The sequence below is a fragment of the Mytilus californianus genome, unplaced genomic scaffold, assembly GCF_021869535.1.
Source record: "Mytilus californianus isolate M0D057914Y unplaced genomic scaffold, xbMytCali1.0.p SCAF_8, whole genome shotgun sequence".
In the NCBI taxonomy this organism is placed as follows: domain Eukaryota; kingdom Metazoa; phylum Mollusca; class Bivalvia; order Mytilida; family Mytilidae; genus Mytilus; species Mytilus californianus.
Window position 1 is genome coordinate 62,547,644 of NW_026262734.1, and position 288,358 is coordinate 62,836,001.

The window sequence follows — 288,358 nt, forward strand, 5'->3', positions numbered from 1 at the left end:
AGTCTTTATTGCCACACTTGGTAACATTTGAATTTGTGTCTTTATATCAAATAGTTGGGTTGAATAAAAGATGTGATATACATCATGAGACATCAACCCAACGACTGAAAAAGACACACGACATCATACCAGATCTTATTTTTATAACTTGGAGGTCAATATAGATGAGCGCCTATACTATAAATTGTAATTTGATCTCTAAACACAATAAAAAATCTTATATCTATATTGAGTAGAATGAAATCAGAATAACAATGGCAAAATAAAACGAATTAAAGTTACCACACATTTGTTATGTACTAGTATGTAACAATCAGGAGTCACACTGTATTATACCAATTCCTGATACTTGATAAAATAGGATAAAATATACATGTATGATTGCAAATGAGACAACTATCCACCAAATACAAAAAGACAAGGATGTGAACAACTATAGATGGGTACATTTCAAACTAACACAAAATATATTTTTTGCTTGAAATTGTTTCTTATTTTTTTGTTTCTTTTTGTATGTATTAGATACACCTTGAGGGCGTAATCCCGAATGGGTGTATCTAATTTACACCAAGATATTATTGTCAATGCAGAATAATAGTTATCAATAATTTAGGAGGGCAGTCTTTCAGCGATTCGATAATATGTTATTGAAAAACATGATAAATCCAGGGTATCCAATTTCATTTAACGACATCTTGGTGTAAATTACTAAATACAATTAGAGTTTGGTATATGATTATCATTACAAATATATATCAAAGGATGATCTCAACCAATTTATCCTTATCTGAAATATTTTTTTTTAAATCGTTTCTTTTTCAAATTTGATTAACACAGATAACGATCTCGCTCTACGCTAAAACATTTGCGTTAAACTAAAAAGTGGGACTCATCCTCTGAACTGGTTTCACATATTTTACAAATGTGATCTTTAATTTCTTGCCCCAAGTATCTACTTTTTTCAATTTCAAGTAGGTGGTCACTGATTTATATTTTTTTTGATAACTGCCTATGTTCTCGGGTTCAAAAGCAAATTTGATCGTTTATATGTTCTTTATAAAAAATAAAAATACGGAGATGAGACAACTATCCAACGTAAAAGAATGAGGATGTGAAAACTTCAGGTCACCGTACGGCTTTCAATAATAAGCAAACAATGAAAACGAACGACTTGTTTAAGAATAAAAGCAATATTAGTGCTGAAAGAGACGAATTTACCAGTTGTACATTGATAGCGTTAATTGATATCCAAGATGTCACTATAGAGAATATAGATATAGGAAGATGTGGTATGAGTGCCAATGAGACAACTCTCCATCCAAGTAACAATTTATAAAAGTAATCCATTATAGGTCAAGGTACGGCCTTCAACACGGAGCATTGGCTCACACCGAACAGCAAGCTATAAAGGACCCCAAAAATTACAAGTGTAAAACCATTCAAACGGAAAAACCAACGGTCTAATCTATATAAAAACGAGAAACGAGAAACACGTATGAACTACATAAACAGACGACAACTTCTGTACATCAGATTCCTGACTTAGGACAGGTGCAAACATTTGCCGCGGGATTAAACGTTTTAATGGTACCAAACCTTCTCCCTTTTCTGAAACAATAGTATAACATCACAACATAGAAAGACACACTATAAAATATCAATTGGAAGGCTTAACTCAATAAAAAAAAATCGCTATATTTAACAAGAAAACCACTTAAAACTAAATTATATCATATTAAAGAATTTTTGCAGTAACTTTAAACAAGGTAACAATACTTAAGTTGTGGGTATTGAAATACGCCACTTTACACTGCAAATAAAAGGTTAATACTTTATTGCAAAAATGTTTTTCTGTTTGTCAAGATGAAAAAAAAAAGTGCATTTAAGTAAAGTACACAAAATATACAGAAACATTAACTGAATATTTTTACTGCTTGGTGAATATTCAACTTATACCGAGAGTACTGTAATATTTGCAACTTGATATCTTAATTTCAATGAACAAACAAAAAAAATAAATATATAAGTCTATCAAACTATGGATAAACAATTGATATTACCCCTCCCCTTCCCCCTTCCCAAAATATGAATGAAAAAACAAGACGCTAAAGGGAAATATTGATTGTTCTTTGTATAACGTCCAGTTGCAAATATTTCACAGGAATATTCAAGACGAGAACAATAATCCGTTAAGTAAAATTCTCAAAAGGGGTCTCCTGGGATCACGGACGGGAATTTCTACTGGCACTGGAAAAGTAAGGGTACATTGATTGTGGGCAAAAAAGAATCTGCATTGCAACATTCCACGGCACCCTTGCTACAGTGAGCGTCGGTTTGGCTGGGCGGGATGTATAAATACGCAGCCACGTCCAATATGAATAAAGAATGTGTTTGCCACGCTCTTTGCACGTTAAAGAACCTTTGAAACAACTCACAGAGGAGTTCGAAGGTGGCCTGATGCAATTTAAAATTTCAAACATACCCTCATTTCCTGGAGGCAGTCCAGCAAATTTCCCACACTTCATTCCGGTTGATATTAACTGTTATTTCGTTCTCGTAATGAAAAGCATGAAATAATTTCCACTGGACGTTAAGCAATCAACAATCAGTCATACAACATTATCCGGGTCATAACTGTTGAATACAAATGTAGACTTGTGTAATTTGGTATGAAGGATAGTTCCATAAGAGGTTGTGTCGTGTATCATCGTAACCTTCATGTGAAATTTAAAATAGATCCCAAGGTCGTATTTTGATTTTTTAAGACATATTCTTGTCGGAGTCTTTACCTTTTTATCATTTGATATAGGCTTTTGATATTAGGCATATGATCGCATCATCTCAAGGCGATATGTTAAGTATAATTGACCTCTGATCCCCTTCGTTCGTTAATTGTTAATAGTTCATATCCCCAATTCTTAACTATATGTAAAATGTACCTAACATGACGAAACCTATGACAGAGAACCAATGGTTATGTTTCAAATAACAATTCACAACTCAAAAAAAATAAATACAATGCCATGGCCAAATAGAAAATCTACGAAATGAAAAACATTCATACAAAAAACCAAAGAGTGGATACGAACCCTAACTAAAACCGGGGTAAAATCGATTGTGAACTCAGCTGCTCCTGGTAAGCAGTTCCTGCTGCACTAGTGTCACCCGTCGTGTTATTCTTAGCAAGTACAAATTCAGTGATAAGTCGCATACAGTGATGTTGCAACCGAAGAAAAAAGAAAGGGTTTTTGCTACGAAAAGTGTAAAAAAATCCACGGTTAATTTTTGACAGATGTTCTATAAAGGTGAACCAAATCATTACGTATGTAAATTATCATGACAATGTCATTCCAATTCCAATGTACTATTTTAAGTTATATAGTTACTGACCCCATACGGATCCATAGAGGGTTAGGAAAATCTATAGAGGGTGAGGCCGAAGGTCGAATCCTCTAACGATTTTACTTACCCTCTATGGATCCGTAGGGGGTCAGTTGTGAACCGTATAACGATTTTATCGCACACGGGACTTTTCCTGTCAAGCTTTGTATCAAAATAAACAATTAAATACAATAACATTAATAGATGACGTCACCATTAATAGTAGACATGACGTCATGAACCCCATATGAAATCTAGTAACCCCCATATGGATCCATAGGATGTCATCACGTGACGGCGTTAAACCAATCACAATGTACCAATTTACCCGAGGTGCGATAAAATAGGTTATTTCCCGAGGATCTTGTCCCTTAATATCCTAAATCATTTAATAATTCAAAAGACATGTTCAGATTCCCACCCCTTAACAGATTTATTCTGAATTGTCATGAGAAGACTTGTCTAGTGCATTATAATTGTTTATCACGGTGCTCAAGCCAATACCCTCTAATATCACACATTGTTAAATATTCTGAAAATAATAAAAAATCCCAAGCCATGGACCATACTATATTCTTATTTTCTAAGGAAAGAATTTGTCAATACTAGAATGTGTTGTTAATTGTGACTTTAAAGTACTCAAGTGACTTCTATAGATGAAGGGGAGACACCTGTTTTATTCCTCTTTACACTAGCGGATTTAGGGGGGTTTGGGGGGGGGGGGGTGTCGGTCGCTACACTCCGTTAAATATACACGTCATTATTACATGGCCTGGGGGGAAATAATTAGAGGATCAACGGATTTAATTAAGACAATCCAAGACTGCTATCCCTATATTTTAATATTTTATTTAATACTCACCTCAGTCTTACAACACATTTACATAAAATTACAACTTCACATATAAATTACACGTTTCTCATCATCTTCAATTGTATTATTGTTACAATTAAAACATATTCTATAATTAATCGGTAAATTCAGATACCTGCTGAATCTAAGCATATTGCAAACTCTATTTCCACATCTGTACCTAGTGCTCAAATCTTTAGCATCCCAAATGAAAACTGAAACCCACCTAGTTCTTTTCCTTTTCCAAAACGAGAAATGTACGGGTTAACAAGATGTTTCAAATATGCATGGCTGCACTCTTTCCCATGGATTGTCTATTTAACTTCACAGGACGGAATTTACTGCAAATTTTGCATTTTGTTCGCTACTGGCCGCAACCTCGGATAGTTTGTTAAGATACCAGTTCAGAATTGGGTAAAAGCAAATGGTGAATGTAAATCTCACAAAAAAAAAATTACCACCAATCAGCCTTATAAAGAGCACAAGATCTTACTCACACACATGATAAGCCGGCTAGTGGAATAGACGCAAGGGCTGATACAGCAATTGCAAAACGGGTGATAAGATCTGTAATTAAATAATTAAACTAATCTAAAAAGTAAGTTTATTTTGAGTAAACATATGCCAGATGAAAAAAAAGTGCGCCTATTTTGAAAAACATAAAGTTTGGTATAACAAGAAAAACTCTATAATGTTCAAAAACGCTTCTAAAAAAAACCACTTTAAGCTCTGGATCCGCGCCTGCTTTATGTAACAGCTCCTTCTAGTTGTTATTTTTGTTACAATTGAACAGATGACGAAATTGTAAAGAATTATCGACATTATAAAGGGAACATTTATAGCTATGAGAATTTGATTGAACATGTGGAGCTGGCATGTCAGTAACTGCTAGTAGTCCTTTGTTAATTTATGTTCATTTTGCTTAGTTTCTTCTCTTACCTATTCTTATGTCTCGGACTTCTTTTAAACTGAGTTTTACTGTGCGTATTGATGTGTGTTTGTTAATTCCTGACTAGAGGTATAGGGAGAGAGTTGAGATCTCACAAAACATGTTTAACCCGCCGCAATTTTGCGCCTGTCCCAAGTCAGGAACCTCTAGCCTCTTTTAGTGTTGTGGTTTTTTTCAAATTATGCCTCATTTGTATGTTTCGGAGTTTAGTGTGGCGCCTATATTGCTTAACTAGTATACATTATTGTTAAGGGGCCAGCTCACGCCCGCCTCCATGTGCCGGAATTTCTCGCTGCGTTTACGACTTATTGGTGGCCTTGGGCTGTTTTCTGTTCTTTGGTCGTGTTCTTGTCTCTTTGACGCATTCACCGAATCCATTCTCTGTTCTGTTCGTAAATAAGAAATACACTTTTTTACACAATTTAATATGCAAAATAAGAAAATGTTAAACATTATAATACCCTAGCGGTTATGACTGTGTAACAGGAGGGGGTCGGTGACGACACCTCCCGGGACGTGTAGTGGCCAGTACTTCGTCCCTATTCGACCATCTGGATACCTGATATCAGATTATGGCTGAACAACAGACAATAAATCAAATGAAACTATATTTATTCACAAATGTACAATAATTGCAAGTCGGATTAAACAGGAGTATAAAACTTTCTAAAATGAAGTTCAAAAATAAAGTAATTCAAATGTAAATTGAAAAATAAAGTATTTCCAGAGTTAGTCACTTAAGAAAATTTGCTTCGCGTTGTGTTTAAAAATGGAATTACTTGCACCAAAAAGGGGTGACTAACTCTGTCGAACTGCACCGAAGTGGTGGCTAACTCTAGCCTCAAGTGGAATGATACATTCCGGAGAGTATTTGGAGGCCTGTGCGAGGCCGACTCCGACCGACTATAAATTAAAATCCTAAACTTGTCACTAATCAGGATAACTTTAACAGAAAAGGTATGAAAGAAAAGTTGAATAAATGAATATTCTTAAAAATTCTAGAAACATCAAAGTTAAATAATAAAGTAGTAAAATTAACAATCCTTACTTTTATCTTACTATGTTTAAAACAAATTAAACTTAAAATAAACATTTAAATACTAAATAATTAATCTGTAGAAATTAAGGGGAATTAACCTAGGCACATCTATTACATTCCTCCCCCTTAGGACAAATATTAAAGAAATTAATATTTGGCAAAAGAAATATTAAAAAATAGATGTGCTGAAAACATTAAACAATGATATAAATCAATGCAAATAAAATGTCAATAAATGTCACAAAAATGTCATATAAGCACACGGTCCAACCATCAGAAAAGTTCCACACGGTATAAACGTCCAGCAATAGGCGGTTAACACATTTCATGAAGTATGGTCCAAAGAATATATATCATGACAGTAAACGGACACAGTTATATACAGCATTTGATAAAACACAGTTCTTCAAACGGAAACGAAATCTAAATAACGGTTAATCTGCATGGTTCAAGTTGTACCAGGTAATGTCCACCAATTGTTGTTCTCACGAAAACACTTTTAACGTGTGTTTTCGGGTTCTTATAAGTCCATCGTTGTACCAGGTTTAGTCCACCATTGTAGATCTCACGGAATCACTTTAAACTTGTGATTCCGGGTTCAAGATGATCAAACGTTGCAAAAAGTAAGAAAGGTGTTCTCGATTCAAGAACGGCTTACTTTATCAGCTGGTTGTGTTCACTTAAACTTACTGCCACTCAATAGATTTCTGCCATGACTTATAAAAGTCACAAAAGGAATACCATAACCAAACTAAACAAAGTTATAACAACAAAATTTGTTCAGAAAGGTTAAAAAATCCAAATAAATGAGCAAACTCATAAGTAAACCTATTCAAACAAGAAACTTAGCAACAAACAAAACAAACCAACATCTAAAGAAAAAAAACTATCTTATTAAAAAAACCTTTTTGAGGGTGGTTTCGATGGCAAAACCGGCTCAAAACGTGACCAAGAAAAACAACAATTCCAATCAAAACTTTGAAACCATACCTACTAAACTATATAAACTGACAAAATAAGTAAAATACTAAATATACAAACTAAAACTCATAAAACATTCTATATCAAAACTTTAACTGGCTTATCCTTCAAACAAGAAAACTCATCCACACTAGAAATCAAATAATCAGATAAACAGCTATGCAAATCAGACGGAAAATTAAACTTTGAACTCTTTTGACAACTTTGCATGATTTTTTTGACAGCCTTATAAACTGAAGAAGAAACTGGTTTTGCTGGTTCAACAACTGGTTCAACAACATGCACAGAATTGATACTTTTACAAATCTTATTGGGACAATTAGCTCTGATATGTCCAACTACTGAACAATTAAAACATTGTTTAACTTTAAACTTCCTATAAACCAGCTTTTTAAGAACTTTGACAATTTGATCAAAACCAGACTTCAAACAACTAAAATCTAAACTTTCTTCACTTTCCTTTATTTCACATTCAACAGGTTCAATTGTCAAATTAAAAGACTCACACTCTGTAGCCAAGAAAATAGCATCATCAAAAGTTTCAGGATGCTTAAAATGAACAAACTTTCCCATTTCCTTATCTAATTTGCCAATAAAAAGGTCACTAAAATATAATTGCATACTGTGAAAGTGATCTGGATATGCACGATGACATAAAAGTTTGAATCTATGTCCAAAATCGAACACAGATTCATCTGGCAAAATTGTACAACTTTTCAGTTGAAATTTATAAAAAGCTACCCTTTCCTTAGGATTAAAACGTTGCAATAATAAACTTTTCAAAAAATCGTAGCTTTGCAACTGAGTAGGAGTAAGAAGACGTAAAATAGTTCGTGCTTCTTCTCTTAAATTTATTACTAACTGAAGAGCCTTTTAAGATAAATTCCAGTTATTCCACAGACTAACTGCTTCAAATTGAATAAAATAATCTTGTACATCAGCGCTAACACCGTCATAAATACAAGGTTTCTGTTCAAACTTTATCATTTTGAAAATCAAAATTTTAAGTCAAATAAAAAATAACAATGAGCAGAAAATGATCAAACCATAACATGGGATCAGATATCCTGGTCACGGCACCATTTGTAACAGGAGGGGGTCGGTGACGACACCTCCCGGGACGTGTAGTGGCCAGTACTTCGTCCCTATTCGACCATCTGGATACCTGATATCAGATTATGGCTGAACAACAGACAATAAATCAAATGAAACTATATTTATTCACAAATGTACAATAATTGCAAGTCGGATTAAACAGGAGTATAAAACTTTCTAAAATGAAGTTCAAAAATAAAGTAATTCAAATGTAAATTGAAAAATAAAGTATTTCCAGAGTTAGTCACTTAAGAAAATTTGCTTCGCGTTGTGTTTAAAGATGGAATTACTTGCACCAAAAAGGGGTGACTAACTCTGTCGAACTGCACCGAAGTGGAATGATACATTCCGGAGAGTATTTGGAGGCCTGTGCGAGGCCGACTTTGACCGACTCCGACCGACATTAAAATTAAAATCCTAAACTTGTCATTAATCAGGATAACTTTAACAGAAAAGGTATGAAAGAAAAGTTGAATAAATGAATATTCTTAAAAATTCTAGAAACATCAAAGTTAAATAATAAAATAGTAAAATTAACAATCCTTACTTTTATCTTACTATGTTTAAAACAAATTAAACTTAAAATAAACATTTAAATACTAAATAATTAATCTGTAGAAATTAAGGGGAATTAACCTAGGCACATCTATTACAACTGCTTTTACTCTGCTGTTGCACATTACATAAGATTTCTGAATAATAACATGATTTTGTTTCCATTTAACATTATGTTGCACATACTTTCATGAATTGGAAACATACATTTTATCTGGTACCTGCAAATTCTAGTTCGATAGTATGTCGTAAATTTACTGGTCAGAAAATGTGCTATTTTTTACTTTTCCCTGTTAGGCGAGTTTGAAATGTATAACAGGACAATCTCACAATCACTGAGATTCTATCAAAAGTCTGTTTTCGAATTAACGCAGGTTAAAAACACACCAGCCTACTTGTTCGTCTTGAGATTAACAGTATGGCAAAAATAAAATGTGTTCAAGAACTTCGGTAATTAAACTGTTAAACTGTTAACATAAACATATTTTGCCCTGCAGCGTTCAGTGTAGACATATCTTAATAACCAGTGGGATCCATTAGATCTCTATATTTAGATTTTTTTAAACACAATAATACATATTTTCCCACATGTATGTATTTAATGTCAGTATTTCACTCACTCTCAGCATGAACAAAAAACTGTTCCGTTATTCTGAATGATTCTTTATGGAGTGTCTTCAACTAGTTAGTGCAACGATTATAATAGACTAGATTCTGTAGAAGTAGGTGAATGATACATTATGTTTACGCTACAAGGGATAAGTTGACTTGATTGAAATTTAATTCTGGTATCTATGATGGTTTAATTTAGAAGAAGAACACATATATATATATATAACCCTCTTAAATTATTCAATTGCATTCGCAAAAGTCTGAACGGAAGATTTGTTTTTACCTTTTTCGGGGAAAATAAAGGTCAAGGGAAATTTTAGCGTTTATTTCGCTCGATTGGTATTGGAATATCTAATAAAGTTGTTTTGGGAACTTCTGCGCACAGAGGTTTGTTTGAGATTGTGGTTTTAAACAAGGATGTGTGTTATCACAGAGCCTTTTCCACATTTTAATTAATGACTTGAACATGACAGTTAAATAATCAGGGTATATTGGAATATAAGTTGTATTGTCTAATGGTTCAAATCGAGACGGCTTTACATAAGACTCCTAAACGTTGCGTTAAAATTTGGCGTTGCTTTATGGCATTCAGTATTGGGCCGTCTTTGTCAAACGGTTATTAAATTTGATTTATCTCTTAAAATAAATGTTTTGGAGTATACTGCCTCGATTACTAATACATAATGACTATACATGTTCCTTTATAAAGGATAGAGCTGATAGAAAATTCAATTATTACATACGCTTACGGTACCAGTCTTGTATTACAACTCCAGTTTCCGGTGCATGTCAAAACATGGAGGTAAATAAAATAGTCCATTTTTTTCAGAATTTTTTTCTGGACTCAATTTTTTCTGTTTGATTAAAAGTTTATGCTGAATTCAAACATATATATAGATTTAAAAAAAATCTTGCATCTTTTTGGGGATATCAATCCAAGAAAGTGGAAGGATATCATGTTTACTGGAAGTGGTGCGGCCTAGTAAAAACAGCAAACAGAAAGTAGAAAAAAATTGTTTTGACAACAGGGTTACATAACTTTTTATTCTTCGTGGCATGACCCACTTTTTTTTCGATTAAATCACAATTTCACATTAATACATACATGATATGAACATGAAATTTTTTTTCTATGTAGCATTTTTTATTTTTTTATTTTCAAAGATGAGCTGTTTTGCATGTAAGCCTATGGAGCAGTCAATTACAAGACTGCAACCTTACTAGGCAAACATGAGACTTGTAAACGATTAAGCTTTGGCTTTTCTTTATGGCATTCAGTATTGAGTCGGTTTATGTCACACGACTGCTCAATTTGGTTAACCTCTTAAATGAAACAAAATGGTTATTTGGAGTATATTCAATTTTAAATACAAGAATAAATGTTCCGAAATCATACCCCTGTTTTTTTTTTTTTTTTTTTTTTTTTTTTTTTTTTGTGGGGAGACTGTTTATTCTTTCGTCACTATACAAGACAAAGGATTGCTAAGTTAGCACTCTTTTAAGTTTTCCTGCTAGACTAATATAAATAAGAAGATGTGGTATGAGTGCCAATGAGACAACTCTCCATCCAAGTCACAAAAGTCTTCTTTGCAATGAAGCATTTTAAAAATATGCTTACAAATTCAGATACTGTAACATCATAGTATATTTCGTTTTTCATTCAGCTGTTTGAAGTGTTGGCCTAGACCATTACACAAACGATAATGCCAATATTGATGTTGTCATCACATTTAATGGACGAATTATTAAACGGGTTATGTTTTGAAAATGTGGAGTCTTAAAGAAGCATGAAAACATATACACAGCACTTTTGTACTTATACGACTGTGCATTTAGCCGCATTTGAAGTATCACGTCTAAATCTGCTTTTTTATAACGAATTATTTAAATGTAAACTCTAATCTTTTTCAGTGTTTGAGACCGATAGTTGTGAAATGTGATATTAAAAAATACCGAAGATTTAAAGCATTCCCCTTTCTATGTCCCGACTAATGAGGTTTTGCGAGAAAATGTTTTTTATTGTTTTAACCATGTATTTATCACCAAAATGATAAAATTCCATTTGAGAAGATATTGCCGCACGATACACTATTTTAATGATCGGGTTGTGGATATTTTATAGAGACAGTGTGATGCCTTAGCAAAAATATATCTTATGTGGGCTATGAATACCAGAAGAAAAAAACCGTAAATGAAAGCAAATAAGACGTAACTACATGAACTAATAACATAAACGGTACCAATTTTTCTGCACCAGATGCGCATTTCGACAGTAAATGTCTCTTCAGTGATGCTCGAGGCCAAAATATTTAAAAATCCAAAGCTTATTAAAAAGATGAAGAGCTATAAACCAAAAGGGACAAAAAAGTAAAGCCAAAGCCGGGCAAGGAATCAGAGCTTTGCACGAGGGAGATACATTCCTTAATTTTAAATAAAGGACTAGGTACGATAAGCATCAGAGAACGGCCCCCAATTTTCGTTCAAATTAAAAGTGACGTGCCATAAATTGTAATACTATATTTTTAAAGTTTAAAACCTATATTTTTGTAAACATCAATAGATTTGTCAACTTCCGCTGATATTATTCATGCTTTGTTGCTGTAAACACCTCAAGATTCGCGAAAAGGGCAGAAAATCCTTTTTCTGCATTTTAAACTATGAGCGTACCTACGGCCCACGATCATATTTATACCTGACATTCCTTGAATATAAATGTTGATGCAGTTCAAATATCTTAGTGGGCCGTAGGTACGCTCATAGTTACAAATTAAAAAAAGGTGAAAAAAATCGTCGTATTTTCATTGAATCATCGAAATATTTAAACGCACTGCGGACCGAGAATCATTTCCGGTATTCACTGGATCCGACGACAGACTTTTAATCGTGCTATAATGGCTAGTTTCTTTATGACGTAAATTTTACATCTTCGATAAAGGAACACAGGATATTCCTGTATTCATTATTGTATGAATTTAAAGTGAGATTTTAGCAGACCGTCGAGTTTTGACACAAAATCAGAAGGAACTGTGACAAACTTCAGAGAAATTTTGGGAATGTAAATGAAACCAAAGTTATTTAATAATTGGTTCATACAGTTCCTAAATTTAAATATTTAGAACACTGTGACAGACGTTTATCGTGGATTGGCATGTCGAATTGTAACGTAAAAACTGCAGAGATTTGTTACTGTTAAGCATGTAATCTCAGTGGAATGGTGTATTCTAAACAAAAACAAATTTTGAATATAAATTCTATTCCCAACAGATCGATATTGATGTCAACATTAAATTTTAGTACAACTTTACCCTTCAAAAACACGTATTTTGTTTTATAAATGACGAAATCGTCGCCCTGTATAAATCTCCGTTGACGCTTTTGTGAAAAGTACTTTCTTTCACGTCCGCATTTTATCAAGTATGGCATGCCAAGTTAACATTTTAGGCAATCATTACAGATGGCGAATATAACTGCGATAATAAAATACATTGTAATTCATATGACATAAGAAGACACCATGTGACAATTTTAATTATTTAATTGTGTAAGTGTAACAGTAATAAAGATCAAACAAAACTATCCAACACTATTATGTATCTTGAATATATTTTTGGTCATGGTGTTGTTTGTATTTATTGGACTTACGATTTGTAATCCCTCTCTTTGTAAACGACAACTCGTGCCACTTCGTATTTCTTGTTTGAAAATTATTCTCTACATTACTTTCAGTCATAAATATGCATGAAGTATTTGCCACTGGACGGTCAAAATACAACATTCAATCAATCATCTTTCCCTTATACAGTACTATAATGACTTTAAACATATTTAAATAAATAAAAGATTCGCTTAATTCTTTAATCAGATATTCACACGTCAAAGAAAAAAAAACGAATATTGAATATCAAAGGAAAAAAACGCATCCTAGTCAAAGATATCATGCTTGTAATTTTGTACGCCAGACGTGTGTTTCGTGTACAAAAGAATCATCAGTGACGGTCGAATAGAAAAAGTCAAAAGACCATAAAAGGCTCGAAATTCCGAAACGTTTTGCCATATACAGCTAAGGTTATCTATTCCTGAATAGAAAATCCGTAGCTTTTCAAACAATTCTAAGTTTTGTAAACAGTTAATTTATAAATTTGACCATATCAATGATAATTCATGTTAACACAGAAGTGCTGACTACTGGACATCGTGTTACTGCATGGGTTGTTTGTGTCATTATTTTTAATGTGCTAGCTCCTAAGGTTACAGTCCGCAGGAAGACATATCACCCTACCTGGAAATTATATATTCTGACTCCGACCTAACTAGTCTTTGCTCTTACCCCTTAATACCACGTAATAAACGGAAAATCAGCAAATACCAATTTCAAAGTCTTTGGTTTGACCCGGCCGGTGTTAGAACCTACAATATCCGGCACTCGAGGTAAAGACGCTTGCACGAGACAGCCGAGGCGGTGTTTGTCTCATGAGTTTTACGCTGGGTGGGAAAATGACTAACCAAGCGAAACTGTGCACCAAAATGTGCATGGTGTTTAAAAAGATGAATATTTAATATTCGCAAATTAACTACAACAGACAAATGTGATTATAAATGTTTTATATTTCAAACTTGGAAAAAATTACTATACATATCATCACTTTTATTCTTAGCTGTATGTTTATGCGCATTTAATTAGTGGACTTATTAAGAATCAAATACTTCTTTTTGTAATTGGGGTGTTAAAGCGATGATGAAACATTTTGGATGAAGCGCGGAGGTTACAAAAGAGGCATTCAAAGCGTTATTACATTTCAATGCTACGACCATGAAATTATGAGTTTTTTTCAATTTTTTTGTTTGTTTTCCTATGCATTCTTGTGACGTTGTCAAGGGAAGTACGTGCGGTCATAAATGTTGCATTTTTTTTTTGGAAATACCATCTGATTTTGGAATGCCTCTCAATTGTTGTCATCCAGTCAAAAGTATGGCTTCTTATGAGACATACATGTAATGCAATTATTGATAATGAAAAGATGAGATAACCAAATGTCATTCTATTACAACTTTTAAAATTGTGCGATTTGCTAAAACATTAAATGTGCAGTCAGTTTGGACAAGATTTTGTATAGTTTAAATTCATTTATTCTATTTATCTAATTGTACAATGACTTAAATGAAGGGTGCATATAGTAAGAATCCTTCTTGTTATATAAATCATCGCTTACACATACGCATCCACCCAAAGAATTGACTTCTGCAATCATATACTCTTATTAGTATCTTGCATGTCCAAGTATAATTGTTCATTTTGATAAACAAATTATAAAAACACAAAAACAAAACGAAAAAATACAAAATGCAAAATAAACACATACTACGAATTTTATATGATATTTCACGTATCATTCGACAACGACAGGAAAAAGAAACCATTTTTCGTCATCGCCAGTATCCACATCATAATTACAGATAAAAAAAAGTTCCATATTTCATTTCATCATGAAAGAAACAGCAGTTTATTCAGTACTCAGTTCTCACTTTTTTCCCTGGCTTCCAAGAAGAAATGGATACATTATGTTTAACTTTTCTTTTTTTTCTGGATTTTATTCTCATACACACTTGTCCCAGTCGACACTTATTTAATTTTTTGACATTGACTTATGATATTTGGCATAAAGTGTATAACCATGAGATATCATATCAGTTTAATATCACTATGACCTTTACAGTTGATCTCAAGGTCAAAATAGTTGATGTTTTGTTCTTGACCTTTGACTTTCAAGGTAAAATATTTGAGTTTTATATGTCCAACCCTAAAACCATATATAGGCTACGTCAATTTCTTTTTACTGCTTCGAAGGATTTATCCCTTGAGGTCAAATCCCGTTATATAATGAATCCATAATTATCTCCAAAATGGTTTATATCCCCACCCATTGCCTTGATAAGTCATTTCTAATTCACCATAGGTTTTATACCCAGATGACACATTCACATCCCCACCCCTACATCATATCAATTCTTAATTGCCTGGATTAGACATTTTATTCCAGACGAGGTCTGTTTGTAGTACAAGCCACGTCTCTTTCATTTCATTAACTGTTAAATATCTTTAAAAACTGTTCACCCCTAATCAGTAAATCCTTTATATTCTTGTTTTCATGAAAAGACCTTCACATTGAAAAATACGTTTTGAAGTTGTCTTTAATTTGAAAAAAAAAAAATGTTCGCTGTTGCTAAGCAACATGTGGGTTTGTATGCTCGATATGGAATTCGTCAAAAAAGATTAATGATAATCTAGATAATTATATTATAGTGTTACAACATACGAGAAGGTATATTCTTCCAAAATTACTAAATTCATACTTCAGATAACATAAAAGAACCCATTATTGAACGGTTGCTATGCACTTGTTATGTAGCTACGTTGTTGATAAGCATTAAGCGAACTAAAATTGAACTAACTTTTCATTTCTAACTAAAAGTTGTTCATAAAAAGACAATATGCATTGCATTCAATTTAATTTGTTCAATAAAATGACTAATTGATTTGTAGTTGTCTTTAAAAAAAAAATAAAACATTTTTTTTTGCTGTTGCTAAGCAACATTTGTGTTGCTATGCTCAATACGGAATTTGTTAAGAATAAAGATGTATATGATAGTATATTGGAATGAAACATCATATGGGAAAAAAATCTTAAAACAACTGCTAAATTCATACTTCAGAGGGAGAAAACACCCATTTTTTAACCGTTGCTAGGCAACATTTCTGCTAGGTTGTTTTTAAGCATATAGTAAACGAAATCAAAGGGACTTTATATTTGTGACTTCAAGTTATTCTTAGACAAACAATATTATTTGGAATTGTTTAAATTTGTACTGATAAAGCAATTAATATGTAATAATTTTGATACTTAATAAAAACCGTTGCTAGGCAACCTTCCTTTCACCGGAACACAATAAAATCATTGTTTTTTCAAGTTTCTATACTAAGACCAGCAATGATATTAATATAAACTTATTTGGAAAGGGGGCCAAAAACGCCCCTAATCGTACCTTGTCCTTTCAAAATTTTGTAACAGCAAATTTTAATAACACAAAATCCGTGTTTTCATGCCAGTACCGAAGTACTGGCTACTGGGCTAGTGATACCCTCGGGGACTATCAGTCCACCAGCAAAGGCATCGACCCAGTGGTAGCAATAACATAAACGGTACCAATTTTTCTGCACCAGATGCGCATTTCGACAATAAAGGTCTCTTCAGTGATGCTCGAGGCCAAAATATTTGAAAATCCAAAGCTTATTAAAAAGATGAAGAGCTATAAACCAAAAGGGACAAAAAAGTGAAGCCAAAGCCGGGCAAGGAATCAGAGCTTTGCATGAGGGAGATACATTCCTTAATTTTAAATAATTTTCAAAATTTTATAACAGCAAATTTTAATAACACAAAATCCGTGTTTGCATGCCAGTACCGAAGTATATATGTACAATATTCTATTATCTTTCAACTTTAACAATCCAAACTAAATGTAAATCTAATGTCATACTTTTTTTAACTGCACGTTAAATTTTAAACTGTAAACACATTGAAATTCAATTATCTTTGAATTTTGAGAACGCAACGCCGTTGTTCATGTTGTCTCGGCGGTTAATTAGTGTTCCCGGTGTAAAGGGTTTGTTTTACTTATATATATATATATATATATACACAGTAAGGGAACATACTGATTTTAACTGAAAAAAACATTTATCCCCCAGATAATCATAACCTATTTACAATTTCATATTCATAGGACTTAAATTTGTAAAATTGCCAAGTGAAGGTCACTCTTGACTATACTCGCCCTTCAAACTTGGGTAAACCGCCTCGGTGGTCTCGTGGTAGCGTGTTCGCCTCGAGTGCGGGAGGTCGTGGGTTCGAACCCAGGCCGGGTCAAATCAACGACTATAAAATTGGTATTTGCTGCTTCTCCGCTAGGCATGCAGCATTGCTTAAAAGTAAGAGAAGAGACTGGTTGGCTCGGAGTCAGAATAATGTGTCCGGGTAAGGTGACATGTCTTCCTGCGAACTGTTAACTTGTGAACAAGAACGTTTAAAATCCGGCTCAGCGTGTTTGTCTAGTACAAAGCAGGGTAAATATTGATATTACAATAACATGTTCTCGTCAGGGGCCTCGGTGGCCGAGTGGTCTAAGTAGTTACTACTGTAATCACTAGCCAGTCAACACTGAGGTTGTGAGTTCGAACCCCGCTCGTGCGGGTGCACTCGACTCCAATCTTAATTGACTAGGATTGTCAGTTTTCCTATCGAAGGTCGGTGGTTTTCTCCGGGCGCTCCGGCTTCCTCCACCAATAAAAACTGGCCGCCACGAAATAGCCCAAAAGCGGTGCTTAAAAGTGGCGTTAAAACACCAAAAAAAAAATCAAATCATGTTCTCGTCCTGAATATGCATATTACAAATGTAATTTGCCGCTGGACGTTAAACAGCCATCCATCATCATCATCAATCTTGGGTAAGGGCTAGCTTACTAAGTTATTTCTCGTAAACTTACATTTTGAACGAATCAAAGAATTAGTACTTTAGATATACGTTTATATATAAGTTCAAAGGAGATATGACCTTAAATAAAACGACGAAAAAAATAAGTATAAAACACTACCTGAGCAAGACGTATTCCAGCACAAACTGGGTATACAATCAGGTGTTTCTGAAAGGTAAGCTTTTTTTCTCCACTAGAGACACCTACCGTGTTACTCATATTAGATTCGTTGATGAGTCACACACGTAATGGAGTACGTTTAGTTCCGTATTGGTTTATCTTTCTTGTCTAAGCTTAGGACTTCACCAAATTAATAAACAATTGTTTCAAGTCATGCAAGCTCTCTAAAATCTAATATTTAGAAATGAAGTTCGAAATGAAAGCACGGTTTATTTTAGGATTAAGTATATACAGAATAGTTTTCGGTAGAAAAATATGGCATGGTATTGGTTGCAAAAATTTGATATTTTTCATTTAAATGCAATATTTTTTATTTAATTGGTATATTTCTTCATTTAAATGCAATATTTTTTTTTATTTAAATGATATATTTCTTCATTCAAATGCAATATTTTTTTATTCAAATGGTATAATTTTTCATTTAAATGGTATATTTTTTCATTTAAATGCAATATTTTTTATTCAAACGGTATAATTTGTCATTCCAATGCAATATTTTTTATTCAATTGGTATAACTTGTCATTTTAATGCAATATTTTTTATTCAATTGGTATAGTAGTTTTTTTTATTTATATGCAATAATTGCATTATGGGAAATTCTTTGACGTCACAAGGTCAAATTTGCAACAACGTTTGTGATTGGTCGGTAATTGTTTGGATTTCTTCCAGGCTTTCTTTCTAAACATGAGTGACCAAGAATTAAAAAAAAACGCGTCGGAATATCACCCCTCTAACTATCTGGCGTTCGTGCGAGTTCGTGCACTGGCTGTTAATGCCAATAATGGCCAGGTCGAGCAAAAAATGCGAGTGACAAGTAATAATGATTAATTTGACACACAACCTGTTCACACAGGGACTCGGTTAGCAAATTAAAATTTTGTTAATCAATGTTTTTTATTTTTTTTATTATTTCCTGTCTATTTGTATTACTTTATTAATGTATTTGACGTTGACATCACTATTCCTTTGTTTTCTAGCAATGTGCAGTTTACTATCCACATCCGTAATCCTAGGATTTTTCAGTATACGGATATGGATAGTAAACTGCACATTGCTAAAAAACAAAGAAATAGTAATGTCAACGTCAAATACGTTAATAAAGTAAAACAAATAGACAGGAAATAATAAAAAAAAATAAAAAACATTGATTAACAAAATTTTAATCTGCTAACCGAGTCCCTGTGCCTGTTCATGGATAGAAACAGATACCTGCGTGCATGGCAAAAACGCCTCCAATGAAAACCCTTTCTGAAGAAACTCCCCTACAGTCTACACATTGAAATAAAAAAAAATATATAGCTAGCCCCTCCCCCCCCCCCTTTCCCCCCTTTAAGTCCAGATACATGTTATCATGACGTTCTCTGATGTTATATAATTTTTCACTTTTCTTGATCCTCAGAGACATTGCAGGAAGGCAAACATAAAAAAGAATAAAAAGCCTTCCAGGACGTTATAATTATTTGGACTAAGTCCCCTCTTTTTTGCTACATGTAGAAAAAAGTCACCTAATTACGACAGCAGAACCAGCTCACGGAGACCCACACGAAGAGATCTGAGCTGTGATACCCCGGAACTAATTCTTTAATAAAGACAATTCGGGATAAATTGGAACCAGTTACTAACCCATGTTACAACAATAGTCCTATGACATAGGACGTACACTGTATATGAAGGCGTGAACTTCATATTTTGGACTATCTATAATATGTGCTCTCATGTCTTATACCGCATATCATTTTACATTTAGGATTCGTTGCTGAGCTTTTTTTTACTGTTCCCATCTCCGAATCCCTTAAATAGATTTTTTTTTCAAGCCTCACAGTAGTTCAATAACTACTATATGTCTTTGCATAAATAAGTATGCAGGGCATGTTTCAAAACATATTTTTTCTTCAGGACTTTTAATTGATTTACTTTTCAATACTGCATTGGGAAAAGGGGGAGGGGGTATACAAGTAACTTTATTTTGTGACACAGTATATAATATAATTAGATACAAATCTCTAATGATTTGTATCCAACAAATTGTAGGATTGTACGTTTAGCTATTATCTAGACCCGTACAAAATGTACATAATAAGATACCGTAACAGGGGAGGATCCAGAACCTCGGTGTCTAGGGGGGAGGGGGTTCAGATTTAGATATTTGTATAGAGATGTATATATGCGAGTATTGGCAGTAATGGTTATTGTGTGGAGGGGGAGGGGGTTCAGATCAAAGATCGTTTCTATAATTCTAAATCTTTTAGTTTTTATCATTTCACTCTTTTCTTTATCCTTTGATCTCTATTATATTTGTCCTAAACATGCGTGAAATATTTGCCACTGGACATAAGGCAACCAAAAAACAATCAACGTATTCTTTATATTTCATCATTTCTTTATTATGTTATCTATAGGTTTGGTCCCGCCCCTTATCTATTTTTTGCACATTATTCTCTCTATGTAAACCCAATTCCTGTCCTGATAAATGGTGACTCATGCATAGCATCATATGTGGTTATTAAAACAAGAAACATATTCATATTATAATAATTTACTGTATGCTTGGACTTATAGATAGATGTCATTAGTCCCAGATCATGTAATAAAGTAGGTCTTATAAAAATACAATAGCATTGTAATGATGATTATATATATGTATATATATTTAACAATGCCAATTTTTGGGAAAAAAGGGTAGGGACAAGGCATTTTTAAAACATATTAATGAGGCGCGTTTTTTGGTTCTTCGGAGGTGAGCCAGAAGAAGTCCATTTCTGGTTTTTTTTTTTTTACATTGGGAAGATCTTCTGGCTCTCTTCCACCTATTCTTTTTTGATAGGTTGTATAGACGGCAGAGGCACATAACAAACATATGGCGTCGTTTAGTCTAAATGACTAATAAATTTATGAATGCAGATATTATTAGTTACATAGTGTGCTAGTGACCTAATACGGTATATATGGGGTCAGTAAATTCCATATGGGGTGAGAGCGAAGCTCGAATCCCCATATGGAATTTACTGACCCCATATATACCGTATTACGTCACTAGCACACTATGTAACGAATTTATCTTACCGACTATCTTAACGTGTGAAATTTAGACTAGTGACCTATCAAAATGAGCAAGTCTTCAATACCGTTAGCATTAAGAAACTACTTCCATTGATCCTACAAAAACATATGCCAACAATAACAACTTGTTAGATTTAAATGTGGTTTTTTTAATTTATTTCAACCTTCTTCATCAATTTCTTCGTCTGTTGAAACCTTTAAGATTTTTTCTCAGTACCGTTTTGTTTTTATAAAGGGACGTATCACCACTACTAACCGTGTATGAAATAAGCCCCGCCTCCCTACTAACCTAATATTGAATATACACGGTCTCCACGCGGACGTTTTTAACCAATCATATTCCTAGAAATGTATAGGAGGTAAGATAAATTAGAATGTGAGCTGTGTTATAAAAGTTTTTATGGTATGACAGCCTTAGTAGGACATCCCTGTAGGACGATAAGCTGGATAAATATAAGAACTACACCGTCGGACAATAACAGTTAAGGGACGATTATTTGATATTCTAGGGAAGGGATTTTGATTGATTGGTGTTCAACGCTACTTTGAACACTATTGGGCTATTCCGTGGTGGTCAGTTTAAATTTATAGATGAAGGATGGGGAAGGGAAGAGAGGGTATTATTATTCATTTTAATCTGTCGCCAGTCATGCCTATTTTTCAGCTCTTACCAGGCAACCATATTCATATATGAAACCCTTCTGTCGCCCACCCCAACAAACAGATAAATATCAAATGGTTTTCCACTTATTTAACACAATTTTAAATTGATTGATTGTTTGTTGCTAATTTTTAACGCCCAGTGACAAATATTTCATGCTTGTTCAGGAAAACAAGAATTTAGAAGTCAGGTATATAATATAAAAACGAAGAGATGGGATGGGATATGATTGCTAATAAGGCAACTATCCACCGGAGTTCAAATATGAAGTGGATGTAAGCAATTATAGACAATCGTAAGGCCTTCAACAATGACAAAAACCTGATACTGTAAAGTCGTCTATAAAAGGCCCGATATGAAAAGTGTGAACCAATCAAACGAAAAAACTAATGGCCTAATTATACATAACAAAACAATTTACAAAATATCAAATATGAGTCGAGAAATGAACCAACGACAACCACTAAATTACAGGCTCCTGACCTGGGACAGGCAAATAAAGAATATGGTAGGGTTGATATAAAAACGAAGATGTGGTATGATTGCAAATGAGACAACTCTCCACAAGAGACCATATTACACAGAAATCAACAGCTGTAAGTCACCGTACGGCCTTCGACAATAAGCAAAGCCTACACCGCATAGTCAGCTATATAAGGCCCCGAAATCACAAATGTAAAACAATTCAAACGAAAAAACTAACGGCCGAATTAATGTACAAAAAAAAACACAAATATGTATAACACAGCAACAAACGGCAACTACTGAATTACAGGCTCCTGACTTGGGTCAAGCACATACAAACAGAATGTGGCAGGGTTAAACATGTTAGCGGGATCCCAATCCTCCCCCTAACCTGGGACAGTGGTGTAACAGTACAACAACATGTTTGTGAGCACTCAACCCATCCCGAAGCTGGGACAGTGGTGTAACAGTACAATAAAAGAACAACCTGCACTAATCAATTGCAATTAGTCAAAAGATCGGTACGAGACACACACAAAAAACTAACATTAAGACAATATACACAAAGCACCGACATTAGAGTATTTTCAATTACTCAGTGGAAGTTTGCTCAAAGCTAATAACAACTAGTACTGAAATAAATCTTGTTCTCCCAGACTGAAGTATCAATCAGTACACAACGCGCGACAAAGGATTTATTAAAAAAGAAAACAGTCTGGGAAACGTCTGGTTTACGTTGTATATAGATATAAGAAGATGTGGTATGAGTGCCAATGAGACAACTCTCCATCCAAGTCATAATTTGTAAACCATTATAGGTCAAAGTACGGTTTTCAACACGGAGCCTTGGCTCACACCGAAAAGCAAGCTATAAAGGGCCCCAAAAATGACTAGTGTAAAACCATTCAAACGGGAAAACCAACGGTGCCGTCTAATCTATTTAAAAAAAAACGATATACTTGCATATAGATCCATATACAATGAAAGTTTTTGAAAAGTTGTGGTCCGAACGTTTTGACCATCGACATTTTACAATAGAAATAATAGTTAGGACCAGAAGATTTTAACAGCCAGTGCAGGACTCGCACGAACGCAAGATTAAGTTTGAGGGGCGATATTCCGACGCGTTTTTTTAATTCTTGGTCACTTATGTTTAGAAAGAAAGGGGAGAAATCCAAACAATTACCGACCAATCACAAACACTGTTGCAAATTTTACCTTGTGACGTCAAAGAATTTCCCATAATGCAATTATTGCATATAAATAAAAAAACTACTATACCAATTGAATAAAAAATATTGCATTAAAATGACAAGTTATACCAATTGAATAAAAAATATTGCATTTGAATGACAAATTATACCATATGAATAAAAAATACTGCATTAAAATGAAAAAATATACCATTTAAATGAAAAAATATACCATTCAAATAGAAAAATATTGCATTTAAATGAAGAAATATATCAATTAAATAAAAAAATATTGCATTTAAATGAAAAATATCAAATTTTTGCAACCAATAACATGCCATAGAAAAAGACATTGAATCACTTTCCAAAACAAAGTTTACGACAGTCGTACAACTCTGTGAAATGATTCATTCTTGGCAAAAGAGCAGCCGTTGTGTGCTAGATTGTGAATATAAGGAGATGTGGGATTTACTTCAATGACACATCAACAATACTATAAAGAAACATATTAATTAATTTACAATAGAAAATAGATTAAGACTTGGAAAGGTCGCCTTTTTCAATTCTTATGAATGTATGAGAAAAACTATTCATAATTGTCAAATGTTTTACATTTAATGCAATTTTCGTAAATTTTTTCATTAATTGTGTTTTTTAACGATTCACGATTTACATTAAATTTGTATTTTAAAAAGGAATGGTTCTCATTATCAATATTTGAAACGAGAGAGTATTTTTTAGATACATTTGGTTTTATTAATAATAATGATCACTTTTTCATGTTAATCTTTTTAAATTTTATTTTGATTTTCTATTAGGATGTGATAGATTAGTATTCCATTTTAAATTCAACAACTTTTCTTATAACTTTTGTATGAATGCATTTTATTTTCTTCAGTCAAGTATTCAGTTTTAATTTATCAGTTTAAAGATTAGAAAAATCTTTTAAGTACTAAGGTTTCAAAGGCTTGTTATTTGTCTTTGTGCTCGATATTAGACATAACAAATAAGCCTTTAATCTGATGTGTACATTTAAATTAGTATGATGTAAAGAGATCAACTATATGTATCCTGTATTTAATTTTAATAATGTATTCGTCCTGAACATGCATGAACTAAAACGGCAAATATGCTACATTGTAGATACACTAAATCTGTAATGAGATGGTTAAAGCTGTTAATATTCTCCTTAATATTATGATAACATATATGGACGTTTCTGCAATAAATATTATCAGCCGGTTTCAGATATTCTATGTGCACTAAATGAGCCCCTTTCATAGCAGACTTGTTCTTGTTTTAATTTTCTTATGAATCACATTTTATTTCGAATTTTAGTAAAGATCTGTATAAATTCCATTTTAAAGAAAAATCGTATAATACTTACCTTAACTTTGATTTATATTTTCGCTTTCAATAATCTAGATTTTGTTTTTAATTATGCAGCGAAGATTTACCCGAAAAGAACTTATTTTAATAGTTATGATATGAATAACAAGATTTGTCCTTTTATAGATCTTGATATTTCAGTTTCACACGGGAAACATTATATTACAAATCAGCAAAACGTGGAATTATATCATTTTAAAGCATTACATCTTGGTTGGTTTTATTCAACATATCAATCGACTTTTGAGTTTTTTGTTTAACGTCAACATCCTTCAAATTAAGAAACAAAAGTTTGCACTTGTTTTAAATACATAAAAAGCTCAGATTTACTATAAAGCACGTGTACATGAACTTTCTTTGGAGAAATTCGTGATTAACGAAAAGGTAAAAAACGTTGAAGTAAGATACATGTAGTTTTAATAAACACAATCCTTTAACAAACGTTATGACAAAGTTTGATTTACAAATAATTGGAAACGCATGGAAAATATAAAAAAAAAATGAAACGTCGCTCTATTGCATGTCTATCATCGAACTTAATTTTCAAGTGCTCCATGATCCCGTGTTTTTTTTTTTTTTTTCCTTATTCAGGTCAAGATCGGTGAACTTGGGCAATAAAACCCATAAGTTTATTATCAAACAAAGTTTTCACTCAATGAATTTTTTTATTTCTCGATTATACGTTATGGATTTGTTATAAATGTAAGAATATCGTGCATAGAGGATTTAGTTTACTTTGAGACATAATATATTGACGGGACTAGACACTCGACAATCGTATCGATTACATTGGTGGTACACAAGACTACAGGGAGATAACTCTGTAAAATCAGCTCTACGCTTTAAACATGTTCTATTGTTAAGGAAATATTAAGCTTCTCAATTATCAAAATTAGTGTTTGTCAAATGCTATATATCCAATGAAATTTTTCCGATCAAGTGTGTGGTTCAAGTTTTTTGAAATTTTTATATTTTTGTCAAAGGGTCAAAGTTAATATTTTGTCAAAATTTTATGAAAATTAAACGAGTCAAATTAATTTTAGTCAAGGTGTGGTACCACCTTAATTACCGATATGATACAGAAACGGAGATGTGTCAAATTACGTATTCGCTATTAATGACGATAATATACAGCTCTAGATTACCAATTCGAAACAGTTTTGAAATAATGATTGGGAATGTTCTTGTATTTTATAACAATAATGAAAAAAAAATATGCTGGGTATTTGTAATATGATATGAATATGCAGATGTAAATAAAATTGAATAAAATGCCAGAATACAAAGTGTGTACATGTCATTCATATATATATATATTTTATTATTTTGAAGGAAAGAAATATGACATTAACAGAGCCCGATTAAGGATGGACGTGGATAGTGTTAAGTTACAATATCTTTCGCTGAGCATTTTATCGTCTGATTGAGTATGTATGCTATTGGACTCTTCCACAAAGCATTTCTGAACAAATTCAATGCTACTGTGTCACTGACATCATGGGTTGTTTCTTAGTTTACAAGGTCTATCAAGTAAATAGATTCCCAATTATAGAATTAATACATACATGTTCTGTATATATGTGCTAGTGGTCGTATTTATATCCCTCATATTATTCCGATCGTGCGACGGCTTTATACACTCCCATAGTAACCCTCAAATTTGAAATGTGAACTTATATGATTTTAAATACATTTTTCCGCGTTTTGCAGTATAGCGAAAAAATACTGCCTGAATGTTTCGATCATATCTGTATGTGCCAATGATGTATGATTTTGTAAGTTAGGTGATATTTTGTTGTGGTAATACGTTTTTTTTTTCGCTGGTATTTGAAAAAAAATGTCTAGCTGATCATTCTAGCCGTGAACAGCGTACAGTCAAAACTTCCTTTTCGCGCTAATTTTTGTATTGTCATATTACTATGAGGTTCAGTGTCCTTAACAAGAAACGGTCCTTTCATTGCTCCGCGACGACGATTTCCAAAATATTTGTTTTTTCCTGGGAAACTTACTTAGATTATTAGATACTTTCATCGTGATATAATGTTTGCATATTTTTAGAGTGTTGTAGTGTTGAATTTTAAATATCATTAATTTAAATCAAATGTTGGCTCCAGTCTGTCAGTACGGCAAAATGCATGTTTTGAAGTTGATTCAAATTTAGTTGGCCAAAATATTTAGTGTTATCAGGACATAAGTTCAACTAGCTAATTGGATTTCCCCCATGAATATAAATTTGGCTGTTTAGGTTTTCTCGTATGATTTGTTTTTACACTTGTCATTTCTGGACTTTTAGAGCTTCGCAATGCTCAAATACCAGAAATAATTCGCTGATTGTGAATCCAGATTCTAGGGTTTGTAATTCATATATGTGAGCAATAGTATTTTCTTATTCATGTGGCACCATGTGATTTGAAAATAGCACTATATCCCTAGATTTATAGAAACACACTTATAATGCATTCCATTGTAAAATATTTTCAGATAGCAAAAATATAAACCCATGGTACCGTAAAGTTCTGGAGAGAACCAAGTAAAGTCCTTTGAACAAGTTTGAATTTTGAAGTATATACATCATATATGTATATTACTGTAATTTTTTATTTCCATAATGATACAATTCCATGGAAATGACACTCAGTCTGACATATGTACATTAATACATGTAAGATGATGTACAAAGTTTGTGTACATGCACATTGATTGGTTGATTGATTTAGGGTGTTAAACATCACTTTCAACACTCTTGGCTAAATCAAGGCTGCATGTATTTTTTTCAGAAGAAGCCAGTGTACCAAAAGAGAACTCTTCGGCAGGAAAACTGACAATCGTAAGATAGGTGCCTAATGCATCTGCCAAAAGGAGGTTTCAAACTCACAAACTCAGTGTTGGCAAGCTAAAACTATAACTGCAGATCAATTACGTAGATTGATATACATGTTTATTATCTGGTAGCTGTAGGATGTATTTGGATTATTTTATATGTGGAGATTATGCATCACAACCTTTTAGTTTTGCTTTTTTCCCTCAAAGATGTGTATTTATAGGTTAAAAAGAGGAGATGCACTTACTATGTATGGGTGGTAAGGATGAGCCCCTGAAATAACTATTTCTGGCTTCATGATATGTGAAAAGGTAAAAAATTAAGATTAAATATATGATATCTGTATTATTTATTGTTTCTAAAGAGGCAATTAAAACCAGTCATAAATGCATAATATATTTGAGAAATCAATTTTTACTCTCTATGATATAATGCAACATAGATAACGGTATATTTTTTTAATATTAAAATTATATTAAACGTTTTTGTTACTGAATGTCCAGCTGCTTACCCTACCACCAAAGGACGGATAGAACTATTATTCATCAAAATACTTGCATAATTTTGGCTTGAATCATAATTTGTTTTAATATGAATTTGTCACTTTTTGTGAATTTACTATGCAGTGTACATTTATTTTTTTCTCAATGGCAATATATAAAATTGAAAGTACAAATCTAAAATCTTAACTTTTATGTTACATTGATATAGAATAATGCTTATTTGTAATTCAAATTTATTAAATGTAACATTTTAACGGCTGGTCCCTTAATAGTTATTTTTTCAATTTATTTTGATTTCCTCAGTTTTAACAGCTTTCATACAACTTTATTTCATTCGTTTAAAAATGTTTGCCTATAACCTCACAAGGCCAAAAAGGTGCTAAATTTATTCATATCATATTTATTATAATTATCAAAATTTCTCACTAAACTTCTGAAGTATTGATACTTTTTTCTTGCATTACATTACTATTTCAAAGATTCGATCAAATTTTAGTTCTTTTTAAATCCTTTTAATTAAAGTTTGGTCTTTCGAGTCTAAGCGTGACAAAAATCAAACATGCAACACATTTTTAGAACCACATCAGTCAAGGTGATTTTCAAGTGTTTCTCCTGAGACTTGTCCTTCATTGTTAATGTTTTTTGTGAATTCCTGATGTGTTTGCTGTATTGCTATTTCAATGTGAAACAGTGTCTACATTCGACCACCAGACAACATATCAGAATATTAGATTTTTGAGTGGCAAATGTGCCTACTGGCACCCAACCTGACTTATATAAGATTCCTCACTTTGCGCCGTCAATTTGTTTGTCGCTAATGTGAGGAGCGTAATGCATTAACCTTAATTCTAAAAATTAAAGATTTTCGTTTATGCCAATTTTCTGATCAATAAATTTTGCTTTGATATATTATATTCAAAATTATCGTCAATAAACAAAAATGGAAATTTTTCTTTAAAAGTACCTGATGTGCGGTACAGACAGTAAATTAGCAGTAGTTTATAGTGAACAAAAAGTGTTGGTGCTATGTCTAACTGCTGATGTCAATGGTACATATCAAGTCAATAGTAAAAGCCGTAACAGTTTTAATTTTCATCTGAATATTAAATGTGGTAAGCGGAAGAAGGGATCCCGTAGACCGCCCTACGTCACGATTCATGAATTATGCATATTCTATTTATAGGCTATTTATAAACGATTCTGAAAATACCGCATTACAGTAGCATATATCATTGTGCCCTCTTTAAGCAAATACAGATTCCTTTTTAAAATACATGATATTTCATATATATATGACAAACAGTAGTGGTGCCTTAATTATGTTGTAAAGACCTGCAAATGTCCCATGCACGTGGTCCCATGGCTTTGCATATACTATGGAGTTAATAATATTTTTATTATCCGCTTAAAAGAGTACTTTGATGTAGGCAAATTGAAAAAAAATGTAGCTTACACGTACTAAGGCACGAGAAATTTTCTTTACGGGAGTGTGAGGGGGTGGTGGGAGTCTGGTCTGCGTTTAAAGAAACGAATTAATCTGGCCTTCATTTTGACAATTAAAAAAATCGGGCCTAGTATACAGTTGCTCAAAGACAATTCTGAATTCATCTTCAATAAGCATGTATGATGTTGAATAATAAATTCTGGCTTTGGATTGATTGAAAAAAAAAATTGCTAGGTTTGAATTTGAATAAAAAATAAATCTGTCTCGATATAAAACATCTACTAAAGGACGTTCAAAGTATCCCCTGGGCCGTCTACAGGACCCCCTGTTGTCTGAACATTCTACTATAGGGCGTTCTATAGGAACCCTTGTTAATTGTTTATAATGAAGCTACTATTAGGGCGTTCTACAGGCCCTGTTGTCTGAACATTATATATCTACTATAGAACGTTCTATAGGATCCCTTGTTGTTTGTTTGTCATGTATATACTATAGGGCGTACTACAGGATCCCCTGGGCGGTCTACAAGATCCCCTGTTGTCTAAACATTATATATTTACTATAGGACGTTCTATAAGATCCCCTGTTGATTGTTTTTCATTTTTATACTATAGGGTCGTTCTACAGGATCCCATGTTGTTTGAAAATTATGCATCTAAGATAGGACCTTCTATAGGTTCCCCTGTTGTTTGTTTATCATGTATATAAGGCGTTCTATGGGATCCCTTGGGCGGTCTGCAGGATCCCCTGTTTTTTCAACATTATATATCTACTATATATATAGGATGTTCTATAGGATCCCCTGTTGTTTGTTTTTCATGTATATACTATAGGGCGTTCTACAGGATCCCCTGGGCGGTCTACAGGGTCCCCTTTTGTTAAAAAATTATGCATCAGAGATAGGAAATTCTATAGGTTCCCCTGTTGTTTGTTTATCATGTATATACTATAGGGTTTTCTACAGGATCCCCTGGGCGGCCTACAGGATACCCTGTTGTTTGAACATTATATATCTACTATAGGACGTTGTATATGATCTTCTGTTGTTTGTTTTTGAGGTATATATTACAGTGCGTTCTACAGGATCCCCTGGGCGGTCTACATGATCCCCTGTTGTTTGAAAATTATGCATCTTAGATAGAACCTTCTATAGGTTCCCCTGTTGTTTGTTTATCATGTATATACTATAGGGCTTTCTATAGGATCCCTTGGGTGGTCTGCAGGATCTCTTGGGCGGTCTGCAGGATCCCCTGTTTCTCAACATTTTATATCTACTATAGGACGTTGTATATAGGATCCGCTGTTGTTTGGTTTTCATGTATATACTACAGGGTGTTCTACAGGATCCCCTGGACGGTCTACAGGATCCCCTGTTGTTTAAAAATTATGCGTCTGAGATAGGACCTTCTATAGGTTTCCCTGTTGTTTGTTTATCATGCATATACTATAGGGCTTTCAGGATACCTTGGGCGGTCGGCAGGATCCCCTGTTTTCTCAACATTATATATCTACTATAAGACGTTATATAGGATCCCCTGTTGTTTGTTTTTCATGTATATACTATAGGGCGTTCTACAGGATCCCCTGGGCGGTCTACAGGATCCCCTGCTGTCTGAACATTATATATCTATTATAGGACGTTTTATGGGATCGACTGTTGTTTGTTTTTCATGTATATACTACAGGGCGTTCTACAGGATCCCCTAACGGTCTAAAGGATCCCCTGTTGTTCAAAAATTATGCATCTGAGATAGGACCTTCTGTAGGTTCCCCTGTTGTTTGTTCATCTTGTATATACTATAGGGCTTTTGGGATCCCTTGGGCGGTCTACAGGATCCCCTGTTTTCTCAACATTATATATTTACTATAAGACGTTCTATAGGATCCCCTGTTGTTTGTTTTTCATGTATATACTATAGGACGTACTACAGAATCCCCTAGACTGTATACAGGATCCCCTAGACTGTCTACAGTATCCCCTGTTGTCTGAACATTATATATCTACTATAAGACGTTCTATAAGATCCCCTGTTGTTTAAAAATTATGCGTCTGAGATAGGACCTTCTATAGGTTTCCCTGTTGTTTGTTTATCATGCATATACTATAGGGCTTTCAGGATACCTTGGGCGGTCGGCAGGATCCCCTGTTTTCTCAACATTATATATCTACTATAAGACGTTATATAGGATCCCCTGTTGTTTGTTTTTCATGTATATACTATAGGGCGTTCTACAGGATCCCCTGGGCGGTCTACAGGATCCCCTGCTGTCTGAACATTATATATCTATTATAGGACGTTTTATGGGATCGACTGTTGTTTGTTTTTCATGTATATACTACAGGGCGTTCTACAGGATCCCCTAACGGTCTAAAGGATCCCCTGTTGTTCAAAAATTATGCATCTGAGATAGGACCTTCTGTAGGTTCCCCTGTTGTTTGTTCATCTTGTTTATACTATAGGGCTTTTGGGATCCCTTGGGCGGTCTACAGGATCCCCTGTTTTCTCAACATTATATATTTACTATAAGACGTTCTATAGGATCCCCTGTTGTTTGTTTTTCATGTATATACTATAGGACGTACTACAGAATCCCCTAGACTGTATACAGGATCCCCTAGACTGTCTACAGTATCCCCTGTTGTCTGAACATTATATATCTACTATAAGACGTTCTATAAGATCCCCTGATGATTGTTTTTTTCATTTTTATACTATATGGCGTTCTACAGGATCCCCTAGACGGTCTACAAGATCCCCTTTTGTTTGAAAATTATCATAGTATAAACATGAAAAACAATCAACAGGGGGTCTTATAGAACGTCCTATAGTAGATATATAATGTTCAGACAACAGGGGATCCTGTAGAACGCCCAGGGGATCCTGTAGTACGCCCTATAGTATATACATGAAAAACAAACAACAGGGGAACCTATAGAAGGTTTTAACTCAGATGCATGATTCCTAAACAACAGGGGATCCTGTAGACCGTCCAGGGGATCCTGTAGAACGCCCTGTAGTATATGCATGAAATGCAAACAACAGTCGATCCTATAAAACGTCCTATAGTAGATATATAATGTTCAGACAACAGGGGATCCTGTAGACCGCCCAGGGGATCATGTAGAACGCCCTATAGTATATACATGAAAAACAAACAACAGGGGATCCTATAGAACGTCTTGTAGTAGATATATAATGTTGAGAAAACAGGGGATCCTGCCGACCGCCCAAGGGATCCTGAAAACCCTATAGTATATACATGATAAACAAACGACAGGGGAACCTATTGAAGGTCCTATCTCAGATGCATAATTTTTAAACAACAGGGGATCCTGTAGACCGTCCAGGGGATCCTGTAGAATGCACTATAGTATATAAATGAAAAACAAACAACAGAAGATCCTATAGAACGTCCTATAGTAGATATATAATGTTCAGACAACAGGGTATCCTGTAGGCCGCCCAGGGGATCCTGTAGAAAACCCTATAGTATATACATGATAAACAAACAACAGGGGAACCTATAGAATTTCCTATCTCTGATGCATAATTTTTTAACAAAAGGGGATCCTGTAGACCGCCCAGGGGATCCTGTAGAACGCCCTATAGTATATACATGAAAAACAAACAACAGGGGATCCCATACAACGTCCTATAGTAGATATATAATGTTGAGAAAACAGGGGATCCTGCAGACCGACCAAGGGATCCTATAGAAAGCCTTATAGTATATACATGATAAACAAACAACAGGGGAACCTATAGAAGGTCCTATCTTATATGCATAATTTTCAAACAACAGGGGATCTTGTAGACCGTCCATGGGATCCTGTAGAACGTCCTATAGTATAAACATCAAAAACAATCAACAGGGGGTTTTATAGAACGTCCTATAGTAGATATATAATGTTAAGACAACAGGGGATCCTGTAGACCGTCCAGGGGATCCTGTAGAACGCCCTATAGTATAAACATCAAAACCAATCAACAGGGGGTTTTATAGAACGTCCTATAGTAGATATATAATGTTAAGACAACAGGGGATCCTGTAGACCGCCAAGGGGATCCTGTAGAACGCCCTATAGTATATACACGAAAAACAAACAACAGGGGATCCTATAGAACGTCTTATAGTAAATATATAATGTTGAGAAAACAGGGGATCCTGCACCCCGCCCAAGGGATCCTTAAAGCCCTATAGTATATACACGCTGAACAAACAACAGTGGAACCTATAGAAGGTCATATCTCAGATGCATAATTTTTAAACAACAGGGGATCCTGTAGAACGCCTTGTAGTATATACATGAAAAACAAACAACAGTCGATCCTATAACACGTCCTACAGTAGATATGTAATGATCAGACAACAGGGGATCCTGTAGAATGCTCTATAGTATATACATGAAAAACAAACAACAGGGGATCCTATAGAACGTCTTATAGTAGATATATAATGTTAAGAAAACAGGGGATCCTGTCGACCGCCCAAGGGATCCTGAAAACCCTATAGTATATACATGATAAACAAACAACAGGAGAACCTATTGAAGGTCCGATCTCAGATGCATAATTTTTAAACAACAGGGGATCCTGTAGACCGTCCAGGGGATCCTGTAGAATGCACTATAGTATATAAATGAAAAACAAACAACAGAAGATCCTATAGAACGTCCTATAGTAGATATATAATGTTCAGACAACAGGGGATCCTGTAGACCGCCCAGGGGATCCTGTAGAACGCCCTATAGTATATACATGAAAAACAAAAAACAGGGGATCCTATACAACGTCCTATAGTAGATATATAATGTTGAGAAAACAGGGGATCCTGCAGACTGACCAAGGGATCCTATAGAAAGCCTTATAGTATATACATGATAAACAAACAACAGGGGAACCTATAGAAGGTCCTTTCTTAGATGCATAATTTTCAAACAACAGGGGATTTTGTAGACCGTCCAGATGATCCTGTAGAACGCCCCATAGTATAAACATCAAAGAAAAAATCAACAGGGGGTCCTATAGAACGCCTTATATACATGATAATCAAACAACAGGGGAACCTATAGAAGGTCCTATCTTTGATGCATAATTTTCAAACAATCATCAGGGGATCCTATAGTAGATATATAATGTTCAAACAACAGGGTATCCTGTAGGCCGCCCAGGGGATCCTGTAGAAAACCCTATAGTATATACATGATAAACAAACAACAGGGGAACCTATAGAATTTCCTATCTCTGATGCATAATTTTTTAACAAAAGGGGACCCTGTAGACCGCCCAGGGGATCCTGTAGAACGCCCTATAGTATATACATGAAAAACAAACAACAGGGGATCCTATAGAACATCCTATATATATAGTAGATATATAATGTTGAAAAAACAGGGGATCCTATACAACGTCCTATAGTAGGTATATAATGTTGAGAAAACAGGGGATCAAGCAGACCGACCAAGGGATCCTATAGAAAGCCTTATAGTATATACATGATAAACAAACAACAGGGGAACCTATAGAAGGTCCTATCTTATATGCATAATTTTCAAACAACAGGGGATCTTGTAGACCGTCCAGGGGATCCTGTAGAACGCCCTATAGTATAAACATCAAAACCAATCAACAGGGGGTTTTATAGAACGTCCTATAGTAGATATATAATGTTAAGACAACAGGGGATCCTGTAGACCGCCAAGGGGATCCTGTAGAACGCCCTATAGTATATACACGAAAAACAAACAACAGGGGATCCTATAGAACGTCTTATAGTAAATATATAATGTTGAGAAAACAGGGGATCCTGCACCCCGCCCAAGGGATCCTTAAAGCCCTATAGTATATACACGATGAACAAACAACAGTGGAACCTATAGAAGGTCATATCTCAGATGCATAATTTTTAAACAACAGGGGATCCTGTAGAACGCCTTGTAGTATATACATGACAAACAAACAACAGTCGATCCTATAACACGTCCTACAGTAGATATGTAATGTTCAGACAACCCAGGGGATCATGTAGAATGCTCTATAGTATATACATGAAAAACAAACAACAGGGGATCCTAAAGAACGTCCTATAGTAGATATATATTGTTCAGACAACAGGGTATCCTGTAGGCCGCCCAGGGGATCCTGTAGAAAAACCTATAGTATATACATGATAAACAAACAACAGGGGAACCTATAGAATTTCCTATCTCTGATGCATAATTTTTTAACAAAAGGGGATCCTGTAGACCGCCCAGGGGATCCTGTAGAACGCCCTATAGTATATACATGAAAAACAAAAAACAGGGGATCCTATACAACGTCCTATAGTAGATATATAATGTTGAGAAAACAGGGGATCCTGCAGACTGACCAAGGGATCCTATAGAAAGCCTTATAGTATATACATGATAAACAAACAACAGGGGAACCTATAGAAGGTCCTTTCTTAGATGCATAATTTTCAAACAACAGGGGATTTTGTAGACCGTCCAGATGATCCTGTAGAACGCCCCATAGTATAAACATCAAAGAAAAAATCAACAGGGGGTCCTATAGAACGCCTTATATACATGATAATCAAACAACAGGGGAACCTATAGAAGGTCCTATCTTTGATGCATAATTTTCAAACAATCATCAGGGGATCCTATAGTAGATATATAATGTTCAAACAACAGGGTATCCTGTAGGCCGCCCAGGGGATCCTGTAGAAAACCCTATAGTATATACATGATAAACAAACAACAGGGGAACCTATAGAATTTCCTATCTCTGATGCATAATTTTTTAACAAAAGGGGACCCTGTAGAACGCCCTATAGTATATACATGAAAAACAAACAACAGGGGATCCTATAGAACATCCTATATATATAGTAGATATATAATGTTGAAAAAACAGGGGATCCTACAGACCGCCCAAGGGATCCTATAGAACGCCTTATATACATGATAAACAAACAACAGGGGAACCTATAGAAGGTCCTATCTTAGATGCATAATTTTCAAACAACATGGGATCCTGTAGAACGACCCTATAGTATAAAAATGAAAAACAATCAACAGGGGATCTTATAGAACGTCCTATAGTAGATATATAATGTTTAGACAACAGGGGATCTTGTAGACCGCACAGGGGATCCTGTAGTAAGCCCTATAGTATATACATGACAAACAAACAACAAGGGATCCTATAGAACGTTCTATAGCAGATATATAATGTTCAGACAACAGGGGATCATGTAGACCGCCCAAGGGATCCTGTAGAACGCCCTAATAGTAGCGTCATTATAAACAATTAACAAGGGTTCCTATAGAACGCCCTATAGTAGAATGTTCAGACAACAGGGGGTCCTGTAGACGGCCCAGGGGATCCTTTGAACGTCCTTTAGTAGATGTTTTATATCGAGACAGAATTATTTTTTATTCAAATGCAAACCTAGCAATTTTTTTTTTCAATCAATCCAAAGCCAGAATTTATTATTCAACATCATACATGCTTATTGAAGATGAATTCAGAATTTTTCTTTGAGCAACTGTATACTAGGCCCGATTTTTTTAATTGTCAAAATGAAGGCCAGATTAATTCGTTTCTTTAAACGCAGACCAGACCCCCACCACCCCCCCACACTCCCGTAAAGAAAATTTCTCGTGCCTTAGTACGTGTAAGCTACATTTTTTTCAATTTGCCTACATCAAAGTACTCTTTTAAGCGGATAATAAAAATATTATTAACTCCATAGTATATGCAAAGCCATGGGACCTCGTGCATGGGACATTTGCAGGTCATTACAACATAATTAAGGCATCACTACTGTTTGTCATATATATATGAAATATCATGTATTTTAAAAAGGAATCTGTATTTGCTTAAAGAGGGCACAATGATATATGCTACTGTAATGCAGTACATTTTCCTATTTTTCATGTGATAAAAAAAATAAATAAAGCAAATTCACCTGAGTGTTACATGAAAGTTAATGATTTTGCATCGTTTTTTTTTTAGATAGTTTTACATGTTGAGAATATTCTATTTTTAGCATTAGTATTTTCAGAATCGTTTATAAATAGCCTATAAATAGAATATGCATAATTCATGAATCGTGACGTAGGGCGGTCTACGGGATCCCTTCTTCCGCTTACCATTAAATGTTGGATACTTTAAAACAAGCAGTTTTATACGGAGGTTTTGGTCTCGTATTTTCTGTTTTATTCAAATTAAACATGACATACATGTATATTAATATGTATGCCCGTTTTATTCGATCAATTTCATAATAAGTTAAAACGTAATTCAATTGTATATTTTTGATAATTATTGTACCTGTACATTCCAATACGGATTTATAAACTTATTTATGTATTATGTCGTTCTATTGATCATGCATTAATTTTAGAAAACAAGTTTGACATTAACGAGGCCTATTGTCATGTGTTTTCTTGATATTCGTAATATGACCGTTTAAATATTTGGATTTAAATGAAATATACATGTAGTTAGCAGACCACAACATGTCCAAAGTCTTTACATTACATTTATATACAGATCTTACCAATTAGAACAAAATATGACATTTACGGAACCTGATCAAGGATGGGCGTGGATAATATTGATTGCATCTTTTACTGAGCATTGTATCGTCGGATTTAGTATGTATGCTATTGGACTCTTCCACATAGCTTTTCTGAACAAATTCAATGCTAATGTGTATCTGACATCATGGATTGGAGCATTGTTTCTTAGTTTACAAGGACTATCAGGTATATAGATTCCCAATTTTTTAAAATAATATATAATGTATATATGTGTGCGTGTTCGTATTTATATCCCTTTTATTTTACATATGAACATAATTATGATTTTAAATATGATTTCCTGCACTTCTTTGTATAAAAGAAAGATACTTTTCGAAAGTATCGATCATATTTGTGTGGCCAAATGATGTTTGATTTGCTATGTCATGTGACCAGATGTTTTGTTATGGTAATGTGAAACCATTATCTATGTTGTCATTCTAGCCGCAGACTCGTACAGTCAAAACTTTCGTTTCGTATTAATTTTGATATTGCCATATTGATGATAAGGTTCGGCATCATTAACTCGAAACGTCGCGTTTTTTTCATTTCTCCATGACGCCGGTTCCAAAAAAAAAAGAAATCTGGGCGGCGAGTTTCCGTTGATGACGAGCATTCCTGATATGATATTAAACAATTGTATTTTTTGGAAGCATATAAATATTAACAACAGTCATGACCGTTGTTTTTGGATCTATTGTTTACCATAAGAGAGGCGAAAGATACCAGAGGGACATTCAAACTCACAATTCGAACATAAACGGACAATGCCATGGTTAAAACAGAAAAAGACGAATATACAAACCACAGTACACAAAACACAACATAGAAAACTAAAGACTGAGCAACAAAAACCCCCAAAAATTCGGGATGATCTCAGGTGCTCCGAAAGGGTAAACAAATCCTGCTCCACATGTGGCACCCGGCGATCATCTCTGAAACCGAAATTCCATAACGGTCAACCAACTCGCGATGGCGTCCGTAGTTTAAGTTGTGTGTGATTTACATTGATTAGATACTATCATCGTGATATAATGATTGTTGTATTGTAAATGACATTAAATTTAATGAAATCCTGGCTCCAGTCTTTCAGCAAGACAAAATATATATTTCGAAATTGATTAGACAAAATAATTAGTGTAATTAAGATATCATTAGTACCATTCAACTGGCTAATTGGATTCCTCGAGCTCCCTTTCAATATATATCTATACTCCTCAAATATACAAGCTAGGGAAATAGTCAACTTCACAGTCAAATCCACAAGCACTTGTCTCTGAATATTATACACCTATTGACTGGGTATGAGGGTAATAGCAAGTTTGTTGTCCCTGAGATACCAACTATTGCTCGAGGTGAAGCCGAGGGCAATATTTAGTTTCAAAGGGACAACAAACTTGCTATTACCCTCATAACCAGTCATTAAGTGTTTTATTATACCGAACAAAACAACTTTCGAAAAAGACTACATACACCACTTGAAAAAAAAATGGTCACATAGACACGTACAAGATGAACTATCAGGTTTTTTTCCCTGTGTGGTATTTGTCAATAATCTATATACTGTAATCAAGACCAGGAATCCTTGTGTAAAAATTGCCGTGCATATGATAAACATTAGCTAAAATATTTTACCGTACACCAAAGCAATCCCAGATTATGAAGACGACGACAGACCAACACCATACATTACATGTTTTAGTTCTTAAAATATGTCGCGTAGATTTTCTTATTCATGCATTTGCTTCTGGTAAGTAATATATTAGTTTGAAATTACGACAGATACATACAGATTATAACTTTTACGATATTTCAGAGTTTAACGTTGCCAAGCGCACAAATCCAAGCAGAATAGTCGATGACGTCATTGTTGTCCAATGAAAAATTAGTATGAAAAAGTACGGGAAATATGTTTATAAAACTATTGACCGGGGTAATAGTCTTTGAAACTATTGACTGGCAAATAGTCTGTGGAATGAAATAGCATAAATATTTCATTCTTTTTTATATAGAAAAAACATACTGAGGTATAATAAATTTTATTATCATCTACCTTTATGTAACACTATAAAAGTATAAAGATAAAAACAAAATGCACAAATTCAGAGACAAGTACCTGGTCGAATCGGGAAGTTTTTATTTTCTTAATAGTACTGGTTGAAGCCTGACGTATTCAAGTTTTATGTAATGTAATACCCGTTTTGTTGGTTTCGGTAAAGAGAAGACCTAGGCGTCTTTATTCAACACCCTAACCTGAATAAAACACGATCCTTCAAATCTGCTTATCGCTCGTATGAGGGGCGTATTGTATTTGCCTTAATTTCTAAAAATTAAAAATAATTTCAGATTTCTAATAAAAAAACTTTGATTTCATATTCAAGATTATCGGCAATAAAAAATGAAACATGTTCTTGAAATGTATCAGATGTACGTTATAGATGAAATTATACAGTCACAGTAGACTAGAAGAATTCTGACCAATATTCTGCAAGATTGTTTTTTATATCTTATAGGAAACAAAACGTTTTAGTGGTACTGTAAGTGCTGATGTAAACGGTTCACAATAAGTCAAAAGTATTAAAACCGTAACAGTTTTAACTTTCATTTGCATATTAAATGTTGGGAGTTTTATATCTAGTAGTTTTATACGGATGTTAATGCTTCGTCTTTCCTGTTTTACTTTATTAAAACATAACATTCTAAAATCTCTATGTACGTTTTATTCTATCAATTATAAAATAAATCAAATGTATTAATATCTATATTTAATAATTATCGAACCTGTACATTTTAATACGGATTTTAAACCTAATATTTACTTTCTGTTGTACTAATAGGATCGTTCTATCGATGCATGGACAAAAGTGTCGTATCGCCATTCAACATAATTTAATTGCAATTTAACTTTAACTAGAATACATGAAAATAATGTCACTGACCAAACCTGACAAAGGGTGGGCTTGGATTATCCTTGTGGCTTCATTCGTAGAGCATTGTATAGTGGGGTTCTCTCTATATGCTATTGGACTCTTTCATATCATATTTTTAGAAAAATTCCGAGAGGATATTACTTTAACGTCATGGATAAGTGCTGTTTTTCTGTGCCTCCTTAGTTTGACAGGTAATTTGATCTCTTGGAGACCACTTACATACCAATAGTCGAAAAGTTATATACGTAATAGGTTTTTCGATATTTTGTTTAACATGTAGATATAAGAAGATGTGGTATGAGTGCCAATGAGACAACTCTCCATCCAAGTCAAAATTTATAAAAGTAAACCATTATAGGTCAAAGTACGGTCTTCAACACGGAGCCTATATAACTATATGTATAAACATTGTTGTCTCGCCTGCGATTGAAGACACATAATGAGAGACAAAATGATGCTAACTCTGCGGCATTACGTATTTGTTTAAAGCTTTATTTTTCAGAAGGTTGAAGATCCGTCTGTCAAATGAAATGTTTGCTTGACCTCATTTAAAATTTTAATGATTAATCGACTGCTAAAAACTGTATATTTTTGTCTCGTGAATTTCGCTCACATTTTGAGTATTAAGATAACCATATTTGTTACATTGGACCCTGCAATATCTACATGATCGGGTAAGATCGACCTAGACCTCATTTTATGGATGAGTGAACAAGGTCAAAATTTCGTGGTAAGTTCGTATCTTAGATACTATAATCGATAGGTGAACTATACTTGGTGTATTGAATGATTGTCAGATGTGCATGTCCTTCTGGCAGGTTTCTTCTGACATTGACCTTATTTTCATGGTTTATTGGTTAATGTTGATGTTCATGATTTGGTCTTTTTATCAGATACTTTCAGCAATTGTTCAACTATATATGGGGTCTACAATGGTTGAAAGCCTTAGGTAAAAAATTCTGATTGGAAAGTTTCAACTGCTTTTGACTTCATTTTCATAGTTCGTGGGTCAAAACGAGTTTTTGTGGTTTAAATTGGTTTTTCAGACACCTAAGGCAATACTAATTCAATTTTATTTGGTGCATATAATGATTGTAATGTGTTACAACATATCTTTCTGGAAGATTTAGTTTACTTTGATCTCATATTCATGGTTTATTGGGTAAGCTTTCATTGTTGTGGCTATTTCTTAAATTCTATAAATTCTATAAGCAACATATTTCTATACTTATAAAATTTATAAACTACATTAAAACTCAATGAACCTAATTGAAACCGGAATAAATATCGTTAATATTTAATCATTTATATTTAATCTAAAATGATGATGACAAATTGGTCTTTAACGTCCAGTGGCAAATATAACATGCGTACCACCACGAGACCATGTCAATGCAATATGATTATAAACCCTGTTCTGTACTAGACCGACATGTTGAGCTTTACGTGCTAGTTCACAAGTTAACAGTTCACAAGTTAACATTTCACCAACCGGACACACCATTCTGACTCCGAGTCCACCATTATTTGCTGCCACGTGCTAAGCGTAGAAACAGCTTATACATAATTTTAAGGGCTCGAACCCACGACCTCCACCACTCGAACACGCTACCACGAGACTACCAGTATGGTTAAGTAGAGTTCGCTGTATTTGACAGATAATGGAGGAATACTCTCTCAGGAGATTTGTTTATTTTAAGGAAATTAAAAACAGTGGCACCTATGGAATAAATGAGAAGTTGTAATTCGCTGTTTTTAGTCTTAAATGTTTGATTTATCCTGCAATCAATTCAACCAGTCTAATATGCAATGTAGGTGTACAGACAAACCGAAGCGAAATGGTCGTACTGTATACATATATATATATATATAGATATATTGCCTACTGGTATCCTGCTCTTTTGTGAGCGAACAGTAACATATAAATCACTTTTAACGTCTCAGTTGACATTGGAGTCCTCATCACTTTCCGTGTTCGAGCCATGTCGATTTCATTAAAAAATACATTCAACGACTGTGAAGTAAATATTGCACGTTTAAGCGTTCGAACATTGTAGGAAAATATAAAGTTTCTTTGTGATCGTTAGTCAGTAGGAAATTCTTGGTTCAATAGATACATGTTAAAGGTAAAACCAAACAGCACGGGATATATACAATCTCTTTCCCGCCTTCGTTATTTAGGCCTTTGATTCCGTGTTTCAAAGGATATTGATTTTTTACTGGAACCATAACAACGGCCAAGGAATTGGAATCTTTTTTTTTTTATCTACAATGTACATGTCCTGAGTCATGCTCATGGCAGTCTATTACTTCAATGTGGTTATGTCTGGGGGATTTACCCAGAGAAGATAATGTATATATACTTTGGCTTTCTGGAATATCTAATACGTTTTCATGTATGTCGAATTAAGAAAATACGATTTAAGTTTAAACGGTCAATAAATAGGGTAACTTTAAACGCAAATGAATTTCTTTTTGATACATACAAATTGTGAATTCTTTGTGCTTAAATACTAACTTAATGCAATAGTAAAGATCATTCATATTGATAATAGGTTATATTTAAATAGTCGGTAAAGAGGCCTACATATTGATCTTTCTATTGTCGTTTATTGTATAAGCAAAACCCATATATATATATAGATAGTATACATTAAGAAAGATATTTCAGGTATTTAAGAAAAAAAAACCAAGCCGTATTTATTTTTATGTAAACGTTAACAAAAAAATTTCAAACAATAAAAGAAGAGAAAAAACTCGATTATTTGTAACAGAAACAGGCAAGAAAAGTACATGATAAGCCATTTTTTTTTATTGATAATAAATATATGATTTAAATCATAAACATTTTCTCGTGATAACTTCGGAGGAATAACATTTATTTTACTAGAGCAAGGCATATACAAAATCTGCTTTCTTACATGTAGTAAGAAGCATCGACAGAAAAGGCCAGATTCATAAAGAAAAGGGATGTTCTGGCCCCTGAATATACCACCTGTACTTTTCATACGCATAATATCTATTCTTTTGAGTCACAGTTCATTGATGGAAAACAAAAATTGTATGGTGTTCATTTCGTAAAAGGTCAAATATTACCACATTGTGTCAAATATGTATTATTCAGAGGCAGATTTATGGGGGGCAGGGGACCTGGGTCCCCGTTATGAAGCTTTTTATATGATGAATGCATAAACATTTTACAAGTATCACTCCAAACGTTGGCTTGTCAGCTCCCCCCCCCCCCTTTTAAAATCCTATATCCGAACATATTCTTTTGGGTTTGATCCATCTGGTACAGTTGTTTAATGATAAACGTGGATCACATTGAAGATCCGTCCCTGTTCAGTAATCTTTAGTTGATATAATAATTCTGCTAGTGATCAAAGATATATATATATAGATATATATTTATCCTTTTCTGTTCCATTACAGGGCCTTTGGCAAGTTTTTGCATCGGAAGATGGGGTTGTCGAGTTACAATGATAATGGGATCTCTCCTGTTGACGTTATCAGTGGTAATCACAGCATTTGTGCAACATATAATACTGGCATTTCTATTTTTCGGTGTTTTAGCAGGTATTTGATATCAGTTATTTTTTATTTGCTGAACTTAACACTTTCCCAGGTTAAGCGTGGGTTGAGCGCTAACAGTATAATAACAAGATGTGTTATGATTGCCAATGAGACAACTCTCCAACAGAAACAAAATGACGTAGAAGTTAGCAACTGTAGGAGGTCACCGTAAGAGCCTTTACAAATGTAAAACTATTGAAACGAGAAAACTAACGGCACACAACAATAAACGAAGAACAAATATGATATATAATTGTGAAATGACTTTTTATATATGAAATATTTAGTGCTTATATGTATATACTATTAGATATATCATTCGTAGGTCTTGGAGTAGGTCTGATGTATTCAACTGGATATATTGTCTTAGCTTTTAACTTTGAAAAACAGCGTAACATAGCAACCGGAATCGCTGTGGCAGGATGTGGAATTGGTCCATTTGTATTGAGCCCATTTACCAGATGATACATCACGAATATGGATATAATGGATTCTTCCTTTTGTTTGGTGGGCTATCATTTAACGCATGCGTAGTTGGAGCAGTGCTGCGTCCTTCAAGATTGGAAGTTTCGAGCAGAATTGCAAGAACTAAAAAACGAACTTTGGATAAAAAGTGTTGTGAATGTGATTTAACGGTTGTCAAAAACATACCATTGCTTTGTGTATGTATATCTGGAGTTTTTCTAAATGTAGGAATTTTCCTTGTTTATTTACATTTTCCAACATACGCAATGGAAAATAGTTCTACGGAAATAGAAGTGTCTTGGTATCTATCTATAGCAGGTATTTCTAGCTGTGTTGGCAGAGTGTTATTAGGAATGGCAACAAACAGTGATGATGTTAGCGAAGATATAGTTTACTTTGGAACATATTCCATTCTTGGTGGTGCTACTATTTTACTGCCTTTATTTATAAAATTACATTACGCGAAAATATTCTATTCTATACTGTTAGGAGCCAATTCTGGGAGTTGTTACGTAGTCATTAACACTATTGTTTTACGATTGACTGGTCCTAATCACGTCGCACAAGGCACAGGTTATGTAATGGCATATATAGGAGTAGGAACTTTAATAGGACCACCATTAGCAGGTAAGTAGTTTGTTCGTCTTCAGTCTCCATGCACAAGCTATAATTTTCTATTTTCGACGATAACTACGTTACCAATATGCTCAAGACTCTCTGTACCGTACGCTTCCTAACAAAACAAAAAAACTCTCCTAGGCTATAATTCCTCTAGTTTCCATATTTGCGGCGATGACTACATGCTACTATAGTACAAATATGTTTCAAGAATTTCTGCACATTCAATAGCCCTTACACAACTCATGCTAAAGAACGTTAGATGAGTCGAGTACATGTATATATGAAATAATCTTAATTTGACTTTAATGCATTTCATTGGTACGAGGCTTAAAAATAGGCAGAAATACAATGCGCGTCGATCATATCCTGTATGAAAGTATACCATTGTTCCTGCAGATACAAAATTAGCCTTTACAGTTTTTGTGGGGTCATCAGATTGGCAATGAGGGATGAATACGATGTTACATTCGGCATGTACGGTCTGTGTGAGACCTTTAATAAAACACATATGCAAGAGTATTCCATGCTACGTCCAGGTTCAAAAGTGTATGTTCATTTGCCATTACGCGTTGAATAAATACAAAGTCACTTTAAGAATCTGTTAGCCGTCATCCTCTGACAAGATGCATATTTAGTTTGAAATTTTAATGAACCCAACGGTTGAATGTGATATAAAAAATGGATACCTGGACTTAAAAAAAACTTCCAAAAACTGGACGTCCGTTTGTCTGTGCAGAATGTACACATACGCAGCCCCGTCCGGTAGAATTGGTGAAGTTAAAACCGATGTCTCTTGCCAATCTCTCTGCACGTTGAATAACCCTTGCTACAGTTCTTTGATAGGTCGGTAGGTGTCTTTCCAACATGCCCTAATTTGAATGTTGTAGTCAAAGTTTGCTGCCCTTCACCCCAATAGACCAATACCTTGCTGAAACTACTTATTGTATTTATTGTTAATTTGTTTTCGCCGTGAACATACATGCATATTGGCCACTGGACGGTTGGAACTAACAAACAATCAATCGATGGAATGTAAATGTCTGCATCAAGTCAGTTATATGTCATTCAATCGCCTTTGAATCGACGGGATATAATTTCCCTTGAAATTGAACAGTGTGAATGGACATTTTTTGTTTTCAATCAGTTTATTATCTGTTCTTCAAAACTTTCTGTTGTTAGTTTCTAACACAATCTAGGAATAGGTTTCTACAAAATTTTACCATGTGACACATTCCCTTACATGATTTTTTTTTACCTGGGACAGCATAAGTAAAGCGATTCATGCGTACATTGATTGAGACGCATACCCTGCTGATGTTTTTTTTCTCATTCCATTTGTAGGTTATTCTCTCGATGTTCTTCTTCAAAACGGAATACCGGTTCACTACTGTTTCCTGTTATTTATAATCTGATTTTTTTGGACACCATATGTATCCTTAAATCACACAAAAACTGAAACATTGACCAGTGGCGGATCCAGAAATTTTTTTAAGGGGAGGGGGGGCACTGACTGCCTAAGAGGGGGCCCGCTCCAGTCATGCTTCAGTTATTCCCTATATAATCAACCAAATTTTTCCCACAAAAGGGGGAGGGGCGGGCACCCTGCCCCCTTAAATCCGCCTCTGTAGACTATTCGCTAGATGGTATTCCAAGTATCTCATAGTACACCAGCAACAATAGTAATGTGAGCGATCTCCATGTGCCCGACATGCATTTCTTGTATGACCTTCATCGGGTACGCTTGAGTCATAGGTTTGGAAAGTCAAAAGATATAAAAACGGTTTGAAGTTGCGTAGCCAGTAGTGTCCAAATACTAGTAGAGCAAAATTCGTCCTGTATCAACTTGCCTAAAGAAGTTAAATACAACCGTTTCAGATCCCGATGATAAACAATAGAAATGTATCATTAAAACACATCAGAACTGAATAACGCAGATGGTACGCTCGGCACTAACAGTCAGGCAAAACCAAACCAATGATAAAAATGTAGATTAGTAGTTTCAGATACACTTATCTTGTGGAGAGTTTTCTAATAGGCAATAGTACCACATCTTCTCCTTTTTTTTTTTTTTTTTTTTTTTTTTTTTTTATTATGAATAAAACAGGGGATGTGATATGACGGTAAAGAGACATCAATCAAACGAAACAAACAACTAAAATAATTCTAGAGATCTAAATCGTACATGGTCTAAGTTTTGAATAAAATTGACGTTAACTGTCAAAGAACTGATCATTGTTCCTTTACATTCATTTCTATGAATTAAGTTGATTACTCAGCTGATTCGACAATACGTTATAACTACCCATTCTTTTTCCAGGATTTATAATTGACAATGGAGGAAGCTACGCGGAATCCTTTGTAATAGCAGGTAAGGATGTTTTAAATATGCATGTCAATAAGTTCAGGCATACAACTATTGCTCTAGAAGAGGGGCGAAAGATACCAAAGGGACATTCAAACTCATAAGTCGAAAATAAACTGACAACGCCATGGCTAAAAAAGAAAAAGACAAACAGACAAACAATAGTTCACAAAACACAACATAGAAAACTAAAGACTGAGCAACACGAACCCCACCAAATACTGGGGGTTATCTCAGGTGCTCCGGAAGGGTAAGCAGATCCTGCTCCACATGTGGCACCCGTCGTGTTGCTCATCTAAGTACAAACCCGATAATAAGTTTAATTCGGTAGGTCACATTCGGGAAAAGGGGACCGGATTGTAGTTACGACATTAGGAACATATCCGCTATCATCTGTGAAACGGATATTCCGTAACTGTCAACCAACTCGTGATGGCGTCCGTTTACGAAAGGATGATTTCAACTTCACCACTTGGAACTCTTAATTCTTACTGTAGTTAAATTTTAAATGTTTAAATTTGAAAATCTAATTGTCTCGAGTGGAGAAATATCGTATCACACAATTCACACTTGATGCAGTGGTAGAATCTATATGTAACATGACAACATTCATTTAAACATATTTTCTTGCTTACTCTTATTATTCTTATTGGATGTTGCATTGGAAAAGAAAACTGATAATCTATTCTTAGAATGATAGATGTTTTACCTCGTGTCAGCTTGTTTTATTGTCTTTCTTATAATATTTTTACAAATCTGTTTGTTCTTTTTTTCGAAGTATGCATTGTATTTTTATGCATTATATTTTTAGTTTTATATTCAAAGTTATAATTAACACTTTGTCACTTGAAATACACCGCTGTAACAACATTTATTACGTGATTTAATGTGATGTCAAGAAAAATACAAAACAAGTGAAATATATGACACACTTAGACTGAGACAAAACTGTCACACAAACAAACAAAACAAGAAATAACGACTGGAAGGCAAGTGAACGGTAGTCTTACAGCGGAGTTGGTTTGTTTGTGTTAATACATTTTATACATCCTTCTTCGCATACAGCACTAACAAAGTGAACCAGTTATAACGCTCATCTAATAAAAAATACAAAAGGTTTATGTAGAACAGATTCCTGGTTATTTGGGTAATACGAAAAACTGAGAGTTTGAAATAAATTCATAAGAAAGTATAAAAAAAACTCCAGTTTTATGTCTTTTTTCACCTTCTTGCAAAATACCTTTATTTGAACAACAAAAAAAAAAAAACAACATTTTGCCATGTGAACAAATAGTACAAATCAAATTAAAAACAATAGTAATTCAATTTTAAGAAAATAAGTACAATGTAACTAACCAAGAAAAAATTAAACTTAAAAAAAATAAAAAAAATATGAACAACAAAATTATTTATTTTGTAAAAGTATTTCCGTACTCCATGTATACCTTACAACATAATTATTTTTATTTACCTGTGTACGTTATTTAATTTGGTGGCATTTTGTCCAATGTTATGGTTGTCTTTCTGATATTGTTTTACATCTCACCCCCTTTTTTATTAATTTTGTATTTACATTGTGTCATAGATCAAATTTATTCGTTCAGTGTATGTTTACTTGTCTTTGTTAATATGTCTTTTGATTGAGTTAAGCCATTTCAATTGATATTTTATAGTGTGTCTTTCTATGTTGTGCTGTTACTCTATTGTTTCAGGCTAGGGTGAAGGTTTGCGCCTGTTAAAACGTTTAAACCCGCTGCATTTGTTTGCACCTGTCCTAAGTCAGGAACCTGTTTTTCAGTGGTTTTCGTTTATTGATGTGGTTCATAAGTGTTTCTCGTTTCTCGTTTTTTTTTTTATAGATTATACCGTTGGTTTTCCTGTTTTAGTGGTTTTACACTAGTCATTTTTGGGGCCCTTTATAGCTTGCTGTTCGTTGTAAGCCAAGGCTCCGAGTTGAAGGCCGTACTTTGACCTATAATGGTTTACTTTTACAAATTGGGACTTGGATGGAGAGTTATCTCATTGGCACTCATACCACATCTTCTTATATCTAAAAGTAAAAGCACAAAGTTAATTGAGTTTGGTTACAAATGGCTTCAATAGATTTATTCATAAACACTGAGCGAAAATAAAATACTTATAGCAGAAAAATAGAGGTTAAAATGTTCAATTACATATTATTTGGTAAAACCATGTACTCCGGAACAAACATCCATTAATAAAATCAATTCAATATTTGACCTCCAATTTTCATATACATGTATTGTACGCTTACAGTACCTACATTATTGACATTGTTTTATTTCATTTTTTTTCAGGTTTATCACTGATATTAGGTGCTTTTATAGAACTCTGCAGTGTCTGCTTTAAAACTGATACGTACAAAATACCTCAGACAGAAGATATCAATATTTATGTTAAAGATGACGAAATAAATAGTAATTTCAAAATTGCTATGGCAGAACAAACAAAACTTAAAAGAATGAGTGACTTGGAAGCTGATACATTCCAAAATATGCAGTATTAATAAATCTTAACTATGACTTTTTTTACTTTCTCCACTAAATCAATAATAAATTGCCATATCTCAATTTGCAACAGTTAAGTGGTTATCCCTGGGCAGATTATACAGCTTTAAACGAAAATTGTGACTATGTCTCAGTTAGAGAATTTGCACTTTTATGGCAAACTTGAAGTTGAATATACTAAATATTTTTAAGTTTTGCTCACCTGGCCCGAAGAACTAATGTGGGCTTTCCCCATCACTTGGAGTCCATCGTCTGTTGTCCGTCGTCGTCCCTAAACTTTAACAAAAAAACTTCTACTTTTAAAATACCGAGCCAAATTTAAACAAACGTGGCAACAACCGTCATTTGGGCATCTAGTTTGAAAAAAAGCATTTCCGATGACTCCTCTTACCGGGTGCCTATAAAGTGCGAAACGAAATAGAAACGAAACGAAACGAAACGAAACGAAACGAAATCAAAGAAAATACCAAACGAAAGGAAAAGAAATAAAATGGCATGAACTATACATTTATCGAACATATTATAATACGAAACGAAATATATATTTTCTCTCCTTTTTGCATTAACAGCCTTAGAATTGACCTTAGGATGGATTATCAATAAGAAGCATTTGGATAATAGTGATGAATTAGTGTTTACGTCCAGTGACAAATATTACATGCATATTGGAACGAGTACACGTTATGGTGTCAAATCAATTTGATTCATATTTTATGCAAATGACATCCTTCCGAATTTTATTACTTTATCTGGCAAAAAGAACATCTGAGCTGTTGTAATCACTTTCCGTCCGTCCGTCCGTCCGTCCGTCCGTCCGTTCAGATATATTTTACACATTTTCGTTTCTGGAAATGTGGGCCAAAATATAGCCAAACTCACAAGAACTCATGTTCGTTCATGGTATGCCCTTAACATTCAATTTTCATTTATTTAAGATCAATTTAAAAATATAGCCTGGTAGACAGATGAATTATTTGATTCTAATTGACAAATCCCCCTCTGAAACTACACAGCCGATGTGAACCAAATTTTGTCGAAATAAATGAAGCGCCCAGCCCCCCCCCCTTTTGGATCCGCCTTTGTGATTTTGATGCAAGCCATACCTCTTTATCTTTATAAGAGAGCAAGAAGGAAATACATTTACTTAAAGTTAATTTTTATTCAATATCTGTTTCACAGATGACGACAGAAATGTTCCCACTGTCTTACCCACAATTCCGTCCTCTTTCCCTTAAACGTTACATCACCGAATGAGACTTATCACTCACCGAATTTGTACTTGCATAAGCAGCACAAATAGTGCCACATGTTGAGCCAAATCTGCTTACCCTTCTAGAGTCCTTGAGATTACCCTTGTTTTTTGGTGCATTGGTTTACATCAAGTGCGTGTTGCTCAATGTAGAGTTTTGATTTTTGTGTATAATAGACTGCTATTTGTCTTTTCGTCGTCTTTCATATTTTTGCCATGGCGTTGTCAGTTTGTCTTCCGTGGTTTATGAGTTTTAATATCCCTTGGTGTCTTCCGCCCACCTGGGTGGGGGTCTCAACATACAAATTTCAGTACAGACTTCCAGCAGGGGTTTGAAAAAAAACAATTCATATATTGATTTGTCCAAAATCCCTACCCATTCATATATTTCATAGGAAAATCACAACCTATTCATATATGTTTCCCAGCTATCAGGACATCTTATTTAGACGTTAATCACATGGGATTAATTCATATAATTAGATAAATTTATCAGAAGACAGTTTGACAGTCATCTTAACAGAAAATGAACATTTATGACCCATTGACATATGAATGTCTACCTATTGGTATGTTACCCCAGTGAAATAGCATCCTATTGATATATTTGACATTCAAAAAAAGTGACCAATACCATCGGCACGTCTGTGTATACTTTTATATAGGAAGAGACCCCCGGGCTTCCGCCTCTCTTAAGAAGATAATAGTCAAGTCTGAACTTGAGAATTGGAATTTTCTTCATCCCCATTATTAGCGGTATTAAGGAGGAAGAGCAACAACTTGTCTGCTCAGAGTCGAAATAATGTGTCCTGATATGGTAAAATGTCGTCTTGCAAACTGTTTCATGGTGTAGTCACACGTATAAGATCCGACTAATCATGTCTGTCTTATACACATCAAGGTTCCTATTCATAACGTGGTCTCGTTCCGATAAACATGTAATATTTGTCACAGGTCATAAAACACTTACTCATTACTATCATCCCAATGCTTCTTATTACCAATCCATTCTAAGGCTTTAAATGCATAAAGAGAGAATAAATATGTTCCATTTCGTTATTATAATATATTTTATTAATTTTGATTTGATTTCGTTTGATTTCTCACCTTTTCGCTGAATCCTTTTTCGTTTTGTTTATTTTTTTGTTTATTTCGTTTCTTTTCGTTTCCTTTTGTTGCGTTTCTTTTCTTTTCGTTTCGTTTCTATTTCGAATCGGACTTCATAGACACCCCATTCTAAGGCTTTAAATGCAAAAGGAGCGAATATATATATATATATTCCATTTCGTTATTATCATATATTTGATTAATTTTGATATGATTTCGTTTGATTTATTTTCGTTTCGTTTGGATTTTTTTGGTTGATTTCGAATCTTTTCGTTTTGTTTTTCGTTTTTTCGTGTATTTTTTTATTTTTTTGTTTTGTTTCTATTTTGATTCGACTTTATAGGCATCTCCGCCTGCCAACCAAAATTGCTGACGTGGCTACAAATGAACTATTGGAGTAACCTGCAAGTTTGGTCTTTTTTTGGGAAAACCACGTATGCTATACAAAATTTGACATGGCAAAACTGTTCAAAATGTTTAGCTCTACATACTGTCTCTTTACATCAAATTTGTCAGACGATTTCTTATTTGAGTGGTTGACCTTGAATGACGAATTTTGCCATATTTTGCTTTTTTTTGCCTGTTATCTTGAAAAGTGAAGTAGTTAAACAAATGTGTTTTTTTCAAAAACCTTTGAAAAACAAAATTGATCAACAAGAAAAGATCAACAAGCAAGTTATATGTTCGAATTGTCAGTCAGCTCCTCATTGGAGTTATGATCCTTTAATGACAATTTTAATTCATTTTTAACAACTTTATTAAACAGGAAATGATCAGCAAGACAAGATCTACCAATAAGTCAACTAGCTGAAATCGTCAGTTGACTCAGTCCTTATATGAGTCCAGTACCCTTTAATGGTGATTTTTACCTTTTTTCCGTTTTTGCCTATTATCTTGAAAAATATATTACATATAAAAAATGTAAAGCAAATATGTTCAACAAGACAAGATCTGAAAATAGGTCAGGATAGATGAAATTGTCAGTTTTTCTTCTTATTGGATATTTTGCCTTTAAATGACGATTTATTTTACGCTTTTTGTGCTTTGAGAAAAACTATAGACGATAGATAGAAACTGTAAACAGAAAAATAATCAGCAATACAAGGACAACTAAAAAGGGGTTTTAGTCATCAAATGTATACTACTCTACAATGATGGAGAGGGTCAATTGATGAAGATGAACTTAGACCTAGTTGAGCGACACAGGCTCTTTAGAACCATTAGTTAACTTTCCCCATATGTTATATATTCAATAATGAACATTTTGACATGTCTAAAATAACTATGGCTTAAATATAGGTGTCAAGTTTTTAATGTCTTTAGCTGATATTTTATAGTGTGTCTTTCTATGTTGTGCTGTTACTCTATTGTTTCAGGCTAGGGTGAAGGTTTGCGCCTGTTAAAACGTTTAAACCCGCTGCATTTGTTTGCACCTGTCCTAAGTCAGGAACCTGTTTTTCAGTGGTTTCCGTTTATTGATGTGGTTCATAAGTGTTTCTCGTTTCTCGTTTTTTTTTTATAGATTATACCGTTGGTTTTCCTGTTTTAGTGGTTTTACACTAGTCATTTTTGGGGCCCTTTATAGCTTGCTGTTCGTTGTAAGCCAAGGCTCCGAGTTGAAGGCCGTACTTTGACCTATAATGGTTTACTTTTACAAATTGGGACTTGGATGGAGAGTTATCTCATTGGCACTCATACCACATCTTCTTATATCTAAAAGTAAAAGCACAAAGTTAATTGAGTTTGGTTACAAATGGTTTCAATAGATTTATTCATAAACACTGAGCGAAAATAAAATACTTATAGCAGAAAAATAGAGGTTAAAATGTTCAATTACATATTATTTGGTAAAACCATGTACTCCGGAACAAACATCCATTAATAAAATCAATTCAATATTTGACCTCCAATTTTCATATACATGTATTGTACGCTTACAGTACCTACATTATTGACATTGTTTTATTTCATTTTTTTTCAGGTTTATCACTGATATTAGGTGCTTTTATAGAACTCTGCAGTGTCTGCTTTAAAACTGATACGTACAAAATACCTCAGACAGAAGATATCAATATTTATGTTAAAGATGACGAAATAAATAGTAATTTCAAAATTGCTATGGCAGAACAAACAAAACTTAAAAGAATGAGTGACTTGGAAGCTGATACATTCCAAAATATGCAGTATTAATAAATCTTAACTATGACTTTTTTTACTTTCTCCACTAAATCAATAATAAATTGCCATATCTCAATTTGCAACAGTTAAGTGGTTATCCCTGGGCAGATTATACAGCTTTAAACGAAAATTGTGACTATGTCTCAGTTAGAGAATTTGCACTTTTATGGCAAACTTGAAGTTGAATATACTAAATAGTTTTAAGTTTTGCTCACCTGGCCCGAAGAACTAATGTGGGCTTTCCCCATCACTTGGAGTCCATCGTCTGTTGTCCGTCGTCGTCCCTAAACTTTAACAAAAAAACTTCTACTTTTAAAATACCGAGCCAAATTTAAACAAACGTGGCAACAATCGTCATTTGGGCATCTAGTTTGAAAAAAAGCATTTCCGATGACTCCTCTTACCGGGTGCCTATAAAGTGCGAAACGAAATAGAAACGAAACGAAACGAAACGAAAATCAACGAAATCAAAGAAAATACCAAACGAAAGGAAAAGAAATAAAATGGCATGAACTATACATTTATCGAACATATTATAATACGAAACGAAATATATATTTTCTCTCCTTTTTGCATTAACAGCCTTAGAATTGACCTTAGGATGGATTATCAATAAGAAGCATTTGGATAATAGTGATGAATTAGTGTTTACGTCCAGTGACAAATATTACATGCATATTGGAACGAGTACACGTTATGGTGTCAAATCAATTTGATTCATATTTTATGCAAATGACATCCTTCCGAATTTTATTACTTTATCTGGCAAAAAGAACATCTGAGCTGTTGTAATCACTTTCCGTCCGTCCGTCCGTCCGTCCGTCCGTCCGTCCGTTCAGATATATTTTACACATTTTCGTTTCTGGAAATGTGGGCCAAAATATAGCCAAACTCACAAGAACTCATGTTCGTTCATGGTATGCCCTTAACATTCAATTTTCATTTATTTGAGATCAATTTAAAAATATAGCCTGGTAGACAGATGAATTATTTGATTCTAATTGACAAATCCCCCTCTGAAACTACACAGCCGATGTGAACCAAATTTTGTCGAAATAAATGAAGCGCCCAGGCCCCCCCCCCCCCCCCCCCCCCCCCTTTTGGATCCGCCTTTGTGATTTTGATGCAAGCCATACCTCTTTATCTTTATAAGAGAGCAAGAAGGAAATACATTTACTTAAAGTTAATTTTTATTCAATATCTGTTTCACAGATGACGACAGAAATGTTCCCACTGTCTTACCCACAATTCCGTCCTCTTTCCCTTAAACGTTACATCACCGATTGAGACTTATCACTCACCGAATTTGTACTTGCATAAGCAGCACAAATAGTGCCACATGTTGAGCCAAATCTGCTTACCCTTCTAGAGTCCTTGAGATTACCCTTGTTTTTTGGTGCATTGGTTTACATCAAGTGCGTGTTGCTCAATGTAGAGTTTTGATTTTTGTGTATAATAGACTGCTATTTGTCTTTTCGTCGTCTTTCATATTTTTGCCATGGCGTTGTCAGTTTGTCTTCCGTGGTTTATGAGTTTTAATATCCCTTGGTGTCTTCCGCCCACCTGGGTGGGGGTCTCAACATACAAATTTCAGTACAGACTTCCAGCAGGGGTTTGAAAAAAAACAATTCATATATTGATTTGTCCAAAATCCCTACCCATTCATATATTTCATAGGAAAATCACAACCTATTCATATATGTTTCCCAGCTATCAGGACATCTTATTTAGACGTTAATCACATGGGATTAATTCATATAATTAGATAAATTTATCAGAAGACAGTTTGACAGTCATCTTAACAGAAAATGAACATTTATGACCCATTGACATATGAATGTCTACCCATTGGTATGTTACCCCAGTGAAATAGCATCCTATTGATATATTTGACATTCAAAAACAGTGACCAATACCATCGGCACGTCTGTGTATACTTTTATATAGGAAGAGACCCCCGGGCTTCCGCCTCTCTTAAGAAGATAATAGTCAAGTCAGAACTTTAGAATTGGAATTTTCTTCATCCCCATTATTAGCGGTATTAAGGAGGAAGAGCAACAACTTGTCTGCTCAGAGTCGAAATAATGTGTCCTGATATGGTAAAATGTCGTCTTGCAAACTGTTTCATGGTGTAGTCACACGTATAAGATCCGACTAATCATGTCTGTCTTATACACATCAAGGTTCCTATTCATAACGTGGTCTCGTTCCGATAAACATGTAATATTTGTCACAGGTCATAAAACACTTACTCATTACTATCATCCCAATGCTTCTTATTACCAATCCATTCTAAGGCTTTAAATGCATAAAGAGAGAATAAATATGTTCCATTTCGTTATTATAATATATTTTATTAATTTTGATTTGATTTCGTTTGATTTCTCACCTTTTCGCTGAATCCTTTTTCGTTTTGTTTATTTTTTTGTTTATTTCGTTTCTTTTCGTTTCCTTTTGTTGCGTTTCTTTTCTTTTCGTTTCGTTTCTATTTCGAATCGGACTTCATAGACACCCCATTCTAAGGCTTTAAATGCAAAAGGAGCGAATATATATATATATATTCCATTTCGTTATTATCATATATTTGATTAATTTTGATATGATTTCGTTTGATTTATTTTCGTTTCGTTTGGATTTTTTTGGTTGATTTCGAATCTTTTCGTTTTGTTTTTCGTTTTTTCGTGTATTTTTTTATTTTTTTGTTTTGTTTCTATTTTGATTCGACTTTATAGGCACCTCCGCCTGCCAACCAAAATTGCTGACGTGGCTACAAATGAACTATTGGAGTAACCTGCAAGTTTGGTCTTTTTTTGGGAAAACCACGTATGCTATACAAAATTTGACATGGCAAAACTGTTCAAAATGTTTAGCTCTACATACTGTCTCTTTACATCAAATTTGTCAGACGATTTCTTATTTGAGTGGTTGACCTTGAATGACGAATTTTGCCATATTTTGCTTTTTTTTGCCTGTTATCTTGAAAAGTGAAGTAGTTAAACAAATGTGTTTTTTTCAAAAACCTTTGAAAAACAAAATTGATCAACAAGAAAAGATCAACAAGCAAGTTATATGTTCGAATTGTCAGTCAGCTCCTCATTGGAGTTATGATCCTTTAATGACAATTTTAATTCATTTTTAACAACTTTATTAAACAGGAAATGATCAGCAAGACAAGATCTACCAATAAGTCAACTAGCTGAAATCGTCAGTTGACTCAGTCCTTATATGAGTCCAGTACCCTTTAATGGTGATTTTTACCTTTTTTCCGTTTTTGCCTATTATCTTGAAAAATATATTACATATAAAAAATGTAAAGCAAATATGTTCAACAAGACAAGATCTGAAAATAGGTCAGGATAGATGAAATTGTCAGTTTTTCTTCTTATTGGATATTTTGCCTTTAAATGACGATTTATTTTACGCTTTTTGTGCTTTGAGAAAAACTATAGACGATAGATAGAAACTGTAAACAGAAAAATAATCAGCAATACAAGGACAACTAAAAAGGGGTTTTAGTCATCAAATGTATACTACTCTACAATGATGGAGAGGGTCAATTGATGAAGATGAACTTAGACCTAGTTGAGCGACACAGGCTCTTTAGAACCATTAGTTAACTTTCCCCATATGTTATATATTCAATAATGAACATTTTGACATGTCTAAAATAACTATGGCTTAAATATAGGTGTCAAGTTTTTAATGTCTTTAGCTGATAATTTTTGTGGTTACATCTATATAAAAATAAAAAGATGTGGTATGATTGCCAATGAGACAACTCTCAACAAGAGTTAGAAAACTAACGGCCTGATTTATGTACAAAATAACGAATTAAAAAACAAATATGATATACAGCAACAAACGACAACCACTGAGTTACTTGTGACAGGCCCATACAGAATGTGTGTGGGTTAAACTGGTTAGATGGCGCTAAACCCTCCCTCTAACCTTGGAGAGTGGTGTAATAGCTCAGCACAAGAACACATTATAAAACAATAAACGAAAAAAAAATATGTTAACAGCAACAAACAACAACCACCACTCAATTACAGGCTCCCGGCTTGGGACAGACACGTATAGAATATGGCGGGGTTAAGTATGTATTTAGCTATTACATGTATTATCTGCTATAGGCGTTACGTTACAAATCTCTTCCAAATACTAAAACCATTATTCTACATATAACAAATAACGTGAAATTGTATGTCAATTTCAAAATTTGAATTTCTATCCGGAAGTAAATTTGAAAAATATTCATTGAAGAAAAGCTCGTAAATGAAAGCGTTTCAACAACGACTTAGCTTAATGTTACTACTGATCACCACAAGTGTTTCAATAAGATCAGTAGTGGTCTCCGAAATAAATTCAGAAACCATGAAATTCAATGTGAAGTTGGCAGCCGTTTCGTTATTCGATATTCGATATTCAATATCCAACCGGCTGCTAGCATTCATAAATGATAAAAATTATAATATATTCGATAACATCAAAAGCATGATAGTCATAGTTAAAAGGAGTGAAAAGATATGTAGGAAATCGTTTTATGACCCCTTCAAGCTGTCGTATATTCTCGTTGTCTTTTAATATAAACCCTTATGTAAATCGCACATTTGTCTTTATAAAATATAGATTTTTATCAATAAAATATCAAAATTGTACTTTTGTATATGATATTTCTAGAAACAAAACAAAAAACGATCACTCTAGTAACATTTAAAAATATAAATAGAAATAATTATGGAAAGCCAAAAAAAAGAAAAGAAATATATAGTGAAAACCTTCCGGAGACCGCTTAAATGACTGTGAGACCCCCTGGTCTTTCAATGTCCATAAAATTGAATGATCTTTTAGAATATCGAATTTTATGGACATTGAAAAACCAGAAGGGTCTCACGGTCATTTAAGAGGTCTCCGGTAGGTTTTCACTATATATTTTGAATATCAAATTGGCACTTTGAGCCCTCCGTAAACATAGAAGATAAAACGTTTACCCAAATTCCTTTTGGTGCCATTTGTATCTTTATATTTACTAACTATCTACATAATTTTATGAAAATTGAGAGATCAGGGGGGTCTAGCCATTGCCCTGTGCCCTTTGACCTGAATTTTCGACGATTTTTAGCTGAAAAGTGACAATTTTTTTTCTGGCTCTCCATAATTATTTTTATTTATATTTTTCAATCGTTTGTTTTTGTTTCTAGAAATATCACATATAAAAGTACTACTTTAATTGCAATTTATTGGTAACAATCTATATTTCATAAAGACAAATGTGCGATTTACATAAGGGAATATATTTGAGGACAACGGGAATTTGCGACAGCTTGAAGGGGTCACAAAACGATTTTCTACATATCTTTTTAATCTTTTATCTATGACTATCAGTTTTTAAATGTTATCGAATATTTAGATTTTTATTATTTACAACTAAGAAATTTGAATATCGAACCGACTGCTAGCAACCGGTTGGATATTGAATATCGAATAACGAATAACGAACCGGCGGCTAACTTCACATACATTAAAAAAAAACCACACATATTAAGTTTCATATTTACATTCAGTAAATCATATTGTTTACAGTTAACATGCTACTGTTGTCCCAGAAACTATGAACAGTAATTAGCATGATTAGTGTGACCTATAAAAAAATGTTTGCAATGATATTGATATAAGACATCTCGCAAGTTCAATGTTCTTTAGTACAACCATGTGACAACTGTATTATTCTGCAACAGTTATACGACATTTCACACCTTTCTGTTTTCCTTCCAATGTTGTTTTTCTATTACACATGTTACACAAATACTTATATATTGATCTTTAAGTAAGTGTGCTTCAGTTGCTTTTAATGTTAAGATGCGCAAATATTATCATAATTAAACAACCTTAAATAACAATTACATGATATATGTTTGTACTGAATGACTGCATAGCACTTTAATTCAACACTTCAATCGATATGTACATTACGGTTCAGCTAGCAAGCAAAGTTACTTAATAACTTTTGTTTAATTTCATTCACAAATTATGTTATGTCAATCATGACTTCAAATTTTTCATGCAGGATTACAAAATGTCACTGACAAACGCAGACAAGGGGTGGGCTTGGATTATCCTTGTGGCTTCGTTCGTTGAGAATTGTATAATGGGATTTTCTCTATATGCTATAGGACTCATTCATATCATATTTTTAGAAAAATTCAAACAGGATAAATCTCCAACGTCATGGATTAGTGCTAGTTTTATATGTCTCCTTAGCTTGACAGGTAACTCGATTTATTTTTGTTTACTCAACAAACTTGTATGATATAAATAATAGGTTTTTCATTTCAATTCTTATTTTACAACTATCATGCAACATGCACAAGTGAGGTTACTATTTGATCACGAAATTGAAAATAATAATGATATCAATGTAAGCAAAATTACCAAGTAATTGGTTTTGTCATTTTTTCCTTTTGTGTTTTATTCATTTATCATTATTATTTTTGTTTATTTTTCTGAAGTTCTTTCTTATGGGTATGATAGTTGCGTTATACTTGTAAAACATGTACCCGTTATTGTATGTCTATTATTATTCCTTTTAAAACATCATGATTTATGCCTTGTAGTATATATATGATATTGTTTAATATTTTAAATAATTTTTCTACAGGCATGTCTAATTTTCTGTAAATGCCTGTACAATTTTCGTTTTGAGTACATATTTAAAGTCTGAACTACAAGAGCCAATCAACAGAAAGTTTGAGTTATTTTCCAGACTTTATCTGAAATAGGGTTTAATTTTTGCATTTATTACTTTGACTTTTTTTATTTGTTGATGTTTCTTCAAATATTGTGTAGATGTTTATGACAATACAACGCTTAGATGTTTCATAAGCATACTAGTCGACGACTAGACGCTCTATATATATACTGGTCAGTTCAAGTGAGATATTTTCCTGTAACTATAACTTGATCCATCTTTTGTAGCGCAACAGGTCGTGTTACGGAAGTGATCTTCAGTGGTTGTCGTTTGTTGCTGTATATCCTATTTGGTTGTTGTTCATTTTTTTGTAAATAAAATTAGGCCGTTAGTTTTCTCTTATTATCATGATTATAGCTGACTATGCGGTATGGGTTTTACTCATTGTTGAAGGCCGTACGGTGACCTATTAGTGTTAAAATATGTGTCATTTGGTCTCTTTTGTGGCGAGTTGTCTTATTGGAAATCATACCACATCTTCTTATTTGTATAATTAAACTGCTAAGATACTTTTTATGATTTCAAAGGACTATACAAACATAGAATTTACCGAACTACGCACAATGTTTTAGTGAACAAAGTGTTTATCTTATTAGAATTAATGGCATGCGATACTATTACATGTAGTATCAACAAAGTCATTTAGTACTTTTTTATAAAAGTGCATATACCACGTTATAACATGATCAACTTCAGATAAAAGACATATTTTATTACACAAAAAGGATTTCATGATTTCCATATGTTACAAAAACATAAACAACATAACAGAATACCAACACATAACCTCTCCGATAGATATCAAGACATTCAATTAAAGAAAACTAAAATTCTTGACTTTTTTTTCTACATTTAAGCAAAGATGTACAAAATACACATCCGTTAATTTAACATGTTCCCATTAGCCATTTTTTTTCTTTTTTTTTTTTGCTAATTTTTATATTTATAAGTTCTTAACTTCAGTATTGTCTGTTACATATGACCCATAATATAAAACATACTGCCAATGGTTTTGTGTGTTGTTGTAGACTAACGCACTGAAAAGTACAATGTATATAAATTGGATGTTCATATTATGCCATAAAGCTTATGTTTATGCTTCGAAGTGACCTTTTAGTATTGCTTTCCAGGTGCACTATCAAACGCCTACGAAATAGAATGACGTATGCATAATAGCAGCATAATCAGGAGATCGAGACCCTGTTGACGCAACCGGTCTCGCTCCCTGTGGACTTCATCCGATTCCCCCAACTTTTCTTTATTTTTTCTAATTTATTTTTCCATCAAGTCTTAAATTTGCATATCGAAAAGTACATGAAACACATCATGGTGTGACGTTATTTTTTAATGTATAGTTTTTTAAGCGTATAGCTTATTCATTATCGGTGGAAAATCGTATGACGATATCCTCTAGTAATGTGCATTCATCTTAAAAAAAAATTTTCACAGTATGCATATTTATGTTATTGTACAATTATTGGCATGACGCATGGATAATTTATCTTTTCACTTCATCATATTTATCGATTGTGAAATCAGTTTATTCATATCTTTGTTTAACGCATATGTGTCCGTTAATAATAAATATGCGTAGGAGATATGTGAGGAATAAATAATTCTTTTTAAAATATCTACTGCAGACATTTCGAAAAAAAATAAAAACAGATACGTTATGAATATTTAAAACTTTGGTGTTGACATGAAATATCCAAGTAGATATGTTATCTTTCTGTCAGTTTTCTGTTCAGAAACGTTAAATTATTCCAAACACTAAGGTTTTTCTACCCCTAAATATAGATTGCCTGAGCCGTATTTAGCATAATTTTTTGGAATTTTGGGTCCTCAATGCTCTTAAAATTCGTTTGATTTTTCCTCCCGACTGTTTTAATTTGAGCGCCACTGATGAGTCATATGTAGACGAAATTCCAATTTTGCGTATTATATTATAAGATTGGTATCTTTAAACAGTTTTTATAACCACTGGGTTGATGCCGCTACTGGTGGACGTTTAATTCCCGAGGCTATCAACAGCCGAGTAGGCAGCACTTTTGTGTTGACATGCAATATAATATTGATATGTTCATTTGCTGTAAATTTACTGATAAGAAAATATTGAATTATTAAAAAAAAAAAAAATTTTTTCTACCCAAAGGCCCAAATAACCTTTTCCGTATTAATCACATTTCTTTATTTTTAATTTGTAATGCTCATCAGCATCGTCTTTGATTTGACCTTTCCAATTCTAAGATTTATGTAGACGACACGCGCGTCTATCGTACCAAATTATAAACCCGCTATCTTGGATAATTATTTTTTAAAGATACACTAAAGGGAGAAAGCGCATGTGGAAATGCAATTACTCCCTTTGGTTGAATACAAAATATTGAATTTAAATATCTTCTGATGCTTTAGATACATTTGATAACATTGATCTATTTGAACATGTTTTGATAAAATTTCTCTTTTGTCAACCATGTCGTTTCGTTTATATTTGTTTGGGTATATACATTAATGCAACAGTAGTTTACCGATTTTCAAATCTCGCAAATTAATTCATGAGAAGAGACACATCAATATAACAAATAAACACTGAGGGAATAACATCGACTTTAATATTGTTTCAAGTTCGTACTGCAATTGATACTCAAGCTATATAGAACTTCTTTCTCATTTTTGAATAGTTTTTTGTACCTGTTTACGGTTTATGATACATAAATTAACATTTACTTTATAGATATATATTTTATATTTCTTACAACTTCTGTAGCATTTAGGAAACAATAAACCATTAGATACTATGAGCTCTGACATTTAATAAAGATAACATGGTATTTAGAGTTAAGAGTATTGCTAATCCTGATTACTCGTTGTGTGCAGCCGATATTTTTTATTACTAGACACTTCGTTCATTCTGCATTATACCAAAGGCTAATGCATTTTTATAAACAGTAAAGGACATAAGAAGTCATTTCTAATCTGTGACGAGACGCATATTTTTTGTGCAGAATTGATAGGCAAGGGAGATAAGTACATATTGCGTTAAGAAAAGCCACGAGAACCTATATTTTTTCTAATAAAAAATACTGTCCTAATAATTTTTCTTTAATTCTAGCAAGGTTTCGTTCTATAAATCAACTTTCTAAAGTCTTTATCTCGAAACAGGCTACTATTGTCGCTTATGGGGATATAAATTATTGCGTGAACCCCTGAGGGTTCACGCAGTATATATTGGACAACCTCTGTAGTCTTTCGGAACACCGGAAGTCTTTTCGGAATACATCTGTTCTTTATATGGCCCCCTTGATATTCGGAATACAGCTTCTATTCGGAACTACATGCGCAATAGCTTATTAATCGACCTATTGAATATGCATTAGCATTTTAAAGTTGCTATAGAGATATGTGTTTAGTGTTAATTGAGACTGCTTATCGTAGTCATTTTAATTAGAATCGCATATGTTACGAAATTTATTCTGATATTTACATTACCTATATGCGTAGTTATTTTAATTAGAATCAAACGTTGATACCAGCTGTGTTCAAATATGAGATAAGATTTCATGTAAACAATGCGATATATTTGAAACGATTATGCGTATTTAAGATTCGTTAAATAAAGGCAACAGTAGTATACCGCTGTTCGAAAACTCACAAATCGATTGAGATAAAAGCAAATCCGGGTCACTAACTAAAACTGAGGGAAACTCATCAAATATAAGAGGAGAACAACGACACAACAAAAACACAACATTAAAATGTAACACAGACAGAAACGAACTATAATATAACAATGGCCATTTTCCTGACTTGGTACAGAACATTTTAAGAAAAAAATGGTGGGTTGAACCTGGTTTTGTGGCATGCCAAACCTCCCGCTTTTATGGCAACGTCAAACACAACACCAAAACGACAACATCACACGACAGGACCACAATACAAATAAATGGGAGAACATATATGTTAAAGAAACACACGAATAATAGCTAACAAAAGGTACTAGGCTTAAAATTCAATACGTCAGACGTGCGTCTCGTCCACACAAGACCAACCAGTGACGCCCAGATGAAAACAGTTTGAAAGCCAAAACAAGTACAAAGCTGAAGAGCACCGAGGACCAAAACTTCCAAAAAGTAGCGCCTAACACGGCCAGGGTTTTCTGCCTGGGACAAGAACATCCTTATTATTTAGAATAATTTATAATTTTGCAAACAGTAAATTTTATAAAACCAAAGTGGCCACTAATTACAGAATAAAAACGGATACATTACATAAAACAACTTAATCCAACACATAAAAAAATACACAGCCGAGTTAGCCAACGCCTCAACGCACAAAGTGACGTCACATTTGAAATTCTAAAAAAACACACACAGAGTGACGTCACATTTTAATTTGTAAAAATATTTCCCAAAAATAAGATAGGATTAGGATTGATTAAAGATTAGATTTGTAATACTGACATTACATTTATTAATAACAATGAAAATTACAATACTTATTAATATCAAATGGTAGTAAATAGATAATTAATTGTATTATCTAGCTATGTCGGTGTTTCTTCTGAATCAAACTGTAAACCAAATATATCGTATAAATTTCGTTGAACCAAACTAAAATCTAATAAATGAAGGGGGTGATTAATTATCTTTACCATAACACACGAATATAACAGAAAAGACGTTAAGACATTCGACAAAATCCGACGAGAACAACAAATATAACATCAAAATTAAATACATGAATTTGGGATAGAAAGGTACAGTGACACTACTTATAGCAATGCGGTTTCACACTCAGCAAAACAGTCACAATCGGGAATAAGTCACATTCGGTAATTAAAAGATCAGACGACGTAATGACAAACCACAATCTAACACGTGGTAAAAATGTCCTTAGTTAGTTTGGACAAAGACACATCGTATGGATCAACCAATTGGTGATGGTGTCCGTAAAATTTACGGAGTGTCATTTTTAATCTGTCCTCCTCATAACTTTGTTGGAGCAGTTTCTGCGTAAGGAGCACACTCCTGTATATGAAGTCCGTATAGTGTGAACAAGCACGAGAATAACGTATCAATTGAGATATGTAAACACCATACGAAGGGGTAGAGGGTATGTTACTGCTGAGAAATGGGAAATTGATAATTGGGAAGTTGAAATCGTCCCGTTTATCATAGATTTTCGTGTGAAGTCGTCCATCTGTGTCAATATTGAGGAAAAGATCAAGGTATGAAGCAGTCCTTCTAGTATCAGTAGTATCCTTAATTTCAAGTTCACTGAGATATATGAGATATAAGTATTGGCTGAAATATGGGTTATTCAATGATAGAACATCATCAATATATCGGAAAGTAATTTCGCAAGGTGCTTTTTCTTTTTGTCTTTTAGAAGGTTCTGAATGAATTCTGCTTCATACGAGTACAAAAACAAATCGGCCAGTAGGGGTGCACATTTAGTTCCCATTGGAATACCGACTGTCTGTTGAAATATAAACCCTCCAAACTCAACAAATATATTGTCGATCAAAAAGTCCAGCATTTTGATAATATCATCTTCAGTATATTTTCTAGTAGATTCAGTGTGTTTTTTCACAAAATATGAATTATTGTAACACTGAAATTAAAAAAGAAAACCATCTAGCATTTTATTTAAGATTCTACATTGAGGGAAGATGAACAAAACAAGGATTTTTATTTTTTTTTAATACTGAAATTAAAAGGAAGTCTTTCTTGCACTTTTGTAAAATTTTACGTCTAGGATAGGTGTAAAAAACGAGGATTTTTTACTTATTTTCATTTACATTTTGTATTTAAAATACGTTAGAATTAAGTATGAAAGTACATTTCAGTTTTTATTTTAATTAGAATTGCAAAATGAAATAGTAAGAGTAATTTATTTTTGTTTAAATATTGCAACATTATTTCCTTTTTGTTCAAATTACAAATCAGATAGTTCTAAGTACCTCTGGATCCTTTTTCGTTATCAAAAAGTGAATAGGTAGAAAGTAAATTTCAAACAAATAACTGAAATCTGAAATACATTTTAAAAAATGACATTTGACCATGCAGATGTAAGATATGAAAATATTTTAAGCAATGGAATGACGACTTAGGAAGATTAATTAAATGTGCCGCATAAATTACGATCGATAACATCAAAGTTAATCATGCATGCAATATTAGCAGACTTAACAGGGTCAGCGATAGATATCAAATGTCTATTTATAGACACCGAGTGATGATAGATGCAGGCAGAGATAAGAAAACGAATTTCTATCTATAGTAATTAAAGCTCATCATAATTTTCGTCAAAATATAAAAAAAAAACAAATAATATATATTTCTTTAAGACGACAGGATGATGAATATTCGGTTTTAATCTGATTAATACGAAATTGTAAAATAGTTGTTAGGAGATTTTGGAATTTGTTTATTTATGTTAGATTTTTATAATTTGGACCACAATGTAGCAGAGCTCTGACAATGTACCGTTGTAAACGCGTTATCTAATTAATCAAAATCTCCTGGTCAACTGTATTCATAATTGTGTAAACTAAACTTTCTATGATGTCTTATATAACACTTCCGGTGTTTGGGTTGTAAGTGTTATTTTTGTGGTGTCAATGTAGCGTTGCAAAACCAAATCGGTTATTTTACTAATTAATTAAATTTTCAAGACAGTAATTGAGTATTCAATTATTCATAATTGATACTGAGTGAGAGAATCTGAATTATTCAGAGAGACGCCTGTTGTTACCATTTGTTGACACAATGGCTATATTCACAGGCCATGCAGGTGGAGTGGGATGTAGGCTTTACGAGTGAGACAATAGCCTTTCTTAATACATAAATCTTAAACCCATTTTTAATTCATCAAATGATCGCTCGCAAAAAAACTCTCTCCCTTGCTTTCCTTAAAACTTTTATACTTATTTCGATGCAAGCCTTTGCTCTCACTGATCAGCTACAAAGGGTCCCCAAATGACTATAAAAACGATTCAAGCAAGAGAACAAAAGGATAGAATGTTCAATAAAAGAGATTCCTCCATGACAAAAACAGTTTAATTTCAGTATTTAGAATATATTCTAATGGATTTGTCAAACGTAAGAGAAAATATCTTTATAGATAAGAAAATGTGGTAGGAATACCAAAGAGACAACACTCCATCAAGACACAGTGTAGGCAAAGTAAGCAATTGTAGGTAACAATACAGCATTCAACACAAAGCCTTGACTCACATCGAATAGCAAGCTATGAAGGGTCCTAAAATGACCATTGAAACACAATTTAGACAGGAAAAACCAACAGTCTAACTTAAATACAAAACGAGAAACGATAAACACCTATGAACTACTTTAAAAAAACAACAACCACTGAACAACATGCTTCTGACTTAGGACAGGTGTCGGAGGGAATATCTTTATGAATAAGAAAATGTGATAGGAATACCAATGAGACTTCTCTCCATCAAGACACAGTGTTGTCAAAATAAGCAATTATAGGTTACAGTACAGCTTTCAACACAAAACCTTAGCTCACACCGAACAGCAAGCTATTAAGGGCCCCCAAAAAGACCATTATAAAACAATTCAAACAGGAAAAAAACAACAGTCAAATTTAACTACAAACGAGAAACGAAAAGCACATATGAACTACACCATAAAAACTACAACTACTAAACAACATGCTTCTGATTTAGGACAGGTGCATACAAATGCAGCTGGTTTAAACGTTTTTACATGCTAACTTTAAGACAGTAGGGTAACATTACCACTTAAAAGATACTCTTTAAAAATTAATGAAAAAGTTGTGTTCAGATAAAACAGTAACACCTTCCAACACTTCATAAATTTGGCCCTTAATCAAACTTATATTTAGGAGATGGGTATTCAGTGTAATTTTCATGTTTGACCACGTTGGGGTTTTTTTTTTTGTTGTTATCATTTTTGTTTGTTTATTTTCAAGTACTAAAGTACTAGGTGTAAACTGTTTTGTCTGGGCTATTAATAGCTTTCTTTATGCATTGGTTTTGGTCATGAAGGTGAAGAGGATACAGTGCAATTCAAATTGGAAATATTTACAATTATATTTGCAGGCCATTTTTCATGACACACAAATAAAAATATATGACATCAAAATAAAAAGTGACTAGCGTTTAAAGGTTATTCTGAAACGAATATTTTGGATCATTCAGAAAAAATTCAGCGATATCCCCAAAGTGTGTAAAAGGTTTTAAAAAGTATTTGTTTTAAACAAAAGAGATTTGTCATCTAAAACGTTAAGAGTACGAAGCACACAACTTAAAAATGCCAATATTTACTACCCTAAGCATCACAAAAACCTTGCAGAGCAGGCATAAAACTTTTAGCAATGATCAATATCAAGCCATTATTCAGATAACAATGAACATATCTCAAATTTCAATAAAAACAGCATTTAAGGTTCACGTATTGCATTTCTGTTTTTTAAGAAAACAACTTGTTTTGCACTTAATACAGCGTCGACATTTCTTTATCTTAATACTCAAAAAGTGCCAAAGCAGTAATTTTATAGGATATTGATGTGAAACCGTATTTTTTGGTGTCAATTGAATAATTGATCGCCGTGCTTTTAAAGTATAGACACTTCGTGCACTCTGCATTATACCAAAGGCAAAATAATATATTATCCTTAGCCCTAAAGGACACGAGAAATCTTTTCTAAGCAGTGACGTGACTGGTATCTTTATGTGCAGAATTGATAGACAAGGGAGATAAGTACAAATTGAAGAAAAGCTACGGAACCTATATTTTTTTTACTACAAAATACTGTCCTAATAATTGTTCTTTAATTTCAGAAAGGTTCCGTTCTAAAATTCAAATTTCTAAAATCTTTATCTCGGAAAAGACTACTTCTGTCGCCTATTTGGATTTTTTTTTTTTTTTTGCACTCTGTATAGTAGGATGAAATTATGTTATCAATGGAAAAGACAATATTGAGTTTATAGTTTTTGGTACCTCTATTTGGTTTTGTATACGATAATGGTTTGTCTACATCTCATTACTAATTGTAGTATGTAGTGGGTTTGCATGAAAGAGGGTCGAAAGATACCAGAGGGACAGTCAAACTCATAGATCGAAAACAAACTGACAACGCCATGGCCAAAAATAAAAAGACAAACAGACAAATAATAGTACAGATGACACAACATAGAAAACTAAAGACTAAGCAACACGAACCCCACCAAAAACTGGGGATGATCTCAGGTGCTCCGGAAGGGTAAGCAGATCCTGCTCCACATGTGGCACCTTTCGTGTTGCTTATGTTATTACAAATCCGGTAAATAGTGTAATTCGGTAAGTCACATTCGTGAAAAGGGAAGGGTATTGTAGTTACGACATAAGGAACATATCCGATATCATCTGTGATATATATCCGATATCATGAGCTGCATTTATGCATAGTATGTATAGTGCGTGTCCATATTAAATTTGTGACAATGGCATAACTTGATTCCCAAAAAAATAAAAACCGACAATTTCACTCCTTCAAAAATTCTGTATTTACACGCTATGGCATCAAGACGTTATCAATAACGTTGCACCAATTACATATAATAATAATGAAATGTTATGCACACTGTTATTTCATGATTTCAATCGTTTTATAGTTTTAATCTTTTGTACAGTTTTTCCTTCTAACTACACATTCCCAAAATTTAAAACTTTTTGAGACCTTTTATCCTTGACAGTCAAAGTCTGCAGACAGCTGATATCGAGGTCAATGTTTTAAACACAACTATTAAGGAATTTTCAGTGTTTGGTTGCTTCAACACTTTTCAATGTTCTTTAATTCCTTCTCGTCCAAAGTGACAAATCATCTGTCTTCACGTTTTGTTGTCCTTTTTTCGACCCTGTTCATAAGAATTTAATAAATAAAACGGTTGACATATGCATGCATTATTGATTCATACCTGTTAAATTATATGATAGTATATTACTGTTTAGTATTGTTATATGGGAACAAATGTTATAACGGAACTTATATCACACTAACTACCCGATCCTGTTCAGTTATATATTCGGTATATTTTATCCCTGTGTTCCTTGAACAGTGAATTATCATTTTCTATTCCAGGACCTTTGGCCCGTTATTGCATTGGCAGATGTAATTGTCGAGTAACCATGATAATGGGATCCCTCCTCATGACGATATCAGTAGTAGTTACATCCTTTGTAAACAATATACTACTTGCGTTCATATTTTGCGGTGTTTTAGCAGGTATTTTATGCAACTATCAATTTTTTTTTAGACAAACTGAATTAGTGATGGCATTTCATCACCAATATTTGCATAACATAGCAAGTAGCATATACCAATTTTAAAGTGTTAAATTGAAATTGTGAACAGCAATACACTAAGGAATATATCATTTTAATACAATACGTATGAACAACTTATTTTGCAGTTCAATACATAGCAATGTACCCTATGTTAATTGTATATAAAACAAAGAGCGCACTATTGTATAATATTTCACCAGACATATGTGCAATGAAAATGTATCAACAACAACAAAAAAAAAAACGCCAAGGTAAATACAAAAAAAAGGAAGTCCATAATAACTGACAAAATCAAACGTTAGACTACATCAACCAACGGAACGAAAAGAAAACAACTGACTAAGTACAGACATTTTCCGAAGAGATTAGTGGGTTAAACCTAGTTTGATAGCTAGCTAAACCTCCCTTTTTTATGACAGCAATTTCACCTGAACATGGAAATACTAACGATTTTTTAACAAATTGTTCTTGTCATGTTTTCATGCAATTAAAGAGAAACTGTGCAAATGTATTGATTGGTGAATATCATTTCTCATGCAAAAAACTATAATACGTAAAAGCAACCTCGTGTACTATGACATATTCCTTTCAGAACAATATTCACCAAAATACATGCAATTACCCTAAACTGTTTTACGTAATGATAATAAATTCTGGAAATTAATACAATTTGAGATAGTAAGGAAATGTTTAGCCCTAATGTTGCTTCTAATTACCTATTGAACATCAGCTTGGTCATATACTATATCTACAGCTGTCCGTTGCGTATATTGTACTGTGCATTATAAATAATGACGTTTTGAGTAGGAGTCACAGTAAAACAACTTAAAAAATGATAACATTTTAGGATTTTTATGGCAATTGCATTTCAAAATTATAGTTTTAAGCAGTTTTAATATCATATTGATACATATATTTGGCTATAATAATATATTTTGGACACGATAACAAGTAAACCTTGATGTTTTGTTTGACGTGCAATATATTATAACAAATAATCAATAGTAAATTTGGGCTAAATGGAATCTCATAGGCCGTTCAGTCATCTTTAAAATACTAGACCGCAGTTTCGCTTCAACTCTAAGACAATTGGGAGATGACCGCCCGATTCATAAACTGGAATATGACCTATAGTGCCATGAATTATTTGTTAACATATTGCCCGGAGCTGCATACCATACTTGCAAGCTCGTGAAAATGTAATTAATCCGTGACAAATATTCCTCAATAATGTATAATAATCTTGTAAGTACAATTTCATAATTTTGGTACAAAACTACCCCATTACCATTGGTTTTAACTAATTATTCAATTTACTTCGTTTCAAAATGTTTTCATAAACACAGAGTTTGGCTTTCTCGTCCGCCAAATTTTATGCTAAGTTTTTGCAAGCACAATAGCATTTAATATGTTTGAAATCTTTTGAGAACCTTCCTGACGTTAATAATAACGAAAACATGTACATATTGTTCAGATCGTAATACTAAATAATTTGTGTTTAAGCCATTATCTGATTAGAACATCACCAAATATTGCATTTTGATTTTGTATGAAAACCAACAGGAACACTTTTTATTGTACACAGTATTTATATATCTTTCTTAGGTCTTGGAAAAGGTCTGATGTTTACAACTGGATTAATTGTTATAGCTTTTTCTTTGAAAAGAAACGTTAAATAGCAATCGGAATCGCTGTAGCAGGATGTGGAATTGGTCCATTTGTATTAAGCCCTATTTATCAAATGATTTATAACGAATATGGATATAACGATTTTTTTTCTTTTCTTCGCTGGACTATCTTTCAACGCATGTGTTATTGGAGCAGCCCTACGACCGTCGCGATTGGAAGTATCTAGTAAAATGGTAAAACATAGAAATAGAACGTTACGTGAAAAGTGCTTTGAATGCGATTTAACAGTTGTGAAAAACATAATATTGCTTTTTATACATGTATGCATATCGGGAGTGTTCTTCAATATTGGAATTTTTTTTATCTACTTACATTTTCCGACATAAACAATAGAAAATAAGTCAACACAAATAGAAGTTTCTTGGTATTTATCTATAGCAGGTATATCTAGCTGTATTGGAAGAGTGTTATTAGGAATGGCAACTAACAGTGAGGATGTTAGCGAAGATATAGTATTCTTTGTAACGTACTCGCTCATCGGAGCTGCACCATTGCAGTGCCTTTATTCATTAAGATTCATTGTGCTAAAGTTATGTCTTCTGTACTCTTAGGAATAAAATCTTGGAGCTGTTATGTTGTTATTAGTACTATTGTTTTAAGATTGACTGGACCTGACCATGTTGCACAAAGAACTGGTTATGTTATGGCCTATATAGGAATGGGATCATTAGTTGGACCACCTTTAGCAGGTACTTAAGTTATTCGTCTTTGCCTCATATATTACATGTACTTTATAATATTTAAGGAGGAGTAAGTTTCAAAATTACAAGATTTGAAAAATAACTGTTATGCAAATGAAGATGTTTGCTTAAGAAGTAATATCAAACCATAAAAGACATACGATGTGTTTAAGGTATTATGCATTTGAAGGTTTGGCGTGAGAACAGACGTTCTCTTGATTTTTTTTTTACAAGCATGGATATAGACGTTTTCACTGTCAAAATCAAAACGTTTAAGAAGTAAGGAAAACTCAATCAGATTTTGTAGGGATGTACTTTCAGATATACTTAATCATAACATTGACTGAAAAGTGGGGATTACTGGGCAAATTGTTCTAATGCTATTGAATTGCTAAAGCCAGAGGAGCTCAAAATCATGAAAACAAGGTAGCCAGTATGTCAAGCAAGCACACGAAGTCAGGTTTGTTACGATATCAAATATATAACTTCGTAATACCCTTCAAAGCAATAAATCCAGGGATATTTTTTTAATTTAGCTCCGGACAATATATTGAACAAATAATTCATGGTACTGACATGTATGATATTAATAATGTAATTATTATGAAAATACGATTAATGTTTGTATGAAATTAGTAGGGAATAAAATTAGAAATGTATCCTATTGTTGCTAAAGTTTTGGTCCTTTAATCTGTTACGTGTGTATTAGTTTTGGATTTGCAGGTATTTTGACCATCTTGTATATAAATAACCTGTAAAACGAAAAACCATAACTACCTAGGCTGAATGCTCGAGTGTTAATTGGTCACTATCATGTGTGGCACCCGCAAATCTAATGGATCTATTTAAATTGCCAGATAACATATTATGATACATTCCACGACATTATGTGTTTTACGTGTTGTGCCACCAAAACAAAAACGTCACATCAGGTTTCAGTCAAAATATTACATAGTCAAAGAAACAACTCCAATTTCATTGTATAGTACAACACGTGATCATGTGTGACAAGATGATATTGCAGATGCTATTGTGGAACTAAAACAAAATAATTCTTTTGTATTACTTTTAAATACCGGTATACCCTGAGAAACAGGGGATCAAACCGCTGAGCCAAGCCCCAATTAAGTTTCAAATAATCACATTATATGATAAAAGAGTAGCGAAATATATCAAAGGTATATTCAAACTCATAAGTCGCAAACAAACTAACAATGCCATGACAAAAAAGAAAAAAGAAAAAACGACAGTACACAAAACACGGCATAAAAAACTAAATACTGAGCAACACGAACCCCATCGAAAACCGGTTATCTCAAGTGCTCAAGAATAGTAAGCAGTAATAAAAAATGTATCCAACTTCGAGTGAACATGGTTGATCAGAGTGTTGACCGAGTTTCACATAATAACATGATATGAGCTTTAAAGGTCTGCGCATATTACTTGTTAAGTTGTATAGAGTCCAATGTTAGTACATAAGATAATCAAAACTTATTTTTTAACTTATCAACACAGTGCACTCATATTTTAGGTGTTATCGTTGACAATGGTGGAAGCTACGCAACATCGTTTATCATAGCAGGTACATGTATGTCTCACAAAGTTAATAATGTCATCAAAAAAATAAATGGATAAAGGTTCATATGTTTACGTTTTACTACATAAAAATGTATTAGAAACTTGGGTCTGGACGAATATTCGATAATAAATTAATTGTTTGCCTTCTAGCACCTTAGCTATTTTATAGATAACATAAATAAATATTGAACAGTACAATATGTACAACAGAGCACAACAACCACTAACTCCCCGAAAAAATAGACGTCAAAACAAAGTCAAACAGCAACAAACAACACCTGATCCAAATAGCTTTACATGGTAAAGGTACAACATGTGATGGTTTTGAAGCAGTTGTACATATGCACAATCACCCCTGAGTATGAAGAACATAAATGTAAATCACACAATAAAAACCTGCGTTCTCTTGTTTTCTATTTTATCAATGTTTTGTATGATCATTATAGAAAAACTAATCGAAGAATTCAAATAGAGAAAAATATTCAGCGAGTGACCAAACAACACATTAATGCACAAATGCGCGTAGCGCATGAGTTAATTATCAGTGTTGTGCGGTCACGAGTTGAATATTTTTCGATATTTGAATTCTTTGATTAGTTATTCCTTTTATTATATTGGCAAATGGCTTTTTTTAAGAAATTAAAGTAGAAAATTTAAGGAACTATATCATTTTCTACGCAGTCACAATTTGTTTTGATCCGACGTTATCGACGTCTTGACAACGTCTATTGTTGTATGACGTCAGAGGAGTGAAATAACCACGTTAATTTCACCTGTGAAATTATCGGTTTTTATTTCACTGGGAAATTAATGTAATTCATTGCAACCAATGTAATAATTTTTTTTATTGTATTTGATCTAAGCATTTTGTTAATTGAAGAATGTGCTTATGCATCCAAATGCTTAAAAAAAGATTTGAACGAATGCTTATTATAAGCATTCCGATGTAACACAATTTGAGAGTTATGTCAGAGGTTGTCAGTACATTCTTCTGCAGGAGATTTTCTCTTATACTGTCATGTTTCCTATCAAATAAAACGCCATACGAGTGCGAAAAATATCTTTGGTTTTTCTCATTTTCTAGAAAACAAATAAGCATACTAGTAAAGAATGTTTTCCATAAGAACAGACTAAAGAACACATTGTCTAATGAAACCACCGGACAAACCTGTCAAACAATAGATAGAGACCTTAGATTTCCATTTTGTCCTTTTGTGAAAAATATAGGAAGCCCTTGATTTCCGTATTGTAACCTTCGAAAATGTTGTAAACAATTATTAGATGTAAAGACAATATACTCGTTACATGTTCGTGTTAAGGTGGGGACAAAATATCAGACTAAAAGAAAACAATTGAAAATATAATAACAAAGCTAAACAAACAGCAAAATAACAAAAAGAATTGAAAATACCTTTTCCTGAGATGAGATTTAAAAACTTTGATAAACTCAACAACAACAAAACTGAATGTAACAAACGTTTTATTAAATAAGTTCAACTCTCAATCTATAGATACAAAATAAATGTGATATTGTTGTGATCTGCATTTTGGAGGCACGGTGTAATACACGACAGAATATATAAATCTAAAACCTTTAACATGCCTTAAATTATGACATCAATACATTGTATATTAACTTATTAAAATACTAGTGTATAATTAAGGAAAGTTTTTGTTTCTATTACACCTTTAGCAATCTTATTCATGCCAGTCCAATGTTATTGTTCTACTTTACCTTTTTCAGGCTTATCCCTTTTAGTTGATGGTTTTACAGAACTTTGTAATGTTTGCTTCAAAACTGACCTTTACAAGACACCAGTGAGCAAAGAAATTGAGATGTCAATTAAAGAAGACAAGATTAGTAGTAAATATGTGTATGCTGTTGATGAGAAAACTGTGTTAACATAATAAATCAATACATAATGATTACAAAATTCAGGAAGGAACAATTGGAATTTTTTTTTATAGTTTGGTTATGATGACTATCAACAAATACAACAAACGTTCATTATATATACTCGCCGCGATACTTCAAGCTATATCTATGTCAGCACTGTAGGGACAATAATGACTTAATATACTTTATTTCATTCATTTAAAATATCATAGATTAAATATGTTTGGTGTCATTATACATTCAAGTCTTATCTTTCTATCCACATGAGTAGAGAGAACATCCAGTTTTATCGAGCGCCACTGATGAGTCTTATATAGACGAAACACGCATCTGGCGTACCAAACTATGAGCTTGGTATATTCAATGAGTTTTACATCATGTATCTGATACGATTCAAATCAAACTTCAGAGAATTATCACGAGATCCTTCATGATAAAATTAACACTATTACATTGATGCACACGTTATTTGAAAAAAAAAAAAGAATTTTAACAAAATTTGTTTTATAGATTTGTAACACATTTTTCATATATGCAAGCGTCAAATCTATGTCAAGTCTCATATATGTGTACTTTTGTCAAATCTGTGTCCAGTAACGTTATGACGCGGTTGTTTATCGGCTCGTTCAATTAGTATACTTTTGGGGGAACTTTGCACTTATAACAAAGCTTCATGATCATTTTGAATTGTTCTTCAACATCTTGATATTCAAACAAAGTATTCACGTTGTTAATATATTCCACAACAGATTATGTTTTATGCTATTGTAAGTCTATTAACTCCGAAATAAAAATGGTATTTCTTTTCGTGTGTTTTGTCGGACCTCAAAAATTATTTCGAGGGGTCTAGAAAATTTTACATAACTTTATTGCACATCAGGCTAAGGCACCAGTGCAGTTCCCTAACTGCATGCTGACTAATAAGATACATGTAGTGAATAATCTAAATGATGAGTGGCTCTCCTGTTGACTATGCCATTCAATACTCTCTAGAATACACCTGGTCAATTATCATTAATATTGACATACACATTGATATTGAAAGGCTATTAGTTGGAAAATATTCATAAAATTTCGAAAGTAACTGTCAAATATTTGATAAAGTTCGTTGTTCCTTTAAACAGCCAATAGAATTTTAACATTCCAAGTCAGCATTTTTGGTCTATTCTGTCATGTTTGTTTCGATATTTTTTCTTCTGCTGTACCAACTTTCAACTCCTTCCGTTGCTTTCTATAATTAATGCTTCGTTATTTAATAAAAAATTTGCTGTCATCATACATGTGTCTTGTAAATGTACGGAGAGGACTTAATATAAGTTGTGTTCAATCCTATTCCTTGATTATTGCAATAGAACATTCGAGCCTTCGGCGAGTTAATTATTAATATTCAAATTAATTAACGAGAGTTGATGTCAAGCCATACCCAATAATCACCAGTTGTTAAACCTTTTCCCCTATGGTCAACACTCACATTGTGTTAAATCAAAAATTACGCGAATCGTTAACCTAGTCGTTTGCACATACCCCATATGACGTTATATGTCCTGTTCCGGCGTCAAACTTTAAAACGACAGACAATTCAAACTTTTTGTACTCTTTAGAATGTAATTAAATTTTACAAAAAGAAGATTTTCAGGTGAAAAGTGTGAGTGTTTTGTATATTTTTTTAAGAAATCACATATGTCCGTTTCCTTAAACGATATATACATCGCCTTAACCTTTGAAAACTATCAATGACCTAATCAATAGCCAATGGAAATGTCGTAATATCGTCTCATGATGCTGGATAAGCTAATCAAATTAACGCAGTTTTCGTATTACTTTTTCGTATCACACTCTTCGTTAAAAAAAAAAGATAACAGGCCACAACTATTTTTACTTTAACCGTTCGGGACATACAGGACTGGTATGACTTTCGGTAGACTGGAAAATATGCACATACCGTGGCAGGTCAAACAAGCTTGTAACGCCGTACATTAAAAAGCGTTCATACTACGTTAGCTCAAGAATGGTTACCTTCAACATACAGAAAAACTGATATGCTGTCAATTTGATAGTTCAAGTTTTTTTGGCAAATATTTCTCCTACTATTACGATAATAAACGTTTGGCATAATATCTAAATCGTTCTTTCTGTTCACTTGACCTTATTTCAAACTTTAAATTTCCAATATTTGATCACTTCCCAAATATACTGAGTCTTCGACATTGAGACGGGAATTTCCCAATTAATGAAAAAAAACGCAATTGTTTAAATGCGTAAGTTGCTAATGAATTAAAACCAAATAGATATTGACTTAAAATTTCCAACATTTGGTCATTCTATATTATTAATGCATTCTTCTAAAAACGAGAAGCCAAAAAGTTGCAAATTCTATAATTGATTTTAAGTCATTGTCGCAGATTGTGCATATATATAACGCACGCACAAGAGGTACAGTATAGGTGGATTTGTCACGAAGAATTACTTATATTTATATATTCTTTCTTTTTTATTATAAAGCATGTATAATTTAAAAAAAAAAAGAAATGTGAATAAATCACGAAAATGACGAGTGGCGGATATGACTTATCGGATTTAACATGTAAGAGAAACACGACGCATGCAACAAATGGCGTCAGAAATGATAGTCCTTTAGTGTGATCATTCGTCCTACTATCACCCCCACCCCTCCCACTCAGGTTCGATTTGTGTTGCTTCATTTTAAAGTATGTGTGTTTTTTTCAGGCTTTTGATCGTCTTTACTACTGTTTTTCTTGTTGCTTTTGTCTGGTCTGTCCTTCTTCGACTTATGATTTATAGTTGATCTGCGCTATGTATCTACTTATTTTTAAAAAACGACATAGAATGTGTAAAGTAATTTAAATATTTGGGCCTTATAATTTAGAATACTGAGAAATTTAAAGGGGCTATGCAACAACTATTCAAAAAGCTTAAAAACCCGTATTAAGCTGTATAGACTCTTACAATCCTCAAGCTCAAGCATGAATATATCCCTATATGTTATACATTTATTTGACCATTGTATCAAACCTATTATTTTATGCAGTAGTGAGAATTGGGGTTTAATTAATATTACCTCAAAGAAAAAATCATTAATTCTTTTTGATATAGTCAAGGACTGGGAGACAGAAAAACTCCCCTTAAAGTTTTGCAAATACATACTTGTTGTCTCTAAACTATGTACTAACATAAGAGTATTAACAGAACTTAGAAGACATCCTCTTTAGATAGACATGTTAAAACAAATCTTCATGTACTGGCACAGACTGGAAACTCACCATCAAACTTGCTGAACAATGCATACAAGGAATATATTCATTAACACAGCATAAACAAAGTTCATAACTCTTGGTTCACAGACCTACTCTTTAATGCGAAATTAAACATTGATCTGACAATTGTAAAAACTAGTGTAAACATAAATTTGAGAAATCACTTATAGTTTGTCTCAGAAACAACTTTATTGAGATCTGGAAGGAAGTAAGGTCTTTTTATATACATGATAGAGGAACATTAAGTACATAATTATTTTAAATTCAAAGTCTCCTTTGTTAGAGAGAACTATTTATCCTATACATATTGATGATTGTCAAATCTTACAAAATTGAGATTGAGTAATCATAAATTAAGAACTGAAACTGGCCGTCATGAACGCAAGTTGAACTCTCTTGGTAAATTGAAATATTTTCCAAGATGTGAAAGAATTTTTAAAAATTGCAATTTGAACGTGATTGAGGACAAGCTCCATTTTGTTTTGGAATTTTCTTTATATACAGCATCAAGAAAATATTTTACTTGATAGTCTAATTTATTAAATATCAAAAATTGAGAATACTAAGTTAGACAATTTATTCATTTGGATTATGTCAAATGACGATAAAAGCTGTATTACATCTTTATGCCAATACGTGCACATCAGTTTCGAAACAAGACAAAAGATTGGAAAATAAATTCACCAAATTGAAACACCTTACTGCAGTTTTTAGTATATAAAGGGGAGTTATCTTTCCTTCACCCAGCTGGGTCTCGCACCATTTTTTTTTATCTTTTTACGTGTTATATTTTTCATATGATAATATTTAATAACTTTTAACTTTTAAATTTATTGCCATATAAATCATTTTATAAAGATTTGTGACATTAACATAAAAAAAGATAACATATAAACAGTATATGAATACAAACATACACAAAAAGACAAAAACAAACCCATAGGAAAACATATCCCATAAAACATGTATAAGTAAAAAAGCAAAACAATCTATTTATATATTTAGATAAATAAATCAAGAGTCCCCTGTCCTCAGTTATAATGCCTGTTTAAAAAAGGACCCTAAGCCTTCTACTTCTTTTGAGGTTGATGGGCAAAGAAGATATTTAATTTTCCCATTTTCTTAGCAGGACATAAATTCTGGCATATGTTTACGGTATAAAATAAAATGAGCTTTATCCTCCAATGTATTACAGGATGGGCATAGTCTTTTTTCTCTGGGTATTTTTAAACACTGTGCGGGACAAATTTGCCATTCCAGAATTGACAAATCTGACTTTGTTGTTTTACCTGTCATTCTATGAAAATATCTACCTGGCTCTATCATAGAATGGCAGTTACAAGATAACAAAAATATTTTTTGGCTAAGTGATAGATAATTAAAAAAAATAATTTCCCAATATGTCCCATTATGTCACTGTTGTCACTGTTGTCACTACAGCTGATTAAAAATTTCCATGGGAATATTAAAAGTTCTCATGGGAAATTTTAAAGTTCCCATCGGAAAAAGTACTTTTCCCATGGAAAACAAGAATACAAATAGTTCCCATGGGAATTTAACTTTTCCTATGGGAACAATTTATCTTCCCATCCTTTTGAATGTTTTCTTCTAGAAACATTGAAATTTGTTGAAAATACAGGATTTATGTTAAATTATTGCAGTAAGCAGGCTTCCTACAAGATATCAATATGGTTTCTTATATCAAAAGTTGCACTCAACATGCATCTTCCATAAAATTCTGATTATCCAGTAAAATATGAAGCAGTGATAAATAAGTTTTTAAATTCAGTTGTGCGTGTGTGTTGTGATAACAAAATATTATTTTGCAGTATTTATGTACACTTTCATTCTTTCGTTTTCCGTAAATTTTATTCAACTGTTACATAAAAATGAGTATCCTTTTACAAGCTGTCTGCATGATTAGAACTATATGTATTAAAGGTGTTATTGTGTCATGGATTGGTTTCATATACATTATTTGCCTTGACCTGTATAAAAATTCCTATCCAAACCTTTGACAAAATGTATGTCACCAATATTATTTGGAAATACATATGAATAAGAGGAGATAAACGTATAAATCTACGAGACCGCAATCCAACAACACAAAATAGCTTATGCAGTCATTTTAAAAAACACCAATAGCTAAAAATAGAGACATTGACAAAACTACCATCAACACTAAATTCACTAAATAAGAATAGAAACATTAAAACATGTCAAATGAAAGCACTGATTACCACTGGCAAAGTTCCAGGTTGGGGACAGGACCATAAAGATATGTTTGGGCTAAACTTATTAAAAATGTATTCTTATAACGAATCAATTTATCCATAGCAGAGAATGTAGAGGGCTTGGTAATTATATAAATAAAAATATTTAAGCAAAAACAGTTACATCTTATCTCGCAATATAAGAAACAGCAGTGACTGTATTTTCCCCTTTTTTCAATTTTCTGGTGATATATAATGAAACTCTTAGTTTTCTTCTGTCATTGTCTATACTAAAATTACAACAAATTTTAAAAATAAACAAAATACTTCCACATAGCAGAATTTATTGTTATTCATAAAATTTGAAAGTGATAAAATTGTCAGGACAGAAATTCAAAATTAATTTGTTAGTTTGTCGTTGGTTCGCGTCTGTCATATTTGTTTTTCGTAAATTGTATTGTATAAATTAGGTTGTTAGTTCGGTGCATTACATTTGCGCGCATTACCATTGCAATTGCTCGAAAAAAATCATTACGTTTGCGCGCAGCTTTTGATTACATTTCCGCGAATATTTTTGAAGGTAAACTCAAATAAATACAGGTAGATTATACTTATTTATTTATTAATTTTTTTTTTCGAGCAGGATAAGTTCTTTTATTAAAAACAAGCACTTAGGCCTAGAAACATAAACAGATAAAATGTAAAAACATATCAAAAATAAAGATTCTGCTGACGGTATAGTGATGCCAAAAGACTTGGAGGAACGAGGGAATCTGCTGAAATACCTTTGCAATTATTTACGGTGCATCGCCATGAAATATCCTTAGCCTTAAGTGTTCTGTCGATACGGAAAGTAAATCCATCACACACCAACGATTTTTTTCCTCCGACTTGTTTCTGACAAACGAAACACCATGTTTGTGCCTTGACGCAACTTTACAAACTGACTTAAATAATACTAAAGCGGTCGCTTTTCGGTAAAATTAGGAAACAGAGTACAATATAATCTGAATTATTCACAATTAAGTAATATGTATGTTCAAAATTCATCATAACTATAGTCATACTTATTATGAATCATCTTTGATTTACCTGTGTAACATGTAAGATAAATGCACGCAAATGTAATCAAAAGCTGTGCGCAAACGTAGAGTTTTTTAATCCCAAAATGCGTGCAAATGTAATGCGCCCCGTTAGTTTTCTCGTTTGAATTGTTTCACATGTTTTATGCCGGGTCCTTTTATCATAGCTGACTATACGATATGGGTTTTTTTCGTTGTTGAAGGCCGTACGGCGACCTATAATTGATACATATTTGTCATTTGAACTCTGGTAGATAGTTGTTTCATTGTCAGTCATACCACATCTCCTTATTTTTTTACATTAGCATTTTTGAATAGAGATTAAATAAAATTGAACCATTCAAAGGATATATATTTCTGGGTGCCATGAAGCTATTCAATAAGTCCTTTTAATATTTTGTTTTCCTAGCAAAATATTATAATTATTGATGTTTTACTACAAATGTATTCAATACGTAAAAGAATTGTTTTAGATCTTTGCAAAAAAAAATGTAAAAACTAATGTGTGACTTCTTGTTCTTCAATTTTTTCTTGTGACCTTCTGTTCTTCCTTTTTATTGATGAATGTAGGAGGAAAAGTCACAGGAAATAAAGTCACATTAATAAATTTATAAGTTATTGTTGAATTATTCATTACCTTGGATGTGTACTTTCTTTTATTTTAAGATTTTCTTTTGAAAAATAATTAAAATGTTTACAAAAGATTGATTGTATTTAACTTTTTTTTTTATTATGGAACTTATTGGAATATAGATGAAAAAATGTTGAAAACTACTTTATTTTCGGTGCGTAGAAATACCACACATTTTAATTTTTCTATACAAAGTACAAGACCCATAAAACAAAAACACTAAAGTATGCAGAAATAATATATTCATGTACAACCTGTATACCCATGCGTAATAAACGGGTCCTGGTTAAATGAACATGGATATCAATCGATTGCACACAGGTGACACTCAATAGAGTGTTGCACGTGTCGATAAAACATTAAATAACTTCGTAATTACTAAAGATATGATTATATAATTTGGAATTATTTATCTATTTTTTTTTAACATAGTCTACTTCTATATTTCATGTTCCTTGTGCCAACTATATCATCCCATCAATTCCCTAGTGCAAAATCCTGTTTAAGAGCACTAATTAGTTAAGGTGGTCCTTTGCGGTATTTCTACGTACCCCTTTATTTCAACATTTTAATTTCTTCCGTACTATATCCTGTACAAGCAGTTTATGTAGATGATTGACAGGAAACGAAAATAGTAAATTGAAGCCATATAATTAGTCTCTGTTGTATTGTTTTAAAAACTTCACATCGACATGGACTGAGACTACTTATACATGTAACAACATTTTGTATACCAAGAAATACACTTCACACAAAAAAGAACTTCAAGTGAGATTTGCTGTCAATTTGATAGGTCAAGTTTTTTTTCTTTGCGAATATTTCTCCGACTTTTATGATAATAAACGTTTAGCATAATACCTAAATCGTTATTTCGGTTCAGCTACCCTTATTTAAAACTTTAAATTACCAATAATTGATCACTTCTTCACGGACAGAGACGGGAATTTCCCAATTAATGAAAAGAAAACCACAATTGAATTTAAAACAAAGCCAACAAGTTGCAACATTCTATTAATAATTCGTTTAAAATCATTGTCACAGATTTTGCATATATATAACGCACGAACAAGAGGTACAGCATATGTGAATTTGTTACGAAGGGTTACTTATATCTCAAAATTTAGGACAATCATAAGCATCAGTATCAAAAGTAAGCAATTTTGAATTCTATCTATTTATATATTCTTACTTTTTTTTCATTATTATTTTAAAACATATTAAATTTAATACAAAAAAAGAAACGTCATTTAATCACGAAAATGACGAGTGGCGGATATGACTTATCGGATTTAACATGTGGGAGAAACACGACGCATGCAACAAATTGCGTCAGATATCAAATTTAAAGATTCTGCTGACGGTATAGTGATGCCCAAAGACTTGGAGGAACGAGGGAATCTGCTGAAATACCTTTGCAATTATTTACGGTGCATCGCCATGACATATCCTTAGACTTAATTGTTCTGTCGATACGGAAAGTAAATCCATCACACACCAATGATTTTTTCCTCCGACTTGTTTCTGACAAACGAAACTCCATGTTTGTGCCTTGACGCAACTTTACAAACTGACTTAAATAATACTAAAGCGGTCGCTTTTCAGTAAAATTAGGAAACAGAGTACAATACAATCTGAATTATTCACAATTAAGTAATATGTATGTTCAAAATTCATCATAACTATAGTCATACTTATTATGAATCATCTTTGATTTACCTGTGTTACATGTAAGATAAATGCACGCGAATGTAATCAAAAGCTGTGCGCAAACGTAGAGTTTTATAATCCCAAAATGCGTGCAAATGTAATGCGCCCCGTTAGTTTTCTCGTTTGAATTGTTTCACATGTTTTATGCCGGGTCCTTTTATCATAGCTGACTATACGATATGGGTTTTTTTCGTTGTTGAAGGCCGTACGGCGACCTATAATTGATACATATTTGTCATTTGAACTCTGGTAGATAGTTGTTTCATTGTCAGTCATACCACATCTCCTTATTTTTCTACATTAGCATTTTTGAATAGAGATTAAATAAAATTGAACCATTCAAAGGATATATATTTCTGGGTGCCATGAAGCTATTCAATAAGTCCTTTTAATATTTTGTTTTCCTAGCAAAAATTTATAATTATTGATGTTTTACTACAAATGTATTCAATACGTAAAAGTTTTTTTTTTAGATCTTTGCAAAAAAAAATGTAAAAACTAATGTGTGACTTCTTGTTCTTCAATTTTTACTTGTGACCTTCTGTTCTTCCTTTTTATTGATGAATGTAGGAGGAAAAGTCACAGGAAATAAAGTCACATTAATAAATTTATAAGTTATTGTTGAATTATTCATTACCTTGTATGTGTACTTTCTTTTATTTTAAGATTTTCTTTTGAAAAATAATTAAAATGTTTACAAAAGATTAATTGTATTTAACTTTTTTTTTATTATGGAACTTATTGGAATATAGATGAAAAAATGTTGAAAACTACTTTATTTTCGGTGCGTAGAAATACCACACATTTTAATTTTTCTATACAAAGTACAAGACCCATAAAACAAAAACACTAAAGTATGCAGAAATAATATATTCATGTACAACCTGTATACCCATGCGTAATAAACGGGTCCTGGTTAAATGAACATGGATATCAATCGATTGCACACAGGTGCCAATCAATAGAGTGTTGCACGTGTCGATAAAACATTAAATAACTTCGTATTTACTAAAGATATAATTATATAATTTGGAATTATTTATCTATTTTTTTATCATAGTCTACTTCTATATTTCATGTTCCTTGTGCCAACAATATCATCCCATCAATTCCCTAGTGCAAAATCCTGTTTAAGAGCACTAATTAATTAAGGTGGTCCTTTGCGGTATTTCTACGTACCCCTTTATTTCAACATTTTAATTTCTTCCGTATTATATCCTGTACAGGCAGTTTATGTAGATGATTGACAGGAAACGAAAATAGTATATTGAAGCCATATAATTAGTCTCTGTTGTATTGTTTTAAAAACTTCACATCGACATGGACTGAGACTACTTCTACATATAACAACATTTTGTATACCAAGAAATACACTTCACAGAAAAAGAACTTCAAGTGAGATTTGCTGTCAATTTGATAGGTCAAGTTTTTTTTTCTTTGCGAATATTTCTCCGACTTTTATGATAATAAACGTTTAGCATAATACCTAAATCGTTATTTCGGTTCACCTATCCTTATTTAACACTTTAAATTTCCAATATTTGATCACTTCTTCACGGACAGAGACGGGAATTTCCCAATTAATGAAAAAGAAAACACAATTGAATTGAAAACAAAGCCAACAAAGTTGCAACATTCTATTAATAATTCATTTGAAGTCATTGTCACAGATTGTGCATATATATAACGCACGCACAAGAGGTACAGCATATGTGAATTTGTCACGAAGGGTTATTTATGTCTCAAAATTTAGGACAATCATAAGCATCAGTATCAAAAGTAAGCAATTTTTAATTCTATCTATTTATATATTCTTTCTTTTTTTCGTTATTAATTTAAAACATATTAAATTTAATACAAAAAAAGAAACGTCACTAAATCACGAAAATGACGAGTGGCGGATATGATTTATCGGATTTAACATGTGGGAGAAACACGACGCATGCAACAAATGGCGTCAGAAATGATAGTCCATTTTAAAGTATGTGTGTTTTTTCGAGCTATTGATCGTCTTTACAACGGTTTTTCATGTTGCTAATGTCTGGCCTGTCCTTCTTCGACTTATGATTTATAGTTGATCTGCGCAATGTATCTACTTATTTTCTAAAAAAACAAAAAAATGGCGTTTTTTTTTTTTTTTATCCATAATCGTTTTCTGATAAAAATATTCATATATTCTTGTCACGTAATTTCTATATTTATTATTTAACAACTTCTGAAGATGATAGTTTAAGTTGGTTTTAAAAGATTGATCGTTGTTTACTTTACGTTCAGTTGCAAGTATTCCTTCATATTCATGACGAGAATGTAGGTTCAGTAAGGTGTGTCAATCTGAAAAAAGGTTGAGAATTTCGACTGACAATGGAAAATGGGAATATATTGGAAACGGAAATTAATTTTGCCATGAAAAAGTCATCGACTGACTCAAGAGTGATCGGAATGTGTTTTTTTTTACGTGCAGAGAGCACGACACCCTTGTTACACGACACCCTTGTTGAGGCAGTGGATTTAGTGTCCACATTCCAGACGGATGTGGTTGCGTATTTATACACCCTGCACAGCAAAGCGGATTACCCTCGTAAGAGTTTTACTTGTTCACTTGGCTCCCAACAATCTTACAAGAAAAGTCAAATTCAGTTTGTCTAAATAACAAGAAGATACCATGCCTCCTCTATGCAGATGATTTGTTTATTTTATCAGAAACTAGGGTAGAGCTTCAATAAAAACTTGATATTTTATATAATATTGAATGAATGGTGTCTAGAAGTAAACTCTAATAAAACAAAAATAATTATTTTTAACAAAATAACGGGAGATTGGTACAAAATAATTTCCATATAGGGAAAGAAGACATAGAATGTGTAGAGCAATTTAAATACTTGGGCCTTATTATTGAGAATACTGGGAAATTTAATAGGGCTAGGCAACAACTATTCAAAGAAGCTTAAAAGCCCGTTTTAAGCTGTATAGAGACTTAAAATCCTCAAGCTCAAGCATAAATATAGCCCTGTATGTATACATTTATTTGATCATTGTATCAAACCTATTATCTTATGCAGTTGTGAGAATTGGGGTTTTATTAATATTACTTCAAAAAAAAATCATTAAATATTTTTGATATAGTCAAGGTAAGTAAAGTCTTCCTATATACATGATAAAGGAAAATTAAGTACATAATTATTTTAAATTTAAAGTCTCCTTTGTTAGAGAGAACTATTTATCCTATACACATATTGATGATTGTCAAATTCTTACAAAATTGAGATTGAGTAATCATAAATTAAGAATTGAAACTGGCCGTCATGAACGCAGGTTGAACTCTCCAGGTAAACTGAAATATATTCCAAGATGTGAAACCTTTGTGAATATTGCGATTTGAACGTGATTGAGGAAGAGCTCCATTTTGTTTCAGAATACTAAGTTAGATAATTTATTCATTTGGATTATGTCAAATGACGACAAAAGCTGTGTTACATCTTTATGCAAATACCTGAACATCAGTTTCGAAACAAGACAAAAGATTGGAAAATAAATTCACCAAATTGAAACACCTAACTGCAGTTTTTAAAGTGACATTATATAAAGTGGAGTTATCTTTCCTTCACCCAGCTGGGTCTGGCACCATTTTTGTTTTATCTTTTTACGTGTTATATTTTTCATATGATAATATTTAATAACTTTTAACTTTTAAATTTATTGCCATATAAATCATTTTATAAAGATTTGTGACATTAACATACAAAAAGATAACATATAAACATTATATGAATACAAACATACACAAAAAGACAAAAACAAACCCATAGGAAAACATATCCCATAAAACATGTATAAGTAAAAAAGCAAAACAATCTATTTTTATATTTAGATAAATAAATCAAGAGTCCCCTGTCCTCAGTTATAATGCCTGTTTAAAAAAGGACCCTAAGCCTTCTACTTCTTTTGAGGTTGATGGGCAAAGAAGATATTTAATTTTCCCATTTTCTTAGCAGGACATAAATTCTGGCATATGTTTAACTACATTTCCTAAAAAGTTATCTCTCAGTTTAGAATTTTTTTACGGTATAAAATGAAATGAGCTTCATCCTCCAATGTATTAAAGGATGGGCATAGTATTTTTTAATTTTAAATGTTTTTCGTTTTCTATCAATAAATTGTGGTCGCTAATTATCATTTTTTGTTATGTTACTTCTCTTTTCAAAAGACTTACAGTTTAAGTAATTTTCCATTTCTAAATTTTGCTTCACACTTATATAAATATAATTTACTTTTTTGATCTATTTTTTAAAATTTTTGTTCAATATATTTTTGTTGAAATTTAAACAATTGGTGTTTTAAGGTTTTTTTTTAACAACTTTGAGTATTTTTTTCCTTTGTTTCCCTCAAGAATGGGCAATTCTATGTTTACCTCTTTCAAAATATTTTAAACAAATGTAAACCAGGTATAGCAACCTGATTCATCCAAACTTTTAGAAAGTAAAAAGGATTCATATAATAATGGATTAATTTCAGAATTTAGTAATCTTGTTAGGTAAAGTAAACTCTGATTTTTTATATGCATCTCTAGTTGGTATCTCCCTAGTTCTGTTCTCACGGCTATGTCTGATGAAGATTTTGTTGTTCCGACGATATACTTACAGAAAGACAAATGTAATTTTTCTAAACATGATTTATCAGTAAAATTAAGGAGGTCTATATTTGTTTTGGAGATATAAGCACATTTTCTGCTCTAAATTTTAAAACATATGTATCCATATAAGTAATTTCTGAATTGTAAGTGGCTATTGGTTTAACTATAGAGTCAAAAAGACTGCAAGCTACTTTAACTGGCAGATTATTTAATGAACGTGTATATGTATTTGTCTATTTATGTCTTTCGTATTTTCATGTGTGTAATTTGTGTGCCCTTAAGGGCCCTTTAATTAGAAAATTAACTGATTTGACGCAGAAATATGGCTTCTTTGTGATAACGCTCCATAGCACATTAAGGCGTTAAGATGGTTCTTTCGACTTTCTTTTTATAATAGATGGAAAATAAAACAGAATAACTAAAATAAGATACAAGAGAAGTTAACCGATTTTCTGATCTCATAAATTCATTAAGAATTGAGATACAAATTAAGCTAAATACTAAATAAAAAAAGGAAGGGAATCGCAAGAATTTCAAAAGATGCGAGACCTGGCCTTGCGGTCATAAGGAAGATTATCGTATATACTCAGACTCAACATTCAACCAATCAAAATACTGGATTTAGTGTTTTGAGCAAATATTTTGTATAACGAGTACTGAACAACGTGTATAGACATGGTAAGCGTCTCCTAATATGCATGCATTATCCGCCATGTGAATGCACAATCAGTACTTAAAACAACATAAAAGGGAAAAGAGCATAATGGGTAATGTAACAGATCAGGCGACTATTCTGGTCTCTAAAGGTCACTTAGACTATGGAAACATGTCGCTAATGAGTGGTGACAAATCGTATATCGGCCAACCGATCCGTGATGTTGCCCGTGTGTCAGATTTTGGTCGTTTTCCCTGATAATTCTGTTTGAGCAGTGTGTGTGTCAGCAGCACACCTGTTAATGCAGTTCGTATAATAATTGGTGTGAACAAACATGAGCGTAACGTATCAATTCAAAAATGTAAAAGCCATACGATGGTGCAGAGGGAATGTTACTGTAAGAAATGGAAAGTTGACAATTTGAACGTTGATATCATCACGTTTGTCATAGATTTTCGTTTGAAGTTGTCCATATGTGTCAATAAAGAGGGAAAACCCGAGATAATAAGCAGACCTTCTATTTGCGGCAAAGTAATTAATTTCAAGTTCATTGAGAAATATATACATGTAAGAGATACTATCACTCACTGAAATGTTGGTTACTGAGTGACATTAGATAATCAATATATCCGAAAAAGAAATTTTAGAGCTTTGCAAAATGCTTTATTCCTTCTCTTTTAGAAGACTCTATATGAATTATGCCTTATATGAGAACCAAAAAATCGGCCAGTTGGTGTGCACAAAAAGTACCGATCGAAATACAGAACAGTCCACATACAAATTCACAGAAAACTAAAGTCTGAGTACACAGCTCTCAACAAATCTTTGGGGTGAACTCATGAGCGTATTTTTACACGGATGCTTTGATTCGTTATTTTAGACTTTACACAAAAGCCAAATAAACAACAAAACGTTTACATGTCGTAGCTTCGTCAAAACCTTAAAACATGGATCCAACATGGTCTAATTTAACTCTGACTCTCTTAATTATCTTTATTTTCAGAAAACAAATTGGAATTGGCTTTCAATTATTTAATAAAACCAAAAATTTTTAGTATATATCCGATACAGTTCGTAATGGATACTGGATATGTGAAACGAAAAGAAATTGCAGAAGGTGGATCAGCTCTTGCTATTATACTTGCAAATATTGCGCTTGTTAAAACATTATTAAAGTCGGACGATTGTGAAAAAGACGCAATTTGCGTTATACCTGTTGTTTTCCTCTTTTTGTCAATAGTTTTGCATGCAGTATTATGGGTGATGCTGGTTATATTGGCTAGACGTGAAAAACAGAATGCAAAATTACGGATATCAATAGAAGCCACAGGAAATACAAATGGCGGTGGAATTGAAGAATTGCAAACAGACACCCAGACAAGAACAAATGACAGAGAAGACCTAACTGATAAAGAAAAGGCAAATGATCGTCTTAACGACGCGATCCTTGCATTAACAATTATCGGAGTCGTGATGAATATTGTTTCTAACGGAATACAACTGCAATGATCGAGTTGAACATTTTGCAGTATGACCACTATTCGTCCTATATATATAGATAGCTATAGGATCTTAAATTCCCCAAACTCTCCTTTCTTTCTTTTTATTGGCAGAAAAAAATCAAATACATGTATGTGTGTTTTCTGTTTTTCTAACAAAACGTAAGTTAATACTAACTTATTTGTCTTAGATTGCAAATAACTACAATATTTTTTCTGAATCTCTTATAACGCAGTGTAATTAAAAGTTATTTACAAGAAAAATATATCAATATGGATCCGATTCCTACGAAGGAGTATGCTCCGTGGGAATCAGCTCCAGATTGTACTTTCGAATTGCACTAAACAAAGTGAAATTGCTCTTCAAGATTCACTAAATCAAATCCCTCCGCGTATCTTGTTTCGTTTTAGATATCGAGATCTCATGATGTAATCCTGAAATATCAGGGATTTCCTGTAACATATACTGTAGTGTTATACCAGAGACATATAATACATGTATTATATGTCTCTGGTTGTACATAAATAAAATAAATATTTATTTGATTATAGTGTCACATTTTGATTGACAAAATATTTACATATCACAGTATTCAATAAAACAATCAATACCCAGTCATAAATTTGACTTATGAGACACTTAACACATGCTATGTTCATATCATAAAAATAAAATTGAGAATTGAAATGGGGAATGTGTCAAAGAGACAACAACCCGACCAAAGAGCAGAAAACAGCCCAAGGCCACAAATGGGTCTTCAACACAGCGAGAAAATCCCGCACCCAGAGGCGGGCTTCAGCTGGCCCTTAAACAAAAATGTGTACTAGTTCAGTGAAAATGGACGTCACACTAAACTCCAAAAACATATAAATGAACTAAAAATAAAAAAAACATACAAGACTAACAAAGGCCAGAGGCTCCTGACTTGGGACAGGCGCAAAAATGCGGCAGGGTTAAACATGTTTTGTGAGATCTCAACCCCTCCCCTTAATACCTCTAGCCAATGTAGAATAAACAAACACACAGCAATACGCACAGTAAAACTCAGTTTTAAAGAAGTCCGAGTCCGATGTCAGAATAGGTTACAGAAGAAACTAAGCAAAATGACAATGATACGTAAATTAACAAAGGACTACTAGCAGTTACTGACATGCCAGCTCCAAACCTCAATTAAACTGATTGAAAGATTATGTCTTCATCATATGAATATCAAGTACAATCCCTCCCGTTAGTGGTTTAGTATCATACCATCATTGCAATTTATCAAGTACTTCCAACGAATTTTTGACACTCCAAAAGTAATTAATTCCACTATTTTCAAAGGCCTTATTTGAACAATTTATTACCAGGTTTTGTATTGTTCCAAGTGTACTAGTAAGTAGAATGGATAGTTTAGTAGTGGAACAATGGCTTGAAGACGAAATAAATCTATATTTGTAAGGAGTGTTGTGCAACTTCGGAAGCCAGTACATAGTTGGAACTTTCATTGTATTTGGTTCTGCTTGTAAAGAGGTGGCTAAAATTTTATGTTTGTTACAGATGTCATTTCAGTAAAACTCAGTTTTAAAGAAGTCCGAGTCCGATGTCAGAAAATGGAGTCAGTTGGAATGTTGGTGAATTCATGATTTCCTTTTTCAGAACCTCAATGTAAAATTTACGTCAAACAATAATGATATTGTTAGCATCCTTATCAGCAGGGACAAAAACAAATTCCTTGGCGAGTTCGTTTAGCTTATGTTTAATACGAGAAATAGGGCTATTATGGTTGTTGTTAGGAGTAAAATGTTCTTTAAAATGTTGAATACGTATATCAACTATGGTCATTATCGAATTAAAAAAAGAATCTAATGATTTCTTGTCAGCTTTTTCTCGTTTTATCCATTTAGACCAGTAAGTACGGAGTGAGTCGTGGATGATGTTACGACACTCAATCCAATTAATAATTGACGGGGGACGATATTTAGGTCCTTTACTGAGAAATGATTTCAACTCTCGGTCACGAACGATGAGAAAATAATTTTCGTCTCATAAAACTCTTGTGAAAAGATTTGCTTAGACATTTTTGAACATCAGAATATTTAATTATTTCAACAAGCTTAACATCATCATTTAACTTTGGGAGATTGTCAATATATTTTGAACTTTCGAACAACAATTCAAACCTAATGTTATCATATAAGGAGCAATTTAAAGGAAAATGTTTTTCAGATTCAACACTATTAAAGGAACAAAATTTACATAGTCTATTTTCTAGTGCTGTAGGCGGCCTGTTGTACCTGTCAGTCTCGATGGCTAACGGGAGCGAACCGGCGCGGAACAAGGCTAGAGTACGTCTGTACGGGCGTGGTATAATTTGGAGAATGTATGTCTCGGCATAATTGTTAGTTTTGAATAACCTGTACGTACGAAGTTTATTGCCATTTTGATGTCCACGATCATTAAATAGTTCACTTTGCCATTCGGTATTTTCTAGCACCTTTATTTTGTCCGTCACACACATCATAACTGTTTTCGTGGATAATAATAGATCATTTACAGAATTTCGTATGTTTAATAAGTCGGTAATTTTATCCACTTCGCATATATACATATATATCATAGTGCATGGTAATTCCGCGGAGTCCTCCGTTAACTATTTAAGTTACTGGTATATTTTTGTGCCAGGTAGGAGAGCATAAGATTGATGTTGTTTTTTTAATTTATGTTTTCCTCTTGTTTTCTGTGTTATTTCGTTCAAACATGAGTCAATATTAAATTGAGAATAAAAACTTCTGTCGACTTAAACGCTGAGTAGCTGTTTCTTCTATTTTCAATTTTCGGATAAATTCGAGTTTTCGGCAGTCGTGCTATGATAAGATTTAAAACGAATTTCACTTGGTATGTAAGTTATTCACGATTTTTTACAATGTAAACGTATGATACCCATTCAGTGGGTACGATACGTCGTGTTTCTGGAATTACCATGACCAAGTACGTAAACTATACGCTCGGACCAAAGGTTTGAAATTATAAAACACGTAAATCGTTTGCGAGCATTCAAACCAAAATGGTCGAAACAGAACAGCCCAGTCCTTCGGTCGTTGTCTCCTTGTGGAGTAGCAGGCTTTAGTTTTAGCACATTTACATTATTATTATTTCATAAAACGAAAAGTTACAGTCACAATGTATTAATTAAAACAAGCAAATATCGAAGTACAGACTCTTGCTATTCATAAAGTTAAAATTGTAGACCAGAAAATTAGGACCTTTGTTTTTCAGATTGTTTTTAATATGTCCGGATAAATATATAAAAAAAGAGGTACAGTTAATTTCCCCGGATTTTATTTCATAACAGAGTCATGATTATTTCAAAGTCTATCAATCATGTCTGGTATCTAATTCAGGGGCGGATTCAGGAGGGGGCGTGGTGGGCGTGCGCTCCCCGTCCACCTAAAATTTGCAAAGCATGGGTTGTCGTCAGCTTAATAAAGAATATTTCGATAATTTTACCTCCAAAAAATGTTCACAATATCATAGATCTTCAAATGTCTACTTAATTAAAGGTATAGATATCAATTTGGTGAATAGACGTCGAAGGCGGACACCTGTGAACTAAAAAAGTAAATAAGAATTAATTAAATAATTGCAATGTCTTCAACTTTTGAACCACTCACCGAGAGACGCCAATATATGACATGCGCTGTTAACGGATTGTTAGTCAAATTTATTTAAAATGTTGTTTTTTTTTTCTCACGTTCTTTCTCATTTTAAGTAGAACTGCAAATGTAGCATTGGTTCTGTTGTGAAAATACAAATAAAGCACACGACATTTTATATTAATGAATGATTCTTCAACATACATTGAACAGAACAATCTTTTTGCTTTGGCAAAATGAATGCTACGATTTTTTGTCCAGACTGCGATATTTAAATCGCGAAAGCGAGACATAGCGATCCTAGATTCAATCGTCGTCATCATTTATGTTCAATTTGTGGTTAAAGTTTTTTCAGACATCAATAACTCTGTCAAACCTTTATCGAATTTTATGAAATTCGGACAGAGGCAAACTTTTCGATTGTTTTTTTTTTTCTCCAGTATTTTACTGATAGACGGACTTGCGCGGTTATTTACAGACATTTGCATTAATTTTACGTTTACAGACAGTCTGAGATGATATTATTTAGACATGATAAATTTGTCAACCTACATGGATTATTAAGAAACTTGAACAGAAGCTAATCTGCAAGATCAAAAAAAAGCATCTAAAGAAAATGTTTGATTATTTTACTGATAAATGGACTCACGTTAAAATACAGTCAACATATTAACACTTTTACACTGACAGCAGCAATCGCAGGGGAGACACAGGGTTCCTCGGAACCCTTAACAAATTTGTATACATGAAGCTTGTTGTAAAACTCTTCTCAGACCTGTAAATTTTAAACTACAGTTAGCTATAGCAACACATTGATATAGAAATGTTATTGTTCGCACATCAAATACGCATTTAACAATTTTTCCTTGTGTCAGTTTCATTAAATGTCACATTGTTCCGGGTCCGTTGCTCTGGTTTTATTAACAATAAAATTTAGAATTTTTCAGACATGACAAACATTTGTTATCGCTATTGAATTTTCTGTTTCGTCTTCAAATCTGCTCTAAATATAAAATTCGTTAACATTAACATTGGTATAAGTAAGTAAGAAAATAGAACATTAACAATGCCTGTCTTTCTAATTGTGTGGTAGGCCCTTTCAAATGACCAATTTTAAACGTTAAATATTTGCATGTGTCTTGTTTTGATCTTAGTGCTGCCAGAAATAGACATTCGTTTTCTCTACCTGCCTTTGCATCTCAAATTCTCGTCTACTGGGTTTCAAGATAATTTTGAACTTTGTGTAATAAGTTGTAATTGATCAATTTTATGCAATAACATAGCTTTACTTTACCAGTAGTTGCTTTATTGGTCCTTTATATCATTTGATTATATTATTATGTTTCCCCTCATCCTGCATATCCATGATATATTTGCCACTGGACGTTAAGCAAACAACAACCATTTGATATTTGACCTCCATGGGTATACGTATTGTCTATCCTTTCTAGGAATTTTATCATAGGGACCCTTTTCTATTTCTAAATTATGGTCACTAATTCTCAACTTAGTGAAGCATTTTCTAATAGAAAAGTCAATAGAAGCTAAATAAAATTCCCTATCCAAGCTAAGTTTTTAAATTTTTATAAAGTTACAGTTTACTATTTCATCATAACTATTTATTCTATTTTCAAAAATATTTTTATATTTATCTTTAAATTCATTTTTAATCAATGGCTTTAAAGAGAATAGTTATATTGATTGAAAAAATTTCAATAATATTGATACAGTATTTTGATATGATGATTCATACTTGAACATCCAATGAGGTTCACGATGGGGGGTCCTTCATTTCTGTATTCTTCAAATCTTTTAAAAATAACACTATTTCTGTAATATTTATCATGAAAACGTATTTTACTGTTATTTTGTTCTGAAATTATATGATTTCTTTATTCTGTTTTTTGTTCGTTTCTGTAATCGGTCTTGTATTACCTAAATATTTTATTTTCCACTATTATTCATTACACTTGTTCACCCCATTATTCTCTTTTCATTACTTTTGATGGTCATTTATATTATTTGGCCATTATTCTCTATTCTTAAAACCCCATCCAGACCCTCATACATCAAATGATACTTCTGAACATCAAGATTAATTCCTGTACTGAACATAAGATCCTATGGAAACCTACATTAAAAAATCAAGATTATTACAGCTGATTGCATTGAGTGTGTAGGTAAAGGTAATATCGTTGGTTAGCTTGCTTGCTAGCTGAACCGTGGAGTCATTATTAGGTAAAATATACTACCCTCCTTTCTGAGTTGTCTAGTCCTACAGACAGATAGATTGGTCTATCTGTCGGACTAGTCTACTCTTAAAGGAGGGTAGTTAACCTAACCTAATAATGACTTCACTGTTCAGCTAGCAAGCAAGCTAACCAAAGATATTACCTTTACCTACACACTCAATGCAATCCGCTGTAAGGTTTTTTTTATTATACTGTATACTGACCTAAGTTGACCTATGGGAATCAACTAACAAAAATATATCTTTTTTCCATAAAGTATTGTCGAAAGAATTGTCAGTATCCACTTAGAACTTTTCCTGGAATAACTGTATATTTCATTATCTGAATCAAATGAGGTTATTAAAAACAGATTTGGTCTGAAGTGTAGTCATGTTGTTATTTAGATCAAATTCTTTTTAAGTAATTCTAATTCAGCTAGAGTTATTTCCATTTGGGCACATTTTTTTCTTTCATTTAATTTAAGTATTAATGTTTGACACCTTTTAACAAAACAAAATATGAAAACGTCAACTACATTGATACTTCAAAATTATGTTTATTTTATAATATGAGACATTTGCCTTTGTTAGAAAATTATTTTGTTATTTAATTGACAACTACACGTCAATCTTTTATGACAAAATACCTTTTTAAAAGTTGACATATCTTGTAAATTAAAGAAATCTGATATGTTACTTTTGGGGTTGAATAAGAGTTAAATCATACATTACAGAAGTTTCATGCTTTAATATTTTAATGATTTTAATTTTATTATTCAGGATCATACGATTGGAACAACTACGTTTTTTATTTTTAGAAGTTTTTAAACAGAGTTTTTTTATTATATGAATATTATCAGTTTTTAGTTGATTAATTTTATTGTTTTTGTTAAATATGTTTGAATTATTATCCTCAGACTATATACTTAGCCAAACAGCTTTTTAAAACAGAGAATCTATCATGATAATTATGAGTACTTAATAAGAGACTAATGTTTGGTTTTTAGTACTTTACAACAACAGTTTACCTAACAGTAAGTGCTAGTTATATAGATATTGAAATACCTGTCTAAATTTTTTAACAACCTTTTACACTTGAGGCAAGGATGTTTACAACTACTGGGTTTTTCTCATTGTTGAAGGCCGTATGGTTGCCTATAATTGCTTACATCCACTTCATTTGAACTCTGATGGATAGTTGTCTCATTGGCAATCATACTAAATCTCCTTATTTTCATACAATTTACTGTATAGTCTTCAACAAAGACAAACCCATACCAAATAGTAAGCTATAAAAGACATAGGATAACAATACAGGAGAGAAAATTAATTTGAGCTAATTAATCACATTATATGAAACACAAATCTGACAGACGGCAACCAATGACAACCATTGGACTAATGGTTTATGATTTGTTTACACAATTTAAGTGTTCAGGCAACCAGATCATTAAAAATTGGGTTCCTTTTTTTTATCTTGTTTTTGCTTTCCCTTTTATAAATAACTATGGTACAAAAAATTTTAAATATGAAAAAAAAGTGAAATAAATCATACAGAACTTCACCCTCTAGGATATTTTCTTCAGAGGGAGATTCTGCACTTTGGAAATTTTACATCTAAATAATAAGCAGTTTTAAAAAAAATATGTTTAAAATTAAAGCTGTCTCTTCAAATAAAAATCATCATTTTAATTCATGAATGAAAATTAAAACAACTTGAGAATTTCATGTCTTTAAAGCACAATGCAATATTTCACTGATGAATAATTTATTTTGCAAGCTTATAGAAAGATTACATTTCCACATTATTTTGAAATGTCTTTTTATGTATTTATGATTTTTAATGTTATTGTACTAGATTTTATCATTTGTACATAAAAACTTTACATCATTGTTTTATTGATATATGTCATATATATGTTATTGTAATAATAAAAACTGTGATGCTTAATTTTTCGTTTTTCCTTTATATTGTATACTTTATATAAGAAGATAATGTCTAGAGCATGACAGAGAAAGGGTTATAAACTATTTGAAAAGATGTAATAAATAATACATCCAACATTGATAACATGAATTACCAAAAACATTACAACCGCATACTTATCATCACCAGACTGTTTGGACAATGAACACGTGACCTTATTTGACCTAAGTTTTGTATTCATGTATATGACAGATGAGAATGATTTAAATGCTCGAATCACATCCAAGTTCTGAAAATAGGTAAATATCAATAGAATGGATCCTAGTTTCATTATTCAACACCAAACAAGAAATAGTACGCATTTACATGTCATGCACAACTAAATTGAGACATCTTGAGGAGCGGTATATTTTTCCAGACGAGACATGTCAAGCCAAAAACTACTATAAAAAGTTACTGTGACTGGTATTTGTCAAGTAGACTAATTTCTCCTTTAAAGTAAGTCAATTAAAGTAAACAGATTTTATGTACAAATGAAAACATGGATGCAGCAAAGAAAATTTCATAAGAAAATCAATAATAATAACCAAAACTGTAACATTGCACAAATAACCAACACAGCACATTGTATGAGTAAATCTCATTTACATGATGCATTGATTAACCAGATTTTATACATGCAGCATGCCAAAACTCTCAGTTAAACGACAGATACGTTGCATATAATTCAGTGTTATATAAATAGCTTCTTAATCAGAAGTACAAAATACAATACAGTTATGAAATGAAATATTATGTCTCTAATATAGAATGACTTGTGAATGTTAAAATATGCCTCTCAAAACATGCACAAGGTCAAACCTTAATGAGCTTGTTCATGACATCTTTACATAAATCTGTTGGAAGGGTACTGATTGATACTTCAGTCTTGAAGAATATGATTTATTTATTAGTTGTAATTGGTTTTGAACCATCTCTCATTAACTGCAAGTACTCTGTATCTATTGTTTTTTTCTATTTTTATATGACCGCAAACAAATTTTGCCGTCGTATATTGGTATGACGTCGTCGTCGTCCCATGACACATTGGTTTTCGCACTCTAACTTTAGTTTAAGTGAATGGATCTCTATGAAATTTTACCATCAGGTTCAATACCACAAAAGGAAGGTTGGGATTGATTTTGAGGGTAATGGTACCAACAGTTAAGGAATTAGGGGCCAAAAATAAGCATTTTTGTAACTTCCAGACATAACTTGTGTGTAAGTGTATGGATCTTTCTGAAATTGTACTACAAGGTTCCATATCACAAAGGGAAAGCTAGAATTGAGTTTGGGGGTAATTGCCCAAAACGTTTAGGAATAAGGGGCCAAAAATAAGCATTTTTCTAGTTTCTAGACAATAACTTGTGTTCAAGTGTATGGATCTCTCTGAAATTGTACTGCAAGGTACCATACCACAAAGGGAAGGTGGGATTAATTTTGGGGGTAATTGCCTCAAAATTTTAGGAATTAGGGGCCAAAAAGGGGCAAAAAACAAGCATTCTTCTAGTTTCAGGACAATAACTTGTGTGTAAGTGTATGGATCTTTATGAAATTGTACTACAAGGTTCCATGTCACAAAGGGAAAGCTGAGTTTGAGTTTGGGGGTAATTGCCCTAAACGTTTAGGAATTTGGGGCCAAAAAGGGGCCAAAAAAACAAGCATTTTTCTAGTTTCCAGACAATAACTTGTGTTCAAGTGTATGGATCTCTCTGAAATTGTACTGCAAGGTACCATACCAGAAAGGGAAGGCTGGGATTGAGTTTGGGGGTGATGAATCATAAGGGGGTTCAAAAAATTGGGGGGGGGGGGTTTCCTTTTTTTCCTTTTTTTTTTCTTTAAAATTTTCCATTTTAAATTGGTTATTTCTGATTTATATATAAAAGTAAATAATAATGATATGGTATATATAGGTTAATTAAAATTTTTTAAGTTCTTAGACCACATTCATTCTGTGTCAGAAACCTATGCTGTGTCAAATATTTAATCACAATCCAAATTCAGTGCTGTATCAAGCTTGAATGTTGTGTCCATACTTGCCCCAACTGTTCAGGGTTCGACCTCTGCGGTCGTATCAAGCTGCGCCCAGCGGAGCATTTTATTTTAGTTTTGATATATTGATTTAAGCCATTTGTAACTGATTTTTGTCCTGCCAGAATGCGAGATAGGGAATACTATTGGCCAGCTGTGGTAGCCTAAACTATTTTTATGAGGCTATATATTTCAGAGGGTCGAAGACCTAGATGGCTCATACCTAGTATACAGATGCCTTATGTTACAAATTTTCTGTTTTACATATGTCCATTGTCCTTATCCTAATTTTCGTGGTTCGTCAACACCTTCATAAACAGGTTTAGAATAGAGAATGGAAACAGGGAATGTTTCAAAGAGACAACAACCCGACCAAAGAGCAGAAAACAGCCCACAGCCACCAATTTCTGCACCTTGAGGCGGGCTTAAGCTAGCCCATAAACAATAACAATAATGTATACTAGTTCAGGGAAATGGATGCCACATTAAACCCCGAAATATACAAATGAACCAAAATTTAAAAGACATGCAAAGGCTAGAGATTTCATGTAAATTTCTCACTTATGAGTAGTAGGATTACTGTGTTGGTATCTTGGTTTCTTGCAAGGCCTACATGTCCCTCAGACAAGGTTCACTTGACCTCGACCTCATTTCATGCATCAGTGATCAAGATTTTGTTTACATGATTAGGTCAGTTTCTCGCATAGAAAGCACTAGGTCAACTATATTTGGTGTATGGAATGATTGGAAGGTGTACATGTCAGTCTGGCAGGTGTCATCTGACATTGATCTTATTTTCATGGTTCATTGGTCAATGTTAAGTTTTTGTGGTTTGGTCTGTTTTTCTAATACTATAAACAATAGGTCAAATATATTTGGTGTATGGAATGATTGTAAGATGTACATGTCTGTCTGGCAGGTATCATCTAACCTTGACCACCTTTTCATGGTTCGTTGGTCAATGTTAAGTTTTCCTGGTTAAGTCTGATTTTCAGATACTATTAAGCAAAAGATCAACTATATTTGATGAATGGAATGATTGTAGGTGTACATGTCTATCTGGCAGGGGTCTGCTGACCTTTGGCCTTATTTTAATGGATCATTGATAATGTTAAGTTTATGTGATAACTATAGTAAAATTATATCGCAAGGACTATCAACACAAAACAAATCATGAATAGGAAAGCAAACGAGACGTTTCAACTTGTGCACTCTTGTTTCATTTACTTTAGATTATTTAGCATTATTACATTTGGCATCCATTGTCATTCAGTCAATAAGCTAGTATAAGCTGCGGTTCGCATCCCCGAATCCCCAGCAGAATTTCTCCTGCTAAATTGCAAATAGTCCTGGTGAAAAATAAAATAAATTCAGGAGAAATAAGCTTCACAATTATTGGGGAAATGGTTTGTCCCAAAACCTGGTAATATTACCTTTAAGGCAAATAAAAATAGTTGAAGATTTGTTCTTCATGTTTTTAAATCGCTTATTTAAATCCTTCTGAATTGACATTCTTTACACAAATTTATTCTATGCATAGCACACTGTAGAATGTTGTGCAATTCGTCACGTTGTACTTTGAAGTCTACTTGAAAGTATTTAGCTATCGATACATGTAGTAGAGAGTAAGAAAACACGAATTCTGAACCAACAAATTATGCACTCTGGGTTAGTTTTTTATTTGTTATTTGTTATTTATCGTCTGTAATTACTAGTATCGGCAGTCAGGAACCCTTTCAAGGTGTCTGTTCTTAAGTCTCAGCGTTTTCTTTAAGGAATTCGATGTTGATAACAGTCTTTGGTGGTCTATTTGTCTTATATATTCATAACTTATCTAAATGCGCTGCAAAAATATTGAAAAGACACTTATCTGATGACAAAATGCATATGTTAACCTCGAGATGTGATTGTCTTGTGTTTTTAGATTGCTGTACGAGTGACATTAACTTCACATGTATGTATATCCTTATTCATAATTTATATACGAAAGAACTGCATCGTTGGTCTCGTGGTAGCGTGTTCGCTTCGAATGCGGAAGATCGGGGTTTCGATTCTCGACCAGATCAAATCAAAGACTTGAAACTGGTATTTTCTGCTTCTCCGCACGCGGCAAATAGGAGTAAGAGCAAAGACTAGTCAGCTCGGAGTCAGAATAATATGTTGGGTAGGGTGAGATATCTTCCTGCATTACAGAAATCCTGGAAATCTTAAATCCAAAGAATGTGACACAATGAAAATATTTTAAAACTTTTTGTTAAGGACACACTGTGACAGGATATTTGTTTTTACAAATGAGTCCATCTTTAAATGAAGTTTATTAAATTATCTATCTATTAAAATTTTATTTATTTATTTTCCAGGACCTGATCTTATTAGTCATAAGTTATTGACTAGCTGTAATAAGATAAAATTGCATTTATGTATACTTATTACGTCTCAATGCAAGCTAGTAAACTTATTCCAGTCTTTAAAAAATGGAGATCCTTTAGTTCCCTCTAACCATCGTGCGATTTCACTAATCAGTTGTGTATGTAAAGTCAAGGAAAGGGTCAGACAAATGTATATAAGCGGTATATATATAATTGTATGGTTAAACATGGCGTATGTTACCTTTACCAATCTGATTTTTTGGCAAAACATTCAAGTACACACTAACTCTTGGAAATTTACAATTCGATATAAAATATCTTTTTTTTTTTATTGCAAAAGTAAACCTTGACAGGTTTTGCAAAATGCAACATATAAAATAAGCATTACATCTATTACAATAAACACAATTAACGTACAAACAAGTCAAGTTGATATTCTAATATAAAAAAAGAGATTATTGACCAATATGGACCTCACTTTCGCAACTGCCAAATTTTACAAAACCTTGCCAAATTTAAATTTTCAATATTGCCTTCAACAGCAATTTATAACACTGAAAATCTTTTTCATACAATATTTAAGATCATAGATAAAGATGAAGTGTTATCTGTGTCTCTGTAATCTCCAGTTCGGATGGTTAATGCAATACAAAAAAAAACACGCATGTGAACTTAGATTCTTTTGCTCTTTAGAATATGTTTTTTTTTTCTCAGTTAACTTTTAGATTGATTGATTAATTGAATGATTATTTGTTGCTTAACATCAAGTGGCAAATATATCATGCATGTTCAAGACGATAGCTAATTAACATTGCATAGAATAGGTAGGTCCTGTAATAGAGGACATACGGGATGAAGGTCTGGGGGACTGCCACTTGAAAATGAGGGTAATACTATAATATTGGTTTAGGACAGAAATTTCGCCTTGCAACAGGCCACCTACGGACCCCTCAAATAGTTGTTGCAAGGGATCTTAACGTGCAGCGATCGTATGTGTTTAACGTCCCCGAACGTGGCTGCGTACTTGTACATCCACACAGCCAAATGGACGCTCCAATTTGGCAAGGTTTTTACTGGCGGTAGAATGAAGACCTAAGTGATCATATTTCTATTCCCAAGTCACCATTTGGGGGAACTCCTCCTACATAAAATAACTCATGAGTACAGTAACGTATCATCAAGTATCAAGACCCAAATGAATTATACTTCCCCAAAGAAACCTTCCTGACATAATAAATGTAACTGACCTAAATCAGTATTTGTGACAGTGATTATTTTTCTATTTCTTAGGTTTTTGGGTTATTTTTTTCATAATGGCTACATATATGAATTCATTAAATGGAATTCTGGACAAATTATATACTGTGGATTCATTATTATTTATGGGATGTCAATTTTCTTGGAGTTCGTTGGACCACGAATTTAAATGTTCAACGAGGTACACATTTTCTACAGGCGTGTATGGAGACTTTGGCAAAACCACAAAATTCAATATCCACGAAGATATATTTTTTCATTAATTCTCGAAAAATTGGTATCCTCGAAATTAAATGAATCCATAGTATTCGTTTTCTTAAATTATTTTCTAAACCCTTTAAAAAATGGAAATATAGATTCCACGTACCACTGCAACACGTGTGTTACGATATGTCTCGACTCAGACAGTTAAATTTCAATATTTAAAGAGCGAGGCTTGCCGAGCTTTTTAAATAATTAAAATTTAACTGTTGAAAGTTGAGAAATATCGTAATACACGAGTTATATTGGTGGAATCTCTTTCTCTAATGATTTTTATTCTTTATTTTCAAATATTTGCAGAAAGTTGTGTTCTTTATATGTGACGTCATCAGACATGTGGCCTTTTTTCATGACGTTACAATAGGAAATTCGGAAGAAACAACGAAAATTTGACGTCATAATTAAATTTCGACCAATCATTTGCCGAGAACAGATATTTCACTAGTGAGGAGAACAATTTTTTCATAATCGGTTGAGAAATGTGAAAAAAGGGAAAAATTAGAGAAACGATGGTTATTCTCTTATGGTTGCGGCCTGTTATCTATTTCTTACATGAAGAGATATTTCTCTTATCACACTGCACGGAGTGTGATACGAAAAAGTGATACGAAAATCTACGTTAATTTGATTGGCTTATCCAGCACCATGAGACGATATTACGAAATTTCCATTGGATACTCGTTAGGTCATTGATGACTTTCAAAGGTTAAGACGATGTACATCTCGTTTATGGCAACGGCAATATTTGATTTCTTCACTAATATACAAAACACTCACACTTTTCACGTGCAAATCTTCTTTTTGTCAAATTTTATTATATTCTGAAGCGTACAAAAGTTTTAAAATGTCCGATGTTAAAGTTTGACACCGGAACAGGATATATGACGTCATACTTGTATGTGCAAAAGACTAGCAGCCGGTTGTACGAACGTGGCATTAGCCTAATGGGTCATAAGTCTTCATTAAGCCTTTATGATGCATTAGGCTAATGAAGACTTAATGACTCATTAGACTAATGACACGTTCGTATAACCGGCTGTAGATCAACTATTCGCGGAATTTTTAATTTAACACTACGAGAGTGTTGACCATAAGAGAAATAGGTTTTACAACTTGTGAGAATTGGATATCGCTTGATATCAACTCTTGTTTTTTACTTTAAATAATAATAATAAACTCGCCAAAGGCTCGTTTATTATTATATTGAAATTAAATAACTCGAGTTGATATCAAGCGATATCCAATTCTCACTCGTAATGAAACCTATAAATATATCACACGCAGATTGCGATTAATACAGCTATTTAAAATTTTATTGACGATGATTTGAAAATAATTCAGTCCGACCTTACAAGTAGAAAGAACTGCTCATATTTGATGGTGATATATGCGCCTTAGATATGCACACAATAGAAATAACTAAAAGCAACACGCCGTAACTTTCCTACCAGTAAGAAACACATGAGTATTGCATGCAAAATTTCACCAGTTTGCTTCATTTGTATAGGTTTGTTAAAATGGTTAAGGGAACTTTTTACTTGTATTTAATTCTTGACGTTTTGCCTGTGTCATCCTATCTTGTTAGGACTACATATGGTTCATTAAAACAGGAAAGGAAACCAAGTTTATTTTAATTGGTAACGACAGCGGCAAATCCATCATACGTTTACTATTCATTATAAGAGATCAGTCTTTGAAGTATGAAAGAAGCTAATGATATGAGTGCAAAAGGAAATGTTATTTTTACTAGAAAGTTAAAGAAAACCATTTATTTTTAATTATATAAGTTAAATAACAGCTGTTTGTCTGATTGTTTTACAGATTATTTTCGTAAACGTTATAAACAGCGTTTTTATTTGAATTGCAACATTTGATTTCGTGCAGATCTGTCGGGGGAAGGACCTTTCCAAATATTTTTGTTCATATGGTGTTCTTTAACACCACTATCCATGTAAGGGGAGGGTTGAGCGGTCACAAACATTTTTAACCCTTCCTCAATCATAATGTTCCTGTCCAAAGTCAGATGACTGACATTTAGTGGTGGTCGTCTGTGGAATTTATTTCTTGTTTATTACTTTATCATAAATCAGCCCTTTGGTTTTCCCGTCTTAATTGGTTCACAATTTTTATGTCGGGGCTTTGTATAGCATACTATACACAAGATACAGTATGGGTTTTGATCATTGTTGAAGGCGATATGTTATATTCTTTCTTTGATCTCTGGTGGATAGTTGCTTCGTTGGTAATTATGCCACGTCTCCTTATCTTTAGATTATTCCTGCATTGACACTAATCACAGTTTGTGGCCAAACTGAGTAGAAATCCATAACACTTCCCATTACCTTGATAATATGTTTTGTTTTAATAATCAAACAGTTTCTAATTATACTGTGTACATTGACTTCTGGTAAATTATTAAGTTGGGGATTGTAACCACAAATTGCTCAACACCTAAATCACCGTTTTGGAGCGACACGGGATATTGGTACTAGCTGAAGCAAAGAAAGGTTGTAAAATTTTATAATCACAGGTAAGAATTCCAATTTTTTATGCATTTGTTATTATTGTACGTGTTTAAAGATTTGTATAATGATATGTTGGGAATTGACCTGTTTTCCAAATCATTATGGTATTTTAGACATCAGCATAAATTAAATCTGGAGACAAACAAATACCATCTAGTACCGAAAAAAATAGGCACCGACTACTTAGGCCATAATTTCATAAGTTGTCTTTAAAAGTTATGAACAAAGGCAAAGTTTCGATAGTGTACCGCAGCTTGTATTTTTCAACCTTTCTCCGCTGCAGCTAGTAGCAATATCTGGTGTCGCTCCCATACGATATAACATAAATTATTTGTCGAAAGCGGATCTATTGCAGCCATTCTTTAATCGTGTATAATCTAATAATCTTCCTTCAAAAGATCAGGTATAGCCACTACAACTTAACGTTAGGTTATGAGGCTAGTCTCACAAAAAGTAGAGGATCATTTCTAATTAGATTGGACTCATCACCGGGTTTGTCAATAAGATGGATGCAGATGGTATCAGGATATGCCTATATATATATGTCTATACTTGTATTCTAGCATTTTACAAGATTCTGCTTTTCAGACTATTTACGACGTCTTTACACTAAATGGCTTTGAGGTGTACTCATTGACACTTTTGTCTCGGAGAACATTGTTTATTTATCATTTGAAGCTGAAAGCTTGGAACTATCTTTTGGTAACTGCGAGTATTGTTAAAGTGGTATTTTGCGCTAACAGAATTTATCTGATCAGCAAAACCCATTCAAACTAATTTGCACAGTTTGTTTATATTTACGTTGTGTTGTTACATCACTGTCGACGGTAAGTGGAAGCAATATGAGCTTACAAAAATGTTTAACCACGACACCGATCTTTTATCCAGTAGTTGTCGTTAATTTCTGCCATCTATATTTGCGTTTCCTTCATTTTTCTAGTGTAAATCAGGTCGTTCGTTTTATGTATGAATAATTTTTACACTCTGTCAAATATGAACCTTTTATATTTTATGCGACATTTGTTTTAATCATTGTTGAAGTTCGACGGGTGACCTGTAATCGATTTTTTCCGGTGGCCTTTAAATGGATTGTTGTGGCATTGGTGATTGCTACACTTTTGCTGTCATTTCAGGCTATCACGGTTATTATGTTCCAAGGCTTGTTATATTTCGAAACTCTTAGTTTAAAAGACGGCTATAAGACAGAACATTTTAACATTCTAGTCCACACAATTGTTACATAGCATCTATTGTGGAAAGAGCATAGCATCGTCTATTCCGGATTAAAAGTCTATATTCATACCGAGAAGGACAACATATTCATACATAGCTAGGCCAAACGGACGCCAATACTCCTTCAGCACGTGTTCACAAATTAATGCTGGACTAAGTAGTCCTTATGACATATTTAGATATCCCATACAACCTGTCGGGTTACTTTCACTGGACTATAGAGCCAACGAAAGAACTAAAGATCGCCGCAAGGCCTGGGATGAGAAGTCCATGATAAATTAAAGGTATTTATCATGAATAGGAAATGCCAATACAAATAAATATATATTTTTATTTTTAATCTTTTATCATTTAATACAATAATTAAACAAACTATCTACAGAATTCAACATTTCTAAAAATTACCTCAGAAAAGTGCATGTTTTTCACCAGTTCACACTACAATTAAAGTAGTAGTAGGTGCCACCACAATACCCTCGAAACACAGTTTATAAAACAATGCTACAAATCTAGAGTTGCAAAATACACACACTATTAAGATGTTAACATAGAAAAATAATAGACAAACATCGACATAATCCACTATTGTTAACGATAAAGCATCATTTGTCTACTGAAAAACACCAAATTAATATGCATTCTTATACTAACCATGGAGGTATTATATTACTTCCATGTACAAACTGATACCACTAGATGCTGAATTGAAATTGAAATATCAAATAATTACGTTTAACAAGAAAAATTCAATTGTCTCCTGATTTGAAGGCACCTTTTTCGTCTAGCGATAGTTGCAATTGATAGACCAATGTATATATTTCAATACTATAACTAAGAGAAGAACAAATATTTTCTATTATTCATTTATCCAAGTAAAATATATCAGAATAGAGACACAGAAAATCATTACATTTTCACTCTGATAATCAACGAAACGAATTAATGCAAAGAACTTAAGCAGTTTAATAGACAGACTTAATACAAACCGAAATAGCATGTTTGGAATGGTTAACTATGTAATGAGAAAGTATGTAAGCGGAATGTAAATGCTGATTAAGAACTGAACTTGGACAAATAATGAAAGACTTAATATCAAATGTTCGGCAAAATATCTAGATTAGTATTACGAATTAGCGTGAGGTTAAGAAGGTAATATCATAAATGGTTGAAAATCATATTTCCATTGGTCCGGATATATTACTAGGTTTCATATAGGACAATGAGGTGAGTGTGGCATGCATATGCTTACAACCTGTTTGACGATATATTACGTACACGATCACGATCGATTTGGTGACCGGTATGGAATATCTGCTTCACAGATGACGACGGATATGTTTCAATCGTCGTTACAACAACCCCGTTCTCCTTTTCCCCTAATGTGACCTACCGAATTAAACTTATTACCGGGTTTGTACTTAAATGAGCAACACAACGGGTGCCACATGTGGAACTGGATCTGCTTAGTTTCGGAGCACCTGGGATCATCCCTGATTTTTGGTGGGGTTCGTGTTGCTCAGTCTTTAGTTTTCTATGCTGTGTTTTGTGTACTGTTGTGTATGTCTTTTGATCTTTTCTTTTTAGTCATGGCTTTGTCAGTTTATTTTCGACTTATGAGTTCGAATGTCTATTTGGCATCTTTCGCCTCTCTTTTAGTAGTTTGCAGTGTTGTGGTTTGTTTGAATAGATAGTTGAATGTTGTGTTTTGCATCTGCTCTGTTCGCGGTGTTAAGTCGTTTATGATTTATCTAAAATTTTTATTTCTGACACTGTATATTTTAGTGGTGTCCTTAATCTACATTTTGTTATATGAATTTATGATCTATACAATGCAACACAATGACTCTTTTAAAGAAATTATAATAATGAACACTAAGATTTTCAATTCTATATAAAACATTCAGAGATCTATTAATGAAGTCTTTGTTTAAATCTAAGTGTTTGTCGTGTAAAGTATTGGAGTCTAATTCTTGGTAGCCTGTGTTTTGTTATTTTCATAAATGCTGGGACTCGGGACAAATAAGAGCTTTGTTACTGGTTGGAGACTATATTTTTCGTATGTCTTTCCTTGTTCTCTTATGTTACGGTTTAATGTACCATAAAACAAAATAGGCGGAAGATAGCAAGGGGACATTTAAAACTCATAAGTCGAGTTATAGTGACATATGTACATTCCATATTTATTTTGTTTTATATTGTATTTCAGCGCCTTAATTTCTCAATTTCATTTTTTTGGTCATTAAAGTTGAAAACTCCCATGGAGACAGCCATTAGATATGATTGGTACTGTTGCTACGAACAATTGCTTCTATTAAATAAAGCCTCATAATAGTAGTTTTGTTAACTTAGTTTATCGCTTTCAGTTACCAAATAGCATGATCTATCAACGTTAACAATGTGTAACTTACAAACACGAAAAAAAGAAGGCACACATAATAATATAAAAAAGTAAATAATTCATTTACACACATTGTGATACTTTATAATCTTTAAATAATAGAAATACAAAAAATCAAAAACATAAAACAAGTGATACAACTAAACAATACCTTCATTAACACACTCTCGTATATTTATTTTATCATTTATTTTTTTAATACCCTGACAGAACAAAAAAAGTTGATGATTTGCACACATAGCATTTTTTTGTTATTTAAAATTGTTAGAGGATGACATATCTAATCTTATAACCTGGAAGGGGAAAAATTCGTAAGGGTTCCGCGGAACCCAGTGTCTCGCCTACTTTTGCTGTTAATCGCAGGCTCAACAAAAATGAGGAAAAAAAATAATAAAAATATTCCTCTCTATACTATCTTTTGATTGTAAGTAGCTTCTGTCCAAGTTTGGTAAAAATCCAGGATAGTTTATCAATCTAATAAATGTTTTAAAAACTTAAAGTGCAGACTGTATGTAATGTTAACTGGAAGAAAAACTAAGTCCATTTACAAGTAAAATACGGAAAAAATGGAATTTATTTTTTACTTTTTTACAAAATTTACTTCTGGATACTATCTTTTGATCATAAACAAGGTTCTTTCCAAGTTTGGTAGAAATCCAGGATAGTTTAAGAAAGTTATTAAAATTTCAAAAACTTTAACCACAGAGTGAATGTAATGTTTCATGGCAGAAAAACTAAGTCCATTTATAAGTAAAATACAGAAAAAATGGAATTTGTTTTTTACAAAATTTACTTCTGGATACTATCTTTTGATCATAAACAAGCTTCTTTCCAAGTTTGGTAGAAATCCAGGATAGTTTAAGAAAGTTATTAAAATTTCAAAACTTTAACCACAGAGTGAATGTAATGTTTCTTGGCAGAAAAACTAAGTCCATTTATAAGTAAAATACGGAAAAAATGGAATTTTTTTTTTTACAAAATTTACTTTTGAATATTATCTTATGATCATAAACAAGCTTCTGTCCAAGTTTGGTAGAAATCCAGGATAGTTTAAGAAAGTTATTAAAATTTCAAAAACTTTAACCACAGAGTGAATGTTATGTTTCTTGGCAGAAAAACTAAGTCCATTTATAAGTAAAATACGGAAAAATTGGAATTTTTTTTTTACAAAATTTACTTTTGAATATTATCTTATGATCATAAACAAGCTTCTGTCCAAGTTTGGTAGAAATCCAGGATAGTTTAAGAAAGTTATTAAAATTTCAAAAACTTTAACCACAGAGTGAATATTTGTGGACGCCGCCGACGACGACGACGACGACGACGCCGACGGAATGTAGGATCGCTATGTCTCGCTTTTTCGACAAAAGTCGAAGGCTCGACAAAAACCGAAGAGCTCACACTTAAATTAATGAACGACACAATATTCATTTTAAGTCTGTGCATAACCATACATTTATTAGTTTTCATGCATAATAACATTGTATTTACAACATTTTTTAGGTCAGGATGGTCTAATTTTATTTCCACGGATTGATTCTTTTCTTTTCTTTTGCAATTCAAGATAACTTTATCTAAGATTTTCATCTAAAGCCGCTTCTAAAATATTGACAAGTGGTCCCTAACTCTGATTTTGAAAGAGTGAAATGTCAATTTATTGAACGAAAATTGTATGTACAATAAAATTCTTATCCGAAAAAATGCAGGCTTTTTTAACTCCAACCTACTTTCGATTGTTCTTTTTATGAACATTGTGGTTGAAGGCGTACATACTTAAATAAATCACATTTTCATTGGTTTCACATGTTAATACTCTGCTTACATCGAGATGAGCATATTGTCTATAGACTCATATTCTACCGTTTAACAGTTTGTAAATCTTGAAAACCAACATTTACAGATAAAATATGAAAAGTAAAAAAAAAAACAGTTTCAATGTGGCCATGTAATCAATTAGTGACAATATAAAACTCAGAAAGGTAAGCAGTTAACAAGGTAAATGATTCGAATAAAATTATTACTGCGTATCTTCCTTTCATAGTGTAACATGACTTAGTGGATGAAGATGACACAAATATATATGAACACACATAAAAAGTATATATTTACAAGTTTGAAAGTATACATTACTTCAGACAATCTGACAAAGCCTTACAAAGTTCACGTCATAATCTTTAAAGAAAGTCATCGAGAATCTTTTCCAATTCAAGACTTTAAAATAAGAAGTAAACCTCTTTCCTGTATCACAGCATATTTCAAAACTCCAGTTTAGTTTGACCCATGTACGTTCATGAAAAAAGTAAGGTCCCAATCATTCAGGACAAAACAAGAAGGCATAAGTTAATGCTATAAACCTACCTCGTAAGACATCAATTATTTTTTTTTATTTTTTTATATATGACAGTTCATGTTGAACTGCAGATAATAAAAACAGACATATGTCAAAAAAGTCTGTGTCATTATTTTCTTTGAAGACAATACAAAAAGTTATAACTAAATTAACCAGATGTCAAAAATTTACACATATAAAAATAAAACAATTATTTAAGATGAACCATATGGAATTGAGTTACTGTGACATTTAGGCTTGTTTTTGTTTTCGATCTTGATATCATCACACTTAGATGCATATATCTTGATGTATGTGAAGTTAGCGGCCGGTTCGTTATTCGATATTCAATATCCAACTGGCTGCTAGCAGTCGGTTCGATATTCAAATTTAGTTGAAAATCATTCAAATATAGACCCTTATGTAAGTTGCACATTTGTCTTTATGAAATATAGATTTTTATCAATGAAACGACATCAAAGATGTATTTACTATATATATATAAAAATATTAATTTTCGCGAACCATTTAGGTCACGGAAATTCCATTTTTTGCCATCAGTAAGGAGAGTTGTACAAATAATGTGAATACACAGAACCCCGATCCAATTCATCTTTTGCTAAAAATATTTATCATTTTCTGTTTTATATCTCCTAACATCATTCCATTTTTCTCTAATTTCGATTAAAATATGCCAAAACCTGCAGTAAAAATAGATGTATGCCCCAAATAAACATTCCCCGATTGGTTGAACTACTATGGCGTCGATGTAAAGCAAGGCAAGCCTCGATGTAAAGCAACGCAAGCCTCGATGTAAAGCACACGCTTCCCAAGAGTAAGGAGAGTTGTACAAATAATGTGAATTCACAGACCCCCGATCCAATTTATCTTTTGCTAAAAGTGTTCATCATTTTCTGTTTTGTATCTACCAACAACATTCCATTTTTCTATAATCCCGATTTAAACATGTCGAAACCTGCAGTAAAAATAGATGTATGCCCCAAGTAAACATTCCCCGATTGGTTGAAAAGCTGTGGCCTCGATCTAAAGCAACGCAAGCACACGCAAAAATTTCCGTTGACATGTTGAACTTCGACCCCGGGATTCAGCCGAGGTAACCTTCAGCCGATTCACATAGAGATTTTCTTGCGCTCAAATGTAATTCTAAGTGAAGTATACTGGTAAAGTAAAATTACATTCTTTTACAGAAGTATTTACACATTTTATCATTAATGTATTGTCATGCTACTGCATATTTAGTTAAATATAATTCTATACAAATTTTGTTACGTCAAGCATTAACAGTAAGAATATATTTCGCGCCAAAACAAGAAAATAATCTGTATCACAAAATAAGTTTATCAGCATCTTTCTGAAATTTTCCAACAGAAAATAGCGTTAATTATAGAGAAATTTTGGTGAGTATTACTTATTAATGTTAAGGTTCTCCAGAGGTGGTTCTCTACACCTTCTTGGTGGTCAATTTAATCCCATTTATCAATTATCCCCGATGGCGATGACACCCAGTCGATTTGTGTCATGAGCGAAAATCTTATCTATTTGATGAAATAACTTCTTCATTAACTGTACATGCAATATTTTTGTAGTTTTTGATAACCGTCCACATTCCCATTACATGTCCGCAAGATAAATGGGTTATGCATTTGTGAATTTGTCGGTCAGTGCGTGATCACGTGACATTATTATTTGTAAACAAACGGGCTCCCCATGTAACACGTGTCGGAACTATCCATACAAGGTGCAATCAATCTTATATTTCACTATTTGATGATATTTCTGTGTCTGTTTGTAGGTTTTGCAGATAAGATGTCATAATGTAGTTTCATAGACAAAAAAGTACCATGATTGTTCCTGTTCAGTAGTTGTGATTTTTTTTATAGAATTAGAAGGTAAGTCTAGATAAAATTTGCTGTTACAAAATTTTGGAAATTATTTAAAATTAAGGAATGTATCTCCCTCATGCAAAGCTCTGATTCCTTGCCCAGCTTTGGCTATACTTTTTGTCCTTTTTGGTTTATTGCTCTTCATGTTTTTAATAAGCTTTAGATTTTCAAATATTTTAGCCTTGAGCATCACTGAAGAGACATTGATTGTCGAAATGCGCATCTGGTGCAGAAAAATTGGTACCGTTTATGTTATTAGTCATTATTTAATGAATATGAAAATGACTCAACTCTCTGTGTAATTTTTCCCCAATTTTTGAAACATGCATAATTTAAAGAGCATTTGCTTCCCTTGAACCCTCCCCCCACCCCTACAAATTGCCCAAAACTCGTACTCATAGTCCGAGATTAATGTCCAACATCTGTTTTTGCGATTCCGGCATTTTAACTCTTTTATTTTCAAATTGAACACACTCGGCCATTCAGCTTATTTGCATCATAAATGAACGAGGTGTTAGATTATGTTTTCCTATTGAATAAGGGTCATTTTCATAAATCAGCTCTCATAATGCATTGTAAATTACTTTTTCTGTTGGTCAGTCACAATGTTTTAAAGTTAAAGTTAAAATGCCAGTATTGATGTGTCAACTGTCCAAATATGAGAAAATAGCGGGTGGCAGGTCGATTAAACTTACTTAAATGAAGAGAAAAATGAACTAATTGAGGCTCGATAAGGGTCATTTGCATAAATCAGTTCCCATTATGTTGGTCATGTGACATTCTTTTAAAGTGAAAGTTAAAATGAGGGTGGTAATGGGGGTACCTTCATGACGAATAAGGGTAAAAAATCTTGCCAGATGACGTTAACGGTAATTTTTGGTGCATGACGATAAAATGAAGACTTTCTTTAAGACGTTAAAAAAATTGACAGATTTTGATGAATCACGTTAATTTTTTCCCAAAAATAACGGTAACGATAATTATTTGAGACCTCTAATGAATCACGATAAGGATATGTTGACGAATCACGGTAAAATGTTAACATATTTGACACTAACGGTAGCCAAATTGACCGTTTGACGCCTGACGGTAAAGGGCATTCATACCCTCTAAAATGCCAGTATTGATGGGTCAATGTGAAAACTGTCCAAATATGAGAAGATAACGGGTGGCACGTTGATCAAACTTACTTAAATGAAGAGAAAAATGAATAAATTGAGGCTTGATTTATATGGATCCAGTCGCCTCCAGAAGCAATGAAGCAGCACATCCACTTTGGACGGGCAAATATCATCCATCTGATATGGGACCAGCTGAAGTCCCACTGCCCTAGCTGGTGTCGCAAAACAGTCGTTGGAGGTTAGAGTAATCTCCGACTACAAAACTCAATTCCAATGACAAAAATGCCCTAATCTTTAATTGAAAGCATTAGAAAAGTAAACTGTAAATTATAATTTTGACAATGACCACAATTTGTTTTAGTTCAATGTACATGTAATAATATGCGGGATAATACATGAACTTAATACTGCTTCAAGGTTATACAGGTTTGTCAATGTAAAATAAAATAATTTGTTTGCTAACTTAGGGAGCTACCATTTTATTTTTAGGGGGTGGGGGTCTAGGATGAAATTTGAAAAAAAGGCAGGATGAGTCGATATGAAAAAAAAGGCAGGATGACAATTTATGTAAAAACAAGTCGGGATAAACTAATAGAAAAAAAGGCAGGACAGATTACATCTCGAACTTAAAAAAAAAAATGCAGGACAAAATATTCATCCTAGCCCCCCCCCCCTTTTTCCCCCCATAAAAATGGAAAGGAAGCTCCCTTATAGTGTTTCCTTCAGCGGGTGTTGGCCTGGAATGGTACCCTGCAGTTTTCATACGCCTGTTCATGAGAAATATTATGGTATGCCTTTGTCCGTCTGTCTGCCCTGATCTGTGTTTCTAGCATGTTGTTCACTAACTCAGTAATAGTTCACCAATTTGCATGAAACTCTGGTGAATTGATTATATCTACTGACGTGAGCTTCCTTTTAGATTTTTAGGAATTTTATAATATACATTTTCAAAATGTGAGGTTTTATTCATTAAAAAAGGGGGATTTTCATGTTAACGCCCATTAACTCTAAAAATGCTTTGTTCACTAACTCTTCAACGCTTTCACCAATTTGTATGAAACTGTTGTAAATTGATTATTTTATAAATTTTAGGTTTCCCGTTTCAGAGTTATATGGGATTGTATTCATGTATTGATATGAGCTCCCTTTAGATTGTTTTGGAATTTTACAATTTACATAATCCAGTTACAATATAAGGGGTTTTATTCATTCAAAAAGGGGGATTTCCATGTTTTTTGACAATAACTCGAAAATGCTTTAAGCAGTTGTCATTTGTCATGAAACTTTGGTTAATTGTTTATATATATCTATTGATGCAAGCTCCCTTTCAATTTAATAAATTGTGGAATTTTATTCATAAAAAAGGATGGCTTTCCCAGTTTGCAGATCAAATTCAAAAGTTTGTACATGCACTTCTCTGGCATTGTTTCAGTAAATGTGTAAATTATAACTGACATAACTAATTTTGACAATGACCACATATTTTTAAGTTCAATGTACATGAAATATACAAGGTAATGCATGTAGACTCGATACTGCTGTAAGGTTATACAGGGTTGTCAATGAAAAAAAAAAATTTGTTTGCCAACTTAGTGTTTCCTTCAGAAGGTTTTGGTGTGGTATGACACCCTGTCATTTTTATACGCCCGTTTACGGGACGTACTATGGTATACTGTTGTCCGTCTGTCCGTCGTTAACATGTCAGACATTAACTCAAAACCGCTTTAACCAATTTGCATTAAACTTTGGTGAATTGTTTATATCTATTGACATGAGCTCCCTTTCGGTTTTTATAAATTTTAGATTTTACGTTTCTGAGTTATGGGGTTTTATTCATTAAAAAAAGGGGGATTTTCCAGTTTTCGGACAATAAAAGCTTTCACCAACTTGCAAGAAATTGTGGTGAATTGTTTATATCTATTGACATGAGTTCCCTTTCGATTTTTATATATTTTAGATTTTACATTTCTGAGTTACAGGGTTTTATTCATGAAAAAAGGGGGGATTTTCCAGTTTCGGACAAAAATCAAAAATGCTTTCAGCAGTTTGTATGAAACTTTGGTGAATTGTTTATATCTATATTGATGTAAGCTCCGTTTAGAATTTTATAAATTTTACATTTCTGAGTGATGGGGTTTTATTCATTAAAAAAGGGGTGATTTTCCAGTTTTCGGACAATAGCTCAAAAATGCTGTCAGCAATTCTCATGAAACTTAAGTGAATTGTTTATATCTATTGATGCAAGCTCCCTTTACATTTTCATAAATTTCTATTATGACTGGGAATTAATTGAACTTTATTTGTTTATAGTCTGACGACAGATTTACTAAGTATTGCGCAACAGCACAGTGTATTGCACAACAGCAAGAAATCTTTAATTTCATCACGTTCTAATGAAGTAACAAGCTTATTTTGCCGAAAGTTAGAATGATTTGATCTATGCTTGAGTAACAAGTACCAGAAGTGATAAAAAAATTGTCTGTATGAAAATAACATGCAACCAACTTTAAAATCAATGCTTTAACCTCCTAAAGAAAATAAATCGTTTATGTCTTTGAATTTCTTTACTTTCAAATGAAAAATTGCTGTTTCATCGACTTGGTAAATGTTGAATATTGCCGATGACGAAAGCCACTGAATTTGAGTATCGTAAACAACAGGGCGACTAGATTTCGCTTTTGAAGGTCGGTCAAAGCCAAGTGGCGACCGGTAAAGCGACTTTGTCGTCCCAGTAGCATGGTAACGTGAGCCCTGCACAATGCTTATTACTTTAAAACACAGTCCTGTAATATTTTTTATTCTACTTTGAATATTGCCTGCTTATTTCAGCAACTATTCTTACAAAACAATCCTCTATTTATCACTCAGTATTGTTGATTATATTTATATGTATATGTAGTAAAGTAAATGCAACCCCCTTTTTGAAGGTAAGTAACAGTTAACAAACTTTATCACTTATCAGTAGTTTAGAATGGTTTAAAAAAAGATCTAATAGATGTTACATGCATTATGACTTCCTCTCAAAAAGTTTGCATGTGTTTTAAAGTGGTTATTTAGCAATGTAATTTTTTCCCTCAGTATTAACATTAATTTGGAATTAAGTTAAAGGATTTCAGTTAACCAAAATTATTTCACGCCTAATTTATATAAACAAATCCCATGTCGATATATAACATGTACAACAATCAAACATCAACCCACGCCAAACTGGATGTAATTGAAAGACATCTAGAGGTCAATATACAGTCTTGAACAAAAGACAAAATAAGGAAAAATATAGCGAATTTTTGAGAATTATTATTATTGCATGTATATTTGCAATATTTAAAATGCATAGTTTAAAATCTTTTGAGTTTTAGGTCCATCTACCATTTTAGAAAACTGGGATTTCATTGCAGCTAGTCTATTAGATAACATTTTATAGTTTTGAATGTTTCTTCATCAGTTAACTAAAATTAGGTGGAGGTATGTTCTTATTTCTGACAGAGGGGTACTCAACCTATATCAATTTGTGCATGAAGTGATTGATAGTTGCTAGATACTGAATGATTTTACCACAAATTTGTTAACGTTTTAACCGGTGTATATATTTAAAATATGTTAATAAAGTTCATGTCTTTTTCAGGACTTCTGATCCAACCATGTAGTATGGCATGTTTGCGAGATATGGTTTTGGCCAGTAGGATGTTCATGAAGGACCTGTAGTACAAAGTATATCACTGGAATGAGCTCATTGTCTAAGTGTATTATTAAAGTGCTTTGCTTTGAGCTCAGTTCATTGTTATGCAATTCATTCTTTGTGAAATAAAGATTTGACAGACAACTCTCATGTACAAGGAATTGTCAAAGTGGTATCCATTCTATGTACAATGTAAGTAATAGGGAGATAAAAGCATTTTATTTAGATTTGAACCAAACATTTTTTGTCCATTAGCGAAACTAAAAAAATAAAGCACAAATTCACCAAACAATGCTACTGGCGCTACTAGCAATATGATGCTAGGTTCTTTTGTTACACTTTACTTTTTTACATCTGTACTGCCTACTGGCGACTCAGTCCTGAGTGTAAATGGTCATTCAGTATGTTAAGAAAAAGACCAAAATTTATAAGGCCTATCTGGCCTAATTGATTTCTAAAATATATTTCATTGTACATGTTCAACATTTATCATTCATTTGTTTATTTCTTAATTTGTTTGAATTAACAGTAAATGTTAATTACTACACTTTCATACCATAACAAAACTGCCTTACTGTATTGGTATCACTTATATTTGTATCCATATAACAAAAAAAAACTGAAAAGAGAATACTTTTGCAATAGCTTTTTCATATTGAATACTAAAACTTTTTAGATATTTAGACATATTAAGTAGATGTTCATAATATCCGCTTGACATTTTATCATATGACTTCTGTAGTTAGTTATGAGTCTTTGAAGCATGCTCACAAAGGTTCTTTTGTTGATATCATTTTCATACTGGTCAAAACTTTTTTTTGCTTTGACCAGCTTTGGAGGAGATATTTTCAAAGAATTAATAAAAAATAACACAGAAATTAACTTTCTAGCTCATCTAGCCCCAATCATCATGTCAGGCATTGTCATTACTAAAAAACATTAAATGTCTTCTAAACTGAGAAACAATTTCCACATTTAACCGAAATCTTTTACTTATGATACTAACAATCCCCCACAAAGTAATATAAATAGAACCATACAAATAGTAAGCAAATACATGTTCTCAGATACCATCTCCCATATAAAAAAATCACATTAAGAAAAAAATGAACCTATTATGTGTTCCTCTCCTAGCTACAAAATGTATCCAAAATCAAAGATGTGGAACATACATATTCTATCATAATCATTTGGTAATTAATGCAATTAGTATCTCTTCCATGCCCGTGTTGAACATAAAAAACTAAATATTACATAAACAACACCCCTAATGCTCATGTTGGTTGTCATTGTGCAACACAGTTAATACATAGAAAACATAAAACATAGAACTCCTTTTGTCATATAAAACACTGTCAAACATCCAATCATACTATCCACACTGATCTGTGTCCACACTTGTTTTATATATAATATTTCTTAAAACAAAAACAAAAACCGATCACTCTAGAAACATTTAAAAACATAAATAAAAATATTTATGGCAAGCCCCCAAAAAAGAAATATATAATGAAAACCTACCGGACATCGCTAAAATGACAGTGAGACCCCCTGGTCTTTCAATGTCCATAAAATTCGACGATATCTTAGACTATGTTTATATAAAGATGGTACTAAATGGATTTCCCAGAATAATGTCATCTTCGATATCTACGGAAGGCTTAAATTGTCACTTTTCTGCTAAAATTGTAAAAAATTCAGGACAAAGGGCACAGTGCGATGATGAGACCCCCCTGATCTCTCAATTTACCCAATATTATGCAGATAGTTAGTTACGTAATAAAAAGATATAGTCCTGCCGATGGGTGAAAAAATTGCTCAAATAATGAGGAAAGCACCAAATTTTGCATGATGGTACATTTTTGTGTACTGAGCAATATTAGCTATGGACCCACTCTCAACATTTAATATGGCGGCTTATTTCAAGATGGCCGCCATACATTCTAAAATATTTTCCAGTATTGCTCAAACCACAGTTGATTTGATGCTGGAAGCACAAAATTCAATATATTTGAATGATTTGGTGTACTTAGCAAGATTTTGTTTTGATGTATCTTTGAAATTCAAAATGGCGGCTATTTTCAAAATGGCCGCCTTGAAATATAAGCAAATATTCATTATTGAGATTGACCTGAATTTAATCATTTTATTAAAGTATAGTGTCATTAAGTCTCTGTTCCAGTTCTGTCCTTTTGATTTTGCCTGGCTTGTCATTTCATATACAAAGTAGTAGCTTTCGTAAAAAGCTGCAGTAGTAGCTTTCGTTAAAAGCTGCAATATTTTTTTGTCTTGGGTCACACATAAAAGCTGTGATTTGAGATTTATCTGCCGCAAGATATTATTCAGTGTCTATCTTATTTCTTGGGTTGCAATATTTTGCAATTTGAGATATTATACTGTGATTTGAGAACTGTATAAACACATATCAGTGAACTGGCAGGAATTGAGGACAACAAGGAAAAAACATTGAATTGGCAAAACCTGAATCACTTGGGGATATGGAGAAACCCACAGGGATATGGAGAAACCCACAGCTGAAGACACTTTAACAGAAGACAAATCAGAAATGACTATTCAACAATTGTACCAAGAATTTTTAGCAGATAGGAAATATAATGCCCAAAAGAACAGCTGAATTTGACCGCAATATAAAACAGAGCGAAGCGTGAATTGATAAAATATGTGTTGGTCTCATAACGATGCAAGCTGAACAGAAAGAGGCAATGAATATTAATAATGAACAGATGGGAGCAATATCTCAGCAACTTCAGCAGTCTGAAGACAGGATAGACCACAAGGCTAGTGGTAAGCGCTAGTCGGGATTGACGGTCAGACTAATGAGAAATTCAATGTTGTAGTGAGACTGATAGACAAGCTGACAACAACTGAGGAAGGAGACACAGTTCAATTTAAAAGTGCATTTGAACAGCAGGGTACTTTCCAACAAATGGCATCTGTTGTAAGTGAATTAGTGGACAAGCGAAATAAAGAAGTTGAAATTCCTGCAATGGACACATCATCTAAGCCAAAATTTGACCTTAACCAGTACAACGCAGGTACACCAAAAATACATAACAAACTCCCTGCCTTGGGTCTTTCCCCAATTTGTTCGCATGAACCATCAACCGCACCAACTCTGTTGAAGGCAAATTTGGTGTCTTCACCTAAAGTCGGAAGTCCTATGTCAGGGCCCATGGCCCTGAATGAGACAGTTCAAATTATTCAACAACAACCTCCATTTAAGAACATACTAGAAACCTCTAGATCTGATCAAGGATACCAGCAAATGGCTTATGTGTCTTCTTACGCACACTTACTACTTACAATGAGTCAATCATATTTGGTTTAGAGCAGCACACCATTACAGAAACAATTGGCTGCAAGTGGATCCTATCAAGTTTCTCCAATGCTGACTGCAGTGCCTTCTAACAGTACCATCCCTGTCGGGTCAATGGCAAATCCTCCTCCTCCCACATTTATGACTCCAATTATGACAACCTCGTCAGCTCCTGGAGCTCTAACAGGCTTGCCACAACAGCAAGCTGACTCCACGGACCGATCCAGGAAAGGGCAGAGGAAACCAAAAGAGCGTGGCAACAGCTCTTCTTCAGACTCCTCTCTGGAGAGAGAATATACCCGATGGCAAGAAAATTCCGGTGTAAGGGACCGGAGCCGAAGCCCACAGCTCCCAAAAATGCAAATATTCAATGCAAGAGGATCCATAACTTGGGAGGCGTTCATTTACCAATTTGAACGGACTGCCGGTAGACGACAATGGGAAAACAGGAAAAAGGTGTGTAGGCTCCTAGATTGCCTGGCCGATGTTGCCTTGGAGTACGCTCGCAAGGTAAACACAGATGATGATTCCCAGGCCTTAAGAAAAGCATTGAAGCAGCGCTTCAACAAGAAAGACGATGAGACCAGATTGGAACCGAAGCATTCCTCCGAGGATATAAAGACAAAGATTCTGCAAGGCATGTAATAGAGAGGAACCCAGAAACGATCAACAAGGCGTTAAAACAATTGATAAACCTCAATAGCCAACCAGATGGCGATATATGGATAAAAAATTGCCAATTATGCCCATCGGCAAGTCTTCTTTGCTGACGGCGCAGTATCACCGACCGATAAAGGGAATGTGAGCAGTCCTTTGGAAAATGAGGTGCGTAATCTCACTCAAATTGTCACAAAACTAGCTGATGTTATGCTTTCAACTAATCAGCGTAACCGTGGATTGGCCGATCAATATAACCTTGGGCCTTCTGATCAATATAATCGTGGAAGATCACCAGATCAATGGAAGATCACCTGATCAATATACACGTGGAAGATCCCCTGAGCAATATAATCGCGATAGATCGCCAGATAGAAATACATCCAAGTTTAACGCCTATCGACCAACAATACCCCCACCAAGCCAGAGATCATATAGTCCCTAAGGACAACGGTCACCATCTCCACGGAGAAACTCCAGAAATCTCGGTTATTTCAGGCAACGGTCACCTTCACCAGGATACAGAGCAAATCAAAGCGCAATCCCAACAACGGAGTCTTTAAACAGCAACGGGTCGGGCCAGTAGGCCAACGCTCGACTCCTAAGTCTATTGGCCATGAAACATCACCTCCTGACAAAACCGAACAGAGGCCCACGTCCTCGTCTGATATTGTCATCAGACGAACCATTGGAAAAAGCCTAGCAGTACGAGGTACTCTATATGACCAGAATATGAGCATGATTGTGGACACTGCTGCAATGATAACATTAGTGAATGAGAAATTAATTCCAGCAGATAATGAAGATTCGGAGACCATAACGCTACGTGGTTTAGGTGAACAGCTGGTTACTGGGAAGATTATAAAGAACCCCTCTCTCGACATTGATAGAGTAAACATACAATGGGATGTGTGCAAAGCGCCGTTAACAGACGATGTTATACTTGGGCTAGATATTTTGGACACACTGGGCGCAGTGATAAATCTGAGTACTCCCACACTTACCATCAACAACAAAGTGATAAATGCGGCATTTGTTAACAGTGGAGGTGAGATTTCAATTCAGCAAGTTTGCATAAAACGAACCATCACAGTTCCTTCCGCCAAACTCTGAAATGACTGTTACCATTAAAACTAATAAAATTGCTGACCAGGAATTCATTTTAGAACCATGCCCGCTGACTAGTTGCGTATTGGTTTCGCACGTAGTTGGAAAAAGAAATAGTTGAACCTTAACCATTTTAAATGATGGCAATCGTCACATCCGCCTGAAGAAAGGTACACCTATTGGTTACATAGAATAATTTGACGACATAGTGGGTACGGCAGATGAAAACCCGATAAGTGACGTAAGATGTGGCATTGAAAGGACACAAACCGACCTATATCAACGTTCAATCGACTCACTTCAACCTATTTCATTCATTCCATCAAAAAACTCAAAGCGATCAAACAACAATTACAATAACATGTTACATATTGATTAACATTTTGATTTTCACTATTTGTTTTTGTATATGCAGCCATATTTGCAAATGTATGCGTTCTAGAAATAACCAAACTATTTTATTTATATTTTAAAATTAATTGATAACAAATTCAAGAACATGAAGACCATTTTTAAAGAATCATTACTGTAATTTCCGAAATTAAATAGAATACCTTGCGGACAATCTTGATATTTCTAACGTTTTTCCGCCATCTTGAAAATGGCAGCCATATTGGATTGGAGTGGGTCCATAGCTGAAATCAAAGGGTATACAACCAAGAACTACTGTGCAAAGTCTCATGCTTTCCTCATCAAGTGAGCAATTCTGCTCTATAGCTGCACCAATCAGCCGGACTAATACAAACGAGACCAAAATGAATTTGGGTAAACATCTTGTCTTCTATGTTTACGGAGCGCTCAGAGTGCCAGTTTGATATTCAAAATATATAATGAAAACCTACCGGAGATCGCTTAAATGACGGTGAGACCCCCTCCGGTCTTTCAATGTCCATAAAATTCGACGATATCTTAGACTATGTATATATGAAGATTGAGAGATCAGGAAGATAAAGCCAACGCCCTGTGCCCTTTCATCTGAATTTTTGACGATTTTTATTTAAAAAGTGACACTTTAAGCCCTCCGTACTTTCTGGGAAAACCTTTTTACAGCATCTGTAAATTATATGCAAAATCTACTATAGTATTCAATTTTGTGGGTTTTGAAAGACCAGTGGGGTCTCACTGTTTTTTCAGAGGTCTCCAGTAGGTTTTCATTATAAGTTTTGAATATCAAACTGTCACTTTGAGTCCTCCATAAACTTAGAAGACGAAAAGTTTACCCAAATCCCTTTTGATGTCATTTTTATCTACATATTAATTAAATATCTGCATAATATTATGAAGATTGAGAGATCAGGAAGATATAGCCAACGCCCTGTGCCCATTCACCTGAATTTTTGACGATTTTTATCTAAAAAGTGGCACTTTAAGCCCTCCGTACTTATCGAAGATGACATTTTTCTGGGAAAACTTTTTTACAGCATCTGTATATTATATGCAAAATCTACAATAGTATTCAATTTTGTGGGTTTTGAAAGACCAGTGGGGTCTCACTGTTTTTTCAGCGGTTTCATAGTAGGTTTTCATTATAAATTTTGAATATCAAACTGGCACTTTGAGCCCTCCATAAACTTAGAAGACGAAAAGTTTACCCAAATTCCTTTTGATGTCATTTATATCTATATATTAACTAACTATCTGCATAATATTATGAAGATTGAGAGATCAGGAAGATATAGCCAACGCCCTGTGCCCTTTCACCTGAATTTTTGACGATTTTTATTTAAAAAGTGACACTTTAAGCCCTCCATTCTGATCGAAGATGACATTTTTTTGGGAAAACATTTTTACAGCATCTGTATATATGCATAATCTACAATAGTATACAATTTAGTGGATATTTAAAGACCAGTGGGGTCTCACTGTTTTTTCAGCGGTCTCCGGTAGATTTTCACTATAAATTTTGAATATTAAACTGGCACTTTGAGCCCTCCATAAACTTAGAAGACGAAAAGTTTACCCAAATTCCTTTTGATGTCATTTATATCTATATATTCACTAAATATATGCATAATATTATGAAGATTGAGAGATCAGGAAGATTTAGCCAACGCCCTGTGCCCTGAAGGGTTGAGAGATCAATTTATGACATTTTCAAGAAATTATGTCCATGTATACTCACAGTGTAGATAGTATTCTGTACGCTATCTGGAAGTCGCGATTTTCGAAGCGATGATTTCCAACTGGCTAACAGGACGGTTTTGCCTACGGTGACTTTTCTCATCATTTGTTTACTCCTTTATCTATAAAGTGCTTTGAACATCTTCAAGGTATGTATAGCATCATAAATATGAGTAACTGTAACAAAAACATGCATAAGAATATAAAATATACGTGTGCATCACACCAACTTGATAGAAAAAAGTGAAATCGATGGACAATTTTGCTCTCGTAGTACAAAGCAAATAATCTTTTAATGCAAATATTTGCATCAGTTTATAGTTAAATATATACTGTTTCAATATTCTTTTCGTATTTAAGTAGAATATTCGTATTTCCCATAAAAAAATATGTTTTCCTTGAGGATCCCAAAATAAATTACTGTACGATCAGTCTAGAACTGACTGTATTCTAAAAGCGATTTCAGATTTTTTTACTGTATGACCAGTCGTGATTTTGAAAAAGAAACAACGGCAATTTGAAGGTAAATACGTGTCTATGTGATATTATGAACTGTCCAGGGAACTTTAACGTGTAATTTCTTTCATCAGACAGTACAAATATATTTCTGATGATTTTTGTAGACGGCATTTGTATGGGAACATATATTTGGAATCACTTTTCTCCTGGATTGGACCCCCTCTCCATTTAAAAATGGCTGGAACCCACAATGTATATTAAGTGGTTTATGAGGAGATGCACTTACAAAATCGACGAAACATATTGTATCGGTCCAACGGAAAGACGGACTTCATTATCACTATTAACCCCCGCGTTACAAAGTGGTGTACAATTGAGTGTCAAAGAGACAGCTCTACATCCAAAACAAAGTGAAGGAACTGTGATCAATTATAGGCTACAGTACGGCATTGAATGTGTGTAAATACATGCATTTTTATATAACAATTAAATCTGTGTGTTTGTACAATTTTAAGTATAACGGAGGACATTTCTGAAACTTATATATACAACAAACCTTCCTCTTATTTTAGCAAAATTTAAACATCCTTATACTTAATGTTGTAAGTCGAGTACACCCCATCAAGCTAAAAAAATGTTTCATAAGTTTTCAGGATGTGAATTTATTGAAATATATTTGTGTTATTTAGAAAAATGCCAACTTCTAATGTATTGTAAATAACTTTGAAATCACCACTAGAATACAGTGAAATAAAGACTGATCATACAGTTTCAAAATATACAAGCGAGACTGATCGTACAGTGAGAAATTCAAACAAGTGTAATTTTCTTATTTCTGGCTTCAAAGATCTGGTTGAAACTTTTACCACCACTTAAAATATACTTCATTTAGTTAATCAGTCTGGTTTTTACGTTAATTTGTACACTAAGAAAGTAAATAGATTGTTTTTAGGTTCACCGACTTATTTTCCTTAGTGATGCACTTGAAAATCTCTTGATTAAGGCAAAGATACGAATAATGAATGTGCTGAATTTAATTCTAAACCATTTGAGAATATCGATGTCAGCTGAATTAATCATTAAGCAATGTACAGATGATCAACTTACCGTTTAATTCAGTATATCCATCAAATTTATAATGTGATCAAAAAGGTTATCGCTTCGAAAATCGCGACTTCCGCATAGCGTACAGAATAGTATCTACACTGTGATACTGAATAAAAAGAAACAATTAAAAGCTATTGGATTACCCTCGTTCCCCACAAATGTAGTTTAACAACAAGATATAGAATATTACATTGCATGATTGATACGAGAAATTATGCTGATAAATAACAGGTTTAATTAAGCATGGCTAATGAATGCTGATAAGTACGTTTACTGTGTAGACAAACACAGCATGGGTCAACTTGTAAAACAAGCATCTTTGCTCCAGTACCTATTGATAGTTTATCAAATAACATTTAACCGGTTTTCTTTTTTTATATCCATAGATAACTTAATGACAATTAAAATTCCTATCACTAAGTAAAATATAAAGAACAAAAGAAAATTAATTGGTTATTTGCTTACATGAATATTTGGTCATTGTAGTTCGTCTTTGTTTAAAATTTATATACAACTCTTGTCCTTAACAGGAATCTTTGCACATTGTACTCACCCTTTTTCAAATTAAGAAAATAAAATATATCCAATACTGCTCACTTCTTTTCCTTTTTTGTAATTTATACAAAATTTGAAAAAGGTCATGTACAATTAGCAAATACTCCCACAGTAGACCAAAGTCATATCAAAATTAAACATTAGAAGCATCTATTGAAATATATGTTTTTATTATTATGTGAGTTTCCCCTCTGTCTTTTAACAAAAGTCAAACGATGAGGGCAGTAAAAACATAAATACTTTCATGTTTATACATTTTATACACAAAAAGACTACAAATATTTCATTCCATGCAGACTTTCAGATCAGTAATTTTAATTTCCATCTCATTCGAATGAGGTTGTATAAAATTTTTCCTCCAGATTGATTTTAAGGTGGGAAAACTTACACTACTTCTAAAATAATTTGATTGTCAAAGAACATGGAATAGTTTTTGTACAAATATTATACTTGAAATATGGAAATTTTGTAAATCTGTCCATCCAAAAGAAGATAGATACCCTGAAGTTTTGAATTTAAACTGCTTCCAAGTACAAATATTTTAACATTTGAATAAGTTATAGATAATTCTTTGTAATTGAAATAGGAAAGCTGTCAATTCTTTTGTTGCTGAATCTTTACTATATGAATTATAATGTAATTTCCAGAAATTATACATACTAACTTGCATGTTTTATAGTATAAATCTTTTAAATTAATGAAAAAATATCAATTTCAACTCAATTTGTATACCAATTCAAATATCGTGTTTCAGAATATTCTGGTTTTTTTTCATTTTTCAAAATAGCATGTAAACAATATTTTAAAAACAATATGCACTGCCAGCATATTCCTTTTTAATTGATTTATTAATAACTGTCATTCATTAAAAAAAATTTTTTTTGTTTGTTTCAAGTTGACAACTTGACCTTCCTCTACTCTCATACATTCATTCCTTTCCCAAAAACAACATTCTGGACGATCTAATTGTGAAAATTTTAAGAAATGTTAGATCAAATTAACTGTTTAGATAAGAATGTTTGATCGAGGTTATGGCCGACAACACGTGCGGTTATCAAATGTTTACACATGTGGTAAATTTACCACATGTAATTGGTCAATTTACTGATGATTGACAGGAGAGTGGAAAGGTGTATTGAATTCAGGTAATGAGTACCAGGAAACAAATTAACATATATATTTCTATTACGATCGCATGCTGGTTTATCCATTTTCCCTCTCAAAGTTTGGTGTTTTCAAATAAAATCATATCTAACAGCGTAATGAAAGCTTATTTTGTTTCCAATTCAACATGATAGCAATACATACTGTATAAGTATTATTTATCTTTTAAAAGCAACATTTTTTCATCGACTTATGATATTTGACTTGAAGAGGATTTATCGGAATACGGCGGGTCGTTCATCATCATGACCCTGAACCGATCATGACCTTAAACCTCAGGTCAAAATGATTTTTTATGACATTTTCGTGTCCGGAACTTAACTTTCTTTGACATAAACCAAAGTACTTGGGTTTGGACTCTTTTAGGCAATGTGTAGCGTATAATCATTACAACTTTGAAAGTTGACCTTTGACGTTCACGTCAAATGACTGATTTTTTTTATATATTCACCATATTAATATAAAAATACAGAGATGTGGTATGATTGCCAATGAGACAACTATCCTATACTATGAATGCACCTTGTGATATCCTCCTAGGCGTCAAGACCATCTTCATTATAAGATAAATCATTAAACACCCACAAACAAAACACTACACCATTTTCAGTTTGTATTGCTTTGGTAAGATCTGTGTACCCTGGAGACAGGCCCAGATCCTTTTTGATTATAAATTATTAAATATCTTGAAAACTTATCATAGTCAACCTCTAAACCATATGTATGTTTATCTGTCATTACAAGACCTTAAAGGTCTTCACGGGTCTTGTCCTTTTGGGTCATGGATGACCCTTTCATCGTTATTTATTTAACAAATATCAATAATTGTCACGATACCAATCCTTAAACCATCAATATTCTGAACTGTCGTGGCATATCTATCCAGGAATGGAATGTCTTTGTTGTGCCTTACCTATATCGAAAATGTAAGGGCTCCATCGTCATTTTAAATATAACTATTTACTTTGAATTTTACATTGTATTTATTTCAAAAAGTTCTGACTGCCCTTTTCAATAAATTTTCTGATAGTTTACCTGCTGTCAGGCCATTAGTTGGTCAAGGGAGCAAAACTTGCACTACCACGTGGTAAATTTTCCTATTACTTAAATGAAAATTCAACTCATTGTTCCTGTTGACTTAAACAAATGGAAGTTTGTGATTTATATTTGTTTAATAACAAAATATATGTATGGATTGATAAATGTATTATGTGAAAGAAAATCACGTCGAATACTTGTATTGGAGCATAGTCCGTCTTATTATATAATGATTCCATATGTTAACCACTGTTAACTTTCTAAACATAATATTTTTTGCTACCTGACAAAAGCTGTGTATCATTATCCGAAAAGCGGACGAAGGGGTCAAAGATGTGTTTTGATCTATAACTTCTTTTTCCTCAAATTTGTTTAATATACTTTATATAATTCTCTATGAATCTGAAGTATAATCTATGATTCTTAATTTGTAAGGACTCAATCGGTATATTCACCATAACCGTCAACTTGAAATTTTATATTGAGTTTATTTTTTATAAGACCTGGCTGCCTTTGGCAAATAATTTCATAATTGTTTACTGTTGTCAGGCTATAAAGGGATCAAGGGAGGAAAAATAACACTATCAAACGGTAATTTTCATATAACTTGGATGCAAATTTGGTCACTGTGTTGCAGTTATCTGAAATTGATAGTATCTTGTGAATGAGTTTTGTCTTTGTTCACGTTGCATATCTTTAGATACAATATTATCATTTTGTTTCAGGGATGAAGCCTAATTTTGTCAAAGAATCTAGGAAATTTACACGTTTTGATTTCAATGCACAATAAGTGTCTTCAGCAAAGTCAAGATAATTTCTGTGTCAAACAAATATTGTTTTTGCTTTAGTATTTAATACGCTTCAGTATTGTGTGCGCTTTCTTAACCATTTATTAATCTGCATTTCAAGAGAAAAAAACATATGTAGTGGCGATGATACTCATAGTTAAGATACAATGTATATGACTTACTTATGGCAGTCATCATATTTATAAAAGAAAACTAGATTCTCTACACAATACAAGCTCACTTATATTATATTAACATCCGAATAAAATCAGATTTTTCACTCTGCTTAATTTAATTTGTTTGTCACGGCGTATTGTTTCTCTGATTTTAATAGTGCTATTGAAAAGCCTGTATTATATACTCGTACGATTATATTTCAGGTTGTTGTACTAATGAGGACAAGAATGGAAACGATGCTGAGAAAACAAAGCTAGAAACAAAAAACGTTGGGGCCGATAGAAAAAGCTGTCACGAAAGATCGGAACCAGAGCTTATTATAGTTAAACATAAACAAAACAATAAGTCAAATCCAGACATTGATAACAGACAACAGGAACCTTTTGAACACAGCATGAAACGTAATACATCTAACGACGATTACATCATCCGGGAAATGGCTGCAGCTCAGTGCTTAGTGAAAGATCTATCCGACATAGGTAACGAGAATAATGAAGTCCTCAGGAAAGAAAACAAAAGAACAAAAACTGAAAGAGATTGCAAAGACATAAAAGAGAAAACGGAAAAGCACATAGTAAAAACATCAAGACAAGAAAAATTTATTAAACGAAAAGAAATAGAAGATAAGCAGTATAAAACTAAAGGGCTCATAAAATCTCTTGGTTTAGACGTTAAAAGCAAATACATAGCAGATAAGCAATACAAATTTGAAGGGTTTATTAAATCTCTTGGTTTAGAAAGTTTTTTCCCTAATAAAATCAATTTACTGAACGTAATGGTTGTAAAAAATCCAGTTAAAGTAGTAACTTATACGGATATACCATGGATAGTTTATAAAAGTCTTATAATGGGTAATTTCAATTCGTGAGATAAAATGGTTCAGGAATTGTTACAAAAAACTGAAGAAACAAAATCCAAATCAAAACTGCCTGTTTTTGGAAACAATGATGACATATTTGATAGTTTGCTTGATGAAGATACCAGTAGCATTTCCTTACATCCTATGGACCTTTTGGTTGTCCTGTTCCTTTGTAGTTCGCCTATCTTGAAACAAATTCTTGCACAGAAGCTGTTCATGTGCAAATTAGCGATTCCAATTTGCTTTTCTTCGTTGACTTTGGATAAAGTTTTATTTTCACCATGGATGTTGCAGACTATTATTATAGATTTGCCTACAAAAGAAAAAGGATTACAGCACTCAGATATTAACAACTGTCCTTGTCATTTTGTTGGTTTTATTCGTCTAGGAAAACTTTCTCTTTCTAAATCAAAAATTATCAATGATGTTCTCACGGATCAATATCATAACACATTTTTTAACAAAGATTGTCCAATGGGTACATCAGTAAGAACTGTAAGTGACGGTACAATAGAAGGTGCATGGTTCTTACCTTCAGAACACTCAGACTTTTCCAATGATGTTGTTATGTGTATGAATTTGCGGGGTGATGGGCTAACGCATGTTAATCAGGTTGAACTTTTATCAAATATTTCGGCAGTTGTGGTTGTTATGCTAAATGTTTTATGGTTAGAAGAAGAAAAGACAAGAAATGTTTTATTGAATCTGCACAAATCAGTCAAAGGCGTTGTAATAGCTATAGATGCAAATGCAGTGGATCTGGATCTTGTAAAGGCTATTTGCAAGGACTATTCTAGCATCATCGGGGATTTTATGAAACAGACTGAATTTTGCATTTTGTCAAGAGAGGGTAAAGAAACAAGCTTTTCTAGTATCAAGATGTCGATTCGAGGGTCAATTGCAAAACTGACAGCAGATATGAAACCTTGCACTTTATCGAAACAACTAAAGGATAAAGGATACACACATTCTGACGTTGATAGTAAATATAAAGAATGTAAGGAAAAAGCAGACTTAATTCTTAGCCATATACCAAGTAGCCATTCCACTGTCAAAGATGAAATTGTCCCACTACAAGGTGAGACTTGGAAGAAGTGGACTAAATGCTGTAAAACCCTGTATAAGACTAGCCAGTATACATCGATTTATGAAGCAGACAAAATAAGGCAGCATATGATAGAATTGAGAAAGACGGAATTACATATTTGCACAAAGTTAGGACCGTTTATGAAATCAGTCATTGAAATATTATTTAAATATTTGAATGATGATCTCCACTTCACGTATCTCATTTGGTGGCTGAAATTACTATTAGATGAAAGATCAAGACGTATTCTTCCAAAATTTCTAACCGAATACCAGCGAGATTGGCAGGCTCTTAGATCAATTAAAAACAACAAACAACATAATGAAATTGAAAATTTAAAGTTACAGCTCAACACAAGTGAATATAATCTTGCAGAGGCCTCATTTGGATTAGAACATGTGGTTCGAGAATTAGGACAAATGTATGAAGCTATGATAGAGTGTAAGAGAGAAACCTTAAGTAATTTGAGTGCAAACAGTATTAAGGCAGGTAATCTGGCAACAATTGGTGCAAGAATGCTTTTGAACGGACAGCCATTTGAATTAATGGATGGAGATACAGCTAACGTACCTTTGATATGGGTAAAAGCGGTGATAACTGAATTAAAAAATATGATTGGTGACAGGAAGTTGTTGGCATTGTCTATTCTTGGTGTCCAAAGCTCTGGGAAGTCAACGTTACTCAATACAATGTTTGGCGTGCAATTTGCTGTAAGTGCAGGTCGTTGTACACGTGGTGTCTTAATGCAGCTTATCAAAGTAGAAAAGTGCAGTGTTCCAGTAGATTACATTGTTGTTTTTGACACTGAAGGTTTGAGAGCCCCCGAACTAGCTCATCAAAAATATAGTCATGATAATGAATTGGCAACCTTTGTTATTGGTTTAGGCGACATCACCATAATTAATATCAAAGGTGAAAATACTGCAGAAGTCAAAGACGTTCTACAAATAGCTGTCCATGCCTTCTTGAGACTTAAGCTTGCAAACAGAAGATTAAATTTAAAACAAAGTTGTGTATTCATTCATCAAAACGTTCCTGCTTCTGATGCCAATAATAAAATGTTGCAAGGAAGGCAGAAATTTCTTGAAACACTTGATGAAATGACTGTAATAAAGACGTTTGGTATCTGTCAGACTTATGGCATGGGGACCCTCCAATGGCCCCCGTTAATCCTGGTACAGCAGACGAGTCGATGAAGTAAGAAATACCGTATTGTACAAACTAGCGTCAGTTCGAGAAACATATTTTACAATTACTGATACCATTTTGAGAATAGACGATTTGTGGAAAGGAATACTGAAAGATGATTTTGTATTTAGTTTCAGAAATAGTTTGGAGCTGAAAGCATACATCAATATAGACCGGAAATATCAGGAATTATCATGGAAATTGGAACAGTGTGTTTCAGAATTTGTTCTTTCAAAAGCAAAAGTCGAAATGTACGAATGTTTGAATGAGGAAGATTTCATAAATGTTGTGCCTAGAATTTTAAAACTCTGCTCTCAAAAAGTGTGCAAACAGGTTGCCGATTCGAACCATGAATTGGATCAGTTTGTGGATTCAAATTCCTTGAAAGACATAATGATTCAATGGAAAGAAAAGAAAAAGAAAAGACTGGAGATGTTTTCAGAAGATTTAATTGACAGATCAAAGGCAAGCATAAAAAAACAAAAGAAGAGATTCGGATTGAAAAGCTAAGAATGAACGCACAGAAAACACATGAAATGGAGATAAATCAACGTGCGCAAATATTAGCTACCGAATTGAGAGGAGAAACGCCTTCTGAAGATGTTTTGAAAGACAAATTTAATGTCTTGTGGGAAACCTGGATGACAAGCTTTATGTCAGAAATATCTGAAGACCGCGTTTCAATTAAAGATGAGATTGAATCTCTTCTTTGTGAGAAATTTTGCGCTGATGCAGCATTTGTGAAATGTGAAGCGCATGATTCAGAATCGAACCCAGACATATTACATGCTGATGCATATGTATTGATACAGGAGGCTATAAAATCTGCTATTGAAAGAAAATATGAACCAAAGCTAGCTTCAACTATTGTACAGATATCGGATGATAAATTCCAGGATTTAAATAACTTGAATCAACTTGAAAAAAGTATTGATATAAGCCGTATAGCCGATAGCCAATTGCAGATAAAGACATACTTGTATTTCGGGTATATTTTTGGAAAGTTGAAAAAAACGTACAAGCAGCAAATTGTTGATCTAACTAATGCTTTTTTGCGCAAAATTGATGAATACCTCTTCAAAGTCAGAGCGACGGACGTGAAATTTGATGTCACGCATGCAGACAAAATTTTAGAAATGGTACATCTTCACATTGAAAGTCGAAATACAAACAATTTCGATTTCACTTTGACGGAACACTATGGAAGAATGGTGACTACACATGTCATTAGATATGCCATCATATGGTTTACAAAACTTAACGCAAACCATACATGCCATAGAAGGGTACATAGTTCTCAATCTGCTGAAATAACTATCTTGGGTAATCAATCAACACTTAAACCACAAGAAAAACTTGAAGGAAGTATAACAACCTCTAATATTCTTCGAAATCATACAAGCATGATCACCTCATTCGAGGGGCAAAAGTGGAAATCATTTACGGAACAGAGGAAGGATGCACTTCAGGTAACTAATAAAATATTGAGGAAAATGGACACAAGACTTGCTGAATATACCTCTCAAGATGTTCGATTTGATATCTCTTTCGCAACAGAAATACTGATGTTGATTTCAAAAGATATAGAAATACATAACAATCACCTGGAAAATACTTACAGATTTAATCTGTTCCCGCCATACAGAGCAATGATTGTCACCCATGTTAAACCCTTCATCACTGATTTTTTTGTTCGAATGAATGAAAAGTATAACAAGAAACATAGTCCCAAAAGTCAAATGGAGGAATACAAAGGGACTGTTTGCATGGTTTGGACATTATTTAAGAATGTTTTTGATAGCAAAACAGAAAGTGTAATTGCAGCAACATTCTTCAGAAAAGCTATTACCAAAGCTGTCACTGAGTATATGGATGATCTTCTTCCAATCCTAGTACAGGAGCACATAATGACGTCTTTTGCACATGAAAAGTATGCGTTGATGAAAACAATCATGATCGATTTGGCTAAAAACAATAACTATAAGTATTTCTCTCAATTCGTTCAAGACCCGAGTGAGTATACAAGGGTGTGGTTAAATTGTTTTATTAACAAAGATATATTTGATCGCAGATCAGATAACTGTACCACTTACGGAAGACTAGCAAAATGTCAAATTAAAAAGATGCTGAAACAAGTATCAAAATGCATAGATGAAGCATCCAATATTTGTCATGATTCTGATGTGAAGGACATATCAAGCTGGATGCAATCATTCATTCAACATAGCAGAGAAATTAACGCATTACCATTTCCAAATGAAGTTTTTGTTCATGTGAAAAATAGAAAAGTGGAGGACTTAGAGGGTTATATTGAAGTCATCAGGAATGACTTGAACGAAATGGAAAATGACATTTTTAAGACATATGATGATACTGACAAAAATACTGTACAATGGAAGACAAATCCAAATTTGAAAATAATGTACAAGTTGTGGGGTTGTACGGAAAAATGTATGTTTTGCGCAGAACCTTGCAGACACACAGACAAAAGCCATGTAGAGCAGGATGTCCAACACCAATGCATACAACACAGACCCCAAGGAATAAGCGGTTGGTACAACATAGGTACAAACCATTTGGTAACAGAGTTCTGCAATTGTAAAGTGCAAACAGATATGCAGTACAGGTGGGGAGAAGAGGAACCGAAAGAAAGTAGATACTACAGGGAATATAAGTCACATTTTCCAGAATGGGATATTGTACCCTCGTCTGATAAGTCAAAATACTGGATGTGGGTAATGTGTAAATATCAAGATGAACTAAAAGAAAAATATAAAGTTGAAACACTTATTTTGCCTGAAACTTGGGAAACTATATCAGAGGAAGAGGCAATAGAAAGTCTGTCATTCGCTTGATTCTTGAAATAAACTGTCTCTATAGGATTAGAAAAACTTTAAAATTGTTTATGTTAAATTCACCTTCCCTTTTAAATGGTAGAAATATTCGGATTTGTTTTCGTATTCAAATGGTTCATTTCGTCAATGCTTAAAATGTATTGTCAGAAGGCATCAAAGAGTTAAATCAAAAACAATAACCCTTTTAAAAACTGTCCACAGAAAGGTGTAGTCTTATTATGGTTGAAAGGTAATTGCTATTAAGTAAATAAAAGAGAATTCGGGGCATACGTCAATAAAATATGAATTAAACGACAAAACATGTCGTCAAACCATTCTTTTGCAAGTTACATTCAGGTGTGGTTGGTTTGAAATTTTTCAATTGAGTATATACCTGTAAATATAAATGAATAGAACGATTACATGAATCAACGAATCAATGGATGATCAATGAATAAATATTGTTCTTGTGCGTATTTATTACATATCATTTAATATGCTGCTACCTAAATATAAAGGTTTTTTGTTTGTTTATGTGTTAATTAGTTTTACTTTGATATCGCTTTTCAATAAAACGAAATAAGTAAGTTAAATATATGTTGCTTTTTAAAAACTCGTCCATTATCTTTGATTTCTTTTGAATAGCATATAATAATGCATAAATTGACATGATATGTTTGTGTGATGCTAATTTGTTTATTGTATGTAAGTAATGACGTTTTTTATAATAATACTTTTATAACAAGACATAATGTATGTGAAGTTAGCAGCCGGTTCGTTATTCGATATTCGATATTCAATATCCAACCGGCTGCTAGCAAAATTAGTTGAAAATCATAAAAAAAAATTAAATACTTGATAACATTAAAAGCCCGATTTTCATAGTTAAGAGGACTGATAAGATACGTAGGAAATCGAATATAAACCCTTTTCTAAGTTGCATATTTGTCTTTATGTAATATAGATTTTAATCAATAAAACAACTTCAAATATGTACTTTAATTTTATATATGATATTTCTTAACACAAAAGGAAAAACCTATAACTCTAGAAACATTTAGAAATATAAATAGAAATATTTATGGAAAGCCCAAAAAAATAAATATATAGTGAAAACCTACCTGAGACCGCTTAAATGAGGGTGAGACCCCCCTGGTCTTTCAATGTCCATAAAATTCAACTTAGTTATAGACTCTGTATATGTAAAGGTTGTATTAGAAGGATTTCCTAGAATAATATCATCTTCGATATCTACGGAGGGCTGAGATTGTCACTTTTCAGCAAAAAATTGTCAAAATTTTAGGACAAAGGGCACAGGGCAATGGTGAGAGCCCCCTGATCTGTCAATCTTTCTAATACTATGCAGACATTTAGTTAATAGGTAGATACAAACGTGGCTAAAAGGAATTTGGGTACACTTTCTGTCTTCCATGTTTACGGAGCGCCCAAAATGCCAGTTGGATATTCAAAATATATAGTGAAAACCTACCTGAGACCGCTTAAATAAGGGTGAGACCCCCCTGGTCTTTCAATGTCCATAAAATTCAACTTAGTTATAGACTCTGTATATGTAAAGGTTGTATTAGAAGGATTTCCCAGAATAATATCATCTTCGATATCTACGGAGGGCTGAGATTGTCACTTTTCAGCAAAAAATTGTCAAAATTTTAGGACAAAGGGCACAGGGCAATGGTGAGAGCCCCCTGATCTCTCAATCTTTCTAATATTATGCAGACATTTAGTTAATAGGTAGATACAAACGTGGCTAAAAGGAATTTGGGTACACTTTCTGTCTTCCATGTTTACGGAGCGCCCAAAGTGCCAGTTGGATATTCAAAATATATAGTGAAAACCTACCTGAGACCGCTTAAATGAGGGTGAGACCCCCCTGGTCTTTCAATGTCCATAAAATTCAACTTAGTTATAGACTCTGTATATGTAAAGGTTGTATTAGAAGGATTTTCCAGAATGATATCATCTTCGATATCTACGGAGGGCTGAGATTGTCACTTTTCAGCAAAAAATTGTCAAAATTTTAGGACAAAGGGCACAGGGCAATGGTGAGAGCCCCCTGATCTCTCAATCTTTCTAATACTATGCAGACATTTAGTTAATAGGTAGATACAAACGTGGCTAAAAGGAATTTGGGTACACTTTCTGTCTTCCATGTTTACGGAGCGCCCAAAATGCCAGTTGGATATTCAAAATATATAGTGAAAACCTACCTGAGACCGCTTAAATAAGGGTGAGACCCCCCTGGTCTTTCAATGTCCATAAAATTCAACTTAGTTATAGACTCTGTATATGTAAAGGTTGTATTAGAAGGATTTCCCAGAATAATATCATCTTCGATATCTACGGAGGGCTGAGATTGTCACTTTTCAGCAAAAAATTGTCAAAATTTTAGGACAAAGGGCACAGGGCAAGATGAGAGCCCCTTGATCTCTCAATCTTTCTAATATTATGCAGACATTTAGTTAATAGGTAGATACAAACGTGGCTAAAAGGAATTTGGGTACACTTTCTGTCTTCCATGTTTACGGAGCGCCCAAAGTGCCAATTGGATATTCAAAATATATAGTGAAAACCTACCTGAGACCGCTTAAATGAGGGTGAGACCCCCCTGGTCTTTCAATGTCCATAAAATTTAACTTAGTTATAGACTCTGTATAGGTAAAGGTTGTATTAGAAGGATTTCCCAGAATAATATCATCTTCGATATCTACGGAGGGCTGAGATTGTCACTTTTCAGCAAAACATTGTCAAAATTTTAGGACAAAGGGCACAGGGCAATGGTGAGAGCCCCCTGATCTGTCAATCTTTCTAATATTATGCAGACATTTAGTTAATAGGTAGATACAAACGTGGATAAAAGGAATTTGGGTACACTTTCTGTCTTCCATGTTTACGGAGCGCCCAAAGTGCCAGTTGAATATTCAAAATATATAGTGAAAACCTACCTGAGACCGCTTAAATGAGGGTGAGACCCCCCTGGTCTTTCAATGTCCATAAAATTCAACTTAGTTATAGACTCTGTATATGTAAAGGTTGTATTAGAAGGATTTCCCAGAATGATATCATCTTCGATATCTACGGAGGGCTGAGATTGTCACTTTTCAGCAAAAAATTGTCAAAATTTTAGGACAAAGGGCACAGGGCAAGATGAGAGCCCCTTGATCTCTCAATCTTTCTAATATTATGCAGACATTTAGTTAATAGGTAGATACAAACGTGGCTAAAAGGAATTTGGGTACACTTTCTGTCTTCCATGTTTACGGAGCGCCCAAAGTGCCAATTGGATATTCAAAATATATAGTGAAAACCTACCTGAGACCGCTTAAATGAGGGTGAGACCCCCCTGGTCTTTCAATGTCCATAAAATTCAACTTAGTTATAGACTCTGTATATGTAAAGGTTGTATTAGAAGGATTTCCCAGAATAATATCATCTTCGATATCTACGGAGGGCTGAGATTGTCACTTTTCAGCAAAACATTGTCAAAATTTTAGGACAAAGGGCACAGGGCAATGGTGAGAGCCCCCTGATCTGTCAATCTTTCTAATATTATGCAGACATTTAGTTAATAGGTAGATACAAACGTGGATAAAAGGAATTTGGGTACACTTTCTGTCTTCCATGTTTACGGAGCGCCCAAAGTGCCAGTTGAATATTCAAAATATATAGTGAAAACCTACCTGAGACCGCTTAAATGAGGGTGAGACCCCCCTGGTCTTTCAATGTCCATAAAATTCAACTTAGTTATAGACTCTGTATATGTAAAGGTTGTATTAGAAGGATTTCCCAGAATGATATCATCTTCGATATCTACGGAGGGCTGAGATTGTCACTTTTCAGCAAAAAATTGTCAAAATTTTAGGACAAAGGGCACAGGGCAATGGTGAGAGCCCCCTGGCACTTTGGGCCCTCCGTAAACATAGAAGACAAGAAGTGTACCGGAATTTCTTTTAGTCACGTTTGTATCTATATGTATCTATTAACTAACTGTCTGCTTAATATTAGGCAGATTGAGAGATCAGGGGGCTCTCACCATTGCCCTGTGCCCTTTGTCCTGAAAATTTGACAAATTTTAGCTGAAAAGTGACAATCTAAGCCCTCCGTAGATATCGAAGATGACATTATTCTGGAAAATCCTTTTTTTTTAAATCTTTATTTATACAGAGTCTATGAATTCGTCGAATTTTATGGACATTCAAAGAACACGGGGGGTCTCAACGTCATTTAAGCGGTCTAAGGTAGGTTTTCGCTATATATTTTGAATATCCAACTGGCACTTTGGGCCCTCCGTAAACATAGAAGACAAAAAGTGTACCCAAATGCCTTTTAGTCACGTTTGTATCTACCTATTAACTAACTGTCTGCTTAATATTAGGCAGATTGAGAGATCAGGGGGCTCTCACCATTGCCCTGTGCCCTTTGTCCTGAAATTTTGACAATTTTTAGCTGAAAAGTGACAATCTAAGCCCTCCGTAGATATCGAAGATGACAATATTCTGGGAAATCCTTTTGATACAATCTTTATTTATACAGAGTCTATGAATTCGTCGAATTTTATGGACATTGAAAGAACAGGGGGGTCTCACCGTCATTTAAGCGGTCTCAGGTAGGTTTTCACTATGTATTTCTTTTTTTGGGACTTTCCATATATATTTCTATTTATATTATTAAATTTTTTCTAGAGTGATCGGTTTTTGTTTTTGTTTTAAGAAATATTAGATATAAAATATACAGTTTTGATGTCGTTTTATTGATAAAAATCTATATTACATAAAGACAAATATGCAAATTACATAAGCATTGATAAGGGTTTATATTTGAGGACAACGAGGGTTTAAGACAACTTGAAGGGGTCATAAAACGATTTCCTACGTATCTTTTCACTCCTTTCAACTATAAAAATCATGCTTTTAATGTTATCAAATATTATATTTTTTATGATTTTCAACTAAATTTGAATATCGAACCGACTGCTAGCAGCCGGTTGGATATTGAATATCGAATATCGAATAACGAACCAGCTGCTAACTTCACATCCATTAATGTACAATGTTTTCCTTTCTTGTTTCACAGTCATTGATAGTAAATAATGCCAATGTAAACACCCCGGTGTTCTTTCAACATAATGTAGACAAAATAGACCGCCTGACTTATGAATTGAACTAGTCTACGGTGATAAATGAATCAAAGCCTTTCAAATTACCTGGTTTATATCTTTAATAAAAAATAAATTATTATATTTGAATATTAAACGAATCATAAATTTAAATTGTACAATGCAATATTATATAAAGATGGTACAAATAAAGAGATTGATTACAACATCACATTAACAAGGGAGGTTACTTCTTTTAAAAACTTATAAGAAAACTACCCCGGTCGTTAAAGTATACATGCACAGTCACTGTGGTTATCAGATCTTTAATCGAAGATAATGTCGACGGATGCAAAAGACTTTATCAATCTGAACAAAAAGGGTGCGTGATCTTTACTTTTAAATTTAAAAAGGTTGATCTCAGATGATTAGAATTCATAACCAAGGTCCATTATACGAACATTTAGGACGATAATGTGTTTTGCTTGATTAATTGATTGAAAAACAAATTTCCGCAATTTCACAATTCAAACCGGGATTAGCATTCAATGATTTTGCCATTCATAGCCTACACGGTATTAGTTTTGCTTATTTTTGAAAGCTATATGGTGACCTTAACTAGAGCCTGGGTGTGGATGGGGGTTTACGGAATAGAGAATAGTGGGCAAAAATATAAATAATAGAGACAATGGACCAAAAAAATAGAATAATGAGGTGATAAAATATAAAAAGAATAGAATAATTGGCAAAAAGTATAAAGAAATAAACATGATAAAGAATAGAGAAAAATGGAATAGAATATCAAAGAATACAGAAATGAAGAAATACGCATCCAGACCATCATACTAGTTGCCTAAACCAACGTTATTTTGTCTCCGGTAGAATGTTATTGGTTTTCATACGTTTTCTTTTTATTTCTATGCCTATCAATTAAGACATGAGCTTTCATAATTTGCCAGCTTATTACATTATAAAATAAACAGCCGCATGATACGCCCGTCGTCTTGTGTGTGAATTTTTATGCAATAAGCATAAATAGTTTCTGACATACGGCGTGACATGCGAAAACCCCCCTTTTTTTTTTACAAAAAACTCAATATCTATAAAATAAAATTTTGAATCAAAACCAAAAAGTATACAGATCTTTAGATTAATATAACTAAGAAGTGTGTAAAATTTTAAGCAATAATCATAAATCGTTTTTGAGATACGGCGCGACATGTGAAAACACCCCTTTTAAAAAATAAAATCAATATCTCAAAAATAAAATTTTGAATCAAAACCAAAAAGTATACAGATCTTTAGATTAATATAACTAAGAAGTGTGTAAAATTTTAAGCAATAATCATTAATCATTTTTGAGATATGGCGCGACATGTGAAAAACCCCTCCCCCTTTTTTTACAAAATACTCAATAACTCAAAAATAAAATTTTGAATCAAAACCAAAAAGTATACAGATCTTAAGGTTAATATAACTAAGAAGTGTGTAAAGTTTTAAGCAATAATCATAAATTGTTTTTGAGATACGGCGCGACATGTGAAAAAAACACACACCTGTTTTAGTTACTAAGTCCCGTAACTCAAAAAGTTTTAATCTTATTTTCACCAAAAAGTATACAGATCGTTTGACCATCATAAGAAACAACTATGTTAAGTTTCATGAAATTTGGATAAGTCATTCTCAAGTTACGGTGCGACATGTTTACGCCGGACAGACAGACGGACAGACAGACGGACAGACGGACAGACAGACGGACGGACGCCGGACATTTGTATAACATAATACGTCCCGTCAAAAATTTGACGGGCGTATAAAAAGACTAAGCCGAACATCACTCTGGATTTTTTCTCAAGTAGACCTCAGCTACCCACATTACTACACCATTACCGAAAAGTTAATAAAAAAAATCTACGGCAATACTTTTGTCCGCACTAGGTGCAAAGGGAAGCTGGGTACCTGAGGTCTTCTGGAGAAAAAATCCAAGGTGTAGGATAAATCAAAACATTGTAATCCACATAGCCAAGTGTGTGGCTGTTGTTTTCAGGGTATGAATGGTTCTTTTCCTCGTTGAAGACCCTCCAGCTACTTTCAAGAAGAAGAACAGGAATAAAAGCCCTGTTCATTGATAATTTGTATTTTTTCTATGTATTGTGTGCGATTTTGTCCCATGCACATCTCTTTATTTTCTATTTTAGGGGCCTAAACACGGCTCAATGCAAGTTTAGCCCTTCAATATTAAAGGTCATATGTGACATTATTGTTTCGCATAAGAGTGAATTTGGTACCTATTAAAACGTTTAAACCCGCTGCATTTGTTTGCACCTGTTCTAAGTCAGGAACCTGATGTTCAGTCGTTGCCGTTTGTTGATGTGGTTCATAAGTGTTCTCGTTTCTTGTTTATTATATAGATTATACCGATGCATAGTTTTCCCGTTTGAATGGTTTTGCACTGGTCATTTTGGGGCCCTTTGTAGATTGCTGTTCGGTGTGAACCAAGACTCCGTGTTGAAGATCGTACTTTGACCTATAATGGTTTTTCTTTTACAAATTGTGACTTGGATGGAGAAATGTCTCATTGACACTCATACCACATCTTCTTATATCTATATATGGTCTTTTTAAGTGAATTGGGAGATTGGGATTTCTAGCTTTAATCTCACCCATGTCAGCTTTTTATTTGTATTTACAGAAAAGAGAGCTAGTTTTGTATTCTTTAATATGCTGTAACAGTTTAATTTTCCATGAAAAAAGGACAGTTTTTTCTATGTCCGGTAGCATCGTATCATATCTGGACATCGGCTGTTGTCTGCTCTTTTGTCGGGTTGTTGTCTCTTTGGCATATTCCCCATTTCCATTGTCAATTTTATTATCGGTAGGCATGTAAAATTGCAAACCGTACACGACCGTTCATTAGTCATCGTAGATCTATTCCAAGTCTTAATAAGTCTACACAAAGCAGAAAAGGAACTTTTACAACAAGGAATATTACATAACTGAAGCCATAGTCATAAAGATCGATTGACTGATTGGTGTTCCTTTAACGTCGCCGCAGAACATAAAATTATTACCTGATCTTCATTCTCAACATCTTCAATCTCTATTGTTCCCAAGGAAGCAACCATTTGATTCTCTGGGGTGGGGCAGGGATTTGTACCCGAAGTCAATATTTTTTTTTAACCCAGACTGAAAAACATGCCTTTATCCATGGCCACACACAAACACAATAATATTTTCAAAATTTATTAAAAAAAAATGTTTTTTACACTTTTATATTTTTATGTTGTTTTGAAATATTAATTTGACTTGAATTTATACGAATTTACTAAATATACATGTTTATACCAAGCCAAGTCCGTTTATATCTTGTTTCTCGCCTGACTATTCAAAAGACCAGGAGAGCTTTGGCCATCATTTGTCGTCTTTGATAGATATGGTTGACTGATAAGCTGTCCATATAAAGTATTGGGACAATGGCATGAAGACATCACCAAATCACCATAACAATACACAAAAAGACACCTAGAGCTTACCATATGGTCTTCAACTACCCACCAACAGGCAGTAAGCTCTGGTTGGCCTTAAACACAAATCCAAGGGCACAGCAAAATGATAAAATATCCAATTAAAACTGGGTGACCTGGGAGGAAAACATTGGAACTTTCCTAAGAAATACAAATTTCACCCCCCCCCCTTTCCCCCCTCAACATTTTAATAAGGAGATGTGGTATGATTGCCAGTGTGACAACTATCCCCAAAGTTCAAATGAAGTGGATGTAAGCAATTATATATAGGCAACCGTACCACCTTCAACAATGAGAAAAAAAAACAGTAGGGTATAGTCGGCTATGAAAGGCTCTGACATGAAAAATATGAAACAGTTCAGTTGAAAAAAAACGGCTTATTTATAACACAATAAAACGAAAAACAAATATGACAGACGTCAACAAACGACAACCATTGAACTACAGGCTCCTAACTTGGGACAGGCACATACAGTATGTGGCGGGGTTAAACATGCAAGTGAGCGCTCAACCCTCTCGTTAACCTGGGACGAGTTTTGTTACAGAACAACATAAGAACAAACTATAAAAATCAGTTGAAAAGGGCTTAACATATCAAATCGATACAAAACAGAAAAAAACATCTAACAAAAGCAAAGACCGGACGTGGCAGGGTATTTATACATCCTTAACAAACAAAAAAGGACACAAAGTACAGATCTGAGAGTAATCGCAGTACTGACAGCTAGTTTAAAGCCAATAACAACTGATACAAAAATCATGTATCTAAGACTAAAATATCAATCAGTACACATCCAACATCCAATGGATTTAGTGTAAAGACGCCATTAACAGTCAGAGAAAGACATGACCTTGTGCAATGCCAAATCATAGGTATCAACAGATTGTAGTACCTTGATGTGTATAACAATAATATGTAGTATAATTTTAAGTTACTGATAACAAAATTAATATTTATACCAATAAAAACAATATTCAAAGATCTATTTACAGTGTTCAATTGGTAACCTTTTAAAATAAGTTTATTTAAAGGATTGATAAGTTTACCCTGATCCTTTTTAATTTACATGCATACAATATTGTATTTATATTATTATTGATAAATACAATATTGCAGAAGTAGTGGAAATAGTTCTACAAGTGAGGGAAGCTGTTTGTGACTTCAGGGAACTTTATTTGGATATACCTGTTGTGGTCTAATTGAGATTTACAAGACCTTCATTCAATTTCAGCACATTTTGTGAATGTATGTCCCATTTATAGGCATTATGTTTTTCGGTCTGTGCGTCCGTTTGTTCTTCCGTTCATCCGTCTGTTCCGCTTCAGGTTAATGTTTTTGGTCAAAGTAGTTTTTGATGAAGTTGAAGTCCAATCAACTTGAAACTCAGTACACATGTTCCATATGATATGATCTTTCTAATTTTAATGCCAAATTAGAGTTCTGACCGCAATTTACGGTCCACTGGACATAGAAAATGATAGTGCGAGTGGGGCATTCATGTACTATGGACACATTCTTGTTCAAATCCTTTATTAAAGAAGTTAGTAAATTTACTTCAGATAAAAATACTAAATTAGACGAACCAATCTAATTAAAAGATATATCTCTGATTTCGTTATACTTATATGACTTTTTTGTATGAATTTTAATAAGATTACTGGACAAACGCGTTCAATCTTCGGACTTAATTCTTAACAATTTTATCGAGCGGAGCGAGGCGAAAAAAAATAACGTCTTTCAAGCCAAATTTTATATGTATGCTATACACACAAATTTATTGTTTAAACTTGGTAATCAATTAATCTAAAATACAGTTCTAGATAATCAAATAATCTCATGAAATATTTGGTCTAGTAATCAAATAATCACTAAAAAAAACGGCCAAGTAATCACATAATCAAAAACCCCATGAGGAATCATTAAAGATGACATATTTTTGTATTAATATTGATTCACTTATAAGGTTTTGCATCGGAAATAAACTAATTAATTCTAAAACCAGTTGTTGGCATAATACAGGTCATTTTCTTCACATTGACATAATTTACTAAACGTTTATTGAAACCTGTAATGTGAAGACGTGAATGAAAATGCGGAGTTTGTGAGACCAGGTTCAAGCAAGCAGCCACTCATTAGCAGCCACTTCGCTAGCAGCCAGTTTTCAGATGTTTATATAAAGTCAAATGTTGCATAAGATTCAAACGTACTTCAAATGTTTTTATTAATATATAACCACTATATTATCAGTTTTTAATATATAATTAAGCAGTCAAAGACACCATTCAATGAATTTCAAAATTTCATTTCTTGTTCATTAATTATATAAATACAATAGAAATCGCTTTCAATACATCACACAGCGTGCTGCACGCTTTACATTTCAAATAGTCAACACTTTTGAGTGTATATAGAATCGTAAATAATTATGAAATTATTTAAATGTTGGCAAAATTGCACTATTGTGTGAAATAGCTTTCCATATTCTCGGCATCCTGTCAAATAGTTCATGAAAAGTAACAATTGTTCCGATTAGAAGAAACAAAAGTTGCACTCGTGCTTTAACTTTTTTTTTGCCACACAAAACTGTTTTGACAAAACATTCTACTTCTGAAACAGTGGATTTCGTTTACTTATGATTGGACGAAAGGTTTATTTTTTGTACTCAAAGTATGGTGGGCAAGGAAATTATTTATTAGCTTTAAAAAATAATCCGTGCTATACCCAAACTGGGAATTTTGATCAAGTAGGCGCTAGGTTTCTAGCTTACGTTTGCACCTAGTGCGGAAAAAAGTATATTATTGTCATAGAATTTTTGTTTGTTAACTTTTCGGTAAGAGTTGGGTAGGGTATCTGACCTCAACTTTGGACCTACTTTAGAAAAAAAAACTAAGCCGAAAAATACCCTGTGTTTTTTCTACTGTAGACCTCAGCTACTAAGCTTCCCTTTGTCTTAGTGCGGACAAAAGTATTGCCTTAGAATTTTTTTTTATTAAATTTTCGGTAAGGGTGGGGTTTGGTTGTCCGCGGACCCCAGCTTTGGACCTACTTAAAAAAAAACTAAGACGAATAACACCCTGGATTTTTTCTCCAGTAGACCTCAGCTACCCAACTTCCCTTTGCACCTAGTATTGCAGTAGATTTTTTTTATTAACTTTTCGGAAAGGTGTGGTAGTGTAGCTAGCTGAGGTCCACTTGAGAAAAAATCCAGAGCGATGTTCGGCTTTGTCTTTTTTTATAATGTAATAAGCTGGCAAATTATGAAAGCTCACGTCTTAATTGATAGGCATACTCTTAGAAATAAAAAGAAAACGTATGATAACCAATAACAATCTACCGGAGACAAAATAACGTTGGTTTAGGCAACTAGAATGATGATCTGGAAACGGGGTTCTTCATTTCTGTATTCTTTAATTGATATTCTATGCCGATTTTCTCTATTCTTTCATCAGTGTTTCAGACCATTTTTCTCTATTCTTTATTTCTTTATACTTTTTGCCAATTATTCTGTTCTCTTTATATTTTAACACCTCATTATTCTATTTTTTTTATTTTATTTCTTGGTCCATTGTCTCTATTATTCATATTTTTGCCCACTATTCTCTATTCCGTAAACCCCCATCCACACACAGGCTCTAGTTAAGGTCACCATATAGCTTTCAAAAATAAGCAAAACTAATACCGTGTAGGCTCCGAATGGCAAAATCATTGAATGCTAATCCCGGTTTGAATTGTGAAATTGCGGAAATTTGTTTTTCAATCAATTGATCAAGCAAAACACATTATCGTCCTAAATGTTCGTATAATGGACCTTGGTTATGAATTCTAATCATCTGAGATCAACCTTTTTAAATTTAAAAGTAAAGATAACGCACCTTTATTGTTCAGATTGATAAAGTCTTTTGCATCCGTCGACATTATCTTCGATTAAAGATCTGATAACCACAGTGACTGTGCATGTATACTTTAACGACCGGGGTAGTTTTCTTATAAGTTTTTAAAAGAAGTAACCTCCCTTGTTAATGTGATGTTGTAATCAATCTATTTATTTGTACCATCTTTATATAATATTGCATTGTACAATTTAAATTTATGATTCGTTTAATATTCAAATATAATAATTTATTTTTTATTAAAGATATAAACAAGGTAATTTGAAAGGCTTTGATTCATTTATCACCGTAGTTCAATTCATAATTCAGGCGGTCTATTTTGTCTACATTATGTTGAAAGAACACCGGGGTGTTTACATTGGCATTATTTACTATCAGTGACTGTGAAACAAGAAAGGAAAACATTGTACATTATAAAACGAGATATAATTAAAATTAAATACAAAATTCTTGTTTAGTGAAATCAAAAACGAAAAACGGAAACACTTTTGATTTTCATTTTGGTTTTAGAGAAATCAAAAACCAAAAATGAAAACACTTTCATTTTCCGTTTTGGTTTTAGAGAAATCAAAAACGAAAAATGAAAACACTTATGTTTTTCGTTTTGGTTTTTGAGAAATCAAAAACGAAAAATGAAAACACTCTCGTTTTTTGTTTTTTGTTTTTGATATTTCAAAATGAAAAACGAATGGACGCAAATATACACGGACCCTGGCGGCCATCTTGGATGATGGATTGGCTTCAAAGTAACAACACTTGGTCAGCACCTCATACAGAACATTCATGCCATGTTTGGTTTCATTCCATTCAGTGGTTCTTCAAAAGAAGACATTTGTATACATTTCCCATACTGTGTCCTTTGTTAAACGAAGTCCCCTGCTAGCGGCCATCTTGGATGATGGATCGGCTTCAAAGTAACATCACTTGGTCTGCACCTCATAAGAAACATTTGTGCCATGTTTGGTTTAATTCCATTCAGTGGTTCTCTAAAAGAAGACATTTGTATGTATTGTCCATAGGATCCTATGTTAAACGAAGTCCCCCGCTGGTGGCCATCTTGGATGATTTATCAGCTACAAAGTAACAACAGTTGGTCAGCACCTCGTAAGGAACTTTCATGCCATGTTTGGTTTCATTCCATTCAGTAGTTCTCTAAAAGAAGATATTTGTATGTATTGTCCATAGGGTCCTAATGTTAAATGAAGTCCCCCCGCTGGCGGCCATCTTGGATAATGGATCGGCTACAAAGTAACAACACTTGGTCAGCACCTCATATGGAACATTCATGCCATGTTTGGTTTCATTCCATTCAGTGGTTCTCTAGAAAAAAGTTCAAAATGTAAAAAGTTAACGACGACGACGACGACGACGGACGACGACGACGGACGACGGACGACGGACGCCAGGTGATGAGAAAAGCTCACTTGGCCCTTTGGGCCAGGTTAGCTAATAAAACAGATAAACAGCATTACATATTGCTGTGGTAGACATTTTGTTCTAACAGAAACGAAATAACTTAATTGTAATCGAGGGAAAATAAATAGCTTTCATATACATAATTTCGGTTTAGGTGAAGGATTTGTTTATTAAACATTTTTAGATGAAATACTCATAATTAGCCAAATCTGTCAAAATTGCAGTATCAAACCATTTTAGGCATTTATAATGTGGTCACATGCTTGAACTAGAGGCTCTAAAGAGCCTGTGTCGCTCACCTAGGTCTATTTGAACCTTCAACAATGGACACTCTTCAACAGTGTGGACTAGAATAGAATTCATGACAAAAATCTATTTTTTGTTGATCTTGTATTGCTATTTGAAATTTCTCTCTATCTTTTTAGAACAATGTAAAAAATCCAAAAAGGGATAAAAAAAAAATCATTTCGTAAAAATCTCACATATTTGTAGATCTTGTCTTGCTCAACATTTTTGCTTATCATTAAAGTTTCTATCCATCTATTATATTTTTTCAGATATTAGGCAAAAACGCAAACAATTGGTAAAAATCGTCATGAAAGGATAACAACTACAAAACGGAGTCGTCAGACCAGTTACATGTGTACATATAATACATTTATATGTTTGTATCATATGTCTCTTGTCGGACGGTTTTAACATTTTAATTTATCTGTAGATCGTCTCTCTCTGATCATTCATTTTTGCCTTAAGTAAATTCATGCATGGATGCCATAGATATAAGAAGATGTGGTATGAGTGCCAATGAGACAACTCTCCATCCAAGTCATTAAAATTCATAAAAGTAAACCATTATAGGTCACAGTACGGACTTCAACACGGAACCTTGGCTCACACCGAACAGTAAGCTATAAAGGGCCCCCAAAAATTACTAGTGTAAAACCATTCAAACGGGAAAACCAACGGTCTAATCTATATAAAAAACGAGAAACGAGAAACACTTATGAACCACGTCAACAAACGACAACTACTGAACATCAGATTCCTGACTTAGGACAGGTGCAAACAAATGCAGCGGGATTAAACGTTTTAATGGTACCAAACATTCACCCTTTTTCTGAAACAATAGTGTAAAATCACAACATAGAAAGACACACTATAAAATATCAACTGAAATAGCTTAACTTAATCAAAGGACATATTAACACCATTGAACATACACTGAACAAATAAATTTGACCTATGACACAATGTAAATACAAAATAAATAAACTAAGGGAAGAATAATAAACGTAACATGTTATATCGGTAATTACACCCCAGTTCTATTGTTATACTTCATAGTTTCTATTTCTGAAACAAGTGTAAATTGAATAGATCTATTGTTACGAATAACAATGGATTTTGACCACAGGGTGTGACGAGCGGGGTTTCTGGAAACCCCTGCTTCTACATCCCGCAAACAAAGTCCATTGTTATTCGTAACAATAGAAATTGATTATTTTTTAAATAGCATGAACATAAGAAATAACTAATAGTGTTCACTACAAATTGTTTCATGATATTAAAAAAAACACATTTTAGTATATTCCAATAAGCATCTATATGGAATTCAAAAATAATTCTTTAAATACTCTTAATTTTGCTTGAAGGTAAGTTTTTTTTATCCCAGCCATATGTCTCTATTCTAAAGCATTGATCTTAAAAAAAAATGGAGATTCTAACTCCCGTACCCCCCCCCCCCCCCCCCCCCCCGGTTACCCAGTGGCCGATCCGGGGTTGCGGGTTCCGCGGGTTGGACCCGACTTTTATTTAAAAAGTCAATGCATTTGAATGGTTGGACCCCCCTTTTTCTTTTGAGTTGGGAACCCCCGGCTTGATCAGCCCCTGATTGCCCCCCCCCCCCCCCCCCCCCCAAAGGAGTTCCTCAATATTAAATATTGTATGTTGAGCGTGTCTGGTAGTCGGGTTTCTAATGCAGACACACATATCCCTTAGTATGTTCGAATATGAATGTTTGTTTATTCTCGAGAAGAGGGGGGGGGTTGTTTTTGATAAAATCGTAAGATATAAAATACAGTTATGATTACCTTTATTACACTGATACAGGTAAGTACTTTGGGTTATAATATTGCCTTTATCTTTAGTCTCTTCTATCAAATCCAACGCTTGCCACAAAATGTCGTCCGTCTTATACCCGTCCATATTGACAACTGTATACCAGGAGCAAGATGTATTTTTTGTTTGTAATAAGAATACACGTAACACCCAACCTTGACCTGCTGATCCATCTTAGCACATGGATTTAACGGGAATATGCAAAACAACTTTACATTTGTAAAATATACTCACTTGTCAAAGTTTGAACGAAGATAACCAAAGAAAGGTAACTAGTGGGGTTTCATGTAATAAAAAAATATTCTTATAAATCATGGTTTGATATTGTCAATAAATATGCTATCGTTTTTTTTTTTCATTTAATAATCAATGTTAACAAATATAGGGTTTATAATGGGGTGTAAGTTAGTTATACACCTCGGGATACGGCGTGTCTGGATAAGAAACCCCTCCGGCCTCCGGCCGACGGGGTTTCTTATCCAGACACACCTATCCCTCGGTGTATAACTATTACGAAATGTTAAACAATTAAAGAAAAACAATATGCTCGAACAAAAATATCAACCATTTGCAATAACTTTAAACACAGGTAAATGAAAATAATTTTGTTGTAAATGTTTTGAGTACGTCATGCGTTAGGCTCCTTCCAGTGGCGTTTACGACCCCTGGAGTCAAGTATTCTCCTGGCGACCCTTATCATTATTCATAGGCTCCTTCCAGTGCCGGACAGAGTTGCACTAAACATTCTTGAAACGTCCGTCTTTGACGTTGGTCGAGTCGGTTCTCAGGGAGTCGATTGCTACACTTAAGTTTGTTCACGGTCTGATCGGAAGGCCTTCTCTTGGTTCCTTTATACCTATAAAAATTCTGACGGCGGTTTATGTTATCTATATACATGTAGCACGCCTATTACGAATTAACGTATTTTATGCATGAAAACCGTAGCTTTGAGTAGATTAAATATGTTAATGATTAAGGCGGGGCTGTGTATGATTTGTAAAACTAATGGGCGATGACACATTTCAAAGATTAAATGCTGACCAATAAATCTAACTGTGCTTTTCATGAATTAAATATGTCAATCAAATATTGACGTGATTACTATCTGTCATTTTCAGAAAATTAAAACATGCAGATGTCAGTTGGATTTCTATTTCTGATACATGTAAATGAATTGTTGCCGTGGGATTTACATAGAATTAATTTTACAGACATTACATTGTAATGTCCTATTGAATATTTTTTACTCCCCGAAAATTCTTGAGGGGGGGGGTTATTTTATTCGATATTTATCTAACTTTAAACCCCGAACAGGACGTATAGTTTCAAAGGATTCCAGAGTTCAGCGTCGTGATAAGATGGTAACATCTTTTAAAATCAATTATGAAGGTAATACTATTCTTCCATTCCCAAATAAAGGTAATACTATTCTTCTATTCCCAAATAAAGGTAATACTATTCTTCTATTCCCAATGAAGGTAATACTTTTCTTCCATTCCCAAGGAAGGTAATACTATTCTTCCATTCCCAAATGAAGGTAATACTATTCTTCCATTCCAAAATGAAGGTAATACTATTCTTCCATTCCCAATGAAGGTAATACTATTCTCCATTATCAAATGAAGGTAATACTATTCTTCCGTTCCCAACAACTGGGAAAAGATTGTTGATGGCGTAAGGTCCAGGGACAAATATTTGAAGAATGCTCAATTCATGGAGATAACCTTGGTAAAATGGAGAAAATTACTAAACATCCAGTGACAAATATTTTTGGAATATTAATTCCGACGCGATAAAAACAGGTATTCAACTAAAATTAAAGGAGGAAAAATTATGTTCATTTTTTATTACATTTTGCAAGGAGGCGGAGCCAGACAGTGCATTGATAACTTCTGAGATGGTTTAAGCTCCTCGCATTCTTTGCTTTTCCTATCAGAGACGGTAAAAGGCGGGATTCGATAGTGCTCCAACTAAAAATCTATTCAGTTAATACTCTCCTCTAAAAACAAAAGTTAACTCACTCGAAGAACAAAGGAAAATAACCATTCATGTTACAAGAAGACTGAACATTAACAGCTCTTAGAACTGAGCACATGAAGAGAATACCACAGTGTTTTGAGTATCCAATACGTGACACGATTGTGCATGGTCAAGAGATATCTACTCAAACGTTTGTAACCGAAGTTGGCGATTCAAGACAGGCTTCTGGTAAATTAGACATCTTACGGGGTTTATATATCACAACTCGTACACTATGCCCGTGTCTGTTGTGACGTTTTGGATTTCAATGAAGTAATCTATGTATTACTGGTAAATTATTAAGTCAGGGATTTCGTTACCACAAACTACTAAAACCTTTAATAAATTCTTCCATAGATATAAAGATTTGGTTTTGAAGTTAAGATGTACCAGTAGAAAACTTATTTCAAACGGGATAGCACATTCTGATTTTTACGGAGATGTTGTTTACCGAGCCCGAAAATTTAGAAATGATCCGGGTAAACTTATCGATCATTTGAATATACTTGTTCTAAAAGGTTACCAATTCAACACTGTAAATAGATCTTTGAATATTGTTTTTATTGGTATTAATATTGATTTTGTTATCAGGAAATTAAAATCAAACTAAATATCATTTTTTTCATACATATGCACATGGTTCTACAATCTGTCGATAGCTGAATCTTGGCATTGCACAAGGTCATGTTTTTCTGTGACTGTTAATGGCGTCTTTACACTAAACCCATTGGATGTTGGATGTGTACTGATTGATATCTTAGTCTTAGATGCATGATTTTTTTATTTGTTGTTATTGGCTTTGAACTAGCTGTTAGTAACTGCGAGTACCGTCAGATCTGTATTTAGTGTCTTTTTGTTGTGGGGATGTATAAGTACCCTGCCACGTCCACTCTGTGTTTTTATTAGATGTATTTCTATTTGTATCCTTTTGATGAGTTAAGCCTTTTTCAACTGATTTTAATAATTTGTTCTTATGTTGTACTGTTACACCAGTATTCCAGGTTAGGGGAGGGTTGGCGCCTTCAAACTTGTTTAACCCCGCCACATTCTGTATGTGCCTGTCCAAAGTCAGGAGCCTGTAATTCAGTGGTTGTCGTTTGTTGCTGTGTTATACATACTTGTTTTTCGTTCATTATTTTGACATAAATTAGGCCGTTAGTTTTCTTGTTTGAATTGTTTTACATTTGTCTTTTATTACGGGGCCTTTTATAGCTGACTATGCGGTATGGGCTTTGCTCATTGTTGAAGGCCGTACATTAACCTATAGTTGTTAATTTCTGTTACATTTGGTCTCTTGTGGAGAGTTGTCTCATTGGCAATCATACCACATCTTCTTATTTTATATGTTATTACACTCTGCGTTTACTAGATGTAAACATGTTTGAATAATAGACCAAATCAAGCGCTTCGCTCAAACATCCTAAATCCGGCTGACCAAATCGGCCCATGCTTGATCGTATGGTAATGTCGGGCACTAGCGTTGGGATATGATGGTGACTAGATACGATTACTAGTATTCGTTTCTTTTTTTCTAAGACTCAGATCAGATTTGACGATACGGCCTCATATTCATTACAGGCCATGTTGGTCCAGAAACGGACTGAGGTCAGCTATGAGGGTAATACACGGGGGGGGGGGGGGGTGCTTATTTCCAAAATCTCGTTGTTTTTTATTTTTGTAATTTTTCCCCACTTCCCACTATTTCTTTCGTTTACTCATATTCAAATTTTTTACCCCTTATATCCCACTTCCGCACTTTTTTAACCCGCTATATCCCACAACCCCACTTTTTCAACCCCTGTTTCATACACTCCGAAAGCGTGTCAGTCCCATCAGCTATTGAGCTTCACTACGAAATTGATTCCTGTCGTCGAATGTAATCTGTTTCTTCTCCGTAAAAATCAGTGTGTATGTTCGACCTCTTACCCCCCCCCCCCCCCCCCCCCCCCCCTCCCCCCCCCCCCCCTTTTCCCCTTGTGTACTCGATTGAAACTTTTAGAAAATTCAATTGCTCGCGCAAGTGGTCCATTTTAACAACCTATTGAAACTTTCCAGTACCGATACCGTTACTTTCGCGTATGCCATACCGTAACATCTTCGCAACTTTGACAGTTGAATGAATAATTAAAACAAAACAATATGCATTTGTAAATCTATTTCAAATAATACAGTATATAACAGATATAACTTCTTTTAAATGTACGATTGTGGTTTCCACTTTACTTTCAATCAGTTTTGTTACCGACGTAAATTAACTGCTACTAGTGTGGTGTTTAACGACCTTGACTACCTATGAGGGTCTCGCACGGCTGGTAAAAATGAACTATTGATTTTGTAACCATTGTCATGTTATTATAAGAAGCACACCGGGTATACAGATAAAAACCGCGGAGGGATCCAAATACCGAGGAGCAATTAGTGAAAAGTTTGTTACGGTGGGCGAGTACAATCTGGATCCGATTTCCACCGAGGAATTCTGCACCGTTACAAATTTTCATTTATTGCTCCTCGGGATTCGGATCTATCCGCAGGTTTCGGATAAGGATAACCGGTGTGAGAAAAAAGTAAAATAACAAAAAATACCGAACTTCGAAGAAAATTCAAAACGAAAAGTCCCTAGTCAAATGGCAAAATCAAAAGCTCACACATCAAACGAATGGATAACAACTGTCATATTCCTGACTTGGTACAGGCATTTTCTTATGTAGAAAATGGTTGAATAAACCTGGTTTTATAGCTAGCTAATCCTCTCACTTGTATGACAGTCGAATAAAGTTCCATTATACTGACAACAACGTGTGAACAAAACAAACAGACATCATAGGTAAAAATGTCAAAAATAGGGGTACAACAGTTAACATTGTAATATAATCTTAATCACTATAAGAGCAAAATAAACAAATACGCCAACAAAGAAAAACAAAAATGCATGGAGAGTTGTTTCGTTGGCACTCATACCACATCTTCTTATATCTATATAGACAATGCACATTAGCAAAAACGAAAGACAAGAATATAAAAATTTACCATAGCACAATAATACAATGACGGGATGTATAAGTACCGAGCCACGTAAAATCGATATTACCAAAAACAGACTAAATAGTAAAAGCAATAATTTACAAAGACAAATAAAAGAACACTTTTACACGAAATTAATATGATAAAAAACGTCAGTACCTAGAATCTATACTTCAAAACCATCGTGTATTGTTTGTGAAGTTGATACGGAATATTTATCAACAAGGTATTGCTATCTTCCGATGAACTTTTTTAGAAAAAGGACGAGACGTTCTTTGACATAACCCTGGTTCATCAACTTTCTGCTCAGACACTGGTAACGTTTTACAAAGTCTGAGTAGCAGCTGCAAGCTCTTGAATACTGAATGAGTTGGGAAATGTATATCCCATATCTAGGTGAAGTTGGTATATTGCTAGTAAGGTGGAGGAAATTGATAATTTCAAAATTAAAATCGTCTCGTTTGCCATAGATTCTGTTCCTGGGATGACCGCATATGTCAAACTCGAGGTATAAGTCTAAAAATGAGACAGTGGAGCCGTGTCTGTTTCTTTAATTTCTAGTTCTGGAGGATATATTAATGGAACCCAATCAGAAAATTTTGGATTGTTAATGGAAAGAATATCATAAATTTATCTGAATGTGATATTAAATGATATGGCTTCTTTGATCGTCTTGTTTTTGACAAGTGTCTGAAGGAACTCCGACTCATAAGAAAAAAAAAAGAGGTCGGCAAGAAGAGGCGCACAGTTCGTTCTCATAGGAATGCCGACAATTTGTTGAAAAAGTCTGCCTCCAAATTCAACAAATATGTTGTCCATAAGAAACTCCAGCATACTGATCACTTGTTCCTCTGTGTACATGTAGCATGTTTTACCCTTTTGTTCACTATTAACAAAATGTCACGTATTGTATCCCAAAGTAATAAATTTATAGCGTATGCTACCATTTTTATGTTGAAAAGCATCGTCGATTATTTCTTTTAGACGATTTTTCAATTTTACATGGGGAATGGTATACAGGGTTGAAAAATCAAAAGTTTTGATAGAACTAATTTCAGATCGAGATTTAAAATTATCCAGAAGTTCTTTAGATTTTTTTAGAATCCACATATGGTTAATACCGCTACGCGAGTAAACAGTTTCACAGTAATTCTGAAGACCCTCTTTCACTGCGGACAGAATTTTTGTTAATCTAATGAACAATTCTTTCGTCGAATAGAGAAGTGTTACCTTTCAATTTTCCCTGCTTCACTCGATCACATCCTTTATTTGATTTTCTCAATCTAATTGAAATATCGATCAATCGTAACTTGCTTCGAAGCTCATATGAGTATAACGAAATCAGAGATCAATATTAAAATTAGATTGAGATTTTCTGTGCCACATTAAGTAAAATTTAAGCATATAATCAGTAAGTATTTTATTCATGTAAATGTTCTATAAAAAGAGAAGCCGGGCACATCGTTCACTGAATAAATTACCTCCACTAAGCATTTGTCAAAAACCCTTGACAACAGGTTTATACTTCTGACTCATGAAGTCTTGAAAATTCATTAGTTTTTTTGTCGAGCCTGCGACATTCATGTCACGAAAGAGAGACACAGCGATCTTATATTCCGTCGCCGGCGTCGGTATCAGTGGCGTCAACATATAGGTCAGTCTGTGGTTAAATTTTTTTTTTAGACATCAATAACTTTAACAACCTTCATAGAATTTTATGAAATTTGGACAGAATCTTGTTTTTGACCAAAATAAACAATCCAGAGCAAAATTTTGAAAACATTTATTTTCATTTTTTCTGTTTTTCACTGATAAATGGACTTAGTTTTTTTACAGTCAACATTCAGACTCAGTGTGATGTTAAAGTTTTTCAGTCATCAAACATTTTGTCAAACCTTCATGGAATTTTATGAAATTTGTACAAAAGCTTGTTAATGAATAAAACAATGTATCCAGAGCAAAATTTTGAAAACATTTATTTTCATTTTTCTGTTTTATACAGATAAATGGACTTAGTTTTTTTTACAGTTAAGAAGTAGATACAGTCTGGGGTTAAAGTTTGTTACACATCAATTGCGGGGGAGGGGGGGGGGGGGGGGGGAGGTATTAACACTGGAAAGGGAGGGTAGTGTCTTAATCATTGCGTTTTTATCTTTTTGTCGATTTTTTTTTTCAAACAGATATGATTTTCGTTTACTTTTTCTTTGGTTGTTTGTTTATTTCTTTGTATTAGAAAAGTATTGCAGTTCCCACCTGAATGTTTTTCATTCATAATAGGCATCGAAAAGTGTAGAGAGTGAAACTTAGAAACATATATGAACACAAAATCAATAATATATTTCCAACGGTTTCTCGCATATTTTCAAAATGATCCTTAAAATGTAAAGCTTTACATATGTATGGTTATTTTTTGTTGTTGTTGAAGATCTTATCTATTCATTGTAGTTGGACTACAATGTGGAATGTCCCACGCCTCTTTTTCTATATTTGAATAATGAGCATCCTTACAATTAATTTTTTCTCTTTTGAGATTATTTGGTTTTATTGGACTTCTTGAATATACTTTTTTAAGACAAAATACTCAAAAGGGTAATTTGTTATATAAGACCTATTGTAAGTGACTGAAATTCAAAACAAAGTAGTTTCGCCATTCTTATTCAAATTATTATAATGCCATTGATTATAACAGTTCTGCAATGCTATTTTAGATTTCAATATGAGGCCATCAACATAATAGAATCAACAAATTTTACCAGAAACGTTATTAAGTATACAATTTAAAACTGTGTCGTTTGTTATTGTTTTACTTGTACATGTCTACATATTTATTTTATTATACCATGTTGGGTGCGAATAAGGCCCTTATTGTACTTATTATTCAAAGCTTAACATAGAAATCTGTTGTGGGAGACCGTTCGTATGTTGACATATACATGTCTTTTTGTTTTATGATCATAGTACATGTATGTGTATACTTGTTTTACAATTCTTGTAGCAAAAATACAATTAGGAATAATCTTAAAATGCCAACAGTATTTTCGTCTTTTGAATTTATAATTTTCTTTTATTTCTCTTTCTCTCATATAACATGTATAGTATAAATAGTCAATAAACATCAAAACAAATATTAGAAGTTTGTTGCTTAACCTGCCCATTGTTTAAAGTAATATCCGAATTCATTTTTTGCTATTAAGATAATTTATTTACATGTATTTACAACTATTCTATATACTATAGCTAGACCTGGGAAGATTAAAAACTAAAAATATTGTAATTACATGTCAATTGTAGAAGACCGTAGGTTGATCTTTAGAAGTAAATTGTTTTGTTTGTTGTTTAATTGGGTTGCTGTCTAAATTAATTATGTACATTTCACATCTCCTTTAAAATCATTCATTACAATTAAACATGGCTTAATAACATAAACGGCACCAATTTTTTTCTGCACCAGATGCGCATTTCGACAATCAATGTCTCTTCAGTGATGCTCGAGATCAAAATATTTGACATTCCAAAGTTTATTAAAAAGATGAAGAGCTATAAACCAAAAAGGGCAAAAAAGTATAGCCAAAGCTGGGCAAGGAATCAGAGGTTTGCATGAGGGAGATAAATTCCTTAATTTTAAATAATTTCAAACATTTTGTAACAGGAAATTTCAATAACACAAAATCCGTATTTTCATGCCAATACCGAAGTACCGGCTACTTGGCTGGTGATACCCTCGGGGACTATTAGTCCACCAGTAGAGGCATCGACTCAGTGGTAGTAATAACATAAACGGTACCAATTTTTCTGAACCAGATGCGCATTTCGACAATCAATGTCTTTTCAGTGATGCTCGAGGTCAAAATATTTGAAAATCCAAAGCTTATTAAAAAAATGAAGAGCTAAGAGTAAAATACGTTAGCATACATGTATAATTGCTTTTATCGTCTGAGAGAAGTTTAATATTCCCGTTGGATTTTTTGTTTGCTCTTCTGTTTTTTAACGTCTGCTATCTTCGTAGGGAGAGCTAGGGGTGAGTCACTGTCATTGATCACTATTTTAAGCTTTATGATATTTGATGAGGTCGAGAAATTTAGGTGAAATATAAGACATGGTTAATGATTGAATCTGAAACTAATCAGTTTCAATATTTTTTACAGATGCAATTAAAATCACTGTCGTAAATGCTGTTAATGGCTTAAGATATTTGTCAAAACTATTTATTTCCCCATGAAATAGCATACCAATGATAGCTATATGCAGGCATACTTATTGTAAAGAATATATATGATAGCTAGGGTATGTTATTTTGTTATTCAAAATATGTAAAAAAAAAGGGTGGAGTATTGGATGTCTCAGCTGCTCATCCTTATCATAAAAAGGTCGAAGTGCCCCCTCCTGTGATAAAGATTCCCGTGTTAATTAATATTAATCGAAAATAACTGATTTGGATATCTCCGTTTTTCAGTTTTATTATTGCCTTTAGATTATCTTACTAAGTATAAATATCTATAACCTAAGAAAAAAGCATGCGCGGTGTTTTCCTTTGTTTTCATGTTTAACATTTACGTAAAAGTGAGCGACTGGACAGAATGTGAAATAAGATTGGTAAACAGGCAAAATCTGATTACTAAAATAAAAGATTTTAAATCCGACACTCGACGGGATTAAACGACATTAACTAGGTTTTGAAGTGTCCCAACCAATCAACGAACTTCACTATTATAGAGTCAGATAATATCTTCCAATCAGGTAGTAAAAAAGCATTTAGACCGCACACTGTGCATCGTTCAACTCTTAATACCGTCTCCTCGGAGACGGTAATAAAGAGATTTCCCGCCTCCCCTGTGTAATACCGGTTGTCGCCTGCTGTTGAGTACACACATCGAGTCTTTAAGCTTACCCATGGAATCGTTCTTTCAGCGTGTAATTGCGTTTTCCTCCTAGCATGTTTATTGCTAAATCATCAGTATTTAAATTCAGAATATATGTAGACTAAATGCAAAATTGTTGATGCATTTTCTTGAGGATTTCTTCCAGATTGATCATTTATTTTCATCTGTTTCTACGCATGCTTATTTTTTCTTCTTCTCACTTTGTACACATTTGTATTCTCAACTAACCTGCATTTTATTGCAGAATTCTTGTGCAAAAACCATTTATTTTTAGTTTTTACCAAGCCATGTCATATTCAAAATCCTCTTTTTCAATTTTCAGATATTGAATGCGCGTTTTATTTGCGATATGCTGAGATTTTCAAAAATACGTTTTATTTGGAAGAGAATGCATTTTTAGCGGATAAAACATAGACTCTCAGGAATGTAATACACGCTCCCTTTACGTTCGTTCGTATCTTTCGTTAAAATGTAAGAAAGCTCTATTATTTTAGTCGATACCTTTAAAAGAGGGACGAAAGATTCCAGAGGAACAGTCAAACTCATAGATCGAAAACAAACTGACAACGCCATGGCCAAAAATAAAAAGACAAACAGACAAATAATAGTACAGATGACACAACATAGAAAACTAAGGACTAAGCAACACGAACCCCACCAAAAAATGGGGGTGATCTCAGGTGCTCCGGAAGGGTAAGCAGATCCTGTTCCATATGTGGCACCCGTCGTGTTGCTTATGTTATTACAAATCCGGAAAATAGTCTAATTCGGTAGGTCACATTCGTGAAAAGGGAAGGGTATTGTAGTTACGACATAAGGAACACATTCGATATCATCTGTGAAACGGTTATTCCATAACGGTCAACCAACTCGTGATGGCGTCCGTAAAATTTACGAAGGGATGATTTCAACTTCACCATTTGGAACTCTTGGTTTAATAGCTTCCTTGTGAGCAGCAATCCTCTATCAAGGAAATCATGATAGGAAATACAAGCCCGGGAATATCGTATCAATTTGGAGATATATACTCCGTATGCAGGCGCTGCTGGAATGTTGCTACATAGAAATTGAAAGTTCACAATTGGGAAGCTGAAATCATCTCTTTTGTCGTAAAGTTTTGTTTTCAACCGACCCTCATTGTCAATTTCTAGATGTAAGTCAAGATATGAGGCAGACTTAACTGTATCTGTAGTATCCTTTATCTCTAGTTCGATGGGATAGATTCGTTCAACATAGTCACCAAATTTTGTATTATTTAGTGAGAGAATATTTTGTATGCAAATGTGTGATGTATCGGCTTATATTTGCTGACCTTCAAGTATATATTAAATGTTTGTATCATTCAAAAAAAGAACTAGAACTATAACAAGATCTCACCTTATTATAGTGTTCTCTAATGGCTATATTTCTTCGTCATGATTCCGGAGCACCATGATGGACATACTGTTAACTTGATGACGATATAGTTCTACTGTCATACCTATATAAGTAATGGCTATGATGGATCAACGATTGAATTTGAGAGAAATAATTCATGTATTCCATCTAAAAGTTAACAGAATGTAAGTCGATGGCAACGTTTTCATACTTAGTAAACTGTTTGTGATAAAATTAAGAGAACGACTAAACTTGAATATATGGTATTAACATAGCCTGATCAAGGATGGGCTTGAATAATATTGATAGCATCATTCACTGAGCACTTAATCGTCGGATTAAGTATAAATATAAGGAGATGAGGTATGATTGCCAATGAGACAACATTACACCAAAGTTCAAATAAAGTGGATGTAAGCTATTGGACTCTTTCACATAGCATTTCTTGACAAGTTCAATGCTTATGTAACACTGACGTCAAGGGTTGTAGCACTGTTTCTTAGTATACAAGGACTATCAGGTACATAGATTCCCAATTATAATTAACCTGTGCAATATATATGATAAGGAGATGTGGTATGATTGTCAATGAGATAACTATCCACCAAAGTTCAAATGAAGTGAATGTAAGCAAATATAGGCAATCGTACGACATTCAACAATGAGAAAACCACTTGTCAATAAAAGGCCCCGAAATGAAAAAATGAAATAATTCAATTGAGAAAACTAACGGCCTTTTATATAACAAAACAATTTACGAAAAACAAATATAACAGACATGAACCAACGACAATCACTGAACCACATGATACTAACTTAGGACAGGCACATACAGCATGTGGCGGGGTTAATCATGAAAGGCGCCTCCCATATCCTGGTACAGTGATATAACAGTACAACATAATAACAAACTATGAAATTCAGTTGAAAAGGACTAAACCCATCAGATTGAAACAAAGCAGAAAAAAATCTAACAAAAACACAGACCGGACGTGGCACGGTCTTTATACATCCCTCACAACAAAAACAACACAAGGACAGATATGAGAGTACTCGCAGTTACTGACAGTTCAACGCCAATAACAACTAATAAACAAATCATGTATCTAAGACTAAAATATAAATCAGTACACATCCAAAATCCAATGGATTTAGTGTAAAGATGTTATTAACAGTTAGAGAAAAACATGACATTGTGCAATGCCAAAATATAGGTATCAACAGATTGTAGGACCGTGAATGTGCATATGTGTATGACAATGATAATAATTACGGTTTTACTAACAAAATCAATGATATGTCTGTTTGAAAGTATGAACCATATTCATTAAAAAAAGAAAAAAAAACTCGATCGGAAGTATATTTCTATTGTTAATAACGTTTTTATAGATAACCACAACACTAAATTGCTGAACACTTTTGAAAATATTATCTCGATATCATATTAACAAATGACGAATCATGCGTAAATTAAACAAGTACACTTACTTACCGATTCAAGTAGATTAATATGTGCGTTTCAAAACAAATAGAGTACCGTAAATGAATCTGATGAATATATTTTTATACGTTTACTGTGTATAATTATGAAACGTTAATTTTTTTTACCGAATTCTACCAGTATGTCATATTGCTGTTAGTTAGGACAGCGATTATAGACTAGACTAGTTTCTGTAGATATTGGTGAATAGTAGACTATTTTTACGCTACAAGGGATAAGCTGACTCGAGTTAAACTTAATCCTGGTATCTATGATGAGTTGATTTAGGAGAAGAAAACATACATATAACCTTTTTAAATCATTTAATTGCATTTGTAAAAGTCTGAACGGAAGGTTTGTTTTACCTTTTTCAGGGAAAATGAAATGTAAGGGAACTTTTGGCGTTTATTACGCTCGATATGTAACGGAATATCAAATAAAGTTGTTTTGGGGAACTTCTGCACACAGAGGTTTGTAAGATATCATTATTTTTATTACAAAGCATTTCTAAAGTGGATTATATAACAATGCAATTATTCTAAGCGCTTTACGTGTTAAAAAAAAGCATACACAAGATTGTGGTTTTAAACAATGGTGTGTGCTATCACAGAACCTTTTCTACATTTTAATGAATGATTTTAAAAGAGAGGCAAAAGATACCAAAGGGACAGTTGAATAACCAGGGTATATTGGAATACAAGTTGGTATCATATGAATAAATTCCTTACTATTTGCGGATATTATTGTACTAATGGTTCAAATCGAATGGTTTTACAAGGCTCATAAATGTTTCGTTAAGGTTTTGGCGGTGCATCATGACAATCACTATTAAGGCCGTCTTTGTCACACGGTTGTTAAATCTGGTTAAATCTTCAGTAAAATATCTTGGAGTGTACTGTCTTGATCTCTGAAACATTATTACTATGCATGTTCCTTTATAAAGGATAGTGCTGATAGACAATTGAATTATTACATATGTTTATGATTGTTTTCACCAGGTTTTTATCACAAACATGTTAATATTCCATTTGAGGAGATATCGCCGCATGATAAACCTTTTTCTAATGAACAGTGATTGCTGATATTTCATAAATGAAGAAATGGAGAGACAGTGTGATGTATACGTATGTAATACTTTTTTCAACTACATGCTATAAATCAAACTGTATATACAGGAAGTATTTTTCAAATTGTCATACTTTTTTCAACTACATGTTATAAATCAAACTATATATACAGGAAGTATTTTTCAAATTTTGAGAACGCAACACTGTTTTCCCGACGGTTGGTTTCCGCGGTGGAAAGGGATTGTTTTATTTCTCAACACACACTCATATATTTCACTCTAGAGTTTCTAATAATAAGAGAGTGGAGTGTCTTCGGGAAATAATTGTAATAATAATGTATATAAAGTGAGGGAACAGTTTTAATGTTGTACTTTGTTTTAAATAACAATATGATTATATTTAATCTAACTGAAAAGATAATATTTTTTTTCATTTAAACTATTTACAATTTCATACTCATAGTACATTTGTATCATTGCCAAGTGGGAAAAATATAGTTGACTTTACCTTCGTTTTTTAACACACATAAATTAAACTTACAATAACAATAATACAGCTATATCGTACTCGTAACTATGCACTGGGTACTTTGCCTGACGTCAATACTTTAATTGGTGGAGTACTTTTAGATAGATCTGGTTTTATTGATAACTATTAAAACTTTCTCATAATTTTTTTTATATTTAGCTTTGATTTTCTGTTTGGATGTGATTGATTAGTATTTCATTTTAATTCAACACATTTCTTTATACCTTTGTATGAATGCATTATATTTTATTCAGTCAAGTATTCAGTTTTAATTCATCAGTTTAAAGATTAGAAAAATCTTTTAAGAACTCTTAATAATAGAACAAGGTTTCAAAGGCTTGTTATTTGTCCTTGTGCTCGATATAAGACACAACAAATAAGCCATAAATCAGATTTGTACATCTATATTAGTATGATGTAAAGAGATCCTGTATTTAATTTTAATAATGTAAGTGTTTTACAACTTATACATTTTATATTTCTGCCCTTTTAACTAGCTCTACGACAACAGTTAAAAAAAATATTATTGGTTGTTGTAATAAAGCATATGAAAAAAATAGCAATCTTTTTGTAGTATATTAAACATTCTTTGGGTGTTTACAATTAATGATGTGCTTTTAACGATCCGTTTTTATCGGTTGACCGTTATCACTTTTCGACTTTCTATATTTTCTAAAAAAATATTACAAATAACATTAACGTTAACATCAATGAATGTCTCATCAGTGATGATCGAGGCCAAAATAAATGGTCCTTAAAAAAATCTAATTTCATGTTTATTTGCTGTAATTCGCATGAAGCATTCTTATGCAAAACACAATAAATGAAACTGTAATGCCATGATGGTTAAAACTGTTAACTTTCTTTTTGCTAACATCTATGGACGTTTGGCAATAATCCCGAAAGTTTTCACTGAATGAAATATGTTTTGTTGATTGATATAGTATACGTTATGGATTTATTATGAATTTAAAAAAAAAAATCCTGCATAGCGTAGTTAGTTTAGTGCGAGACATAATATATTGACGGGACTTGACACTCGACAATTGTATTGATTACATTGTCTGGTAATCTGATTACCGATATGACGCGGTAACGTTGATGTGTCAAATTACGTACTCGCTATCATTGATGATAATATACAGCTCTACATTACTATTTAAAACAGTTTTAAAACAACGATTGGAAATTTTCTTGTATTCAATAACAATAATGTAAAACCATTATATTAATTCCAGTCAGCATACTATTCCCAGATTTAGTATATATGCATGCATTGGTTCAATAATTTCTCTTACATTAAAATTTCAAGAAACTCGTTTCATATGAATTTGATATTTTTTTATCTGTGAAGCTATGTAGGGTATTTGTAATATGATATGCATATGCGGATTTAAATAAAATTGAAAAATGTTTGAATGCAAAGTGTGTACATGTTATTCATATACATATCGTATTACTTTGAAGGGAAACAAATATGATATTTACAGAGCCCGATCAAGGATGGGCGTGGATAGTGTTAATAGTATATTTCGCTGATCACTTTATCGTCTGATTTAGTATGTATACTATTATACTATGTCTGATCAAATTCAATGCTAATATGACACTGACATAATGGGTTTGAGCTTTGTTTCTTAATTTGGTCTATCAAGTTAATAGACTCCCAATTATATAATTAATTCATACATGTAATGTATATATGTGCGCGTTTTCGTATTTTTACCTTCCATATAACTACGACCGTGCGAAGGCTTTATAGACCGTTAAGGTGTTTAATTACACTCCCGTATATATATAGTATCCCTCATATTTGACATGTAAAACGTATATGATTTTAAATACATTTGTCCGCGTTTCGCAGTATAGCGAAAAATACTGTCTGAATGTTTCGATCATATTTTGTATTTGCCAATGACGTATGATTTGGTAAGTCAGGTGATATTTTTTATGGTAATACGTTTTTTCGTTGGTATTTGAAAAAAATATGTCTAAGTGATCATTTTAACCGCGAACAGCGTACAGTCAAAACTTCTTCTTCGTGCTAATGTGTATATTGTCATATTACTATGAGGTTCGGCGTCATTAACAAGAAACGGTCCTTTAATTACATTGCTCCGCGACGCCGGTTTCCAAAGTATTTTTTTTTCATTGGTAACTTACTTAGATTAGATATTTTTATCGTTATATAATGTTTGCATAGTTTGAGAGTACTGTAGTGCTGTAATGTTGTATTGTTAATATCGTTTATTTAAATCAAATGTTGGCTCCAGTCTGTCAGTACGGCAAAATGCATATTTTAAAGTTGGTTCTAATTTAGTTGGCAAAAATATTAGTGTAATTATGACATCATAAGTTCAACTAGCTAATTAGATTTCCCCCGTGTATATAAATTGGTCTGTTAGTTTTTCTCGTTTGATTTTTTTACCCTTATCATTTCTGGATTTTTAGAGCTTCGCAATGCTCAAAGACCAGAAATGATTCGCTGGTCGTAAATCCAGATTCAAGGGTTTGTAATTCACATATTTGAGCAATAGTTTTTTCTTATTCATGTGGCACCATGTGATTTGAAAATAGCACTATATCCCTAGAATTATAGAAACACACTTATAATAAATTCTTTGTAAAATATTTTCAGATAGAAAAAATATAAACCCATGGAGCCGTAAGGTTCTGTAGAGAACAAAGTAAAGTCCTTTATACAAGTTTGAAATTTGAAGTATATACATCATACATGTATATTACTGTGTTATTTCCATAATGATACAATTCCATGGAAATTACACTCAGTCTGACATATGAACATTAATACATGTAAGATGATGTACAAAATTTGTGTACATACACACTGAATGCTTGATTGATTTAGGGTGTTCAACACCAATTCAACACTCTTGGCTAAATCAAGGTTGCATGTATTTTTTTCAGAAGAAGCCAGAGTACCAAAAGAGAACTACCGACTTCGGCAGGAAAACTGACAATCCTAAGATAGGTGTCTAATGCATCTGCCAAAAGAGGTTTCAAACTCACAACCTCAGTGTTGGCAAGCTAAAAATAAGTGCAGATCAATTACGTAGATTGATATACATGTATAATATCTGGTAGCTGTAGGATGTATTTGAATAATTTTACATGTGGAGATTATGCATGACAACTGTTTAGTTTTGCTTTTTTCCTTCAGTTTGTATATAGGTTAGAAAGAGGGGATGCACTAACTATGTATGGGTAGTAGGGATGAACCCCTGAAATAACTATTTTTGGCTTCATGATATGTGAAAAGGTAAAAATTTAAGATTAAATATATGATATCTGTATTATTTAGTTTTTCTAAAGAGACAATTAAACCCAGTCATAAATGCATAATATATTTGACAAATCAATTTTTACTCTTTATGATATAATGTAACATAGATAACGGTATATTTATAAATATTAAAATTATATTAAAGGGTTTTGGTACTGAATGTCCAGCTGCTTACCCTACCACCAAAGGACAGTTAGAACTGCCCCCTCCCCTTTTTCATGAACATATGTTTTGAACAACATTGGAACAAATAGACACTACTTTTACATCCACTTTTATTCATCAAAATACTTGCATAATTTTGGCTTGAATCACAATCTGTTTTAATATAAATATGTCATTTTTTGTGAATTCACTATGCAGGTTACATTTATTTTTTTCTCAATGGCAATCTATAAAATTGAAAGTACAAATCTAGAATCTTAACGTTTATGGTACATTAATATAGAATAATGCTTATTTATAATTCAAATTTATTAAATGTAAAATTTTAACGGCTGGTCCCTTAACAATTATTTTTTCAATTTATTTTTATTACGTTAATTTCACCAGCTTTGATACAACTTTATTTCACTCGTTTAAAAATGTTTGCCTATAACCTCACAAGGCCAAAAAGGTGCTAAATTTATTCATATAATTTTTATTATAATTATCAAACATTTTCCCTAAACTTCTGAAGTATTGATACTTTTTTCTTGCATTCAATTATTATTTCAAAGATTCGATAAAATTTTATTTCTTTTTAAATCCTTTTAATTTCAGTTTGGTCTTTCGAGTCTAATTATATATATAAGCATGACAAAAATCAAACATGCAACACATTTTTAGAACCACATCAGTCAAGGTGATTTTCAAGTGTTTCTCCTGAGAGTTCTCCTTCATTGTTAATGTTTTTGTGACTTCCTGATGTGTTTGCAGTATTGCTATTTCAATGTGAAACAGTGTCTACATTCATTCCATTAATTTCCTAATATTTTAAATGTATTTCATATATATATATATATATATATATATAATTCGTCTAAATAACAGCCCAACAATGTTAGATCTGTAAATTTGCGTTAGCAAATTTTTTTGTTTTTCCCTGGCCGGGATTCGAACTCATGAGATATCGTGGCACCAAATCGCCTTACACTGTGCCCGATGCGCTAGACCACTCGACCATCTAGGCTCTACAATAATAAAGCTTTCGATTGCCGTGTGTTACTTTTCCTCGTCAGTTTTAATCTAGCGTCGTAACACAGTACATGATATATAAGGCATGAAGATGGAATTGTTACAGATCAGCTGAATTATTTATTGTAAAGGATCCTGCAAAGTCTGAACCAGTGACGACTCTACAACAGATTTCATCCGTCGGATCACCAGTGATGGTGATACAAGGCTGAAAACACATTCTGTATATATTATTCGTCTAAATAACAGCCCAACAATGTTAGATCTGTAAATTTGCGTCGAAATAGGATGGACGGATCATATAAACCCGAAGGCAAATATATTACAAGCCCAAACAAAAAAATATAAATAAGTCTAAATTGTAAACAACGTTCAAACCTATGATTGCGTTGGATAAAAACCGCAATTTTTTATACGTATGCTTAACAAATGTCTTGGTAGAGAGGCTAAATACAGCACAAACAACATTTTCCAAAAGACAAAAAAAGTGAAAAAGTATATTTTAACAAAACGCATTTGACTAACAGGTCAAACAACGGATGTTCTTCAACCCTGCTGACTGCCATTGTCGATTGCCAAAAAAACGGATTACAAGATGTAACAAATTGGATCTTTATTATTAATTTGATAGTAAACAGAAAAAAATAAACTTGCGGAAAAGATGGTATACCGCAAAAAAAAAGGTGCAAAAATTTGTACACCATATCCGGATTTCGACAATTAATGTCCCTTCAGTGATGTTAGGAATCGAAACGGTATTTGGAAGGTCATATAATTTACCTCAATTTAGGATAGACTCTTGAATTTTGAAAGAGTCGAAATAGGATGAACGGATCATATAAACCCGAAGGCTAATATAATACAAGCCCAAACGAAAAAATATAAATAAATCTAAATAGTAAACAACGTCCAAACCTATGATTGCGTTGGATAAAAACCGCAATTTTTATACGCGTGCATGCAAAACAAATTTCTTGGTAGAGGGGTCTAAATACAGCACAAACAACCTTTCCGAAATACATATATATATATATATATATATACATTGAATAATTATTGTACCTGTACATTTTATCGGGTAATACGGATTTTAAAACTTATTTATTTGTTGTTTTATGTATTGAGTCGTTCTTTGATCCATGCATTAATTTGACGAAAGAAGTATGACATTAACCTGTTATGTAAGGTTTTCTGGGTGTTCGTAATATGATCGTTTGAATATGCGGATGTAAATAAATGGATACCTGCCAACTTTCACGATTTAGGCGTGTACTACACGATATCGACCCTTTGTCACGATTGCACGATCGGGATCTTGAAAAAACCTCTAAAACACGATTTTGTGAAAATCTACACGAAAAATATGATTGTTCCCGATATTGAACTGTTCCCAAGGGAAGACAATCGTGATTAGCCAATCAAATTCTTGTTTCTCATGATCAAATTAATAAGCCAATCAAAAACGTTTTCTCTTAAGATTATTCTAACATGCTAGATTTTGAACTTGTGTTTGTATTCCTGTGTGTGTTAGTCAGAATTGTAAAATCATGAACATGGAAGGTTAATTTTCATCTGTAAGGAGGTTCTTAAACAGCTTAAGAATAAAAGCATGGCTGATTGACAAAATTCAATGATGCAGTACTACCATAAAGATAATAAATAGTAGTTTATTCACTAATTTCTTGACATTACACTTGCTGTAACATATGTCATTTTTGTATTCAATTAAATTACCAAATGGGGCAAATCATTTAAAGTACAATGTACTATACATTTTGTACTTCATTTTTCACAAGGACCAAACAAACAGTTTCGGAACAAACCCCCAAATGAGGGGTATATCCCTTAAATGAGGGACTGTCCCCAAGACATTAAGACAAGGGGTCATTTTACTGTTGTAAAAAAGAAAAAAGAAAAATTTAGATTTTTTAACTTAAAAGTTGGAAAATTCATTATATTTGGAACAACTTTAAAGTCTTTTCTAAATGAGGGGTCCAATTATTTTTAATAATAAACATGATAAAGAAGATAAAAATCCAGGAACATTACAAAATTCTTGGACATGTTTTGACCATACATGTATAATACCAGATAGATGTATAATTCTTTAGGAAAAGTTTCTTCACATAATATAGATATATGCTCATTTGTACTTAAAATTGGTTTTTAATGTCCTTACATTGAGGGGTTACCCCTCATTTGGGGTGTTGTTCCCAACCTGATAAAAGTCCTTCTTTGTGCATAGTTTTAAATTTTAAACATCAACAATCATTTAGTATCCTAACACAAGAAAACAAATCCTCGTCTTCTAGCTACAGATTCATCTTTTCTACTGATATATTAATAATAACTAGAATCATGCTAATAAACTTAAAAAAAAGGCTTGTAAGCTCATCATACAAATATGACACTTTTTCTAGACCACAAAACAGCACGCGCAAAATATGTCGCAAAGAATTGTTGTCGTGCACTAAAACCCCCATTGGGACTTTCAAAAGTTGGCAGGTATGTAAATGTAGTTAGCATATATAGTGTTTACTTTTCATTCATATACAAATCTTATTAATCTTAAAAATATGACATTTACGAAACCTGTTATGTTAGGTTTTCCAGGTATTCGTAGTATTATCGTTTGAATATGTGGGTGTAAATAAATGTTATTAGCACAAATAGTGTGTACATTTCATTAATATACAAATCTTATTAATCTTAAACATATGATATTTACGGAGCCTGATCAAGGATGGGCGTGGATAGTATTAATAGCATCTTTCATGGAGCATTTTATCGTCGGATTTAGTATTTATGCTTTTGGACTATTCCATATAGCTTTTCTGAACAAATTCAATGCAAATATAACACTGACATCATGGGTTGGAGCATTGTACCTCAGTTTACAAGGACTATCAGGTAATTCTAGTTTACAAATTAAAAAAGAAAATAATATATTATCATGTTTATATGTGCGCTTGTTCGTAGTTCAATCCCTTCTCTTTAACATGTGAACTTATTATTTTCGATACATTTCTTAACGTTTCGCAGTTTAGCGAGAAATTACTGTCTGAAAGTATCAATCATATTTGTATGGGCCAATGATGTTTGAGTTGGCATGTCATCAGGTACCCAGATATTTTGTTGTGGTAATTTTTTTTTCGCTTGTGTAAATAACACAATTTTATTAAATGCTGGCTCAAGTCTGTCAACAGGGCAAAATGCATATTTTTTATTCGAGTCTTATTTAATTAGCCAAAATGATTTCTGTAATTAACACATCAATTGTTCAACTGGCTAATTGGGTCCCCCGTTTGAACATATAGCTGTACGCCCCCAAAAAATTAGGTCAGGGAAATAAATCACCTTCACAGTCAAATTAACAGGCACTTGTTTCTGAATTTAGTTTTTACTTTTATTCATTTTTATAACACAATAAAAGTGTACATTACTCAGACCGTTAGTTTCTTGTTTGAATTGTTTTACATTTATCATTTCGGGACTTTTAGAGCTTATTTTGCGGTAAGGGTTTTGCTCACTGTTGAAAGCCGTATGGTGAACAAAGTTGCTTTCTTCAACGTCATTTGGTCTCTAGAGAGAATTGTCTCATTGGCTATCATACCACATCCTTTTGGTAAAACACAAATTCAAAGACAAGCGCCTGTGGAAAAATCGTGAAGTTTTATTCCCCATAATATTGGTTGATAGTTGATGTCTGACGTATTCATGCTTTATGCAAATGTAGGACCCATCAAAAGAATTAATCTACACGTCCCTATTAAACACCCCAACCTGACTTAAATAAGATCCCTCACTTTGCGCCGTCAATTTGTTTGTCGCTAATGTGAGGAGCGTAATGCATTGACCTTAATTCTAAAAATTAAAAATTTTCATTTGTGCCAATTTTCTGATCAATAAATTTTGCTTTGATATATATATATATATATTCAAAATTATCGCCAATAGAAAAAAATGGAAATTTTTCTTTAAAGGTACCTGATGTACGGTACAGACAGTACATTAGCAGTAGTTTATAGTAAACAAAAAGTGTTGGTGCTATGTCTAACTGCTAATGTCAACCGTAGCAGTTTTAATTTTCATCTGAATATTAAACGTTAGATACTTTAAAACAAGCTGTTTTATACGGAGGTTTTGGCCTCGTATTTTCTGTTTTATTCAAATTAAACATGACATACGTGTATATATATAGATACTTACATTGATACCAGTGGATTATCGGATTTATCCAATCGAGATAGTTAAATTATCAATTTAAAAGTCCGAGCCTCGGCGAGGACTTTAAAATTTATAATTTAACTATCGAGATTGGATAAATCCGATAATCCACGAGTAACTATGTATGAATCTGTTTCTCTAATGAATAAAAAATAAATTTTCCTTTTTTTCTTAACTAAAATACCCTTCGAGTGCCTTCCACTTTCCATAAAGTTGTCAATTTCATTAACACCTGTTAGCATATTATGATGCATCCAGTGAGCTGAGAAAGGTTATGACCCTTAAACTCATCCAATCATCTTCTGAGATCACTGGCAACCACACGTTGATTAATTTTTTTTATACAATCGGTTCGGAAAGGGATAAATTTCCATAGAATTAGAGAAAAATCTGTATGAACGTTTTAATCGATCAATTTCCCAATAATTTAAAACGTATTTCAATTTTATATATTTGATAATTATTGTACCTGTACATTTCAATACGGATTTTAAAACTTATTTATTTAATTTGTCGTTCTATTGATCATGCATTAATTTTAGAAAACAAGTGTGACATTAACGAGGCCTTTTATCATGGGTTTTCTTGGTATTCCTAATATGACCGTTTGAATATTTGGATTTAAATGAAATATACATGTAGTTAGCAGACAAGAACATGTCCAAAGTCTTTACATTACATGCGTATACAGATCTTATCAATTAGAACAAAATATGACATTTACGGAACCTGATCAAGGATGGGCGTGGATAATATTGATAGCATCTTTTACTGAGCATTTTATCGTCGGATTTAGTATGTATGCTATTGGACTCTTCCATATAGCTTTTCTCAACAAATTCAATGCTACTGTATCACTGACATCATGGATAGGAGCATTGTTTCTTAGTTTACAAGGACTCTCAGGTATAAAGATTCCCAATTTTTAAAAATAATATATAATGTATATATGTGCGCGTGTTCGTATTTATATACCTTTTATTTTACATATGAACATAATTATGATTTTAAATATGATTTCCTGCACTTTTTTGTATAAAAAAAAGATATTTTCGAAAGTATCGATCATATTTGTGTGGCCAAATGATGTTTGTTAAGGTATGTCATGTGACCAGATGTTTTGTTATATATGGTAATCAGTTTTTTCGTTGATATGTGAAACCATTGTCTATGTTGTCATCCTGCCGCAGACGTCGTACAGTCAAAACTTTTATTTCGTAGTTAATTTTGATATTGTCATATTTATGATGAGGTTCGGCATCATAAACTCGAAACGTCGCGTTCTTTCATTGCTCCACTACGCCGGTTTAAAGATAAAAAAAAATCTGGGTGGCGAGTTTCCGTTGATGACGAACATTCCTGATATGATATTGAACATTTGTATTTTTCTAAGCATATAAATATTTACAACAGTCATGGCAGTTGTTCTTGGAACTATTGTTTACCAAGTTGTGTGTAGTTTACATTGGATATATACTATCATCGTGATATAATGATGTTTGTATATTTTGAGAGTGCTGATGTGGTGTATTATAAATGACATTAAATTTAATGAAATGCTGGCTACAGTGTGTCAGCAAGGCAAAATATATATTTTGAAATTGATTCCAATTTAGTTAGACAAAATAATTAGTGTAATTAGGATATCAATTTAGTACCATTTAACTAGCTAATTGGATTCCTCGAGCTCCCTTTCAATATATATATATATATATATATATATATATCTGTATTCCTCAAATATACAGGCTAGGGAAATAGTCAACTTCACAGTCAAATCCACAAGCACTTGTCTCTGAATATTTTTTTTTATCAACTACCTTTATGTAACACTATAAAAGTATAAAGATAAAAAAATACACAAATTCAGAGACAAGTACCTGGTCGAATCGGGAAGTTTTTTTCTAATAGTATTGGTTGAAGCCTTACGTATTCAAGTTTCATGTAATGGAATACCCCTTTTGTTGGAGTCGATAAAGAGCAGATCTAGGCGTCTTTATTCAACACCCCACCCTGAATAAAATCCGATCCTTCACTTTGATCCGTCAAATCTGTTTATCGCTCGTATGAGGGGCGTATTGTATTTGCCTTAATTTCCAAAATTTAAAAATAATTTCAGATTTCTGATAGAAAAAACTTTAATTTTATATTCAAGATTATCGGCAATAAAAAATTGAAATATGTTCATGAAAAGTATCAGATGTACGTTACAGATGAAATTACACGGTCACCTTAGATTAGAAGCATGCTTACAAATACTCTGCCAAATTATCTTTTTTATGTTTTATAGTAAACAAAACGTTTTAGTGGCATTGTAGGTGCTGATGTAAATGGTTCACAATAAGTCAAAAGTATTAAAACCGTAACAGTTTTAACTTTCATTTGCATATTAAATGTTAGAAGTTTTATATCTAGTAGTTTTATACGGATATTAAGGCTTCGTCTTTCCTGTTTTACTTTATTAAAACATAACATTCTAAAATCTCTATGTACGTTTTATTCTATCAATTATAAAATAAGTTAAATGTATTAATATCTATATTTAATAATTATCGAACCTGTACATTTTAATACGAATTTTAAACTTAATATTTACTTTTTGTTGTACAAATAGGGTCGTTCTATCGATACATGGACAATAGTGTTGATTCGCCATTCAACAAAGTTTAATTGTAATTTAATTTTAAAGAGAATACATGAAAATAATGTCACTGACCAAACCTGACAAAGGGTGGGCTTGGATTATCCTTGTGGCTTCATTCGTAGAGCATTGTATTGTGGGGTTTTCTCTATATGCTATTGGACTCTTTCATATCATATTTTTAGAAAAATTCCGAGAGGATATTACTTTAACGTCATGGATAAGTGCTGTTTTTCTGTGCCTCCTTAGTTTGACAGGTAATTTGATCTCTTGGAGACTATTTACATACCAATAGTCGAATAGTTATATACGTAATAGGTTTTTCGATATTTTGTTTAACATATAACTATATGTATAAACATTGTTGTCTCGCCTGCAATTGAAGACACATAATGAGAGACAAAATGATGCTAACCCTGCGGCATTACTTATTTGTTTAAAGCTTTATTTTTCAGAAGGTTGAAGATCCGTCTGTCAAATGAAATGTTTGCTTTACCTCATTTAAAATTTTAATGATTAATCAAGTGCTAAAAACTGTATATTTTTGTCTCGTAAATTTCGCTCACCTTTTGAGTATTAAGATAACCATATTTGTTACATGGGACTCTGCAATATCTACATGATCGGGTAAGATCGACCTTGACCTCATTTTATGGATCAGTGATCAAGGTCAAAATTTCGTGGTAAGTTCGTAACTTAGATACTATAATCGATAGGTGAACTATACTATATATAATATGGTGTATTGAATGATTGTCAGATGTGCATGTCCTTCTGGCAGGTTTCTTCTGACATTGACCTTATTTTCATGGTTTATTGGTTAATGTTGATGTTCATGGTTTGGTCTTTTTATCAGATACTTTCAGCAATTGTTCAACTATATATGGGATCTATAATGGTTGTAAGCCTTAGGTAAAAAATTCTGATTGGAAAGTTTTAACTGCTTTTGACTTCATCTTCATAGTTCGTGGGTCAATACGAGTTTTTGTGGTTTAAATTGGTTTTTCAGACACTTAAGTCAATACTTATTCAATTTTATTTGGTGCATATAATGATTGTAAGGTGTTACAACATATCTTTCTGGAAGATTTAGTTTACTTTGATCTCATATTCATGGTTCATTGGGTAAGCTTTCATTGTTGTGGCTATTTCTTAAATTCTATAAGCAACATATTTCTATACTCATAAAATTTATCTACGAAAAAAGAATGAAATAAAATAATATACTGGTGTACGTGTGTGTGTTGCGGGTGTTTATATGGCAGCAATCTCATGTAGCACCTATACTTTTGTATTACAAAGGAACGGTGCTTTTATTATTGTTCACTTAACAGTGATAAGTCCTTCTGCATTTTATCGGGCAATTGTTTGAACTATATAGCTTTATATATCTATTTTGAAATACATTGTTTAAATGTATAAAACTAAATTAATTCTCAATGTACCTAATTGAAACTGGAATAAATATCGTTAATATTTAATCATTTATATTTAATCTAAAATGATGATGACAAATTGGTCTTTAACGTCCAGTGGCAAATATAACATGCGTACCACCACGAGACATGTCAATGCAATATGATTATAAACCCTGCTATGTACTTAACCGACATGCTGAGCTCAACGTGCTAGTTCACAAGTTAACAGTTCGCAAGTTAACATTTCACCAATCGGACACAACATTCTGACTCCGAGCCGACCATTATTGGCTGCCACGTGCTAAGCGTAGAAACAACTAATACATAATTTTAAGAGCTCGAACCCACGACCTCCCCCACTCGAACACGCTACAACGAGACTACCAGTATGGATAAGCAGAGTTCGCTGTATTTGACAGATAATGGAGAAATCAGGAGATTTGTTTATTTTAAGGAAATTAAAAACAGTAATACCGATGAAATAAATTTGTAATTCGCTGTTTTTAGTCTTAAATATTTGATTTATCCTGCAATAAACCCAACCAGTCTAATATGCAATGTAGGGGTACAGACAAACCGAAGCGTCGTACTGTATACTTATATATATATATATATATATATAACCAGTCTAAAAGGGTACAACATCACCAAAAAATAACAATAAAATGAACAAATGTAACTATAAATATTTCGGATAACAGATATCCTTAATCAGTATGATCACGATGTAAAATGAATCTTATCAATCTATTCTGATTATAAAACTATAGCAACCTCTGGGAAAACTGTCCTTAGCTTTCTTATCCAAAACCTTTCCCGAGCAAGTCTGTCGGCCCTTGACCAACCCTCGTTGTGGTCTATGATTGTGATGGTAAGGTTTTTGAGATCAGCTTGGGCGTGCCCAGGTGATCTCAAATGACGACTTACGGGGAGGTCCAACGAGGGTTGGTCAAGGGCCGACAGACTTGCTCGGGAAAGGTTTTGGATAAGAAAGCTAAGGACAGTTTCCCCAGAGGGCATAAATGAAAAAACATAGAATGTTTCACTCATTTTCCCTACCATCACTCTTTTTCCTGCCATCAATTGTTTCCAGTAACTCCGGCTTCTGTACTAGACTCCTACATTTTTAAGGATTTTTTTAATTATACTAGTTTTAATTACAGAGTTCTACTCATTTGGGATGGATGTAAAAGTACGCAGTCACGTTCAATTATTTTCTTATCATTATCAAACTGCTATTTATTTGGGGTGTTTAAATATGCAGCCTCTGTTTTAATTACTCTACCGTTGTCAAATTTGAAATATTATACAAGCTTAGATCGGTCAGTGCTGTTTATTGGGAATGTATTTCCACGCAGTTGTTGTAACATCTTAACTGTCGTCACCTTTGGAATTTTAAGTTGTGCTAGCTCATATCGCAAATAATTTAACTTTTTTTATTTAAGGTATGTCGTTGCGCCGTGTTTGGAAATTTTAGAATTGTACTAGCGTCTCTATGATGTTCTGGTAAAACTGTTTGTTTGTATAGAATTCAAGATTGCTATAGTTTTATACTCAGAATAGATTGATAAGATTCATTTTACATCGTGATCATACTGATGAAGGATATCTGTTATCCGAAATATTTATAGTTACATTTGTTATTTTTTGGTGATGTTGTACCCTTTTAGACTGGTTATATATTATATTTTGTAGTGTACTGTGTCATAATTATATGATCCATCGCCCCGTAAGATTTATCGTTGACTATTATTCAGTCATTTCATATAAAAATATTGCCTCCTGATATCCTGCTCCTTTGTGAGCGAACGGTAACATACAAATCACTGTTTACGCCTCAGTTCACCATGGAGTTCTCATCACTTTTCGGGTTCGAGCCATGTCGATTTCATTAAAAAATACAGTCAACGACTGTGAAGTAAAAATTGCACGTTTAAGCGTTCGAACATTGTAGGAAAATATAAAGTTTCTTTGTACTCGTTAGTCAGCAAGAAATTCTTGGTTCAATAGATACATGTTAAAGGTAAAACCAAACAGCACGGGATATACACAATCTCCTTTCCGCCTTCGTTATTTAGGCCTTTGATTCCGTGTTTCACAGTTTACTGATTTTTTACTGGAACCATAACAACGGCCACGCAATTGGAATCTTTTTTTATCTACACTGTACATGTCCTGAGTCATGTTCATGGCAGTCTATAACTTCAATGTGGTTATTTCGGGGGGACTTACCCAGAGAAGATAATGCATACATGTATATACTTTGGCTTTCTGATATATCTAATACGTTTTTCATGTATGTCGAATTAAGAAAATAAGATTTAAGCTTAAACGGTCAATATATAGGGTAACTTTAAACGCAAATGAATTTCTTTTTGATACATACAAATTGTGAATTATTTGTGTTTAAATACTTACTTAATGCAATAGTAAAGATCATTCATATTGATAATAGGTTATATTTAAATAGTCGGTAAAGAGGCCTACATATTGATCCTGCTATTGTCGTTTATTGTATAAGCAAAACCCGTATATATAGTATACATTAAGAAATATCGTCCATGTATTTTTTTAAAAAAATACTACGCCGTATTCATTTTTATCTAAACGTTAACAAAAAATTTCAAACAATAAAAAAGAGAAAACGCGAATATTTGTAACAGAAACAGGCAAGAAAAGTACATCATAAGCCAATTTTCTTTATTGGTAATAAATGGATGATTTAAATCAAAAACATTTTCTCGTGATAACTTAGGAGGAATAACATTTATTTTACTGGAGCAAGGCATATACAAATAAAATTGAGAATGGAAATGGGGAATGTGTCAAAGAGACAACAACCCGACCATAGAGCAGACAAAATCTGTTTTTTTACATGTAGTAAGAATATTCGACAGAGAAGGCTAGATTCATAAAGAAAAGGAATGTTCTGGCCCCTGAATATACCACCTCTACTTTTCATACGCATAATATCTATTCTTTATGAGAAATTTATTGAAAACAAAAATTGTATGTTGTTCATTTCGTCAAAGGTCAAATATTACCATATTGTGTCAAATATGTATAATTCAGAGGCGGATTTAGGGGGCAGGGACCCGGGTCCCCCTTATGGAGCTTCAAATATGATAAATGCATAAACATTTTACAAGTATCACTCCAAACGTCGGCTTGTCAGCCCCCCTTTTTAAAATCCTAGATCCGCACATATTCTTTTGGATTTGTTCCATCTGGTACAGTTGTTTAATGATAAACGTGGATCACATCAAAGATCCGTCCCTGTTCAGTGATCTATAGTTAATATAATAATTCTGCTAGTGAACAAAGATATATATGTATACCATCTTTTCCGCAAGTTTATTGTTTTCTGTTAGGTATTAAATTAATAATTAAGATCCATTTTGTTACATCTGCTGATCCGTTTATTTGGCAATCGCCAATGGCAGTCAGCAGGGTTTAAGAACATCCGATGTTCGACCTGTTAGTCAAATGCGTTTTGTTAAAATATACTTTTTCAATTTTATGGTCTTTAAGAAAATGTTGTTTATGCTGTATTAATACCTCTCTACCAAGAATTTTTTTGTGCATGCACACGTATAAAAATTGCGGTTTTTATCCAACGCAATCATAGGTTTGAACGTTGTTTTCAATTTAGACTTGTGTATATTTTTTCGTTTGTGCTTGTATTATATTTGCCTTTGGGTTTATATGATCCGTTCATCCTATTTCGACTCTTTAAAATTCAAGAGTCTATCCTAAATTAAGGTAAATTATATGGCCTTCCAAATACCGTTTCGATTCCTAACATCACTGAAGAGACATTAATTGTCGAAATCCGGATATGGTATTATTATTTTTGCACCTTTTTTTTTGCGGTATACCATCTTTTCCGCACGTTTATTGTTTTTTGTTTGGTATTAAATTAATAATTAAGATCCATTTTGTTACATCTGGTGATCCGTGTATTTGGCAATCGTCAATGGCAGTCAGCAGGGTTTAAGAACATCCGTTGTTCGACCTGCTAGTCAAATGCGTTTTGTTAAAATATACTTTTTCACTTTTTTGGTCTTTTGGAAAATGTTGTTTATGCTGTATTTAGACCCCTCTTTCAAGAAATGTTTTGTGCATGCACACGTATAAAAATTGCGGTTTTTATCCAACGTAATCATAGGTTTGAACTTTGTTTTCAATTTAGACTTGTATATATATATATATATCCTTTTCTGTTCCATTACAGGGCCTTTGGCAAGTTTTTGCATCGGAAGATGGGGTTGTCGAGTAACAATGATAATTGGATCTCTCCTGTTGACGTTATCAGTGGTAATCACAGCATTTGTGCAACATATAATACTGGCATTTCTATTTTTTGGTGTTTTAGCAGGTATTTGAAGTGATATCAATAATCTTTTATTTGCTGAAATAAACACTTTCCCAGGTTACTGGTGGGTTGAGCGCTAACAGTATAATAATAAGATGTGTTATGATTGCCAATGAGACAACTTTCCAACAGAAACAAAATGACGTAGAATTTAGCAACTGTAGGAGGTCACCGTAAGAGCCTTTAACAATGAGCAAAATTCATACCGCATAGCAAGTTATAGCAAGCTATAAAGGCACCGAAATTACAAAATGTAAAACTATTGAAACGATAAAAACTAACGGCACACAACAATAAACGAAGAACAAATATGATATAAAGCAACAAACGATAACCACTGAATTATAGGCTCTTGATATTGGACAGGCACACACAAAGTGTATCGTGTTGAACATGTTTGCGGGCGCCCAACCTCAACTAACTTTGGACAGCGGTATATCATCACAACATTTGCACAATCTATATAAATCAGTTGAAAAGGGCTAAAGTAATCCGATATAAAAACCACAAAACAACTATAAAAAACTAAAGACAAAGTTCTGTTTGCCCCAAGTCAGCCGGGAGCAATCTTACAACATTGACCGTATTTTATAAAACACTGCGTTTTTTCTGACTACAAAAACTTATGAAACGAAGATGAAGATACGACACCCGATATGTGAAAATTCTGGAATATATATACCAAAAATGAACAATCAAAATATTATAATATTATATCACTTAGTTTAATGAAAACAATTTCAAGAAGACATTTTATTTTATTATGGATGACTATAACATTTTACTGATTCTGTACACATTTTACTATTTCTGACCAGTTGATACATTGTACATTAAAAAAAAAACAGACAAAAAAAAAACAGTTGCTTAAATTTGCCTCGTGTAATTTCCCACCATATCCATTTGGAACATTGCAATCGTCATTTTCCATTGAATATTTAACAGATTCTATCACTTAACCTAAGTTATATTTCGTATACTTGTCTCCGTACATTAATATGACGTCGTTCTATTGGTTTATGGTTCTAAATAATTGTGAAATGACTTTTATATATGAAATATTTGGTGTTTATATGTATCTACTATTAGATATATCATTCGTAGGTCTTGGAGTAGGTCTGATGTATTCAACTGGATATATTGTCCTAGCTTTTAACTTTGAAAAGAAGCGTAACATAGCAACCGGAATCGCTGTGGCAGGATGTGGAATTGGTCCATTTGTATTAAGCCCCATTTACCAGATGATACATCACGAATATGGATATAATGGATTCTTCCTTTTGTTTGGTGGACTATCATTTAACGCATGCGTAGTTGGAGCAGTGCTGCGTCCTTCAAGATTGGAAGTTTCGAGCAGAATTGCAAGAACTAAAAAACGAACATTGGATAAAAAGTGCTGTGAATGTGATTTAACGGTTGTCAAAAACATACCATTGCTTTGTGTGTGTATATCTGGAGTGTTTCTAAATGTAGGAATTTTCCTTGTTTACTTACATTTTCCAACATACGCAATGGAAAATAGTTCTACGGAAATAGAAGTGTCTTGGTATTTATCTATAGCAGGTATTTCTAGCTGTGTTGGCAGAGTGTTATTAGGAATGGCAACAAACAGTGAGGATGTTAGCGAAGATATAGTTTACTTCGGAACATATTCCATTCTTGGTGGTGCTACTATTTTACTGCCTTTATTTATAAAATTACATTACGCGAAAATATTCTATTCTATACTGTTAGGAGCCAATTCTGGGAGTTGTTACGTAGTCATTAACACTATTGTTTTACGATTGACTGGTCCTAATCACGTCGCACAAGGCACAGGTTATGTAATGGCATATATAGGAGTAGGAACTTTAATAGGACCACCATTAGCAGGTAAGTAGTTTGTTCGTCTTTAGTCTCCATGCACAAGCTATATTTTTCTATTTTCGACGATAGCTACGTTACTAATATGCTCAAGATTTTCTGTACCGTACTCGTCCTAACAAAACAAAAAAAAACTCTCCTAGTCTATAACTCCTCTAGTTTCCATATTTGCGGCGATGACTACATGCTACTATAATACAAATATGTTTCAAGAATTTCTGCACATTCAATAGCCCTAACACAACTCATGCTAAAGAACGTTATATGAGTCGAGTACATGTATATATGAAATAATCTTAATTTGACTTTAATGCATTTCATTGGTACGAGGCTTAAAAATAGGCAGAAATACAACGCGCGTCGATCATATCCTGTATGAAAGTATACCATTGTTCCTGCAGATACAAAATTAGCCTTTACATTTTTTTGTGGAAGCATCAGATTGGCAATGAGGGATGCATGAATACGATGTTACATTCGGCATGTACGCTCTGTGTGAGACCTTTAATAAAACACATATGCAGGAGTATTCCATGCTACGTCCAGGTTCAATAGTATATGTTCATTTGCCATTACGCGTTTAATAATTACAAAGTCACTTTAAGAATCTGTTAGCCGTCATCCTCTGACAAGATGCATACTTAGTTTGAAATTTTAATGAACCCAACGGTTGACTATGATATAGAAAAATGGTTACCTGGACTTAAAAAAAACTTTCAAAAATTGGACGTCCGTTTGGCTGTGCAGGATGTACACATACGCAGCCCCGTCTGGTAGAATTGGTGAAGTTAAAACCGATGTCTCTTGCCAATCTCTCTGCACGTTGAATAACCCTTGCTACAGCTCTTTGATAGGTCGGTAGGTGTCTTTCCGACATGCCCTAATTTGAATGTTGTAGTCAAAGTTTGCTGCCCTTCACCCCAATAGACAAATACCTTGCTGAAACTACTTATTGTATTTATTGTTTATTTGTTCTCGCCGTGAACATACATGCATATTGGCCACTGGACGTTAGGAACTAACAAACAATCAGCGATTGAATGTAAATGTCTGCATCAAGTCAGTTATATGTCATTCGATCGCCATTGAATCGACGGGATAGAATTTCCCTTGAAATTGAACAGTGTGAATGGACATTTTTTGTTTTCAATCAGTTTATTATCTATTCTTCAAAACTTTCTGTTGTTAGTTTCTCACACAATCTAGGAGTGGGTTTATACAAAATTTTACCATGTGACATATTCCCTTACATGATTTTTTTTTACCTGGGTCAGCATTAGTAAAGCGATTCATGCGTACCATTGAACGAGACGCATACCCTGCTGATACATTTTTTCTCATTCCATTTGTTTGGTTATTCTCTCGATGTTCTTCTTCAAAACGGAATACCGGTTCACTACTGTTTCCTGTTATTTATAATCTGATTTTTCTGGAGACAATATGTATCCTTAAATCACACAAAAACTGAAGCATTGACCAGTGGCGGATCCAGAAATTTTCATAACGGGGGGGGGGGGGGGGGGGGGGGGGGGCACTGACTGCATAAGAGGGGCCAGCTCCAGTCATGCTTCAGTGATTCCCTATATAATCAACCAAATTTTTCCCACAAAAGGGGGGGAGGGGCGGGCACCCTGCCCCCCTTAAATCCGCCTCTGTAGACGGTAGATGGTATTCCAAGTATCTCATAGTACATCAGCGGCAATAGTAATGTGAGCGATCTCCATGTGCCCGACATGCATTTCTTGGATGACCTTCATCAGGTACGCTTGAGTCAAATGTTTGGAAAGTCAAAAGATATAAAAATGGATTGGTGTTGCGTAACCAGTAGGGTCCAAATACTAGTGGAGCAAAATTCGTCCTGTATCAACTTTGCCTAAAGAAGTTAAATACAACAGTTTCAGATCCCGATGATAAACAATAGAAATGTATCATTAAAACACGTCAGAACTGAATAACGCAGATGGTACGTTCGGCATTAACAATCATGCAAAACCAAACCAATGATAAAAATGTAGATTAGTAGTTTCAGATACACTTATCTGGTGGAGAGTTGTCTAATAGGCATTATCGCACCGCGGGTAAATTATCACGTTGTGATTGGTTTTACGCCGTCACGTGGTGAACCCCTATGGATCCGTAGGGGGTTAGTAAATTTCATAGGGGTTCATGACGTCACGTCTACTGTTAATGGTGACGTAATCTATTAATGTTGTTGTAATTCATTGTTTATTTTTCTACAAAACGCAGCAGAAAAAGTCCCGCGTGCGATAAATTCGTTATACGGTTCACTACTGCCCATATAACTTATAATAGTACCACATCTTCTCATTTTTTTTTTTTATTATGAATAAAACAGGGGATGTGATATGACGGTAAAGAGACATCAATCAAACGAAACAAACAACTAAAATAATTCTAGAGATCTGAATCGTACATGGTCTAAGTTTTGAATAAAATTGACGGAAACTATCAAAGAACTGATCATTGTTCCTTTACATTCATTTCTATGAATTAAGTTGATTACTCAGCTGATTCGACATTACGTTATAACTACCCGTTCTTTTTCCAGGATTTATAATTGACAATGGAGGAAGCTACGCGGATTCCTTTGTAATAGCAGGTAAGGATGTTTAAATATGCATGTCAATAAGTTCAGGCATACAACTATTGCTCTTAAAGAGGGGCGAAAGATACCAAAGGGACATTCAAACTCATAAGTCGGAAATAAACTGACAACGCCATGGCTAAAAAAGAAAAAGACAAACAGACAAACAATAGTACACAAAACACAACATAGAAAACTAAAGACTGAGCAACACGAACCCCACCAAATACTGGGGGTTATCTCAGGTGCTCCGGAATGGTAAGCAGATCCTGCTCCACATGTGGCACCCGTCGTGTTGCTCATCTAAGTACAAACCCGGTAATAAGTTTAATTCGGTAGGTCACATTCGGGAAAAGGGGACGGGATTGTAGTTACGACATTAGGAACATATCCGCTATCATCTGTGAAACGGATATTCCGTAACTGTCAACCAACTCGTGATGGCGTCCGTTTACGAAGGGATGATTTCAACTTCACCACTTGGAACTCTTAATTCTTACTGTAGTTAAATTTTAAATGTTTAAATTTGAAAATCTAATTGTCTCGAGTGGAGAAATATCGTATCACACAATTCACACTTGATGCAGTGGTAGAATCTATATGTAACATGACAACATTCATTTAAACATATTTTCTTGCTTACTCTTATTATTCTTATTGGATGTTGCATTGGAAAAGGAAACTGATAATCTATTCTTAGAATGATAGATGTTTTACCTCGTGTCAGCTTGTTTTATTGTCTTTCTTATAATATTTTTATAAATTTGTTTGTTCTTTTTTTCGAAGTATGCATTGTATTTTTATGCATTATATTTTTAGTTTTATAATCAAAGTTATAATTAACACTTTGTCACTTGAAATACACCGCTGTAACAACATTTATTACGTGATTTAATGTGATGTCAAGAAAAATACAAAACAAGTGAAATATATGACATACTTAGACTGAGACAAAACTGTCACACAAACAAACAACACAAGAAATAACGACTGGAAGGCAAGTGAACGGTAGTCTTACGGCGGAGTTGGTTTGTTTGTGTTAATACATTTTATGCATCCTTCTTCGCATACAGCACTAACAAAGTGAACCAGTTATAACGTTCATCTAATAAAAAATACAAAGGGTTTATACAGAACAGATTCCTGGTTATTTAGTTCATACGAAAAACTGAGAGTTTGATATAAATTCATAAGAAAGTATAAACAAAATTCCAGTTCATATGTCTTTATTCACCTTCTTGCAAAATACCTTTATTTGAACAAAAAAAAAAACATTTTGCCATGTGAACAAATAGTACCAATCAAATTAAAAACAATAGTAATTTAATTTTAAGAAAATAAGTACAATGTAACTAACCAAGAAAAAATAAAACTTAATAAAATAAAAAAATATGAACAACAAGATTATTTATTTTGTATAAAGTATTTCCGTACTCCATGTATACCTTACAACATAATTATTTTTATTTACCTGTGTACGTTATTTAATTTGGTGACATTTTGTCCAATGTTATGGTTGTCTTTCTGATATTGTTTTACATCTCACTCCCTTTTTTATTAATTTTGTATTTACATTGTGTCATAGATCAAATTTATTCGTTCAGTGTATGTTTACTTGTTTTTGTTAATATGTCTTTTGATTGAGTTAAGCCATTTCAATTGATATTTTATAGTGTGTCTTTCTATGTTGTGCTGTTCTCTATTGTTTCAGGCTAGGGTGAAGGTTTGCGCCTGTTAAAACGTTTAAACCTTATGCATTTGTTTGCACCTGTCCTTAGTCAGGAACCTGTTTTTCAGTGGTTTTCGTTTATTGATGTGGTTCATAAGTGTTTCTCGTTTTTTTTATAGATTAGACCGTTGGTTTTCCTGTTTTAATGGTTTTACACTAGTCATTTTTGGGGCCCTTTATAGCTTGCTGTTCGTTGTAAGCCAAGGCTCCGTGTTGAAGGCCGTACTTTGACCTATAATGGTTTACTTTTACAAATTGGGACTTTGATGGAGAGTTGTCTCATTGGCACTCATACCACATCTTCTTATATCTATAAGTAAAAGCACAAAGTTAATTAAGTTTGGTTACAAATGGATCCAATAGTTTTATTTATAAACACTGAACGAAAATAATACACTTATAACAGAAGAATAGAGGTTTAAATGTTCAACTACATATTATTTGGTAAAACCATGTACTCCGGAACCAACCTCCATTAATAAAACCAATTCAATATTTGACCTCCAATTTTCATATACATGTATTGTATGCTTACAGTACCTACATTATTTACATTGTTTTATTTCAATTTTTTTCAGGTTTATCACTGATATTAGGTGCTTTTATAGAACTCTGCAGTGTCTGCTTTAAAACTGATACGTACAAAAGACCTCAGACAGAAGATATCAATATTTATGTTAAAGATGACGAAATAAATAGTAATTTCAAAATTGCTATGGCAGAACAAACAAAACTCACATAAAAGAATGAATGACTTGAAAGCTGATACATTCCAAAATATTCAGTATTAATAAATCTTACCTATGATTGTTTTAATTTCTTTATAAGAAAACCAATCATAACTGGCCAGATCTCAATTTGTTAAGTGGTTGTAGCTGAAACAAAAATTGGGACAATGTCTCATTCAGAGCATTTTGCACCTTGTTGGCAAATTTGACGTTGAATACCATGAATTTAAACATTTTTATTTTAAGCTCACCTAGCCAGAAGGACTTGTGTAAGTTTTCCCATTACTTGGCGTCCATTGTCTGTCGTCCGTTGTCGTTGTTAACAAAAATCATCTACTCTGAAACTACAATGTACCAACTTATGTTAGACAAGAGATGGCCCAGATCTTCATTGGAGTATTCAGTTTTAAAAATATGTCCGATGTCCAACCAACATTGCCGACATGTCTAAAAATAGATTGATTGATTAATTCAGAAGAGATAAGAGTTTGCTTAACGCCGCCTCAGCACAAAAATAAAATTGAACATAGGGGTTAAATGTCTAAATTTCGGAAAAACTACTATAGATAGAGAAAATCTGACAGGGCAAAAAAAAATCTACTGTCTATTAACATCAATACTGTTATACAATTTCTCACACTGGACGTTAAGCAAACAACAATCAATTATAAGATTTCTTATAGGAGTGATTGCCCTTAAATGACGAATTTTACCAATGTTATGCTTTTTTGGCTATAAACCTGAAATATATAATAGATGAATAGAAACTTAAAAACCAAAATTGTTTAGCAAGAAAAAAATCTTCAAGTAAGTCAAATGGCCAAATTATCAGTCGACTCCTTATTGGAGTTATTGCCCTCTAATGACAATTTTTTGCGTGTTTGTCTCTATCTTGAAAACTTTAAAAAGATAGATAACAATTTTAATACAACAAAAAATCATTAAGAATAAGATCTACCAATAAGTGAACTTTCTGACATTGCCAGTTGACTTCTTATAGAGGTTATTGCCCTAAAAGGATGATTTTTACCAGATTTTGTTTTTTTTTTTTTTTTTTTGTTTTGTTTTTTTTTTTTTGCCTTTTATCGTTAAAATAACTGTAGAAAGACTATGTTTAAATTGCAAAACAAAATCAGCAAGACAAGATCTACAAATATGCCAATCAAACCGAAATCGTCAGTCAACTCCTATATGACTAATTGCCCTTTATTGACAATTTATACATAGGTTTCGTTCTTTTATAGAAATAAGAAGATATGGAATGATTACCAATGATACAACTTTTCACCAGAGAGACCAAATGACGTAGATGTTAGCAACTATAGGTTAGAAAGAAGGATACAAATTTTATATGATCACAAGACAAAATTTGCAAAAAGGCAACCATAGATGAAATTGTCAGTTGTCCTCTTTTAGCATGTTTAGGATGTATTGCCCTTAAATGACTATTTTGAACCCTTTTAATGTTTTTGGAAAAATTTAGAAGATAGAGAGAAACTGTAAATAGAAAAAAATAATCAGCAATTCAAGATCAACAAAAAAGTGAATTTTGTCATTCATTTTATTCTAGTCTATAATGATGGAGTCCAGTGATGAAGATGTACGTAGACCTATGTGAACAACACATGCTCTTTAGAGCATGTAGTGAACTTTCCACCATATTTTATATACTGTAAATGCAGATATAATTAAATGCATTTATAATTTGCAATTTTTGAAGAATTGGAAAGAATCCAAGATTAATACTTGCGATATTTAGAAAATCTGCTTAAAAATATATGTATCAGATATCAGAATGCGAGTTCTTATTATTGCGATCCTCACCCCATCGCATTATTTGCAATAATAAAAACCTCACAATAATTTCTAAATTTACAGTATGCATTAATCAAGCATTTTCAAATTGACATGTGCAAAACTACTGTGGCATAAATCCTAGATGTCTACTGTTTTTCGTCTTTAACCGAACATTTTTGTGGTTAAGATTAATATTTCGATCATTCCTACGGGTGTAAACTTTTTTTTCGACACTTTACACAACTGCGACTAAGTTTAAATACTTTTCATCACTTTAAATTTTTCTAGTTCCATTTTCAATTTTGACCAGAAACAATTTTAAATACATTTCTTGATCTTTATTTAATTCAATTTTCTCAAAACTAATTGTTGGAGGTTAGAGGTCCCGTTGCAACTTCTATTTTCGAAATGTGACAATATAAACATTTCTGGTACTTTCAATAAGCATTATACATGTTATATTCGTATATTTTGTCTCAGAAGAACTGAATATCAACTACATTCTTTACATTTGTGTTGTTTATGACGGTTCTGATTTCAAGTGATTAAAATATAAAAGACAAAATGGTCTAGCATAGGGTGTATAAATATTTGAAGTTCTGTATGACTAAAAGGCACATTAACATATAGCCATATAAGGTCAGATTTGCCTAATGAAGTTGAAACCTAAGTTTCTAAATTCTTTCTAAATTTATTAACGGAAAATGTAGGAAGGAATTACGTTATAAATCTTGTCATTTGCGAAACTTTAACAACTGAACTAATGATACCATCGGGGACTTACAGTCAACCAGCAGCGGTGTCGACACAGTTGGAATTAGTACAAATAAAACGCGATTTTCTGAAATTTCATTCATCAGGAATGTTCAAGACAAAAAAATTGAACGTCTTGGGTTGCCAAAATACTGCGTTTCTATATGACCAAACACAGCACCTGAACAAATAGCCAAAGTTATCTAAAGTTAAGTTTGCTAAACAAAGATAGAACCTTGGTTTCGATAAAATATCTTAATCTATTAACGGAAAGTTGAACACATGTGTTTTATAAGTTATATCAGTCATGTCAGTGGCGAAACTCTGACTACTGAACTGCAGGGTTTGTTGCTCGTGCTGTGTGGATGCAGTAGAATGTGTCCCCGTGCTTGTTGTGTATGCCTTTATAATTTACAATTATGAGTTGTTTGCCTGTGAGAGAGCTTTCACATGTTCATTATATCTTTGTTCTTAATACTTCAGGTTAGGGTGAAGGTTGGCGACTGTTAAAACGTTTGAACCCGCTGCATTTGTTTGCACCTGTCCTAAGTCAGGAACCTGTTGTTCAGTGGTTGTCGTTTGTTGATGTGGGTCATACGTGTTTTTCGTTTCTCGTTTTTTATATAGATTAGACCGTTGGTTTTCATGTTTGAATGGTTTAACACTAGTCATTTTAGGGGCCTTTTATAGTTTGCTGTTCGGTGTGAGCCAAAGCTCCGTGTTGAAGGCCGTATTTTGACCTTTAATGGTTTACTTTTTTATAAATTGTGACTTGGATGGAGAGTTACCATATCTTCTTATGTCTAATTATAATACCTTTGGGACATAACAATCAACAAGTAGCAGTATCGACTTAGTACTAAGCATAAACATATTTTATTAAAGAAATTGTTATGTATACCTACAAGAGTAAAGACATAGATACGAAATATACATGTGATTTAATAAGTGGGATTGGTAAACAAGAGCAGTGCTCTTATATAAATTCGTCTCAATAAATTCAAAAATAAAATTACGAAACTATGTTTACATGCTGAATTGCAAACGAATACTTACGTAACAAAATACAGTCAGTGAATACAATAACATAAAGAAAGTACATTATAAGTTGTTATTTATCGTTTGATGTGTTTGAGCTTTTGATTTTGCCATTTGATTAGGGATTGTCAGTTTTGAATTTTCCTCGCAGTTCGGTATTTTTGTGATTTTACTTTTTGTTATATATATATATATATATATATATATATATATATATATAAAATAGGAAAGGAAGGGGGCGAAAGGTGTTTAGATAAAAGAGAGTGTTATTAAAGAAAGGAATAATTGTTCTTTATACATGGGAGGAGTGAATAAATAGAATTATTAGATTGTGAATGTTAATCGATTGCTACTAAAAAATAAATTTTGCACAGCTTTGAATACAAGTGTATTTTATTCTACTGTTAGTCTATCGGAGCAAAAAAAGTAAGACATTATTGGAAATTCTGATAGAAAAATGTAGGTAGTGAATGTGTCTTTGACGAGGTTCATTGAATATTTTGCATTTTTAGAAGTAGTGTTCCGTTGTTTCAGGGTCTCCACAAAAACACTTTGGGGATTGTATCAAGTTTCTGTCATAGAGGTGTTTGTTGAGTCCGCTACAGTTCATTTTTATTCTTGTATGATATATTTGACTAGACCGGGAACCACAATAATAAAATACAGGCTTAATTTCACGGTTACTTCTAAAATAATGTTTGAATGCGAGAAAGGACAAACTATTTAGTAGTTCAAAAGTATGCTAGTTCTAGGATTTCACTGTTGAGGAGAGGAAATAGTTAGAGTATAATGTTGTTCTTGCTGCAATAGGTTGAAAGGCATTACGCGTATTATATTCATGTATATTCCGAAACTGTTCGGGTAAAATATTATTAAGATAAGACTTCGTCCTTATAAATGGAAATATCATTGAAATATGTGGTACAACCGAAGAGATTTTCTGGCATTACCTTTATCATGAATGATCAGAGCAAACATATTGAAAGCTTATAGCGTATAAATACATGAGCAGCTATATGACCAAAACCATCTGAGGTCAACTTTGCCTGAGGGTGTTTAAACGAAAAAATTCTAGAACTATATGCTATAAAGTATGCCACTGTCAAAGAACTATAAACTGGGCTAATAATACCTTAGAGTACTAACAGTCCACACGCAGCTGTATCGAAGCATTGCTTACAAATGAAAATAACCTTTTATTAATCGAAGAATTACCTACCAGATCATAGGAAATATAATCGTAATGTTCAGAGAATGTTGCAGTTCATATTATTTTCCTATTTTGATAGGAAATAATTTGGATATATGAAAATAGTCAAACAGTATTTTGCCCTTCCGTCAACAAAATCAATGCTAAAGAGGGGCATCAATCCGTTTGGATATAAGGAATGTATAAATTCGTAGTCATGTCCGGTCGGATTAATTTACAACATTTGGTAAATCATACAAGCATTACTCTAGAACACGACCAACGTTGTTTAATTATGGACATATTGAAGCTTACTGAAATGCTATTCCTGGTGTTCAATATCAAAATGAAATGAAAATAACCGGATGTATAATTTCTGTGCAAACTTATCTATATAGTTAGTAGTTCGTGTTTTACAGTTTTATGGTATCTTACTTTTCAATGTTAACGATAGTTTCACGTGGTTTGAAATATGGGATATCGTTCACCTTCATTCTCGTACGTTTTCTTAAAAGACACATAAACTTAGAGCCAATTTCCAATTGGCGTTGTCACATCAAGAGGATTTCTTGCTTAGGTTTGATCCCTATTTTATCTGCATGTTTAATAATACCTTATCGGAACTTGACCACAAACGATTATAACTCCAATTGGTCTAATTTAAACATGACTAAACGAATGTAAGATATTTTTTCGGTTATCAACCGGTAACATTACTATCCTGATACCAAGTTTGCTTACCTTCATCAGAAGAAAGCGATATATACATGATATATTAGGCTAATCAGTTAACGGTTTCCCTAAGGATTGTTATTTTTTTGTTTATTTAATTAGTGCAGTGAAAATCCCTGTTTTCCAACCTTTGATTAATACATACACAATCACAATGAAAAAGGGAACTAGAAGATAATTTTACAATGGACAAATGTTACGTACCAGGCTGTAGGGTCTGGTTTTGAGCTACTTTGTAGATATTTGTCTATGAATGATGATCTTTGTTGACCATGTTGAACTTCACTATGTTTCACGTATATTCCAAAATATGAAACGATGAACTTTTACTTAACTTTGTCATACCCGTTTGGTCCACCGTTTTCTACATGGGGAGATGCATGTGTCGGGTCGGAAGTGTGACAGCTATTTTCCATTCGTTGGGTGTGTTTGGGCATTTGATTTTGTCGAATTGTAGGGGACTTTCTGTTTTGAGTTTCCCTTGGAGTTCGGTGTTTTTGTTTTTTGCTTTTTTCAAGCATATAATTAAAAGAAAAAAACTAGAGGTCTGTGTCACTCACCTAAGTATAGGTGCATCTTCATCAATATATTGCCAGTCTCCAACATCGAAGACTAAAATCTTATTGTTTAGTTGATAATGTTTTGTGTGAGATTTATCTACCAATAAAACCCGGTTAAACCCACCATTTTTCTTCGGAAAGTATCTGTACCAAATCCGGAATATGACAGTTGTTTTTCACTCGTCCTATTGGTTGATGGCGTTTGATTTTGTCAGTTTTTATGGACTTCCCCTTTTTGAATTTATTTTGGAGTTCGGTATTTTGTTATATTGCTTTACTTTTATTTGTTTAAAGGTTCTCTCTATCTTCTATAGTGTTTGCCAAAGACAGAAAAAGGTACACAAATGGCATTTGAGGACACTAACTCCTATAAGGATTTGACGGACATTTTTGCCAATGTTGATTCATATGTAGATCATTTTTGCTATAACTTTCTGTACATCAATATATTACGTTCTAAAGATCTATCTATGCTGACCTATTTGCAAATCTTGTCTTGTTAATCAATATTTTCTTTTATCTATCGCATTTGATTTAGAACAGTTTTCAAGGTAAAATGCAAAAACGCAAAACAAAATGATATAATAAACATTAAAGGACAGTTACTCCTTTAAAGAATTGACTAAAAATTTCAGCCATCTTGACAAATTATAGATCCTGTCCCTTGGATCCTTGATGGGATTTTTTTTTAAGTTTCCATCGATCTGTTATCGTTTTGAAGATAAAATGATAAAAAATAATAAAAAAAGTCATTTAAGGGCATTCACTCCTATAAGGAGTTTATGGAAATTTTGGGCAATGCTGATTTAATATATGTAGATCAGTTTTGCTATTTAGATTTCTTTAGATCTATCAATTTAACTTTCTTTAGATCTATCCATTAAAAGTTGCACGATATAAGGCAAAACAACACAAAGTATTCGTAAAAAAATGTTATTTAAAAGCAATAACTTCTTTAAAGTGTCGACCAACGGTTTTAGCAATATTGACTTACTAGTATTCAAAGCTATTGTCTTGTTGATTATTTTTTATTCCTAGCTGTTCTCTCTATCTACCATATTTTTTTTTCGAAATGATAAGCAATCATGCAATAATTAATAAAAAAAATAGTCCACTCAGAGTTATAACTCATATAAGAAGTCGACAAACATTTTTGGCCGAATTGACTTATTTATAGATCTTGAGTTGTTGGATTTTCTCTTTCAATAGCAATTTTCAAGATAACATGCAAAACGTGAATTTACCCCTATATTCTATTTTAGCTATGTCGGCAATGTTGGATTAGATATTTGGATAATTTTTAACAAAACGGCTATAGCAGATAAAATATGTAGACTTTTTAAGCACTATGTGTTTTTATATATAAAAACACATTTGTAGATAGAGAGAGAAACAAACAGACGGAGAATCAATTGCAGCCTTACCAACTTGCTATTTCTTCCACGGTTTGCTAGGAACAATACGTTTGTTTTCATTATAAGGCCAAAACATCCTTCTCGCTAGCTTATCAAACTGACTTATAAATAATGTATACATGCCTCAAGGTACATGAATAACTGACGATTAATAGCCTTCACACTTAAATATAATTAATACTGTAAATATGTATTTGTGTGTGTGTGTGTGTGTGTGTGTGTGTGTGTGTGTGTGTGTGTGTGCTCATAAGTAGCAAACATTTTCCACTATACTTATATTATTTCAAATACAGTTGTTAATATACGCTTTATACCTTGTACATATAATATGGAGAGCTTTTATAGGCTGTGCCAGTTGCTCAATCCTTTTCACATCTTAATGATTATTATATCTTTAAATCGAAAGATTTTTTTTATAGTTCATAGATTAATATTAGAAAGAAATATTAACATAATAAGAAGCCATTTTATTGCAAGTGAAAGCTTAGCATGGAACATACGAGTAAATAATTATCAGACCATAAAAGTATTACCTGATGAATGATGTTATACGATTACCAAAGAGAAGAAAAAACACAAAAAGAAAAGTAATTCTCGATAATATAAAACCCGTGAATAAAGTTACTGTACAAAACAAATTTGTGTCTGAATTATGAAAAATAATGACACATACAATAACTTTGCCAAAAATGTACATGTGTCGTGGACAATCAAAACAACAAAGTCCAAAAAATAATCAAAATAAATATCAGTAATTACCCAGACAATATTACAGTCAACGAAAAAGGAAACTATGCTAACTTTTAGTTTCATCATGCTCAACTATGTAAGGGAACGCTATCATTAGGATATAAAAGAATGCGGATAAGAAATCATACACAATATACAAATATGAAGATGTGATATGATTGCCAATGAAACAACCCTCCACCATAGATCAAATGACATAGAAATTTACAACTAAAATATTTTAAATTCATAACAAAAATCGTCTTTAACACATTCAACTACATGCTATAGTAAACAGATTTAAGCCTAAATAGCCATTTTGATTTTAACGTTATATGAAAAGTCTTAACCTAAACACTTTCAGTATGGTTAAAAGTTTAAGTTAATTTTCAGATATTTGATGTTGGAAATTCAGTACCTTTCAAATACATGGCTTGCATTCAATACGATTACCAAAGAGAAGAAAAAACACAAAAAGAAAAGTAATTCTCGATAATATAAAACCCGTGAATAAAGTTACTGTACAAAGCAAATTTGTGTCTGAATTATGAATAATAATGACACAAACAATTACTTTGCCAAAAATGTACATGCAAAAAAAATATGCCTAAAATAGCCATTTTGATTTTAACGTTATATGAAAAGTCTTAACCTAAAAATTTTCAGTATGGTTAAAAGTTTAAGTTAATTTTCAGATATTTGATGTTGGAAATTCAGTACCTTTCAAATACATGGCTTACATTCAATCCAGTACTGTTCATCAGCTGTTCAGACAACTCAGTGTGTTATAGTCCTGTTCATGTACATAACGCCTACAGAACAATCTGAACATAGCCGGAACAGATCTGAATCGTTTGCATGCAAATTAAATGAACAGTACCAAATTTCTCGCAGTGGATAAGTTTAAAAGTTAACTATCGTACTGAACATAGCTAAATAATTTATTGTTCAGTCTTTTAAGACCAGTTCAGATCAAATTGACTGTTTTAGATCAAAATTAGTTTATTAGTGACTTACAATGCAGTTCATCCTCTCAAGGTTGCAATGTGCACCTTCTAGCTTCGGGTTTAACGGATTTCTTTGGTACTCGTGATAGATGTCAATAATGCTACATTTATGCATTAAAATCCCTAATGCTGAATAATGTAATAAAACATACAGCTTATTATACGCAGGGATGATGTTATTGAAAAAACCTACAGCAGCTGTACTTTTTTCACAAATTTGGTATTGTCCATGAACTAGTGTTTATTGAAATTCTTAGTATTCCCGAAAAAATAAAAAATAACAAATAACGGACTACAAATATTCAAAAAAATGAAAACAACACGTTATACAATTTCATGCGTCCGAAGCGCTTTTCTGGATTTACCTTCATCAGGAATGCTCAAGGCCAAATATTTGAAAGCCAAGGATTTATAAGAACTGAAAAAACTGAAGAGCTATACGACCAAAAAGAACCTAAAAAATAGCCAAATCCATCTAAGGCCAATTTTGCCTGAGGGAGTTGAAACCTTAGTTTTTAAAACGGACAATTTTAGAAAGAATTGTTATAAATCATGCCAGTACCGAAGTACTGACTACTGAGCTGATGATACCCTCGGGGACTGATAGTCCACCAGCAGAGGTATCGACCCAGTGCTGTAAAAAATGAAAACACGTTATATAATGTCATGCGTCCGAAGCGCTTTTTTTAAATATTCATTTTGAATGTTTTTTAGTGACAAAACTTTATCTTTTTTAATGTGAAAAACTCTTTGGAGGTTTTGAATGAATTCATTTCCTTTGAAAGTAAGAAATTTTCTCCGTTCACTTGATTTATGTTTACTACATTACAAAATACAAATATGAAAAATGCATTTCCCTATATTCATAATATTTAATAACAAAGTAAATTCATAAAATCTGTGTTTAGATGTATTATCTGCTATCGTCGTTAAGTCACAAATATCTAGTAAAAACTAAAACCATAATTCAACATATATCAATTAATAAAGTTAATTTTTATGTCAATTTAACAATTTTCGTTTCTATCCGGTACTAAAATTAATGTGACAAATATATTCTTTGAAGAAAAGTTCGTAAATGAATAAGTTTCTACAACGACTTAGCTCAATGTTGCTACTAATCACTACAAGATTTCCCCTAAGATCGAAATTAGCTTCCTGAATAATATAAACCATGCAGATCTCACTTCATATTTACATTCAGTAAATATATGTTTTTACAGTTAGAATGTTACTGTTATCAAGAAACTATAAACAGTAATTAGTTTGACCTATAAACAAAAAAAAAAGATTGGCAATGATATTGATATTAGACATTTCGCAAGTTCAATATTCTTTAGTACACACATATGTCAAAACTATTATTCTGAAACAGTTTTACGACATTTCACACCTTTTTTCCATGTTTTCCTTTCAATGTTGATTACACATTTTACATGTTTTACGCAAATACTTATATATTGATCATTAAAGTAAGTGTGCTTCAGTTGCTTGTAGTATTAGCATGCGCAAACATTATCATGATTAAAGCGACCTTCAATAACAATTACATGATATATGTTTGTACTGGATGACTGCATCACACTTTAATTCTCCCACTCATAATCAATATGTATAAATTATCATGGCTGAGCTAGCAAGCATGGTTATTTAAAATCTGGTTTATTACTTTCTTCACAAATGAATGTGCTGTATATATGATTTTAAATTTTTTATACGGGAATACAAAATGTCAATGACAAATGCAGACAAAGGGTGGGCTTTGATTATCCTTGTGGCTGCGTTCGTAGAGAATTGTTTAGTGGGATTCTCTCTCTATGCTATAGGACTCATTCATATCATATTTTTAGAAAAGTTCAAAAAGGAAATAACTTTAACGTCATGGATTAGTGCTAGCTTTATATGTCTCCTTAGCTTGACAGGTAAATCGATATATTTTTGTTTACTAAACAAAATTGTATAATATAAATAATAAGTTTTTCATTTCTATTTTTGTTTTACAACTATCATTCAAGTGAGGTTACAATTTTGTACGGCATCACGAAACTGAAAATAGTTATAACATTAATATAAGTAAAATAATAAATTTATTGGATTTGTCATAATTTTCCTGTGTTCTTTATTCATTTATCCGTGTTTTTTATTCTGAAGTACTTATCTGTTTTGATTCTTTCAGTTTTATAAGATATAACTTTAACGACTACGTCGTATATGACCTCATAATCTTAAAAGGCGGGTATGATATTTGCAGTATACTTGTTAAACCTGCAATTTTCTGTTTATTGCTCTTCCTTTTGAAACACCATGATACATGCCTTCTTACGTATAATCATGTATTATTCTGTATAACAACAATGACTTTACTATCTTGCAACAGTGCAACAGTGGCTCTACATCGTAGGAAATGGCAGTAATCAGTAATCAGCACTTATATATAAAACTTACTGGGTATATGATATTGTTGTAATCTTTGAAATATTATATCTAAATGAATATCTTATTTTCTGTAAATGCCTGTATTATTTCCGTGTACATATTTAAGTCTGAACTATAGCAGCTAATTAACAAAAAGATGCCATTCGAAGTTTTTTTTCAGACTTTATCCAAAATAAGATTTGAATTTTTCGCATCAATTATTTTGACTTTTTTTTAATTTGTTGATGTGAACCTATATTATTTTTTTTCAATTATTGAGTAGCTGTTCGTGACAATACAACGCTTAGATATGTTATGAGAATAATAGTCGACTAGACGATCTCTCTCTCTCTCTCTCTCTCTCTCTCTCTCTCTCTCTCTCTCTCTCGTTGGTCAGTGAGAATGAGATATTTACCTGTAACTGTAATTACATCCATCCTTATTTTTCACCTCAAGAAACGTTTGACCTAAATTTCCTTTTTTCACAGTATGCATATTTTGTCATAGTACAATTGTTTTTATAACGCATGGATAATTAATCTTTTTTATTCATTATATTTATCATCTGTCTATCGAGTGTGTTGTTTGTTAATTCATATCATTTTATGCGCACATGAGTCCGTTAATAGTAATAATGTGTAGGAGCTGGTGGAAATAATTCTTTTAAAAATATCTATTGAATACATTTCAAAATAATAAAAATAGAAACGTTATGAATATTTAACAATTTAATACTTAAAAGATATATTCATTTTGTGTTAACATGACATATCCTGGATATGTTAACTTTCTGTAAGTTCTCTGTTTAAAAAATGTTGAACTATTCGAAATGCTAAGGTGTTCCTACCCCTATTTATAGATTGCTTTAGCCGTATTTGGCATAACATTTTGGAATTTTGGGTCCTCATGCCCTTCAAGTTGCACTTTGTAAATACAGCTGTTTCACAAACCACGCCTCTTTTGGGGAGAAACTTAATATTCATAGATATTTTGTTTTGTTTACCTACTGGTTCCCAGATATGATCTTTATGCTTCATCTCGTTGAAACACAACTTGAGAATATTACCAGTATAAATACTCATGGATGGCGGCCAAAATAATTCTGAGGAAGACCCAAAGTGAAAGGAGGGGTAGTACAGAATTTTAGTAAAAGTTTAAACTCTTAGAAGTTAGAGGCATATAAATGTTGAAAATATGCCGCACAACCCTATGTTTTGACCTTTGAAAAAAAAGTAGTGCATATAAACTTTCCATTCTAGGATATCAGTTTTTTAAGAAACTTCATAGTAAAAGTGACACAGTTTTAGCCGTAAAAGGAATTCCTATGGGAAATTGAATTGTCTATATTTGCAGAAGTGCAACCTTCAACTTTAATTTTTCCTTCTGACTGTTTTAATTTGAGCGCTACTGATGAGTCATATGTAGACAAAATGCCCACCTTTCTTACTATATTAGTAGCCTGGTATTTTGATGGGTCTTTAATAGCCACTTGGTTGATGTCACAACCAAGTATGTAGCGCTTTTGTGTTGACATGCAATATCATATTGATATGTTTATTTGCTGTAAAATTACTCTCTACAAAATTTTGAATTATTCAAAACACTAATGTTTTTACCCAAAGGCATACCTGATCCGTATTTAGCACGTTTTCGTAATTTTTAGTTTTCAATGCCCATCAACATCGTGTTTGATTTGACCTTTGCAATTATAAGATTTATGTAGACGAAACGCGCGTCTAGCGTACGGTACCAAATTATATGACTGGTATCTATGAAGGTTTTTTTTTAATACACCAATAGGAGAAAAGTGCATTTGGAAATGTAATTATTCCCTTAAGTTGAATACGAAACTTAAAATACAAATATCTTCTGATACTTTGGAATAATGATTCATTTGATAACACTGATCTATTTAAACATGTTTTGGTAAAGTTTCTCTTTGTCAAAAACCATCTCGTTTTGTTTATATTTGTTTGGGTAATTAACAATAATGCGACAATACTTTACCGATCTCGTGAATTGTTGAGGAAGAGACAATTCACCATAACAAATAAACACGAAGGGAATGCCAGCGATTTTAATATTGTTTCAACTTCCTACTGGGGCTGATTTGTCATTATTTAATAGTTTGTGTACCTCTTTTCAGTTAATGATTAATAACCTAGCATTTACTCTATGTACATATATAATATTTCTCGTAACTTCTGTAACATGTATAGAACGGTGAAATAACGTTGTCTAAGGAAAAGACTATATATTGAATTATTAGTTTTGGTATCTCTATTTGGTTTTGTATACGATAATTGTTCGTCTACATCTCAATACTGATTATGTAGTATGTAGTGAATTTGTATGAGGTGTGACCATATTAAACATTAGTTACAATGAAATATCGTGATTTCCAAGATCGGTATTTTCACATGTTTCAGAAAATATGTATTCACACGCCTCTGGCGTCATACAAAAATATGTTTCGTCAAAACGTTATCAATGACGTTGCATCAATAAAATATATAACGATAAAACTTTATGCACACTGTTATTTCAGTCGTTTTCGTATCACTCTATTTGTACAGTTCTTTCTTCAAACTACGCATTCCCAAAATGTAAAACGTTTTAAACCTTGCATACTTAACAGTCAAAGTCTGCATATAGCTTATTTCTATGTAAATGTCTTAACGACAACTAATAAGGAATTTTCAGGTTTGGTTGATTCAAGGTTGTTCAATGTTCATCAATTCCTCCTCGTCTAATGTGCCAAATCGTCTGCCGTAACTTTTTGTTGTCATTTTTTGACGATCCTGTTCATAAGGATATAATAATTGAAACAGTTGACAAACATGAACAAATCATACCTTTTGTATGGTATGAATGTATATTAATATATAGTATTGTCATACGGAAACAAATATTATAAAGGAACTGATAGCACACCAAATATCCGATCCTGTGCAGTTACATGTTCATAAGTATGATCTTTCCTAACATTTTATCCCTGTGTTTATTGAACAAAGAAATATTTATTTCTGTTGCAGGACCTTTAGCCAGTTATTGCATTGGCAGATGGGATTGTCGAGTTACCATGATAATGGGATCACTCCTCATGACGACATCTCTAGTGGTCACAGCATTTGTAAACAATATACTACTGGCCTTCATATTTTTCGGTGTTTTAGCAGGTATTGTACATGTTGTATGCAACTATAAATTGGTTTTAAACAAATTGAATTAGTGATTGCATTTCATCCCCATTATTGGTATTACATAGCAAGTAGAATACATCCAACTTAATAAGTGTTGAATTGAAATTTGTGAACAGTAATACATTAATAAGGAATACATCATTATAATACGATACATTAGAACAACCTTTTTTTTCAGTAAAATACAAAGCAACGTACCCGATGTGGGTTGTGCAAAAACTTCTAGAGTGCACTATTGTATAACATTTCACTAGACATGTGTGCAATAAAAAGATATTAACAAAAATACCGAACTCCAAGGTAAATTCAAAAAAGGGGTCGTCCATAAAAAATGACAAAATCAAACGTTATACTATATTAACCAACGGAACAAATGAAAAATAACTGTCATATTCCTGACTTGGAACATGCATTTTCACAAAAAAATGGTGGGTAAAACATGGTTTATTGCTAGCGAAACCTCCCACTTTTATGACAGTAATTTCATCTGAACATGGAAGTATTAGCGATTTATAAACATATTGGTCTTGTCTTTTTTTCATGCAATTAAAGAGAAACTGTGCGCAAATGTATTGATTGGTGAATGTTATTTATCATGCAAATAACTAAAATGTGTAAAAGCAACCTCGTGTACTATGACATATTCCCTTCAGGACAATATTTATCAAAATACACGCCATTACCCTAAAAAATTTATGTGGTGATGATAAATTCTGAAAATGAACACAATGTAGGATAGTAAAGGATAGTTAAGCCTTAATGTTGCTTCAATTTATCTGTTAAAAATCAGCTTGGCAATATATCATATATACAGCTGTCCGTTACATATATTGTACAGTGAAGTATAAATATCGACGTTTTGATAAAGAATCACAGTAAAACAACTTAAAAGTGATGAAAATATTAGGATTTTTTAAAATTAAGATTTTAATGGCAATTGCATTTAAAAATTAAAGTTTTATATTAAATTGAAAATTGAAATGGGGAATGTGTCACAGAGACATCAACCCGACCAAACAGCAGAAAACATTATGTTGTTTTAATATCAAATACTGATACATATATTTGGAAATACTAATATATTTTGGATCCGATAAAAAGTAAACCTGCTGTTTTGTTTGGCTTTAACAGTACAATATATTATAACGAATAATAAATTGTAAATTAAGCCAAATGGAATCTTTTAGACCGCTCAGTCATCTCCAACAACTACAAAGACCGCAATTTCGCTTCAATCCTTATACAATTGGGGGATGACAGTCCGATTCATAAGCTGTCATATGACCTATACTGCCATGCATTATTTGTTAATATATTGTCCAGAGCTGCATGTCATACTTGCAAGCTCTTAAAATGTATTTAATACGTGACAAGTATTCCTCAATAATGTGTAAAATGTAAAATGTAAAACTTTTTAAACCTTGCATACTTGACAGTCAAAGTCTGCATACAGTTTATTTGTATGTAAATGTATTTAATGCGTGATAAATATTTCTCAATAATGTGTAATAATCTTTTTATGTACAATTCCAAAAAATGTAAAATATACCAGTATCATTGGTTTTAACTAATGATTACATCTATTTCGTTTCATAATGTTTTCAAGAACACAGAGTATGGCACTCGTCCGTTATATGTTATGCTATGTTTTTGTAGCTAGCTAATGTGCATAATAGCATTTAATATGTTTGAAACATTTTAAGAACCTTCTTCATGTTCTTGACACTAATATAAACGAAGACATGTTACAATGTTAACGTTTTGGCACTCATACCACATCTTCTTATTTACATGTACATATTTTTTAGATCGTACTACTTTTTTTTAATAATTTGTGTTAAAGCAATTTTTCTAAGAATGACTAGTTAAAATATCACCAAATACTGTATGTTGATTTCGCATAGAAATCAACAGGAACATATTTCTTGATCACATTATTCCTATATATTTCTTAGGTCTTGGAGTAGGTCTGATGTTTACAACTGGATTAATTGTTATAGCTTTTAACTTTGAAAAGAAACGTAACTTAGCAACCGGTATCGCTGTAGCAGGATGTGGAATTGGTCCATTTATATTAAGTCCTATTTATCAGATGATTTATAACGAATATGGATATAATGGATTCTTTCTATTCTACGCTGGACTATCTTTCAACGTATGCGTTGTTGGAGCAGTTCTGCGACCGTCGCGATTGGAAGTATCTAGCAAGATGGCAAAAAATAGAAATAGAATGTTACGTAAAAAGTACTGTGAATTTGATTTAACAGTTGTGCAAAATATACCATTGTTTTTTGTATGCATATCGGGAGTGTTCTTCAATATTGGAATTTTTATTATCTACTTACATTTCCCGGCATATGCAATAGAAAATAATTCCACACAAATGGAAGTTTCTTGGTATTTATCTATAGCAGGTATTTCTAGCTGTATTGGAAGAGTGTTATTGGGAATGGCAACAAACAGTGATGATGTTAACGAAGATATAGTATTCTTTGGAACGTACTCGCTCATCGGAGCTGCCACCATTGTAGTGCCTTTATTCATTAAAATTCATTATGCTAAAATAATGTATTCTATAGTGTTAGGAATGAATTCTGGGAGCTGTTACGTTGTTATTAGTACTATTGTTTTAAGATTGACTGGACCTGACCACGTTGCACATGGAACTGGTTATGTTATGGCCTACATAGGAATTGGATCATTAGTTGGACCACCTTTAGCAGGTACTTAAGCTGTTCGACTTTGTCTCATATATTACATGTACTTTATAATATTTAAGGAGGAGTGAGTTTTAAAATTAACAGATTTAAAAAATAACGGTTATGCATATGAAGATATTTTCTGAAGAATTAATATTCAAACAGAAACGACATTCGTTGTTTTTAATTAGGTATTAGCATTTTCAATTCATGATTGGGCGTGAAAACAGAATTTATCTTGATTATTCATATATTGGAATGGATAGAGGCATGTTCATTGTCAAAATCAAAAGCAGAAACAAATTATGTATCCAACTTCGAGTGAACATAATAACACGATATGAGCTTAAAAGTTCTGTGCCTTTCTATTCTTTTTATTTTGTTTGATAAAGTCCAATTTTAATTAATAAGATAATCAAAACGTGTTTATTTACTTATTAACACCTTGCACTACGTTTCTAGGTGTTATCGTTGACAATGGTGGAAGCTATGCATCATCGTTTATTATAGCAGGTATATATGTAGCACAAAGTCTATGATATTTAAAATAAGAGATGAATGATCATATAAAAATAAAAAGATAAAGTATGATTGCCAATGAGACAACTCTCCACCATAAACCAAATGACGAAAAAGGGTAGCAACATTATGCTACTGTACGGTTTTCAACAATGAGTAAAACCCATACCGCATAGCAAGCTATAAAAAGCCTCAAAATGACAAATGAAAATCAATTCAAACGAGAAAACTTATGGCCTGAATTCTGTACAAAACAATAAATGAAAAACAAATATGATATACAGCAAACAAACAACAATCATTCTCCCGACTTTGGACAGGTACATACAGAATGTGGCGGCGTTAAACATTTTTGCGGGCTCCAACCCTACCCCTAACATGGGGCAGTGGTAAAACAGTACCACATAAGAACAAACTATAAAAATCAGTTAAAAAGGGCTTAACTCATCAGATCGATACAAATATATAGTTTACTTTATACTACAAACAAAGGTATTAGTAACTTGGCTCTTGCTTCAACAACAAATTAAATGTGCACCTGTTAAGAGCATCTCAGCTTAATTATTGATAATAATTAAAAAGGATAACAGAAATACCAAAACAGCACAGCAGATCATACCAACCAATAACTCCTTGAAAAAATAGACGTGCAAATAAAGTCAAACAACGAACAACACATGGTTAAGACAGCCTGACTTGCTGCAGGCACAAACTGTGGAGGTTTTAAACCAGTTGTACATAACAACTTCCATTGCATATTTAGACCATAAGTGTGAACCACGCAAGCTAAACCATCACACTCCAGCTACAAACAGTAATGATTTAACATTCGATCCATCATTTTTCTATTCTATCAGAATGGTTTTGATTAATATTCTTTTATTTGATGATTGTATGTTCTTAAATACTTATGCATCTAAATAATTAAAAAAAACTAACGCTTTAGCATTCCGATATTGGGTAGTTATGTCAGAGGTATCAGAACATTCTTCTGCAGGCAGATTTAATCTCATACTGGCATGTGGCATATCAATTGAAACGAAAAGTCCATACGAATGCAGAACATATCTTTGGCGAAATCATCTGGTTAGATATCAAGACAATATACTCGTTACATGATCGATTTCAGGTTGGGCAAAACACCAAAATGAAAGAGAAAATTTGCAAAAAGACCCCAAAAAATAAAATCTTAATAAATAAAAGTAACAAATTTATTGAATAAACAACCTTATCATAAGATGCAATTGTTATACTAATAATCAAAGAAAAAGGCAAGATATTCAAACACGAAACTCAACAAAGTTTTGGTTAACAATGTCAACTGTAAATCTATAGATCAGAAAAACAAATGTTGTTATGATTATGACCAAGATTAAGGGGAACGGTGTACTACACGACCGAACATATATATATAAAATCTTTAAAATGCTTTACATTACCGGTATGACACCAGAACATTTGATATTAACTTATTGCAGTACCTGTGTTCAATCGAGGGAAGTATTGTTTCTGTTATACATGTTTTCCCTTCTAATTCACATCTATGTTCTTATTCTTCTTCACTTTTTCAGGATTATCACTGATACTTGGTGGTTTTACAGAACTCTGTAATGTTTGTTTTAAAACGGACCTTTACAATAAACCAGCGATTGAAGAAATTGAGATGTCAATTGGTGATAAAGAGATTATTAGTAAATACACTCATGCCAAGGAGGAGAAAACTGTGTTAACATAAAATAAATTCATTACTAAATTCCAGAAGGAACTATTAGAACTTTTTGTTTATTGTTCATGAATGTCACACAATAGAACTAATATTGAGTATTTATAACATTGGTTGTAGCACAGTCGTTTTATAGAACAGCAAAAACATCATTCTATAATTGTCTGTCCCAAGTCAAGAGCCTGATGTTGTCTTTTGTTTGCTATCGTCATTTGTTTTTCGTTTATTGTTTTGTCATAAATCTGGTCGTTGGCTTTTTTTTCCCTTGAATTGTTTCACATTTTGTCATGTTGGGGTCTTCTATAGTTGACCATACGGTATGCATTTTGCTCATGTTGAAGGCTATACGGTGGCCTATAGTTGTTTAAATTCGTTTCATTTGGACTCTGTTGCATAGTCTCATTGGCAGTCATACCACATCTCCGCATTTTATATTTGTTTTTTTCCAAGCTATTTAATGCATGTACAGTTTAAATACTACAGAATAATTATGTTCGTGTCTTTACCAATTAGCTCTTATCATGATAATGTCGCTTGTCTTTCATGGTAAACTTGTAACTGTTACTTTGATGAATATTGTTTTTAAAGAATTGTACATTGTTGTAGCAGAAATATTTTTTTTACACACTAAGGACAACTTTTGGCAAATATTCTCAAACATCAGCATAAGACAGGCTGGTAGGTAGTACTCAACAATAAATCTACTGATTAACACTTATCGTCAAATGTTATGCAATCCCTTGATATCCAGAAATGTAGAAGAAACCATTGTTTATCCCAATTCAGAAACAAAAATAAGGTTTTTAACGTTTGAAGGCCTACCCGAACCATGTCTTTTCGAGTTGGTTGTGATTCCACCGATGAAGTTGCTTGAAAATATGCGTTACTAAAATATATGCAATTAGTGATTATTTCAGTCAGAAATCACAATAAAGGCCCTCTATTTATTAATCTAATAAATCAATTTTATAAACATAAATATTAAAAAATTGTAAACCCAAAACTGGAACCAACAGTAAAAACGAGTGACTTTGATCAAACCGGTCTGACTGATAAGTCTGAAAAGACTCAATAGAAAATAACCAACTCAAGTTTAGGTTGTAAGTCAATTATGCGTACTTTTTATATTTCAGTACTGTTTAGACACTTTATTTGAGATCAATTTTGATCTCATCAATATATTCACAGAGTTTTCAGTAGCTGTTATTTACATGTACAAATCAAATAGTGAACTGTCAGAAATGGTGGATTTACTTCGGGCGATGCGTTTGCATTTTTATGTGTAATTACCGCAACAAATAGATCTGAGAAACAATTCTACATATATATTAGTCCATGCACCTAATTGTTAAGGAGTTCAAGATGGTATCAATTTCAATGTTGACTGTTTGGACTAAGATATGTTATGGTAATTTAGGTGAAAAGTATTATCGGCATCATACTACAGCTATGACTGTAAATATAGTAACACAAGCAATTGTGGTTTGCATCAGGCTTTATGGCATGTAGCAGGACTGTTATAGTAAAGAAATAAATGTCGATATATAACTTTTTTGCTATATGTCATGATTTTATAGGAGTCCTCTTGTTAATGATCATTCTGAAGTTTGAATAAATTTTAGAATTATATCTTTCAGCATAATGTGTGGTTTAGTGTTTTTCTTAATATGCTTAGATATTATTGAACTGCCGTATAAAAGAGGGGGAAGGCCGGGATAAAATCTGGTTTAACCGAACACTTTGATTTGCAAAGTGTATGTACCATGTAGAAATAACGAAAAGCGCCACTTGCTTCCATGACTTTGATAGTTTGAAAAAGGATTTACCTAAAAACTTTAACTTTCAAACAATTGATCGTGGTATTATAATATTAATGCGTTGGTCTAATTAAAAAGTTGTAACATTATATAATTAAATTTAATATTCTATACTCCAATAATGGTATCACACAAATTAGTGTATGGCATTTGATACAGTGCGCATCTAGAAATATTTCCTTCAATATTGACAATCCATTTACAAGAATCCAAAAAGGACAATAGAGGAAATCAATTAAGGTGATAAAAAATTTCGATTGTTTTTGTGACACTTTTATAGGTCGGTCGCTACAACTGTATGGATTGAAAACAAGCACATTGTACCTTTAAATTTCCAAAGCTTGGTCACTTCTATGATTATTTCATTGTTTTATTTAAGACGAAAAATTCCAAATTGATATATAAATTAATAAATCCATGCAATGCGATAATCATTTTATCGCATTGCATGGATTTATTAATTGAAGTTACTGCCAAAATTATGTTTATTTGATATTTTTGATGTATCATTGTGCGAATATATAAATACATAAACTCATGAGAGGTGTATAGGTTGACTCTAATTTGATAAAAAGGAGTAATCATATCTCAAATAGGACAAGCATTAGTATCAGCGATAACAAACAGTAAGCAATTTTGAATTTTATTTATATAATTATTCATTTGTTTTACATGTTTTAAAAAGAAAATTATTCAATTGTTTCTCTTTTTAGTTCTGCTGAAATGTATTAAACTGTATGTAAAAAAAAAAGATTGTAGGATTATAATAGCGGATACGACTTATCACCAGATTTGTACACGTCATTAGAAAGATAATAATAGCGGATACGACTTATCACCGGATTTGTACACGTCATTAAAAAGATAATAAAAGCGGATACGACTTATCACCGGATTTGTACACGTCACTAGAAAGATAATAATAGCGGATACGACTTATCACCAGATTTGTACACGTCATTAGAAAGATAATAATAGCGGATACGACTTATCACCGGATTTGTACACGTCATTAGAAAACAGATGTATGCAACAAATGGAGCAAGAAACGCTTGCTCTTTAATTAACATGCAGTTCATCTTATTTTTGCCTGCGGATTTAGTACAATTTTTGTTGCTGTTGTTATTGTTTTGTTTTTGTTTTTTTATTGGGAGTAGGGTTTAGGCTATTGATAGTCTTTACATCTTTTGTTCTCATTGATATGGTCTGGATTGTCAGTCTTTCACTTATAAAAGAGAGGCGAAAGATACTGAGATTATATTCAAACTCATAATTCGAAAACTGACAATTTCATGACCAAAATAAAAGAAACACGTGACTGTGTGGTTAATAGAAGAAAACAATTAACAATCCACACTAAAAAAAACACTACCAAAAATTAGGATTGGCTGAATTTGCCCATTTTTCCGTGGATGTTTTCATTCGTTAGTTTAGGCTTTGGATTTTCAAATATTTTGGCCTCGAGCATCACTGAAGAGACATTGATTGTCGAAATGCGCATCTAGTGCAGAAAAATTGGTACCGTTTATGTTATTACTAACACAAGGTCGATGCCTCTGCTGGTTGACTATAGTACCCGAGGGCACCACCAGCCCAGTAGTCAGTACTTCGGTACTGGCATGAAAATGCGGCTTTTGTGTTATTGAAATTTGCTGTTACAAAATTTTGGAAATTATTTAAAATTTAGGAATGTATCTCCCTCATGCAAAGCTCTGATTCCTTGTCGGCTTTGGCTATACTTTTTGTCCTTTTTGGTTTATAGCTCTTCATCTTTTTAATAAGCTTTGGATTTTCAAATATTTTGGCCTCGAGCATCATTGAAGAAACATTGATTGTCCAAATGCGCTTCTGGTGCAGAAAAATTGGTACCGTTTATCATAAAATTGAGAATGGAAATGGGGAATGTGTCAAAGAGACAACAACCCGACCATAGAGCAGACAACAGCCGAAGGCCACCAATGGGTCTTCAATGCAGCGAGAATCTCCCGCACCCGGAGGCGTCCTTCAGCTGGCCCCTAAACAAATATGCATACTAGTTCAGCGATAATGGACGTCATACTAAACTCCAAATTATACACAAGAAACTAAAATTAAAAATCATGTTTATGTTATTACAGTTAAAAAACTATACATTGTGTTTGATTTTTTAAAATGTACAACGAAATTCATTAGACATAAAGATAATTCAACAGTAGCATCACCACAGGCATAAAACATCAATGGAACTCTGTAAATCATCTTTATTTTCAGAATTAATCAAAGAACTTACATTGTAATCCAATTAAAAAACACCTATTGGTTAAAGACTTTAACATATATCTAATATTTCGCAATGGATACTAAATATGTTGGTCGAAAGGAGATGACAGCAGATGGATCAGCTGCCGTTATATTAATTGCAAATATTGCGCTCGTAAAAAATTAATAAAATCAGATGGGTGTACTGAGGACGCATTGTGCGTTATACCTATAGTCCTCCTCTTTTAGTCAATGGGCATTCTTGCATTGAAAGAGGTGTTGATAGTTATATTGGCTAATCGTGAAAAACAGAATGAAATAATACAGAAAACTCTGCAAGAAAGAACAGAAAACAAAAAAGGTGGAATCGACGAACTACAAACAGCAGTGAAAGAAGAATGGATGATCTAAGAAAAAGAGAAAAAAATAAATGATGTATGAATAACGTGATCCTTGGATTACTAAGTTTCGTAATCAATTTTGTTATTAACGGGATGGAATTGCGATGAATCCAACATTTTACAGTGTTTTTTTCATAATTTGACGTACAAGTTCTTTAAGAATCTTAAATTCCGCTTGCTCTCTCTATATCGCGGATAATTCAGTTTGTTATTGAAGTGATTTCTCCTTTAAAATTTCTTTCTTTTTCTAGTCTGCAAACCATGACAATTTTTTCTGAATCGTTTGTAATACAATGGTATTCGTAATTGTTTACAAGGAAGACATATTCATCCACATGTCCGCCATATCAATGGGAAATAGTACTGCATCATAGCGGTTAGCCTAAAACTAAACAATCAATTGATCAATGTCGATGGTGTTTAATATTTATTTAGAAGACTTAAAACTATCGCGTATTTTAATTTGTTTTGAAAATGTGACATTTGTTGACATTTTTTCTGAACTTAAAGAGATCTGGGTTGTTTATTTACGTTTTATGTTTGATTTGATGGTATCTGTATCACATGAATAGTTTTGAATAAAACATATAATCCCTCATAAAGTTATATTTCAGCGGTCTGTTTTACATATAAAAACTCTGTCCGTTTTTATGTACCGGTTTGTCATAAGCTTATGATACTCTTAACAAGATGAAAAGCTAAATATAATCTTATTAAGTTGACTTTATAGACGGATTTTCGCTATTGTGTTTATATCTTGTTAGTTTTTAAACATTTATTTGTTTGACACCCTCCTCCTAAAACATTAGATGTCAAACTAACCTAAGGTAAGCACGGAAATCAAGACTATTTTGAATGGTCCCTATGAACGATTAGAAATAGCAAGATCTGACCTTCACAAGAATATTAAAACAACCCAACTAAACAAATGACGAAAACAAAATTAATGCAGATCTTCTCATTTAGTTTTCAACAATATGCCAGGCTCTATCTAAATCTTCCTGGTTCTAAACAAACCTAATAACTCTTGAAACTATAAAAAATATGCAATGTACACCAAATTCATTAAGCAAGAACAAAACATTAAAATCTTATATTATAAAGGACAACCATACACGAGGTTTTCTTTTACTTTGGACAGGAGCATGAATATGGGACGCGTTAAACTTTTTTAAATCCAATTCCCTTCTCGTTCAGTGGACTAACAGAAGGTACACAAAAGAAAAACTAATAAAAATCAGAATAGAAAAAGCACAACTCCAAAATAACGGTATAATAGATAACGAAAATACGTGACTTGTGTACAAACAAAACAATATCATAGCATAACAAAAAATTATCTGCTGATAACTTAAAATATATTCTTAATAATGTCAACTATTATTGGGTGTATACCTCATATCATATTTCATACAGCAACGTTCACAAGAGTACCGGAGGACACGATGGTATGCAACGATACAAAATTGCAATGCAGAATAACAAATGAAACATTTACATATATCTAGTCTTAGTCTTGCTTCAAACTATAAATTAACGATTATCATCTCCCAAAAATACAAGAAGCAGAGATTGAAATGCAACAGAATGATTATAACTTTTACCAATATTCCTAATTTAAAGGATACGATTAACATTTTCACTAAGTGTTGACAAGGTTGATGAAATAAAATGACCTGGATTTTTCTCATTCGACAGTAAACCCATGCAATGTTTAAGATAGGGTCGGTCTAGTTCTGCAGGATGTATAAATACGCAGTCACGTACGGTCGGAACTAGGAATTCGATACATCGGGTAGTTTGTGTGTCACACTGTCAGTACGTTGAAGAACGTTTACACTAAATTTGTACTTTTTGAGAGGTCCGTATGTTGCCTCGTGTTGAAGGGCAAAATTTCTGTCCCGATCCAACATACCTCTTATACAGTTACTTAATTTCTCTCATATTATCTAGGTCTTTGCGACCCTACCTTTTGGAGTAATTGTTAATTTTTTTTTGTCCTCAATATGCATGAAATATTCAATATTATATAATTTATAGAAGGACAATTCTTAACTTTGTTAGCTTTATAAAGAAATAAAGAATATTACCATAAAAAGCTGGATTGGAAATACCATTTTAAATAATTCCTGCAGGTGAAATAATTTTTCCACAAAAATCTCTATATCTGATTTAGTTTTGTCAGTTTATGATGTTTCTATCACTACTGTAAAAATATTGAAGTAAAATTAATATTTCGTTTATTGAGACGTCACCGCAAACATGGGCATATCGAACCAATTAACTTATAAATGTACTTGTACACTCTATGTAAAAGGGTATAATATGAATCATAATATTTCCTCTGTATTCATAGGTTATGAAGAGAGAGAAAATACGGCCACTCAGTCAGTTTTGACGTATGCAAGGCTGAGGAGTATAATATAATATGGCATCAAATCTTTAAGTTTTAGATTCTCAAACTCGTATACATTTTTAACTACTGATAGCGACAACTTGATATAAAATTTTATTGCTATCATAATTTCGAGCAAAATATTGCAAAGCATCGTCATACATCTAGTCCAACTAAATCCATAATATAAACTCCACACATTGAACACTCATAAAAATTGTTTTTTTTTTTCCCAGTATGTGTCAGTTTCATGAATGTCACATTGTTCCGTCAGGTTCGGTCGCCTTTGGTTCTATTAACAAAATGATTTTCAAATGAGGAAAATCTGGCATCTCTATTGAATTTTCTGTTTCGTCTTAATGTCTGCTCTAAATATAAAATTAGTTAACATCAGCAATGGTATTAGCAAGTAAGGGAAATAGAACATCAACAATGCCTGTCTTTCTATTTGCGTTTTTGGTCCTTTAGGTTTTGATTTGCTGAAATCGTTGTACATAATATGGAAACAAATGGCGGCTGTAGTTGTTGCCACGTGTGTAGAATATACGATCATTGGGGTTCTTATCCAGGAACAGTTCTTGATTCCTGCAATGACAAAAAACAAACGTGTATTATATTTTGTTAAGCATTTTCCAACTACTATTTCTTAAATAGTTGTATTGAGGTAATCTGTTCTTTTGACGTGTACTGTTTGATTTTTTGGTTTTGAAAAATGTACATTTATTAGTTGAAACTCGGTTATGGACTAGCTAACAATTACTCTTAGAACATCATTTTGAGTCTTCTGTCATCTTGTTAGATGTTTTGTGCTTACTAACAATCAGTAGACAGCCTTTCCAATGGTTCCTATGTTGTGCTGTTCCACTCCTGGGACGGTTAGACGAGGGTTGAGCTCATAATCGTGTTCAATCCCACCACATTCTTTATGTGCCTGTCCAAAGTCAGGAGCATGTAATTAATTGGCTATCGTTATTTGCTGTTTATCATAACTGTTTGTCGTTTATTTCGTTTTTTAGCATAAATCAGGCCTTAGGTGTTTCTTATGAATTATTTCACATTGTCATGTAGTGGTTTTTTATAGCTTACTATACGGTATATATGGACTGTGCTCATTGTTGAAAGCCGTACGGTGACTTATCGTCAATAGATCTCTGTTGGACAGTTGCCTCGTCAGCAATCATACCATATAAAATTGAGAATGGAAACGGGGAATATGTCAAAGAGACAACAACCCGACCAAAGAGCAGACAACAGCCGAATGCCACCAATGGGTCTTCAATGCAGCGGGAAAATCCCGCACCCGGAGGTGGTCCTCAGCTGGCCCCTAACTAAAATTGTGTACTAGTTCAGTGAAAATGGACGTCACACTAAACCCCAAAACATATAAATGAACTAAAATTAAAAAACATACAAGACTAACAAAGGCCAGAGGCTCCTGACTTGGGACAGGCGCAAAAATGTCTTCTAATTTTTAATTGGTCAATTAAAATAAGAGAGAGAGAAGCTACCAAAAGTGCCAATCAAAAAACATAAATCGAAGAAAAACAGACAACACCATGGCAACAAAATGGTTGATGGACCCGTCGTGTTACTCGTGTCCTGTTTAAGTTATTTGTACATCAGCGTAGTTGGTTAGCGTCCATTGAACAATGAAACATGCATTTTAAGTGCAGGATTAGGTTCGTGGATTATACTATGACATAAATTTACATTAACTGAAATTGTACTGCATGGTCTGAAACTGTACAATTTGAAGTAGGGAACGATATATATTGAAAGTTTGTGGTTTTGGCAATGTTGAAGTTTTTGGACTATTCAATTTTAACTTTTTCGATTTTCAATTATCTCTGACAAAGGATCCTCCTACACCGATCACGTAACTGAAATTCCCAAAAATTGTTGGAGACGAATTGTACCATACGAGCTTGTTAAAATCAACCATTGTCTTACCTTTGATGAATGCATACACCGCTACAAAGAAAAAAGGAAACTGGAAGATAAATTCACAGTAGACAAAGGTTCTAAACCAGGCTGGAGGGTCAATCATCATGGTGTCCTTGAACTCTGCACAGTACCATGCTTTCAGTTCCACAACCTATAAAGACAACAAGTGTTTAAAAAAATCTAATTATGTTTATTATCTGTTTTTTTGCGGTTGATGAATAGTTTGAACTTTGCGACATTTTCATAGAGCATACGTAAAACATATTGGTATGCGTATGCAAATATATCCTATTATTTGTTTTGAATTTTTTCATAATATATTTCCCGATTCCTATTACTTATTTTTTCCTTCTTCTGTTATTCTTGTTTTTAAAATATTAAGGTGAAGTAATTGCTAATTCGGGGCGAAAGCTCACTAACAAACATCAACAAAGCACAAAGTTTAGATGATGTTATAAAATACGAATGTCTTCAATCAAATCAATATAAAAGTAGATGTTTAAATTCAAGTTGAACAAACTGTTTCTGTAAAATGTCCAAGCTCAAAATATATTGGCTCAGAATAGAGAATAAAGGGGGGTTAAAATTAACGAAATAGAGAATAATGGGCAAAAATAAGGCTAGAGAAAATTGGTATTAACAAGTAAAGAACACAGAAATTAACTCCCTCTCCTAGAGCTTCATATATTAATCGTATAATCATGCTTATCTATTCCAGACTAACTAAAAAGAGTTATGGCCCATACTTACAGGGTAAACCTTTCAAAATGGTAAACAACCCTATTGAAATTTGATTGTTAAAAAGGATATACCACTTACTGAACACATTTTTTTCAAAAAAATTACACATATTTTCACAAAATCAAAATGTTATTCAATGCTATATATATAGCTGCTGGATGCAATTTGATACACAATTGCAAATGTTACAAGTTTTTGTAATATATTGCATCGATGGTATCTAACCAAAATAAATTAATCGGACGACAAATACATGTGACTTTTACTTTCAACATAATTTATTATATTGTTAGACAATGTTAGATTGTCGACCTCCGTTCTGCTAGGAGTTAGTAAAGTAAAGACTTAACGACTATTTAAGAAAGCATGGCGATGGTGTGATATGAATTTAAAAGAAATTGGCCCTTCTTCTTTCTTCAATAAAAGAATAATACCATTTCATAAAAAATCTATAATAAGGAAAAATAAGTCAAAAAAATAAAGAATAGAGAATAGCGGGGTGCAAAAGTAAAACGATTAACAGTGGAAAATAAAGGAATTAGATTATATTATGCTGATTACAGAAATGAACTATACACAGAATAAAAAATTCGTAAGGGTTCCGCGGAACCCAGTGTCTCGCCTACTTTTGCTGTTAATTGCAGGCTCAACAAAAATGAGGAAAAAAATTAATAAAAATATTCCTCTCTATACTATCTTTTGATTGTAAGTAGCTTCTGTCCAAGTTTGGTAAAAATCCAGGATGGTTTTTGAATCTAATAAATGTTTTTAAAACTTTAACTGCAGACTGTATGTAAAGTTAACTGGAAGAAAAACTAAGTCCATTTATAAGTAAAATACGGAAAAAATGGAACATATTTTTATCAAAATTTTCTTCTAGATACTATCTTATGATCATAAATAAGCTTCTGTCCAAGTGTAGTACAAATCCAGGATAGTTTAAGAAAGTTGTTAAAATTTTAAAAACTTTAACCACAGAGTGAATGTAATGTTAACTGGCAGAAAAACTAAGTCCATTTATAAGTAAAATACGGAAAAAATGGAATTTTTTTTTTACAAAATTTACTTCTGGATACTATCTTATGATCATAACCAAGCTTCTTTCCAAGTTTGGTAGAAATCCAGGATAGTTTAAGAAAGTTATTAAAATTTCAAAAACTTTAACCACAGAGTGAATGTAATGTTTCCTGGCAGAAAAACTAAGTCCATTTATAAGTAAAATACGGAAAAAATGGAATTTTTTTTTTACAAAATTTACTTTTGAATATAATCTTATGATCATAAACAAGCTTCTGTCCAAGTTTGGTAGAAATCCAGGATAGTTTAAGAAAGTTATTAAAATTTCAAAAACTTTAACCACAGAGTGAATATTTGTGGACGCCGCCGACGACAACGACGACGACGACGACGACGACGCCGACGGAATGTAGGATCGCTATGTCTCGCTTTTTCGACAAAAGTCGAAGGCTCGACAAAAAATCATATAACTGCAAAAGAAAATTGTAAAATCATCTTCATGAGAATTTTAAAAGAAAAAAAACAATGCACTTAGATATAAAGAATACAGAAATTAAAGATCCTCCCCCCCCTCTCGGTTGTAAGATAGAATCACATTCCCTTATAGTAAAACTTTGATGTAAAACATTAACCAGCAAAATGTCGCTATCACATTTTCATAGAATACGTTTATAGTCCGCTATAGATAAGAACGTTTGCCTGTAAATATTGAAATTACCTAAATTTAATGCTATATTGTATCTCACTGTATGGCGAAATAATATTTCAAAATGAACGTCACGAAGGTTAGCATGCAAGATGTTGATATTACACTAATGCTAATAAAGCTTCGAATTGTTGACGTCTTTAGTGACAAAAATATATTTGAAACAGTCTTTAGGTTGGCGCCTGTTAAAACGTTTAAACCCGCTACATTTGTATGCACCTGCCTTAAGTCAGGAGCCTGTTTTTCAGTGGTTGTCGTTTGTTGGTGTGGTTCATATGTGTTTCTCGTTTTTTATATAGATTAGACCGTTGGTTTTCCTGTTTGAATTGTTTTACACTAGTCATATTGGGGCACTTTATAGCTTGCTGTTCGGTGTGAGCCAAGGCTCCGTGTTGAAGGCCGTACTTTGCCCTATAATTGTTAATTTTTATATATTGCGACTTGGATGGAGAGTTGTCTCATTGGCACTCATACCACATCTTCTTATTTATATTTAGGCTTTGCGCTATACAAGAAAAGGGTTGTTGCATGCAAATGTTGGTAGATATATCATCCCTCGTGGAAATCATATTGTTCTTCAAAGCTCCTGCAACATCAAAATCTACCCGGGTTAACGGTTATGCAATAACCATACATTACCGTAAATTTACAAATTATTTTCTTTCAGTAAATTACCATATAGTCTATGCAACGGTTTTTTTTTTTTTTTTAGATTAGCTTTCAATTTGTAAAAGAATAATATTCATATTGATCTTTTTATTAAAATATTGATTGTTGAGAAAAAAGCTTCTCTGTCTTGTCTGTAAAAACTACATAAGATTGACTTTAAATTTACCTTCGTTGGAAAAATCCATTTTGGTAAAAGCACCTGAGCATCTACAAATATGGAAATCGGTATGTGGGTGATAAAATAACATAAAAATATAAAGTCAAGCACAGCCGCCATTGCTTCTCAAACTAGCTACACGCTTTGGTAGTCTATTTAAATATTCTTTGTTTACATCCAGTTTAACTTGCAAACAATTATTGTATTTAAAATGTTAATTGACCCGTTACACTGAGCATTTCCGGGGCTCACGAGGGCTACTCCAAAACGGATATAGTTATGACAAACGTTTGAAGATCGCCGATAAATACACACACAATTAGCAGTAAATTTACATTTAATTGCAAATCTAATAAACAATAATTAAGATACCCAACATAAATGGATTTCCATGACCAATGCATTAACGTTTTTCTTGAAGTATATAGATTACCAGTGCTACATTTGTAATTAGTATTATATGAGTAAACAATGTATCATAAGCGATCAGCTGAAAGCCACTTAGGTGAATGCATAAGCTTTCATTTTTATGCACAAAGTACACCCTTAAGAGGGTTAAAGGAATAATAACATACACATTACAAATAATGAAACATCATCACAATAAAATAAATTGTAAAGCACACAACACAACATAGACATCAAGTGCCCCCTGTCCTCAGTTCCATACACTGTTTATAGGAACATAAGGCTAGTAGTTGGTTTTAGAATACATTTCGTTTTATTGTCAGAAAAAGATCGTTATATTGTATTTTAAAATCATTTGAAAAGACATGTTTTAAAATGTTAAATCATTATTTATTTTACAAAATAATAAGAAATGGGATTCATCATCCAGAACTTTGTATTTAATTGTTACATGTCTTTAATTGGCTCAACGAATGAGCAAAATGAGGTCATATATTTCACGTACTTGTGTTCTCGAGCGGCCGCTATAATTTTACATAGTCTTCCCAGTTCTATGTACTATAGATTGAAATATAACATAGCGTATTGTCCTCATTTTGGTAACAGGGTTATATAGTATTACCCAAGTCGTTCATTTTGTTTTTGCAAAATGCAATGTCCCGACTATGTTTCATTATGCCAGTAAATATATTCATGCACTGTGATGTTTAGTGTTGTAATCATCAATTATGTCAATCAATTGGAACTGATTTTTATGCCATTTATGGGCCTTATTATTTGGGAGATGAATATTCTATTCTATTCTATTCTATTCAGATGATATTTTTCTTTCTAATAGCTTCAATCTTTGAAAATCTGTATCATTACATGATATCTCCCTTTATTTATACTCATAGGAAACAAATCGAGCTCGCTTTTAAAAATAAAAATTGAACTCTTCAGGGATAATGAATTTTTATCGTTCTGAATATGCATGAAATATTTGCGACTGGACGTAAAGCATACACAATTCAATTGTTTTCTTGGTTAAGGTATTAGTAGAAAAACTCATCAAACAAATATATACCAGGCTTATAATTTTGTAGGCCAGACGAGATTTTCGTATACAAAGATTCATCAGTGACGATCGAATAAATAAACTCATCATAGATACCAGGATTGAAATTTTGTATTTACGCCAGACGCGGGTTTCTTCTACAAAAGACTCATCAGTGACGCTCGAATCAGAAAAAGTTAAAAAGGCCAAATAAAGTACGAAGTTGAAGAGCAAAGTAAAAAAACCGCTGTATATATACCGTGATGATAACGTCGTGTTAAGTAAATATACAATATTTGACCGTAATCATGTATATTTAGAAATTACTCTTATTGAAATTTGCTGTAACAGTTATAGTCTTTTGGAAATTATTTTAAATTATGGAATGTATATCCCTCATGTATAACTCTGGTTGGGCTTTACTTTAAAAAAAAATATCCTTTTTGATTATCGCCTGCATAAGGTTTTTTTATTTTTAAAAATGTTGCCTTCTAGCATTACTGAATTGACATTAATTGTCGAAATGAGCATCTAGTGCAGTAAAATTGGTACCATTAATGTTATTATTGGACAGATTTTTAGGCATTATATATATATGAAGTATGTTGGTCTATAAATTATCATACAGCACCACTCGTATATTATATATTAATTTTGTGTCGACCTACATGTAAATATGCGTTGAGTGTTTGATACTGGACGTAAGAAAACAGTCACCAGTTACTTCAATCAGTTCTACGGTGAGAGGAATATAATTTCCATCCTTTATTCGTAAACAATCAGATTCTCAGAGTAAACCAAGTAAGCGAGTAGTTTATAATCTGATTAATTTTGTTGCAAAGCAGGCCAGTCCGTGTCTCTGTGTCAATAGTTGCATAAAAGTATCATAGCTAAGGCCGCGTCTGTTTTTTTTTATCCCACCGCCATAGGCGAAGGGGGCATTAAGTGTTACTCTAGATCGTCCGTCCTTCCATCTTTCCGTCCGTATTTCCATCCAATTTTCGTTTTCGCACTCTAACTTAAGTTTGCCTCATTCAAATTTTATGAAACTCATACACAATGCTAAAATCCAAAACTCGCAGACAGACTTCGAATTTTGGCAGTGAGTCATTTACCGTGGCGTTCTAGAATTGTGCCCCTTCTTAACTTGGAAAATTGCAAAGCTTGAGCGGGGCATGCTTATCCTCAGACACATTCGTCTTTTATTTTATATATAATTTTTGCGTCAAGTCAAATCTACAAAGCGATTTGCACATCCTGTAGGAAGGAGAAATGCACAGTAAACAGTGGCGTATCCAGAAATTTTCATAAGGGGGCCCACTTACTGTCTAAGAGGGGGCCCGCTCCAGTCATGCTTCAGTGATTCCCTATATAAGCAATTCATTTTTTCCCCAAAAAACCCTCTAAATCCGCCTCTGGTAAAATCCAGGTAAAAGATTTTAATTTTATGAAACATAATTAAAATGCATTTATTTATTATTTTTTTATCTCACAGGTACAAATGTACACAAATGTACAGTTGGACAGGATGATATTTTTCTTTTGCCCTATCCCTTTTTTCAAAACTCACTCTCTAAACATATTACCTGGTACATAAATTAATGCATTAGTATACTATTTCCCAGATATTATCAATGACCACTGTGGATAGTAAATAGTCTGAGTATAAATAGTAAATAAATGTTGTTCTATTATTATAGTTATTTAGATAAGTCTAACACACACACACACACACAAATAATTAATTGAGAATACTATTACACATGTAGTTATAGTAATCTCAGAAATAACAGAATATAAAAAAGTAAAGGATTTTACTGAGCCTCGGAAAAAAGGGGGAGGACAAAAAATTGTCCTGTCTCCAAGAACCTGTGATTTATCTAAGTTCAGCCATACCCTAAACGTTTCAGTGAACACAGGTTTTTCTATACTCAGAATATTTATTTTAGGTGTAACAAGGGCGTAGCTACCCGGAAGCATGACAGCACGTGCATCCACGTCGTTTTCACCAAAAAAAAAAGAAGAGAGAGAGAGGGGGGGGGACAAAGTTAACTTATAGGAATTGGTCTTTCTATGTATGTTTTTTAAAAACTACACAAAGAATAAAAGCAAGAGGAATAAACATGCAGCTAAATTTTTAGTCCTGTAAGACATGTATGTGTACGATAAATGCATACAACTGGTGTATACATAGTGGAACTTTTTATATTACGGACATTGTTTAGAAAAACAGCTACATCATGTCGGTACCACCGCCATAACGTATACTAGCATTGAGTGCAAAAATCAACATATAATCCCTTTAGGGTTAACAAAAAAACTTGAAAATTATTATTTTCCGCTTCGCCCCAAAGCACACATCTTACTAGAACGAAGACTCTTCAACTTGTATCGATCCGGGAATAACGACTGTTACCTTGTGAACTAGTTAAAAAATTGACCAAGTATGTAGGTCTTGACAACACGAATACTTCATTTTCACATCACGTCAACGTATTCTCGTCCTGATGTGCATGTAATATTTGCTACTGGACATTAATTACCATTCAATCAACCATTAGTTTCCATAAACTGATAGACGAGAAGTTGGAACTGCTGTTATTATAAAAAAAAGTACACATTTCCAGTACATGTATTACGTTTTTTTATTTATTTTACAAAAAAAAAACATCTTGTATACTGAACTATTTGTATCTTCACTGTTATCATCTAGATATTGCAATACAACTTGTCGAATGCATATGTATTTGTTAATTAGCTGGATAATTAACAAACGCAGATCATGAAAAGATCGTGATCAAAGTACCATTCCCTCTGAAAAAGTTCCTCAATTTCAACTTCGAGAATTCCTAACTGCGTAAAGTAAGAAATTCCTATCTCTCTCTTGTCACAGAGTTTACCCACAGAATTTTTAAACATCAAAACAATTATGTTCAGCAAAATATTGGAGAATGTGTCCACCAAGTATTTGGTATCCAAAGATGTTTATGCTAACAAATTCCACATATAGTATTGTGTTTATGTTTATGTTTATTGTTTGTTATTTATCCATCTACTTTGCTCAATACAAATACTAGCATATGGAACAAACCTCCGTGATTTTGAAAGCTCTCATGGCGTACAAAAAACGCAAACGACAATGTTTAGTCTTCATTCGACTCGAAGTTAAACAAATAGTTGACCAAAAAACGACAACAAAAATATACAAGTTTTATTACGGTTGTGATTGTTTTGAAACGCTATATATGCGGATTTTCCGAGGGGCTTCGCCCCCCTGGCCCCCGTACCAGGGCTTTGCTCTGGACCTACTGGGGGCCTTAGGCGGCCCCCAGACCCCTCGCCCTTTAGTTTGTGATTCCACTTCATTAAGAAGGTAGCTACGCCCCTGTGTAAACGGAGCCATATTTGTGAATTCCTGCCGAACAGAAAATTTTCGTAGGGTACGTTATCCGGAAATATAATTCGGTATATGATTCCGATTGTATTTTGTCAAGCGTTTCAGTGGAAGAAATCATACAAACGCTTGTAAGACATGTAAGAAAGGACACGAGACTTGCTTTTTATCAGTAAGGGGAAAGAACTCATTAATCTAATGCAAACATGGCGGCTATCCGGGGAAGATCAAGTTTTGTGTTTACAAAAAGGTTGGTTATTCAGATCGTATGAAGAAGAATGACTTGTTACTTTGCCATAATTTATTTAAGATCATGATCTTTCGGTTTATCTATATGCCTATTATAATCACACGGTGCAAATATGTTAAATCTGACTGCAAAAAAGTTGTGCTATTGAAAAATGTTAAAATTGAAATCCCAAGATAATGGGGATTTCAACTTTTTCAGTTTTCTGGCGTATAAAAGATATACTTTCATATATTTTAAGTTATAACTTAAAATAAAATTGATATATTATTTTTACTTGATATTATATGTTGAAAAAGTAAGATCGGTAAACAAAATAACGAGTTTTCAGTTGCACATGTTGCATGTTGTTATTTTATTGATATGCTAATGAAACACAACGTCAATAATTGTTTACCACCCAGTACATGTCCAACTCTAGAAATAGTCCCTAATTCTGAAAAGGATGTTCAGAAGCAAAAGTGATTTGCAATTTACAACCATAATGCACTAATTAGTGTTTAACATGCATGATGTACAAAACAATATACATGTTCAGCTTGGATGTTGAGTTATGCAGTGTGTCTGGTAGTTATCTGAAGGTATAATCCATAGCCAAGGTCAGCTGCCTTGGCTATCATATTATGTGTCCATCTGATCATCTATCCCAAATTTATATGTACATGTAGGGCCTAGATGTCATTTAGTTGTGTCGTATGGTTGCTGTCTCAGCATACATTGATATATACCCTGGCAGTATCTTTTTTATTCGCATTACCACAATAGAAAAGCTCATATATTACATGTATATATATGGCAAAATTGCAATTAATTATTTAATAGAAATACATATTGTACATTCCTCTTCTTAGACAGTCTGCACCAAAATCTTTTCCAACTACTAGTCCGAAGGCAAATATTCAGACATTTTCCTTATGTGTCTAAACAAAGTTTTGCGAAAATTAACTAGTCCAAATAAAATTTTACTAGTCTGGGGCATCAGACTAGTGGCTAACAGTGCAGGCTGCTTCTACATTTACACATACATGTATATATAGTTTGTATATGTACAATGTACATGAACTGCCTCAGATATCAACTAGTCCAAATAAAATTTTACTAGTCTGGGGAATCGGACTAGTGGCTAACAGTGCAGGCTGCTTCTACATTTACACATGCATGTATATACAGTTTGTATATGTACAATGTACATGAACTGCCTCAGATGTCTTGTAGTAATGTCAGGTACAAAATGTAACTAAACTGTAGTGTGCAGGCATGTATCATGGGAAGTTATAAGTTGGATCTGGGGCCAAGTCAATCTATGACTTGAAAAAGGGTTTTGCTGCTTCTCTGCTAAGCACCCTCTGCTTTAAGGGGTAACTAGAGTAAATACTTGGTCAGCTGAGGACAATAATTAAACTGATGCGGATCAAAGAGTTGAAAACCCCCAAAGCTAGATAATGTTTGGAGTGAAATGGGTAAAAAGTCTGTATTATATATATTAATTAACCATAAATGTAGCTCCATGTGGGGGGGGGGGGCAAAATCCATCACTGTGAAATGTCTGATACCTTAAGCCGCTCATGTCTTCCTGTAGAATGTTTACAGTAGAAATGGCATGTTAAAAAGCTGACTAAGTGCGTCTGTCTAGCACAAAGCAGTGTTTATACCATAGGCGGATCCAGGGGGGGAGCCCTGGGGGGCCCGGGCCCCCCCTTTTGTGGGAAAAATTTGGTTGATTATATAGGGAATCACTGAAGAATGACTGGAGCGGCCCCCCCCCCCTTAGTTCAGTCAGCGGGCCCCCCCTTATGAAAAGTTCTGGATCCACCACTGCATACTCACATTACATAACATGTAAAGTTTGCCATTGAATTTTTCAGGGTTGGCAAATTATTATATACCTGGTTTGCTAAGGTTAGGCAATACCCCCAGAAGTTGGTATTAAATGCATGTTGTACTGAGTAATGTGGTTGTTGTTTTCTTGACCCATGCTGGATGGGGGATATAGAATATTTTGTAGAAGTACCTTGCGTCCATCAGATGGTAGGTATACATTGTACATTTTTTGGTGTCAGAAGTTATTAAAATCATTATCAAAGGTTAATACCAGCAAGGTCTTGGAACTGTGCTGTCAAATTGTTTTTACAGGAGTTATGCTGCTTGTTAGGGGACGACCATTTGATATTCTGGGGGGGGGGCCAGGAGGATTTGTTTTGGATCAGTTATTTATTTTTGTAAACTAAGAGGACAGATTATCTATTTTCTGCACTATTGAAGCAAGATTTTTCATTTTCATTAAAGCAAGGGACTGATTATTTATTTTCACAACTATATTTATATATTCGAAAACATACAATTTTTAAATTATTTGTTTATTATAAATAATTCATGTATAGTCAAGTCATTATGTACCATTTAATCAGAATTAATTATTATCCTCTGCAGAAATGAATCATCTATATTCCCCAATGCATATACATGTATTGCATACATACACAGAATTAAAGTTTGGTTGTAACTAAGGCTCTTTTAAAAGTATTGGCAAACATGTTTTGCCGAGCGGAGCGAGGCGAAATTTTTTTTGAAGGGTTTTTGAACCGCTGAAGGCCCAAGAAGCTATAGAACAAATGATGCAAAATCATGCCTTCTGGGTGTTCCCCAGACCCTTTCTTAAACTGAAAATGCAAGTTCTGTTTTAATAATTTTATGACAATATTTTGGTCTCAAAGCAAAATCACGTTATAGATTCAGTGTAAGACTTAAGTTTCTAGGAACAACATCAAAAGACAAATATGCATGATAAAGCAAAAATGTAATTCACATAGTTAAGTCTGTGGCTGCTGTGTTTTTTTAAACTCATGATCAAGTTAATAATAAAATTACTAAATTACAAAATGAATGCAACACTAACAGAATACAGAAGGGCAATCAATGAACAAAAGACAAATAAATAAGAAACATTGATCCCGAAAAGTCAGGGGCTACGTCTGAGGGAGAACAGAACTTGCTTCTTGCAAGGCACTCACGGTGAACACAATTTGATATGGAGACAAGCGTTTGGTTTTGAAATTTCCTACATGAGGCATTTATCTCAATGTAGTTACGGCCCTGATTTAATAAAAGTGAGGTAAGTGTTCCTGAGACAATTAACCTCAAGTTAAATGAAACCAATTTTCTGACATTTCAATAGATATAAGAAGATGTGGTATGAATGCCAATGAGACAACTCTCCATCCAAGTCAAAATTTATAAAAGTAAACCATTATAGGTCACAGCAAGTATATTTAAATAATATTTATACTTTTATTATTAATTTAAAAGATATTGGAAGTGTTTCCCGATTTTTTTTTTGGAAAAAAGATGAATTTATGAAGAATCTGGTGCCATCTCATACTTTCGATTAGACCTGCTGAGTTATTTATTTTCAATACATTGCAAGTCAGGTAATTTATTTTCAAACTACCACAGAACAAACCATTTATTTTTGTGATTATCAAGGCTGAGTTATTTATTTTCAAAATCCTCCTGGCCCCCCCCCAGAATATCAAATGGTCGTCCCCTTAATAGATATTATAGGGAAAATTACATTGTTAGAGATTTCTTGACTACATTTTGTAAGATATTTAATACATAGAAGTATATTAGAACCAAACAAATTTTTCTTAAGTAATATATAATTGTCCTTGGACTGATAAAATATGTGCCACATTGGAAACTATCTGTCAATATTGTCATGTTTTATTTAATTTAAATTTTACACAGAACAGTTCAAACATATTGTAGTTTCATAATACCATTGCCATATATAAACATTTTACACAGAAAAACCTTGAGTTATTTTAAGAGGAGAAAAAAAATCAATTTCTTCAATTTCTCAAACAATTTCATATACTAAATGCACAGAACAAGTATTGTATAAAATAAGGATATATGTGGTATGATTGCCAATGAGACAACTATCCAACAGAGTTTAAATGACAGGATTAAAGCAACTATTAGTCAACAAATGGTCTTCAGGAGCCTGTAGCCTTTGTTAGTCTTGTATTATTTTTAATTTTAGTTTCTTGTGTACAATTTGGAGTTTAGTATGGCGTTCATTATCACTGAACTAGTATATATATTTGTTTAGGGGCCAGCTGAAGGATGCCTCCGGGTGCGGGAATTTCTCGCTGCATTGAAGACCTGTTGGTGACCTTCTGCTGTTGTCTGTTCTATGGTCGGGTTGTTGTCTCTTTGACACATTCCCCATTTCCATTCTCAATTTTATTCAATAATGAGTAAAACCCATACCTTATACAAGACCCTGACATAACAGAATGGATCAAAGAACATTATTTGAACAAAAGACTTTTTTTCCAGTTCAAAGAATATTACTGGTAGTGTAATATTTCAATATTTTTTTTTATTTACAGATTGTTTGTTCACTGTTGGTCACTTAATGTAAGTGGGAAAAACTGATTGGATAAAGATATTTAAAAACAGTCTTTATAGTACATGTGAAATAGGTGAGTTTTCCCAGTAGTAAATTAGTTTGTTCTTTTTGAATAGGGGACATTTCAATAGTAAAATTAAATCGGTATTAATATTTTGTATTGTAATTGGCCACTGTACCATTTGTAGTTAAATTAAAATAAAGTTGTTATGTTTTGATTTTGATAAAACAGTTTACCTTTTACTGCTATAAAATGTTTTATTCTTAATTCATCTCTCAATTTCAATTTTTGCAGGAGACTCATCTGATTGTGGAAGTTTGTGTAGTTGAAAGGAGTTACATACAGATGCTGTTTTGAATCATAAGAAATGACTGATATTAATTCATTTCTTCAGTTCCTCATTAGCTTCTTCACAAGGAATAAATTGTGTAAGGAGTTCTATATTCCTATTTAAAGACCTAACTTTTTTTTCAATTTGAGTGTATGAAAGCAAATTAATTGAATTCATTCTGAATACTGAGCTTATATAGTTTTATGTACATGTATATGTGACTTTATCTTTATTTGACTTTTTATTTATAAGTTATTTAAACATTAATAATTTTATTCTTTGTATGAGAAGCTATAATCAATCGACTACTGTAAATTCAGAAATTATTGTGTGCATTTATTATTGCGATTTTGTCATTTTAGACTAAAATGCGATTTAAATTTTTGCGACATTGAGAAAAATCCTGTTTAATTCATATAAAAAATTTCAAAATGCGAGTTTAAATTATTGCGATTATAACCCTGTCGCATTTTTCGCAATAATAAAAACATCGCAATAATTTCAGAATTTACAGTATATATTTTTTTCTCGCCTGGGATGAAAGTCCGGGAAAGTGAGACATAAGGGTTCCTTTTCTGGAGACGATGGCTCTTGCATCAACAATTGTTAAGTTTTCTGCTTAAGTTAGTAAGTTTGACAGGTATTACTTGTGATAGATCATTGATATTTAATATAAAGTTGTATTACTATCAGTACATATCAGTTTGACAACTATTTTGAGGCCCTGTTCCTAGGATATGGTGCAGTGACTTGGATTTAGAGATTTTCAATAATAATAGAAAAACAAAGGATATGGAGTATCCATCCATGACACAAAATCAGTAAATGCACATAAAAAAAAACATACAAAAAGCAAAGGAACAGCGCTTTTATTGCTGTTCTTCATCTCAAAGTCACATTGAGACCTCAACTCGGAGCAAAAAAAACTCTCACTTCACTGCAAGTTTAAGACGGCCCCTATCACCGACTTTAGCGGAATTCTTTGCAAAAATAATTTGGATAGACTTTGTAAGATGTAACACCACTCAATCGGGCTAAGTCGAAAAAGAACATTCTGGAAAGTAGTACATATTTAAAACAAAAAAGTTTACTGCTTAAGTTAGTTTGATAGGATCTAATTCTGACACACACATTACAATATATCCAAAAATAAAGTAATTGTCTGATACAGAAGTTTTATATGTTTTAAAGAATAATGCTGTTTTTGCCTTCTTTGTTTTTATTCCCTTTGAAAATATATCATTTTGTCCAACAAATTTTTAAAAAATCTGCATCAAGGCTTTGTAATATTGCAAATATTTGACCTGATAACAATTTAGACTGTTGGAATCATCATTGGCATCATAATGATATCAAGTTTGACCTGACATGAGGAAGGCAAGTCTCATAAACTTATTAAACAATAAAATTGAGAATGGAAATGGGGAATATGTCAAACAGACATTAACCCGACCAAAGAGCAGACAACAACCGAAAGCCACCTATGAAACAAGTTTGATTTGGATCAAGAAAATACTCAAATTAATACAATAAACAATGTATACATTGACATATACACAAATTAAAAATAGATGAGTTATGAGAGAATCCTTTTTTTTAAGCTAATCTGGCAAAAGTGACTAATTGTGTCTTCATACTCAGTTCATTGTTTGTCGTCTGTAAACCTTTTAGCTCACATCCCCATAAAGCCACTGAACTACTGTATAAACTTACTTGTTGTCCATTGTAAACTTTTTACCAAACTTGAGGTGAATGGTTCTAATGGTGTCTAGTATAAACTTTGTTGATTTTTATTCTGGTCAGTCTGTACACAGCAAACACTTTTGGATGAGTCTTTAAGGAATTATTACCCTTAAATAGTGATTTAATCAATTTTTATACGACCGCAAAATTTAAAAATTTTTGGTAGTATATTGGTATGACGTTGGCGTCGTCGTCGTCCGAAGACACATTGGTTTTCGCACTCTAACTTTAGTTTAACTGAATGGATCTCCATGAAATTTTACCATAAGGTTCAATACCACAAAAGGAAAGTTGGGATTGATTTTGGGGGTTATGGTATCAACAGTTAAGGAATTAGGGGCCAAAAATAAGCATTTTTGTAACTTCCAGACATAACTCGTGTGTTAGTGTATGGATCTCTCTGACATTGTACCACAATGTTCCAAATCACAAAGGGAATGCTGGGATTGATTTTGGGGGTAATTGCCTCAAAAATTTAGGAATTAGGGGCAAAAAAACAAGCATTTTTCTAGTTTCATGATAACAACTTGTGTGTAAGTGTATGGATCTTTCTGAAATTGAACTACAAGGTTCCATATCACAAAGGGAAAGCTTGAATTGAGTTTGGGGGTAATTGCCCAAAACATTTAGGAAAAAGGGGCCAAAAATAGCATTTTTTGAGTTTTCAGACAATAACTTGTGTTCAAGTGTATGGATCTCTCTGAAATTGTACTGCAAGGTACCATACCACAAAGGGAAGGCTGGGATTGATTTTGGGGTGATGAATCATAAGGGGGTTCAAAAAATTTAGGGGAGGTATTTTTTTTTCTTTAAAATTTTCCATTTTAAAATGGTTATTTCTGATTTGTATATAAAAGCAAATAATAATGATATGGTTTGAATAGGTAAATTAAAAAATTTTAAGTTCTTAGACCACATTCATACTGTGTCAGAAACCTATGCTGTGTCAAATATATAATCACAATCCAAATTCAGTGCTGTATCAAGCTTGAATGTTGTGTCCATACTTGCCCCAACTGTTCAGGGTTCCACCTCAGCGGTCGTATCAAGCTGCGCCCAGCGGAGCATTTTATTGCATTTTGGGCAAATTCAATAGTAGTTTAAAAGAGAAACTGTAACCAGCCAAAATGATCAGCAATATGCATGATTTACAAATAGATATGAATGTTGAATTAGAATCCGGTCTATAATGTAAGAGAGTGGCCATTTTTGAAGATGCAAATAGATCCAAGTGAGTGACAGACTATTGTCTAGTTAAAAGAGCTTCCCTGAAACTACTGAACCAATTCAAACCAAAGTGACTTGATCGATGGTGCTTAGTGGTGTGTAAAATATTGCTTAAATATTGTATGTCAATAAAAGACGAATTGAAACAAAAAAAGATCAGCATTTTAGGCGCATTGAGCCTGTAGTTAACCGTTTTGCTGTGACTGATAACAGCTTCATATCAGGATCAGTGCTGAACTTATATACTTTGTTATGTCTTTCTGACGAAGTTTTGTTTATCTTTAAAATGTCACAAAGAGTGGGTCATGAATTAAATTGACCACTGTCTCGAGTTACAGGGAGGACTGGGCACTAACAAACATTATTAACCCTGCAGGTTCTGTATGCGTTTGTCCCATGTCATGGAGGATCAAATTGAGAATGGAAGCGGGGAATGTGTTAAAAGAGACAACAACCCGACCAAAGTGCAGAAAACAGCCCTTGGCAAACCAATGGGTCTTCAACGCATGTGCTGCTGTATTTCGGTGATTGTCGTTGGTTGCTGGCTTTCATATTTTATTTTCGTTTCTGATTCTGATAGTGTGTTTTCAAAACAAGAATCAAAAGAATTTGTAAAGATTTGGGGCGGTCCAGAATTGCTTGTACGATTTAATGCTAAACAATGATATATTATCCAATTAAAGGGGGCGTACGCATTCTACGCCCTCCCCCTTAATCCATACATAATTGGATTGAGGTGAGGGGATGGGTAGACAAGCGAACCCGCCCACCCTTATGGGACTAAATGTCTCTTGCATATAGACTGTATGCCCCACTCCTGATGTTTTTTAGTGGTTCCCCTTTTTTTTAAATCCTGGATCAGCAACGGATATGGTATATGAAACATTGATTGAAGATGAAAACAGGGTAAAATATGATGTAAAGCAATGCATATATATTACTCTTCAAGAGTTTTGAAAACACACATTGGAACTGGAGCAAATGCATGTAGGGCTGGCCTACATCTGTGGTAACATGCCTTTTCGTCATCAATACAAATAAACTTGTAGGATTATTTATCCAATGAAAGAAAAATAAATACCTATCGGATCGCTTGCCAACCCGTGTATTAAAAAAGTAAGATATGAAATAACGTATTAAGGGAAATCATGAATTTATACAAAATATATTCGTTCGTATATCTGCATATCCTAGCTTGTGTTTTGTGAAAGGATCACGTACCGAAGTACCACCTACCGAGAGTTCAAATTTTTAAATTCATAATGAGAAAAATTACAATCAGTTAAACTGACAAATTCTTTGAATAGGAATAAACCATAAAGGTAATGAAAACCGTGTGTTAAACTTCAAACACAATACCAATAGCAAAGGTTACGGCTACAGCGATTATTAAAAAGAAATAGAAAGGGAGTCATAAAATTTAAATTGCATGAATTATAATATAATAGCTCAATCATTTATGACCTCGGAGTCAATACTTTCTATTTCTGTTTTCTGATATTTTCATTGCTTATTTTACTATTTCTTATATTTTATTTTCTATATACCGTTTTTACTATCAAATGCACCCCCCCCCCCCCCCCCCCAAAGAATAAAAATAAAGAAAAATGAAAATATCACCAAAAACCTTTGAAAAAAAAGGATAATGCGCACGTTTCCGGACTAGTGTAACAAGAGAGAAAAAACAACCGTACGTAAAATCATAGCTGTATAAAAAAAAACATACATCTATGGTAAAATCCAGGATTTGTATAGTGAAATAAAATCCTTGGTAAAATGAAACAGTCAGTCGAATACACCGCGGACCAAGTATAAGGTGTACATGAAGTATTGCAGATTAACGACAAACTATCTGCTATTAATTCGATCACACACACACACACACACACAAAACAGCAAAAAGCAGAAAAAACAAATTAATTAATAAAAAAAACACTGTCAGTAATGGTTATATACTATCTACAACTGTATAATGGAGGAACGATGTGGTGCGTGGTTGTGATTAATACGCCGCCTAGATAAACAAAACTGTGTATTGACCTATTAGTGATAGAAAAACAGAGTTCAAATATATAAATATTCATGTTATAACTTATTGTCATACTTCCGTCAAAACTTTTAAACCAATAGCATAACACAAATTAGTTTTCGAACAGCTCTGATATTTTCTCATAAATTATAGTCAAACCCAGAGAGGTTCGAACAAAATCTTCCAAGCATAGTATCATTGGTTTCCTTCCCCCTTACTTATATTCCCCTGTTTTTATAAACAGTGAAATGTCTTATGCTGTAAGAATTATGATCCCACACTTCTTTTAGATTACAAGCATTTTAAAGAATTTTGCAGAGTCTTTTTCAAATAACAAATGTGTAAAAAGCCTCACCATTCATGCCATTATAATTATCAGATGCATATGTAAAAGCATGCAGTTTGCAGATGATGAAATATTTATCTGAATGACATAATTTCTTCTTCTCTTATCTAAAACTCCAAAGGTGATGTTCTTATTCATTTATTCACAGTCATCAGGTTTTAAGATTTAAATGTTGATTGTCCAGCATTTACCTCCCTCTAAGTTTCTCTTCACCACTGGTCTAAGCTGCAGGTCCTCGACTGACTACTACACTTTGTTCATAGACAGCCGGTATGGCCCAATGTGGGAGGCAGAAAATTTTTGCCCATGGGATTTTAACGAGATTTAACATTTCGTTGTTACATGGCAAGGCATCGGTGTAAATGGCACCATTGAACATTCGGCTCTCATTGTGACGTAACAACATAAGCATTGTGACATTTAAAAAATTTGGGAAATGCATGAATGTGAAAGTTATGTATTTTCATGTTAAGTACGCGTTATTTGATTGGACGAATATGTATCTGAATGTATTCTTCACCTCTAATATAGGAGATTGAAAACAAGTCTCTTGACTAATCGGATTATACAATAGATTGGCTCTGACCGGCTGTCTATGAACAAAGTGAAGTAGTCATCACAATTAATGGAGTGGAAAAACAGCTGAAAAATCTAAAACCACACAAGGCTGTTGGACCAGACAACATCAAGCCAATGATTCTGAAAGAACTAGCCAGTGAAATTGCTCCAATCTTAACCATCATATACAATTTTTCAATGGAGAAAGGAAAGATACCCGATGACTGGCGAACTGCAAATGTCACTCCGGCATATAAGAAAGGCCAGAAATACATAGCAGCTAACTATAGGCCAATATCCCTAACATGTATTTGCTGCAAAATAATAGAACACATAGTCACCAGTAACATCATGAAACATGCAGAGGTAAATAACATACTATACCCATTACAACACGGCTTCAGAAGTAAAAGATCATGCGAAACACAACTCCTTGAATGTATCGATGACATCACAAAAAACCTGGAAAACGGAAAACAATCAGATCTGCTAATACTTGACTTTTCAAAAGCTTTTGATAAGGTGTCCCACAGCTTACTCCTCCATAAATTACACCATTATGGCATCCGAAGTAAAACAAACAAATGGATAAAGGAATTTCTCACCAATAGAACCCAGGTAGTAGTTGTTGAAGGCGAAACATCTGACAAAGTAAAAGCAGAATCCGGAGTACCGCAAGGATCAGTATTAGGACCCAGTCTTTTTCTGTTTTACATCAACGACCTACCAGAAGGCTTACACTCCACAGTGAGACTGTTTGCGGACGATACTGTGGTCTATTTGACAATTTCATCAGACAGCGACTGCCATAAACTCCAAGAAGACCTGGACAAACTGGCAAAATGGAGTTCCATCCTGAAAAATGTAGTGTCCTCACAGTTACAAAAAAGAAAAAGCCAACCAAGTGGGACTATAAACTCCACGGCCATACTCTGGTGCATGAAACATCAACTAAATACCTAGGCTGCACCATTGCAAATGATCTAGAGAACATATAAACAACATCACAGGAAAAGCCAGCCGAAATCCTTGGTTTCCTACATCGAAACCTCCACATTAGCTCAAAATCCATCAAAGAGCATGCCTATAAAATATTAGTAAGACCGCAAATGGAATACGCCACGTACCAGCAAAACCACATAGATAAAATTGAAAAGGTACAAAGAAGAGCTGCACGATATGTAACCAGCAGACATAGAAATAGATCAAGTGTCAGCAACATGATAAATGAATTATGATGGAAAAGCTTACAAACAAGACGAAAAGAAGCACGACTCATCATGTGTTACAAAATAACAAACGACCTTGTAGCCATAGACAAGAATAAATATCTACAAAAACCAACAAGAAGCTCAAACCGGACAGGACAACATACTTACCTATTACAGCCAGCCACCAAAGACTGTAGGAAATGGTCCTTCTTCATAAACACCGTCAAGGATTGGAACAAACTGCCACCAGATACCGCCACAGCAAAGTCTCTTGAGATATTCAAGTCTCAAGTCACCAAAACCACAAACTAAATCAACAGAACAATTTGTTTTTATCCTGTTTTTAACCTGTTTTTAATCATGCGCAACTTGCCAGAATATTCATCATGTTGAATGTGGGCAGTATTTGGAAGAAGAAGTAGTCAGTCGAGGACCAGCTTACCACTGGTCAAGTTTGGTAATAATTTTGTTTGTCCTCTGTGTATTTTCATCGCTAACTAACTTAACGTTAAATTCATGGATACGCTGAAAAGCAAAGTATATTCTTAACATGCTTAAAGTCATCTCATCATTATATGTTTCATTCAAGAAATAATGTGTAAAATTCATGACTTGTCCAAGTATGGAAAGCTGATAACTGGGTATTGATTGTTGAATGCTTTATTTCCAATATTCCGCCCTGGTGGTGGTGGTAATGTGCTCGCCTTGAATGTGCAAGGTCATAGGTTTGTGTCACAGCCAGGTCAAACTTAAGACATGCAAATTGGTATTTGCTGCATCTCCAATAAGCATGTGTACACAATTAAATCTATATTTTCATCATACATCATGTAAAAAATGTATGTTGTAATAGTTTATGAGGAGCAAATTAAATGAATATCATATTTATTGTTACAGGCATGACAGATCATGCAGATTGGACAAGAACAATATTTTCTGATAGAATATTGCATTCAGAAGAACAAATAAGCGGCAAGGACTAAACAATGACAATGGTTTGTCGAAACATTTTTAGTTCAGCAAGAATTGCTGCAAAGTCTTTGAACTTTTATACAAGTACCAAATCTAGGATTCTTTTGAATTCATCACAATGTCCAAATATGATGTCACTGAAAACAGACAGTTTAAGACATTACACATACAGTTTCCATAGAAGTGTTATGAGTACAATTTCTAAGGCAGACAATGCATTTGTTTTTTGTCCATGTCACTGTCACAGAAGAATGGCAACTAAGGCAAAACAATCACTGAAGCAGGTGACAGCTTTAACAGTGACGAGACTAAAGAAGAAAAGGGTAAAGGAAGAGAAAGAAAAAGAGGTAAGTTAGTAATTAATCAGTCAGGGGACTTACTTAAATGAGTGATTTTCTAAATCACTGATTCAAGTAACATTATGTCCATAAAGGTTGGAAGTAAGAGTTGTCTTTCTTTAATAATCAACTATTTAAGTAGTACAAATTAATCACTAGACTAAGTGATTTAATTTTATTGTAGCTTTAAATATAGAATACTAATGATCCAGGGACTAATTATGTTGCTAAAATTATCAGAACCAACATCTGTGTTGATAGGATGACCTGATCATGTCAGGTGATGACCTTGTACTAAATCTAGGATAATGACATAAAAATCACTTGTTTACGTATCATACAGTATGATGTTCCAGCTAGGATATGAAAAATACAGAAAAAGATGAACAAGGCACCCTACCAACCCTGCTACTAAGACCCTCTTTAACTTTTCCCATAACTCAAAACATCTAAACATATAAATTCTAAAGCCAGAAGTATGAAGACATATTTTATAATATCTTAGTACAAAATGTAGGTTACTTAGTAGGTTACTCAATGCTAGGAAAAAATAAGATTGAGCTATCTTTCTTTATTTGGGTGTGCTCCTTCTTTGGAGGATAATAAACAGTACGTAGAAGATGTAAATACGATCAACAATATGGCGGCCGATTTTGTTATTTTCGTATAAAAAATACGTCTTAATTTGCTATTTATTTCACGGAAAAGAATAAGAGCAATGTTTTTAACGAGTTGATTATGGTTTTCGACTCTCTGTCAATTACGTTTTCTCCATGAAACTACGGTAAACATTGCTAATTGTGCCCAAGTTGTATGAACATTTCTTCAAGTTCAAAGACAAATGCCGACTGACGGATTCTATTTGAATGAATTAATGTTGATGATCATTAAATGGCCCATCCGATAAACGGATTACCTATAACATCAGATTATGACACCTGTTGTAACCGTTGATTAGCTTGGGGTCGTAAACAAAGTCATATACTTGTCGCCAGGTAAATTTTCGTAATTGGCTGATCATATCAATACGAACAAAATAATATACCAATCGATCTTCAAAAAAGGCAGGGCGCCCTGCAAACTGTAAAAGGGGCACAGGGCGGCACTCGGGAAAGGGCGGGCGGACCGCCCTGTGAAAACGACCTAGCTGGAACACTGATACCTCAATTTCCTTCCAAAAAATCACTTCTTTAAGTATCATTATTTTAATAACCCCCACTAATTTCAACACCCCTGAACAGTGAAATTTTGATAGCTAACAGTAGAATTTTATTACATAATCTATAAGATGAAACCTTGAATTTTACAGGAAAAATACTCCCACTGCTGGGAAAAATCTGTTAAGAAAGTATCAGTTCATTATGTAAAGCCATTTTTATAGCATTTTTTCAACTAAAATAGAATTGGCAGCTAAATGATTGCATCAAAGGCATAAACCTTGCTGCTTAAAAGAAGCAAAAGTTCATTTTTTTTTAATTTTACTAATGAAAAGATATTATCTAAACCTATGTGTTTAAAATTTTGGTAAAACTACAAAATCACAATTTGTAACAAAACTTCGAATTTGCTACTTAAATAAGTGATTTAAAAATCACTTATTTCAATAAGTGATTTAAAAATCACTTATTTCAATAAGTCCCCCGACTGTTAATAGGTGCTATTTATTCTCAAAGAAAAAATGAATATAAAATAAGATATACTTAAATCAGTTGTACTTGTTAATTTTCAAAGTAAATTCTGATGAGTGTGGGTGATTCCATAAATGGGTCGTGCTCTTTAGATCACTATACACTCATGACACTGGGCATAATATCATGGAATATTGATGGTTCTGTATAGCACTGGCTTTTACATGTATAGTATTTTTTTTTAATAAAATTTACTGACAATGTATCATTTTGTACAGCACAAGTATATTGTTTGGTAAACTGAGATGAACATAGCATGATGTCTATTTTTAAATCCAAACGTGCACAGTAAAAGATAAAAAGTTTATCCTTCTAAAAAGATATGGAGTGCTTTGCAGTGTCATAAATTACGTTAACAAGAAGCAATAACTGTTTATCAGGTCTTGAATACCCTGTTCCATACTGTAATTTATATCTTCTCCTGTCCCGGACATGTTTCAAATTCTATATCTCTGACATTCTATAGACTATCAAATTTTAGCCTTATCATGCATACAGCAACCAATTAGATCCGATATTAGTTAAGTAATAATAATGTCAAGATGATGCAAAGCAAAAAAAACGCTTTTTTAAACAACATTAAATTTATAATTTAAGGATTATTTTATTGTAGCATTTAAAGAATTGATTAAATTTGTAACAGAATTTAATGTTTATGTTGTTTTACAGGGATATATGAAAGTATTTGCCTACCCTTTAACAGAACGTGTCATTGACCTTGAGAATTTGAAAAGAATTATTGGAAGTCAAGCGGTGTATAAAGTTACACAAGTAATGGATGGTAAAATATTACGACTGTTTCATTTTAGTTCAACCTTGCCAATATTGAAGGGTGCTGTTTCCTTTTTGTGATTTTAAATGTTTTTTTGGAATTTTGAAGATTTGTCAGTTTTTAGGGTAGAGAATTTGTACTTCATGTATATATATATGTATGTGACATTGTGTTTTTTATATACGGATACTGTAAACGAAATTATACTCGTAGATACTTTATTTTGCACTTAGCCCTTTCTAGCCCAGTTCACAGCAATTGAATTTGGCAATTTTCAAATTTGATGTTAATTATATACATGATATAGATAGGGAAGATTCAAGTTTTGCTTTTTAGCGACATTTATATTCGCCTTATGTTTCAGGTCATGAAAATAAGTCGCTCACGAAAAATAGTTGGTTTAGAGTACATTTAAATAAGAAGATGTGGTATGAGTGCCAATGAGACAACTATCCATCCAAGTCACAATGTGTAAAAAGTAAACAATTATAGGTCAAAGTACGACCTTCAACATGGAGCCTTGACTCACACCGAAAAACAGGCTATAAAGGGCCCCAAAATGACTAGTGTAAAACAATTCAAACAGGAAAACCAACAGTCTAATCTATATAAAAAACGAGAAACACTTATGAACCACACCAACAAACGACATCCACTGAACAACAGGCTCCTGACTTAGGACAGGTGCATAAAAATGCAGCGGGTTTAAATGTTATAACAGGCGCCAACCTTCACCCTAACCTGAAACAGTGGTGTAACATTACAACATAAAAAGACACACAATAAAATATCAATTGAAATGGCTTAAGTCGATCAAAAAGACATAAACATGTATATACACAAAAACAGGTAAATATACACTGAACGAATAAGTTAGATCTATGACTCAATATAAATAAAAAAGATGTATATCAAAAAGTATGTCATACAAATAATTGTCATTCATAGGTAAACAAAATAGTATGTATTTGTACCACACAATAATGACAATAAAAATAGTGGAAGTTGACACACATGGTTGATGTTGAAAAATATATTTCAAAATATAAAATGTAAAACATTTGCTTAGAACATGTAGAAGGCAGATCTTACATAATACATGTATTTATATACAAAAATATACTATTTGTTAAATGCATTACCTTTTTAGACTCCGGGCAGACTGTAGCTTGTCACATGGCAATAAATGGTATAGATACTTGACTATTTTTGACAACCCAGTGTTCCAGCTAGCCCAAACTAGAGGGTTGCAGCACCCTGCTCAATTTTCTTTGCACTCCTATGCCCTCTTCAAATATCTGTATGTGTTCCTTTGCTCTTTTGGCTTTTTTTTTTACTATATTAACAATTTTGTTGATGTGTTGTATACTAAAAAATTCTTTGTGTCATAAAAGGATACTTCATATCCTTTGTATTCCTATTATTCAGGTGAAGTTGGCACAATTGTAAGGAACAACATAAAAAATCAATGTTGTGTAAAAAATTAATTACTTCATGGTTCCGCCATGTTGAATATGTTACGACCTTTCATTAAAATAAAAGCTATTGAATCGTACCACATGGTAAATTTTTGGGCCAAGTGTTTTCGGTAAAAAATAATGAGTATCTATATTGTTGATATGCTTTACTACATGTATTGATTGGAAATTTTGCATTACATTGAATCATAATATATAGCATTACAGATTGATTGAAAAACTACATCAATATGCTTCTGAAATGCATTTAAAAAAAATTATCACACCACATATGCCAACATTGGTAAATCAATAGTTTCTAAATAAAGTAAAAGGGTGGTGGGGTCTTGAAAAAAAAGTATTGTATACAACTGAACTTTTTATGCAGTCCCAAATTATTTTATGATATTTTGTATGATTTTGACTTATATTGATGTGCCTGTTTTGTACCTACATGTATAACTGCATGTGCTGAACTGTCCTATTTTCAAAATTGTGCCACTCTGCTCTTGAATCATAGCTGGAGCACTGATACCCTATGTTGATATGTCTTTTGTAGTTTTTTGCATTGTTGGGTTTCAGTTTTAATTGATTTGTTTGGTTTATGAGTTTTCTCTTCTGTTAATTGTCCACACATGTCAAATACAATCTGATTAAAACAGATCCTGTGTCTAAGCTTTGCTTAAAAGGATCTGGCAATACTCCGTTTTACTTTATGTTATGTTGATTATTACATCTGCCAATGAAATTTCTGCTTTAAAATTTTTTAAAGTGTGTATTAATCCGACAAAACCAGAGGATCTGGAAAGGTCTTTAAAACAGAAAGTAGAACAGAGGGTTGTCAGATCCTTGTGAGCAAAGCTAGGACACGGGATCTGTATTTTAATCAGATTGTGTCAAATGTATGTATGAACTGATTTTTTAATTACAATTATTACATTAAGTTTGAAATGTAATTCATTACATTACAAGAATATTGTCAAAGTAACTAACTACATTCGATTATATTAATTTTGTGATAAGAACTATAACACAGGATAAAAATAGAATCAGTTAGTATGACATGTATGACACACATATGACTGAAGCTATTTTACTTGCACTTTTGAACATTGAAACTTTTGTACAAGCATTGTTTTACATTTTTTTGTAAGTTTAAGATATTAATTTTCATTTAGTCATCAATAATTTAATTTTGGATGTAACACATCTTTTGATTGGCTGAGAGTTTTTTGTCTATCAGCTCATAGACATAATTTTCTCATGTGACCATGACGTCATCAACGTTTTTTCATGATTTACTCCTTAAAATGGAATTTAGAATTAAATTATAAGGACTGACTGTAATATTTTTTCTGTCTATTTGAAGTAACTTCAAAAATGTGGTGCACACTTTTAAATAAACCGCTATCCCAATTCATCAGTTTTTAGCTCATCACTTGGTGTCTGTTGTGGTCCATTAACTTTTACAAAAAATTTCGAAAAATGTATTGACAAAAAAAATATGAATATATAGATATATATAAATTTGAAAGTTCAAAAGAAAAGTCCAATAGCGTGTAGAAATTAAATTTCCATTTCATCTACTTGTACATCTATAATTTGAAAGACCAAACAGTGATGCATGTCCAAACAGTAATGAAGGTCCAAATGGTGATGAAGGTCCATTCTATTCTGAAACTACTGGGCCAATCATAACCAAACTTGACCAAAATCATCCTTGTGGTATCTAGTTTTGAAACTGCTTGCCAATCAACATGGCTGGCATGGCTAAAAATATATCATAGGGGTAAAAATGGTAAAATGCAAGTTTAGTCTATGATTTTAAAAACCACTGACAGTGCTCCAGATACATGTATGTAAGCTGCATGTTTGCGTGATTACGCAATAAAAACAACCCAAAAATGAAAGTAATTTATTTGTTTTAAAGCATTAAAAAATCCAATTCATGTAAAGGATAACCAAATTATGATGAACAGAACTATGCATTCTCGACCCTTCTAGCAGCTGTCAGGTGATTGATGTACCCTTATATTGACAAATTGTTGTCCCATAATTTTTTTGTTTTGTAATTTTGTTAATCACCTTTCGTTTTAAATATAGAGCACACAATCAAAATAGCTGATCTGGGTAACTGTTTGAATTTTTAAATCGTTTGCTCCTTGTATCCCAGGTAAACATCAGACACCTGTTTAGAAAATTTTCTTTCCTGGACTGATCGCATATTTACTTAAATGAAATTTATTAAGGATAACAGTGAATTGCCAACTTGTGATTTTGGACATAAAAAAATAACATGTCTCAATTCAATACCTTGGTGATGAAAAAAACAGTATACTTTCAGGAATGTTGTGGTGTAAAACCCAAATTATTCAGGAGCTTGTTAGTGAAAACCCCAATTCTATCTTTGTCTGAGAAGTGAATTGGAATTGATGATGTAAACTGAAAAATATTTCACTCCATTACAAAAAAAAATTATGGGTAAAAACCCCAATGTATAAATTCCTACCTGAAGCTCTGCACTTAGATAGAGAAAATCTGATAGGCCAAATTTTTTTAAAATGTTGAGAACTTTTGTCGTGTTACACCAAAACTGTCAGACAACTTCTTATAGGAGTTATTGCCCTTAAATGATAAATTTTACATTTTTATGTCCCGACCGCAGTGGAGGGGGCATTAAGTGTTACCCTTGTTCGTCTGTATGTCCGTCTGTACGTAAGTCTGTGCATCCCAAAATTGGTTTCCGTTCTCTAACCTTAGTTCGCCTCAACAAAATGTTATGAAACTTATACACAATGCTTATTACAACTGATCAAGGTAGATTTGGGTTGGGTCACTTTTACCGTTCTTGAGTTATGTCCCTTTATAACGTTATATGCAAGCGGTGCATAGTCTGTGTACCATGGGCACATTCTCCATTTATTTTTTTCATTTTTGTCTATTATCTTAAAAACAACAATAGATAGAGAGACAATATTATCATGATAATAGCAAATATGATCAGCAAGACAAGATCTATAAATAAGTCAATGAAAATAGTCAGTCAACTCCTTATTTGAGTTATTGCCCTTTAATCTCAATTTTTACAAGTTTATTGCATTTTTATACGACCGCAAACAAATTTTTGTGGTCGTATATTGGTATGACGTTGGCGTCGTTGTCGTCGTCGTCGTCCGGCTTCGTCGTCGTTGTCCAAAGACACATTAGTTTTCGCACTCTAACTTTAGTTTTTAAGTGAATGGATCTCAATGAAATTTTACCATAAGGTTCAATACCACAAAATGAAGGTGGGGATTGATTTTGGGGGTTATGGTACCAACAGTTAAGGAATTAGGGGCCAAAAAGGGGCCAAAAATAAGCATTTTTGTAACTTCCAGACATAACTTGTGTGTAAGTGTATGGATCTCTCTGACATTGTACCACAATGTTTCATATCTCAAAGGGAATGCTGGGATTGATTTTTGGGGTAATTGCCTCCAAATTTTAGGAATTAGGGGCAAAAAACAAGCATTTTTCTTGTTTCATGACAATAACTTGTGTGTAAGTGTATGGATCTCTCTGACATTGTATCACTAGGTTCAATAACACTAAGGGAATGCTGGGATTGAGTTTGGGGGTAATTGCCTCTAAATTTTAGGAATTAGGGGCCAAAAAGGGGCAAAAAACAAGCATTTTTCTAGTTTCATGACAATAACTTGTGTGTAAGTGTATGGATCTCTATGAAATTGTACAACAAGGTTCCATATCACAAAGGGAAAGCTGGAATTGAGTTTTGGGGTAATTGCCCAAAAAGTTTAGGAATAAGGGGCCAAAAAGGGGCCAAAAATAAGCATTTTTCTAGTTCCCAGACAATTACTTGTGTTCAAGTGTATGGATATCTCTGAAATTGTACTGCAAGGTACCATACCACAAAGGGAAGGCTGGGATTGATTTTGGGGGTAATTCCCTCAAAATTTTAGTAATTAGGGGTCATAAAAGGGCAAAAAAACAAGCATTTTTCTAGTTTCAGGACAATAACTTGTGTGTAAGTGTATGGATCTTTATGAAATTGTACTGCAAGGTTCCATATCACAAAGGGAAAGCTGGGTTTGAGTTTGCGGTTAATTGCCCTAAACGTTTAGGAATTTGGGGCCAAAAAGGGGCCAAAAAACCAAGCATTTTTCTAGTTTCCAGACAATAACTTGTGTTCAAGTGTATGGATCTCTCTGAAATTGTACTACAAGGTACCATACCACAAAGGGAAGGCTGGGATTGAGTTTGGGGGTGATGAATCATAAGGGGGTTCAAAAAATTTAGGGGGGGATTTATTTTTCCTTTTTTTCTTCAAAATTTTCCATTTTGAATTGGTTATTTCTGATTTATATATAAAAGCAAATAATAATGATATGATTTGAATAGGTAAATTAAAAATTTTTAAGTTCTTAGACCACTTTCATTCTGTGTCAGAAACCTATGCTGTGTCAAATATTTAATTACAATCCAAATTCAGTGCTGTATCAAGCTTGAATGTTGTGTCCATACTTGCCCCAACTGTTCAGGGTTCGACCTCTGCGGTCGTATCAAGCTGCGCCCCAGCGGAGCATTTTATTATCTATTATTTTGAAAACTATATTAGATCATTCCCTTTCATAGAAACAAAAAAAGATGACAAAATTTTTCAGATGAACAGACGGAGTCGAGCGGTTACTAGACCTGCTTCCACCTTCCGCCTTCTGTATTTCAATAAAAAATATATAAATAGTAAACAAGAAAAAATAATATTGTGACAACATTGAAACTCAAATATCTGTAGGGAGAAATGTTAATAAAAATGTAAAAAATAATATGTTTTCCTTTATCATGTTTATCATGTTTTACACACACATGTATGTTTTACCTTTTTTTCAGACATGGAAGATTTATTGCATCTTACATCAAAATATGTTATAGGAGAAGCTGATCGTACAAAAGAAGTTTTCATATTTAGGTGATTATCTGTCAAAAGATATTTTTCGATATGTGAATTAAGGATATACAATGTATGCTACTGAAATTCAAAATGATATTTATAAATGGCATGTTTTTTTCAATAAACACTGTATAATGGAACAAAATTTTGGATAGTGTATATAAAATATCTGATACCTTGTTAGCGCTCTCATGGGTACAATTCTTGCCAGATTTTTATAAAACTTATACTATAAGTTAATATCAGCAATATCACGGACAAGTTTTGTAATGGTTGCAGATCGACTTTTTTTAAAAGAGTCTTGCCCCTTGGAAATATAAAAAATGTGCAACGCAAGGGACATTGGAACTTCTTTTATTTATATACATGTAAGCTGCAATGTTTTCGCCTGCTGTACTTATTTTTGTAAAAATATACGTAACATGAAATTCGTGAATACAGAAGCCCAGTGACAGAAATAACCAGGGCTTTGGTGGCTGAGTGGTCTAAGAAGTTCATCTACTGTACCACAAGCCCGTCAACACTGACAACATGACAGGTGAGCTCGGCTCCAATTTTAAATGACTAGGACTGCCACTTTTCCTGCCGAAGGTCGTGGATCTCTAAGGTGCACTTCAGCTTCCTCCGCCAAAAACTGCCAAGAAATAGCCAATAGTGCTGAAAATTGCGTTAAAACACCAAAAATTAATCAATCAGAAATAGCCCAATGACATCTAAAGGTTAACATACAGTCTATATCAAAAATTGAATGCCTATACAATATTTCAAATTTTCCAACTCTAAATGAGATGGGGACTAAACTAGTAATGAGTGTTGAATACAGCAGTACTTATTTTTCAGGGAAGGATCCATGGTATGTTGGAATGTACCTGAACTGGAGGTAACATTTGAAACAATAAGTGTTTAGTTACATTTTGTCATAGGCAGAGTACCTTTTATTGTTTGTGCATGTCGAGTATCGAATAAAACTACAAGATACCATAATTAATTTGATGAAATTAAATTTTAAAATTTATTTTGCATCACTGATATTTGAAATCAGTGAATTTCAAATGTTGAAGTGCAGTAAAACCTAAAATTACTCCCAACTTACTGTTGTTAAGCAGCTGTCGCAGATATGTTTGTAGAAAAGACAAAATCAATGTAACACACTGGAAGCTTCTCTCTCTACCTCTAAAAAATCTTTTAATCCAAACTCATAATTAGATTTCATGTTTCCGATACAAAACCATTTCTCAGGTTTCAGAGAAGGTAAAAATTTGAATGCACTTTTCACAAATCAATCAATATTTTGCATGTTTGAATTTTCCTACAAGCCTATTTATTAAACTGGGTCCGGAAAAATTGAGACAACACTATTGATATTATAAAAGTTTATTGAAAAGAGGCTGGAATTTGTAAATTGTCAGTAATTATTGGTTATTGAGGGTCTGGATGTGGTTTACAGAATAGAGAATAGTGTGCAAAAAGTAAAGAATATAGAAATGGAGGACCCACCATCCAGACCCTCATACATAACTGGATGTATCTTTACTAAGTACCTAGCTAGTATGAGTATTTGTGATATTTCTATGGTCATGATGGTTGGGAAAATTTGACATTCCAAGTATTGCATTGTAGTTTATGCCTGCAAGAATAGATATGCTAATACCAGAACAACAGGAAAATTTGGCAAATTCATTTTTTAAGTATTATAGATTTTAGTAAGAAATAAATGGTAACATACACCCCTTCAAAAGTTTGCATTGGTAGAAACCTTGAATTGCTCTTTTTGGTGTTTGAGGCCTGGAAAAAAAGCTTAAAAGTAGTATTAAAACTTTCTTATTTTCAAAGGACTCGGGTATCTTTTGTATTCAGATGCTTCTCATACTGTTTCTTTACTGAATTATTTTAAATAGAAAAAATGGACAAATTTATTTTATGTATTATATTACATGTATATTATTTTTTTTATTTTCAGAGACGAGCAATATTAACATTTTTACAGAAGCATATTGATGAACCATACAGTTTTGACCAGATTTATGAAGAAGAGGAGTGGATGGAGTACTCTTCTTCTAAGTAAGATTGATTGATTAATAGATGGTTAATTTTCACCCGGTATGTACCTACTGGTACACGATAAACACCACAGGTGCCACATGGGGAGCAGGATTTGCTTACCCTTCTGGAGCACCTGAGATCACCACCGGTTTTTGGTGGAGTTGGTGTTGCTCAGTTTTTAGTTTGTGTTTTATGTATTTTTTTTTTGCCTTTTTGTCGTTTTGGGATTTTTGCCATGGCATTGTCAGTTTGTTTTCGATTTATGAGTTTGAATATCCACTTTGTATCTTTCTCCCCTCTTTAATTTCCAGTGGCAAATGTTACATGCACATTGAGGACATGATTAAGTAATAATGGTCATAAACCTTGTTTGTACTACTGGACTTTCATGCTGAGCCAGATTTTTATTATGCTAGTTCAGGTCTGATGAAGTTTTCCAACCTGTACATGATAATAAAAGAAATGAGTAGAACTATAATTAAATTGTCTTCATTCGAGAATACTTGTGGAAAGGAGGTATTTATGAGCCTCCACTTACTGGGATCCATATTTTTTTTTTTTTTTTTATTAATCACAGCTTATTTAAGGTCTATACAGTGATGTTTTATTTACAGGAATTTCTCCTGTTTACAAGGTGATGTGTTGTTCATACAAGACTTGGACCATATTGATGTGACAGAAACCATAAATCCACATAAATATGCCTTCTCTAATGCTTTAGCACAGACTGGTAAGTTATTTACAGCATAAAGCGTTCAATTGTTAGCAATCCTCTTGTATGTATTAGATTCTATTTTACTGTTGTTCCCAATGGCAAACAAAGTTTTGGGGGATATATGTATATAATAGGAATCAGTCTGTTAGTCATCTTATTTGTTCAGCAATCTGATTAAAATACTGATCCTATGTCCTTGCTTTGCCTACAAGGATCTGAAAACGCTCCATACTACTTTCTTTTTAAAAGTCACCTTTCTGGATCCTCTGTTCTTGTTGGTTAATACAAACTTTCACAAATATAAAAGCTGACATTTCATTGGCTGATGTAATAATTACCAGAACAATAGGTAAAATGGAGTGTTGTTAGATCTTTGTAAGCACAGCTTGAACCCAGGATGTGTATTTCAATCAGATTGATTTGTTCATGTGTGCAACTCCTCTAAAATGATGAGATGGATATTGTTGAAACTTTACACAGTTGTAGTGCACTACCTTAGGATATGCCTTAGGGATCATAGATTTATTCTTATGAGGAAGCTCCAAGCATGCTCGGAGGATGCTCAGAGCTTTTTTAGTAGGCTCTTCTCTGCAGTTTATGTGACAATGATTATCATGATCCATTAAGATGTCAATCAAATCTACACCACTTCTATAATAAGGAAAGTAGAGCATTATAGAGGAAGCTCAATTAACACCTGTGTAAACATCTGGTCTATTCAAATACATTTTGCATGAAATTTTACAAAACTATAAAATAGATTAGAAATTCTGCAATAGTACTGTACAATGCTTGGAAAGAAATATCAAGTCTTCACAGAAAGAAAATGTTTTTCATTTTCTTAATAATTATTCTTTTTCAAAAATACAAAAAAATACTCAAATTTTATACTTAAAATATAAATAAATTTTAAATTTATACTATATAAAATGAAATATAAAAGTCATCAAAGACACAAACTATGGTTATTAATTTATAACCATACTACCAAAACATAGTACATTCAGTTTCATGCAAAAAAGTGTTGATTTTTGTTTATATTCCATTTAATTTGACAGTTGTTGGAAATTGACCCTCCATTTCATTGCAGAAAAGTGTTTTTGAGACATGATGTATCTTAGGTGTTTCAAAGCAATACAAAAAAAATATTTGGTGTTCTATAAAATATTTTGGTAATTTTAGGGGGACATGGCTACTAAAACTTGAAAACGGGAAAAAAGGGGGGGGGGGGGATAATTTGATTGGTTTACTTCTGGTGATGTTTACTTTCTTATATGTACTGAAAAGTTATGTTGTATTAATACTATAGTACAGAACAGGAAAAAACTTTACTCTTGTCAAGTATTTCTTTATTTAAATCATAGATAAATTCTATGCTTTTTTTTTTTAAATACCAATTAAACAAAGACTGATAGGGGGAAAACAATTTTATGTTAGATTTTCACTGAAGTACAGGACAGGATAAAACTTTACTCATGCCAAGTATTTTTTTATTTAAAACAAAGCCAAATCAGCACAATTTAAAAAAAAAAAAGTCAATTAAAGAGAGGCGTACTACAGGGAAAACAATGGTGGTATTACCCCTCAAATTTTCATAAAGTAGCCATAATTTTCTATAAAAGAACTAAGTTTGCTATTTTATATAAAAAAAAAAATAAAACATATTACCATTGTTTAGTTAGGGGCATTTCTTGAACAAGTAATTTTCAAAATCACCTATACAAGTTATGTTGAAAACGAGGTTGTTTAAAATATTACTTCTATATCATGAATAAGTAAATTCTGTTAATATTATTTGTATAGGTGTCCATTCATACAGGTTTTACTAGCTTTAACAAATTTTCACAGACATCTGGTTATTTTTTCCATGCAATATAAAACTATTTAAATCCTCCCGAAACACTAATTGCCTTTCTGATGCCACACTTCTTGGTCAAAGATTGGTCTCTTGGGGCTATCAAAATATCACTTTCCCTTAAAATCTTAGAGATAGACAAATCTAAATAGATAGAACCTTGTGATTTAATTAAGACTTGAAGTTATTTATAATTTGTAATCTTTATCAAAAACAATTACATATGTTCCTTAAATAATTGTAAGTACTAAGTTTTTCAAAGATGTATGAAATAATTTATAAAAGTAATATTTTTGTCATTATTTTTACAGTTACCTTTCAATACTCATCTCAAGTTGGATAAATACTTAATTTTACATAATGAAATGATATAAAAATTCTTAAAAACTATGTATACATTTAGTCCACTTTTGACATTTAAAATAACTATTGAGTTTTTATTAAATAATTTATAAAAACAAAAAAACCTGTTAATATAAGTAACTAAAAAAAATAACTTGTTTAGTATCGCCCCCTGACTGTTGTTTGTGTCTTGATAACTTTTGTGTAGCATATTATATAATATTTACTATATTTAAATCATATCATCTAATTATAAAATTTGAGAATTTTTTATCATAAAAAAGGAGTGATTATTAAATATAATATTTATATATTTATATGACTTTCACTTTTAGTGGAGACATGAGATTTCTTTCCAAGCATTAATACGCAGTACTGTTGAAGAATTTCTAATCTTATAATTTTATAGTTTTGTAAAATTTCATGCAAAATGTATTTGAATAGACCAGATGTTTACACAGGTGTTAATTGAGCTTCCTCTATAATGCTCTACTTTCCTTATTATAGAAGTGGTGTAGATTTGATTGACATCTTAATGGATCATGATAATTATTGTCACATAAACTGCAGAGAAGAGCCTACTAAAAAAGCTCCGAGCATCCTCCGAGCATGCTTGGAGCTTCCTCGTAAGAATAAATCTATGATCCCTTAGGGAATATTAACCCCGGTCCCATGTGCTCAATAAAAGGTGGATGATACCAACAGGAGAATTAAAAAAATTCTAAAAAAGTCCTAAAAAGACAGACAAAATCATGGCAAAAAACAATGAAAAGACAACAATCTACATAACACCATAAAAATCTATAGACTGAGCAAAAACAGTGGGTGATCTCAACTGCCAGTTTTACATTCTATTACAATAAAGAAAATTATTTGACACTTTTGTAATATTATGCCGGTTTTTTATGTATTAATATTTTTATGCCCCCTCTGTGGCACACCACCAATCACAGATCAAGTACAAATATGGGTGGCGTCACTTTTACCGTCTGTAGTTATGTAAATATAGGAAGATGTGGAATGAGTGCCAATGACCCTTTATAAATTGAAAAATTGGCATTTGCCATTTCCACACTCTAACTTTAGTTTTCCTCAACCAAATGTTATGAAACTTATACACAATGCTTATATTATTACCACCAAACACAGGTCAAACTAGAATTTTATTGACGTCATTAACATTGTCCTTGAGTTTAATATATGTTCCTTTATAAATGGAAAAAATTGCTGAATTTGACGTATATTTACAATCGGGGGCATCTGTGTTCCATGGACACATTCTTATTTTATTTATTGAATGTTCTTTTAATTTGAAAGTATAGTGATGCATATTCTTGTTTTGTGGAAACTAAAAAGAAATTCCCTAGAATGCAAATTTGTTGTTCATTTATTTTTTAATAAAATTGCCTTAATTTATAATGCAATCTTTTTTTCCTCAGTTAAACTGGCAGTTTGGGAATCAGCCTTAGAAAGTCTTGTTGACTCTATAGAACCAATAAATAAGGTAAGAACAGAAGTTAATGGTTTTAAGGTTTCTTCCATCAAATTAAAAGATATCTTGATTTTACATTTTTTTGCATAATTTTGGAAGGATGTACTGTTTATTCATTATTATTCATCGGATACCAATTTTCATGGTTCTTGTGGGTAAAGGTGAACTATAAATGTAAATGATCAACAAAGTACAAATAGTAGGTCCCGTAAGGGCCGATTTTGGCCTCAAAATTCAGGTTCATCTGATGAAAGATTTTAAACACTTTTTAAACATTTAAGTGTCTACATCAGTGGATTCAATTAGTTTATGTGAAAGATTTGAACTGATTTAGTCATTAAAGACGCTCAAATTCAAGCTTAAATATGAAAAATCTATCAAATATGCCATAATATGTCACTTTTCAGATGGTTTTTGTCAAAAATGAAAGTAGCCGCATCCGTGTTCATTCTCAACCTTTATATATGTTATGTATTATCATCGAATACAACTAACATTTAAATATTAAGAATGAACACAAATGCGGCCACTTCCATTTCAGACAGAAATCGTCTAAAAATTAACCAAAAAGATTTCAGTAATTTAGCATGATTTAATGATGCTAGTACCCGATACATGTGCATTGTACTGTCAAAAACAGCCCATATTTATGTAACAGAAGTATTCTTCTTTCCAATAAATAGCTAAAAATTTGCATTTTAACAATTTTGTAAAACTGCTATATTTTGGGGCCAAAAAGGGGTCTTACTGGGCCTACTCCATTATTTAGTCTTATAAATAAAGTAAACTTTGTCAAAACCAAGAAATCTAATATCCAGTTAAATACAAGTTTTTCTCAATCCATGAAAATTGGCACCCATAAAAATAAATTAATCCACAGTAAGTTATAACTTTCATAGATGGTTTGAAAATTATTGTTTTAAAGTATACTGATGTTAAAGTATTAACTTGATTTGAAATGCATAATTTTACCCTATCAGGTTGAAAGCATAAAGTAATTGAAAAATGATGGGTAAATCAAACCAAAGTTATAAAAGACTGACAGAACTATAAATTATATAATACTTTTGTAATACTCATTGAGAGATTGAAGTGTGTTGTCTATAATTTACTGATTGATGTTCAGTTGAGTCATGTGAATCAGATGTGATCTTTAATTTATTGATAAAATATGTAATAGAAGAGAATTGGAATGGTGCTATACTGCATTTACTTTACATTTGTCTGTTCAACAAGTATTTTAGCCTCACCTTTCTCAGATATAATTAAACAGAACAACTTCACATTTAGTTAGTAACTTAATAGTGAAGAGTGAGGTGTGAGCCCTTTCATATATGTCCGACAGACACCTACTTCCTGTTTGCCGATAGTTTTTCAATATTTTGAATGAACTTTCAATTTTTCTCAACACACTACTAAACAGAATGATTTTATATATGGTCAGCAGTTTGACAGTGATGAGTTGGAATGAATTTGTCAGACACCTACTTCCTGTTTTCATATAGGTACTTTACATTTAAGTTGAGGTATGCTTAGCATGACAACACAATCTTGTTAAGTCTTACCAAAGATTTGTGTAGCTCAGAAAGCAACCACATGAGCTAATCTAATTGATAATATCATAAGCTTCTAAATGCAGTGCAAGTCAATGTAATGTTTGTTTCAGGTGCTTAAATTAGAAAAGAAAGTTCCATGTAAAAGAAGAGAAATTTTGAAAATGCATGGAGAAATATTTGAATTAAGGCAAGTAATGTTGTTTCTCACCCATGAACTGTTTCAAAGGATGTTATTTATGTAGAAATAAGAAGATGTGGTATGAGTGCCAATGAGACAATTCTCCATCCAAGTCACAATGTGTTAAAAGTCAAAATAGGTCAAAAAACGGCCATCAACACGGAGCCTAGGCTCACACTGAACAGCAAGCTATAAAGGGCCCCAAAATGACTAGTGTAAAACAATTCAAACAGGAAAACCAACGGTCTAATCTATATAAAAAACAAGAAACACTTATGAACCACACCAACAAACGACATCCACTGAACAACAGGCTCCTGACTTAGGACAGGTGCAAACAAATGCAGCGGGTTTAAATGTTTTAACAGGCGCCAACCTTCACCCTAACCTGAAATAGTAGTGTAATATTATAAAATAGAAAGACAAACTATAAACACATGATAAAATATCAATTGAAATGGCTTCACTCAATCAAAAAGACATATTAACAAAAACAAGTAAACATACACTGAACGAATAAATTTGAAATGTATTGAAATATGTAAATTATTTCTAAACCTTTGTAAATCAGTTTTTGGGAAGAATAAAGATAAAGATAAATATACAGATATAGATATATTCTAAGGAAGAGCTTGAGATGATCTTTCAGTTAATAAATTACTGCACATGTATTTTACTATAGTTAATAAATTACTGCACATGTATTTTACTACAGTTAATAAATTACTGCACATGTATTTTACTACAATTAATAAATTACTGCACATGTATTTTACTACAGTTAACAAATTACTGCACATGTATTTTACTAATTTAATACACAGATAATTAAAATAGAACAAAATACATGTAGGCATATGCTGTGATAGCGCTTAAACATTACAGACCTTATAGCTTACTACCCCGGTATATGGTATGAGTTTTGCCCATTGTTGAAGGCTGTGCAGTGACCTATAGTTGTTAACTTTTGTGTCATTTGGTCTTGTGGAGAGTTGTCTCATTGGCCATCATACCACGTCTTCTTAATTTTTTATCTATATTTAATGTTACACTTTGAATATGAATATGTATACATTTATGTCAATAAAACAAATGTGTAAACGAAAAGACTAGAAAGACAGTTCATGCCTTTAATTTAAATGGGCAAATCCAGTATTTGCGGTAGTTGACTCATCCATAAGAATGTTGTGGAGCAGAGGTAGGCAAAAACATTTGACATCTTTCATAAAAAAAATATTAAAAAATTACACTGTCTTTAGCTTTTTACCTGTAAAAATGAGGAAAAATTGTGCATTATGATTAGATCAGAAAAAAAAACCGGTAAAGGCAAGAACCAGATTCAACTTTTGAAAATTTGTAGCTAATGTTTCTATAAATGAAATCTTAACAGAGACAGAATACTATCATATTGACTTATTTTGATTGGTCTACTTTTATTGAAAAATAAGTTAGAGCTAATTGGTATTCATGTAGTATTTGGATGAAGCATAATAATATTCAAATGTTTATTATTTTTTAGATTTCAGATGAACTTAAACTCAGAGTTGTTAAATACACCAGACTTTTACTGGGAGAAGCACCATGCATTAGAAACATTGTATAAACATTTATATAACCATTTAGATATAGGTAGGAGAACTAAGGTGAGTGATTACTGAAAATTAGCTCAATTCCTCGTTTCAGAATCTAATGCATTCTGGGTAATATTTTCAAAAGTGTGCATCAAAAGGTTGTGATTGGTTAAAAACGTCCCAAAATGATGGAAATTCAACCAATGACATGACGCTATTTTCTTTTAGGGGGTATGAAAATTAAAATTACCCATAATCCTTAAGATTCTGAAACAACCAATTATAGAGGCGGAATCCCCATTGGAGAGTGATGATGCAGGGTTACATTATGGTATCTACAATGTTTGTATGTGAATTTATTATCAGTTATCTGATACGTTGCAATTAACTTTGACCTCAATTTTCAAAGTTCATTGACCTTTAGAATAATTCAGATTTTGTGGCAGGCAAGACATTTTAAGTTTGTCATCTGTTAAAAGTTTATTTGTATCATACAGAAAACATCATGTGTTAAAAATAAATATTTCATCTATTAAGTGCAAAAATTCCAAAATGAAGATTGGTTCAGCTCAAGATTTTATTTTTTTTCTGACTTTGGGTTGCTGTCTCATTGATGTATACCGCACACTTTCTTTTATTTACATAAAAGGGAAATAAATTCATGATATAATTGTCTTTCAGGTAATGAATGAAAAATTGAATTATTGTGAACAAGTGATAGAAGTTGTTGATAAAAACGCAGCTGATAGCAGGACAGAGAGATTGGAAAGGATTATCATTCTTCTTATTATGATAGAGGTATTGGTTAATTTAATAAATGTAAACACCCTTATGTTTTTTGTCTGCCAATTCCACTTTCTAAATATGTAATAAATTTTTGGCAATCTTTTAACAGTCAGGGGAATTACTTAAATGGGTGATTTCTTAAATCACTGATTCAAGTAACATCTTTCCAGAAATGTTGTCTTTCTTTAATAATCATTTATTTAAATAGTACAAATAAATCACCAGACTAAGTGATTTAATGTTATTGTAGCTTTAAATATATAATACTAATGATCCAGGGACTAATTATGTTGCTAAAATTATCAAAACCAACATCTGTGTTTATAGGATGTCCAGTCATGTCAGATGATGACTTTTGCTGAAACTGGGACACTGTGGGATAATGACATGAAAATCACTTGTTTAAGTATCATACCTATATTTTCTTCCAAAAAATCACTTCTTTCAAGTATACTATTTTAATTACCCCTTCTAATTTAAACACCCCGAACAGTAATATTTTGATTGCGAACAGTAAAATTTTATTACATAATCTTTCAGATGAAACCTTGAATTTTACAGGAAAAATACTCCCACTGATGGGAAAAATCTGTGAAGAAAGTATTAGTTCATTATGTAAAGCCTTAGTTATAGCATTGTTTTCAACAAATATAGAATTTACAGCTGAATGATTGCATCAAAGGCATAAACCTTGCTTCTTAAAAGAAGCAGAAGGTTCATTTTTTTCATTTTTACTAATAATAAGATATAATCTAGACCGGTATGTTTAAAATTATGGTAAAATTACAAAATCACAGAATTTCTAATTTGCTACTTAAATGAGTGATTTATGCATCACTTATTTTAGTAATTCCCCAGACTGTTTAACAGTTTTAACATTTTTTTCCCCCATATATTTCCCCAGAAAAATCCAACAACATCTTTAACCTATGTTATTCATATGCTATATACAGCGAAAACAGGCACATCTACCTATCTTAACTTTTCCATTATTGTAAAATTAAATTTATACATATTCATCATCTATTGAAAGCAAAGTTATTCATGAAAATGTTATTTCAAAGGAGTAGGTTCACGAAGGATTAAAATTGGCCCTAAGATTTTAATGGTCTTTAAATCAGGTCAAAATACAACAAATTTCACTTCTTTTTGGCACATCATATTATTAATAACGAAATAATGACCCCTTAAATATGCATATTTGTGTTCTAACATCAGTTTTGGTCCAATTACTCCATAATTTACTGTAGTCTCATTTTTGATCAAGAAAATGTTTGTGTCCAGGGATACATAATGATTGGTACCTTTTGGTTAAAGAACATTTTTGATCGTAGGTTGTGGCTAATGTTTTCCTCAAGCTTTTAGGTCCAAAAAATGCACAAAACAATTTTTATATGCCCCCGCCATAGCGGAGGGGGAATTAAGTTTTGCCACTTGGTCATCTGTACGTCCGTACGGCCTGAAATTGGTTTCCGTTCTCTTACTTTAGTTTGCATCAACCAAATGTTGTGAAACTTATACACAAAGCTTTTTACCACAAAACAAAGATCAAATTTGAATTTAGTTGGCCTCACTCTTACATTTCGAGAGTTGTGCCCTTTACAAATAGAAAAATTGCTGAGTTTTTCGTTTCCATTCTCTAACTTAAGTTTGCCTCAACCAAATGTTATGAAACTTATACACAATGCTTATTACCACAAAACTCAGATGAAGTAAGAATTTGGGTAGCGTCACTTTTAATGTTCTTGAGTTATGTCCCTTTATGATGTTATGTGCAAGCAGGGGCAGCATTCCCCATTTATTTAACGATATATCCAAAATGTTGTCTTGGAGCTTATGATGTACTTTTATGGAAATATTTGTTTTATCGAGCATTAAGTCTTTTGAAATATATCAATTTAATAAAATGCTCCGCTGGGTGAGCTTGATACAACCGCAAAGGTCGAACCCTGAACAGTTGGGGCAAGTATGGACACAACATTCAAGCTTGATACAGCACTGAATTTGGATTGTGATAAAATATTTGACACAGCATAGGTTTCTGACACAGAATGAATGTGGTCTAAGAACTTAAAAATTTTTAATTTACCTATTCAAACCATATCATTATTATTTGCTTTTATATATAAATCAGAAATAATCAAATTAAAATGGAAAATTTTAAAGAAAAAAAGAGGAAAAAAAAATCCCCCCCAAATTTTTTGAACCCCCTTATGATTCATCACCCCCAAACTCAATCCCAGCCTTATTTTTGTGGTATGGTACCTTGCAGTACAATTTCAGAGAGATCCATACACTTGAACACAAGTTATTGTCTGGAAACTAGAAAAATGCTTGTTTTTTGGCCCCTAATACCTTAACTGTTGGTACCATAACCCCCAAAATCAATCCCAACCTTCCTTTTGTGGTATTGAACCTTATGGTAAAATTTTATAGAGATCCATTCACTTAAACTAAAGTTAGAGTGCGAAAACCAATGTGTCTTCGGACGACAACGCCAACGTCATACCAATATACGACCACAAAATTTTTTTTTTGCGGTCGTATAAAAACCAAATTTATGGCCATTTCGATGTTTTATGATAAAGTTGAAATTCAAGGCCATATTTGGCCAAAAGTGAATATTAATCTTTCAGCTGCAAACTTCATTATATTTTTGTTAAAAAAAGCTTATATATTATTTTCTGTTTCAGGTTATGTTTGAATTACTGTACTTCTATGAAAGAAAATCATCCAAAAAAAATGATGATTCACACATAGATGGCCCATCAAGACAAAGTAATGATTCACAAATAGATGGTCCATCATGACAAAGCAATAATTCACACATAGATGGTCCTCCTTGACTGGAAACTGATCACTTAGAATATGGATCAAGTCAGTGATAATGGAATGAAACTTTCACATAAAAAACCAAATATTGTGATGACAAAAACAATGAACTTCTAAAGATGTTATGTCTCTATGTTACCAAAGTAATTAATATGTAAGAAGTATATGTATACTATATATAAGAAATGATTATAAATCAATATTTATCGGTAATCCAGAGAGTGTGCGTATGTGACCTGCAATAATGTAACTTGCTATGAGAACTTACAGCTGCTTCAGTAATTACAAGAAATTTACTATTAATAAAATACAGATTCTATATTGATTTGTTTTGTATCAAAGATTTTCTGGGAGTGTTATTTTCATTGATAATCTGTCTTAAAGGATTAGACTCTTGAAGAACTCTGATTTCCCTGTACTGTTTATAAACATCTTCGATCAACCTGCCTTTCATCTCTGATGAAAATTTCAACTAACATGGCAGACATGGAAGAAAAATAAAACCTAAGGGAAAAACGCAATCTTTGACTGTAATCTCGAAAACAACTATATAGATAGTTATAGAGAAAATCTGACAGTGCAAAAATGTTCAGACTGTTGAGATCTAAATTCTGTACATTAACATCAAAACTGTTGGATGACTTCTTACATGTCTTATAGGAGTTATTGGCTTTAGATGACAAATTTTAACAATTTTTAAAAAAATTTTACCAGATATCTTGAACACTAGTACTATAATAGATACATGTAGACAGAAACTTTAAAAGCAAATATGATCTGCAAGACAAGATCTACAAAACAGATAAACATGGCCAAAAATTGTCATTCGACTTCTTATAGGAGTTATTTCTCTTTAATGCGTTTTTACCAATAATCTTGAAAACTTTCATAGATAGAATCTTTGTAAACAAGCCAAAATGATCGGGAATGCACAATCTAAAAATATGTAAATATTACTGAAAATGTTTTTACCAATTTTTTTTGCGTTTTTGCCTATCATCTTAAAAACTATAATAGATAGGTAGAAGTTTAAATGGCAACAAAGATCAGCAAGACAAGATCTACAAATAAGTAAACATTGCCTAAATCATCAAACCACTCTTTATTGGAGTTATTGCCCTAGGCCTTGAATGACAATTTGTACTATTTTTGTGTTATTGCCTATTATTTTGAATTTATAATGGAAAGAAAGAAACTTTAAATGGCAAAATTATACACAAGTCAAGATCTACAAATAAGTGGATATTGCTGAAATTGATGGTCAACTCTTTATAGGAGTTAATGCCCCTAAATCACAATTTTTACTAATTTTTTGGTTTTTGGGGAAAATCTATCGAAGACAGAGAGAAACTGTAAACAGAAAAATGATCAGCAATACAAGTTCAACAAAAAAGAGATTATAGTCCTATATTGTATTTTAGTCTACAATGTTGAGTGTCCGTTGTTGGAAGATACACAAAGATTTAGGTAACCTGGTTTTTTCAGTGCAATAACTTATAAACTGTTTAACCAATGATTTTCAGACATAGTATGTTGTTACTGATTCAAATTTGAGGATTTTCATTTTTTCAGTTCAGGAGTTATGGTCCTTGTTTGTCTGGATAATGGCTGTTTATATTGTTTCTATTCAATAATTTGAGAAGTAGGAAACCAATGCTAAAATTTTCAAATTTTAATATGTTGTTACTAATAACAAGATGAAAGTCAAGTTTATTTTGACTTTTTACTGCTCTGGACTTGATTGATTGGTAAAGGTCATTTTAAGTTGTATCGATGTTACAAACAAAAGATAGAAATCAAGTTTTATTTTGACTTTTTACTGTTCTGGACTTGATTGATTGGAAAAGTGCATTTTAAGTTGTATAGATGTTACTAATAACAAGATGGAAGTCAAGTTTATTTTGACTTTTTACTGTTCTGGACTTGGTTGATTGGTAAAGGGCATTTTAAGTCAGATGGAATAAGTTGACAACTGTTCTCCCAATGTTTTTTTCACACTTTACTATGTTGTTAATATGTTGTTACTGGTGGTAATGGTCAATTTCCATATTGGATGATTTTAATTTTTGCTGTTCAGGAGTTATGGTTAAGTTGTCATCTACAAGCCAAAAGATAAATGTTGTGACCAGAACATGAAATGTCCCCACAAAATCCAAAAAAATGCATTTGAGATCAAGCTCACAGATAATCTTTAATGGTATGCGACACATTTGAACTTGATGTGATGCACTCATGTGCGAAATAAGAAAGCTTATGTCCAAGATAAAAGAAAGTTGTGACCTGAACAAAAAAATGTCCCATGAAGATCTTGATAAGACGCAACACACCATCTTGTGCTTTTACACCTCTATACAAAATATCAAGTTTGTCGTTAGAAAAAAAATATGGTCAGGACTAGGTTGTATAAAGACAACAAAAAGAAGAAATTCTACTAAAATGAGGTGCTGACTTTGAAGATGAGACAATTCATCACAATATATATCAAGTTTTGAGCTTCATAGGACCAAAAGATGGTTGGTATATTAATTACTTAGACAAGATCTGCAGATGAAATTCTCAGTTGTGTCTTCTTATATGAGTAAATGCCCTTAAAGGTTGCACTTTGTAAATACAGCTGTTTCACAAACCACGCCTCTATTGGGGAGATATATAATATTCATAGTTATTTTGTTTTGTTTACATACTGGTTCCCAGATATGATCTCTATGTTTCATCTCATAGAGACATAACTTGGGAATGTTACCAGAATAAAAGCACATGGTAGCGGCAAAAATTGAATTCTGAGGAAGACCTAAAGTAAAGGGAGGGGTAGTACAGAATTTTATTATAAGTTTAAACTCTTAGGGGCATATAAATGTTGAAAAAGGCCACACAGCCCTATATTTTGACCTTTGAATAAAATAGTACTGCATATCAACTTTCCATTCTAGGATATAATTTTTTAGGAAACTTCATAGTAAAAGTGGCAGAGTTTTAGCCGCAAAGGGAGTTCCTATGGGAAATTGCATTGTCTATATTTACAGAAGAGCAACCTATATGACGATTATCATCCAGTTTTAAGTTTTGTGAAAAAACTATAGAAGATAGATACTGTGAACAGAATTAAATGATAGCAATACAGGTTCAACAAAAAAAAAGATTTTAATCATGAATTATATTCTATTGTACAATGTTTAAGAGTGTCCATTATTGAAGATTCATATACACCTAGGTGAGTTATTTTTTAACCTGTTTTTTTTTTACCGAAATCATATTATTGATTTAGGGTTGGCCAGCTCCATTTGTTTCAGTGCAATGACTTAGGAACTGTTCAACGAATAATTTTCAGACTTAACCAGTTGTTACTTACTAATGTCATAATTGAGGTCAAGTTTGTAATACTCACTCTGACTGTTTTCCATTTTTTTGTTCAGGAGATATGGTCCAGTCAACTGCAGGATTGTTCCAATAATGCAGTTGTTTATATTAATATTGCTTCATCACAAAATATATCAAGATTTGAGATTGATAGTACCAATGGATAGTTGGTATATGTCTTATAGGAGTTATTGCCCTTAAATGACGATTTGTATCTTTTAAAACATATCAAGTATTGAACTTCATAGGACCAAAGGATGGTTGGTATATTGATGCAATCCATGGCATCTACTCAAGATTCTGGAAAGTTGTATTTTAATACCACCATTTCTGTAGTTACAAAAAACAGGAACATAAATTACACAACACCTTTAGTTTTTATGAAGTTATAAAAATATTTACTCTGATGACAAAAATCTGTATGCAATTAAATAGATCATAATAATATTCAAACTCAACTACTGCATACTCAATATATTAAATAAGATATTTAAAAAAAACAAATCCCATTAGCTCAAATGCAGATGACATAAACATTAAACACAGGTATTGTCAGCTCAGGAGTATGGGCTCCAGTACTGACATTATTTATATCACATTTTTTCAAAACATTCTGTTGATAATTTAAGAAATTAATAGGAAACTTAAGGCTCCAACTCCCTCAGACAAGTTGACCTTAGATGAATCTTTAATTATGAATTTGGTGATGTCTAAGGGTTAGATAAAGAGTCAATTACCAATCCGCTATTACATGATGCCTTCGAACCAACATATTTTATAGGAGTAACATGATGGGTGTCACATGTGGAGCAGGATTTTCTTACCATTTCAGAGTACCTGAGATCACCCCCCGTTCTTGTTGAGGTTGGTGTTGCTCACTCTTTAGATTTCAATAATGTATTTTTTTGTACTGTTGTTTATCTGTTGGTCATTTTCTTTTTTAGTCATGTCATTGTCAGTTTATTTGGACTTTTGAGTTTGAATCTCCCTTTCGTATCTTTCACCTCTCTTTTGCTATTCTTTTTAGTCACTTTTAATTATTTATCTCCACATGTTTCTAAGTATTTAAACATCTCTGACTTTTAAATGTATGGGTTTGAGCATTCCTGATGAATGTAAATCAAGAAAACAGCTGTAGACGCATGAAATTCATAAAGTAATATTGTAATGCAAGGTTCTGTGGATACATTTATTTTTTAAGGGTACCAGTTTTCATGGATTGATGAAAAAAATTGTTTGTGGATTCTTGATTGTGTGGTTTTCCACATAAGCCTGTATGACATTTTTATACATTTTTTTTTGTACTTCATATAATATCTAAATTTGTACATTAGGTCTAACCACAAAATCCAGGTAAATTCTTGCCAAACCAATAACTATGAATACACAGTATTGTTTCAAAAAGTATTTTACACCTTCTAAATACACAATTTCTATACTTACATGTAAATGTGTACTAAATGTATACCTTTCATTAAAGATCATTCAGCACTACTCTGAATCCTAATTTAACTCAATCAAGATATAAATTATACAAATCTAAAAATTCAATAACAAAACTGCTTACTTTAAATATCTTTTATTTTCATTTTCTTATTGCTGTACAACAATAAAACATTTCTAAACAATGAAAAGTCATGTTTCATTTACAAATGGGTCTGGTTACTTGAACTGGTTGTTCCTTATAATTTATGAGGATATTAATTTCACTTGAAAGTGCATGACTTAAATGACTAGTGATTTCTATAGTCTAAGAAATATGACAAAATGATCATAATTATACAACAAAGTTTAATGGAAAAAGAAAAGACACTGTGTATTAGTTCATTATATAAAATCATTAGGTGCACATAAAAAGACTAAAAGCAAATTTAAAAGAATAGGGCTTTTTATGAGTGTCTGCATGGGGGTCCTAAATTCTGTATTCTTTAAATTTTTAAGCTATTTTTCTCTATTCTTTATTAGTTTTGTCCATTTTTCTTGTCTTTATATTTTAGCACCCCAATTTATACACATGAAAAGACTTAAAGCAAATGTAAAAGAACAGCGCTTTTATGAGTGTCTGCATGGGGGTCCTAAATTCTGTATTCTTTATTTTTTTGGCCTGTTTTTCTCTATTCTTTATTTTTTAGCCCATTTTGATGTAGTATTGGCCTATTATTCTACATTCTGTAAATCCCATCCAGACCCTCTTTTTTTTGCTGTTATATCTAAGAGTCATAGTGAGGTCTTCAACATGGAGCAAAAACTCTCACTATTAAAGTGCTCTGCAAGATGTCAATCAAGCTAAACTTGCAAAAAAAATACCCTATACAAAGTTTAATACAGTTTTCCCTGTTCCCCTCAAGTTTCTGGAATTACCTTGGTCATGTATCTTTCAGACCAAAATTGAGTTATGAGTCACTAAATTACCTTTTTTAAAATAGATTGTTCCAGTAATATAAGGTATTTAAGTCGAGCCAATCAGGATGAAATTTATGCAGTAATATTTGGGAATTAAGTTCAATATTCAAAGATCTTTGATTAATTGGTTTAAGTACAATGTTTTATCAAGATCTAAGCTGTTATATATATAACAGTGTTGCTCTATTACTAGTTTATAACTTTTGTTAGCCTTACTGTAAATTCAGAAAATTTTATAAAGGAAAATCACTACTGAAGTTATGAATGCAAGTTTTTATTAAAGCGAACCTAGGCCTGATACTGTCACATTTTTCTAATTAAAAAAAAACATGGCAACAATTTCTGAATTAACAGTACTTTTTTAACAGCCTTGATAAATATGATAAACTTCTTGTTATTGAAATGATAATTTGTTCACACCGTGGCTGGATATCTTTTAGTATAAATGCTTTTTGAATAAGGGCTATTCCACAATAATTTGTATAGGGGTTGGAAAGCACCAAATATTAATAACTATGGGGTAGTGAGTTTCAAAACAAAGGAAGTAGTATAACTTATCTGCAAGATTTCTTTTAGCTATAAACATATTATCGAAATGGAAAGGACAGTGTAAAATAAGAGATTTTGCAAGACTATTAAAAAATTCTCCTGTGAAGAAATGGGATGCAATGAAATTTCAAAAAGATTGAAACTCACGAATGTTATGATATCAAAATATTTTTATGATGATATTAGCAGGACCTACACATTATCTTTTAAAACTGGGGTTTTGGCTACAAAAGAGGGTCATATAGACAGTTGACCTGATGACCAACAGGCGTATGTGTGGGGCAATCAGCTGTCAGTTTATTCAGCCATTATTGTCTGAATGAAAGTTAAATTATGTAAAGAAATGGAAGCCATAAATTAATAAACAATTTTGATTTGTTAATTGCTAATTGTGACCAGTGTAAGCCAGTATTGAAGCTTTTGAATCATGTCACAAATGCATCCATGCTGTATGACAATATTTGTTTTCTGTGCTAAAAATGTGGCCAGATAAAATATAAAATCACAACATTGGCAAAGCCCCAGTCAAAATGCTATAGTAAATTTATAATCAATGAGCAGACAGGTATGAAATTTGATTATGGTATTCAATGTTGATTTCATATCTTATCACAACTAATGATATTTAATGCCCGCCCACCATCTATATACACTAATACATATCAATATAAAATTTATAAACATTGTTCTTTTGTTCAATTATCTCAAAGTATATATTCTGACACATAAACATCTTAAAATATCTGAACAATACCACTACTGATGGTCATACCTCAGGGTGTTCTAAATGATATATAACAAAATACTGTCAATTCACTAATAGGGCTGTTCTATAAATACATATATGGGACACAAGGAAGACAATTTGAAATTGCAACTTTGGGTGGATGTGAAATACATGTATTATCAGTCAGGGGCGTTCCTTAAACAAGTTGATTTTTTTCATTACTTATATAGGTCATTTTTGTATCAAAAAATTATTAAATGACTCCATGGAATTATTCTAAATTTCAAAAGAAGCATGGACTAAATGTACTTTTTATGAATTTTTACATCATTTTATTACATAAAATTAAGAATTCATTAAATTTGAGAGGATTATAGAGGTAATGGGTTATTTAAAGATACTGGCAAAAATATTACTTGTATAAGTTATTCCATACATCTTTGAAAGACTGAGTGATTACAATTATTCAAGGAACATATGTAATTGTTTTTGGGTAACAAATTATAAATAACTCCAAGTCTTCATCAAATCACAAGTTTCCATCTATTTATATCTGTCTACCTTCAAGATTTTTAAGGAAAATGATATTTCAATAGTCCCAAGAGACCAATCTTTGACCCAGAAGCATGGCTGTCAGAAAGGCAATTAGTGTTTCAGGAAGATTAGTTTTTATATTTCATGGGAAAAATAACCAGATGTCTGTGAAAATATGTTAAAGCTCTGTATGAATGGACACCTACATATATAAAAATATTTTTTACAAAAGTTACCTATATAAGTAATTTTTAAAATAGTTTTCTGTAGAGAACCTTAAAACATAAAGTATTCATTTGGTCTTATTAAATTTCTTTGATATCTATCATTGAGTTCATCCCAACAAGTAAGGGAGCAGTTCTTGCCATTAACATTTGGTTTCCTACATATGTCTGATTATTTCTTCTAGTTACTGTTTTGGAATAACTCATTAAACAAGTTTTCACTGCCATCCTGTGTGTATGGCAAGATTTTTCTTGTCGAGAACAATTCCCTTACGAGTGTAGGAATCAGTTGGGGGTGTAGAGGGTCAAAGCTATTTTCAACATTTGACACTCTTACGACCCCTTTCAATAAAATCTGAATCTGTCCCTGCTCAAAATGAACTATGACCTACAGTAGTATTATAATTCCAATACTGTGGATTCAGTAATTTTATAAGGTACTAATTTCCATGGATTGAGGAAATCTTGCATTTTCTTGGATATTTGATTTCATGGTTTTGCCAAAGTCTGCATACAACGCAATAGAAAATTTGTAAATCGTTGAACAATAATTGGGGTTCACGTGTACCCACGAAATCCTCAAAAATTAGTATCCCACGAATATTAAAGAATCCTCAGTATGTTAAGGTTTTTCTATCTAATAAGGGTAAAATAAGTCAGCTGTTGATTGCAGTCACTAAAGACTAGACATGTTTCACAAGTCCATATAATCGTCATATGTTTCCAAACTACTTTCTGCTTCCATATCTTTTGATGAATTGCTATCTACACTATAAAAATAAAAGACATTTGTCATGAACCTTATAAGCTAAAAAATCCAAAACAAGACAGATATATAAATTTTGAAACTTAAATCACAATTTTTCAGTAGTTTTTTGTAAATATTGGGTTCTTTTGGTGACAGTGTTATAAATACTGGTATTTTTCAGTTTCTAGTACATGTGTAATAAAATATTATGTAGAGAAAACTTTGGAAACTATGCTCCAATGATCATTTTGTTACTTGATGATCAGTGGACATTCAGGAAACTTATATACAAATCAACTGATTGCTATTCTACTATGTTATTATTCCTGCTTTAGTGATCTTAAGTATATAACCCCCATAAATTAACCAAAGAAAAGGTAAGCTTTGCACTAAGCAAAAAATTAATATCCTGACATAATCCAAATTTTGAGTTACGGAATATCTATATCACAGATGACCACAGATTATTTCCAATTGTCATAATCACAATCCTGTCCTTTTTTCCTCTATTGTGACATCACCAAATGAGACTAATTACCCAATTTGTACTTAACACAGGCATCTTGATGGGTGCCACTAGTGCCGCAGGATCTGTTTACTCTCTCTGACGCACCTGATATTCCCCAATATTTGTTGGGTTTCCTGTTGCTCAGTCTTTTTTTCTAGGTAATGTCTTGTGGAAAATGTATTACTTAACATACCTAATCTGAAGAGGTGGTGACAATAATGATTGATGTGATGATGTTGTGACTGGTGTACTAGATGTTTCTTTGATTACAGATTCTGTAGTAAAACCACCAGGACTCTTCCATAGCACAACCTCCATACACGGCTTGTGACTGCAAATCATTAAATTATAACCATTTGGTTTATGGAACGAGACAATGTTTGAATCATATATATTTCAATGACAAAACTTAGTATTTAGCTGTTAAAAAGTAAAAATAAAACTCTATATTTTACATTGGTATGTACCTGTATATTTATTTTTAGAATAGACCTCTATTTGTGAAGTAATGAGGATACCATATACCCAAAAGCCATTGCTTTGGTATTTGCATGATTTTAATATATTTATTTCTAGTTGTAAATTTCCAGTTCATATATCTTTCTGTAAATGATAAGAGACTAATTATGCTGTTCTATTTACAGATATGCCATCACTTTCTATTCATACAATTTTTTTCTTGCAAATGAAATAATTTTTGGGGTTCTAGAGATTCTTGGCTGCTATTTGTTTAACTGTAACACTAGTGCACTTTACATCAAATTATTTAAAAAAAAATGTTTGTGGTAAAACACAGTAGGATTTCAGGTTATATTTGGCAATACTTCATGTACATTCTGATATTTAAAGGGGCATTAGCTGTCAAATTCATGTTCCCTGATTTGACTCAAGTTCTTATATTTGATGTATAACATACTAAAACCTAAATCCAAATAACAATAAAATGCTTCGCTGGGGCGCAGCTTGATACGACCGCAGAGGTCGAACCCTGAACAGTTGGGGCAAGTATGGACACAACATTCAAGCTTGATACAGCACTGAATTTGGATTGTAATTAAATATTTGACACAGCATAGGTTTCTGACACAGAATGAAAGTGGTCTAAGAACTTAAAAAAATTTAATTTACCTATTCAAACCATATCATTATTATTTGCTTCTATATATAAATCAGAAATAACCAATTTAAAATGGAAAATTCTAAAGAAAAAAAAGGAAAAAAAAATCCCTCCCCAAATTTTTTGAACCCCCTTATGATTCACCACCCCCAAACTCAACCCCAGCCTTCCCTTTGTGGTATGGTACCTTGCAGTACAATTTCAGAGAGATCCATACACTTGAACACAAATTATTGTCTGGAAACTAGAAAAATGCTTATTTTTGGCCCCTTTTTGGCCCCTTCTTCCTAAGCTTTTTGGTCAGTTATCCCCAAACTCAATTCCAGCTTTCCCTTTGTGATATGGAACCTTGTAGTACAATTTCATAAAAATCCATACTCTTACACACAAGTTATTGTCATGAAACTAGAAAAATGCTTGTTTTTTGCCCCTTTTTGGCCCCTAATTCCTAAAATTTGGAGGCAATTACCCCCAAAATCAATCCCAGCATTCCCTTTGTGATATGGAACCTTGTGGTACAATGTCAGAGAGATCCATACACTAACACACAAGTTATTGTCATGAAACTAGAAAAATGCTTGTTTTTTGCCCTTTTTTGGCCCCTAATTCCTAAAATTTGGAGGCAATTACCCCCAAAATCAATCCCTGCATTCCCTTTGTGATGTGGAACCTTGTGGTACAATGTCAGAGAGATCCATACATTTACACACAAGTTATTGTCATGAAACTAGAAAAATGCTTGTTTTTTGCCCCTTTTTAGCCCCTAATTCCTAAAATTTGGAGGCAATTACCCCCAAAATCAATCCCAGCATTCCCTTTGTGATATGGAACCTTGTGGTACAATGTCAGAGAGATCCATACACTTACACACAAGTTATGTCTGGAAGTTACAAAAATGCTTATTTTTGGCCCCTTTTTAGCCCCTAATTCCTTAACTGTTGGTACCATAACCCCCAAAATCAATCCCCACCTTCCTTTTGTGGTATTGAACCTTATGGTAAAATTTCATTGAGATCCATTCACTTAAACTAAAGTTAGAGTGCGAAAAACTAATGTGTCTTCGGACGACGACGACGCCAACGTCATACCAATATACGACCACAAAATTTTTTTTGCGGTCGTATAAAAAGTCTAAAATAAACAATTTACAATGCATGGGCTCGATAATATGTATCAACATTGTATGTGTATTTTAGTCTAGATGCCTTCTAATTAACTATCGAGGTGACCTCCAAAGAGTACTGACGGTCATATTACCCGATTTAAACATAAAAATAGATAGCGAACTCAAGCAATTGGTTTTTTCTAGGTCTGTTTGATTTCATATTATAGGTTAAAAATATAATTATGTTTATCATCGTTTTAACCTGTATAAGAATGAGATTTTGCTGATCGAATCAGACAATCAAATGGTTTACCCTTGTTTCACTTTCAATGTTGACATTATTTTCCTTTTAATAACTGAACACGCCTCATTCATGCGTAATCCATTTCTAGCTAAGGGGTTAAATTGAAGGTCATATGAATACGGATTGCAAGTGAATAATTCATCATCAATGTTTCTTAGCTTATTATGACAAAATTGAACCAAACTGGCTGTTAAAAGCAAATTATTATTTCACTATTTTACTTTCATTAATGATTGAACAAAACAAATCATATTTCATTTTTTTTTTATATCTCGTAGCTAATGCCCCTTTAAAGACTTTTTTTTCAGATTAAAAATGATCCCTTTACTGTGACTTACAAATTACTAGTGTTTTCAGTGGTATAAGAGGAGGTTGTGACCCTGTGACTTACAAATTATCTAGTATTTTCTGTGGTATAAGAGGTTGTGACTCCAGGATATTTTTTGCTATACTTTCTGTTATATGAACTTTCACTCCATCATCATCTGGAAGATCATCGTCTTCTGATTCTGAATTTAATCTGAAATTTGCAAAATTAAAAGTATAAATACATGTATAAAATCAATACAAACAAAACAACTTGAATTAAGATGACATATATCAATCTGTAATTTGTTTACATTATCCAGCATCTGCACGATCTGGGTTCTTAATTAGGAGCCTGTTGGTCAGTGGTTGTCGTTTGTGAGTGTGGTGTTTCTCATTTCTTGTTTATATAGATTAGACCGTTGGTTTTCCTGTTTGAATTTTTTTACACTAGTCATTTTGGGGCCCTTTATGGCTTGCTGTTTGGTTTAAGCAAGGCTCCGTGTTGAAGGCCGTACTTTGACCTATAATTGTTGACTTTTTATACATCGTGACTTGGATCATTGGCACTCATACCACATCTTCTTATAAATATTCTTAATGCATAGATGTAGTATTATTGACATCTAGCATTTGTAGCACAGAAGTCATCTCAAAACAGATGTTAGAAGGCCTGACAATAATTTTGAGACAAAGAACAGCAATATAAGTGATGTTCCTTTGTTTTGGGTTTTGTCAAGTGTGTGTAGAGGTTTTGTGTTTGAATTTTTAAACTTTATACCCCAATTAAAATCTTTTTGGCATTGCCTTATGGGACAACCGAAAATGCTTGAAAGTCGATTTCACAAAACAAACTTCATTGTATATATAAATACATGTAATTGCTGCATTAAATTTTATCTTTAAAAAAAAACTTATGAAAAGTTTCTTGAAAGATCTTTATTTATTCATCATACAATCATATAAATTGTGGTTTCCATATAAATGGGAAAATCAATTTTACCTTTTGTAGGTAATGTAAATTCAGAAATTTTTGCAATGTTTTTATCATTGTGATAATTGTCACAAGAAAGAGTAAAACAAAAAGTAAAATCTGAAAATAAAAATTTTTGTAAGCAGCATTTCTTGAAATCGCGATAATTGATCTTGCATTTTTTAAATTGTTCAATATTCACCATAATAAATGCACGCAAACATTTCTGAATTTACGATATCTGGAGAGAATTAAAACAGATGTTCTCTCCCAAAAGAATATTAAAAAGAATAGTGCTTCTTTTCTTGACCTGTTTTCTATTTCCCTGAATCTTTCCCATCCCCCAGACATTGTTGAACAAGTTGTACTGGATGTAGCCATGTCAGTTAAGTCATAGTCTAGAGCTGGTTGGAACTGGTACTCTGTTTTTTCACAACTACTAGGGGAACCATTATTCATTAGAGATAACCCTTCCATTCTGGCAACCATTTTCTCAGCTGTAACTCTACATTTTGAATTTGGAGCTTCCTTTCTGAAATGAAATGTAAAAATTGAGAATGGAAATGGGGAATATGTCAAAGAGACAACAACCCGACCAAAGAGTAGACAACAGCCGAAGGCCACAAATGGGTCTTCAACGCAGTGAGAAAATCCAGCACCCAGAGGTGGTCCTCAGCTGGCCCCTAAATAAAATTGTGTACTAGTTCAGTGAAAATGGACGTCATACTAAACTCCAAAACATATAAATGAACTAAAATTAAAAAAACATACAAGACTTACAAAGGCCAGAGGCTCCTGACTTGGGACAGGCGCAAAAATGTGGCGGGGTTAAACATGTTTTGTGAGATCTCAACCCTCCCCCTATACCTCTAGTCAATGTAGAATACAGAAACTCATAGCAATAAGCACAGTAAAACTCAGTTTAAAAGAAGTCCGACTCCGATGTCAGAATAGGTAACAAAAGAAACTTTTTGCCAAAAATTAAATCCATTTGTCAGTAAAATATGGAAATGTTTTGTTTTTAAAATTGAACCTTTTTCATTCAGATGCTGTTTTTTTTTAACTAGAAAAAGCATCTGTCCAACTTGTGTAACACTTCATGAAGGTTTGACAAAGTTATTGATGTCAAAAATTTAATTCCTGACAATGTAAATGTTAACTGCAAAAATAGCAAAATCAGTATAAACTGATAAAAAAATCCTTATTTTTCATCATACCACACTAATAAATTATATCACTAGGTTTTATCTACATGTTAAAAGCTTGTTTAAACAACTTTTTTGGCCTATGACAATCCTGTTTTTTGCATGGACATATTCACAACTTCTAATTTAACATTTTTTTTACAGACGCTTGTAATAAGAACTTACTCTATATCTATTGAGTGCCGACGTTTTGGTCGATTTGGTGTGGTACTGCATGATGGTATACTACTACAATAAAAATCAGAATAAAAATATGTTTGAATATACATAGTAACTACTATAAAAAAAAACATCAAATATACACACATTGTTTTTTTGTTAAGGACATTATAAACTTGAAAGGGTATAAAGAAAAATCTGTGTCAATAGATATCATACTCATGCTTGTACATGATTGTAACATGCACATTTCTGTTGTTCAGCTATTGTATAATAGTATATTTGTTGTTCATGTTGTTTATGCCTCTTGTTACAGTATATGCTATCAGACATGCCAGAGTGTAAGATAAAATATTGAATCTCTTGATATTGATAGATCCCATGTTAACCATGCATGGCAACATTCAGAATGCATCCATAAAAAATAACAAGTCTTAGGATTCTAAAGGACTACCATGACCAATACTTGTTGTAAGCAACTTTAACTTTATTTGAGTTGTCTTTCCTCACATTCTTTTAAATTACATAACCTATAAACTATAAATAATGCAGCATAATATTTGCTTTAGCTCAGTATCTTAGATACATTGAATTTTATTGCTTTCTGCTTATCTGCAAGTAATCTATTCTGTCTTTCTGACAATTTAATAATATTGTCTAGAATAAAAGAAAAAAAGACTTTGTTCATTTCAATATTGCTAAGGATTGATTTGGTTTGCTATCTCTTTAACATATACCATGTATACCCAGCATTTCCTTTTGTCATATTAAAAGTCAAGAATCAACAGTTTGTACTTTTTCATTTTGAATTTGATATTTCTAGCCATGTTGAAAAGGTGGATCACACCAACTTCCAACCATGAGGTTCTACACAGTAATACCATGAATAGCTCTTTCTTAAAAGTCCACATTCTATTAATATTAGACCATGTAAGGAAGGCAACTGTACTAGTTTTAATTCCTTAAGACAATACCTGTAAATACTAAATGAAGGTACAGACATGGTAGGTATGGCTGTAAATGTAGTTATTCCAAAGTTAGTAGTGGGTGCTGTCCAATTTTCTGTCCATGGCATCTGATTAGGTACTGAATGTTGCCATGAAGCCCCAAATCCAGGCACCATACCCTGCTGACTAATTGGGATAGAATAGAGTCCTCTTGGTTGGTGGGTGTGGCCTACTTGGCCTAAGGTATATGAACTGGCCCGGGTTGGGACAGCAAAGGTGAATTGAGCTCCCTGATTGGTTGTTGGCAGTCGACATCTCTGTAAGTATCCATTGTTTCCTTGGTTACTAAACTGTCCAATATCAGGCAGGTAGTTGTTGTTTGAGAACATATCAATTCCTGGGTTGTCAGTCATGTCAGACATTGTGTTGCATACCATTCTTATAACATTTCTTCTTTCCCATTGGTCTAAAGTAAAATGATTAAAAATTATCCTTCAATAGAAATTCATTAATTAATTGATTGATGGGTCACAAAAATATTTAACTTTGAAAAATTAAAAAATAACAGAAGCATAATTATAAATATTTAAACATATTATCTAATATGATATAAATCAACATGATCAATAGGAGTAATAATGTGAATTTATGTTTCACTAAATACTCTAACACACCACCATAATTTATAACATTGGCAACTGATCAATTTGTTTAACCATGTTAACCATAAAAATAAATCAACAGCTCCTATTCATGATACAAATTTCAATTTTTAAAAAACTAAATGAGATTGACATGATTTTCTGTTGATTTCTCAGAGAATGAATTCTTCTCATGTGTTTTTAAATCAATGTAAGCAGACAATAAATACAAGCAGGAGCAGACCTGTTAAAAGATACAGTAGAAAATAAACCATTGGTAGTTGTAGCAACATTCAATAAAAAGGGACTAATCAATCACTTGAAAGAATGAAAAACAAAAGAATATAAATGAGATGCAAAAAATATATTACCCTCCCCTCCCCAAATTTATGTAGAACCAGTTTATTGCGATATAGCAAGCACAGAACGTTTTATGAATCCCAAATAAAAATATTTGGACAGCTACTAATCAAGAAGGTCAAATGGCATGCACGCTCATTGTAATTTTATAGTTTTCAAGAACTCGACAAAAACACAGTCAAGTTTGCTAAAAAAGCAATGAGTGAATAAGAAAGAAAATAAAAGGGTGCAAACATTTTAGTTGGTAATGGTGTATAGAAATAGAAATTATTTATTAACCAATCATGGACCTTTGCATGTTTGAAATTTCATACAATGATTTCTTTTATGGCAATAAATACAAGCAATATGGACAAGGCAGACCTGAGCAGAACTTATAAAAGATAAAAATACAGTGCTAATTACAAATGATTAATTGACAATTTTACATTGACTAGGCTTTTAGGCATTTATACATATGTATACATGTAGCTATCGTATAGCAGTGGAATATATATATAACAAATGAATTATTGAAGTTATTTTCATAGGGCTGAATTAATATCAAATATGGGCTAGATCCACTTGGTACATGTATGTGTAACGGGAGAGCATGATTCATATTTCAAAATCACTTTGTCTCCACCATTTGCAATTTGTCCACCGGGACTTGAACCCAGGACCTCTGTGTTACAAGGCAGCGCATATACCGACTGAGCTAGGGAAGTACTTCTTTAGCTCAGTCGGTATATACGCTGCCTTGTAACACCGAGGTCCCGGGTTCGAGTCCCGGTGGAGACAAGCAATTTTTTAATGAAATTCATGCTCTCCGGTTACATTGGTGCCCAACTTAATAACCCACGGTAGTTGGAGAGGAATTCTAGCTAAGGTAATGTGTGTGAGAGTCATAATGGTATGATGACTCTTGAGGTGGGGGGGAAGTGTGACGGGATTGCTTCCCTTATTAAATGTGGTAGATACTTAGTCAGCCGTAAGCGGTTGAGCTAAGGAAGTACTTCTTTAGCTCAGTCGGTATACACGCTGCCTTGTAACAGAGAGATCCCTGGTTCGAGTCCCGGTGGAGACAAGCAATTTTGTAATGAAATTCATGCTCTCCGGTTACATTTGTAACGACTTTGGGATGGCACGATATCAAATCAACAACATAAGGTGGAACAAATACTCCAGTATACATGTAATATACTGTATTATAGCCAGAAATTTTAATCATGCTAATAACAAATTTTTATTGAATTGAATTGCTTGATTATTCGAGTCAATGTCATCGTCAATTATAATTTTAATATAATTAGTATAAAACCTGCCAAAGTCAGGATTTTTTATATAACTTTTAGTTAATTTAATAATTTTAAGAGTGTAACATAAAGGGACCCCATTCATGGCATTGGACAGTTGGAAATAAGCTGTATGGCTTTCATGGCCAATCCTGCTTAGTTATCAACAATTTTTTTTAGGATTTATGATTTTAGTATGTTTACATGTCTGCTATTGTTTTTTACTACTTTTGTAATGTTTTTACGTTGATATTTGATCATAAATTTATAGACCTATTGCGACACCTTTGGCTTTGCCTGCTTACAACGGTTCCGGGATTCATGTGGATTGGAAATAGTAAAAGATCCTGTAACAGATACTTACTGCTGTTAATGTCTTATGGTATTTAGTTTGAAAGGTTTTTCTGCGTCTGATAATCTTTAATTAGCACAAAATGCTTATTTTGCGAACAAAAAAAAAAGTAACAGGAAATGCAAAGGTGTACGATATTCTGCCATACACTTCGGACTAGACGTGTGTTAAAAACCGGAAATACCAGGTTGAAGGATATAACTTTGTTAATAATTAACTCCCTGGGACTGTTAGTATAATAGTCCCATTAAATCCTCTCCACAGCCACTTCTTTCCGATTCATTTTTTACCAATATATATTTATGTTATTGGTTAAAAAATTCAGAGACAAGTGCCTGTGATTCTCACCAGAGACCTGAGACTACTTTAACACATGTGTTATTATAGTAGTCTAAGCCAGAGACATATATATATATATATATAATTAATATATAATTCTGTACACCGCTTGAAAAGAAACTTTTTTTTGTATATATATATATATGGACATGAGGCTAAGCGATTGGTGCTGTAGTGTATCAAAGGTGTGAGTTCGAATCCCGTTGAGGGACAAAAATTTGTCAGCATAAAAGTCTAATTCTAACACTGTTGGGTGTAATTTTCAGACTTATATAAATATTTGTATTAACCCTGTGTCTCAAACACACTGAGATCCAGTGGGCATATATATTGTATGGTTGTCACTTGCTTAGACTTGTTTGTATGATATACTTATTTCTAGTGACTGTATATAAATGAATTGAATCATTATCCCATACGGTATATAAAAATTGTTGAGTTAGATTGCTGACAAATAACAAATACATTGTGTATTAAATAATAATATAACATCTTCACACGCTTAAAACACATGTCTTATGTCTATCTCTAGATTCGCCTTACGTGACAAGGTAACACTACGACTATTGAAGTTATATTTTTATATAGCGGATGTGGTCGTGTGGTCTAGAGCGCTGGACATGAGGCTAAGCGATTGGTGCTGTAGTGTATCAAAGGTGTGAGTTCGAATCCCGTTGAGGGACAAAAATTTGTCAGCATAAAAGTCTAATTCTAACACCAGTCCAGGCGATTATTTATTCGTGTAATATTATGTGCATGGGTAATATTACTTAAACAAGTAATTTTACCTTTATTACGAATATCTGTAATATAGACGAGTAGAAAGTGTTATCTCCCTTTAATCATAGATTGTTTCGACAGACACAGGCAAGTTAAAAAAGGGAAATTTATAAAATAAACAAAGCAAATAAAATTACCAAAAGGTAACACTTCTATTCGTTATGATCTGGCAATAAAAGGTTACATGCAGCGTATTTCACTATCTGATTTGATATTGTCAGTATCTGACGGGTCGCAAGGAAATATTAATGGAAAAGGGTTTAGTATATACCTACTGTAGGGAACATTATTGTATATAAGAGAAGTTGCTTATCTGAGATTTAAAAAATAACTTCTGTTGTTCACGATTTAAAAAAGATAAATGTATAATATAATGGTTTGGTTTCGGAAAATATGATAAGCAGTGTTTGATTAATAGTGTTTCAACATAATACTTTAAAACAATACACGACATAGGTCGTCAGTCAGCTTTTATCAATGTAGGATTTTTCAACAATTGCACATGCAAATTACCTCAAGTATATGAAGGTTGTTATTAAACATAATTTAAACAATCAAATATCTGTCATCATTACCATATTCTCCGGATTGAATATCATATTAAGACAAAAACTGACGAGGTAAGGACTGGCACAGGAATATGATGAAGGGTTAAACTAGATTTTTGTTTAAATCTCAATTTAATCATAAATAAACGAATAACTAATTTAATGTTATGATAAAATTGAGAATGGAAATTTGGGAATATTTCAAAGAGACAACAACTCGACAAGAGAAAAGCCGAAGGCCACCAATGGGTCTTCAACGCAGCGAGAAAATCCCGCACCCGGAGGTGGTCCTCAACTGGCCCTTAATACAATTGTGTACTAGTTCAGTGAAAATGGACGTCACACTAAACTCCAAAACATATAAATGAACTAAAATTAAAAATATACAAGACTAACAAAGGCCAGAGGCTCCAAACTCCCAAGCAGTTCCAGCTCCGATCAGCATACTACTCTACACTAATGTAGACTAGTTTGTGATATCGAAAAACCCTGGTGTAATAATTTTTCAGTAATACAGAGATTTCTTTCGTTGAAATCAAATACGTTGTTACATACACGAGCGAATCGAACAAGTTGAGATATACAAACACCATAAGATGGTGACAAAGGAACGTCACCATCTAACAATGGATAATTATAATAGGAAATGAAAAATCATCTCTTTTATCATAAATTTTGGTATTAAGCTTCCAGTTAAAGATATAGATATCAAGATCCAGGAAAG

At 32.9% G+C, this 288,358-nt stretch overlaps 5 protein-coding genes across 7 annotated transcripts; 3 read left to right on the plus strand and 2 right to left on the minus strand.

The window, feature by feature from the left end:
- The first annotated feature begins 38,384 nt into the window (after positions 1 to 38,384).
- Positions 38,385 to 195,975, plus strand: LOC127711552 (monocarboxylate transporter 12-like). Its single transcript, XM_052217639.1, has 5 exons — positions 38,385 to 38,470; positions 188,752 to 188,895; positions 189,997 to 190,764; positions 193,325 to 193,375; positions 195,668 to 195,975. Exons 2-5 carry the CDS (start codon positions 188,799 to 188,801, stop codon positions 195,829 to 195,831), a joined length of 1,080 nt encoding a protein of 359 aa, XP_052073599.1. The 5' UTR covers positions 38,385 to 38,470; positions 188,752 to 188,798; the 3' UTR covers positions 195,832 to 195,975.
- A 10,690-nt stretch (positions 195,976 to 206,665) lies between these two features.
- Positions 206,666 to 217,238, plus strand: LOC127711550 (monocarboxylate transporter 13-like). Its single transcript, XM_052217635.1, has 5 exons — positions 206,666 to 206,959; positions 210,488 to 210,631; positions 212,611 to 213,378; positions 213,817 to 213,867; positions 215,445 to 217,238. Exons 1-5 carry the CDS (start codon positions 206,722 to 206,724, stop codon positions 215,606 to 215,608), a joined length of 1,365 nt encoding a protein of 454 aa, XP_052073595.1. The 5' UTR covers positions 206,666 to 206,721; the 3' UTR covers positions 215,609 to 217,238.
- Positions 217,239 to 222,543: 5,305 nt separating this feature from the next.
- LOC127711556 (sigma intracellular receptor 2-like) lies at positions 222,544 to 227,875 on the minus strand. Its single transcript, XM_052217642.1, has 3 exons — positions 227,691 to 227,875; positions 224,398 to 224,542; positions 222,544 to 223,032 (listed from the first exon to the last, which is right to left on the minus strand). Exons 1-3 carry the CDS (start codon positions 227,799 to 227,801, stop codon positions 222,782 to 222,784), a joined length of 507 nt encoding a protein of 168 aa, XP_052073602.1. The 5' UTR covers positions 227,802 to 227,875; the 3' UTR covers positions 222,544 to 222,781.
- Positions 227,876 to 232,631: 4,756 nt separating this feature from the next.
- Positions 232,632 to 268,495, plus strand: LOC127711551 (required for meiotic nuclear division protein 1 homolog). 3 transcript variants are annotated; one of them, XM_052217636.1, is made up of 13 exons: positions 232,632 to 232,682; positions 242,746 to 242,774; positions 245,527 to 245,948; positions 248,297 to 248,408; positions 254,744 to 254,822; positions 255,645 to 255,684; positions 256,765 to 256,865; positions 257,462 to 257,577; positions 261,199 to 261,263; positions 262,918 to 262,994; positions 264,505 to 264,628; positions 265,238 to 265,354; positions 268,036 to 268,495. In XM_052217636.1, exons 3-13 carry the CDS (start codon positions 245,616 to 245,618, stop codon positions 268,150 to 268,152), a joined length of 1,281 nt encoding a protein of 426 aa, XP_052073596.1. In that variant the 5' UTR covers positions 232,632 to 232,682; positions 242,746 to 242,774; positions 245,527 to 245,615; the 3' UTR covers positions 268,153 to 268,495. The 3 variants fall into 3 exon arrangements, with proteins under 3 accessions (XP_052073596.1, XP_052073598.1, XP_052073597.1); XM_052217638.1 differs by lacking the exon at positions 232,632 to 232,682 and having other exon boundaries at positions 242,741 to 242,774; positions 248,297 to 248,398; XM_052217637.1 differs by lacking the exons at positions 232,632 to 232,682; positions 242,746 to 242,774 and adding an exon at positions 244,428 to 245,086.
- A 4,599-nt stretch (positions 268,496 to 273,094) lies between these two features.
- Positions 273,095 to 286,101, minus strand: LOC127711553 (uncharacterized). The gene is made up of 7 exons (XM_052217640.1): positions 285,980 to 286,101; positions 283,368 to 283,806; positions 282,400 to 282,462; positions 281,340 to 281,561; positions 280,142 to 280,270; positions 277,418 to 277,555; positions 273,095 to 276,738 (listed from the first exon to the last, which is right to left on the minus strand). The coding sequence occupies exons 2-7, from the start codon at positions 283,775 to 283,777 to the stop codon at positions 276,663 to 276,665; spliced, it is 1,038 nt and encodes a 345-aa protein (XP_052073600.1). The 5' UTR covers positions 283,778 to 283,806; positions 285,980 to 286,101; the 3' UTR covers positions 273,095 to 276,662.
- Positions 286,102 to 288,358: the final 2,257 nt, after the last annotated feature.

Coding starts and splice junctions, on each gene's coding strand:
- LOC127711552 (XM_052217639.1), top strand. CDS start 188,799: ATGATAATTGGATCTCTCCTGTTGACGTTATCAGTGGTAATCACAGCA. Junction 188,896..189,996: donor ATTTTTTGGTGTTTTAGCAG/GTATTTGAAGTG, acceptor TATCATTCGTAG/GTCTTGGAGTAGGTCTGATG. Junction 193,376..195,667: donor GGATTCCTTTGTAATAGCAG/GTAAGGATGTTT, acceptor AATTTTTTTCAG/GTTTATCACTGATATTAGGT.
- LOC127711550 (XM_052217635.1), top strand. CDS start 206,722: ATGTGCTGTATATATGATTTTAAATTTTTTATACGGGAATACAAAATG. Junction 210,632..212,610: donor ATTTTTCGGTGTTTTAGCAG/GTATTGTACATG, acceptor TATATTTCTTAG/GTCTTGGAGTAGGTCTGATG. Junction 213,379..213,816: donor AGTTGGACCACCTTTAGCAG/GTACTTAAGCTG, acceptor CTACGTTTCTAG/GTGTTATCGTTGACAATGGT.
- LOC127711556 (XM_052217642.1), bottom strand. CDS start 227,801: ATGGCGGCTGTGCTTGACTTTATATTTTTATGTTATTTTATCACCCAC. Junction 224,543..227,690: donor AATGGATTTTTCCAACGAAG/GTAAATTTAAAG, acceptor TTGTCTTTATAG/GTTGTGGAACTGAAAGCATG. Junction 223,033..224,397: donor GGTGTATGCATTCATCAAAG/GTAAGACAATGG, acceptor TTGTCATTGCAG/GAATCAAGAACTGTTCCTGG.
- LOC127711551 (XM_052217636.1), top strand. CDS start 245,616: ATGACAATGGTTTGTCGAAACATTTTTAGTTCAGCAAGAATTGCTGCA. Junction 255,685..256,764: donor GGAATGTACCTGAACTGGAG/GTAACATTTGAA, acceptor TTTTATTTTCAG/AGACGAGCAATATTAACATT. Junction 262,995..264,504: donor GGAGAAATATTTGAATTAAG/GCAAGTAATGTT, acceptor ATTATTTTTTAG/ATTTCAGATGAACTTAAACT.
- LOC127711553 (XM_052217640.1), bottom strand. CDS start 283,777: ATGGTATGCAACACAATGTCTGACATGACTGACAACCCAGGAATTGAT. Junction 281,562..282,399: donor CGGCACTCAATAGATATAGA/GTAAGTTCTTAT, acceptor ATTTCATTTCAG/AAAGGAAGCTCCAAATTCAA. Junction 280,271..281,339: donor TTCAGGGAAATAGAAAACAG/GTCAAGAAAAGA, acceptor TGCAAATTTCAG/ATTAAATTCAGAATCAGAAG.